The sequence below is a fragment of the Lepeophtheirus salmonis genome, chromosome 3 (assembly GCF_016086655.4).
Source record: "Lepeophtheirus salmonis chromosome 3, UVic_Lsal_1.4, whole genome shotgun sequence".
NCBI lineage: Eukaryota > Metazoa > Arthropoda > Copepoda > Siphonostomatoida > Caligidae > Lepeophtheirus > Lepeophtheirus salmonis.
In genome coordinates, this window is record NC_052133.2 from 11,298,477 (window position 1) to 11,586,834 (window position 288,358).

At 30.0% G+C, this 288,358-nt stretch overlaps 6 protein-coding genes, 1 long non-coding RNA gene and 1 pseudogene across 11 annotated transcripts; 5 read left to right on the top strand and 3 right to left on the bottom strand.

Moving 5' to 3' along the window:
- The first annotated feature begins 117,750 nt into the window (after nt 1-117,750).
- On the top strand, nt 117,751-180,454 carry LOC121114147 (G1/S-specific cyclin-D2-like; annotated as a pseudogene).
- A 21,036-nt stretch (nt 180,455-201,490) lies between these two features.
- Nucleotides 201,491-210,039, top strand: LOC121114160 (uncharacterized). 5 transcript variants are annotated; one of them, XR_011779198.1, is made up of 5 exons: nt 201,491-201,719; nt 201,770-201,835; nt 203,815-203,917; nt 203,977-204,240; nt 204,302-204,699. It is a non-coding gene; the product is annotated as an uncharacterized lncRNA (long non-coding RNA). The 5 variants fall into 5 exon arrangements; XR_011779197.1 differs by having other exon boundaries at nt 201,502-201,852; XR_011779196.1 differs by having other exon boundaries at nt 201,503-201,835.
- Nucleotides 210,040-212,934: 2,895 nt separating this feature from the next.
- Nucleotides 212,935-214,294, bottom strand: LOC121114159 (ubiquitin-conjugating enzyme E2-17 kDa). Its single transcript, XM_040708027.2, has 2 exons — nt 213,837-214,294; nt 212,935-213,772 (listed from the first exon to the last, which is right to left on the bottom strand). Exons 1-2 carry the CDS (start codon nt 214,118-214,120, stop codon nt 213,598-213,600), a joined length of 459 nt encoding a protein of 152 aa, XP_040563961.1. The 5' UTR covers nt 214,121-214,294; the 3' UTR covers nt 212,935-213,597.
- Nucleotides 214,295-216,923: 2,629 nt separating this feature from the next.
- On the top strand, nt 216,924-218,241 carry LOC139904915 (uncharacterized). Its single transcript, XM_071887022.1, has 2 exons — nt 216,924-217,407; nt 217,467-218,241. Exons 1-2 carry the CDS (start codon nt 217,019-217,021, stop codon nt 218,119-218,121), a joined length of 1,044 nt encoding a protein of 347 aa, XP_071743123.1. The 5' UTR covers nt 216,924-217,018; the 3' UTR covers nt 218,122-218,241.
- Nucleotides 218,242-226,439: 8,198 nt separating this feature from the next.
- LOC121114136 (uncharacterized) lies at nt 226,440-227,731 on the top strand. The gene is made up of 2 exons (XM_040707999.2): nt 226,440-226,838; nt 226,906-227,731. Exons 1-2 carry the CDS (start codon nt 226,501-226,503, stop codon nt 227,615-227,617), a joined length of 1,050 nt encoding a protein of 349 aa, XP_040563933.2. The 5' UTR covers nt 226,440-226,500; the 3' UTR covers nt 227,618-227,731.
- A 1,958-nt stretch (nt 227,732-229,689) lies between these two features.
- On the top strand, nt 229,690-231,028 carry LOC121114158 (uncharacterized). The gene is made up of 2 exons (XM_040708026.2): nt 229,690-230,132; nt 230,200-231,028. The coding sequence occupies exons 1-2, from the start codon at nt 229,747-229,749 to the stop codon at nt 230,324-230,326; spliced, it is 513 nt and encodes a 170-aa protein (XP_040563960.1). The 5' UTR covers nt 229,690-229,746; the 3' UTR covers nt 230,327-231,028.
- A 27,276-nt stretch (nt 231,029-258,304) lies between these two features.
- Nucleotides 258,305-259,736, bottom strand: LOC121114157 (uncharacterized). Its single transcript, XM_040708025.2, has 2 exons — nt 259,197-259,736; nt 258,305-259,129 (listed from the first exon to the last, which is right to left on the bottom strand). The coding sequence occupies exons 1-2, from the start codon at nt 259,583-259,585 to the stop codon at nt 258,310-258,312; spliced, it is 1,209 nt and encodes a 402-aa protein (XP_040563959.1). The 5' UTR covers nt 259,586-259,736; the 3' UTR covers nt 258,305-258,309.
- A 10,068-nt stretch (nt 259,737-269,804) lies between these two features.
- Nucleotides 269,805-270,951, bottom strand: LOC121114154 (uncharacterized). Its single transcript, XM_040708022.2, has 2 exons — nt 270,631-270,951; nt 269,805-270,570 (listed from the first exon to the last, which is right to left on the bottom strand). Exons 1-2 carry the CDS (start codon nt 270,882-270,884, stop codon nt 269,916-269,918), a joined length of 909 nt encoding a protein of 302 aa, XP_040563956.1. The 5' UTR covers nt 270,885-270,951; the 3' UTR covers nt 269,805-269,915.
- Nucleotides 270,952-288,358: the final 17,407 nt, after the last annotated feature.

Genomic DNA, 288,358 nt, shown 5'->3' on the forward strand with positions numbered 1-288,358 from the left:
TCTAATCAATTTAAAACAATGTGGTGCAAGGAGAGGGGACACCCACCAATATTGCTCATTAGAGGCCAGGGTAATAAAGTAACAAACAATAATATAAAATAAATTTTTAAATTTTTGATACGAGTAATAATTTTTATCTATACTTTTTTTAAATTTTCTACGTAGGAAAAAACTTTTGCTTCAGACGGAAGCATTTAAGCAAAAATCGCTGGATAAGTTAAGACGGAGGACTCGGAAAATTTCATTTATTTGCAAGTTTCTTTTATTAATATGCAACTTTTGAGAAAAGAGGAATGACGTATCTCACTTTTTGATTCACATGATATCACCTAATATATTCATCACTTTACTTTTCTAGGATACTTTATAAGATATTTAATTTTATAAAAAACTCTATTAAATAATTACATAAAAAATCAACCAATCCCTATTGTTTTTTTTACAAAAACAAATCATTTAATTCCTGGTTATTCCTTTATATTTTTTGTGTTGTATTAGGAGTCTCATATTTCAAATAAGTACAACCATATGGTATAATCATTTTAGAAGAAAATATCAAAAGGATTATCAAGACACATACACAGTCTCAACAAAACCATTTGCAGAAATATTCACTAATCTTTATGTGTTTATGTAAATATCTGGTTACAAACGTCATCAATGCCATGTAATATTAGTGATGATCAAAAATGACTAAAAAAACTGCAATGAAATAAATTTACATATGTTGATACAAAATATTCGACTTAATAATATATGTATTGATTTAGTATGGCTGTATTGCTCTTCCAGTACGTTCCGTCTTAAGTACCTACAAATTCTTATGGGGCCATCCACTACCTAGAAATGTCAGTGATATCATAATCAATTAATATAAGTTATCAAGGATCTAATATTAATATCAATGATAAAGACTTTAATTAGTCTTAAACTAAGAATAATTACAATCTTTTTTCATGCAGGAAATATAATTAAAGTCTTAATAAATTAATTCAATAGTTAAACTAACGTAAGTACTCTAATACAGAATTAATAAAAATTATACATTTTAAAGGTTGCTTTAAAATTTATAATATTATTCAAAAAATTATAACAGGTACTAAAACGATTGGAAATCTCATATTAATGGCCAATATATCCCTTATATTATTGTAATGGACCAATAAGAAATGAACAAACTTGCCAAATAACCCTTTGTTACTTCCCCTCAAATCCTAACAAGACGACTTCATCAGGGTATTTAGCTTTACAAATATTAATTCTAGCTGTATAAAACAATATTTCCCTTTGTATTTCTTAAATATTATAGATACTATAAAAATATTAAACAAATCGGAAAAAATGTCGTTATAATTATTAGTAGTGAGTTCATAATTTCAAATATTAGATTGTGATAAAAATAATAAATTTTATAATCGGTTGGATTGCATATTATTATTACAAAATTATAAAATTACTTTAAAAGAAACATCTTCTATACAGAATAAGGCATAAATTATATAAAAAATTCGTTTAAACCTGGATCTTTTAGTTCCAGAATTTGTTAATAACTCAGAAAATCATAATATTGTAGTATCACCTAAAAAGAAATATGATATTATATAATAGATTAAGAATTTATATATATTGAAGATGGAACCAAAATATGATACCTACAATATATTACAAGGATAAACTCCTCCTCAGGGAAGTATTGGTGTAATAAGCATTAAACATTTATAAAATATTGTATATCCATTTTAAACCGGTTTTTGTTTGTGTCAAAGGTTTGTCAATCGCTAACAAAATATTGTCCACAAATAATAACAAGAACCATAAAAGTACAAGTTTTTACTATCTACATTCATATTAATTGAATTTAAGATGAAATGAAACTTTAACATAATGGAATTAATTTATAGTGATACTTATAGAAAGTTTTATTAACATATATTTTCGATATATATATAAATAATTAAGTGTTAAAATATTGACCTATTGCTGCTACAATTTTACAATTATGGTAAACCATTTTTGAATATCAATCTTTAAAATTTAAATAACATTTTACTATATATCTAACATATGACGATATTGCAAAAATATTAATAATTATGAGTTACATAATAATTATTTTAAAATTAAAATATAATTGTTTTTTAAAGAATGAATATAAATGATATTTTCTTGATGTATCATTTATCTTGGGCAGTTTAAGCATCACCAATAATAACACTTCTATTAGACTGACAGAGGAGTGGTACTGTTTTCTTCCCCTCCTTGATTTGTACTCCCTTAATATAAGTACAAAAAAAAATGTATATATACATAAATATATTTTTTTCATTCTTATTCAAATGAGTAGATGATGGTTTTGGGAATCCATTGGTTTTTTTTGGGGTTTGAGTGTGTGTGTGTGTATGACTAAAGACATTGATGGATGTTTAAAAAATACAATTTTTTTTGATCAAATCTTTTTTTTTTCTTTTTTTCTATCAATAATTCTTTTCTAAATCGCATTTTTTTTTTTTCAATAGAGTTTTTTAATCCTCTGACAAACGGGTATTTTGTTATTTTCTTTTATCTTAAGAAATGTTTTCTTTATTTTTCAGAATAAGGCTTATGTATGATTAAATAATAATAAAAGTATTGATAGAGGTATTTTAAGATATTTAATCTAAAAGTAGGTATTTGAAAAGTAGACAGGGATTTATTCTGAGTAAGTTTAAAAATTGTTTTTTTAAAGGAAAAATAAGTTGGTATTAGTAGTAATTAATGAATGGAATCCTTTTATGGTTTGATTTACCGTTTTAAATTACAGATATTTACATATTTCTATCTCAGAGACCGTGGGTTGTAATTGTATATTTAGCAAAAATGAAACTTGGGTACCAAAATAATCCTCAAACGAATAGAAATCTTTAAAATTGAAACAGTACTTATTGACCAAATAAACGATAAAAGCTTGTTGCAAGGGAAAAGTAAGTATCTACCTTGTACGATAAGTCACTTATTCTTTGAGTCAGAGAGGTCAAATGGCACATTTCTCTCAATGGCCAAAAAAATGGTTAGCTACTTTTGACAAATATAGGGTATTTTAGATAAATTGGGACTTACTTTAACTGCATCCACATCAATAAAGAGAGCATGTATATATTATTTTGATGTACCATTTGAGAGATTATGTGATTATCTTTTGATTGAGTTCGTTTTGTCAAAGATCAGACAATGAGTAAAAAAGGAGTAGCGAATAATTTTTGAAATCGCCAACTTTAAAAAAATAGGTAAAATGATTAAGTTTTGCAAACATATTTTTCTCAAAAAATCCAATCTAAACCATACATTTTTTCGTTAATCAATTTTCTGATTTAGGTTTCTGAAAAAAGTTTTCTGAATGAAGCCAAACACTAGTGTACGATATAATATAAAGAAAATGGTTTATACATATATCAAAAAACAATAAAAAATTTACCACACCCCTCAATGACTAAGGGAATGACAATCCACTTTGATAGTGCAACAAAGATTAATGCATTTTCCCTTTATTGCGAGACCTAGCAGAATAGGTAAATGCATTTCATTAAGGTGAACCTAACCTATGAGTGATAAAGGAATCACTATATATCCTTAGTTTAATTATTATCATTGTTACTACAGATGACCTATAGCTGGTTAATCCAATATTAGGGGGAGATGTCAAAAGGCATTTTTTCAAAAAATATAGAAAAATTTTATTATCTCAAGGTTTACATACTTGGATAAATATAACCATAAAGTCTTTTTAGTCGGTGACCTTTAAATTTTTTTGTATATGTTCTATAGAAGTTATAACTTTGATAAACAGATTGTACATGTTGCAATTTCTTTGTTTTAGAATACCTTATTTAAGGAATTATGGGCTATATTGAATAACAACTATTCATTGATGCTATCATTACATTATAATCTGCATAAATAAATTACTTACTTTTTATGAGCTTAGGAATTATATAACTGTTGGTAATTGAACTATATATTATACCACATAATACTTATCATTCGGTAGTCTTCTTTAAAATAATTCAAAATTACAACATTAATAAATACACTATCTTAGAAATGTCTACATATTATTACCACTATAGTAAAGGGTTGTCTTTAAGAGCATTTCAACTTTTTCTTATAATTAAAACACAAACGGTTAACGATTTGGCAAAATTTATTTTTTAAGTAATAAAGAATAAACATATACATGTATGTATGAAAATTGATTTATCTAGCTTGACCACCACGTGTAGGTTTACTAAAATTCAAACTCAATTTCCACTACGTTTTCTAATAAATTGACCGATATTGTAGCAATTTAATGTTCGACGTTTTACTGAGCTTTTCTAATGTCGCCGGCTTATTGGCATACTCCAATAAATTCACGTGGTTCCCCCTCTAAAGGTTTAAATTGCATGATCAAGGCGGCCAAACAACTGGTACTTTTTTCGGAATAACAAAATCACCAAATTTGCCTTGCAATGAATTGATTTTTACTGTGTAAAAAGTGTCAACACAAGAAATCACAAGTTAGCCAAGTCCATACCTTGCAATTGGGGGAAAAAATCAGTTATCATGGTACGATAGCAAATTCCATTTATAGTAACGTGGCAATTATAATCATCAACGAAAAAATATGGAAAATGATCTCTCCAGCATGAAGTCCACACCAATCAGTAATTTTTTTTGATGCAATGATGTCTCATGAAGAACTGATGAATTTCTGCCTTACCAATAACGCATATATTGATTATTAACAAATCCATTAAGCCAAACACAAACTTAATTTTGCATTATTAAAGTTGCGACAATTGAACAGTGATTTTGATCATAAATTTTAATAATTTGCAGTTGCTGATTAATTATCTATTGCTCTATGTTGAAATATACACTTATGACGTTTTTAAATGGCAAATGAAGAAAATAACAGAAAAAAATTAAAGCGTCCTTAATGAAAAACCCTTTACTATAAATTATTTATTTAAAAAAAAATATATATCGCATTTTTGGGTTGCAACTTCTACACAACATATATCATCCTAAATTAAATTTATTTTAATTTAGAACGAGTACTTCTATCCAATAGACACTAAGAAATGTTCCAATTCCAATCTATTAAAAAAACAATAACAGTTCCTTTTTGTCATTCATATAAAGATTGCTACGCTTTCTTGAACCCTTTTATATATTGACGTAGGATACGTAACTAGACTGTCTCAATTTTTACTTATACATATATGTTTCTTTGAAATTCGAGTTCCTTAATAACAATTTATTTCACTTGCACTTGGTGCATTATCTATACATTTTTGATAAAACTCTACACAAAAAAACAATCTATCAACTTAAATGGATGAATTAAGAAGATACATCACTTATAACAAAATATCTTACAACACTTGACCAAAATCTGTAACGGTAAGACTAATTGCTATACATATTTATTGTATTGTTCGAAATACAATACAATTATCAAACAATACAATTAAGTATTTTCTCATGTAAATTTTGCATCTTAATATTTAAATGGCTTAAAAATAAAACCCTGCAATAGCAAAGTCCATGAGTATCCAGAAAAGTACTTTTAGCAGCACAATAATACATTTATGTTGATAAAACACACTAATATTGAGGCCTTAAAAAAGTAATTATTTCTTAAATTTCTACTTTTTATTTAATTCGAAAATTTTTGAAGACTTAAATAATTATCCACTCCACAAATATAACTAATAAAGAACACACCATATTTATTACAAAAAATGATTCGTCATAAAAAGGGTCCTTCAATGTGGCAACTTATTCATAACTAATATACCTTTATAATTTCTAAAAGGTAAATTGGGATCTGATCACTAGTGATGACTCTTGTATTTTACCAATTGATTTCTGTGTCCAGGAGAATTTTTTTCTCATCGACGTGCACAGCGACATTGAAAGGCCCCTTGTGCTTCAAATAGTTCAGACGCTTTGAATAAAGACAAGCTATTATGGTATTATCCTTCTCTATAAACAGAGTCCCATACAAAAGAGAGAATTCAGCCAGTCATAGTAAATCATGTTTAGCACGAAATTCAAAGTTGGAGCCAAGATTTAGCAATTGGACAAATTCCCAATTTAAATGCATGTATCTTAAATTGGCCCTTAAAAGGTATCATTTTACTGAAATTATAGAAAAAGAAAGTCAATTAATTTGGTTTAGTAAAACTTTAGATATTTCTTTTTATGAATAAGAGTTGGTGGATATTACTCTTATTAAAAGCCTAATTAAATGATTTACTATTCTGATCAAATGGATGAAGATTGATGCACGATGACGTCAATTAAGAAATATTATTTTATGGATTGGTTTTTGCATCGTAATTTGGACGCATCATTATGATTTACCCATGGACTAGACGTATCGTTAACATTTTGAGACAGCAACATCCTTACTTCACACTGTATTGCAAAAAGAAATAGATCCAGGATGGTTTTGTAAAGAAACCAATATTATCGTTAAGGTATTATGGTACTTTGCGATACTTTTTCGTCTAAAAATATAAACAAATATGTCCTTCTTCCAAATGAAATGAATAACTGTAGAATTTTTCTTTGAAAGCTTGCTCAGAAATGTGATGACAGACTCTTAGTCTTACTTTTTTTACAATGGACAATTTGTTTGGAGGAGAGGTTAAAAAATGTAAGGGGCTACATTCTGGTAACGTACTGTAGTTGAGAGTACCAATTAAATATCAGCTTATTATAGTACCGGTTTATATGCTTTATGCTTCAACACATCGAAGCTAGTCTCTTCCAAAAATCTTCAAATTGCCAGGTTGACCACATTTATTATGTTTTTCTTTTCTGTTAACGTACCGGTAGGTCATATTATTTGAATCTATACTAATATGCACCGTTGTTTTTAAAATTTACATAGTTTTATGAAAATGGCAAACAAACAAACATTCGAAATACGCATGAAAAAAGGTGAAAAATGAAGAGAAAAAATACCAAGGGAAGAAAAAAGAGGTCAAATCAAGAAAATAAATATATATATGTGTGTTACCACACACCTATGCAGTACGTCTTGGAAGGGGGAGAGAGAGAGAGGTCTTAACCTTCTTTCCTTTTTGGGCTGGGTCGCGGGTGAGTGAGTAAGAGCGTATGTAATACGACTTGTGAGTAGGTTAAGTGCCAAGCCTATGATGAGAGTTCAATGAAAAAATTATTTTTATATGGTTGTATTATAATCTCTTTTGTGGCTTACCTGACTTTTACATATAATATTATATAGCTACATACAAGTACATTGTAATAATAAAAATAAAAACCTTCTTCGTATTTGATATGAGTATAAAAACTCGTAGGAGGAAGAAGATGATCAAATGAGCAGAACTCTACAATCTACATATTAGTTTTCTGACTAAAAAAAAGGAACCATGTGAAATATGAGAAAATTTACATATAAATAAGAGAAGCAAAATGATATTTAAGTCATGCCATGAATCATTCACCAACAGGATTGGATATGTTCTAAAAGAAGCATCCATCAAATCCTTAGGAGTAGAAAAAACTATGATTGTAGACACAGTAAACTCTTGGACTGCAAGGACAAAATTATCCAATAAAGCTATTAACCACGAAGACTACATGGTCCATTTACTCCTCATATAGTTGACTTCAATTATGCATTTTTATCTGTTAGAGGAGCTGAATGTGCTATGAATATTACTCTATAAATAGTATTATGTAAGTCCTTATTTATACAGTACAGTCTAACCTTAGGCCAAGCTCTATCAGTTCTTGGAATCAGTCCTTCAGATTGTCGGTCTTCCGTAGGGTCAGTAATAGAACATAGTAAAATAATAATATCATAGTCGAATGACGTCATCAAGTCATTATATGTTTGTAGGACTTCTATGCAGGAATGAACCGGACCGAACTGAGAGTGAGCTGTACGGGACTGCAGTCTTTGGTCCTTATTGAGGACTAACACAACACTAGCTATAACTAACCATCCAATTTCTATTAAATCAGCCATTAAATTGAATTATCCATAAACTATGAATAAAGATACAGCAAACCCTTGGATTTTGAAAAACATACACCTTTCTCAAACACAAACTAAAGCATAGTTATTTACAGAGACTGTAACCAAGTGTATAAACGATGATCAATGCTTCCATAATATAGTTGACTACAAATAAAATTATTTGTCCGCTAGGGGTACTGAAAATAGCATGAATATTACTCTATAACTAACCACGCACGGAATTAAAAATAAATTATGAATGACGATACAGTGAACCCTTAGATTACGAGCAACCTTGATATTGCTATAATCCATGCTTCAAACCGATAACAACGTTATGCATTTTATCCAAATATAGTTTACTTCAAAAGTACATTTTTACACCACTAGGGGCGATGAGAGAGCAAAGAACATTGTTCTTTAACTAATCACGCAATTTCAATTTCAATTAATTAACCCATTAAATTAAGATAACAGTAAACTCTAAGTGTTGGAACAGGGCAGCTCTTCGATTACGAACAATATTCACGTTGTTCATAAGCCAAAAATAAAATATTAATTCTAAAAGTGTTTTATAAATTACAGTCCCATCTATTTTTTTCACTTTCCCCTCGATTCTTATGTGTTTTAAAGTTTCGTTAAAAAGTGAATAATAAAATAATACTTTAAAAACTGAATTTTATCATGGTATCAGATACAATCACCTAGAATGAAAAAAAATATATATTTTAGATTTGTTAAGATTAACAAAGAAACCAATTCGGACTTCCTGCTGACTAAAGTACTGTGAGGGATCCAAAAGAAGTTTAAAGGAACCCAGATCTCCTTTCCACAGGATGAAAAATATGATACACAACCAAAGTTGTTATGTTGTGGTCTGCATCAGTATTGAACATTTTTCACCTTCTTTTGACCTGATTTAAAGCCTTATGGACTTTGCCTTGTAGGATTTGGTATAGATACAAGTAAATCACTTTCCATAAGTCAGTAAATATTGATGTCTGAGCCTGCATATGAAACTGCGCTGTCAAACAGTAATAGTGCTTTTATATAATACTTTTGTTGAAATTAAAACTAGTAAAGTACTAATTACTCACTTTGGAAATCCCTCAGTACTAATAGATACTCAATGTCAAAAAACAAAACAAAAAAACTCACGATACAAGATGTTAGTGTTGATAGTTTATTGAAACAAATTACTAATCCAAAATTATTTAAAAAAAATAAAATTACAACAATTTGATGATAAATATATATGAATCTAATCACAGTAATCAGTCTAATTTCTTCATGAATGTTCTACTGCCAATAACTTAAGATAATATACAAATTGGCACATAGTCAAAAGATTGACTATGCAATTGTCTGACAATTTTAGACATGAATGTATTTAGTAAGTAAATAATTTGCTATTTGGTTGTACTCCCTGTAACATTAATAGAGAAGGAGTTACATTAAATATATTTAGGGGGAAAGAAAAACCTCTCCTTCACATTAAAGGTCAAAATGTAAGGCTACATACCTACTTAAATAAAATGACAAGGTCCATCATATTTTTCGAAGTCTAATTGATTCGACAAGAACAAAAAAAAGGATATATAAGATATTCTTTATTTTATGTTCTTTTGCTTTTTTGATTACTCTTTAATGATGAAAATGAAAGAACAACGATCAAAAACAAAGGTCTTTCAAGGTAAAAAAATATCTAATAAATGTTTGGAAAAATGATTATACTCTACAATATTTATGTTATGTTCATAGAAACAAGTATTAGGCGTAGAGAAAGTGTATGGAAATTAATTTTTTCTTCTAAAATTTTTGTGAAAAACAACAACACTCACATTATGTTATTTTGACTTTATAATTGAGGATAATAGTTTCTTTTTTCACTTAACAAAAAATAAAATAAATACATTTTAAAATAATTAATGACTGCTACTACTATTCGTGTTATGTTTATTCTTGGCATGTGTGGCTTGAGGTAAAGTAAACTTTAATGAATATTAGTGTATGTGTATAAGTCTTTACTTAATGAAACTCTACATAACAATCTGCATTCTATCTCTTAAGCTACTCTATTAAAAGAAAAAGAAAATAAGATCCAAATTAATGGCCAGAGGATTGAACTTGGACTTGAGACATGGGACTCAACTTGGACTCCAAATATTGTATATACTCAACTCCAAAAAATCCTTAGCACTATTGGCCCTGTATTATAATTATAAAATTGTGAGCAAAGACTTGACACTCGACTTGGTTTTACAGTATACAGGCAAGTTATCACATCTATCGTATGTAAATAATAGATTGGGGAAAAAGTAATTTTGTATTTTTGCTTTCTTTCAATGCTTTATAAGAAGTGTTACAGTCAACCCAAGTATGCCCCGTTCTGTTTGACAACATGTTGCCAACGAGAATCTAACTTGCCCTTGAATCTAATGCCCTCTGGTATAAGCCCATAAGTAAAAAAAAACTGGGACAACGAGTTTTCATTTGAGGGCAAATTTGTACTCTCAATCGCGTAAGCCAGAGACAAGAACAGGTCCGGAATGTTGGGTGGATGCATAAGAGCTTCCCATTCTGGCACTTTATTAAAGATATGTGCAGTCTATCGTTGTCTAAATGATTTATTGTTATCTCCTATTCACCAATGCTAACCACTTCTGTTCCATCTCCAGCTTCAAACAGTCGAGTTGTTCACAGCAACGGGCAGAATTGAGTGAGATAAAAAAATCTGTTGTGCAACACGAACCGAAAGAGTATCAGGCCGCATACATTGCAAATTTTTTTGGTGGCTTTCGAAGATTTTTCCCTTTCAGGTAGTAAAAATTTTAATATGGCAAATTTCACCATTTGAGACCTTCTTACTCGACAGACATTAATTCACACATGAACTGGCCCTACAAAAAAAGTTTTTAATTTACACTCATACCTTTACCTTTTTCCCAAGCCTTATATATTTATATTCATTATTATTTGTTGATTCAAAGAAGTATGCTTGGGAGCAACTCTTCTACCAATATCATATATGGTGTAAAAGAAAGAAATCCATTATTTTTAATGAAATTTTCATTTTTCTATTAATGCTTATATCTTTGCCAACCAAGCAGTGCTACCATAAGGGTTGATCACGACAATTTCCTTTATTTTTTAGTTGACCACTGACCTTCCAATCCGTGATACATCTTTGATAGTAAAATTACCAGAACAGAATCGACAAAACAAGATACTGTCCTTTTGTATGTATAGTATAAGGACCATAAATACTATGCTCATTTTCAGCCGTTTGGTTTTTGCTTTTACCTTGTTAAAAAAAAAGAGTAAAATATGCCATATTTTACTCTTGGCTGGTGTCTATCCTTGACGCACGCTCAAAACGAATCATGAGTTAAATAATTGCAAAACTAGTTTAAAATTTTTTATTATTAAATCTTATATTTCGAACACCACACTTTACTAATGGAACAATAATTGATGTTTGTTACGACACCACATATATTTTTATATACAAAATATTCTACGTCAACGCGCACAATAGATGTGGTAACTCGCTGTAAGGACTTTTTCCCTCTCTGCAATTAGCCATTTTTGTTCCATTTTCAGCAATTATTGAGCTATGTAATAATTGATGGTAGAAAAGCTCAAAAACTTAACGTTATATTGTTATGATTTTTTTTTATTAAAGCCACAAAAAATTTTCCACATTTGCAAAGAAGACAAACAATCACTTAGAAATTAATGACCTAAATTACAATACAATTTTCATAGTATCTACGAACTTATTCTACAAAAATAGAAAAAGAGGCTCATAATCTGTTGGCAGTTGGTAGTCAATCAATAGAAACAGTTAAACAGTTTTTTTATTCTATAATAGGGATTTTTAATAACTAATATTCAAGTTCAGTAGATCAGAGATTAAAATACCAATGAGGAATAGAAAAGTAAGAAACAGTAATTAAAATACATGGAATTTGAAAGAAGACTTTAGATTTGACATAAAACCAACACAAGTTCATTTTATAATTTTTAGTTATGTATTCAAAAAGGCTAGCCAATAAGTTACTTTCATAACTGTAAAGTACCCAAAACGAAAATACCCCAAAATGGAACTAACAAGCACTGAAAAGTGTGCTTTGCAAGACTTTTGTTTGTGGTGTTTGGAATCGGGGGGGAGGTTTTATAACTGAGAAATTTGAGATTTTTTTAAAAAAAGACAATTTGTTTTTTTAATTTTATATAATAATATATAATTTTTTTAGGGCCATAAAATTGAAAGGTTTTATCATTGTGGAACCATATTTTTGTGATGTATTAGCCTTAAAGTATTGATTACAATAAAATACTTATTTTATATGGTAAATCTTTTATTTGTTAGTACCCCAATATCACAAAATACCAAACAACACAACACAATTATACTTCGTGTCATTAGAACCACATGATAATAATTGATGACAAATAGTAGTCTTATTTTTTTAAACACGAATAATTTGGTTAGTTTTAAATCTCCTGACACACATGTTAATTTTTATCTAAATAATAAAAAATGGATATTAAATAGTTAAACATCTTTTATTCTATTTGATATTTGACTCCATCTATAGATCTAAACAAATTATACTCGTATATCACACAATAATACGAAATATTGAATCAGAAATATATATTAAAAAAATTAAATATTTCAATTCTCAATCAAAAAAAAGAAAAGAAGACTAGTTGACTTTATATTAATATGTTGAATTTCAAATGTCAAAACGTCCATCAATATATTTTATACAATTTTACCATAAATAAAATGATGATCAAACCTAGGAAATACCATTCATAACTAAAGCTAACCCATTGATTACGACTAATTGCTCTCTATTTATTAATAGATATAAAAATATGTGTATTGTATATGCTATGAATAAAATAAATTCAATTGAGATAAAGAGAAATTATACGTTATTCAATTTAAACATGAATATATATATTTATATATAATTTTATTTAGAGGAGGCAGGGAACAGTTACAAACGTTTTGATTTTGACTCAATTACTCGGAACCAGTCGGACATAGGCATGTCAAAATTTAATAGAATCTACGAACATATATCCATATTTAATTTAATCTAATATCTATATATTATACAAAATATACTATAACTTAAGAGGAGACAAGGTAGTTGAAACAATAATGAAATAAAGAAACAAGTCTCTACAATTGGTTCACACATTAACAAACCCTCGATCCAAAAATGATAAGGAGTATGATTTTTATAGAGCGCATGGAGAAAGAATATTATGGGTTTTTTTTACAAAAAATCCCATTCCTAACAACAACACTAGTTTAAAGATGAACATAGCGCAAGTAGCTAATTGTACAAATATCCAAATTCCAGGTAATATTTCCCCCATTTATAAGTTCGTCGCGTCTTTCCTGAAATATCTTTGGATAAAAGCAGTCAGTAGTTTTCTCATAAATTGCCGAAGAAGTGAAAATGTACGTATTTTTAAGCTTCTGAGAATATCATTAATTACCTTGAACAACTGCATTATTGCAAGCTTAAAATGCACACATTTCATGTCAATAAATTATATCTGAATAATATTACTCGTTCAATATAACAATTATCGCTGTAGCTTTTTTGTAACAGGTAAAACACATCTAGTTTCAGTTAGAAATTTAGAATGAATAGAATTTGCTGCGAAATAAATAATTCTATGCACCAGCATTTTCACTCACTGGATAAAACCCACATTTATTACAGCCATAAAAAAAAACATAATTTTTAAAATATTATATTGCATTAGTTTGGCCTCTATAGCCTTAAATTTTTATTATTTCTATTTAGAGTCACATTTTGAGATAAAATAACGATATAAAGGAAAATTAAGGAAATAAAAATTGATAAATAAACATTCCAGCATTCGAAAGATAAATGATTCATTTAGTTATTTGGATTACAGTTCCTACAAAATGTGTCTAATTGTAAAAAAAATGAGGGGTCTTATTTGGAAAATAATATATTTTGCATAGTTTTCAAATTGCTTTATAGTATAGCTCTAACTAAACAATAAAATAAGAAACTCTTAATTGCAAATGCATATGAAGACAAATCCAGAAAGATCAAACTGCTATTTATTTTTTTTTGATCAAAAAATAACTTTTTCCAGATGTTCCTTTTATCCGAAGTAAAAACTAAAATTGTTATACTTTTTAAAAACCCCTATATTGAGATAACTCGTGCTTCATTAAATTTTATTTATTAAAAAGTTTGTTTTTTTGTGGACATTTGTAATATGTATCCGATAACAAAAGAGTTTGTGGCGGCTTACGATTTTTACAAAAAAAAAAAAAAAACCTTTTAGGAATTTTTCATCCTCAGGAACTCCCATGAAGTAGATACAGAAAAAGTCAAGAAAAAGTTGACTAAAGAGGGAGTTTTTATTTCTTTTATGTGTTTTTTATATAGTAAAAAATTGGTGTCAGGAAAAACGTTGACTAAAAATTTTAATTACATTAAAATATCTTATAACTATATACTGTTTAACTATGTAATCAAATATTTATCAAATTATGAATCAATATTATAGATTGGAAAAACTTACCCTCACAAACTTGCACATAAACTGGAAGTGTAAATTTATACAATAAACAATACGAATAAAGAGCAATTTTGTACTGAGCGTTACAATATCTCAAATATATCCAGTTTTGAATTTCAAAAATACTATATCAACTGATAGCAAAATTATCAATAAATAAATTGATATCAATTATAGGACGAAAGACGAAAGATTAATTGAATTATTAAAAAAATAATTATACTCAAACATATTGATTTTACTCATCATAAACAGTTTTTATCCAATATTCATAAAAATACACGACAAAAATAATTATTTTTTTGCACTAATAATTTACAATATATTATACAATTACGATATAAAATTAAAGCCTATAACTTTTTGGATGTTCAAAAAAGCTCATGTTGCAACAGTCCCGTGTTGAGATAGTTCCCTGTCTCCCCTATTAAACATATACATGATGCATTTTACGTAGTATAAAGAAAGTTTTGTCAATAGTAATTGTATATTCAATGAGAAAACCATAATTCGATACTTATTTATTCATTCCATAGAGAATTTTTATATAATATGTTGTTGTTGTTTTATTTTGTAAATATGGAAAATTATACTTTTTATGATTTTTTCTTTACGCCCAAATATCCAAAAAAAAAAAAAAAAAGTGAAAATAATATATTGTTTCTGAAGGTAAATTTTGTTTACCTAATATTGGGTGATAGGTAGACACATATATACACATTATACTGCCCCGGTTTCCGTTTAATATTTTTTTCTCCTGTAGACAATCAAAAAACTGACTTAGCCAGAGTTTGAGGTCACTTATTTTATTAAAGTAAAGGCAATTTTAATTTGTTACAGTTGATTAATTTACCACTACGTAAAATTATAATTTTTTTTATCTACGTGAATTGTTTATTAATTTATATGTATTTAATTGTCGTCAAAAATACTTTATTTCATAGTCGTACTGTGTTGGCCTTTATTTAGGACTCCAATCCCGTCCAGTTCAGTCTCGGCCCGGCTCAGTTCAGTCCTGCATATCGATCCTCAGACTGATAAAGTTTGTTTTTTGATGACGTCACTCAACCTTATTCCTGCTGTTTTTAATCAGTTCTAGTACTGACAGTCCGAAGGACCAGTACTAAAGACTGATAGGACTAATTCCTAAGACTAGACTGGACAAATAAATTAGGAATGATGCAACAATACTTAATATTATATAAATGTTAAAAAAAGGCATCTGCATTACTCTTTTATCTAACTCAAAGATAAGACTGCTGCTCGATTCAAAATTATGGCTTACATGAAAAGGTGTATTAAAGTATAAAATTACATATTTAAATTCATTTGATTTTTTTTTATCAATCTTAATGGTGCTTAAGATAATTTTTTAATTGTTTGCATTTTTATAAGACATTTTAAAATTCGTTAGTTAAAAATTTAACCTCTGATCATTAAGGTAGTATGGTGATTTGTAAGAAGATATTGTTTTCATTCAATAATATTATATTGTTTACAAAATTTTGCGTGAACTTAATGAAGAATATTCTGCCTTAATGACAAAAACAAAAACGTAAGATAACAAATTTGAGTTAGTTGGTATTCTCCATGCAGTAAAAAATTTGATGAGAAAGTTTTGTATAGCAATAGTAAAGCCAAATAATCAGCCAACTACAATTTCAAAGATATTTTATATTGTAAGACTAGATGGTAGAATAGAGTTCAGAATATGTATGCGAAGCTGGCAGTTCCTGATATACCTTCTAAATATAACCAAATCATTGGAAAAGTTGATCCCTTGGATTATATAATAGTTGTCTATGAATGAATAGTTATATAAAGGAAAGGGTGGTTACTTATATTTAACTGGTAAGTGATGCTTAGAATGTTCAAGCCTTGCGAATTAAAGCTAAAAGAGTTTTTATCTCCCTTATTTATAATTCGTACATGTTGTACAAGAACTCCTGATGAAATATGGAGCATAGAGACAAAGATCTAATATCCATTTATTTTTCAGTGGAACAACTAGCGAAAGCTTGAGAGGCTACAAATCTAAGGCTTAGTTAAGATGTAGAATATGTCTATTGTGTAAGAGATGGGAAACTTTGAGTGTTCCAGCTATAACATTGCGCTAAATCATCATTGGCAATATAATTATCTCAAAAAATAGCAATTTATAAGTACAAGTAATTATTGTATTTTTTCCTAAAATTTCATTCATAGGAATACAAAGTGAATCTATACAAATATATTTATATTATTTTCAAGTTTGAATCTAAAATTTTTATAAAATTTATAAAAAATATGTCTCCAAATCTTCTAACATCTAAATACTAATACTGAAGATATATTAATTAATTAACAAACCCCTACTGGGTTGGTAGGAGTCTTTTTATAACTTTTTTATTATTAACTTATTTGAATCATAAATAGAGAATCCCCATGTGTTATATCCCAGTATTTTTTTACGTGTCCTAAATAATTATCGCCTTTAATGAATTAATATTAAAAAATGCGAATTATATGTCTCATAAATTTTCCACAAACTCTAATATGATGTTATAAGTCAAAAATAACATGAGAAGACTGTACAATAAGTTTCAAAATGACCAGTTTTTAGGAAAAAAACCTTTTTTAAGTGAAAATGAAAATGGCTTGAACGACATTAAAAATGATGTGAGTGTAATCAAACATTGGCAAAGTCAGTTTTTGAATTTTTCTCCCAAGAAAAATTCTTTGAGGTGTTAGAAAAAATATTAACTCCGAAAACGAGACAGGCTAAGAGAGTACCTACATAACCAAAAAGTAGGCAGAGAAGGAAAGGGAGGGGATTAAAGTAAGAGAGGTTTGTAGGTAGGTAGGTTGGTTCAACCTCTTAATACCACACCTTAAGAAATCCTGAATTAATTACATACAAGTTACGAACTACAGGCAAATAAATAAATATGAAGATACCCTCTAGGTTTGAGTAAGAATAATAACAAAACAAAACACCCCAACATCAACAATAACAATCCATTCTCAGCTGAAAAAAACAAAGAAGAGTAGAAAATTATATCTATAAAATTTCTGTCAAAAAAAGAAACATTCATTTTTTTATGGCCTTACAGTACTGTATACAAGTTTTTCTCTTATTCTTGCATGAATGATTATAATTTATAAGCATATTTTACCCTTACATTCAGGATTTCATACACAAGAATGCCCAAATGTAGGTACTTTAAACTAGTGTTGTGTCGAATTGAGTCGAGTTGAAAGAAAGAGAACAAAATTAATTAGTTAGACTAACAACCATTGTCCATTGATTAATTACTAATAGTTTTCAACTATGCATTGTAGAGGGCGGAGATTTTAAATCCAAAGCAAGTTTAGACTTCAATATCTTAACAACCCTAATATTTATGTTAATGAAAATGTTTTCATCAGATTCAGCAGAAAAAAATTGCAACAGAATCACTACAAAACTCTTGAGATATCCTCCTGTACGACTGCCATTCGGCCATTATTCAGTGCCTCCATGCAAGGCACCCCCAATGGAGACTATGGAGTTTACGAAAATATCCATATCAACTGTTTACGATATTGTTCTGATGGGTACTGAACATTTACAAGTATAAGGAAGACTGATGATCCCTCTGCAAGTAAAAAAACGTACTCCAGACTCCCAGAAGGCAGTCACGTTCCTCAATGTGGCCTCATAGCTTATCAGATCGGATCACCTTGGTGTGGGTTATATGTGGGGTGCATTGGAGATAGATTCCAAGAAACCTTACAATGAGTCACTATTGACTCATTACTGCCTTCCATGCTGGAGGCAGTGGCCTATCAAAGCCTGTGCCAGGTTCAGGGCCAGATTGGAGGCTGTGATTGAAGCTAGAGATGGTTGGTTTGAGTGATTGACTCACTATGGACACCTATTTTTTAAAGAAAAAGATTTGTGAATTGCTGAATTAATTTTGGGAAATAAAAAGTAATTTACGAAAAAAGCTAAGTTGAATACATTATCATTCCTTGTGTGTATAATTCCATGACATAGGATAGGTATTTACATGAAATATAATTACCTATATAAATTTTATACTCGTTGTAGATGCTACTCATTCTAGAAGTTGGCTCTGAAGATCAGAAAGGGGATATAAAATGCATTGAGTTAGTAATTTAACAGGAGAAGAAGTTGATAAATCCCTCTAACATTATTCGTACCTATGTATATCTAAGAAATGGCATGACGAAAAAATCACCATTTAAGACCATTTTTGTCAGAATTTCATAATATTACGTTTATTAGTCGGAATTCTTAAAATTGCAAGAAATGTATAATAGTTACTTGAAAAAATTAAAGGAATTAGTTAAATTGTTATTGATTACCAAATCACTCAGTTCAACAAAACTAAAAAAAAAAAAAAAATTGATGAGGTTAAGTGATAAAAATCAAACCAACTCAATAAAATATGAAGTTGAGTAGAACCGAGTTCTTAATTGTTTGAGTCAAAACAACACTAGGTTCAATGCACAGTTGCATTTATGTGTCTTTTCTATATTGCATAGTGTATTTGTAGACAAGCAAACTGTTTCTTTACAAAATTTTAATTCAGTAAAACCAAATAATAATTTTTTATTAATTTTTACATTGTTTGTTAATAATTTTGTGCAGAACCAAAATTAAAAAATGTCATGTTGTTTATCATAATATGGCAATTCAAACAAAAATTCGTGTTGGCAAGTACGTTGAAAAAAAAAAGATTTTAGCCATTGTACAAACTTTGACTAAAATTTGTGAACAATGTTATAGAACCATAATATTTTGCATGGTTTATATTCCTAAGATAAGATAACTTTTATGAACATGTGCTAATCAAAATTTTGCCCTAATAAATAAATAAACATTATATTGATTTAAGATAAATTTTTATCTCAAAATAAATAAATTATCGTAATATAATGTTGAAAACTACAAGATATCAATATAATTATTTATTATACTTGCCTATCATATCATTGGTTAATGATATATCCCAAATCAAAAAGTCATATCAATGCTAGGGACCTCAGAGTTCAGTTTGGGATTGAGCTACAAAAGGAATGACTCATATATTTTTATAAATATATACAAAATGTAAAAAATAGTATTTTGTTGCTCAATTCGATAACAATGAAATGATGTATTGAATTCATCCATTAGTTGAGTGGTTTATGAGCTGCAATTCAAAACACAAGAATATTCAAGAATTTTTTTTGATCAAATTCATCCTGAAAGGGAGCTAAGAACTCAAAGCTTGCAAGTTATAGATGTGAAATTTCATTTTTGAGTTTTCGATAATAAAATATTTTTAGACACAAGACATTTTAGCCAAGTTGGATGAAAAGAAAATAATGACCCATATATATTCATTAGACTTTACCAAAATGACAAAATATGGGATTTTTGTATCGTCAGTGTTTTTTATTGTGCATTTTATTCCTTTAAACAAGATAATAACAATCAAACGTCCAAAGAAATGGTCGTTCTTAGACGCGTTTAGATTTGAAAATCTATAAAATATCGACAAAAAGGAAATTTTAGTGTTGTTTCATTCAAAATATCTATTTGAATCGAGTTACAGGATTTTTATTTTTTTAGCATTATAGATAAAACATATATTTAAAAAAATACACTTACAATATTTCTCTAACTTTCATCATGGTATGAGTGTTTTAGTTCCAAACATGCTGTCAATCAATATATATTCTCTTTTGGTACAACGTATTACAAGCATTTATTTTGACTCTTTTCTTTATTTCTATAACTAAAATCTCATTTTTTGATACAAAGTGGCCAATATAGTATTTTCAAATATACTGCCATTATTCATTGATGACAAATAAGTCACCTTACTTGAGCAATTCAAAATTTTGTACTGCGAAAACTTTCGATTAAACTCTTAAAGATACAATCTCTTATTTATTATTCTTTAATTTCTAGTCTTGATTTTTTATTTATTTAAGTATATTTTTAATTTTATATTCTATGAGTTTGATATTTGTACTTTATTATGAATATTTAATTTCTTTTTTTTGCGATAACTTTAAAAAAAACTATGAATAAATAATTATTTTTTTATTTCATTGACAGGGAAAATTAAACGCAATTTTAATTTTACTCTCTTGTCCGCAAATTTGAGCTGAAACGTTGGTATTTTCTTTTACAGCACGTTCACAACTTTCCTTGCGGTATAGTATTTTGAGATGTCAAAGTGGTAAAGAGACAAAATTAATCAGTTTACTTTGAGGAATGCCTACTATGATAAAAGGTCTAGTGGCGTTGTTCCAATCCTAGATATTTATAATTGAAGTAGAATTCCAATTAAGGTTAGATGAGCGCAATGGCAGTTCACTGGTATATTTCAAATCATTTTCATCTATTATGTCATTTTTTTATGATACCCGGAATTTTATATCTTCTGGCCTACAGCTTGAAAATAAAAATAGTAGATCATGCACAGAATGAGCAAGCTACACACAATTTCACGTCCGTAGTTTTTTTGGTTTTTTTAAGTGCATCTTTTTTTTCTTGCTCTGAATTAATTTTATTTCATATAACATATGTGATGGACTGGCTAAAAGTTATAAATCTACTTTAATTTTGAACCACTTATCGAAGTCAAAATACATAATGAACTCAACCATAAGGGCATCTTTTCTGTGTTATCGCCAAGCAAACAATGGATTAAGATGTGGAGTCGTACGAAGTGACTTCCCGATATGAGACATATTGAATCTGAAACAAAGACGATTTTCATTTTAGGAAGTCATTCATCTGCAATTCCTAAGATTCCTAAGATCTAACATTATTTTTATAAGAAAAAAAAGTAAAAATCCTGTAACTGGATTCAAATCAATAATTTTAAAGATACAACATTAAAATGTCATATTTTCGACATTTTGCAAAGTTGACAACCAAAATGCGTCCATGGAATATCATTTTTTCAAACGTTAGATGTTTATTTTCTTGTTTAAAGGAATAAAATGAAAAATAAAAAATATCAAACCGGTACCAAATTCCGAAATTTTGTCATTACGGTACATCCTTATTTATATATATATATGTGCAATTTCTATATCAATAGTTTATCTAATAATCCAGGAATAATAAAATAATCTCCATTGATTACACAACCATATAGGCATATATATACATTGACTTGGATGTCAAACATTGTGAGGTTCAACTAAGTTTATCCTTTTTTAAATAAATAAAAAAAGGTCAAATTCGGTCAGCCTTTTTCTTCTTCTATCTATAAATAAAATTATATTTGTTTTTTTATACCATCTCAAATGTTTAAAAAGTTAAATGAAGCAAACCTTTTTGCATCCTTTTCAAAATATAACAGATGATGAAATCTTTATTTGTTTTGATATGAATGTTTTTATAAGCGGACTGTAAATACAACATCCGACAAGAATAACATTTGAGACAAAAGATTATAAATTTATATTTAATTTGATCTATAAATTCACTCTCTTCCTTTTATATATATACATTTTTTCGATTAAAAAATAAGAAAAATCGCAAATTGTACTTAAAGGTTGCAAAAATTCCAGATCAAAATTATTGAAAAACAATACAATATTTGTATTATATTTCAAAATGCTATTTTTCATTCAAATAACGTTTCATAAACGTTAAAAAAAAAGTATAAACTTTATTTAACATTCCTGACTGTTTCAACCCATCCTATAAATTTAAATACATATATAGCCCATAATTGACTGTATATGTCAATGAAATATTGAGGCGTTTATATTTATGACATAATATTTAAATATTTATTTGGAATTTCTCATTTATTATTCACTTTTGTTGGAAATTGGTTTGACGCACAATTTTGTTTTTTCTTCTCTACTTATAGTACATTACATAATTAAATGTATATAACTATATAATGTGCTAACAAAGTTTAAGAACCAGAAAAAAGGATGTTTTCAAAGATATTAGACAGTAACGTTATTATCAATTCATCTTCACTAATTGTTTTAGTAGTGATCAAAACTTTAATTAAGTCTAAAGGCAGAATAATATCTAATATTCTGTTGTTGAAAGATGCCCAATTTACTAATTGATTTAGTTTACTAAGACTGTAAGCAACATAAATTTGTGTCTTTGTAAAAAATATGCTTTGCAGGAAGCACTTTAAAATGAAGGATGTTTCTCATCGACTGATAACAAATACATGACAATAATGAACTGGACTGAACAGAACAAATTTAAGTCCCATGTTAAGGTCCAATAACTCTTCGAATGACCCAAAGCCAAAAGACCCTTTATTACTCTATTAATAGACAATTATAATTAAATAATCTATTTTTTGTTGTTGTTGTTCTTCAACAATGAGAATTTTCCAATCGAATGTGATTGATTGTACATAAGTACATACACTATAAAGATACTTAAAGAAACAAAAACATGATACAAATCGATCAAAACGAAGAAAGTGTATTTCTTTTCCAAGTTTTTATTTCCTTGGTTGGAAACAGTAGGTAATTAAATTTGTATAATAGGTCTTGATAAGTCTGTTTTTGATAAGTATGTACAATGTACACACATATTATTATTCTTTTTCCATGAATGAGAAAATATACCTTACTTTTAGGGGTAGGGTAGATATACAGAGTGATCAAGAATAAAAGTCCGATTACTATCATTAATTCAGTTAGTTTGTGTGTAGAAATTTGGTAACTCAATTTACAAATATTGTGATAGCTAGATGGGGCTATCCTGCAAGTTTATATTTGGCTGCTTGCCTTAGTTATGCAGACAGAGAATATATATTATGATCTTGAGAAGTTTAGTACAGCTGATGCATTTCGTTTAATATTAAATGTTATGTTAAAATCCGGAAGGAAAAGGTAAGTATATTAAAGGGATGGATTTTTCGGGAAAAACGTAATTCTAGAGCCCCCACTAGTGGTAATGAAAGAAAATTGACTAAGGAAGCTTTAGTCAAAGCCTTTAAAAAGTAGCTGGGTCTCTCATAGAGATATCCATGTACGGCAATGTATCAATATCCACTGTATCAACCAGCAAGAAAGAGGCTGGTGTGTCAAAAAAAAAAAGGTAGATGAATGAGTTATTTTCATCAGATTCGAGTCCCCTGGGTTATAGTATGTGGTTTTTAGTAGAGTCCCAGGCCTGCAAAATATGACACCCATATGTTGAGCCCTGAAAGGACTATCTCAATAAGCAATAATGGTCTGCAAAGTCAAAGTGCTACATCCAAAGCAAAAACGAGAATTCAGCCTATTAAATTTCCTTACCTGCTCTTGAATCCCCTTAACTTTGCAACGTAGAGTCAGGTTGAGGGCGAGGCTAATGCAGTTTTTCGATTCGACAAGGACTCTATAATTGCAGCTGCTAAGGCCGAAATATCAAAATTTACTGAAAAATAATATAGGTACTACTTGCAAGAAGTTACAAGGCGTCGTACCCAAGTTCTTCAAAACAAGAGTAAGTAAATTAAAAGATATATTGTTAAATTCTAGGAATAAAAAAGTATTACACGTCTTTTCATAATATAAAATCATAATTTGTGAGTATTTTTAATGAGTTTATAATTTTGGACAACCCTGTAAATAAAAACATACATTCCATGATGTTTCTACTACCATAATTGTCAAGTAGAAGGAAGAAAAAGATAACATACAAACGTAGGTTACAACCCTTACCACGACCTCTGAAAGGGAAAATAATAGTACAAAAATATAAAGTTTTTATCACGCAAAAAATCAAATGATGAATGAAAATTTAATTCTAACAGATATTTAATAAATTTTTTTGAAGAAATCAAATAGCAATCCAAGTAGAATCAAGGATAATTTTTTTATTGGTCCGATCTTTTTGTATCATTCAACGGTCCGAAGGACCGATTAACCGTCCCTTCACTCCTACGGTTTTAGCTTTAGTTTTATTTTCTTCACTCGTAGATATGATTGAATATATATATATATATATAGAGAGAGAGAGATAAAAGGATAGCCATAACGGATAAAAATACGTTTTAGACACACATCGTCTATTTTAAACTTGAGGTGTCATATTTTTTTGAAAGAGGTAATTATAAAACATCAACAAATGACATAACAAATGAAATAACTACGCCATTTCAGCTGTTGTATTTAACATAAAAGACCAATAAGAACTGGTTTTACAACTAGGAAAAAAAATATTATTACCAGACTGATAAGACTGCAGTCGTTTTAGAATTAACATCGATGCATCAAGGGTCAAATGAAATTAAATATGTGGCTCATTATTATATAAGTAATCACAAATTATTTTTCTTAAAATTGAATATGTATTTATTTATACTCTTCGACCAATAACTATTGTTCATTTCTACCAACAAATTCTTCTGATTAATCCTTAAGAGATAACGCATAAATCAAATGAATATTTTTATTTTGTGTATCTCAACTGATGAACAACTAGTGGAAGCTTGTGTATCATAGTTTGACAAACAAAATTATGATGAACATAATTATCCTCCAATATACCAAGGCTGACCCATTCTTAAAAAATGGCTCAAATTTTCCTTTCAAATCCATCAAAGCACAAAAAAAAATCTCTTTGTCTCTTGCCACTCTATTTATCCTGACAAAGAACTTTTTTGCTTGATATTGTAGTCAATGATTCGCTTCTCATCTCTTATTAAAGACCATATGTGAAACGGACACCAAGCAGGCCAAAAGAAGTAGATTACCACCAGCATTTTTAGCCGTGGCTAAGAAACGAAGACACTACAACCATCTCCAAGGAATATAGACTCTTCAGTTATTCTCATGATCACAGGCCCTTGATCACAGTAAAGCAGAACATCCAAACAAGATTTGAGTCCATGTGTTTTTACTAAAGGGGGCAAAGTCGAGAAGCTTGCCTTCACTAAGCATTATAAAAACTTAAAGGAACTCAAGACGTCTATCACCAAACCTATGAGCAACTTTTCTTCAACAGAATTAGTAAGCATCTGCAAGAGGTTTCCAACCAGGGCAGAAGCTATAGTTGTGGGACCTGGATGCCTCATTGAGTAAAGATTGACCTTCACATTGAATTTAATCATATTTAGTCATATATGGATTAATTGATTATAAACACAAAACATATGTATTTTTCGTTTGAGCATAAGCCTGTTATGTCCGGATTTTTCTGTAAAACCCTATATTTGTACAATAAAGAAGGAAGGATATTCAATTAGTTATCTGAATCATGAAGAAGAATCATGAAATACTCGATATAATATTTTATAGACATCTAAAGCATCGCATTTATCAAAAAACATATATTTTAAAGCATAATGAAATTATGTCTTTATAGGTAAATGATGATGTAAACACGGCTTATCTACCTACCTATGTGTTTCCTCTCTGTGTGGTCAATAGCTATACTTACATAGGTTATAAACTATTATGGATAGAACAAATCGATCAAATCAATATTTTTGTAGTGTCAAAGAACTAATGCCTTTATTAAAAAAAGATTCGTATCAATATTTGGACTTGTAATATCCTTTGAAAACCATGTTTAATTTCCTTCAATAGTATATTATAAAAATAAAATAAAATTATCTTCAAATTGTTATATGATTCAGCAGTTTCTTAAAAGTAAATTCTACTATTATTTTGTTTTTTTCAATCACTTTAATATCGATAAATCAATGTTTAACTTGATTGAAAAACTAATAAATGATTTTTTTATTTGTTCAAGAAGTCAGACAATATTTTGAGGCCGATTATTTAACTAAAAAAAGATAAATAAACTCCATTAAACATTAATAAAATCTTGAAAAAATATATTTTTTTAATATACATACATATTTATAGGTACTCGTAAGAACATTAATATCTAAAAAAACAGACCTCCTTGGTTGTCATCTTCACTTATTTTTTCTTTTATGTTAAAACGTATATATAATTTGGACCTGTCATGACTTTACAAAAACTTACATAAATTAATTTTTTATTTATAATCGTTTAAAAAATTAATTTGGATTATGAACGATGAATCACGACTTAAATATTTTTTTATAATGTCTCGAACCAAACTGATTTTCCTTCAAACTTTACTTAAATGGTTACAATTTGATTCATGGATTTATTTTAATCCGATACCGCCCACGCGATGAATGTGTGGTCTGAATTATTTGGTGACTATTTTGATATTAGAATCCTTTATCATTTCTATAATTTAAAAGATTTTTGTTTCTTTATGAAAGTCAGACAAAATTGAAATAATTTTATTTTTTTGAAAATGTAATTTTTGACCATTTTTGTATAAATGATGAATTTTAAAAAGATCAAAGTAGCTGACCGAATCTGGAAAAAAAGGAAGCATAACATATTTTGTTGTACTGCAAATGTTAATCAAAGATTAATGGAGATGTTACCCAAATTTTTGATCACTTCTTTTTTCAACAACTGCGAAAAAATTCTTTCTTTCTATATTGACATAATAAAAAAATGATTTGATAAAAAAAACAATCTTATTAGATTTTATATTTAATTTTAAACGTATGTTCCAATGAAAATTTAGCATCTTTTTAAAAAGAATATTTCCAAAAGGGCATAAGTGTTGATAAATTATTACTAGCCTTTTTAAGCTTAAATTTATTACTTTTTTTATAATTTTATTACAACAGCTTAGTACATATGCGCCATCTTGCGGATATATAAATATTTTAATTTGTTCATCTTTAATTAATATTGTTTTTTGGACTTTTATTTATTAATATTTTGATAATCTTATTTTTATAATATGTTTTTTCTTAATCTCATTTCTATTTTGGTTTATCTACTAGATATATTTTATGTCTTTTTGATTCATCATATGTTATTTTATTATTAGATATTTGAATACATGCTAATTAAGGTCAAAAAATTAATAGACAAATATTTCCTTGCTGATGCTTGTAAAAAATTATTGGAAAATCTGTGAATATGCAAAATAACTAGTTTATGTGTGTAATAACTGAACTAGACCGTTTATGTGCAAAATAACTGAGCAAGAACTTTCATATGCAAAATAACTTAAAAAGATCGTGAATGTACAAAATCATTGGAATAATAAATTTCATATTATCTTCCGAGGCCCTTTCCTCAAATTGATGCATGGCCCTTGGAATATGCAGCATGTCCACAGGGCTTGATTTCAAGTCAGTACCCTTCGTCAATTCAGATATTCCAATCAGGGACACCATCTACTGTAATCCCGATTAATATCCCTGGTCCACGGGTTGCCTTACGTTTCAATACGACTAACAAAGCGGTTGGAACATATCGCCAATTCATGTAATATCATTAGAGGCATATATATTGGGTCATAAAAAAGTTTCGAGACAATTTTAAAAAATTGAAAAATCAAAGTATACTATAATTATTCGATCCTTTTTGCCTCCTACAATGAGTTTAGTTTCTTCTCTTTTTGTTTCTATTAAACTCAAAACTTTAAAGTGTATTACCATGTCGCAAGAAGAGTAAAAACAATAGATTAAAACCTTATTTGCCACTGCAATGTCCCCAAAAGGAGTTAATACAACCAAACATGGTTCAAAGGTCTACTTTATCCGGAAACAATCAAGGGTAAAGATCTTGGAGAAGCCCCCAGGAGTAATAGCTCGAGAAAATTGACTACTGAATCTATAATCAAAGCCTATGAAGAGAAGCTAGATCTCTCCATGACGGAGTTGGGCATGAACGTCAATGTCTTAATGTACATCGAGTCAAAGTGCATCAAAGATTCTAATGGTATCTCTCTCCAAACCCAAAAAGTACCACACATAATATCGGAGGTGGGGAAAAGCGAACTGTTATCTTTGTTAGAGTTTTGTTAAACGCTTTGCTTTCTCCAAGCACAAGATCTGAATCCCTTGGATTATAGTTTCTAGTGACAACTAGAGGCCCAGCCCTGGAGAATCTGACAACCAAATATTGAGGCCTGAAGCAAATTCCACCTTCACCTGGAAGCTGTTATTCAAACCTACAATGGTGTTATACATGATAAATTACTATTAAAATCCATATTGTGAATTATATTTATAAAATTGTTTTGTATATTAAATCTATATAAAATTATACATCATAGTTTAATTCGTGTACTTAAGTACCATAACTTTTCCACGTTCTAGTATAACTCGTAAAATTATAAGTGCAATTTTTTGAAAAATTCTTGGTTTTATCAATACATAAGTAAAGTTGTATAAAATATGAACTTATAACTGCAAGATTTTTTTTAGTTGACTATGTGAGCAATGGTTTTTTCCAAAGCTGTTATCTTTAGTAGTTCATTCTTGAAGAGAGACCATTTAATTGTGAAAGGATAAAGAGTAATCCTACCAAAATGTTGGAAATTTAGTTATAAGTGTATGTCTTTGGTGGGCTCAGACTAGAATTAAGAATCGACAAAGGAGTCATTTCTATCTATATACATGCTAGATCCTTATACTCATAGGTGTTTGCAGCTGATCAAATAAAATTTCATGACAGTCAACCTGGTGTACTCGAAAATATTTTTCAAATTGTCAAGGTTACCATATCAATTTTTTTTTCTTTTAGAGCCAAATAATTGTCTAACCACAACACAGATCGAAGATTCGAAAACTTATGTTTATAATTAGAAATACAAAAATTACATTACTGGGTAAATAGTTATATTTTAACCAAACTTTATATATGGTTGAATTTTTATCTTTGAACTCTTTTTAAAAGACATGAACTAAATAACAAATTTATTTGTCATTTCTACCATATTTGTAAACAGCAAACAATGTACATCTTTATTTTAAAAAATCCAACCGAGGAGATTTAGAAAACACACCCAAGGACCAAGTTATGTACTCTACATATTATATAGGTATAAACATACAAATGTAACTCCTTGTCATAGAGAAATGAGAAGTCATTAGAGCAAAGTATTTTTCTGTTTTGTTATATGAAAAAGGATTATTTCTTTAGTAATATAAGACATTTGTAACGAATTCGATTGTGTACAAATAAAGGCGTATATATGTATACATATTTCAAAGCATTGCTTATCCTAGTATAATCACTGTATTTAATTAACTAATTTCTTTAGGGTGGAATCTTTTATATATATATGTGAGTATAGCTTTGATAGTCATTTACTAATATGCATACATATATTTTATGAAGGTAAATAATTTGACTTCAAGCCATTAAAGGCATATTTTTTATAAGCCTATCTAATAGTGTTGATACTCCATCCAAGACCGAATATTTTTTCGCTTTTAAGCAAACAGATTGTGTCTAGACTAATCTCAACGTGAACTGAAATTCAAAAACTAATTTTCTATTTAAAAAAAAATGTAATAATTGTTCCTCAAATTTATTTTCTTAAAAAAAAAACGTGGGACTGGATCAAGGCTGATTTTCTTTTAGGGTCAAATTTTACAACGAGATAATTTTAAGAGTTTCAACCCGTTTTTAGGAACTTAAGACCCAACCCTATACAAGTAATTTATATATTTATTCTCTAATTGTCCAGCAAATTAGTAATTACGAGTTGGCTTTTTGGAGGAAGGGAGGGGGATATAATTATGAATAGGTTTTATTATTTTCGAACATTAAGTATCATTGCATTTAACATATTAACATTTGTGTAAAGGTTGTGAAATAATATAAATTATATCTGGACTTTAATAAAATTCCCAAATATTTATTTCATTTAATTACTTCTTTTTATTCATATTTTTTTATAATTAAAAATTTGATATCTAAGCTATTTATAAGTGCTGCTGTTCATGTATACCAGCATTATGTAAAGTATATCGGAATACTGCCCCATTTAGTGAAGTACCATACTAATACTAAATTGGAAAGGTGTGTTTTCACGTGACTTCAGCATTGTTAATGTTGGTCATTTTGTTGGCCTCAATAACCAATTTTGTTAACAATGAAACCCCTTTTTTCATAAATTTTAAGGAAAATAGTGAACTATTGGATTTCAAAATTGGGACGACAAATATAAGAAATTAAAACTTAATGTTTATCCAAAATCAATCCCTTCATTGCCTCGTTTTATTTTATATCTGTCTCTGAAATGTAGTAAAAATAGGTTATTACATCATTTTATAATCTTATTTTCATACTGTGGGCAATTCGTTAGCAATTAAAATGGAAAGAATGCGAAATTTTTCGATAATTATCCTAATTTTCTCGTCCCTAATCTATTAAAAATAATTGTACAAATCATCGAATTTAGAAGAATTTCCGTACATATTACTTTGATTTAATTAAAATATAACCATAGGCGTGAATTATTATTAAATGCAAGTGTTAAGGTTTTTTACTCTTAGCCCTATTTTTTGCAGTTTTATAAAATTTTATTGGAATTTTGTCCATGTTGCAAAGATATCACCTTTGAGTCCCGAGACGTCGTCATCTTCAACTATGATGCAGTTTATGTCATCAGTAATGATGCTCCATTGTGGCTGGCAATTCACTTGACTTGTGACTGTCAGTGCCATTGTGTTATGAAAAACTGGAGCATCAATGATGTATCATCCCAAATTTCTAAGCCTTCTCCCTTCCTCCCCAGTCAACAAAAAAAATATACTAACAATAACGAAAATTCTAAAAAAAAAAGATGATCATATTTCCGAGCCAGCCCCCTTTCACACCAAAATAATATAATTGCCCCTTTCAAGTGCATGTGAACTGCCTTGAGGACATTTTTGCTTTGTAATATTAATTTAAAAATTACTCAAATAGTAATACCCGTTAAGATACCTTCACTTATACAAAAAAAAATGTTAAGGTGACAATACTATTTATAAGGCAGTAAAATATTGGAGCCAAATGAATTGTGCATGTATAAAAACCAATACTCGTCCAAATTTTTCCATGAATCAACTGTTTAATTATTTTGAGTGATTTGACATTGAGAATATTATAAATACATTTTTGGCTGTAAAAAAAACACACATTTAAAAAAACCAAAAATATCCTTTGGTATTATTTTTTATTTTTTCATAGAGGGATTGCATGTTTATTCTAAATTTACTTAATTCTAGTGGATGTAATTCAGAAGCTATTTGCTAAGGTGTATAGGAGGGATTTTAGGCATGTTTTTTTTTATAACAGCACGATTATAATATTAATTATAGATCTAGGAACAAACCCCCTTTCAACCAACACAAAAATGCTTATATATGTATAAATTTATATTTTTCATTAGTATTTTTCCATCAAAATCTCCCCTCAAAATTGAATGATTTAATGAACAGAGTTGATGTTGAACTCTATTTTGAATCTAAAAACGACTTACACTTCACAAATAATCGTAAGTTTACTCTCTATTATATATGTATTTCATTCTAAGCTCAGATGTGTCAAAGTCTTTAAAACAAAGTGCCAAAACACAAGTATTAGCTTGAGAGATTCCTGGTTGTACTATTTATTATATCACAGATGACATCACTATATATATCTATCATTCAATAAACTAAGATAATTTAGTGAATCAAGGTAATGCATGTGTAGTTTTATAGAATAATATTTAAGTATATTCAATGCCCCTAGCGGACAAAAGAAAAAGAATCTCTATGACCATATCTTTCCACAAATAATAATCACGTGATCTTCTTATTACTATATGCTTTGTTGGTTTGGATATAACATCCTCAAAATTAACGATGACAGCTCTTGAATATATACAAAAATCTTGTCAAATTGCCAACCACAAAAAGTATCACTGTAGATTTAGGTCATATTTCTTACAACTATATATTTGATCTACATGTGTATCCACATGTGATTCGCTCAAACCCATTGAGAGTTTATCGATAAACACAAACTTCTTTGATATATCTTCTATGGATGACAAATGTCATGTCGTTATATCTTAAAAAGAAATAAAAGATTCTATCGTCATTGCGTGTGGGATCAGATATTTATTTATCTTGTACATATTTTCCCTTTCCTTCTTTATAACTTTTGCAGCTGGAGAAAAATCCTTTTCTCATGGCTCGAATGGTTGGTTATGCATTCAATGTTTTCTTGATTTTTTTTTCCTGAGAGAAATGGTTATAATGCCCAATTAACCTCTGAAACCTTTCTGAAGAAAAAAATAAAGAAAAAGGAATGTACGATAGGTAGATACATAAGAATATAAAAAACCATTTCGTGGTTATTTAAAAATCACGTTTAGATACACACATGTATCTATTGCGGTAGTGATATCATTGTTAGCAAGAGTTGAAATGTGAGGTCAGAAACAATGAAGCTCTTTTAACAAGTTTTGTTAACAATAAAATAATCTCAAATCAATTAGATTTACAACTTAGACTAGTGTTGTCACGATACCAAAATACATATCGTTATGTCGCTACTTTTTGGTATTTTTTCAATAAGTATTTGGTTAAGAGAAATTAACATCCACTTATTGTTATTGCTGTGTCTTTCCTTATTTAGGACTGAAGACTGCAGTACCCTCCAGTACATTATCGGCCCTGTCCAGTTCAGTCTTGGTCTAGTTCAGTTCAGTCCTACATACCAGTCCAAAGAATATATAAAGTTTGATCCTTGCAGACAACATTAAACATTATCTGTTCGTTGTTTAATTAGACATTTCCTAAGGCTGGACTGAACGACACCGAATATATAACGACTAACACAACACTACTTACTTTGTTTGGGAGTGGGGGATAACTCAAAAATTGGAGGGGTTTTTTATATAAGAAATAACTTTATCTGGGGTGAGGAATCAGAACTTTATATCTTTTTTGTGGGGGAATTAAATTTTTGTAATAACGTAGTTAGGCTGAATTACAAGTTTTAATACAAACAGTATCTTTTGAAAGAAGTCAGTGCCACTATAGTACTGGTATACCGGACAAAACTATCTAGAAAATTTTCAAAACTACAGTTGCATTGTAATATTTAATGCAAGATAGCATTGTCTCGGTATTCGGGGTAGTCTAAGAGTTAATAGATAATCAATATTGTTATGAGTGTATAGAGTTTAAGCATTTAAAAAATTGTGAGATAGGATGACAGTATTTTAGTTTCTTAAACCGATTATAATTTCTTTATTTTTTGATCTACTATTATATTTTAAAATTGAACTATGTAAGCTTTATTAATTTTAACCAAACATAACCAGAAAAGTACTTTTACAACTCAAATGTCCGTGAAGATCAGCTCATCCCTTAACAATTCTTGTTATAACGTAGGGGATATATTTACAACTGAATTCAATGAGCATTTTCGTGATAAGGTTATATTTTTTATAAAATAATGATTATTTCATTTGGATACAAATTTTAATAATTTCTTGAATTTTTTTATTAGTAAAAAATTAAAAATATGTATACGGAGGCATTTTTCTCTAATCAGCCCTCGCAATGACGTATGGGATATACAACTGTCAAATGAAATTTATGGACTTTTTAGTAATTGAAGTACTGTTCTGATTAACATTTTAATAGCATTATAATATAACTATGGAATAAATTATGTATAATCAAGCATTCAGAGTCCTTGAAATAATAATAATTAAACAAACAATACTACAACAAATCATTTTTGGCAAAAGAAGAAGATAAGAGGGTTAAAGATCAGTCATTTGATGAGAAAATTAAATGATCCTACAGTATTTAGAAGAATTCTTTCCACTCTTGAAGGAGTGACAGATCATCTTTTAACTTGTTTTTCTTTTTATTTTGCTTGTTTGTTCAATTATAATGGACAATCTATACCTTTACGTACTTCAACCATAAACGTTGTTATTCTAATCGGCTAAATGAAATACCATGACCATATTGTAATACATGCACATATGTGGCTTTATATATGCAACTCCGACATTCCATTCTATCTAATGACGGATGCAATTTGGGAGAGAAAAAAGATCCGTATTTGTGGTCATTAATTCAAGAAGAGGAATACAATTAATTTGATTGAATTATGAGGGATGATTTAGGTACTTATAGCTTGAGTTGTACATTTAAAACATTGCTGGCATGTAAAAAAATTGGCATAGTGGCCATTCCAGTTCAAAAAATGTTTGAGAGGAGAGCAGCTTAGTAATCATGACGCTTTATTACATAGACTAATCAAAAATTTTACTCTGCATCTAGCAAAAACATATGGTCCTGAAAAATATTACCTACTGCTACGATAAATAAATAAAAGTCAGAAAAAGATATGGTAACTCTTTATTTGAAAAATGTTTTGGATGATAGCAGGGTGAGGACTCAAAAATTAGAAAATTTTAAAGCCCATTTTCACTTCCAAATGTTTTTATTTTGTGCCATTTTTATTGCAAGCTTTTAAAAGTAAAAGTTGCAAATTCAACCATTTCCGACACTTTTTATTCATTACCTCCCTCTCCATTTTGAATGATGGCTTATATACGGGGACGAGAAGGAACAAACTTGGTCTTAATGGAGTCCCAGGACATGTTGTTCCCTCCTTTGTGATCACGGCCTTCAGGGCATCGACATTCGAATGATAAGTCTTGATAGTATTTCCCTCCAAGGCGCACAAAAGAGAAAATTCCAGGGGGTTCACGATGAGGAGGACGAACGCCGAAATTTTGCGAGTCAGAAAGTAGAAATATTATCCCTGCAGAAATGTTGCACCTTCTTAAATGTGTGTGCCGGGCGCACTCTTGGTTAAACACATAGTATCACATAGACTTATTAATTTTCATTAATTTTACTCCACATCATTCATGAACTCCCTTATTAGCACGTTGTTAGCTTTATTGTATGTTACAGCCTTTCCTCCAAATGAAATAGAAAACAAGCCGAAAATTAGTAGGTAGTTAGCCAATTCTTCTCAACATAGAATTCTTCTTCTACAGTTATTGGGAATTGTTATCACCTGAACAAGAGATAACTCTAATTTAACTAATAATTGTTCATAACACTAATTAAGGAAATAAAAGTAGATATATCGACAGCTGACAAATAAATATAGCGTACATTTTTGTGCTAGTGAGGTAAAACCGTGTTAGATGTTCTCTCCTCAAGAATTGAAAAGTAATGATAACTTCTTACCAAAATAGTAAAGGTTGTTTTATTGTCAACTAAAAAGAATTACATACGTGACTAAATCCTACGCATTTAATACTCTAGTAACATTAACTGACTAGGTTTATTTTACGTATTAAAATAGGAGATTTAAAAACATTTGTTTTTAGACTATATTATCATTTCACTCCTAATGAATTTTTTATTTTGCTTTTTGTTGTGGTTTATGGTTTAAAATTCCATGAAAACTCTTTAAATCACTTTTGTCTCCACCCAAGGCACTCCCGTTTTTATTTCTTCATACATAGTCGATAAATGAAGACATTTCAATATTTATGTGTGAATTATGCTTTGTAAGTTGTACATTGTCTTTTATGTAGGTCTTTGAAAAAAGAAAAAAAAACCATTTGTATAAAAGAGAAAAAGGTAAGACGTGTTCATTTCTACAGATGTTTATCAATTTACAGCGACTGATCAGATGGTATGTGATGTAGTAATATTCTTTCAATTATTGTCTTATTACATTCTTTGAGTCGATAAAGATAAGTGTACGAGTTAGACTTGTAACTTTAGTTTAAGGGTGTTTGGTACAATGCCGTATATTTGAATCGACTATTGCAGAGCCGTTATATCATACAAAAATAGTCGTGTGGAAAACGTAAATCCATACATTTCTGAAATAGAAAATTGTTCTTCATAAAATAAAGCAAAAATGAAAATTGTTCTTCATAATTACGTCAAATTCTGAGACCTTAAAAACACTTTTGTTCTAGGTTTTTAGTCGAAGTAGTATTCATATTAAAATATCTTTCCTAATTTTGGTGCTGGAACCAAATGACTATATTAACACACCTGGGATTCATTGAGTTACTCCTAACTTGAAAATTACTCTTGAAGTAATTGGATTATTTTATTTGAAAGGACTCAAAATCAGCTGAATCCGGTATTCAACATTAAAATATATTGGGAAACTATCATTGAAAAAATTGAATACTTTTCAGATATAATTTATTTTAAACCTGTTACTTTATAATCTAAAATATTTGTTGGAGAAAATAAATTAAATTTTGTAGACTGGAAAAGGATTGCAAATTATTATAAACTAATAAATTACTATGTGACATGCAATTTTCTTTAAAGAATAACATATATTTGTATTATATATTTCTTGTCAAATTAATCAATATGGTAGATAAATAATGAGAAACTATAAAAAGTATTTTTGAAACTTCGATAGCAAATTTCAGAATTTGTTAATAACTCAGAAACTAATGTAGTAGTAGCCCCAAAAAAGTTGGATTGATGAATTAAAATTTTATTTAAGAATTTACAAAAAAAGTAGATCAAAAATTTGATAAGCACTATATGTTAAAAGAATATATCCGTCTCTAATAGTTGGATTATCACCCCAGATATGTAACAGAGGGATATTGTGAACATTCTATTCATATAAGCATAAGCTTACTCCCATCTCCGCCAACTAAGTATTATTTTAGCTTCTGTTAGTTTTTTGTTAGTCACCAGGCTTACGCCAAAAGTTACTCATTGATTTCGGTCAAACTAAGTACCAAGATTATATATGATTACAGAAAAGGCCATTCAATTTTAGATGTCAAGGTCAAAGTTCAAGATAACACAAAATCTAAAATATGCATAACCTACCATAACTTTTGAGTAAATGGAGATTCATGATTCAATTTTATTATAAGCCGAAGTTTTACGCTTTACCGAGTACCCATTGAAGTATAGTTTGTGATTCAAAAAGTACTTGGAAGGGGGGAGGCAACTTGTTTTTTTTAACTTGAAAGGACATGAACGCAACATTTAAAACTGATTACAGCCAAAAGTTGTTACTAACTATTAGCTGATTTTGAATATTTATATAATTACTTTGACTTTTTTTCATTCTTTAGTACTATAATTAAAAGGATAATGATAAATTTTAATGGAATTGGCTCAAGTCAATAATCACAAGTTCGGGTTAGGATTTGTGACTTGAGTGAGCATCAAACGGCTTAAATCATCTAACTCAAGTACTTAGTTAATTATTTTTTATTGTTTGTTATATTCGTACGAAATAAGAAAAAAGTTAAACTATACCAACGGTAAACCATTAACAATTTGTTCGTTCGGTAGAAGTCAATACATATATTTACTCGAAACTAAGTATTTGTATATAGTATATACTAATTACTTTATCACACGAAATGTTACAAAAAAATAATAATAAGTCGTGAATGTTTTTAACTGCAACGCCGACACTATTCAATGGTTTTGGTTTTTATTATTAAAAATGTCTTCATTTTGGTAAATATAGGAAGGAGATAGAAAATATAAAGCAAATTAAGATTTGTAAATGTTAAAGTAAATACAATATTTTCCCCCTATGAAATTCCAACTATTAATAATTAGAATTCGTTCATACTGACAGGGTAGCTTTTTTAAGAGGTCTCCTATTTTTAATTACAAACATCGCTATTAATATAAAAATTGCGATCTACAATGGACATCATAACAAAGATTAGTTGTTTCAATGTAAAAAAAAGTTTATTTTGTTCGATTTTTTCTTCAAATGCATATGAAAATCGATACAGAAGCTGAAAATTGAAACCATGATGCTACCCAATAAATTTGACTCCAGAAGGTGTGAAAATAAACTAGGAGGTTTATTTGGAACTTTTGAAAACAGTTTTAGTGCAAGAACAGCATTCAACTATTATAGGGCATGGACAGTTAGTTCCCTTCTCTCTTTACCAGACATGAAACGACTGGTTTTTCATGAAAATAATAGTAGATGGAAGGTTACTGAAGTTTCCAAAACGATCAAGGACATATTTTTTGTCCATATTAAACCATCTTGGTACTAAATTCCAAAAAAAGTGTTCAGACTACAAGTAAAGCGGTAACAACGCGTTCGGCGAAGGTTCATAATGCCTAAAATAATCATTTTAAATAATCTTTTTATATTTTCATTTTCAAAATTTATAAGTAGACTCTATCAATCGTCTCATTCCGATTTGATAATTAAAATACATACCCTGTATATATACCTAACATATCATAATCTTATAATCAATATATGTACCTGTATGCTTATATATTCAGTTTGAAATAGAAAATAAGGAATAACCATGGACCAAGTTGGTATGTGGTAGTTCATCCATTATGTTTTTATTTACATAACCACGAACGAACAAAAAACCATTTGTATATTATATTGATTAGCCAAATTGGCAGTTCATCAATAACTCAAAAGAAAAAAATAATATTTGAAAGTGATGATAAAATCAATGGTTTTTAAATGAAAATCCAACAAAGATTAATATAGTTTTAAAGCACCCTCTATGGTACATATTTTTTACAAATATTACATAAACTACGTTTAGTACAAAGGAAATCAATTATTCCTTCAATATACAGTTTAGTAATGTGTATCTTGCATTGTAAAAGTGTGATAGATTCATCCAAGATGATGAAGAAGATAAGATGTTTTTTTCTAAAACAAAAAAACAACAACAATTTCTTTGACTCAGTATGGTTTGTCCCTATGTTAAAGATGGACATCAGCAAGAAGAAAAGACACCATATTTTACTTTTTATCTTTGGTTAAAGGCGAAAGCCCAATCCAGGCGGCTAAACATGTAAATAGTGTTTTTGGCTCTGATACTGTAACAGCCAATCACGTGTAATTTTGGTCTCTTCGATTCCATTCTGGTAATTTTGATGTCAAAGATGCAAAGCTAATCGTAAAAATATGGATAAAATAATGTAATTTGTCGAGTAAGACTGTTTTGTAAGCATTGTTTTTACTGCCAAGGATATAAATATTCATGGAAAGGAAATCCCTTAAAATAATAGATTTTTTATTGGTACACATAATATTAAAGTATTTTAATTTACTATTTGAACTAGTAAAGAAAGAGTTTGTATATATTTCATGCATGAGAAGGAGCAAATAGGTCTAAAAACATATTTTAAGGCTGAATATACAAGATTGATTTGAATTTATGATAATGAATACAGGTGATGACGTCATAAGCTCCTACCTAAAATTTAAACGTGGCTGATATAACCCAAAGCTATTAAACAATGTAAGAAAACACGTATATTTACTTTGATGATATCACTTTTGGTATAAAAAAATATTTCCCAGCAAGATACCGTTTTTGAAATACTTTAAATGACGTTAATTTATTAGATTTCCCCTTTCCTCGATAGAATTAACGTTAGCAATATATAATTAAAATATATGACATTACCGCATAGTATATCCATGAACGGGCAAATTCATAAATTTGCCTTTGGAAAAAGATACAAAGAAATGTTTTTGCGACAAAATTTACATTTTTTCACTTAATTTCATCCTAGATTTTTTCTTTAATAAAATTTATATTGTAATGTAAGAAATAAATCTTTTTATGATCATATTTCAAATTCCTTATGAAAGACAAATGCATCAGTGTCTGCTCATTTTATACAGATACCTTTATATATAAATTAGATTTTTTATTCTAATATATCCTCATAAACGCTTTATGGTTTTTATGTAATAAAAATCAATTTTGAAAGACCTAGATAATTAAGATTCACAAAGCTTAACAATCCATAAACCAACTATTGTTTCCTGAATAGGATAAACTTCCTAGACTGGAGGATTCTCCTTTGTCAGATTATATTGTTTGATGATGATGGATTACTTTTCAATGAAGGATCCATACGGTTAGAATAAATAAAAAGACTCTCTTGAATAAATAATAATAATGATACGTCTGAGCTCAGGTAGAAAATTAGAAAAATATATTTTACATTTACCTTTACAAATAGAAGCATATTTGGTTCCTGTAGTTTTAATTTGGTTTAATATGTACCAACATATATAATGTTTTGAAACTAATTAAAACATATATTAAAGCTTATAAATGGTTTAATGATTCAAAGACTAATCCATTATTCATGGCTAAGGAAACAATTGATGGATAAATACAAACATTGAACGATTGTTGCCGCAATATTATAAAGCAAGGGAAATAGGGGACCTTGGTGAAATATATTTTTTGTGTCTCAAGATTTCCAATGTAACGTATCGACTCAAATAAAAACAAAACAAATGAGAATGACTAAAATGGAGCAACAAATGTGTGAAATTTTGAAGCTTCTCTCATGCAGCATACCCCCCCCATGGCCATATCTAAAGAGGCTGGGGTGCTGCTTCAGTAAGACATGTCTTCAGAAAAAAAAATCAAGCCAAAACCATGGTTTTGGTTGTTGCAGCCAGCGTAGGCGAAGTCTGGTCTTCCATTTTTGCGGAGAGAATGGTGCAGCTTAATGCAGATTTGTAGATTGAACCTAGGGCCAAAGAAAAGTTCGGGGACAAGTTTGTTTTCTCTGAAGAAGGAGCTCCATCTCATCCAGGCCTTCCTGTGACTCAACTTTCCTAACTTTTGGGACATTAACATTTACCTCCCTTTTTTCCAGATACGAAACCCTTTGGATTTCTCTAGATAGGCACGTCTAGAGGAGAGAGTGTGCCCTACTCCTTACAGGGCTGTCCAGTCTCTAGAGGCTTCTATCAAGAAGGAGTGGAGCAAGCTCGAGTTGGATATTACATAAATTGCATCCCTGTTATCAATCCTAGAAGTACTTTGTTTGTAAACAAAGAGCCAGAGTTGTACCATCTTGTGGCAAAATCATATAACTTCCAAATGATAATATTATTTAATGAAACATATGTGAAATATTTTTCTTACGAAGAGGGCAATGTAGAAATTCTTCTGAGCATGTGCCTTTTTGTAAACAACTACCTACTGTCACACTGCCTTGCCGATAATATATATATTTTTAGTTTGCTCTTTCCCTATTACTTAATGAAACTTTAAGCTTCATATAAAAGAGTAGATTGCAATTATTCATAATATAAGCCGAATTAAAATAATAATAATTATTTTAAAGAAAGTTTATATTGTAGCCGAGATTGATGGATGATAATGTCAATTACTGATATTTATGTTAATTTCATTTAGAAAATTCAATTTATAGGCCACGCCAAGTTTAAATCCAGTAAAACCCCTAACTTATTAAGTTTATATATGTGGATTGGTTGAAGTCGAATAGATCAAAATAAGATTACATATTCAATTAATAACGCCATACGTATCATGATTGATTGATATTTTTTTTAAATTTTAGAATTGATAATTTTGATAATTTTCGGGTAAAAAATTTCATGGATGCTTTCATAATTATATAATGAATTGATCATTATGCAGAAAAAATGTAAATTAATTATTTATGACCTTCAGCATTGAAAAAGTATTGATTCATTTTTTTTTTTTTTTGAAAACTACAAATATATATTAAAGCTGTTATATGACGAAAATCTTTCATTTATTATTAACATCTACAACAAGGTCACCTTCTTTAATAATAATCAATTCACAGTTTTAACTACAAAAAAAAAAAAAAAAAAGAATCGAATTTGACAGATTTTGACAAATTTTCAAAGGAATAAATTGACAACGATTATATTTTTATAAAACCATGCAACTAAATTATGTATTAACCAAGTGATTTTTTTATAGATATAGAACGGATGTTAGAGTCAGATCAAAATATCCGGCTGCAGTATAAGTAAGCTTTTATTATCATAAAAGATTCAAGATCTAAAACGGCTTTGGGTACTCAAACTTTTGCAGATATTCTGGATGTAAAAAAGCTTATTACTTAATCCTAGTTATAAAATCTAGATCGAACACAGATTCCATTTACCTTGATTAGTGCTTGGAATAATATCTACATAAACTGTTGCATCGTGTCGTTATACCATACGGCTTTACCTACCTCACAAACACAAAAATTATCCGAACAATTATCAACTATATGTGGAAGAATAATAATTCCATAGTTTGAAGAATTGGCACATATCACTTGTAAAAAAAAATCGGTAAAGAGATTGCGAAATATAGTAAAAGTAACAAGCTGAAAAGGTTTTTTATTATAAGAATAAGTAATAATTATGCTCTCATTCTAATAACATTCTGTTATAAATTGTTTTTGGATCCGTAAAAATAAAAATTTAACCTTAATACATATCCCATTTTATAAAAGTCCAAGCTTCGAGTAAAATAATTAATAAATTTGAGACAAGTAACCCTCTTATTTTGGTTTCAAATCCAGATCCGAAAGTCTCAAAATTAACTCGAATGTAGACCCTTACTTTAATTTAGTTTTACACGGTTAGTAGTTAAAATGACTTCTTCTATAAAAATGAAATAAGAGTTTATATGTGATGCAAGTTGCAACTTGTACAAAATCCCAATTTTTACACAATACTTGAATGTTTATACATATATCTAAATAAATAAACCATTAAATTATATTATTATATACCAAATATTTTGGGAACTCGATTGTTCAACCTCTTATCTCTACCTTGAAATCAGTAATCACGTTTTCACAGTAGGTAGTACATAAGAGAAATAAACAAACCATACCCACATATGTAGATGTCTTTTCCATGTGTTGAATTCCATAGAATTTCTCTCCCCTGCTTAAACGAGAGAGAGAGCAGATTCAAATACCTTAACTGGGTGTATAACCAAAACACATAGGTAAATGGGTACATTTTTGAAAAAACAAAACAAAATGGTTATAAACATGATTTGAAATGATAAAAATGATTATCTACTTATACCTTTTAACAGCCAACAAAGTATAAAGAGCATAGCCAAGGTGGTCTTTATCAACTTAGAGAAGAATGCAGCGCCCACAAATTACGTACTCCAATTATGTATATATTTATATTCAAACTCCTTATAATTGGAGCCGTTTTATTATATTGGAATGGTACCCAATATTTGTCATACTTTTTTTTTAACTCATCTCTTATACCCTTTCAACATTTTTTTTATGAATATAATTATAGTTACATCCAAAAACTCATATTAGTCATTGCCTTGCTGTAAAAAACAATTGGAACCCCTAACTATATACCTAAAAAACCACCTTTCCAGGTGATTGAAACTCATTGTTTAAGTATACTTTATTATTGTTTATTTTTCGTGACTATAAAGATAACAGGGGAAAATTCATCTCTTTGGTTTGAAGATTATTTGTGATTTATGATGTTTTTGGGATCGTTGATTTTGACCAATTATTTATATATGTAGTTCGTTATAAGTCTAAAGAAAAAAAGTCCATTAGGGAACAAATAAATGGTTTTTATAACTATGACCATATATTCAGTAATTTACTTATGTTCTTACCTAATAATGCATACTTTTTTATTCAAATAAAACAATTTTGAAACTAATATTTTGCATACATAAGACAGTCAATTACCAATTTTATATACAAAATACTTCAGCGGAGTGGGCAAATGTCCATGAGTGGCATATGATCCTCAAATACTTTTTGCGGTCCAACAATAAGGCTGTAAGAAAGTTTTTAAAATATATTATTGAATCGTAAGTAATTTAAATTTATAAAATACTCCTAAGTAGATAATGTATCTTTAAATTCTCTAAAACAACGGAAAAAAAGACCAAAAATTAGTCACCTACGTTTCCTTAACTTTGGGTCTATTTTTTATTTAATTATAATTAAGGAAATGGTGAAAGCGTAACAAAATGTTTCAAAATAAAGAAACCGAAAATTTAGTATTAAAAAAAATTATTTTTGTTCTTGTAATGGATTTCCAATTTTTTAATCAGAACATTCGATTCCAATTAATTATTGTTTATAACACTAAGAAGGAAATTAGAGAATCTAAGTACAGCTTTAAAAAATTGGATTTGTTGATGATTTGGGAATGTATTTTTGGTTTTTACATATAAATATTTTAATTAAAAAATTTGCTTTTCTTATTGTCACCCTTGGATAAAAAAGTTTAACCAATTTTTTACCAGCAAATATTTGAAACAGTCATAGTTTTGTAGGGTCCTTATAATGTAATGCACATGTCACTAAAATATGTGGTTATATAAAACAGTAGAACTCCAGATAGTCGGGCTAATTGGTTTCGCGGATATACCAATTTGTTGGAGACTATTAGTGCTATGAACTAACATTTTATTCAGTTTGTCTGTAAATCTTGGATCGAATCACTGAGAGTGACTTGAAAAGAAAAGTCATAGTATTACAAAATCTTTACTAAATGGGGTAGAGTTGTATATGATTGTATAAGAAAATTATTATTACTAAATACAGAGTGCGACAGGAAACTTTTCTGCGATCAAGAAGCGAAAAAAAAACCTTAATCACTTATTGTTTGAAAAGTATAATGAAAAAACTTTTGGCAAATAATCTAGGCCATAATTATTCAATATTGCCGCTTTCAGCCTTTATCACAGCCTCCACCTGAGGTTGGAACTTGACAAAGGTTCCCACAATATAATCGGCGGTAATGTTGGTCCATTGCTTCTTGATACTAATCTTGAGTTCCTGCATATTTCTGTGTAATCTCTTCTGAACATTATTCTCTATGACGCTCCACACACTAAAGGTCTTGTCCCAGAAGTCAGCAAACTGTTCCTTCCAGAAGTTCCGTCTTCAAGGCCGTAAGGACGGGGGCACAGTCTTGGGTCTACAAATAGTCAGGATAGTTAGTCTTCGACCAGGCTATATTTTCCTTCTGAGGACATTATAGTAGGCCTCATCTCCTATTTTCTCATTGAAGAAGAAGGGATCAATGTTCTTCCCATCGGAGGCCACGACACCCTAGCACATTGTTTGGGGTTGATGTTTTGTCGTGAAGGTGCGTTGGACTTCCTCAGGTGATGCGAATATCAATTGTTTATGCGGTTAAAAACGTGGTCGACTGTGAAGAAGATCTTACCTGAGAAGATTTTTACAGTCGGTATATGACTATTCAAGTAAAAAGGACTTTTTTGCATATCTCAAGCCTTAAGGCCTTCATCCTGTTGGTAAAGAGATGTCTTGTAGTCCTGACAAAGCTCTGAAGGTTTAGGTCATTACAAACTGCTCTCCTTATGGTAATTTCGTCCAAATAGAACTCGTCATCCAAGCAGGGTATTGATGCTGTTGGATCTTACTTGATGTTGCCTTTAGGGGACTTGACAAATGTTTAATGTCGCTTCAAACAATTTCATCCACTTTCTGCCTTCCTTTTGACTTCTTCCCCATTCTCCATGGCCACTCTGTTGTTCTGGGATGTTCTCACGGTCACACTGATATTGTCTAAAATTATTTTTTGGATCAATATCCGCGTCGAGAAGGTCCGGAACCCTTTCTTTTCTTATTCACTCATTTGTTGTCTGATTTTGATCAAATCAAAAACAATCAACAAGAAAACCACACATGTATCGGAACATTGCTAGATATATCACCTGAAACCTTAATTATTACCAAAAAAATAATTGAAATGACGAGGGAAATTTCCTCATTGTACTCTGTATTTTATGGTGTTGTTCGGTATGCTATAACGATACTGGTTATTGATGCATTTAAAATTATACAAAACTAAATTGATATTGGAACTGATTTTTGCAACGCTAGTACGTCCTAAAAACTTATATCGCCCATAATGTAACCCCCAAATTTATGAGATAGAAAATTATCTATATTAACAAAACAAAGTTTTTATGTATATATGAATGAATATATTAATATATGTCGGAATGAAAAACAGTCATTTTTGTTCTATGACTATAAATATAGTCATATTACTGTAATCTCACAGTCGTTTTGCATGTAGCATCGAGAGTGTATAAAGGGTGCATTACATTATGTACTCCTTGAAGTATATCATATTTTGGATATATAAAATAACGACGTAGTGTTAATAATGAAATCTTGCAAACGTGTAGCATGTAGCATTAAGCGTGCATAAAGGTTGCAATGTCTATAATGGTCCAAGTTGTATGTTATGTATGTACATATTTTGATCCAAGAAATAGCAATATAGTCATAATAATAAAAAAATTGCAGTCGTTTGCGTGTAGCGTTGAGTGTTTCTAGCTAGGGCTCACCCAGATAGTACTCTAGAGACTAAATTACTCCCTTGGCTCATCACTGATGATTCATAGTGTGTTTATTTATTATTTGTTTTGTTTTTTCAATCTGCTATTATTAGTATTTCATTCTTAAAACATCTATGAATTGAATAACTAAGTGTGCGTGTGCTGAAAAATATTGAGAAAAAATGAGGATTTCTTAGGTAGTAATCTTCTATATTTGTTAGCGGAAATTTGTCTGTTCGACAACGACTAAGAACTGCTCCCAATGCCGGTTTCTAACGTTATTCCTTTATAAAATACATGAAATGAAATGTATGAGAACGGTAATTTGTGACATGACCAAATTTCTGATCCAACCACCTCTAAAAAAAATCCTTAATACACTTTAGTAAGTGCATGAGCAAGGAATGAACACATTTTTTTTTTTTTTAGTCCAAAAATTATTTAAAAAGTTTTGAATAATGATATTAAATTCTGTACAATAACCGCTGAAAAAATATTTTTAACCATCACTACTACATTGGTACTTATAAACATATCCATGACTATTATAGATTAAAATTACTTTCTCAGAAAATAGGGCACAAGTACAATAAAAACTACAAAAAAAATGATGTTCCTAAGTTTTTTTTTTAAAATAAATATCCACTTATATAAAAATTTGATAATATTATGGATTATCTATTTGAAAGTTTCTTTAATTTAGTCTGTCCAAAAAGTTAAAAACTTATCTTCACTCAACGGACAATTATATAAGCCCTGCACATATAATACGAGACACACTGGTATTTTAAAACCAGAAATATGAAACTGATGAGGAAGCTTTATGGAGTTTATGTTATGCCTATTTTAAACTATGCTTCTCAGTCGTGGAATCCAATGTATAGAAAGGAAATCAGAGCTATTGAAGATGTACAGAAACGCTTTATTAAGATGGTATACGGCGATATATTCTTTGAGGTTGGTGTACATTTAGTGGGCCTGTTGTCACTTGAAAAGAGGAGGAAACTTCAGGAGGTGGTTATGATGTTTCAAGTTATTAATGGACTGACTTATTGTAATATCAAGCCCAAAGTATGTAGTAGGGTGTACAACAGTAGGTTGTCTTCTCATTTTTACATAGTTCAGCCATTGGCAAATACTCATTCCCTCGAACATAGCTTTTACAATCGAACTATACCGATATGGAACAGCCTCCCCGAAGTGGTGAGAAGAACATCATAACTTTGTGGTTTTAAGAGACTTTTAAAAAATAATCCACATCTACTTTAATTCCAAACCACATTATATCATTTGATTTTACTATATTATTTCATTAAATTTTATCATATTGTTTTATTATACTTTATCATAATATTTAGTTATATTTAATCATGAGTCGACCATATTGGGGCTTTTTTTTAGCCACTAGTCGAAACCAACCAAATAAACAAATTTGATCCAAGTTTTTCCGAAATTAAATTATTGAGTATTTGAGTTAATCCACGTAAAATTGTCCCATAATGTTGTCAGTCCAAAACTTTGTCAAGGGTCAAAGTCAAAAGTTTTGTCAAAGTTAAGTACACATACATTTTTAATTTTATCTACAAATTCTAAACATATTTTTTTAATAATTTGATTGTTGAAATTGAACACCAGGTTAGGAAGATATGACTTTTTCAAATTTAGTGAAAAAATATACAATATATCGAGAACTAATCATTTGAACGCAAAACAAGAATTAGATGTGTAATTTACAGATTAAAATCTACTGTTTACTAAATTTTATAAAACTTGAAGATTGTTGGGTAGTCATTTGTGGGGGAATTTGATATGCAGTATAATTTTTTAAACAGATAAGTTATTTTTTTATTTGTAAGAGTTGTTTTTTTTTCAAAAGGACACTAATGCTCTAATCGTAAATATATATACATTCATAAAAGTAATTAGTGTAAAAGTTTTTAACTTTTTAGTACGATAGTTTTAAATGTGAAGTCAGTTGTTTAAAATAATATATTAATAATCTTTTGTAAAAAATGGAATCATCGATAAATAGTTTCCCTTTCTAGTCACCAGTCCAACCTATTGTTGTCTCAGTTTTTATTTACAACTGAATATAGCAGTCTTGTCCAGTTCAGCCGAGCTGCAAATCAATTCTAAAATGTATAAATTTCGGTCCTTCTTAAAGTCAGTCAATTTTTTTATTCGCAATATGATGAGTCCTAAGACTAGACTAGACCAAATAAAAAAGAACTGCCACAACAGTAGTCAGACCACCCATATCTGATGTCTGTGAGATCTTTGAAGCAAACCCCAAAATGAGAATGACTGAGCTGGAACACCCAGTATTACTCCAACCTATCCCTACTGTGTTTGCTGTTCGAAAAACATATACTCAAAATTTATGATTTTTATTTATTTATTATTTTTTTCCGCTAAAATTAGTTGCAAGGGAGATTCCACCTATATTATTGGGCTTAGCAAGATCTAGGTCAGTTTATCAACAGGTTTTTGACCTTGGATTATCCTCGTAAATCAAAGTATTACTGTAATAGCCAATTGTTAGTCCCAAAACATTCATTTATTTGAATTACAGTAAATATTTCTTATATTAATCATTACCCATGATTTAAAAAATAATAATATTTTATAACAACTCATTATATATTCATAGTTTTACCTCTAAGGGGGTTTCACGTTATAAAATATGTCTCAAAAAAATTAAACCTACAATTAGCTGACTTTTATATCAAAATATTTTTTTTACGATATATAAAATACAATTTATTCCCATTCTGCCTGAATAAGTATTTATATTTAAATAAATATAGTTAAACAATATAAACTTTTTGTTTTTTATGTAGCCTAATTAGTCATTATTCAAAGTATATTGTTATTATTTTGTTATTGAATAATAAACTGCATATAATAGGTTTTTTGAGTTATTATCGTTATTAATAATTAGTGGGCCTTTCAATGAGTTTTGAATAATAAGTGGAACACAATAAGAAAATGAATGGATATACTTAGATGATTTTTTTTTCCTTGCCCTTTATTTGCTGCATTCATTTAATTTAAAAATAAATCATAACACGACAATAAAAAAAATATCATTGTTAGACAGCCGTATAAAAACCAAAACAAAAGCTCCAAACTTACGGTAGAATCAAATTTGTTTCCCAAATATTTCATAAAATTATCTCAAATAAAATACCTTTATATACTAAATAAAACACTCATAAATGTTTTCTAATATTTTTCTGATCCGTTAGTGTCAATTTTCCCATGTATTCTCATAGTATATACCGAGTGGTCCATTTAAATCTGAACACCTTGAATTTTAAACTTCAACATCATAGATTTTATTAATTTAAAATATAGTTACAACAAAATTAATAAAATAATTAAATATGTGTCGCAGCTCTCTTTATTAATAATCTAGCAGATGTGGTCCTGTGTCATGGCGTCCTAGACATAGCTTACAGTAACTTTAAGGGCCTCGGTGTTTGGATGACGGCAACTCCAGGTCTTCCCCTCGACATGCACCAAAAATATGTAGTTGAAGGTATTGGCATAAAGGCTTGGGGGGGGCAAAAGTGTCAAAAAAGAGTTCAAAAGAGTCTTGTAACGGAAGGGATGTGTTTCTTTCATTTCTGGTGTCAAAATGTCCTCTACGCCCTCACAAGGCCCTTTCCACCCAGTTATCTCTCTGGACAGTCTGGTGCTAGGATAAGCTTTGTCTGTTTTCTTTAACTCCACCGGATCCAGTTTGGCCTTTTTGTGAGTACGTTTCTTCCTCTCCAATGTTTTGGACTTGCTTCCGGCGTAGACGGTGGTCCAGGGCACGCCCAACTGCTTGGCAGTGTGCGAAAGGAAATTCGTTGATCTCGTTCAAGTGGCATTTTCTCAACTTGTATATAAGTTAGAGAACTCAGGTTTCTTTTGTATTTTAACTTATTCTTTATACTTTAATACATCGAAGTCTGAATTAATTTAAATCAATCGATCTTAATTAATTATTGGATTATTTATTGTTCATATTTCAATAGACCTCCGGGTAACGCATACTTGATTTTTGTTAAAATAACTTTTCTATGCGCATCAGTTTATATCGAATATTCCCAGGAAAAATGGTGAGTGATTCCACATAAAATGCACTCCCCTCGCTTCTCTATCTGAAATTTGTCTCCCACATCAAGCGTTCCAGAAAGTTTTCTATATATAAACCATTTCTCTTCAGACGTTCACAAATTTTTTTTTAAATTATAGATACTTATACAAATGTCAGGGTGTACATAGCTTATTAGTAATAAAGAAAGAAATAAGTCTGATATATATAAAGGTTTTAATATTATGAAAAGGTCATGAAATTTGACAAAGAAAAGGATCTGACTAAACATTTACTTATTCCAAGAAGTGGGGACTTTGATTTGATACTTTCTACTCGACATGATTACAAAATCGAAGACTTGAGTCTTGATTTTTGACTCGAAATTAATATAATTATTTTACTAGATATAAAGGACTCTATTCTCTGAGCACTAGAACTAGACTCGATATGAAAATATTCAAGGACTTGTACCTGTGATCAAAGACATGTGACTCAACTTGGATATGTATAATAAGGACTTTTCTACCTTTGGGGTTCAATGACGTTACAGATTGCATAATCAATTGAAAGTGATACTATGTTTTAGACATACTAATTGTTATTGATTTAGTTCTAGAAGAAAAAACGACGAAATTAATGGCTTTAGAAATTAAAAAAACTAATTTTATGTTCATATAATACAGTAACTATATTTGATTTTTTTTTTAAAGAGAACACATAGTCCAATTATTGTCGATTTGAAATGGGGCATTTTTCTAAATATTTTAATCGATTTAAAAGTAAAATATGAATTAATTATATTTTTTTATTTATTATTAAAAAATTATCTTTTGGATTTTGTTTTTAAACTTAATTATACTTCAGGATGTAAAAAAAGGACATGTACTTGCAAAAATGGAACTGAGCATACACTAATATAACAGGATGTAAGTTATAACACTCTTTAAGGAGAGGATATTCACTCATTGATTATTGTCGAAACCATTGTTTTTTCAAGGGATTTAATCTTTTTTCAGTTCAAATTTGACTCTCTTTACTGTAAAGTTGATTTATATTTATTAACTAACCAAGACATTGTTTGGTTAAGACTTTATTCCAAATCTAATAATAATTGTCAATTTTTCTCAAAACATTTTTGGTATCCCTTTAGACACCTAAATAACAAGTTTTTACGTGGCTTTATTGTTATGAAACTCAGTAATTTTAGAGAAATAATAAATAAACAAACTATTAAAGAATATAAATTGATGCTCATAGGAATAAGTCAAATTAGTATTTATTTATTTTTCATTTTTAAGGTCCTGAGATGAAGTTCTCTTGACAATTGTGGGGTCTTTACTTTTTATGGATACCCATTGTTTTAAGAAACAAAATGAGCAGCTTTCAAAAATATCAAGAAAAACAACATGTATGTATATTTAAAGTTTGTAATAAATTATATAATACATATCTGATTAACAAACTAATAGCGTATTTTTAATATTAATACGTATTAATTTTACTCTTAAAGTTATTATAAAAAATATTCTATAAATAATATAATATAAATCACATGAAAAAATATATATTTTCTTATAAATAGGTTAGATGTTGCCTTAGAACAAAATCTATCGATGGCTGTTAATATCAACAGCTCAATGTAGCTTGAAGGTAAGTCATATACTAGGTTTTTTTAAATATGGCCATATCTGCGAAAACCTTCTGAATTTGTTAATTTCATTTTTGGATAGGTGAATAAAGAAAACGTTGAAACTATGTCCGAATGGGGTATGGCATACATTGTGGGACCATGAATGAGTAATTTTGTTTAGTTTTATGTCGCACTTCCTTTCATTTTCATTTTGTGTTAAGGAGGACAATTTTTACCGTTTTTGGCCAAAGGATTAACTGTCATTAAAAAAAATTATTTTTCCATTGAATATAATTAAATAACTAGACTGAATTTCTTGATTTTCTTAAAATAGATTTTTGTCAAATTCTTGATCTTGAAGTAATCTTTAACAAGTATATTTTATCAAGTTACTTTTTAATTTAAAATTTAACCTTTATCACTTCTTATTAATGTTTTTCTCATGGCCATAAACATGTTTTTTTTGTTTATTTTAATAATTACGTGACTGTAGACTAAAACATTTACATTTTTTCTCTCTTTATTAGGTCTATAGTTTGGGGTAATATTCGTGTAAATACATATTAGCTTTGATAAATCTTCGTAGTTCCAAATTTACTGTCGTATTTATCCTACAAAATAATTTAAAATTTAATCAGTTTTATATATGTGTATCTTGAATTGGTATAAATTAAATATCATAAAAAATAACCCGATCAAAATAACCCATAAAACAATCTTTGTATAAAATTCATTTTTGCAAAAATTTGATTGTGATAATTTTTAACAATCCTTACCTTGAGGTCTATTAAAGAAAGAAATTTCAAGACTGGCAATACTAATAGAAGGTATTTTTTGTAGTTTAAATTTGAAAACATGTCAATTTGACCAACAACACGACACAAATTGTACGATTTGATAGAAAATATGATATCTTATTTGATAAATATATCAACTCCCATCCCTTTAACATGGCGTCTAGTAATATGTTATGCCTTTTTTTAAATACAATTTTAAATTATTAAAGTTCTTTTATCATTGAAGGTCTATATCTTTCATATAAGGAGCTCCGTAATCACTTTATGTTGACGTGAAATTATAGTACATATATTTTGAAATTATGAATAGTTTTCAAAATGCTATCTGCAGGTTGAGTCAAATATAATCCCTTCAGAGATGCATATTTTTTTTCTAGCAAATATGGATATGTATTTCAAAATAAAGGGAAGGTCATCATCAAATGACTTTATAAGCACTGCTTTATAAGGTAAAAATGTGTTATTTTAAATGATGATATTGTATTTTAAACACGCTAACCATGTACTTACATATATAGAAGTTATCATGCCGACTATAAATATATCTTTTAACAAGATTTATTTGATATTATAAACCTCACAAGTAATGTAATTAAATACCTTATAAAAATAATTTTTGTAACAATATTATCTTAACATTGTTTATGTCTAAATATAGCTGTGGAAATCCAGTAATGAATAAAAATAAAAGGTGTGTTATAAATGAAGTTAAAAAATGAACAAACCTGATTATGACGATGAAATTAGAAATTTTTACTTGTTTAATGTATATGTAAAATATGTGTATCATTAATCATTGACCTTATGAACCCTAGGGGCAATTGAGGGCACACCCACATGTCAAACATAATGCAAAATACTTTTGAAAGTATGGGATTAAATTCCATTTTCACTTCTACATATGTAGTACACTTAAAAGTTAAGGGGAAAAACGTGAGTTGGATATTAAAATTTGGAGATCCGAGTCAATAGGTATATACAATAAGATTTACTCTGTTTTTTATAAGCCAATGTATTGAGCTCTATTTAACCATCTGTTACTCTCCTTCAAATCCTAGCAAAAGTACTTCTATGGAGTCTGAGCCACCCCAACATTAAAATGGTTGTTTTAGCAATATTTGCATACTTTCTAGTTATAGCCATTGTGGCGCCGATCAAAGTAAATGAGCTGATCACCATTTATTTAGCTTGAAAATTCAAAATAATTTGGGTTTGTTACGGTGATAAATGTGTTAAATGCAGGAGGTGCTTATCCTCTATTGGTGATTTTCAAGACTCAACTCCAGCATAACTCTTTCAAAGGGAAAAGAAGCTCAGACCCCTTTAAAGTTACCACATCAACAATCAGCGACATAATTTTTTGTCAACCCCACACAAATAAATTTAAAGAGGATGTTAGGAGATAGAAAGAGTAGAGGACTTCCTCAAGCGTGTTTAGGATCAAAATTTTCATACTAAGGTAGATGTATTTGAAATATCGTTTGGAGTATTTTCAAAAGAAGGGCTCTTCAAGGATGATTGGACAATCTCCAAAGAATGTAATGAAAATAAATAACAGTATTCCATAACTTCAGGAACTGCAGGTTCCTGATTTATAAACCTCAAAAAATTGGTCAGGGTGTAGAGTGTTAAATTGAGAGATAGAGTTGTTTGAAGAAAAGGATAAAAGAGAAGTAGAAAAACCTTTCTTTGAAATATTAAGTTGTTACATACTATACTTTAAATATCAGTGAACCAATTTATTCTTTTATCCTATGAATTCCTAATCTTAAATAGTAGTTAACGAAAAAAATACCAAATGTTTTATAATATACAGGTTATATTAATCTAAATTAATAAATCATTATTTAAAGTGCTCAAGAAAAAATTATGAATATTTAAGGAATAAAGACAAAACTGAAAGGAAAATTACCAAAGATATGGAACAATGGGGAAAGTCCATGAATCAGCAAAAATAATTTGACAAGGAAAAGACTAATGTTACCTCCACGTGGACAATATAAAGTAAATCAACTTCATCACACTACGCTCCTTTTCCAGCTAGTACGATAGTAGAATCGAAGTCGCCTATGAATAATGTAGCCTTCACTGCCATGATTCAAAGTAAACTACTATGCCTGAGAATACAATTTATGTTACGAAGCTGGCTAAAATATTTAATTATGGATCGGAAAAAGAATGTGGAGATGATAATAACCACTGGCATGTTTAGTATACAAGACACAGCTTTTTTGTATCTCTTGTTAAGTTAACAAAATTCAATTAAAGGTAGGAGATCTACATAAATAAAACTTAGTCTCTAGGAAGAGATATCAAAGAAAATCATATCGGGCGGTTTTAACCGCATCTCTATATAGGGATCGTGCTATGTAATGTAAATATCAATTTATAAGTATTGATGAGGAGGCTAGTATAAATAAACCAACGACAATTACTTGAAGGCTATACAACAATATAAGAGTTCTGGTATTAAACAGACTTCCAAAAATGTGGGTTTTGCTAATATTAGAATCAAAATGTAGGAGAAAATGGTTCGGAAAAACCTACTTGGACATGGAAAAAGTAATCAAGGAGAATGTTAACCATAGAGGCAAGGAAATATGATAGCAGGATTATAAAGCCAAGTACCTACAGGGTGGTCCAGATAAATTGAGGAGATCTTTAAAGGGTTTCTTATGAACGACTAGATGGGCTAGAATCAAATTTTTATAAATTCTAGGAAACTACATTTAGTGACATTCAAATATTCAAAATGGGATCTGCCTCTCTCGAAAACTTCGGCATACAGCCCCAGAAGTTTTGGCAAGCACTGTACAGCTTTGAAATTGTACTTATTCTGGTTTTTGCACTATTAAATTATTTCCCTGGATAGATGAAGTAGCCCCATGAAAAAATTGCACCTTCCAACATGACAGAGCACTTGCCCACAAGAACAAAAAAGGGCAGGACCACAAACTGTCCTCACATTTGTTGCCCTACTTTTTGTGCGGCAAAAAGTCCAGACCTTATCTGGTTCTATTTCTATCTAAGAGGAGAGGCGAGCAAAAGGCTTCTGGCAAGTATCATTTGTCTGTGGAGGCATTGAAAAAGTCAATTACCCGTACATTGACAAATCTGCAAAAAGTTGATCGGGCTGCCAATGCTTCCGGTGCCGTGTGACGGAGATTATAAAGATAGACAGATCTCATTATGGATAATTGTCATATAATATACAACAGAATAATTTCTGTCTTTTGTGTTCAATAAATTCTCCAGGGAAGAAATATCAGATTATGAATGTCTATATGGTTGACTAATAATGAGCATAAGAATATTTTTGTTGTATAAAGAATTGGTATTGTATATTCATTATTTATATCTTCAATCATTTGTTGGTATATTCATTTAGACAAGCAGGTCTTATTTTGCTTTTTATAGAGAAAGAAATAAAATATTTACTTTAATTGGATGTGATATTCAGAGTCACATTTCTGCACGCGATTTCTTTCTATGGCAAAACAAATATTTTTATTTTTGTTTATAATTAATTAGTATATCTATTTCAAAATTTATACTGCTTGCCAAATATACGTATGTACACAATATATCATTTGTCAATTAATTTTAGACAAAGAAACAAATTCATGATTTGAATAACTACAAAAATATCAAATGAAAAGTATCCAATAGGAATGTGTAAGAGTGTAAGAACCCAAACATCGACGTACTCCTCCACGCGGGATTGTTCAGAAGAGCATTTGGGAGGAGAATGGGACCTCCAGGAAGAGGATTTACGATGTATCCATGCGAGGGAAGGTCGGGGAGGGCCACAGTCACTCTCCAGGAGCAGGTAGGAAAACATTTTGGTCCGCTAACCACCTGAAGTCAGACTTCAAGATAAAACCGAGCTCCTCAATTGCTGACATGGGCAGGAAGATGATCAACCGCCCATCAGGGTAGTCCAATGCTCCAAAAAAGGCAAAAATAAGTCTTAACAGAGTAATCCTTGGCCTTTGTTGGCAGAACAGCAGAGAAAAGTTCATGTGGAGCATACAAAAAGATCCTGAAGTACCTCAAGTGTATCTTTTACTTTTGACTCAGTCTTGAACAGGAAGAATGATAGAGTTTTGTGGCATATAGCAGAGGAACACTGATATGTCTCCACCACCACCAAACATCATACTTTAGTGATAATGTTAGGACTGGTTTCATCCCAAATGCCCATGAATCCCGTATACTTCCCTTCAGAATACAGGCTGAAGGCTGGAGATTACGTCAAAATTGTGGGGTGCAAAGTTATCCCATGGATCAAATCCATCGTTGCCAATACTCCCAGGATGTTCCAACAAGATGGAGCAGCTGCCCACAAAGCAAAGAAAACCCAAGGGTAGCTGCAGCCAACATGCGCTTCTGGCCAAGATACTTCTGGTGGTCACAGAGCCCAGACCTAATCCCAATAAACTTGGAGTCCAATGCCTTCCAAGGGTCTGCAACAGTTTCTACCATCATCTTGAGATCACCATCAATTCTGAGAGCGAATACATTGACTAAAACATTTTGTTTTGGTTTGAATTAGTAGTTGATAAACTTATTTACCCAGGATTTTGCCATGAATATCAATACTTTGTATCTTAAAATGTGTAGAAAAAAACTGGATGGTCCGGTATGAAAAAAAAAACATCACCTAACATTAGCATTTTGACATTACATGCAATGTATTGTAATATCTCATGCTAAAATACTTACAGCGAATATGTACTCAAAATGTTTATAAATTTATTTTAATCTACAATAGGCTTGCAAAATATCTAACCTGACACCTAAGGGATATGTATTTCTTCACTTTGGCACTAATGTTACGTGTAGTCAAAAAAATCTATTATATTTCCAAAAAATGGCTTTAGTAATGCGTATATCGCGTTGTAATAATGCGATTAGGGTACGCTTGATTTCGTTAGAAAAATAAGACTTTACAACAAAAACATTTAGATAGTTTTGTGATTGTTTGACTAAGTATTGTTTGAAAAAATTAACACTTGTAAAGAAAACATACGCCATATTTTACATTTTTTCTTCGATTATGGGTAAAACGCAAGACAGGCCGTTGAAAATGTGAATTTTGTGAATTGTCCTTGAACTGTTACAGCCAATCACACACAATTTTGTTTCCCTTGATTTTGATCCGATAATTTGGATGTCAAAAAGGCTAGGACAATTGTAGAAAATAGGGATAAAATAATGGAAATCGTCGAGTCTGACCGTCATGAAAGCACCGTTTTTGTTGCCTAAGAGTTAAATATTCATGAAATAAAAAAAAATCTATTCAAAATGATGGATTTTTTTACTGCATCTATATATAACACTTCCTTCCCAGCAAGCTACCTAAAAACATACCTGATATTCTTTCTGGTTTTGACAACAGTGATCATATAAGAGGGAATATGACACAAGATTAAATGTTTTAAGGTGATAAGACTGTTTCTTCAACAACTACTGGCATTTTCTAATTTGCTACAAAGAGTCGTTTTCTTATTTTTGTTCTTTGTTAATTAAAGTTTCAAAAAAATTAATATCATTAAATATTCAATCAATTACATTAAAATAAACAAAAAAGGGTATTTCGTTGCGGGTTAACAAAATCTGAAAAGTCTTTGAGATTTTAAAATTTTGATTTCATTTTAATTCCATTTTTGAAAATAAAAAGAAACTGCCTTTATTATTTGCACACAGTCTCAAAGGTAAAACTCTTGATTCCTCTTTTTAATACATGTGTTTTAAAACCCCATTAAAATCTCAAATTTGATAAATGTTTAATTATAGAATAAATACTATGATATAAAAAGTTTTTAGTATATAATATAAAAAAATATAGCTTCTCTGTGCAAATTTATAAATAAATTACCTTTATAAAAAGGAATCCCTCCTATGTAATCTTCGTTTTGTCTTCAACTAAAAACAAATTTTCGGTTTATTTTGGATACAAAGATTTTTTTATTTTATGTTTGCTAGTTATACATGTGAGACTTTATATATAAATTATAAAAGATAAGTGGAAACAACCTTTGCATTAAAAACATATTTTGAGGGTTAAGATCAATTAATCCACGTTCTTTCGTACATTTATCTTCTTTCAGGAATAGAAAAAAAATTATAAAATATGAAAAAAGGACATAAAATTTGCAATAATTCATCACAATTATCCTGTTGTTATTGACCTTCAAAGAATGGAGTTATTACCTCACACAAATAGGTATTGTATAAAAATAAGTATTAATGTATTTTTCTAAAGTAAAAGGTAATTAAGGCCGTTTCATAAATTTATATATGTGTTTAACCTTTGTATGCACCGTTGCATGATTTATGTCTTTATTAACAAACAAAAAAAATAATCAGACAAAAAATTGCAAAACTTTACAACATTGATAGTGCTTAATAAATCATACAAAGATACACTGATTGTTTGGTGGCCATGTGAGGCATGTAAGGAAATGCAAGTACTTTTTTAGTTTATCATAGGGTCACAAACCTCACGTATAATGGAATATATACATTCAGATGTGAACCCTAACATATTGAAGAATTAAATTGCTAGATTTCCTGATGGGGTATAGTGAAAAACAGAGATTGTTTTCAGAATTATATTCTAAAGAAAGAGAAAATTGTTGAAATCATCTTGAGCATACATTTTCTCAAAAAGTATCTGTAAATACACTGGAAAATATGTGTTACATTATTCTTCCGTATTTTAAAAATTTATACGCCTTGGAAAGAAAGGAACACTTTAATATATTTAATTATAAAAATATGACTTAAAACGTGTTTGATATTTTGTTGCTGTTGTTGAAAACGTTTTTCTCCCCAAAGTCCTTCACTCTTAGCTGTTTTTATTTAATCTAATAAAACGTCAGAACAGCTAAGCTGCTTTATTCAACGTTTTTATATTTTTCAATACCATTGTTTGGCTTCTCTTTTTTTTTTTTTTCAACTGAAAGGTCACATTTATTTTAAAAATTTCAATGATCTCTTTCAACGAATATTTCGTTACTCAATAGAAGAAACATATGTTTCTATAACTATACACGTTAGGATTTTGACAATCTTAACAAGTGTTTACAGTCATTTATAAGTTGTAACATTTATTAGCAAATTGTAAAAGTTACAAGTTTTACTTTTCATAACCCATTACTCCATTGCAAAAACATGTCATTTTAATTACAAATTATTAATTGATACTATTTTTTCATTTTAAACTATTACAATTACTTATTTATTATATAACTACAAAAATATATCTGTTGGCTTATGAGCTGTATAATGTGCCACAGATTACTTATCAATAAGTAATTTTTAGAGAAGAAGTCAAAAATTAAACCAATAATATATCAACCATTAACAGAGCATTCAATTTTGTATTATCCTCACGTAAACTATTAATCTGCTTTGCTTTAATAATATAGAAGATAACCTCACAAGGAATCCATATTATTACTTTCCGTTTTTCTACTGACATGTAGCTACTCAATATTTACTTAAACTGTGTTGCTGGCATGTGGAGAAGCACTATCTTGCATCGAAACAAAGTTTCTTAGCCATAGTTAGCCTCAAGGATTGGAATCACTTTTGGATGAGCATTTACTTTGTCTTCAATAAATATTGGAGATACACTTTTCCCTTAAATTTAGACAAGAGATTTTGTGAGGACATTTTTTAGACAAAATCATCTGAAAACAGTACTTTGTAAAACTTTTATTCAATATATGAGCCCTCGGCTCAAATAATTGTCTCGATACAAGGCTAAAATTACCAGCAGACCTTGACTATGTAATCAGACTTGAAATTGGTCCACTCTTTCTGAATAGAATCATTTAGAGACAGAAGATTATCACAAACCCTCTCCTCCTGACGCTTGAAGGTAGAGTATCCCTAGGGTTTTACTTCTGAAGGAGAGGGTGGCCACATATTTGTGATTAAATATAATTTGCCATGTATATAGAACTCCATTTTTTAGATAAAAGATAATTACCAAATATAAAAAGTAAAATGTAGGTACAAACAGCTGATATTAAGAATGTCTTACTACCAGAAACAATTTTGCAAAGAGAGGAATATTTAATATTATTAAGAAATTATCGAAATGTTCTAAGGTGTGTGCTTTGTTTATATTAATAAACCAACTTTTGTATATTTGTCTGAAAAGGACTCATTTTTAACAACGAGCATGTGTAGCTAAAGCTCAGTGCCTCATAATATAAAAAAAGTGAAGTATATATATTTTAGGTAATACGGATTTTGTTGCTGTTGTTGGCAATCTAATCTATGTTTGTCAATCTTCCTAAATTGTTATCAGTATGTTTATTCTTTAGGAGAGAATATCTAAGGATTGAGTAACTACGAGTGAGTGTAGTCATTAAAACATTTAAATATTGAGTAACTACGTTTAAGTATGGTAATGAATAATGGAAAATAACTCTGGGGTTTTGTTGGGGAGATATCTTAGATATAAATAACGCAAAGTTTGTCTGTTTAAAGTAACATAATAAAAACAACGAATGCCAAGTACTAAAATTAGTTTATATTTACACTAATTGCAATTTTGTATTCTAGAAATAGAAAATAATTCATTTACTCATTTTTAGTTCAAAATAACATAATATTTTGAAAATTTAATATCTGATCCACGAAAATGAATTATTGAGTGTATCAATTTTCTTTTCAATACATATACCGGATGAAAGCAAAAGACTTACGCACTTTACAATTCCAAATTATCAGGCTGAATGTAAGTGATATTAAAAAATTCCAGTGTTACATAGTATCAATACATATATTTTATTTGAAATGAGAATGACATCCTTGTTGGGCACAATACATTACTCTTCGTTAGTGAACCCAAAATTGAGCTATCACTCATTTTGCCCCTAAAAAGTTGCGAATGGTAAATAAAAATCCGTTTTACTAAAAAGAAATCCCGGATAAAAAATTACTCTCCCTTTCTGTCCGGAATCATATCTGTATGAATTAGAAAAAAAAAATCAAGTATACATTTTTTTTTCTTATTTATAAAAAAGCTTTATGTGCTTTAAAAAAATTATATTGCACGATCTGTAACTTTTTTGCTGAAGATAAATCCCTTACTTTTACAGCAAGATAAACGTTGCGCGCCCCGGATTTAGTTCGAAAATAGACGAAAAAGATAAAAATTACTTATTAAAATGAGAACATTCTGCCAATATCTTATATAAGTTAGTATATAATAATGTCGATAATTATACTTAATCTTTGCTGAATGCTATTTTTAAACATATAATATTTAAATGTACCAAACAGGGTACTGACTCTTAGTTTTAAAGTTCATTAGCTAATCTATTGGATATAAAGTTAACAAAATGTATCCTTGTCTTTGGTTATATCTGTAAACCGTTTATCTGGAAGCCTCTGAAACTAGTTTTCTGGTCTTTCAACAGATTGGGATTGGCATTGATATTTCTCTAATTAATTTCAAAGCCTCATTCTTTGCTTTCATAAGTTCTTTAATATCGTAAGATTGGAGGAACTGAAATTACTATCTTAGCCCAATTAATCATATTCATGAAATGATTTGATTCATAATTTATTTAATTAGGAATTATGAATTGCCAATGGGGGTTATATGAAATTTTTCCATTCAATTTTTTTTTTACTTCTTATGGAAACCTTTCTGGACAAAACAAGCGGGCGGGGGGGGATTTATAATTCAGAACTTTTTTACTTTTAATACCATTGCTCGTTTTTTGAGGGTTTCCTGTGTCATAGATAATAATTTATGCACTCTTAAGTTAGCTGCAAAAAGTCACACTTTCTAACTTGAAAGAATGAAAAAAATATTATATTGTACATACATCACACATTGAAAGCCTACAATGTTATGCTTTTAAATAAAAGTGTTCATTAATCAAAGTCTAGTTCTGTAAAATTAACGTATTATTTTCAACCATCAAATAATAATTTATGAATATCCAAATCATCTACGTACCCAGTGGCAATATTTCATATATTATTTTTTTTTTTTTTGTAGTAGTAATTAATGAAAACATGAATACTCATATTATACATTCTCAGAAAATGCACGCTAGGATTACATCAACTCTCAAAATGTGAAATAAAATCAATACTGTCCCACACTTTGTGCTCTGAAATGCTCATAATTACTCACCAACGAGCGATTTGGATATTAAAGGAAACTATGTATCCTTTTATTCGTAATTACAAATTTTATATTGTAGTTGCTAACACATTACTAGAGTTATCATTTCTAAGCCTTATGTAACCACAACAGTATTTAAAAATAAAAGTGTCACAAAAACTGAATGTTTCTTATTAGTCAATAGTAAGTGTATAGAATAGTTAAGTGGTCAAATTTCATTTTAAAATGTGTTTATCAAATTATAAAAGAACTCAAGGGAAATTATTTTTAACGCAATTTTTCAAGAAATAAAAGAAAATGAATAGTTTAATATTATTTCAATACAAACATTCTGAAAAAAAAGGCTAATAAAAATGTAAATTTTACCATTAATTTTCATATCTTCAGCAAACATTTAATATATTCACAATAAATCCAAATACATAAAAAAAGGAGTAAATTCACAAGATATCCCTTTTCATAACAGGTTTGGCATCAAAATATATATTGATATTTGCATACTTTTTGTCGAAAAATATATATATTTTTTAAATGGTGTTACTTGTAAATCATTGTTATGGCATCTTTGTCATCAAAACCTCAATATGTTAAAAACATAATAAGACTCAAATCATTGGTTCCAAATATTGTCCTAATACTGTATTCTTCTAGTAATAGGACGGTTATTCGGGAATCTGGTGTTTTTTCTAGAATTGGATCTGGATCAGGAAGTCAATGTTTAATTTTACTAATCCGATTCTTATTTATTACTGGTATATAACAATTTATTACTTTTTTTAAAAATACCCCCAGTAAATAATTAAAAAAAAAAATACTTTTTAAAATTTTTGTTTTGGTGGATTTATTTGGAAAATTTTCTCCCGAAAAATTAAATATTTGATTTTTTTTATTTTGAGATCATATATTTAAAATTTGATTTTTGAAAATTATATGAGAAAAAAATATATTTTGGAGAACAATTAGGATTTTTTTTTTAAATTTAATATTGGATTTTTTTTTAATATCTGGGGACTGTTTAAATATTTGGGAAAAAAAAATATTATCTTGAGAATAGCCATGGGTTTTAAAATTTTTTTAAGAATAGTTGTGAATTTTTGAAAAAAATTTACATACTAAAATTATGTATTTGATTTTTTTTTTTTTTTTTAAATTTAATATTGAAAATTTTTAACAAATTTTTTTTTATTTAAAAAAATAATAATAACTTTAATAAAACCAAGCTCTCCCCTCCCAAACATAATACTAGGGATGACCCTGATAGTAAAATGGTATGTTTTAACTATTATTTAAAAGAATTAAGAACTGTCATCGGCATTGGGATTTTTTTTTTTTAAATTGTTCCATTACTACTGTATTTAGTACTATTTAATGCTAAGGATGACTAGTGTGTCAATAATAGTGATGAAACTCAGTAAATAAATGGGTTATTTTAAGTTCGTTCTGAATTGATTTTTTTAGATCGATTTGGACTGATATTTCTGTCTAGAACATAATTTATGACTATAAACCAAAATTTAATCGTTTTCTAAATCGTGGAATGATTTTTCTTTTTTCATCTATTGACCAATACTATTCATTACAACCCCAATTTATAGTTGTAAATGTATGATTTATTCAAAACATATAAATAACCTTTCATGATGTTATTGTACCTATGTTTATAATTTTGAAACAACTCTTCACTTCAACTATCGAATCAGTATATACCAAATTTTAAATGAATCCAATTTAAACCAATTGTTCTTTTGGGATTAATCTTGACTTAATTTTTATTCAAGAATGGTGTAGAACAAATTAGTTCTGTCCACAAAAATATTATAACGGTATCAGATCAGATATCATTAGAGAGTACTTGATTATTATTACATATCGTATCAGTATTTCAATACGACGTGAAAAAAAAAAATCAAGAACAAGATATTTTCACCTTTTAAGTAATCAAATTTATAACATTTTAGTGTTGATGAAGAAGGCATTGCCAATTCATTATATGATTTTAACACTTAAGTTATAGCTGATGAAGAGGTTACCACATAAATGAATTCATAAGATGCTCCATTGATTCTTGAAGCCAACATTAACGTCGTTATTATGATTTACTTTGATGATAATCTCAAAGATGGTTAGAGTGATAAAAATATAAATTAAGGCTCCTGATAGTCAATCTGAATGGAAGGTTAACAATAATTTTGTCCAACAATTATTAAGCTCTACAACAAAGGCATGGGGGAGTCGATCTCATAGATCAAAGAACTGCTTCATACCACTAAGATTCAGTAATCAAGCCAGTTGTATCAAAGAGTCTTCTAGATATATTATTCAATATGGTTTATAAAATTAAATATCCAAGTAAATGATCGCTTCAAGACTTTGCTATGCTTCACAAGTAAAGCAGTTATTAAATTAATTTAAAGTGATTTTTTCATTGTAGAATTATTAGTTAATTGAATTAAAAATAAATATATATCCATTCCATAGCGTCACTTTAATATTTTGTTAATACATAATCAAAAATTACCATTCACACCCAGAGGGACAACAGTGTCCATCGAATTATGGTGAACCTATTGAAGTTATTAAAAAAAATCTAACTAGATCTAATATGATCAAATAGATCAAGAATTGACTATATTCATCTTTGATTTTCTTTTCAATTCCTTGGGGGTCTGAAAGGGTTAACAAGATAACAATAATTGATCTTTTCTTGAATTATAATTTACAGATTTAACTAAACATTCATCTATAGATTTGTTATAGAATCATCGTTCGACATCATTTTCGCTATTGTACTTGTGTTAAAAAATTTATCTTTCATAAATATAATATACATATTTAGCTTTTCTTTTAATGAGATACATAAAGAAGTTAATTTGTAATTTTTTGTAGGTTTAGAATCTTGAAAAGTTCTAGAAATAGACCAATGAATGAAACCAAAGATATTCTTAATAAACCTCCGGGGCTTCCGTAAAAAAGCTGAGTGTTTATTTTCTAAGCGTCAAAATTATTAGAAATTAGGATTTCTCAAGATCTCTTGAATTAATTTTGACAATTTCTGAGTTGAATTATTAGGGTTTTTTTTTAAATAACACCTTTATATGATCAAAAGTGTATTTGTAATCTAAAAATAGTTAAAAAAATATATGAAGCATACTCAATAATGAAAATGAATACGATTAGGGCAGGTTTTACTATGAGTGGCACATTGGGAAAAAATGGACTTGCGGCTCCTTCTTTTTATTGTTATAAATTTGAATTAAATTTCGAATTTTATTATTTTTAGAAAGTACATTAATCCTTATTTATGTTTCTATTTTAAATATTGTTCATATTTTGAATAAATCTCTGCTCTAATGACGTTTTTAGTAATTTTTATTTTATTTTGCTGAAGATATTTTTTTAAATAGAGATTTCTTCTTTTTTCTTTTAAAATATTATGTACCTTTTATTTTTATTTTCAAGAAAGTACCCGATGGCTGTCCCAAAAACTGGGCATATATAACTGGATATAATACAGCCTATAAATTGAACCTTTCATTTAATGCAAAAATACCAACAAAAGGTCGAAACAATTTCTAACATTTCCTGATTTGTATAAAAAGATAGAATTCACTAAGCTGACAAAAAATGTGATTTGTATTTTCCTCCTATATACTTGTATATGTATGCACCTAAAAGGATTTGACAAGTCACTTCAATATATCTGCTAGTTGTAGCTTGTATTATTACAATTTACAAATTCCAACCAAAAAAGGAGACGAATAGTTGTTAATCAAGGATTTAGATTATACATGTAATGAGGTTATTGCAATAATTAAATATTCCATAGATGGTCAATATATTAATTATTATTATGTAACTCATTATAAAGTTAATATGAGCACAGTTATTTTAGTAGTAAATACAATAAATAATTAGAATGGCCCTTGGTAGAGTGCAAATCTTTTCCTATGTTCAATTTTTCTATATGAATTATCATTTATTCTCTATGTTAATGCCAAAAATGTGTAATGTTGAACATGTTGAATTTAATTAAATTTAACATCTATTTCATTCGTATTTTAAAACGTGTGATATATGTATTGTGTGCCAAAATGTACAAAGAAATTCACCATTATTTTTCAAAAATATGAATTTCATTCCAAACTTATTTATAATAACAACAATTTGCATTTAGTCGTACATAGAAACTTGCAATTGAGTGTCAATATTCATTTGCTGTTGTGACGATGTCAGCGTGCCAAGTCAGAACTATTTATTTGTACAAGAGATGATTTGTTCAGCTCTTTAGTCTGTATCTAAAATTGTTCAAAAATTATATTCAATTATCTTTGTGTAGCTTTGACCTTTCATTTTAACCTTGGATTTTTCAACAACAAACATTTTTAATATACGTACATCATGATACCAATTTAAGCTTTGGACCTCAATATGTTCCAAAGTTATAATCGATTGGTAACTTTTAACGTTATCCTGGTGACCAACACACAAACAAGTAAAGAAACAGTGGCAAAAAAATTACCTTTTAAAATAGTTAGCGGAGTTAAAAAAATTTAAAAGAATTCAAATAAAATGATAGTTGTGTTTGTAGTTAGATATGTGATGCGTCAACTCAAAAACAATCTTTTAAAAATATATAATAAAAATTATTATTCATTTCCTCGTTAATATATACCACTCAGGGTTTCATTGGCTTATTTAAGTCTACTATGGACTTTAAATTCAAATTTATGAATGAAAATTTGAGATATCCACAAATAAAATATATTAATTAATAAATAGAAATTGACAATCATTAATAGATAATATATAGGGTTATAACTTAAATCTTGTAACATACTTATATTAATATCGATATTGTACTCTATATGAAATAAAAGTGTATATGCTGCTTCTGTTACCTTTTACAAACTTATCATAAAAATATAAAAAATTAAAAACGGTCATTCCACGTATAAAATTATAATTAAGAATGGAACAATCGGTCAACTTATCATTAATTTAAACGAGAAAAAGAAGTCAAATTCTGAAATGTAAAATCCTTTAAATATTTGAATATAAACTTTGTTTTTGTTTGGAAAATAATCAAATGTCATTAAGAAATAGTTGGAAGTGGGGATCGACATGGATCTGGACGACTAAAGACCAAAAAAACATACAAAGCTACCAAGGTCTTCCGGTAGTCAATTTAAATAGGTCATGCACGGAATTAAAGGGAATTTGAAAAAGATATGGTATTTTTTAGCCAAGGATTTTATCCAAAATTTTATAGAATTATCTTAATGTGTATGTTTATTGTTTGAAAAGGTGTTATCTCTTAACTACAAACGAAATAGAAAAAAAAAGCAAGAATCTTCTTAACGGCATTAGAAATTGAGCACTCCTAAATATTACTTTCATTACGGATAAACATTTCACCATCCCAACCAAATTTAATTCCCAAAATGGCAGTGTGATTGGAGTGCTATTCCACTAAATACTCTCCGTGTCTTTGTAAAAGTTGTTTCGAGAAGATTTAGAAAGATTATTGCTGCAAAATATGGCGAACTGGGTGAAAGTCTTTACTAGGATTAGTCAAAATTTAAAAATAACAAACAATAAATAAGATAATAACCCTGTAAATGAAATCCAGAGTCAATAAAAAAAACATCATAGCTTTATTTTATGTTGATGGGCTACATATACATGTATAATTACAATTCAACATGGTTTGGTTATAAATTCTCATTGTTAATTAAGGAATGAAAAAATCACCTTCGGGGCTTGTAAATACATATATAAATACCTATTACATATATATAAGTATATAAAGAGCATTAATATGATTAATAATATATATTATCATTTATTTCAAAGGATCATTTGAATTACAATCTGTAGAAAAAATATATACATAACCAGGCCTTTTATTGTTGTAGTTCCTTCATCTATATATTTTTCCTCACCTCCAAATCTTCTTTGTGCTTGGTCTTCACAAACACAAAGGAAATGAGGAATGATTTCAACATGATGGTTTTTTTGTGTGTATATCCATATGTGTATGTAGGGGTATGGTCAAAAAATTAAACAAAATTTATAAATGGTCAGAAGCTCAAAGAAGGAGAAAGAAGAAAATAATAAAATATTATTAATATTACTTAATGTGCTCATTTTAAGTTGGTTTTTTTCTTCTCTCTTGATTACATTTATTAAAGGGCTAATCCTAAGCATTATATATATATATATACATTAAGGTGGTGAGTGACGTTTACATGATGGTTTTGAAAGGTTTTTATACAAAAAGAGATGTGAAATAACACACACACACACACAACACAAAATAGAAATTGTAGGAAATAATAAAATATCTTTGAAATGACTGAGGATCTTTTTTTTGCTGTGCCGCAGACACATGAAAGCAATGTTGTATTCGGTTTCACCTTATCCAAATCAAAGTCCTCATGGTCCAAGTCCAAGAAGATTTTCTACAATAACTAAATTAAGACATTGGTTTCCTGGAAATTCACTTAAGAAAAGTTTCTAGGGAAATGAGAAACCCTACAGAGTGGGGACCCATGACTTGCAATAGCGTGTCTTAATTATGAATAACCCTAATTTTTTACAGAATCAAGAAAATACACTCAAATATTTCTTCATTCACAGACAAAAACAGCCTCGACATGCCCTTGAACAGAGTGCCAGCTCAATGACGATGAAGATTGAGTCCATGGCGTACCACTGTAATGATAATAGCTTTGATCAAATTCAAATTGGGATTAAAAGTTGCTGCAAACATTCTTCTTCATGACACTTCAAACCGTAATGTCCATAGGTCTTGAGGACAGCCTGGAGGAGGGTCACATAGAGTCAGGCCATAAGTCAGCCATATTGTTGCTGCAAAAATTTTGGTTATCTTGATAGTGGGACCGTAATGGACCTATTGATGTTTTAGGCAGTGCAGAGTGAGATGCAAATGGTCTCTGCAGCCTTTTGGACTCTGATACTGGCGTGGATAATATTGGACACCGTTGAATCTTAAGTTGTTACTCAAACATTCTTAAATTTAGAGACATAGAAAAAAAAACTTGTTTATTCTTGTTTCAGATATTGTTTGATTATGTAATTACCAATAACAGGGAAATAATCGTAAATAAATGCAACATCAACTCTTTATTCGATACAAGGATCGTGGAAAGACCAATATTTTTGCCCCAGTTTCGGTACCAATAAAGTTGTCAGTATTTTGGTATATTTTTATACTTTTTCGACTAAAAGTATGTACAAAATTGGCATTCAATACAATTGACACGTACTTTTCTGGGACATCCATAGGATTTTTATTTAAAGTTGAATCTAACTCAGGAATTGGAAGACTTTTTTATAAAAATTTTAAGAGTTATGTCACAAGTTGCAATGTTAGTCAAGTATAATACAGTTTTAATTAGATCAGTACACTGTTACCACAGTACGCGTATATTTAACACCAATAGTAGGTACACACTATTGGTTAGCACTGAAAATGCAAAAAGTAACATACGATAATTTTAAGATATTGGCAAATAATTGTTTCGAAATTATATTTATTTTTAACTATAATTTCCTATCGACGATTTTACAAGTAATATATCAAACATATCCTTGTATAATATGTAAGTATTTATTAAGAATGCATCATTATGATTATGTAATAATTAATATAGTTTTGGACAAAAAGCAACTTGCAATTTCTCTATGGATCAACAATACAGTAAACCCTCGGATTATGAGCAAAATTTGTGTAAGAGAAATGCCATGGTAATAATTAACAATTAGTTAAATTAAATTCGTTCTCTTAAGTAAGATTTGTGTCAAATACATATAGTAATATCTTCGATTACGAATAAAATGCTTGTCAGAAATTTTTTGTAAATTAAAACTTAATCAAAGCTTGATTCTGATAAATATGATCGAAAATTTGATTGTAATAATCAAAGTACCTTACTCACTGATCATTATTTGTGTCCAAAATAACATATGATGAGAATATTTTTGGTCATTTTAAAGGATTAAAAAAAATAACAAAAAATACAAGTTATCTTCCAAATTTAGAACATAATCTTTTAGTGCTAAACAAGATAGATAAAATGACATTTACGAGATAGATGAACTTTAATAGTAGTTTTTTAACCCTCTGTTATTTACCTTCAAATTCAACCAAGGCTACTTACTTCTCTGATGTTTTTATCTACTCAAACATTATAGAAATATAAATTTTTAATAACATAAAATTAATTTATGGTAATGCTACTTACTATCTATAAAAGCATCCGCGAAAAAATTGAGTACTTTTTAATATCTTATTTTATAGGTTTGAATTCATAATCTAAATTAGTAGTTGGAGGGGAAAAAAACCTTTCCTACAATATAAGAAAAATAGATTTTTTCCAAATTATTAAAAATTACAAAAGCGTTGGATATATAAAATATATTATATGTAAAGAATTTAAATAGGAGGTGGATCAAGAATATTATACCCAAAAGATATTATAAGAATATTTCAGTTCCACGGGAAATGCAAAGTGAGTTAAAAAATCCAATTATTATATTTGGTTTGTTTCAGACTAAAATTTACATTCCCTATCATATCTCCAAATTATTTGTTTTTGTACACCTCAAAAGAAGGAAAATTCAAAAAGCAGACCACACCACAACCAAATATTATTTTTTCAACTGCCTAAATCAAAAAATATCACTATGAATATCACATATATGACAATAGTGATTATATCGTCACTTTTTTTTTTTAAACCTATAAAAAATATTGATGAATGAGTCCATGATTATAAACCCTTTAAGTCCTTTAGGCAATGCTCTAAAATATTTTTTCTTCTCCTCATTTTTGGAGACCCTTCATTAATGACAATCATTTAAAAAAATGAACACCTTTAGTGTATTACGGTGATTGGAAAATTAATATTAGAGGTATACTTATATATAGACTCAAAAGTCAGACATGTACTTATTTAAACTACATGATTAGAGAATTGCTATTTTTGTGCTTCTTACATTGCCTGGAGGCGATGACCGCCCAAGTTAATTCCACAAAAGGGTTAAATAGACTTTCATTATCATTACAGGGTTGTAGTACGTATGTATTAGAATGATCATTTTTGTGGTTTGAGGGAGGGAGAAGACAAAGGGGGGAGGTTCTGTCTGATTGACAGGAAAAATATCATGTTCCTTTTATATATTTTTTTGTTAATATACTGAGCTATGAAGGAATTTTTTTCAGGGTAAATCTGTATATTCATTGAATCAGAAAAATATAATGAATTGAAAGAGTTGAAAAAACATATTTTTTTAAAGGCTCCATCCAATCAAAAATGACACTTGGTTAAAAGAATAATTATCCACTATTATTTGAAATAATTTGTACACATTTTATGGGTAAAGGGAAGAAGATTTTATTAGTTAACCTACATGAACATTTGTGAGAAAATATTTATTTCTGATAATAAGTAAATATATATATATATATGATGCATCAACAGAAAAACAATCTTGAACAACGGGGTGAAAAGTCCTACTTTTTCTCTACTCAAATAAGTCCAGGTATATGTACATACCCGAATAAGTAAATAGGTAAATAGTTTAATCTTTTGGGAAGTTTGGCGAAAGGGAACCTTTGTCCTGTTTACAATTAGAGTCAATGATCAATCTGGTCGGAGTTTTTAGCTAGTATTTATGTATTATCTATAAGTAATTAAGTTATAATATATATAGTTAGTTTTACATGCTAAATAAATAATATTTGGTCGTGTGCTTTTAAGCAATTTGTTTGTAACGTTCAAAAGTATACCATTTTATAAAAAAAGGAAAATAAATTATTAATTTTCCATATTTCTGTCCCTTAAAAACTTTATATTAAAATTTGTGGTATATGTTATAATACTATAAAATGTATGCTATACTTCTGAACCTGGATATGACTTATACAAATTAATTAGTCCCAGATATGGTATTTCAAAAAAAAGTAAATATTATACTATTACATTTACTCAATCTGACTTAGAAATTGTTTTTGGAGTCAAATATATTTACTTTTTTAGGCATGGCCAAGACGCAAAATTTTATATTATTTCTAATGAGTGTCAAGCTCCATGTAGATTGATTTTTTGGGAACACTGGGCAAAATATATGTAAATATAAAAATCGGCTCAAATAAGAAAATGAACAATTTCTATTACTTGTGGAAATTTTTTATTTATAGTTATATCTATAAAAACTTTACTTTGATGGATAATATAAATTATTCAAATATTTCTTTTATTGGTCCCATCTTTTTCACGTATCTAAAAGTCTAACAACTAGTACTTTATTATAAAATAACAACAAATTATGTGATTTTGTGCCCGAATGAGGAGTATTTCTATACAATTCAGAGACCAAATGGAAATAATTGCATGTGAGAGTCTTTTTATTCCAATCCTGATTTAATTACAATTCCAAATGTTTGCGAGTCCATAAAAAATCCTCAAGTCTTGATTCTTCTACTACATCTTGAACAGATACCCTCCAATAACTCTTGAATGCAGTTTTGAAGTTTATATTTGATTTCCAATAGGATCCCCTTTTCAACAAATGAGTTTATACCATAAGTTCCTCCATCATAAGAGCCTCAAGTTTTTTATATAGGTAGATCTCTATCTGGATTGAGTTAAATATGAAGTGCTAGTAGAGGTTAATAGATAACCATGGAATTATAATCGACCTTGAAATTGAGGAATTTAACACTTTGATTCTTAAATCAAGGAAATAAAAACTTGTAAAAAAGCTTAAAAACTTACATTTTTTTTTATTAGACAGAAACTAAAACTACAAGTCATTCTGTCATAAATTAAACAACCTATATGTGTATGTTTATGAATACTTCAAAAATAATAATACTTATAAATCGATATTTTATTAAGATAACCAGCGATGTATTTTAGTGTCCGATAATATATGCGGTGTGTCAACACAATAACTATTTCTAAACAAAAATCAAGAAAACTAGGGTATCCTTTTTTTTATTTCATATTAAATAGGGATGCATCATTAATCACTTTAGCGGATAACCGATTAATCGGCCGATTATTAATTAGGTTTCTAGTCAGTACGAAAAAGAGTTAAAAAACCTAGTAAATGGTAGTATTAGAATAGAATGGATGATTTTGATTAAAATAATTCAGATAATTAATTTGTCTATTACAAACTTACATTATATATGAATATATGTTTGAATTTATGTATACAAAGTCGGGGCCCCAAACTTTCTGTAACATGGCTTAGTTACGAAAAACGTGATTTATATGGAATCAAGAGAAGACAACTCAAAACTAAATTGGGATAGCTATATTTTCTATTCAATGTGAACTCCTTCATAAGCAATAACAGAATCGATATGCCGGAAAATAGATTAGCAACTCTTCCCGATTAAGGCCGTATCCATGGCGTACTACGCTGTCATGATAGCAGCTCGGAGTAAATCAAACTTTGAATGAGAGGTGCAGCAGATATTATTCTCCAAGAAGCCCTAAACTGCCACGTTCAGGGGGTTGATGTTAGGGCTTGAGGAGAGCTGCATAGATGCAGGCCAAAAGTCAGCCAAATTGTTGGTGCAGATGTTTTGGTTCTTTGTCACTCCATAGGAGGATTAATTATTAATTGATCTAGGGGCTTGTAGCTTATAAAACTTAATTTAAACACGACCAAATTTAATTTTTGTTGTGATAGATTTTTTGCATGCAAGTTGGGATGTCTGTACAAGTTACAATTTGTATTAGTAAATTGTACAAGTTGCATTTTTGTGTCTTAAAAAAACAATTGCTATTCAATTAAAAACTATGTATTAATGAATACCATCAATTCATTTTGATCTATTAAAACTATTTATTTATAATGTATGTATGAGTAATATAACTATAGGCATATTTACTTATAATGTGCTACATAATACTAATATTTTAATAATTTTTGTTTAAATTGCCAAACAAAAGACTTAATTTATATGCCCATCATCGATAGAATATTCAATTATATTCCATTATTGTCCTTTCGTGTAATGTAAATCCTACATTTAATTTCATTTCGTCTCTCCAACTTGTACAATTTTCTTATAGAAGTTACAACATGTACAAAACATATATAAAAAAGGAATTTCATTATTAACTTTATCTTTTAATAGCACTATTATACTACATATTTATTTAGCAAAAGCAATATGGCCCGCACAAAATCTATGCATAAGTTGGATTTGTCCTGCAGGCGGCCTGCAGGACCCCCCCATCTAGAGCCTTAATTTAATTTATTTGTCCTTTGAAATATAATCTATCAATTTATTTTTCTATTATTGTGTAAGGGACTTTTTGCAATTTCTTTTCTTGCATAATTTGCACTGTCTTTTAGGGATTCATAAGAGTAATTCATTAAATATTTGTTTCATGACATATTTACCTACATATTTTATGATTCAGACAGAAACTTTGAATGTCATTACATTCGCAAAGAAATAAAAAAGAGTGTATTTAAAAATTAAAAAAAAAAAGCGTGGGCACCATTGATACACAAATTTATCAGTCAAATACAAAGCATCAAAACTATTCCACCTATGAATGTAATGTATATAAGTACTACTCATACCCCCACAAAAATAAGAATTTTTCTTAGGAAGGAGAATGATTAAATTATCTAATCCCCAGATTAACTCCACTATAAAAATATATATTTACTCATTGGTATAAAAGTACATTCGTATCTTTATAAAGATACATATGTTTAAACGACTCTCAAAAGATATAAACTTCTTTTGATTGTCGGTTCTATGCCAATTTAATTATAGAAAATAGCTATACCCGTCCCACCACCTTGTTTCTTCATCTTTTCCTTGAAATACTTTACAGAATCTACCACTCCTTATACATATATTATATAGAATGATCTAATCCATATAGTTAAAAAGTCAAACACCTTTGAAAAGGCCCTAAAGAAGTTCATGTATATTTTTTTCACAACTGAAAAATCTTTTAATATATGTTCTCAAAATGTCAAAATTGAATGCATGTCAAGATATTTGTTGTGCATTACATAGGTCCACTAACGTAAAAATGTACAATATATTTTTTTTCTTTTGTGTACATTCTATAAGTTTGAAAAGTCCCATTATGTGGAGAAGATTATAAATTATAAAGTATTTAAGGGGGGGGGGAGGATTCGGAATCGATCTGTAGGCCGAGGGGTGAGGCTTGAGGAGATCACATCTCATTAAGTAAAGCACTACAGCTTTTTTTATGTACCATTAACTACTTCTATGTGATCAAATCAATTAACTTCTGAAACAGAAAATTACTATAAACATACATAAAGACAAATGTAGTGTACACACTTTAATGATTGTTATCCAATGTGTAAGCTGATTCGATCAATTGGCTGTATTCGAATTAGCGTGTTAAGCTGTGAACATTACCGACAATTATTAAATGATATTTTCATAGAACTATAACGTGATTTACAACCTTTTTTGACTTTATTTTTTTTAAGGAAAAGTTGCTATATACAATAGAGGGCAACCATTTATTCATCATAGGACAATGATATAAGGTTTTAGCGACTTGATATATTGATTATCTAATAGTATTAAGTTAATAATCAAGAGTAAGCTTCGTTGTCTGAGCACTATTCGGACATAGTTTATACGCGTCTCCAGGTAGTCATTGTATATCATTATTGATCAGTCCACAAATCTCCAGTTAATCTAAAAAAAGACATTTCCTATCATTCCTTGAAACTATTAGCCCTATGGACTCACACTTTACTTTTTAAGATCAAAGTCAACCCTATTTTGATTGCTGGATATAATTTAACAAGCTATTCCAAACCTACATTTCAGAGCACCCACATTAATAGGCTGAGTAAAAATAACTTTATGACAAAATACTACTTAAAAGTGAATCAAACATAAACATTACAGTATGTGGAAAATGACAAGCTACCGTGTGATCCATTATAGTATGAACACATTGAATTTTAAAATTTAACAAGATATAATTTAGAAATAATTAACAGCATTTCAACAAAATTAATGATCGAAATAGATATGTGTCTGAGCTATCTTAATAATTAATTGAGAAGTCCTTAGTGGGAATGATGTCTTTCAGGCAGACACCCGCTTCGGATGTAGTCCTCTGTCATGGCGTCCCAGTGCTGGCTGAAAGTGGCTTTGAGGGCCTCGGTGTTTGAATGACGGATACTACAGGTCTTCTTCTCGACATGCACCCAATAGGTGTAGTCGAGGGGCCCAAAGTGTAATAAAAGAGTTCAAAAGTATTCAAAAGAGTATTGCTACGAAGGAGATGGTTTCTTTTATTGCTGGTGTCAAGAGTGACCTCTCCATCCTCACAAGACTATATCCCACCTACTTTTTATACCCTTTTTGGACAATATCGTTTAAACCCCGAGATCTTTAGCATGGGCTCCCATAGACTTGAGGGGATCGGCCTGAGGTGTTTTCTTTATCTCCTCAGACCCTTGGCCTTATTTACAAATCCCTGCTTCCTCTTCAACTTTTTGGATTTGCTGATGGCGTAAAGGGTGGTCCTAGAGACGCCCAACTGCTTGTGGTGGGCGAATGGAAATTAAGCTACATTAATTGTTGAATTAATAATAAGTGTTAATATTTCAATGGAACACCCAGTGTTTGAACAGGTTCTCGTATATTTAAACGAATTTGTTGTTGTTATGGTAATCACCAAGGAAGTTTAACTAAGCTTCTTATATAAAAATATAAATTGCCATTATTTTAATTAAACAAATGTTTGTCATTTAAGTGTATGAGTCATTTTCGAAAAAGCATTTTAATTATATGTTTGCGACCCACTACTATATAATGAAAGATATTTAAGAATCTTAAAATGTTCAATCAAATCTTTTTTGCTATATTGAAAAGATTTTATAATTAGTTATGGTTAAACTGGAATTACATTGATCTTGTAGCTATTTTTGTACTTCTTTTGTCCGGAAAAAATTAGTAATATTTCAAGGTAACATATCTAAAAAATAAGTAAATTTTTTTTATCTCATATTTTAGTATATTAGAAAATTATCATTACACTAGGCCAAAAACAAATGTTGTCCGTTTATTGTAAAGTTCCTCAAAATATCGAGCTCTTCTTTTTCTATATTAATTAAAAATGGAATCTGATTGCATCTGTTACAGTAAATTATTTATACAATTTTGCTTAAAATTGCTTATACTTTACTGACATTAGAAAAGTTGCAACAAGTTTCTTTGACACAGCCAACTGCTGTTGTCTTAACTTTCAAGTTTTTTTCTATCTTGAAACTGTAAATTAAGAAATTATTTTAGTTTTTTATAAATCTCAGCTCTCCATACAGTCCATGCAAAGGACAACAGTTTTCGTCCTTATTTAAATATTGACGTATATGAAATTATCGAAAGACTCAACAAATAACCGATTAGGCCATTGTGTATATCTCCAAGAATACACAAATTGAGTGTTATATTTTTTGCTCATTATTAGATTGATGTGAAGCAAATATTAAATATATACGAAATCCCATTAATAATATAATATTTTAGAGAACCATTTAAATTTAAAATAAATTTACAGAACTTTAAATTTTGTTCAAATTTCAGAAATTTTGTTGTTCTGAAACCGAAAATGGAATCAATATTTGTTATTGAGTAAAGTAACTGACAACAGTTCTTTGGCCTATCAAAATATTATTTGGTTAAAAAATTGTCAAAAAATTTTGAAAATTACCAAATTATCCTTATGTTCACTTTCAGGAATACAAGAAGTGAGTATTTTTTTTTTCATCTTTATTAAATTGACATTAAACAGATCTTAAATTTTAAATTGATTGTAAAAGTAATATTCTAGATTGGGCATGAATCTATATAAAGTACAATTAAAAATAAATCAATTTAATTTCTTACACTCATCTATCAAGATTTAATAGAATTATTTCTGAGAGATTAATAAATTATCAAATCTAAATTATCCTAGATTCTTCATAATAACCTTATATTACAATTTGGCAAGTATGCATGTCTGATTGCAATTTTTCTTTGACGTCTATTGGATATCTTCCAATTTTGGCCCTTCCTATATCTTTTAAGTGCACTTATGACATTTTTAATTATTCATATTATAAATTTATAAAATTGTAGCTATTATTTGATTTATAGGTAATGTTGGTTTACCTAAACACAAATGTATGTTTGGAAGTAATTGCCAAGAGATGTAAAGAACTTTTTTCATTCATTCAATGAAAGATACCTGAAGTTGTATGCATATCAGGATGATAATTTAATAATGACATGATATAAAACTATGATCAAAAGTCGAAGAGACGTAAAAAATATATTTATCCTTTTGATAGAGACGTTTTCCTTCTTGCCATTATTACAAACTGACATAAAAACTGGGAATGCATTAAAACAAAAGCAAAAAACTAGTCAAACAGTATAAAGACAAAAACGAAGGGAAAAAAATGTAATTATATTCCTCGAAATTAATATTGCATCCGAAAAAAGTAGAACGTAGATATATCAACGCACCGTCCTGAATATACTTAAACATGTATTTATAATTATACGGGATTGATCTTATCTAGTAGTACAACTCTTATTATTTTGAATTTTTCAAGAGTAAAGTTTAAACAAGAGGTTTTTTGAGGACATAGATTTTACAAAATCATTTCAAAATATTGTTTAGCATAACTTTTACTCCCTATGTGAGCCCTCAGCACTATTTATTTCCTCAATACAAGGCTCCAATCCCTTGCAAATCTTGATTATGTAGTCAGACTCAATCTTGGTCTAGTCCTTCTTGATTTAAGCCTCTAGAGACTGGACACTCATATGAGGAGTAAGACAAACCCTCTCCTTCTGACGCACCTAGATAGAGTAGTCCTAGGGGTTGGCGTCTGAACAGGAGGGTGACCACATGTTGAGGTCACTCTATTCCGTAAAATTGTCTCTTAGGAAGCGGAGTTCCATATTGAGCAAAAAAAAAAGTTGTCCCTGAACTCTTCTTTAACCCAAGGTAGCACTTTGTTATTCAAAATATTCTTCTTTTATCCTCATCGGTATTTTGAGGGTTGATTAGTTTAAATTGAAATAGCTTTTTAAACAACTTTGAACAATTATCAACAATTATACTGTAGTTGTTCCATTGTTGGGGAAAATTTTACGTACTATGACAAAAAAAAGGTATTCCACTTGATATACATTTTATATTAGTTAATAGAGATTGAGAAAACATAATTTCCTTTTTCCAAAAGACTATCTAACAAATTTTATAAATAAAAAAGATATATTATTTTAGTTTTTCAATAATTGTACATCCTTTAAGTTTTGTTTTAAACTATTTTGAAATTGATATCAGCAAGGCAATTAAATCGAACTTTGATGTTTTGATACCCGGTGATTCTTTATTACTTTATTTATCTTTTAATAACTTTTCATTGAAAATAATTTAGGGAAATGTTTATGTCATACAAAAATATGCAAAATTTTAATAAAAGCATACCTAGTTTTATAATTAAGGATGATTAATTGATATAACAATTAGTTTTTTGAGGTTCTGCAAAGATCTTATCAATGTTATTCTCTTTAATAGATAAATTTGGTTCCAATTACTTGAATTGAACAAATAGCCCCGTTAAATTTTTTTCGTATAACACCACATCCGATAATTAATTTAAGCTCTATAGCATTCTTATATGTGGAATTATTTGTGTTCAAACATATTTTGCAAATTTTAAATTATGAAAATGAATAGAAGGTTAAATTGTTGAAATTAATTCATATTCCGATATATTAAGTCATAAAAAATGAGTTACATCCAAAACACCCCTGAGCCCTCTAGCTTACGTACAAGTCGAGAAAAGGACACTTGAACTTAATTGACGAATTTCCGAAATTGACGAAAATATATCTGGTTGAAGTTTACAATTCGAAGTGTTTAGATTTTAATGGACCGCTAACTATAACGTTGAAAAAAAAGTATATATACATATTTTATTCTCTATACAGAACGTCTTTTATGTTATAATTCACATATCTAAATTAACGTTTAGTCTAATGTATTTCATATTTTTAAATGAAGCTTATTTATTAAATAATTTAATTTTGGATTGCCCTTTATCCTTTTGGTTCCATTGACAAATGTTTATAGAAAATTACTCTTTCATTAGAATAAATACTAGATCAATTATATTTCATTGGTATCTCTGTTTTGACTTCCAAAATTATTGGACTGAGGTAGTGGTTCTTAACCTTTTGGTGATCCATTTTCTAAAAATTTGGAATGGAGGGAACTCATCCTTTCACTAACGACTTATTATTAGAGAAGTTAAAAAAAACTTCGTCCCAGTTCGTGTGAAATAATAATTTTAGATAACAACTTGTACTACTCCCTCACTCAAGAGATAAAATTCATTTGTTGCGTCTGAATGTATAAAAATAAAAACACAAATGCACAGCATAACTATGTCAAATCAAATTTTTATATATGAAGTCATTTTACCTCTTTTTTTGGTCTTACATAACGGCTTGCATATTTTTTACAGCTCACAAGCTCAATAAGGAATACTGTCAACTGATTCCCAGTTTTGTCAATAAAGATATTTTTTATTTACTGGGTGATAAACCTCAGCGACTCCCATTTTACCGTGCGTCAGGTTTAGACAAAGACAAAATACTAAATATCACCGTGGCTAGTACATTTATTTTAGGAAGGGAGAGTTTGGCCTGCATTGATTTTTCTATTCAAGCGGCATTTTCATTAGAATGAAATTTGAATCAAATATTTTTTAACATTTGCTTCCTCAGTAGATGCCATATTATTATTTTTTGACATGCTTGTTTATTTAATATGGGGAGGAAATATCTTCTCAAACAACTAGTCTCACGCTTCCAAATAAATTTACAACAATTTTACAAATTTATTAAAAGGTTTTCCAAATACATTTTTCCTTGTATTTAAAGTTTAACTAACTCCAAACTTATGAACAAATAGTCTATAATTTTATTTTGCAAGTTGATTTTTTTAATATATTATACATTCTATTTACTTAATTTAATCTGCCCAATGCATGGAACTGTAAAATTGTTTAAAATTGTACAAAATAAGTTAAAAGGGAATGGAGTCTTCTCAAGTGATTAAAAAATTGCATAAAATATAAATAAGGAATTTATGAGTTGTTAAAAGATGAAGAGAAGTCTTCTTTATATAATAAAAGTTACATAATTAAAAATTCCATTGATTCCAATTATTGCAAGATTATTATATTCAGCCATTAAAGATGAGAAGTTGGGTTTGATCTGCAGGCATGTTACTTAATATCGTAAGAACCTTTGATATTATCACTTCATAGTCATTTTTCTCTTCTCATTATTAAAGAAATGAGCTAATCTGACGCTTTGAGACACCCACCAAAATCTACGGGCTATGGCACTCTCCACATTAGATATTAAAGATCACACTCAATCACAGTAATAAAATAAATAGAGGGAATATTCCACAGCCTCTTTGCAGAAGGAACATACATAGTGAATTTTATTCGACATGTTGGTGTATATCAAAGATGTGGCTTATCTGTAACAAAAACCCCTTTTATGACCACGAAATTTTATAAAATTATTTTTCAGGTTGAGTTTTAACTGTAGATGAAGATCAATCCCAAGCAGAATGACTTCTTTTTATTTGAGTCTAGCACTTACATAAATATGTAGATCAAAAATATACATTAACATATTCTTTAGATACTTACAAAAGTAGCTTAACAATGAACTCCATTGTCTTTTGCAGATTGCGGATGTGCTTAATGCCTTAACCTTCATCATCATTGATGATGGTTCGGAAATTAAACCTCAAGCAAATGGATATATGAGGGGATATGTACTCGTATATAAGTAAATGTTGGTTGAGGATTTATTCAGGACGTATGTTTTATTTTCGTGTTTAAGTAAATACAGAAAATTCTCAGGAATTCTTTAATTACGATAGCTTCTTTTTAAAATTGATATTTCCTCTATCACATAACGATAAGATTATTCTTTATGTCTTTTCATTCTTTTGTAACTACTTATATAGTTATTGCATGAGAAGCAATATGAGTTATTACATTAAACGCCCTTTTTTGGGTGGGGGGGGGGATGAAGGAATTCGTTAATTAGAATAATAACTTATCATGTATCATGTACCAAAGTATACCTTCAATTTGCCCCAAAGAATCAAAACGAATATTACCATGTAATATCAATTTATCAGATAAATCAGGAAGGGGATTTTTTAATCTCTCATATGGATCATTCCATGTCAACTCACCAAGTAAATAACACGAAATTTTCGCATTATTTTTAGGTTTTTGGTACTAAAGCTATTGGCCATGAGAAAATATTTGTCTGCCGAATTTTAAATTTCTACAACGTTCCCTTCATATGAACATTCAACTTGAAGGCTGTCCCAATTTTTTACAATTTGAAAAAATATAGATACATAAACTGTTACATTTCTTTTTGATAATTGAATAATTTTTGAAGGTACTCGTTATAAAATTTGATATTGACAATTTTAAAGGGCATAAAATGAATAAATAGAATATTTCGAAAATATATTTTATTTTGACAAAAGATTGAATTATAAATGAACTCTTCTGTATCTTTTAGATCTATGATGGTTAACCTTGAGTTGCCTTATAAAAAAACTGCCTAAATTAGATAGTAATAAGACTCAAACTAGTTCTTATTCACATATAGTGGTGTCGTTAAGTTAAAACAAATGTGTGGCAATGTTGGTTTTCATTTTTGTAATAACTATTGATGCTACAAAATTAGGGGCCTGTACGCTCGGGTTCTAACAGATAGGCAGAACAAATCTATTGGTGGGCTGCCTATCAAAGTATGTTTGACTTTAGACTGTTAAAACTACATAATTAGCTATGTATTGATTGTTATTTTATTTATTGCAAAATATTCTCAGCTAAATATATCCAGAGTTTGGCAGCAAAACGTGGATTGAAGACGTTGTTGGCCTTCATGATCTCAGTTGTAAGGTGGCGTAGGTCCTTGTGTATGACGACAATCCCAATTTGCCATTCATGGACTTTCCGATGGTCCTAGCCGTTACGTTGAATTCGTTGGCGAGACAATCAATCGATTTGATGTGGTACTCCTTATTGATTTTCTTCTCCAACTTTCCAAATATATTTTAAAATTGTACCCTACCCTTCCTTTTTTCCTCCATAAGTCTTCTAACTCAATTTTCATCTTGGCTACATTGAAAACCAGGTTCCTGGACCACTTTATAATGTTTTTAATCCTCGCCATCTCAATTTCAGCATCTTGGAGATCTGATATCTTTTGGTTTTCTCTCATTCAATATTACGAAATGTTTATTATTGTTTGTTTATGTACACATGATAAGTGAACCTAAAATGTCAGAAAAAAATCACTAACTTCCTATATTAATGAGAAAATTAACATTAATTAATAATCTATATTATGCTGCCCACTACGTAAATTACAATAAGAACATTTTCCCCTTGAAATAACTGAACTTTTTGTTAATAAATACACCATCATCGTATATGAGGCCCATTAACACAAAAATAGCCTATAACGTTTTTGTCTCAAAGTTGAGTTTGAACTAAATGTGGATTATTTTACAAATTATTAACATATTGTTTTGATTAGCCATTTGAAGGTACCACATAATACAATGGAAAAATGCAGTGTTACCGCGAAATAATTATACATTGGTAGTTCATATTTAAAAGAGTACATTAAATCTCATACATTAAATCTCATACATCAAATTAAAATTTTAAATTATAACTTACTTACTATGGTAAACAAACTTGTTCCAGAAATTCAAAAATAAAGCTTATAACTAACTGAAATATGTGTTTGAAATAAAGGATTGTATACTTATATAATGATGTAAAAATATATTAATTTTTCTTTTCCACATTTATTTAAAACTGTTTTTCTGTTAACTCATAATTTATGTATCTAACTCCAAACGAGAATAAATAGAAATCAAAATGGTGGTAAGCCTCATATGCCACAAAAATTTCTCCCAGAACTCTTTTTATTTAATAAAAATTATGATTCATATATAATGGAAAAAGTTAAGTAGTGTGAAATATAATTACAAACAAATTAGTCATTTTAATCACGTAGAGACTATAAAATTCCACTTTCCCGGAAAGTTCATTTGTGTTCATGAAGAAAAATAAAAGAGAGAGAAAACCAGTAACTAAAAATTTCCTTTACTCTCAAACCATTGTGTTTCTTTGACATGTATATATAAAAGAATTAACAGACGTTAATTGACAAACAAAAGATTATAAAGAAGTATAAAAGACTTTGATTCAGTGCAGAAGTGAAGTCATTTATGGCGCATTTACAAAATAATAACAATAATGACACAAAGGGTGACTCTTTTGTTTAGAAAATATCATCAGAGACAATGACAAGACAAAGGCACAATATTTCAAAATAATATAAAAATAAAACTTTATTCATATACTTGTAAAGTTATTATTATTTTAACTATAGTTACTTAAAACTTTGTATGTACATATGTGGCTGAAAGGCTTATGTTTAATGCAAATACATATGTAGGCATACATATATGACTTTAAATGCTTAGCTTTATTTACAACGCTTTGGGTTGTTGCAAATATGTTAAGTAGGGTCAACTACAGTAAAGAAAATGTGCAAATTAAAAATTCATAAAACTCTTATGAGTTAAGTGATATATTTGTATGTTCTTTAGGGCAAGCAAATTATATACATAGGCTATAACGATCGTAATTAAAATATAGGTATATTATGTAGGGGAGACATGTAAAGTTTTAATAAACAACTAATCCCGCATTTACTCAGAGTTGATGTAACATACATACCCTTAAATTTAACACAACATACAGAGCTGGCAGAAGTACTTACACTATAATTTAAGAACACTATCACATTATTTTTTTCCCAATAAAGCCTAGGTTTTATACAATTATAATTTGCAAGGACCACTTCTGAACACATTCTATTCGAAATGACCACCATAAGCTTTTATCTTGGAATCAAGGTGGCGAAAAACAAAATGGAGAACACACGTGTCACCTCGGCCGTGGTGAAGATGGCCATTTTTTGCTTAATGAAGAGCCTTAGGTGCATGGCTGTTGCGGGGATACTTATTAACACTCTTCTTCGGATCATACCAAAACTAGTAATTGTAAGGGTTGGGATCTAGGCTGTTGTAAGGCCACTCGTTCAGTTGGATGACAACGTCAAAATGCTCCACTAGGAAATCAATGGACTTCCTGGACACGTGAGGCAGAGCTGAGTACTGAATCAACATGAATTTCGTCTCTGCAGTGTACTGCAAGGGCAATTAAGGCAAAATAGTCTCATGAAAAGCGTTGCCGGCCAATTACAAATTGGTGATTACTTTGCGTTATTGCTCCTGGACCTTCATTAGGAAGAATGAGAGGAAAACTTATTTTATGAATATTGTTTTAAATGTTTTGGTTGATAAGAAAACACAACTATTTTAGTAATTAATTGTTACTTGAAGTTTTAATTTACACTCTGTACTAATCAGTAGTTGTCTACAAATTTCTTTTGAAAGCGACTGGTCAAGTGTTGTAAAGTTGTTTTCGGTGCAAAGGAAAGATTTAACAGTGAAAAAAATTTCTGTTTAGTTAGAAATAAAGATAATTATTTAAAATAATATCTTGGATAAATACATAACTAGACTTTCATAAGGTTGAATTATTAAACTTCAACGTATTATACTAGATTAATATATAACTGGTGGTCTATTAAAATTTGACTACTTTAACTTTTGAACTTCAACAAGATATAATTTATTAATTAACAATATAATTTCAACAAAATTAATTCTATAAATAGATGTGTGCCTGAGTTCTCTTAATCATTAATATAGCCATCTTTAGTGGCAATGATGACTTCCAGGTAGTAGCAAAAGGCCTGGCTTGTGCTGCAATCATGGATTCTAAGTACTGGCTGACAGTGGCTTTCAGTACCTCAGTGTTTGGAGGAAGGACACTTGACATGCACACATGATGATTCACATCATGGCTGTAGGGGTGCCAAAATTTTCAAAAAAGAGCTCAAAAGAACTCAAAAAACTTATTAAAATCTCATCAAAAAAGAGTATTGCAACGTAGAAGATGGGATTGTGTCATTGCTAGTCTCAAAAGTGGTCTCTCCACCCTCAAAAGACTCTTTCCACCCACTTTTTTACACCTATCTACCAGGGACCCTCTGGGACTTGAAGGGATTTTCGTGGGCTGTTTTTCTCTTCCGAGTCTAGTTTGCCCTTTTTGACAGAGCCTTCCTCCTCTCCAACGTTTTGCGCATTCTGACAGAGTAAACGGTGTTCCTGAAGACATCCAACTGCTTGGAGTGCACGAATGGAAGTTCGTCGTTCACGTTCATGTGTCATTTTCTCGACTTGTACTTAACCTAGAGAGCTCAGGTTTGTTTGTTTTTTAACTAAATGTAATGCTTTAATATATCAAAATACCTGAAGCTATTATTTAAATTTTACATCAATTCACTCACACAAGCCCTTTAACTACTCTTTTCTGACTAAAAAAACACGCATAATGTGAAGCAAAAATATATACAATAATATAACAAAATTAGCAAAACAAAAATAAATTTAGCAGCTGTTGAATTTGACTGTGAATTATAAATATAAAATAATATGAGGACTATTGCGACATTTTTTTCAATTGTATACTTTTTGTTGAACGTTACGATTTCTCAAATTGTTTCTCAATGAATGAGTTTTGATAAAATTATATCAACTACTAGAAAAATAACATATAGTTCAAATGATTTAAGTTACAGTAAAAACCATAAAAATATGACTTGCATTATAACAAAAATATTGTTACTCTTATCTTTCTGTAAGTAAACTGGCATATTATTAGCTCCAAAGTTTATAAAAATGCTCTTTTATCTTTTGAATCTATATTGTATTGCTCATGCATTTTAATATACTCCTAAAAAATTAAATAACACGGTATGTAATTATTTATTTATCTTTATAATCTATGTTAGGATTTATTCGTATAATTATCGGTTTATAATCGAGTTTGAGTTGGGTTTTTTTATTCTCCTTTCTTTTTTTTTTCAATTTGAGGACTGAGACATTGAACGGTAGATATAAAATTGTAATATAGTAGCTATTTTTTAAAATAATACACAAAACCTATCCATAACTGATGGGTACTAATTTGATTCCTAATATTCGGATAAATTAGTGAATATTTCTTAGAAACTTTACTTAAAAATAATTAATGTTTATTATTTTCTTACTATAAAAATAACAAATTGTATTTTGTTGAACCTCCAAACATATTTTATTAAGATTACTTTTTTTAATTACAATTAATTTTTCCTTGATGCCTCGTATTCTTACCTCTAGCTTTATAAATTTTATTGATATTTACGAGTACAAAATCTCTGGAACAGTTTTTCATGTTTGACAAAAACTAGAGGCAATTGCAACTGTCACTGGTCCCCCCTACTACATAAGTATGTACATATATATAATTATTCCATTGTAATAACTATGAAAATAATCATAATTTGTAGCTTTTTATATTAATAGATGCTTGGTTTTTTATTAGCCAATGTATTCCTTCAATTGCTCATCCGTTAAATAGGCAATTATTATCCTTTTTTTATTAAAAGGATAAATGTTCATAGAGATGTATCAAAAATCCCCTAAATATGATAATGGAGGAAATTAGATTATGAATCAACTAAAAGCAAGAAAAACTAATCAATAAAGTGTAACATTTTTCATTTGATTGTTGAATGTAATTCAAAATATAGAACCGTTAAAAAAAACTCGATATCATTGTCAATTTAAGAGGAAGTCATCACAATATTTCAAGGATAAAACGTCTTTTTGAATTAATCTTATAAAAAAAGTCATTTATTAGAAGGCCGCGAGAAGGATAGAAAAAAAAGATTTTATTTTTTTGCTGTAGAAACAAAGACTGATAAAGACAAATAAAATCCATATTTGGAGTTAAAGGATTAAATTGTATTATGTTAAGACTACTTTCATATCGATTACAGATCATTTTATTCAAAGTGTGCTCAAACTTACAAAAAGGATAAAATACTTTTATAATTCAAATCGAAAATTCGTACACGACATATTTTATAGGAATATTATACAGAAATGTGGAAATTAAAAGATTTTGGGTAAGTAAAATGTTGTTTTGATGTTTATTGATGAATGTAAACATTTGACTTATTTCAGAGCAGGTTTATCAGGAGTCAAACACCTTGTGACATAACCACCCCCATGTGCTTTGAGTAAACTTTGATTTTGTTATAATTATGAATTGTTTCATAAAACTGTTTAGAAAATGTATTTTTTCTTTAAAGAACCTTATTAATTTTAATTATCGTGTATCATAATAAGAAAATACATACAAAATACAATGCTTTTTAAAATCTTAAGCATTAACATGCATATCCAATTCATTTTTTCAACCCTTACAAGAAGTAATCATTTGGATTAATTAATAGAATAGATCTATTGAAGACATCTACAGCATAAAATACTTTGTAGAGTGAGAAAAGAGAGTTTTATTGTGCCTTTGCCAATACCTTCTCTATATATTTATCTTTTCAGAGATGTATTAGTTCAATTTAGAATGAAATAAGAAAAAGAAGATATTCGGATCTTCAAACTATAACAAGTATTTTATTCAGTATCCAAGTGAATGTGGATATTTCTAAAATGCAAATAATTCACAAATATAATATTTGATAAAAAACCAATGTTTTTACTGTGTACTTTAGTACTGAAGACAAAACCATATTATCCAAAATTAAGACAAGACTTTAAGAGGTTATGATCAAAAATAAAAATAATAATTGTAGAGATTAAATTGCACCATTAATTAGTAATTAGAAATTAGTATTGGGCTCAATGCCGTTTTATTTAATTGCAAGACGAGGCCGAAACTTTAGAAAATAGTTTAAGACAAGACTTCAACGTAAGTGAGCATTTAATTTTTAATTTTGTGAGAGACTGGGCAAAAATGATACCCTATTAGTCGGAAATTCAAATTAGATTAAGTGTTGGTATGCCAAAAAAAAAAAAAAGAATCTAAAATTTAATTTGGTCCACCTGACAATTTCAAGGTTGGGAGCAAAGTAGCTTAGCTATCATGATATTTCAATTAATTAGCTGCAAGTAGCTATGAGATAAAGGAACACAAACATAAATCCAGATATGGCCATGATATAAGCAGGAATTACATCGATGTCGATCCTCAATTCTACTCCGAGTCCGACAAGGACTTAAACTTATAACTCCAAAAATCCTAAGCTTGACTCTTCGTCTTTCACTCACTAAGGATTATTTCATAACTATTGTTCTCTCTTTTAATAATATAAAAATAATGATGACATCTTTAGTAAATGAAAAATTATGTTTACGTAACAATTACAAAAACAGCAGGATCTTTAAATTTTTTTCTTTTTTAACATCTCCTAATAGTTTAACAAATTCAAACACATGATATACAGTCCACATATATACAAAATTGCAATTTTTACATTTTTAACACTTTTTTTGGCTTTCCATTTATATTCTTTTGTAAATATCAATTTATGAACTGATATGAACACAAATTTAAAAAAATACATGCATTAAATACTTAAAATACTAAAAATGCATTTTCAATAGACGAATTGGTATGCTATATTAATGACATTTACACTAAATGACCGTAATATTTACAAACTTAAATGACCAAGATGTCAAAGATGACATCAAACAATTAAAATTTGAGTTTTTTATGATATATTTTCTAAGATATATATTTAAAAAAAGACTAATGATTTTAATGTATGTACTTAATTTTAGATTTTTATATACAGGGTGTCGAGATCAAATCAGTGCATTTTTCAAAAAAATCAATGAGGGAACATTTTGGTCAATTTAATTGAACATTTGCTTCAACTGTGTTATAAATTTTTGAAAATAAATGGAAGACCAATTTATATATTTTATTCAAATCTTAACATTTACTGAATTATATCAGGTCGTGCAAAAGATTTTAACAAATCAAGGAATGTTGTAGAAATTTTTCTACATTTAATATCCAAAACGATTATACAAATATAATTTATAGTACAGAGAATTAACCCTGAATATCACCAACGCAGGCAGTAATAATGGCTTCCAGGCGTTGACCAAATTTGCTGCAGGTGCTTTTGTTATAGGCTTCTGAAATGACAGCCTACCTATAATTGTCAGAGTCGTTTAAGGCCTCAATATTTGGGTGTCGGGTATTGCAGACCAATAACTCTACTTGTCATCAGTTTTTATAATCATCGGGATTCAGTTCTGGTTATTAGAGAGGCCAAGAGCTCACGAAAAATCTGGAACTTAACTGATAGGTCACTTTTTAGAACCTCTGTAGTCAGGAATTTTACTTTTTGCACTCGTAGAAAGATATCACCAGCCTCTTTGATATACTTTGACACGGTTTACAGTTGCCTTTGAGCAATATTTGGGCGTAATAACTGTGTTTAGGGACATTCCGGCGGCAATCAAAATTAAACACTATCGTCTTTTTTGATCTGGTGATGTGATAATTTACTTTAATGTTTTGAATTTAACTCTTAGAAAAAATCAAGAGACTCGGGGCTATCTTTAAAAGGGAAAAACATTACAAAATATGAACACGCTAAATTATTTTTCTTTAAAAATGGTCTCAAAACTTTAGCAAGACCCTGGTATATTAGATAATAATAAATAATAAAACAGAACCAATACAAACACCTGCAATATTTCATAAATACGACTACATAATTATTTCTTATATCAAAAATATTTATATGGTTTACATCAGGGATTACTATTTTAAGTTCATCCTGTATACCTTCTCGATGGTACATGCCCACACCTGCAATATTTCGACTATATTGTTATTTCTTAGTTCAAAAATTGTGTATGACATATGCTATCGAGCACAATATACAAACTTTGTTTTAATAAAATAAATGAACGTTTAAGGAGCATAATATTAAAGTCTGGTTACATACTATAGTTTAAACATAATTAGAGATAAAAAAATTGTATTTCACGAACGAAGTGTTTAGAAATCTTTTCAAATAAAAAAATATATAATGGATTTTTGAATGGATTTTTTTTTACTCGGTCATGACAACCTATCAATATCTAATGATTGTCACAAGACGAAATTTAATGTAAAAGATCATACCGTTAATACATATATGTGTATTTTGAGCCTTAAAATTGTTTTTGGACTTATTTGTACTTTTAAAACCGTCATTTGATGGTCTTATAAAGTTAGTTATGTATGTATTTGTAGAAACGATTCCTTGGAGGAAGAGATAAAAACTAATTTTTGATAGTCTATCTTGCCTATGTACAACTATATAATATTCGAATTGCGTAGGAAAGGATAGCTTTTTTATGAGGTTCTATGTATTTACATTCTTACGTGGATATGTCTTTGTGGATCAACTTTTATGTATTTTTCAAAAATAGGAATGAATAAATGAAATACACCAAGGACGTTTGAGAAATAAAATTAATGTTTATAAGGAAATGATCTTTAAAATAAAATACACAGATGACTCAAGGAGCAAAAAGGATAAATTTAGTTGATATTGACAACGGCTCTATATGGTAAAAGCAATTCATGGACTCCTTAAAAGAAAAGTGCGTAAAACATGAAAGATTATTTGGTTTATTTTTTTCTTTTCTAAATTGGATCCTTGATTTATGAAATGGTCTTTAAAGATATATCGTTAAAAAAAAGTTATATTATAAATTATGCATAGACTTAGAGCAGAGCTAATTACGAATTACTTTTTACTGATTTCAATTGAACTCTAATCAAAAATTAAGTTACAATTTTTATTAACTCGAGTTTGAGTAGTGTCTACATCATTAATTTAGTTAAACTTAAGTGTGACTCAGTCAGAGTGCCTATGCTTGGACTTATTTGTCATCAATTTTAAAATTCAATCATATACCGATAGCTAGAAAAAGGGGATCATTCTACATAAAAGTTAGCTACTAGGATTTTTTCTCATAATTGCATCTGGATTATAATTTTATTATTCCATGAATAATTATTATCAATTTCTTCTAACATATTATCCTGATTAATCCATTGGAATTACCGCAAATAGCACTTGAAATAGATAAAACTCATCATCCCAATGAAGTAATTAAAAATGCTAAGTTTTTTTTTAGCAAGTGAATATCAGGCCGAAAAAAATTTCATAAATCAAACGCAGATTATAACTTTTATTTATCATTCTTGGGTTTCTCAACTCAACCTACAAGTTAGAATACAAGAATAATAATTGACTGAAATATGTTATGTGATGTAAAAAAAAGTCTAATTAATTTTTGTTAAATTTTTTTAGTGATAAAATATCATTTGATGGCGTATCTATGATAAAAATACATTGAAATACAGAAAAATGCTTGTGAGCTCCGGTTTCTTTCAGCTTGTGCATGTATGAATATTTTTACTTTGGATCAGAGTCAAGTTATGTATATTTACACTTCAGGCTCTAATGGTCTTAAGTAGGAGTTTCATAAGACAAAAGTCAACTTGAGGCCAAGTTGTCAATATTAGTTCCCTTTACCTATCATTTGAAGATCAGAAAATCCTTGTTTATCAATAAATTATTTACATAAAAGTAATAGAGTAACATTGAAGTTACTAGAATTTGTATGGTCCTGCTAAGCCACAGTAGTTATTAGTAGGCCTTTTTGGTTTGGCTAATGTAAGAAAATTGCAACCAATTTCCTAGCTCATCTCTTTAAGTGGAAATGTACTCTATCATGGAGTAGGTTTTTTTTTTATGCGATATTGTTCCTCCTTTATGTTATTATGATTATTAAGGACTTCTTCGTATATGCTTTTTTCTTTGACAGATACTCATAAAAAATCCCAAAGGATTCGTGGATTAATTAAATTTAATAAGCAATGAACTTAGGTTTTTGAGCATTAAAACACCGTAGTACGAAATTAATAATGATTATTATTTTCTTATTTTTTAAAAGCCCTTGGAGTTCTCTATAGCACGTTTCCCTAATAATGATGATGTTTATCAGTTTTGAATTATATTTATGCACATATTGTTACTATGATCAAGTCTCATTGAGGATAATAAATAAATTGTATGCATCATTCACGTAGGTTTATGGAATAATGCAAACGAAAAGAAAGTGGGCCTATAACTTAAAAGCACATATACATATGTAACTAGATTTTTTATAAGTTAAAAATTAATTAGAATTTTATAATTTTAATGTCAGTAGTTATCGACTAGGAAGTACAATCAAGCTATCAATGATCAGTGGTTGTTAAGGGCCGACTCAATGTGTTAGAAAAGGAAAAGAGGACAGATAGAAAATTAGTTAACAGATAGGCTGAAAAGTCAAGACATTAACAAAGAAGACACGTTTTTTCATTCAAAATCGTTCTTATTTTAATTATTATAAATTTTATAAACTGGAGTCCCCATAACACATTTCAAGCCATTGCTTATCTTAAACGGTATTTTTTCTCATCAAGAAACATTGTAAAATTGATTAATTGTATTAGAAATAACAAAAGTAGCGTCACACATAGCACGATCACTCACAAACTTAAGAAAAATGGTCATTAAATTTTGACAGCTGTCTTTTGAAGGTTGGTACTAACTAAAAATGAAGTTAATTAAAAAAAAATAGCACTATCTATGGTTAAAACGCTGGGGTTTTCAACGCATCTGTTAGCTACACATGCGTACATCCCATTTATAAATTTAGAAAGATTTAAAACTATACACTTGACAGTTTTAATCTTTCAATGTTGTTTTTAGTTTTTCATTCTTAAAAAAAGACTGAATATAAGTATATACAAAGAGGATTCTAGAAGAAAAGTCGCAGAATCCCCTTAATATACTTAGAAATCATCTTATAACGAGTAAGGGAAACATTTCTAGCAAAAAAAAGTTTAACATCTCATAATGGCTACTTCGTTGATTAAGTAAAATCAATAAAATAGCTAGATAATGAAATTTAGCTCTTTGAAAAAAAGCTATAAAATCTCATTTGAGCCTATAAATATTTTGAATCGTGAAATATTTTTTAAATAATTTTCTGCGATACTTCAACACCTTTCGTAAAGTTTAGTCATACGAATAAAGCCTACTCAATAAAAACAAGAAATCGACTTGGTTTTATTAAATTTTAAAATCAACTCACTACTTAAATCGAGTAAAAAATCATCGACTCAGGAAGTCGATCGCAGGAATGCTAAAGACTATTGGCGCTCAAATTTTCAATGTCGGAATATTTTTCGAAAATAAGTCCTAAGCAGATACTTTTATAAACATTTTAGATTTTAATATACAAAATCTTCTCTTTAAGAAAAGCTGAGGTTGAGTGAAACCAAATTTAAATTGTTTATGCAAATAATTGTGGTCGGAAGTAAGTTTTAGTATCACGTTTCCCAAATTTCCTTTCTCTAAAAATTACTGGTGCTCCTATTATTTATAAATACAAATGTCTTATTTGCATTTAAAAATTACTATAAAACGCATTGAAATCGAAACAAATATCCCTTAAGTATTTTATTCGAGTCCTCAGGTGTTTTGAGTTAATTGAAAAGTACATTTATAATATAGGGTCATAACTAGAGATTTAAAAAATTGTCAAATTCCTGGTGAGCATACAATTAAAAAAAAGTTTGAGATAGTAAACTGTGTTTTTATTTATTGGTTATCCCTCTTTTGAAAAAAAAAATGTATTATCGAGTACGAACCTTCATTATTTTTATTGTGATCGAGAAATGTATATCTTTAATTTTTTTTTAAATAAATCTTATAGAAGAACATTTTTGATACAAAATTATATAAAATATTAACTAGGTTATCCAAATTTTAGGAATCCAGATAGTACCCATCAGTTTTTTATGAGGTTCGTGTATTACATAAAAAAATAAAGACTGTTGCAAAATGTTCAACACTGTTGTGCATGCGTTTGAGAGTTACCAGGCAGTGAGAGATTTTATCATACTGAACATTGATGGAATCATAAAAAAATTATAACGTCTTTAATTTTATTTGGTCTCTCTTTAAAAAATTCAAAGTACACCAACAAAAATAAAAGATATGGAGTTTGCCTAATCAAACTGTAAAAACATGATTATACAGAAGTTGGGAGTATCAGAGTCGAAGAAATCAGAGCTATTCTGATAGCAACTACAGCTTGATATTCTACCTTCTACGTCAGGATTCCAAGGGGCATCAGTCTTCATGGAACCATGCATGGGACATATTACACTATTACCACTCATTGCCAGATAAAAACTTAAAATTATTGTGCTGGTTAATGCACAATTATAAGAAATTAAAAAGATATTCCAGATCTACAGAATAAGCATTGTTTTATCCTTTTATTTATATACTATGTAACTATTGCTCATTTAACAGAATACAATTAAGTTGAAGTAATTTGATTTTTTTAGTTTTAATGAAAAAAAATTTAAACCATGTTTATTTTTACATTTTAGTAAGAGCATAATCATTGTTTTAGGCTGGTGCAGCTACTTCATAATCCCCCCCCCCTAGATCGAATATTTTAATTTGAAATATATTCTATTATACTTTATTTATAACTCCATGTCGCAAACTAGTACCCCTTTTCGATTGGTTCCTAGAACAATGCGACATAACTCTATTACAACTTAATTACATTACATGAAGACATTGTGCTTTATTATTGCAGTAGAAAATAATGTATAGAAAATAATAATATATTCATTTTCTGAAAGAATACATTTTGTCTCAAGGCTTGTTTTTCCATTATAGCCTCCATTATTTTGAAATATGTACATACATATGTAATACTGAACGAGTAGGAAACAAAAAATAATAATACAAAGTCATAACGCCACTTTCTGCATCATCATTTTCTAAATGAAAATAACAACTACTTAGAAGTAAAAGCAAAGAATCCAAACGCAGGTATCAGTTCTGGTATCTTCATTAAATACCGGGTGTACATTTTATTATGAAACACTTTATAATAATAAAAGATTTTGTACTTATCTCTCAGCCCTACGTTAGAGAACGTACTTTCAGAGGGGAAATTATGTACAAATGGATTGAATCCAATAATCGAATATATCTTTGAATATAGAATCCGAAACTGATCTCAGTTTTTCTCTCAATGGCCCAAACTCTGAAATATCTCAGATTATAACAATTTAGTACTATTATAGTTCAAAGTCATTCTTTGTCTTTAAGAAAATCACCAAATTAAAAGTACAATTAATAAAATTTAAGTTAAGGTGTTTTTTATGATTATAAAAGTGTTTTTATTGATTCTGTATCTTTTTCTGAACTGGATATATTTCCTTTTTATGGTGAAAATGATAAAAAACAACACTTTTCTTAAGACCCTTATGTGTCATTCATTATTCATAGTGATAAGGAAAATCTAGCCTATATTATGGAAAAATATTCAATGTTTAATTTGAAAAAAACAAATCTATTTTGTATAAAATATACATCTCATCATTATTCTTACCAATGGCAACTCCTAAATGTGGTCCTGCTCATTAAACAACATACTGACAAGTAGGTTTTCAACGGTGCACAAAAAAAGCATTTCTTTCAATAACAGGGTCCACGACGGACCTAAATTTTTTTGGTAAAAATCCAAAGCAAACAATCAGTTCAAAAAATTCTTAGGTCAATCCTTAAAATATGTTTTTTTCTTGATTTGAACCACACTGGAGGGTAAACTTTAAGCACTTGCAAGTTTTTTGATGGATTATGAGTATTTGTGTAAAGTCTGAGTAAACGATTAGCCGTAATAAATAATATTGAGAGTGCCAATTTTCCTGGTTTACAATTTTTCAGCTCAGAAGTACAGGAGCCAATTAAACGGCTTGACATATTTTATGCAGATATTTTTGATCTGTACTTAGTTGATGGACCACATTTTCGGCAAGTTAGGCAAATTTCCAGTCACTGCAGAAAAAGGAACGACAATCTCATTTTCACAGCCAGCCAATGGATTTCCAATTGGTTTGGAATATTCTTTAGGACCCAAAATGCCACCATCTAAGCTCAAAAATAAATCACGAATGAGTAACTCATTGGCATGAAGCATACAAATGCACCATTGTAACGGTATCTCTAAGTAATTTTCGAGATATGAAATTATGCCCCCTTTCCAACCGGTGTTACTTGCTGTTCCTTCACATCCAACAGAAATTATACCATCTAAATTCCAACCTTGTCCTGTAATAAATTTCTAAATCGATTTAAAAATAGCCCTCTTTGTAACATGAATTGGCGTTATGTGTCCCAAATAAAATGATTCAGGTTCTGATTAAACTGAGATGTGCTCTTTTATAACTTCTTTGCGATGGTAACGGTCCCCTATTTCCTTATTTATCTGAGTTGTTTTTTTTTCGTCCCTCCGGGTAAATACTTCTAATAACAACTCTTACAAAAGCTTTTAAGGCTTCTACGCGAGCTTTAGATAAAGCTCCGTGAATCTTGTTTAAATTAATTACCAGAGTTGAATTTTCAACAGAAACTAATCTAAAGTCAGCCAAAACTGTAACAGCAGATCGCAGATTATTACTTAATAAAATAAAATATAATACAATAAGTTACGTATTGATTTTGATCAAACTTTGCACTGCGATTATATATGGACACAGTTAGAGGCCATTACATTTTGAGAGGTCAAGGTCAAAGTCCGAGGTCAAGGTAACACAAGATAATTTACAATAGGCGGAGGTTTTGCGCTTTACCGAGTACCCATTCATGTTTTAATCATAAAATAACTCTCAAATTTTTTTTAACAATGTTGGCCACACGGCTTAAATCTGTGAAGACGTAATTTTCACAATCTGTGTGAAATTACAAAAAATTTGGTGCCTCTTGAGTTTGTATAACTTAAAAAAATACATTAACGAGACACCCTACTCCGTAGCCCTGCTTAAAGTGCATCTAAATCCCACATCTGTCAATTCCAAGATTTTTAGCTTCGAGAGTCTTTAAAATCATGTGCCAGCGTTTTTCTTATAAGTCATGCGTAACATACTACTTTCTAGTGTTGTGTCAGTCTTTATTTATTCGGTGCAATCTAGTCCTAACACAGGTCCTATTAGTCTTTTGGAACGGTCGTTAAGACCCCCAGTCTTTTGAAAGGTCAGCACTCAAACTGGTTAAAAAAAATAAAATAAAGATGAGTTACATCATAACCAAACAAAATTTCTAAATTTTCGTACTGATATGCAGGGTTAGTATCTAAGTTGGCTCAAATACTTTTTATAACGCTCTTAGTTAAATGAGACGATCATAATTACGTACTTTCAATTTTATATAATTTTTTTAAGTATTCTATCCATTTCGCTCTCGTCAACATCAATTAAAATGGTAATAAGACTTGAATATATATATATAGAATTGATTTTAAAATGATCTTAACAACATGAGCTTGTAGTTTCAATAAGATAAAATCTGTTTTTCTTATTGAAAAAACATTACATTTTTATTTTTGATAAGAAATTCTATGAAATATTTATTACTTAACGTCGATTTTGGGCATAAAATTGGCACCCATCAGTTTTGATGAGATTGTGTGTATTGTATAAGAGAATAGTTTTAGCATTATAATTTTGCTGCTACTGTGGCACGTTTCAGTCGTCATATTCAAGAAAAAAAATCTAAGAAATCAAAAAAAAAAAAAAATTTTTTGGGAAATTCACTAAGGTTTAGTGGATTTATTTTCGAGGGAAAATAAATTGCTGCGCATTACTTTTAATCCTTAAAAAACACATTATTGAGATAAATAAACAATTTCATGTTATCAAAATTTAATGTTTCAGGAACTTATTCATACGAAAAGGTAACAAAGAGTAGGTTCAAAGGAATAAGATGCCTTTTTTAAATATATGTATGCGACTTTAACATCCTAGTTCACTAATGGAGAGTTTAACAATGATTACTTTCAGTGTTGTTTCGATACTAATGTTTTTGCAAAGCTTCTAGTACCATAGGAGTCCATAGAAGAAAAAAACTTCAACAGCTGATAATAAAATATAGTTTAAATGAGTTAACACTGTGTCATAATTCATTTTGAATTTCAGGGCCCCCACTTTATATCTTTCTAATTGTAAGAGTAAAATAAATATAAGCAAATTATTAAATCTCAGCCCATCTCTCAAAAAATGTATTTATTTATGAATGTATTTAAGTAGACTTACCCATAACTTTCTGGGTGGATAGTTTGACATCAAAGGGTGGGCTTTTAATTTTTTTTTTTTTTTTTGCAAGGAGTGGTTTGAAAAAGTAATAATTAATAAACTGATTATTTTTATGAGTTACTCCAACCCATATTAGGAAATACCTACAATGGTCGTACTTAAGTATACTTCAAGTCATATATTTTTGGAGTCAAAATGCCTTAAAGATAAAGGTCTTATTTTGTAAGGGTAAATCATTTTGAGGGCTTTGATAATTTTTTTTTTTAATTTTGAAAAAGGAGTATCGTGAAAAGTTGTGTATTGGTATAAAAAGAATTTGAATATAATATGAATAGGTTTCAGATGTTTCCCAATATATGTATATACATTTTGTAAGGCTATCTTTTCATATAATTGATTTATTTTATAAGAAGAAACAACCCTATTCCCTTTAATGTAAAAACACATTACTTTTATAAGAATTAACTATTTGATAAGTATTGATGATGAGAAATAAAAATTATTATGATAGCAGAAAAATAACTAATATTGTTTCACTTTTGATACATAAATATTTAAAAGAAAATACAAAATTTGAATTGCGGGACTAATAATGTTTTTGTTTTTTTTTGTCATTAAGAACAAACTTAAGCCATTTGATTATTATGACTTAAAATATTAATCAAGTTTTTTCAGAAGTCAAAATATCTCAACATAATTGGTAATCATGAAAAAAATTCAGAACATATGTATAAATACATTTTCAAAATGAACTGAAAAATCTCCAAAATAAATTCAATACTCCTGAAATTTAATATGGACTTGTTTTTTATTGTTTACTCAATTTCTCAATACTTACCTACATCGATTTTGAAAATTAAGACTTCCGACCTACTCTAATGCACATGTCTTAACTAGGTATTTTCGTAAATTAATACGTCATAAGACTTGTTTCTTATATTAGTTTGTAAATAAAAATTCCGAGAGTGGTGATGTGTTGCAGCAAAATAATAGCAACTCCCGGAATGATAACGGTCAAAAGGGCTTACTTAATGAATGAGACTTTAAAGGAATCCGTGGAATTAATATAGGTACTATCGTAACAGCATATGCAATCTATTATTTCCTTAGGGTGGAGTTGGTGGTACGTATAACGGATAAGAATCTCGAGATGTGTGTTACCAGCTTATACGGCAGCTATTACAGCTTTCCTTTTCTAATTTATTTTGCTATCTCACAGGGTTTTTCTAGCAAATCTGTACCATCTATAACTACATTTTGAACAATTTGGAAAACATTTAACTGTGTTATTTCAGTTATACAGTGAGAAGTTTAGTGTAAGCTCTAAGTTAGTTTTGCAAATTTAGTTCAAAGCAATTATATATAATCTTAATTTCCAATTCAAATTTGATTTTTTAAATCCAGATAAATAAGAATAAAAAAGCGTTACAGCTGTTCCCAGTCTCCTCTACTAATCGAATCTACTGATCTATAACCTGCTAAGGTTAATTTCCTGTAATCTCGTTACCGAAAATTATCTATATTTTATACCTACAGGAAATTCAAGGAAACCCCCGGATTTAATTATTCCATTATACCTATAAGTTTAATTTAATTCGGGTAGGTCTTTGTATTTCATAATTGTACATCCCCTAGATTTATTTTTAGAATATTAGTTGAAAAATCTTTGACCATTTTGATTTTTCTACAATTAACCATGTGCAACAGATCATAATGAGGTTGTACAGGAAAATCTTAAAATCAGTTTTTTTATTAATAAACTTTTCGAACGCCCAGTAATATATAAGCCGAATTAAAATTGATAAAAAAACCATAGCCCTCTTTTTCATATATCAACTACATAACGATAGGAAATAAGATGTTACAATCTTCTATATTGAGGTCTCATTAATACTATTTTTTTATTGTTATTTTTTTCAAAAATAAGAAAACGTATTTACTGTAGATCTTATCTCTGGGATGAATAGGTATCATTAATAGCCTCTTTAGAGAGCCTTATTTGGTGTGGGAGATGAAACGAGTACATATGTATATATACAAACAACTTATCTAGATATACATATACAAATATACCCTCATACTTAAATATACAAATAATAAAACCAGTCGTAAGATTCAAATAAAAAGCACTGATAAAGATCCGTGTTATATGATTATAAATGTTCTAATTTAAATAATGATACTTAAACATCACACGTAGTTTGTTTTAGGCATTCTTTTGTTTCCACTTTGTTTGGTTTTTTAAAACAGTGATTGGGAGAGCTAATTTCGAATCAGTTTATGGTTTTTAACTTAATCAATAGTTGATTATGCATATGTAAGATTCATTTTAATGGCCAACATTCTATTCATTACGTGGATAGTCAACTAGGTAAAAAAGAAATTCAAAAAAAAAAAATATATATATTTAATTTCATGATAAACAGTTAAAAAATGGTTATAGTTAGATCATTTAAATTGGGGTTCATTCTGAAAAAAAGGTAGATAAAATGGATATTGAAATGTTTGAACTTAATTAGTACATGGAAGAAGAGGATCACGAGTTCCATATCTAAAATCAGGGATGAAAGCCATTTACTGCCCAATTTCAAATATCCTTTGGTTGTCTATTTTGTTTCTCTCCCTGTAAGGACAGTGGCAAAATCTTCAACACAGTTATGCATGCGTTTGATAGTTGCCCCACACTCCAGATTTTCAGACATTTTATCACACTGAACATTGCTGGAAATACATAAAAATTTATAAAGGCTTTAATTTCATTTGGGCTCTCCTTAAAAATTCAAAGTGATCCTACAAAAAAAAACTATGAAGTTTGCCTTATCAAGCTGTAAAAACATGATTACACAGAAGTTGGGAGTATCAGAGTCGAAGAAATCAGAGCTATTCTGATAGCAACTACAGCCTGATATTCTACCTTCTCCGACATTATTCCAAGGGTGGCGCATCAGTTTTCATGGAACTATACTGTGACATACTACAACACTACTACGTATTGTCAGATAAAAACTTAAAACTATTTTACCATTAAATGCAAAAAAAAATTAAAAGCTCTTCTATATTTAGAGAATAATTATTGTTTTATCCTTTATTTAAATATTATCTAACTATTTCTCATTCTGTTTTATGAAATTTTTAGCCATTTTGTGGCTTTGTTTTGTTTATTTATTTATTGTCATTTTTTATAGGAGGAATTTTCTGTTGAAAATGGATTGATAACTAACATCGGATATAAAAAAATTTATAAATGCTTTACTTTGACTTAGGGAATTAATTTTAAACTAATATATTTAATTATATTTTTTTTTGTAAGCAACTTCTTTAAACAAATACTGTCAAAAAAAAAAATTTATTATTGCTTTGACTATTCCATCAATTTTGTACATTTAATTATCAATTAAATTGCTAAAAAAACTTGTTTGAATATAATACATCTAGAAAAAATAAATCCTTATTTAATATTCTTATTTTATAGCCCTAACAGCATGAGCTTATGAGTTCAACTGATAAAACTTTGTAATCTTTTAATATTTTTTTTTTTATTTCCTATAAAAATGTTTATTTTCATAATTTTATGCAAATCTTAGGAATCAAATTAATACCTATCCGTTTTTGATGAGGTTGTCTATTGTTTAATATAATGGCTATAATATTAAAATTTTGTAGATACTGTTGTAGCCCTCAGTCCTTAAATAAATAAAATTGTCAAGAAATCAGGAGATAAAATTAAGGAACAATTTACAAAACACTATTAAATTCAATAAATCTCTATTAAAAATAGTTCCATATATGAGGTAATCCTTAAAAAGGCATTATCGAGATAAATATAGCATTGTATTATAATCTAATGTAATCTTTCAAGAGCATACTAAAAAATTTGGGGGATTAAATGTACATTAAATGAAATAATTAATATTTTATACAACTTGAGGTGCATAATATCGTAGTTGGGAGGATTAAGGATTGTTAATTTTATCACACTTTTTTCTATGTGGTTTCAGTTTTTCTCTTCTTTATCTCATCTTTGGCTAAAATGACTCTGAACGCAATCATAGTTAAGTAAATATCAAATCGCAAGCTGAGTAAGGCATACTTTTTATCGATCGTAATTAGATTTACACCTGAAGTACATAACTTCTTTGTATTGCCTAAAAGGAAAAAATGTTAGGCTTTTAAAAGGAAATCTCATTTTAATCTAACAAATTTACATGTTTATTATGTATTTATGAGTAATATAATAACTATCGACATTTGAACTTGATAATGTGTCACAGAATAATTACATTTTAGTAGTTTGTATTAAAATAGTCAAAAATGAAAATTGATCATCTAGTGAATATTCTATTATTGCATCATACTAATACCGACTACTGGAAATCCTTCTATTAAAATTACTCTTTTTGTTTTATAGTTGCAACATGTATAATTTGATTACACAAGTTACAACTTGTGCACAACATATACAATACTACATATATTAGAGTATTTGTGCCTAAATATATTGTTTTTAATATTTTCAAAATGTCAAACTACAAATTTGAGCAAGGACTAGTATCCCTCCTTTTTTTTATTACAAAATTCAATTTTAACAATTTTTTTGCAAAAAAAGTAATTCAATTTTTGTTTTATTAAAAAAACTATTACTTATCATAAAAATGTATGTAAATGCAACTTACGCACTAAGATCTGCATGTGTATTATCTATATACCGAGTAGTGTATTTAAATATGAACACTTTGAATAATAAAGTGCTACAAGATATAATTTATTAATTACCAATAGAATTTTAACAAAATGAATACTATAAATATATGTGTGTCAGAGCTCTCTTAATCATTAATGTAGCACACTTAGCGGTAATGATGGCTTCCATGCTATGGGGGTAGGCCTGGCACCCTCTGTAGATGTAGACCTCCATTATGACGTCTCAGTGATGGCTGGTAGTATTTGGATGACCAACACTGGAGGTCTTCCCCTCAAAATTTACTCGAAAGATGTAGTCGAAGGGGTTGGTATTAGGGCTGTAGTTTCAAAAAAAAGAATTCAAAAGAGTCTGGAAACAGAGTAGATGAGCTTTTTTCACTAATGGTTTCAAAAGTAGCCTTTCCAACCCGCAAGTATCTTTCCATCCGCTTTTTTTGTAGCTCTTTGGACATTCTGGATTGAAAACCCGAGATCTCTTACATGGAATTGAGGGGTTTGGCCAGGGCTGTTATCTATAACTCCTCACGATCCAGTTTGGCCTTTTTGATAGAGCCCTTCTTCCTCTGCAACATTTTGGATTTGTTGACAACGTATACGGTGGTCCTATACCTCACTGCTTGGACAGCGCGAATGAAAATTCTTTGATCACGTTCAAGTGTCATTTTATCGACTTGTGCGTCAGCTAGAGAGCTCAGGTTTATTTATTTACTCACAAGTTATGTATGCTTTAATATCTTGCTATATGAATTAATTTCAATCACTCTACTTTCATTAATGATTGAATTAGTAAGTGTTCAGATTTCAATGAAGCCCCAGTATAAGAATAAGGATCTATGACTAAATTGAAGAGAAAAATGAAGTTAATAGGCTTTCATACATTTAAAATTATACGGTTCATCTTATGGATTTAAAAATAGAAAAACTTTTTGTATCAAGTCAAGGAATTTGATTTTTATTAATTTTGTTTATTTATTTATTCAGTTGCTGTTGCCTCAAAATATGACCGTCTTTAAGAATTATCATAACATGTCAAAACTAAAGTGAGGGGCATTGACTTGAGAATTGCGACTGAACTCCATTGCACAATCAAAGACTTGACTTCGACTCAATAGACATTTCAATTATTTTACCGGATACAATGTACATTTAAAAGTAAATTTTATTTTCATAGAATTTAAACTGTCTTTTTGAGCAAAGAATTGAGATCCATTGAAAACCTATGCTTTGAGCATTCTACGATAGCAGTTAAACTATAAGCCCCAAAGCAACTCCATTTACTAATGAACACGAATAGCAAATCGACCTCTCATTTGTTGTCTCCAGAGCCCACACCTTTGTACCTAAAGAAAACCCCAATAATAATTATAGGCGTAGTAATGTAAAAGCAATTATAATAATTTATTTGATTGTCATTTTTTAAATGAGACTCATTACTTGTACATATATAGGTAAACGTAGGTAAGGGGGGGGGGGAGGAATGCATTCGGTGGGCCCCTTTGTACATACATGTAACCTCATCTAATTCCCTTCATTCCACAATTAAATTTGATGTAAGATTGATTTACTGGCTTTGTGTTGGGTCTACCTATAAAATTAAAGGAAATCATTGTTAAAGTCGTAATCTTTGATTACTTTTTTAATGCAGTTTTTAATTTCCTTTCATAAGTACAACTTACCTAAAATACAGAGGGAGTGGAATAAAAATCCGATCGATTAATATTTGTATTTAAAAAAACTACATAACTCATTTCCACGAATTATAGGTAGATTAAATTAAATATGTATGAATGATTTGATGGCCCTCAATTTTTATAAAACATATGTATACCCACCTAAAATAAGTGGGTTTTTAAAGAGAAATGGTGAGATATTTGATGAGTAATTTCAATTGATTTTTTTAAGATCCTTGAGATTGCAGTTTATTGGCATCTGTGCGTATCAGTATTAAAATTTATTGACATCATCAACCAAGGATCCAAAAGATAAGTACATTACTTTAAGCAGTATGAGTGTAATATGATTATTTACAAGATGGCTACAATGATATAATACTAATAAACAAACAACAATTATCGTATGGTTCTATTTTCATTTCTTAGCCGTACGACTCTTGACTATATAAACAAATTACTATAAAGTAAAAATGTTTATGCATAGGGTGTTAAATTTTAAGCATTTTTTAAGCTTACAAGTTGCTGGCAACCTGAACAATATTTTTAAGGATGATGTTATTATTATTATTTCATTCTTGAATAGAGAATATGTAAGTATAAAGTGCACCCAAGAATGTGCGTGATCATCAATAGCCGAAAGTAACGCTGAAGATTTGTAGGAGAGTTAGAAATGTAAGTCCTTGTTTAATTGAGAGTAGAGTTGAATATCGAATAAGGAGTCTTTCTTGCTTATGCTCTAGCTTTATAAGAAGTGAGACTTGTGTTTATCACGGAGCTGTTCACAACTACTTTAATTAATCTCACGACTGCTAAGCTTCTTTTCTCTCAGGTATTCTCCAAATTGTAGGATTTACTATGTAATGATTCGGTAGTTGTTGTCTTTTACATAACAAAAATGAAAACGATTTACAATCCGACTTATTCCCTATTGATCCCACTCATACACCAGACATTTTGGGACTGTCATTGTTTTAAACTTATATTCATTTGTTAAACGGGGGATTTTGTTACTAAAATTTTCCTTTTAAAAATACTGAATCGACTGACAATGAGAGTCAACGGGTCATTGTTGAATCTTCATTGTCTAATTTTAACTAATAAGATAAATAATTTAAATAAAAAAACGAATTTCTTATTTTTATCTTTTAGTGATGCAAACGGATTCCACAATCGAAAAAGTTTTATTTTTTACAATTAAAAATATATTAAAAGAAATGAAAAAAACAAAATAAACATTAACAAAAATAATCATTGAATTATATGGAAGATGAAAAAATTATTAATTTTTAACTAAAGTAGAGAAAATTAGAAATGAACAATGTTTCTAATTTCAAAAAATCAAAAAAAAAAAAAAAGAACACTTATTAACCTTGTGAACATTTAATGATTTAATAAAAATCTTTGACGTATTTATTCATTCATACTTGTATAAATTATTTTTTTTATTACAATAATACCATTGAACATATGGTGATCTTTAAGGAATTTTCTTATTTGGATTTTTAATATGCGGGAGAATAAAATTTGAGGAGGACATGCCCCCATCTCCCCTTTAACGGCACCTCTGGCGATCTTCATTCCATCTCTCAACCTTTCCTTAAAAAAAGGAAAGGATTAGATAACTTGTACCAATTAGGATTATTTTCAATTCATTATGGCACAAAGATATTAATATAAATTCATGTAATTACTACAAACCATAGCTAATTATCATATATTACATAAAATTATAAATCTTTGAAAATAATTCCTAAAATAGAGCATGAGTTTAAAATTGCATTACTTTTAAATACACCCAGTACTCTCTTTAGTACGGATTAATGTTAAATAATTATTTATACTCGATCTGTGCATTTACTTTTTCATATTTATAAATGGAAATAATTAGACTATAATAGTTTTGGTAATGTTCAGGAAAAAATCAATTAAGTTCAGTACTGATCGAAATTATACTCAAAGTTATCCCTGCGGAGCCCCAGGGATGTACAGTTCCTTTTGTTAACTTACATATTATTTTGGCTAATTATATTATAATCATAGAATATAACATTTCTATTTTTACAACGAAATAGTAAAATTTATTATAATAATACGTGACATAGCCATAAAATGTACAGTTGTATAACTGTAAAATGTATATATTGCATACTTAACGTCATAAAAAGTATCTTCTACAAACAAGTTGCATAATTTAGTGCGTAGGTGTTGTTTAACTAAATTAATTATCCATAAATTTATAACTAGGAATTCGTGAAAAATACTCAGTTTTTAAAGGTTTCATGCTCAGGATATTATTAAAACAAATATTGTACAATACATAGGTCTTTTATTGTCAATGAAAACTGCTGAATTACAAAAGTATATAAAGCGAACCAATTTGGTTATATTGTTGTTCAGAAATATAACTGAATGAAAGAATTGTTTCAAATCTCAAACTGTACATCTTCTACATATTTCTGTGAATAATTTCATATTACTTAAATGTTGTCAATACTATGAAAAAGATACAAAAAAAAATTAACATCTGTTAATTGTAAATAGTTTTTATTAGAACAAAAATAGCTTAGTCAAGAAAACACATTTTAAGAAAAGGTTTACAAGCAGAATATTCAGATATACGTTTAAAAAAATGCAGAAAGTTTCCTTTCCCACGAAAGTTAGCCATTTTTTGAAAAACCTGGGAACTACTAGGCTAAATCATACTTTCGTTAAATAAGTGTCAATATAGTCTTCAAATTATGCAAAATTAGTTGGGATAAGACTTGTTGACTTTTGAGATCCCCATGTGGTTGTTTATGTATTAATAACATATTTAAAATTCAATTGCATTTTGTAAACATTTACTTGAATATTTCTGGTTTAAACTTTAGTCGATGAGAAAGTTATCGGATAGTCTTCTGGGCCCTAAGGGTCTGAACAAATGACACTAGTACCAAAAAGGTACTTTTCCTTAATATCTTTAAATTGTAATGTCTTCTAGGATAAGTAAATTTTCCGCGGTTTTTTAAACGCACTTTAAACAAATGTGCAAAATGACATCTTCGTAATACTAATAATTGCAATGCACCTTCTGTCTGATGGACTTCTCTTTTTCAATGTAGTTTTATTTTGAGGTTTGTATTAAAGAAAATAAAAACTCTTGACTAAAGAGTCGCTATAGAGGAATGGCATTTAATAATTGAAAATAGAAATGATTTTCATAAAAACTTTTTGAGTTAATAGATATAAAGTCGTGGACATGGCTTTATATCAATTGGCATTACTTTAAGGTTAATATTTTAAAATACTAGGTTAAGTTATTAAAAGAAGGAACATTTCTTGTTAATAAACAATCAATAAATAACTTTCAAAAATCAACCCTTGTCTCCATGGATGCGAAAAAGAAAAGGGTGTTAGATAGCCTCCACACCTAAATGAGTGTTGTTGATCTCATGAAGGCTGTAGGGTGCTCCTGGAGTCTCGTTTATAAGATTAAAAGCATGTTCACTTCAGGTCAGAGACTTAAGAGGTCCCTTTGTAGCGGTAGATCCATAGAATTGGGATCATGGAGGATATGGACGCTACGATCACCAGAAATCTGGCCAAACTGTTGAAGCAGCATGGCCAAGGTTTTCAATGTCAGTGATTTGACTCTGATGAGGTATGTGAAGGATTTAGGGAAGACTTGATTAAATCATAAACACCGGTTTTCTCGCCTTCCTCCCCAGATTGATCTCTCCCTCAACTTTACAATTTGGGGTGTAGTAAAGAAGAGAGCCAGTGCTACCCCTCAACGTCTCTGTTGAGCAGAAGTGGCGTAAATGTTCGAGGCATTCATCGAGGTGCTGCATCCCCTTTCGGTCCAGTTGGAGAACATGTTAGCAGGCAAAGGAAATCATATATCATATATATAGAAAGATATATAAATAAAGAAGTATGTGATAAACCTTCAAGGTTGTACTTTTATTGAAAAGTTATACTAAAGAATTAAATAAAAGTTCATCCAAATTGAAATGATGATTAAATAATTCTAAATTTATTTGATAATAATTTTATCACTGATTTTTTAGTAAAAACTACGTTTCCAATATCAAAACAGTAGGAAATGAACAAATTCAAAATAGAAAAATAGTTTATAATATATTAGCAATAATTTTCCAATATCCAAAAAAGTGTACACATCACAAATTGCATATTACATCATAAGCAATACCATGTCGAAGGCATAGTTCTTCTTATAGATAGTAGTTAAACAGAAAGTTTTAAATAATTGCTTCAACGATTAATAAAGCTACATTTCGTTCAACTGAAACAAACCATATATCCTTTTAAAATTCTGTTTTTATGACTCCAAGATGACCGATTTGCAAAATAATAGCGTCAAATTAAAAACATGATAAAACAGCAAAATTTAATTTGTGTCTAACGTACTATTTATCTATACATTTTCACATTTGTTGTTCAGATTAAACGAAATCAAATTAACCATATTAATCTCTTGATCACACAAATAAAACTATGTCTAAAATTAATTTATTAACTATGTTAAATTTGAGTGCTAATTACTAAATTATACTTTAGTTAAGCTGACAATTTTCTAAAAATTACATGAATAAGCCCAAATATTTTTGGGGGATGTTGGTGTAATGTTTAATCGTATCATAGTATCAAGAACTCGAACTTAATTCAAAGCTCCGTATATTTTTGTGAAACGAACTTGACTAAAAACAGAACTCAAAAACTCAAATTCGATATTTTCAACACAAATCCAATGTAGCAACTTAGCAATAGATCTCCGGGTTGCTACATATTTTCTTTAATTTAAGAAAGAGTTTGTATATTACAAGCATACATAAGTTTATTATCTACCTCACGTCAAATAAAAGTCATAAAAAGGATATCTTTAGAGTAGGTGTGTTAGTCCCTAATCAGAATTATATGACGGGGTTTGAAGTTTTTTAGGTTTCATTAGCATTAATTTTCTTATCAGAGTCTGATCTTCAAATTCCATCAGATTACTTAATCACCCATTACAGCAATTGGTATCTTACTTTAGCATATAAACAACATTGTCATTTTAAAAATGAATACATAGGTGGATGCATTTTTTAAAAGGTGTTATTATTTTTTGATTTAAGGGATAAAAAGCCATATTTTTGTTGTTAAATAATTAATTAATCAATTTACATATTTAGAGCAAAATTTTATGAACGTGAATATATAATGTATACAAGGGATTATGTTAAATCCTTTTATATTAGAAATAAAACTTTGTTTATCTAACCTATTAGTTAATCCTTCAACTATTTTCATTATAACCATGATGTTACCAACATGTGAATGTAAATATTTATTAAGGTTCCCTTGTATTACAGGGGAAGAGCAACGGGGCAACTTCCTTTTTTGAGAATTTACAATTGTCATATAACAATAATATGGAGGGATATAGTTCAATGAACAACATACTAACAGAACGCCTTACCTACAAGATGGCACATAAAACTCTAACCTAATATACATGTAGCTAAGTAAAGAACACACATACCCATAGACATTTGAGTAAATAAATAAACAAACATGATATAAAATTTAAAAACATAGTTGTAAAGTTTTAAAATAACCTAAGAACATTTCAACTTCAACTTTCAATATTAAAGACTTTAAACATTTTAAATTGCTCGGAACATGAAAAAATTTGCTAACAAGTTGTAAAAATAACAAGTCGCAAAAAAATATGATCTATTTCTTACTTATAATTTTTAATTGAACGTCAAGCCAATTTTGTATTAAAAAAGTTTCCTTTTTTAAAAAGAGTACCTTCAAAGATGGTTTTTTTTAAGTTATCAATTTTTCTACTTGAAAAAATAGCTTGATAATATTTAAATTAATAAAGTATAGTTTTAAGGTCATATTAAAGATCATAAGTCCCAAAATTTGTCAACTTCTTCCAAATTTTTATTTTTGTGTGTATACAAGAATTTTCCATGTTTAGGATAATCTGGTAGTTCGATTTTCTCTTGTATATTGATGAAAATGTTATTTTAGATAAATTTCAGTCCACAAAAACCATTTTTTATACATCTATAGCTGTTGAAAATAACTTCTTTTACGCCGTGCTCTATTCGTAAAATAGATTCAGAGTTTTCAACATTAAAGTTATGCTGCTGAATTTCAAAGTTTTGAATAAAATTATTTTTCACAAGTAGTATAAAAGAATATAATCCTGGTTTTTAATTTTGAAGAAGAACAAAGAACTTCTTTGGATACTCAAAAGATCGAAAAAATTGTACTAACCTCTAAATCGAATTAATCGAGATTCATATCTCAGTCTTAAATTGTATTTATAGTATAAAAGGATAGGACGTAAAACTATAATTTATGAAATGAAGTGAAAAAAAGTTACTTTCTGTTACATATGGGGACCTATATTATACCTGAGCATCATAGACAAAGTAACCCTTCCACCCTTTAAAACCATTTCAAAGGATATGTAAATTACACATCCAGCTAGTAAAATGAGTCAGGGTAAAACAAAAAAAAAAAGAATACAAAAATTATACAAATAGTTGTTATAATTGTATATAATTACATAGCAAAGCCATCATCATTTCCTTTAGTTCCATACAGTTGTATATATATGTTAAGGCTATAGCCACAAAGAGGCGTTAATCCGTCAAACAAGTTTTACACCAGTCATAACAGATGGAGAATTCCCATCATCGAATTTAAATAGGTGAGTTTGAGAGTGTGTTACACATATATGTATAAATATGTAGGTATGAATATAAATTATTATGAGGGACCCTGGGGCAAGGTACCAGTGACCAACCGCAGTTTTTTTATAAATACATTTTTAATCTTCTCAACAACACTTAACAATTAAACATTATATTATGGATGTATATATTATTAAAGCAAGACGACTTACATAACCCACTAAAACAAAGATAGTTGTTCATCTGAAAAAGTGTTTTTGCTCTATTGTCTATTTACATAACTGCAAATCTGTTGGAGTATCATCACGGCATAAATAAAGTATCCTTAAAATATACTATAACCATTTTCCTTATAGCTTACAATAATTACAAGGGATTCTCTCTTTTGTAGGGTATTTACCTAAATACCTGATTTAAATAATAATTTTGTTTGTTTTTGATGAATTCTTATCTTTATTTTGTTAAACTCACGTTATGTTAAAATATGAATTCTTAATTATATGTTTATGTCTTTAAGTGAGATTTTATTTTGTATGCATCCATATACAAAAGTGTTAATTATTTTACCTAGATACATAGTGTTAATTAAGTATTGTAAAAAAAAATCAAAAAATCAACCACATTCATAAATCTTAACTATTTTTTTAAATACTGACCAGAACTATAGTGAAATTTTTTGTTAAGATTTGTAAAAAACATAATCTCCGGTATGCAAAAATAAAAAAATGAACTCGGTATTCCTGACAATTTGATGAATGTTTTGGAGGAAAACATCTTAACTTTCATGAAGTTATATTAGATTAGCTGCGTGCAGCAATGAGATGAAGAGAACTAACACAAATACCACTCCGTATGTAGCAAGGACATATAGTTCGGATTACTCCAATATCGATCCTTAATTCTACAATGTCTCTAACAAAGACTTTTACAACTAGTGATGCATAAAACCTATCCCGCCGGTATGTAAATATGAATATATGGGAAGGGTCAACTTAGTTGTCATGACGTTTTATTTGATCAGCTACAAGCAGCTACAAGAGGAAGGAAATGAACACAAATCCCACTTTGTCGATAGCAAGGAAATATAGGGTGGATTCACTCCTATGTCGATCCTAAATTCCACTCTGAGTCTAAAAAGCATTTACCCTTACAACTCCCTATCAAACACTCACCATTACTTTCCGTCTTTTTTTAGCACTAACTATTAGTTTCTATGTAATTAATGTTCCCTTCTCAAGAAATAAAAGGATAATGATAGCAGCATTGAAAAATAATAAAGCCTCTTCACATTACCAACTAAAAAAAAGTCGCTCTCACTTTCTAAGACATATTACATACACATCTGCTTATGTCTCCCCTGCCAAATCCTCAGTGTTACTCTCAGTCATTCATGAACACAAACAATTTTGATGATTTATACTGAAATGTCTCTTCAAAAAATATATATTTAATAAAAAAGCTTTAGAGAATAAAAAAATAGTCCCCACTAGAAAGAAAATATTGCATTCGTTTTAGTTAATATTTTTTACAATCCCAATCATACCAAAACCAAATGAAAATCAAAATTAGTTTTAAAGTAAATGTGTATGAGGTCACTTTACTTCAAAGTAAGTAATTAATTTATTGAAGAGCTCACTAAGATTTCTTAGTGATATAACGCAGCTATTTATTTGTATATTTATAGCGTAGTTTGATAATAAATTAACACTATGTTATCCCAATACAATAAAAGTTTACTACTGTATGCCTCAATATCGATCCGAAACTTTAATTATTTAAAATAATAAGTTAACTACTTTTTGAATAATAATGTTACATATTTTAATTATGCATTATCTGTTCAACTACATATACAGCGGCGTTATTAATCAAAAAGTACTCATTCTGCAATGATAAATATATCTGCACTTTTCCTACACCCTTGACACTCTAACTTTAGTGTCAATACTGCCATTTTGTTTTGAGGCTTTATTGGTAGTTAGCAAAAACTTTTTTTTTCTAAGACGCTCAACAAATTGTAGTCAGGAGGACTCAAGTTTGGCGATGACAGGGATCAAAATTCCTAAGTTTCTTTTTAAATAGGATTGAGTGGCCTTTGTTATGTGGCATGGAACCGTATTTTGAGTCCATAACCAATTCAAACCACACAGGAGCTGCTGATATCAGGAAGACCATCGGGCCCCAATACACTTTCTATTTTACCATTTCCCAAGACAGATGGACAGGTTTTTCCATCACTTCCAATAGGGGATGAGATATGTTTTCTTATGTTAATCTGTATATACGGCGACATAGAGTGGTACCGTATTGCGATAAAATAATGCAACAATAATTATCATTATTACATAACGGAGACACTAGCGCCCTCAAGCAATCTATTCTTATATTAGCTCAAGCTGCAGAAGGTCACACAACGTTGCAGATAAATATATTATTTAGTTTGATCTTGCCCTTTTACTCACAACATTATGACTGATAAAACCTTTGACCTTCATACATATCTAAGACATCCAATGAATTCCTAGCAATGTACCTGGTACTCTTGGAATTGCCAACCCAGTCCACTGTAAATATTTTTTTACTAAAGAAACAAATACTAAATAATTGGCGCATAATCTTTCTTTTGTAGTTAAGTTATTTAACAATAACTTTGATGTTTACTTACATAGAACAAAACTAAATCAAATTATTAAATCTCTTGAGTTAACAAAACATCTCCAAAAGTTTTATTGTAAATAAATAAAGAAATAAAGCAGTTATTGTTGCTTCAAAAAGTGTCCGAGCAACAATAAAGACACAGTAAGTATATATATTTATATAATAATTATATCGTGTTAGGCTGTAAAATTTATAGATGATGTTAAATAATGTAGTTCTTCTCAAAATCTGGAGCAAATCTAAAGGGAAGGGTGAATTAATATTAAAAAAGGGGGTTTTCTTAATGAATATAAAACTTTTTATTATTAAAAAAAAACAGTTTAAATAATACTAAGTAAATTGATAAATCCTCTTTTTTTAAATGAGAAATGCGATACTTAAAACTTCTGAAAAACACTAATATAAAGAATAGTTGAGAAAAATGTTGTAATTGCCCTGGGTAGAATTTAATTCTTATATGAATAATATTTTAACTAAATATGTATATATAAATTCTTCATGAAATAATAAAATGGTATACCCGTTACACGAAAAATTACAACACATCATTTGTCAGATGTAGTTCTTTAATTTTTGGTTCCAATATACTTGGGTGTTGAAGTTTAAACTCAAAATATATACTGTAAATATCCCCATAACAAAATTTAATAAAATTTATAACTTAGGAAAAATAACGGGATTGGCTTATCAACAGACTTTGAGTCTTTATTTTTTTCACTGTTTGAGGAGAGGTTGATCGATAAATAAAAATTCCTATCTATGATTTTCGAACTTTCAACTAAATATTGATACTCTGACTATTTTTTTTAATAACTAATAAAACTCTCAAACTGGAGGAGAATAATTTTTACATAATTTGCCAATTACCAATTTTAAGCCCTAATTCTATCTCTTTCACAGAGTAAAACATCCCTCAATGCAATTATGAACACCATGTATACTTTCTGTATCCATTTTTGGGGGGGATGGTTCATTAATAATTTTTGAGTTATTAAATTTTTTTAGAATTTATTACCAACACTTCAAAGAATGTTTTGGTTCGTACTTATTATTTATATAATCCAAGAGAGAATTTGTAAAAAATATATTCATTTTTGGGTAAATAAACTACAGGAATTGAAGTTGGAAATATTTTATTCTGATTATATTGCTATATTAATTAAGAAACAATCGAACTTTGATAGTTTGCAAAACTCAATATTTTTTTCTCAAGTTTCATTTTAGATTATAAATTCACATGTATTACAATGCAGTGTGGGAGGTATCGTCGTGGACTGGCCTGTAAATCAATATATATTATTTTAGAGTGCATATTTTCAAATACTAGGTTGTGTTATTAAAAGGAGGTAATACTCCAGTTAATTATAATTAAAAAAATCTTTGAAAAATTATCTTTATCAGCATGGAGGCGAAGAGGGAAACTCTGTCTGCTTTGCTCAATGCCGAGGAGAGTATCAAGGAGATCATGAAAGTCATAAAGTACTCTCGGAGTCTTGTTTATAAGATTAAAAGTATGGAGGTTGCAGATAAACATACTTGTGAGGGGCATTGGTACCGGTAAACGCCGGAAAATTGGGATCTTGTAGGACATGGGCACTGCAATCACCAGAAGTACAGTCAGGCTTATGATGGATCATGCAGATGCTGTCAATGTCATTGGTTATACTCTGAGGATGTATGTGAAGGATTTGGGAATGGGCCTTTTACGTACAAAAGCATCGGAACTGCTTTCAACAGCAACTGGGTGATACCACTCAAATAAATTTGAATGACGTCAAGCACTCCGTCGAGGAGCAGTGGACGGTCATTTACGAAGCCTGCATCAAAAAGTGCTACGGTTCCTTTAGTCCCAGGTCAGAGGCCATGGTTGCAGCCAAGGGAAATCAAGATATATCAATAAAGAAGTCTTGTACTTTTAATAATTCTTGCAAAAATTAACTCTATTTTTTCTTTGTCAAAAATTTCACGATTTTACATCACAAGGTGTATAATGTTAACAACTATTTAATTTTTTTACTGATGTTTATAAAAGTGTCTGTGAAAACTACCAAAATCATATAAGATTTTATATTCCAAAAATATCCTTGAGGTAGGTAATCACCATTAAGGTTTGAATAAAAATAAATATATTCTATTATTTATAAGTAAGGTATATTATCTTGGAAACACAATTCTTATAACAGTCCTACTTTCTTTAAAAGATTCGTCAATTTCCATCGTTTTTATATCCAATTCATGAAGACGAATATTTGTTGAAACTCATATAATTTGAACCTTCCACCTATTTGTCTTTATTTTCAAATACAGCATGGACTTAGGAAAACAATACCATTACTAAGTCCTAGAATTACTTCTTTTTTTCTTTTTTTTTTTTTGTATTTTTGGGCTAAGGAAGAGTTTTTTTATTGCTAAAAACATAAAGAAGTTATAGGTTTGAACCACGGGAAGGTAAAAAAATACAAATAGAATTATTTGGCAAAAAAACTTTCGGAAAGAACAAAAAACTATTAAATTTTTAGGAAGGGGTTAAGTTGTAGGTACTTATATATATGTTAAGGGCTGGCCTTAATTTAAAATCAGACATTTTATTATAATACGCAAAAGACCTCACAGTTTAATGTATGATCAGGGTAGGGTTGTGAAAGTAGAGGGGTTAATTTATCGACGTAGAGCATTAGTTTAAATTTTACTTCAGATATATTCAAAGAAATGGGAGTTCTTATCATTTATTGAGTATGAAAATTACACCTTTTTTGGATGACTAGTATTTCTTTATGAAGGAAAGAAAAAAAAAGTTCATAAATTAGAATGGAATTAAAAAACAATCGTTAAAAGGTTATTTATGTTGACTTTTTTTATGATTATAACTTCTTTTTAGTAAAGGGTATGTCCCTAAGAAAAATATCGTTAGGAATTATAAAGTTGTCCTGACGGGAGAGAAGCCTTTTTGAAACAGGGAGGAGGGTGGAAAATGAGTACCGTTGTTGGAACAAGCTAGCAAGCATTGTTAAAATCACAAATTTATTGCTTTTTACACAATGCACTTCAATCTCTCTAAAGGATTTAATGTGTTTACAAAAAATATGTATAATAATCATCATCCAGACAATTTATTGGTAGAAAGTCTCGAAAAATACAACAATTTGATTCAAAATTCCCTATTGTCCACTCCGGTGCTAGACAGCATGAACAATGACTTCCAAATGCTCATTTTAACAAAAAAGGGTTTATCTTCCATAAATATTTTTTAAGGAGTGTGTCTGTGTGGAAAAAGTAGGTTAAATCAACACTTTATTAATATATGTATAAGGTTCACATCAACATAAAGCAATTTAAAACTATGCAGTTATTTTCGTAATATATTAATAAAATTTCATACATTGTTGATCATATAACTTTAAACAAAGTTTAATGAATAATTAATATAATTAAAAACATTAAAACATGAAATTATAGAATACCTGATTATGTAACTTCCATAGAGCTATCAACGCCTTTTTGGGCGTAAAAAGGCAAAAAGTGCAAAAAAAATAGTTTAAAAGAGACACTGTTAATAACCTATTCCACAATGGAATAAGTCTAAGAACAACTGCCTTTACCTGAAGTGCACTAGAAAGATATTCTATAACATAATAAACTGCTTCAGAGATACTGACAAGACCAAGAGAAATTCCCATTTTCCCAAGATTGGATAATAATAGAACCCCGTTTGAACTTGGCTTTAAAAGTTATTCATGGCCAAACCTACAGTATCAAACTGGCCAGGAACCACAATAAAAGACATGCTACCCTCCAATGTGTAATCAATGACTACCTCGAGCTTAAATGCAATGGCACTCTTATCAAAGTTATGAAGGTTAAAAAGTTGGAATACTATAAGCATCTTCTTTCTTCACTTCATTCATCCTATAACCAAACTGACTAGGAACTGTAATCGATACCATCCAAATATTAATGACCTCAGATTCACCAATTACCGTCTGAAGCAGCAACATTTCATTACCACAGTCATCAAGGCTAATAGGCTGGAGCACTGTAAGAGCCTTCTTTCCTCTCTTAAATAATCCCCTGGCCTCATTCGTTTTTTCAGAAATAAGAAGCACGCCACCGTTAACAGGACTAACATAAATTTGAATATGAAAACTATAATTAGCTGAAATATATCTATAAAATTTTTGGCCGTTTATATTGATAATGAAGTTAAAAAATAAATTAGTAATTTATCATTTATTTGATTTTTAGTGCAAAATTGTTCTCTCTGATAGACTCACCTTATCCAAAAACAAACTAAAATATATCTTAACCCATTTTTTCCCTCTATTTTTTTTATAAATGATGATATTTAGAAATATATTTATTGTATCTTTTAAATCATAACCTTTTAAAGAATGAAGTTTAACCTCAGTGTATATAAATATAAAATTGAGATGAAGTCAATGAGATCAAATAGGTTTTCAATATACGTATTAACATTTTTGGTTTTGCTTTTTTGCAATATAACTAGAAGGGCAACTTTTTTTACTAGGAAAATTCATGATGAAGATTCAATTTTTCATAAAATCATAATAAAGTAAAATGAGTTTTGGAGTATAATATTTGAAAGGTGAACATCAAATTATAGTACTCTGCATCAAATAGTGTTTTATAATTTGATTAGACTTGAAGATAGACTTAATTTATGTACATATTATAGGTATTGAATGAACATTGGCAGACATGCTACCCAGAATATACATATTAGTGGTGTGTTTTGATTTGTAAATCTTAGACCGATCATAAAGCGTTATAACGTTTCTATGACTGAACTAACCTTGGCGCTCAACACAAAAAAAAAAAAAAAAAAAGAAGGTCTTGGGAACAGAAAAGTATACGTGTTTAATACTTAAAAATTTTAAAAAAAATTTAATTTTTTTTTAGATGAGATTTAAATTTTGGTCCTAACAAAATAAAAAAATGTCACTATTAATCGAACTAAATCTCAAAATGGCAATATATACTAGGAAATTTTTATAATGTTGTCATGATATCAATATTTTCGGTACTTTTCAATACCTTTTTGAGTAGAAATATGAAACAAAAATGTCATCTAGGTCAATTAACATGCATTGGTATGGGCAAACCCATGTTGTTGTTTTTTTATTGGGGGGGAGGGGTCGATCTAGCTCAGTTACTATAAATTTAGGAACTGTTTTAGGATTCTTTTTTATGATGTAGTGTCAATTTATATACTGGTCCAATGCCAATTGATCTTGATTGACTCCACGAAAGAATATATTTTTTTTAAACCTTGAATGGTATTTTTTCCTTTCAAGGAGCAGTGTAAAATAACATCGTAATTTTTTTTTATCAATTTTTTTGAAAAGGACAAATGAAACGTCACACTTAACACAATAACTAATAAATTTAAAAAACCCTGAAGATGGCTCAGTAAAAACAGCGCCGTCTATGTGCGAACCCCCGAACTTTTCAGAACATCTCTTATAAGAAGAAGGATCTATTCCTCAAGTGCAAAAAAAGAAATGAAAAACAGAACGACGTCGATAGACTTCCTTCTATCAAGAATTCCATGACACGGTCTCACAAACAACACTACTTTATCATCGCATAAAATGAACCATTCAGCTATTTTAGGGATAAGATCCGTTTTTATAGACATTACACTGATTTAATCAACTGATTGGGGATGCTACAAATTACATAAGCTTCAATCTTAAATAAAAGCATTAAAAAAACTCTATATATTGTCTATAAAAAATTTCTTCGTAAGGGGAATTTGATTCTATCTAAATATATGATTGTTTTTATGTGACTTCCAAAAATATTTTTATTTTTAAGTTTATGATCATAGTTCACCTTATATATACAACTAGGTATGTATACCGGTATTTACAGACCTATGGTATTTGTATATATATATATGTGAAATGGAACAAATATCTAACGTTCAATCTTTAAATATGTGTTTTAGTGCTACAATATCCAATTACACCCATGCTAAGATAAATTTATTTCTGCATGAATTTGTTCGTTCTAAATAAAATCTAGAATATCTTTGAAGGAGTGCTCATCACTTCAGCAAATACTATATATATAGATTGTAAATATATTGACTCATTCTTTTATAAGATGATGAAAAGTACTCGGACTTCCTTGAAATTAAATATTTTATTAGACAAGTATCTCTTAGTCAAAGTTACACTCGTAATATGTTATGTCTACTGAGTCATTCAACCACTAGGAATAACCGTATTATGAACGAATGCCAATGCAATACGAATGAGCAAGTCTATTCTGCAGAAGCAAGATTTTTCGTATTATTTCACTTCCAACCAAAGGTAAATAGCAAATATTCAATAATGTATTGTCAACCCCAACTTCAAGTAGTTTTGTAGAAGCCACTCAGACCTACTGCGTATACTTGTCACCATGTAACATAACCCACCTTTGTTTCTCATGGAATATCTAATTTCAAAGTATGTCCAAGTAATTCATAAATGTATAAAAAATAAAGTATATTAATCAAGTATTATAGAGAAGAAATATAATATTATATTAATGTTAGAACAAAATTGCCTCATGTTATTATTATTTTAGTCTCAAACATGTTACAATTAAATATGTAAACCCTTTTTGTATGTACAACGAATTACGTACTACTATTTTATGTTTTCTTCACTTTGATTATTTTCAATGATCATGTTTTTATAACAAGTAGGTAATATGTCATAATCAAATATACTTTTATTTCTAATTTATGCAAAATAAGAAACTTTACTAGACATATTTGTCATTTTAGACCACAAAATTTGTCTACTTAACTCTTTAAAAAAATGAGCTTTTATTTATTACCCCTTCTTTTGTAGGATTGAGTTGTTTTTATTTAAGAATAAGTATATTTGTATCCTTATACTCTAAAAATTAAATAGAAATATCCTGCGATTCTCTGTTCCTAACTTTTGGCATTACAGTAAACTCTAATGTACATATGTACATGTATATGGATAAATATATATTTCCCATAGAAACAGTAATAATAAGATTTCCTGAGACATCTGCCCATTTGCGTTATTAAATTGCTGCTGATTGACCACCCGTGTTTTGTACAAAGGACTTTTTTTCTTAAGCATATTGACTCACATGTAAACAAAAGAGGTCTTATTTAACTTTTTATTCGTTATTTGCGTAGTTTAAAACGTTGAAAATAAGTGTGGAAATGCTTTTTTTATAAACCAATGATAAATACTCATATTATTCATTATAACTAATTCAAAACTATTTTTAAAAACCTCATGGTTGTAACACAAGCCTACAAATTCCAGGGACGTTCAACCCATGATTGACCTTTTTTTCCGAGTAAAGTACGTCTGCCCAAATTGAATTAGATAAATTGTAGCCTTAAGTAAATAGCAATTCTTACAAAGCTATAGATAAATACTGATCCAACTCAAGGTTGTTCAAAAGGGAATATCAAAAAACATTTCAATACTTTGAAACCCTATTCTTGGTAAATCGTTACCTTTAATGTATGATGCAGCCTTTAATACAAAAAGAAACAGAAAAAGACCCAAAATCATTTAATAGTAGTAATCCAATATTTTCCAACTATGGAATTATCTAATAATTGTTGAGAATTGTGCATAGCTTGACAACAAGAACTAATGCGTATCCAACCAATCAATTTTTCAGAATACTTATTACAACAAAAAGAAATATCGATAGATGATAGCATAGTGTACTTAAAAGATTTACAATAGGAAGAAATTGCCTTGTATCACATCAATACCTCTATCGTATCTCGCCACCTTTTTACTGAAAATAAATTTTAAAAAAGCTCAAAATCCGTTGGTAGTAGATAATAAATTATTCCAAAATTAATTTTCAATCATTTTTGGGAATGATTTACAGCTGTTTAACCAAAATGATTATAATTGTAAATTAATTTTTTTGAATTTCCCCATTTCGAGGCATCTACTGTTTGATTAGATCCTCTTTTTGAGAGATCACCAAGGATTTTTAGCTTACTTTAAGGTAAATTTTTTTTCGGGGATCTTATTATATGGATCCATATTGCTTATAAAAAATATCAAATGAATTTAATAAGAAACATGTAGAACAAAAATTGGTGGTCGACTTAGGATTTTCACAAATAAAATGCAAAAATCATCTCAGCATTTTTTTTATTTCCATTCATTTCTATGAAGTTGATACCTAAAAAAAAGGGATGAAATAGTTGAATATATCTATGAGACTGTTGGTCCTTAGAACTGTCAGCACTATAATTGACTAATCAAAGAATACAGAAAGTTGAATGACGCCATGAACTTTATAAGTTTTTATGACGGATATGAAGGACTGAACTCGACCGGACCCAGACTGAACTGGACGCACGCAACACTATATGAGAGAACGTTGACTGTAAGCATATTTTTATTATATCCATGTTTGACGGTATTTCTCTTTTTTCAAGCATAATATATATATATATATATTTATGTTGTTGTTGTTTTTTTTTTTTGGGGGGACTAAAAATAAAAACAAATGTTCGTAAATAAAGAATAATCTGTACAACTATAGCTTGCTTTATAGGTATTATTGAGTCATTATTTTGCAAAAGTTCATTAAAGGAATAGAAGAAGAGAAAAATATCCAATCTCAACCTGGACCTCATGACATTTAACAAAACAATATAAATTTAAGGTTGACTAACTTTATGTATTATTTTTCAAAAGGCTACAAAAAAAAACATATTCTATTGTATATATGTACCCTTTTCTACACACACTTAGACATTACCACCCATTTTTATAAGGCAGATTTTTTATTATTCAACATGGTATATAAATGGGGTAAAAAAACCTTGTAATATAAAGGGGAAAAAATATATTCATTAATTCACTCAAAGGGTGGTCATGTGAAGAAAAAGAAAAAATAAGATAGTTCACCAGGCCTGATGATGAAAAGTTTGATAAGGGAGTCTTGTAACAAAAAACAAAACAAAATAGTAAAAATTCATTGAAGGATTTTACAAACCCTTTTCTTCAGCATGTGCGCATGAGTCCGTAGTTGATAACGGTATATCTACAAGAGTCTTCTAAAAATATGATCCCTACTGTGTCTATACACACATATATATAACCCCATCTATCCTCCTGGAATCCACAATGAAGATCCAAGGATATATTTTTTTAATCCCCCGTTAGTGAACTGGGTTAAAAATAAAGCCCAAAAACTAAACGTATATTATTACGTGATAAACAGTTGAACAATTATAATAAATAAATCATTTAAATTTTGTATCATTCTTTACTCGTGAATAGCAATTAAAATCTTCAAAATAGTTGTATGAGAATAAATCATCGATAAAAATGAAATTCATAGCTTAAAATAATTTTAAAAAATGAGTTTGGGATTTTTACAAAATATAATTTGTTATTCTTATAGTAAAAACATTAAATTTTAATTTATTAATTTATGCGGATTTCGGGAATTAAATTTGTAACCATCTTTTTTGATGTGCTTGCGTGTATTATAAAATAAAATGACTACAACATCATAGACTTTATTCCAAAACACTAACAAGATAAATAAATAATTGCATATATTTAATTTGATTTAATGTTTTAGGAGCGTACTGAAAAGTATTGGCGATATCATGTAGATTCAAAGGAATAAGAAGCATTTTTATAAATCTCGAGGTATATAATATTCCAATTCCCTAACATGTGTTTATAATTTAGAAAATCCGTTTAAGTATCATGAAGTTATTAGTTAGGGCAGAAAACTACTGAAATATATTGAAAATTAAAGAGCCTTCTCATTTAAGTGATTTTTTAGAGGCATAATTGTTTCTATTGAGATTGATTTAAAATTTAATTGGCAACATATTTTATAATATAATTGTAGATGATTAGTCGATGAAGTAATTGGTTATTGGCGATTTTTTAAGTTCTTAAAAATGTTAGCTTATTTATAGAGATATTTCGTTGCCATCTCTCTCTTGAATCGGCGAAAGGATTTCTCATGACCGATTTCTATTCCTCTTTATTGATCCCCATGTTAATTCTATTGTGCTATTTTTATGAAATGGTATAGATATTTACTGTTTAACAAAAAATTGATTTGACATAAAAGTTCATAACACTAATTGGAAGCAATATTAGACAGATTGACATGTAACGGAAAAGTAGTTGATGTTTTAGGGATACAATTGTTTCCAGAATAAGTTCGACTATGGATTAAAATTCAATAGTTGATTGGAATACAAGATTTTAAATGTATTAGCCCCAAGACAGTGCGGAATCAGACTATCTAGATGCAATGGAAATGGGATCTACCATATTTTTTTAAAATATTAACCCTTGAAAAGAATGATATATATGAGATATATATTTGTTTAATTTTTCTATAAAATCAATAACCCGCTATACAAAACCAACTTAGATCAACCTAGATCGAATTCAGTCATTCCTTTATTACTTTGACGATCCTAATACTTATATTCATAATTAATTGACTTTTATAGGATCACCATTGTAGAAAATTGTTTAAATAATAAATAGGATCTTACAAAAAAACTTTGCCTTCCAATCTAAAAATTAAGGATTTAGCGTTTTTTTCTAGATTTCTTAAGTAAGCTATACCTCACGATCAATACATTTTATGAAAAGAAACTTAAAGTGTGTTTCAAGATTAAGCGTCCACTAAAAAAAAAGTTCATTTATAGCTTTGTGAAGCTAATTATGTGTTACAGTGTTCCAAAATGGAAGTAAAAGAAGAAATAAATCAGTACATTCTTCAGTATCACTACGACCAAGGTAAAAAGGTGGAGCAAGCAGCCAAAATAGTATCGAATTTAAGAAAAAAAAGGTGGTTCCAAAGATTCCGTTCTGGTTATATGGACGTCAAAGATAAGGCAAAGTCTGGTAAGCCAATCATTGAAAATGGCGATAAAATAATGGAAATCGTCGAGTTGGACCGGCATGTTAATTTTATTTATTTATTTTATTGTCGAAATAATGCGTAAAACGCTCACAACTTTTTATTTCAACTATAATTAATTAGAAATTGTTGATTATATTAGATGAAGAATTCAAGCTACACAATCCACATTTTGTTTAAAGAAAAGTTTCCTTGCTATATTTAGTGTTGATGGGCAAGATGTCTACATATTAAATTACATTTTAACAACACCTGATAATTCTTACATGGGATTAAATGGGAGGGGGATTTTTTTTAAAGAATAGGAATACGAATAAAAACAACTGTACAATTTGAGGAGGTAAGAATTCGTCCTAAAGGGCTGTTGTTCTTGGGCGGAGAAGAAGTGAAGGTTCTTTCTTCAATCTTTTTCAAACCCCTTTTTAATTCATCTTCTACATGTTTTTATGTGTTTTTTTTTTTTTTTTTTTTCCTAGAAAAAGGAACAGTGCTTCTGACAATGTAAAAATGTATGTAACTCAGATTGTAGGTCAGTGTTACATTTTATGGCACATAAATATAAAGCACCTATACATAAAATGTACCCACATTTGAGGTGACTCATAAAAAAATCCGACACACGATAAAGAAAGAAAAATAACCAATTTTATATTATCTACCTAGGAACCTACCAACCATAGATATGTGGTACCCCCACAAAAGTCCAATTACTCTCTTATTAAATTGTAGATGTATTCATGTTTTCTTTCTTCAAAGAAAGAAATCACACTTAAAAATGAGAAAATCCCTTCAACCCTCCCTTAATGAACTGGGATATTATACATGCCGAGATTTATATTAAAGCGTCTTAGTCCTTTGAATCTACATTTTATATCGTCAAAACTTTTCAGTATCTTTCTCAAACATTAAATCTGATTATATACAGCTGCTTATTTATGTTAATAATCCCTTCTAAGGGATTACTTTGTATTTTTAACCATTTTTAATCGAGGTTTAGAGAATTTATTTTCCTTAAAAAACGTTCCTTTGTTTTAAATTTTAAATTTATGGAGTCTTCTTTTTTTTCTCTTCAATATAAAAAACTAAGGCCATACAATACATAGAAATAAGAAGTTTTTATTAAGGAGGTTGTTATCGACTCAAGATGACGTCAGATATTGTCGAAGTATTTATGCGATAATAATTTAAAATGTCGTATCCCTTTATTTTTTTCTTGATTTTGAAGGAAAATATTAGTTAAGTAAATATAAGTATTAAATTCATCCGGGGCAATCAACCATTGACATAATCTCAGGCGACATTAGCACCTTCAAGGAATCTATACTTAAATATACTTCACTGAATCATAAAAAGATAGTTACACAATTGTAATATTGTAGGTATTATTTTATTTAATACAAACAACCTCAACAATAACTGAAAGGGTACTCATTTGATTATCAAAACTCGCACAATGTAATGTGTATTTCATAAAAAATTTTCAAAAGTAAATATTTCATGTTTTTACTCTAAGAAAATCAAATTATACATTTTTGAAGTATCAGACTGAATGATTTTAAATTATAGATTTATTCTTTTTCGAAGTATTAATTCATACCAGTGATTTTGTAGCATTTTAATGCATATTTATATATGCAAAATGAATTGAATAGTTAAGAAAGTGATAGAACATTTCAAGGGTGTATTTATTTAAAATGTTCAACCATTCATTGTGGTATTAAATACATATTGTTTTTGGTGTTTTTTTTTTACCCAGCTCACTAACTGTGTTGTACAAAAAAATATTGTATTAATTATAAAAGTAAATCAAAAAAGTACACCAGAGTAAAAATTTTGTGTGTTTTCTTGGAGTTTTTCAGAAACGGAGGGGTTTATAATTTTTTTGTTAGTAACATCAATAAATAACATGAGTTTTGTTAAATCGGTGTATATAAAAAGATTTTAACATTGGTGGTGAAACTTTACCAATTTGTGTAATATATTAATAAGTCTAATAATTTTTTATCTACTGCGTTTTTACCTACAGATGTTGTGAAATTATTATTACTTCTAGTTGAAATACAGTCTCAAGTCTTTGCTCTCAAGTTCAAATCTCTGTTTGTGTTCTTTAAAATTTTTATGGAGCCTAGTTCGTGTTCTCAGATTTCTTTTGATCCCACATCAAGACCATACTTATTAATTAGGTTCCATACTGTAAGGCTTTTTTTGAGTTTGTTATGAGCTAGTTTTCGAGTCAAAGTCAAGTTTCGAGTTCTTTATTGTAAGTTTAAGGTGAGTCGTAATTAATCAAAATATGTACTCTAGTGCAAGTCGAGACGCAAGTACTGAGCAACACCTATATTCTATACTAAACACTCATGGAAGCAATCATAAATATTTCATCGAATCAACAAATCAAAGACATTTATTACCTAAGCAAGTATAGTAATCAACAAATCAAATTTATGTTCTAATTTACGTCACAAGTAAGCTCATTTTTAACATTTTTAATATTTTTACACCGATATTTTAGTCACTCCCTCCTTAATAGTTCGATCCATCAAGTTAGAAGCGGACACCAACGTAATGACAATTTAGCTATGCCACATAAATCCTTTATCTATAAGAAGTGAATTCTTGGTTTTATTAATCTGTTTGTTTGTTTTTTACATACCCTTCTATAAAACTGATATTACTCGTAAGAAAGTATCTTAAACTGGTATCAGTTACTTTCCCCAAAACAAGACAATAGGTAATATTCAATAGAAATAATTGTTGAAAAAAGTGTTAATTATTACATTTTTTGCGAAAAAGTAAAATTTAAGAAATTTACTATCGTTATTTTTGATAAAAAATACGACTCACAAAATTTATATGAACATATAGAGGTAGTCCTAAAGTTTTCCCATTTTGGAAAACGTGACTTGGTTTTAACATTCTTGGCATACTACACATTACAGTTTTTCTTTGTTAAAATAAGAAATTTAAATGAATAAATGCTATCAAAAGCTTTTTAAAAATTTCCATTAGTACTCAGTATTTATTTGTCTATTAGAAAGATAATAGTCTTTAAACGAAATGTAGTCTTCTGCCTATCAGTCTGTTTGTTAACGTATCATAGCCAAACGATTTGATTCATATATAATACATTGATTTTTTTACTAAGATAAACAAATTAGTGATAACTTTGATAACCTTTTTATAGAAAAGATACTATCGTAGCCGAATTTTATAAAATAAAATGAACATTTATGAAAAAAAAAAAAAAGTAATGAAAGTTTAGGGGAATGAAAATTTTAATACAGAAATATATATTACTATTAATTAATAATATCCCAATGTATCACATTGCCTTATATTTAGTGATTAAATAATAAATCAGAAGCCTTTGCTTCCTAGTCCTTGAATATTTCTTCTAATCTAATTCGAGTTATCAAACTTCGATTTAGTTCCATAAATCTAACTTAAATTGAGTTTCCTCCAATAAATGGTTCTTTAATGAAAAGGTCGATTTTTGGTGAAGCAACGGGGAAAACAAAACTTTGGCTGATTGCCTCATCAACCATTCCTTATTGCATCTATCGTTGTATGTATTTTTTTGCATTATAATTTCATAGTTCTCCTTTGCCTCTTTCACCGATACTCCACCAAAAATCGACATTAAGACCCATCGACAAACGATACAGACAATAAGCAAAAAGAGCCATTAGGCATAGTCATACTTTCAATACTCCACCAAAAATCGACTTAAATTTAGTTTCAAAAAATATGTGGGAAATATATTAAAACTATTTGTAATTTTGATGTATCGGCTGCTATGACGAGTACTTTGTATATCCCTCATAGTGTAAGTTGAAAAATTTACAGAGACAATTTGATAAAAAAATAGTTTGAAATCAACTAAATTTCGAATTCAAATAAAGTATCAAACCTTACCTTTGAGTCCAATTGAATCGTGACTCTTAGAGTTCAGATTAAAAATCAAAAATTTGAATTCAAGATGAAGTTGAGTCCCTGTCCTGATCTCTGATATTCACCACTTAATATACAATTTTTTATGCCTTTTCCTGTTGGATTTCATATTGATCTTTTATTTTACTTTTTAATTGAATTTAATACAACCTTATCAAATAAATATAAATCTTTGTAAATTTCTATGTTCATATACAAATATAATATATATTACAAATGTAGAATGTATATTAGCAAAAAAAAAAAAAAGAAAGAGACAAAAATACCTGAGAATTTGGATATTTTGGTTGTTGTCGTCTCTTGCAAATATGTGGAATACCTAGGTAAAGGTTCAGGTCATATTTACCTAGATGTAAATAGATTATTGTTATATAAGCGTAGGGGAGACTGGGGAAGTTTGTAACTATTTTAATTACTCTGAGCCTATTGTGACTTCGACTTGCCAAACTTTAACACAACATTTTTCTACAGCCCTACTATTGTTTTTTTATATATTTTGTACCCGTCAACACAGAAGTACATAGAATGATGTTTCTCAAAATTGAGTGTGGATTATAAGTATGTATTCTCAACCGAATTACCGTCAATTTCCATCTACAAATTATTCCTATTCACTTATTGGGTGTGTTGAAAAGTGTACTTGAAGTAGCCAAATTTGATCGTCACACCAAAACTATGATAAATAGAAATATTTTATGTATTTGAAAGGTCGTATCGTATCTCTTAAATCAAATAAAGACGCTAAACCATAGGTAAAATTATGAAGTATCTTAATTTATCCCACAAAATTTGACAACTAGAAATATAAAATAACCAAGTATGTTCCTATAATATGTTTTGGGGACTTCAGGGTCATTAAGAGGTTGTTTTTGACCAATATTTAACCTCTTTTCCCTTTCTCTTTCCATATCTATCTCCTTCTCTACCTTCTTTTTTCTCTCCCTTTTCTTCTACCTTCATTCTTTGTATCGATTACCTTCTATCCATCCTACCAACATAGACATCATCTGTTGGTAATAAAGAAGAAAAACAATGCAAGGGAAAATCTGTCACTTAATGCAACTGAGCTCTTAGTAGTCTACGTAAAAATGTCTCAAATTTATCCAAACTGACTGAGTTTTGAACTTTGATAAAAATATATCAACGGGTAGCAAGAGAACCAGTAATTTAAATGGGCGTACATTCATATGAGCAAAATTAATTTTTTCGTGTGTCATCATAGCAACATTTATTTGAGCAAGTATTTATTTAGGCGAGCTTCTTTTCAGCGTTGTTCATTTCAGCAACATTTTCATATTGATTATAGGGAAAATGTAGTGTTTATTTTTATTTCCTTCAAGAATCCAGAATATTTCATCTTTTAATGTAGCTAACAAACAGATAAATGAGCACTAAAAAAGATTTGTCCCAACTTCCTTGAAGACATTTCTTTAAAATAATACATTTAGTTTTAAATAAAAGTCCGACCCCCCAGCTCACTTGTATTGGTTCCAAAAATGGTTCATGAATCAAAGGTTTACTTTCATAACATTTGACAACGAAAATTATCTGAGAATGCGAATCCTTTTTGTAAAGATCCTACTTCAAAAATTGTTCGAATGTCAGCCACTCAAATTATTTTTGAAGCTTCGTCACGCCAAGATCCACATGAACTTGTGGAGTTAAAAAGAAATCCGATAACAGCTATTAAGGGACTGTTGCAACTGTTCCTGGTCTTCCCTACATAGTAGCAGTTTTTGTGTAGGAATAATATATGTATGTATATAAATAGACGAATTTTCATTTTATATTTTAAATTGTCTTTTAATTATAGGGGATTGTAGTTCGTAAGTTAGTTACTTAGGGGCTTTATTTTCTTTTGTGGTATGGGAGGGAAATGAGTGAGTAATATAAATTATAATACCTTTATGAGGAATGGAAGTTAAATTATAAGTATATAGGTATAAGCCAGCCACACACGATAATGTTGTCTTCTGTTTGTAGGTAAAAACGTTGCTTTTCGTAAATATATATAGTTGAAAAGAACATCAAAGGATATTGGGATTTTAAATTAAAAGTAATTTCCCAGAATTTTGTTTTTGTTTAATATATTTTGTAGTATGCACAAAATGTGTTATGACGTCAAAACAAATATAGGCATGACTATTATCAAAAGTAAATATGTAACATATTTTTATTTTCAAGTAAAGTATCTTAAATTTTATTACTTAATAATTTTAATCAATATTTAAAAGACCCTGCAAATTCTAATTAAAAGCTGGAAAAAAAAATCCGAAACAGTTATCACGTCATTAAATTTATTATATCACGCAACATTTCCCTACAAACGAGGAAGAAAAATATGTCAAAAATCAGTTGGTAGTAACCCAATTGATCCCAACTATAGAACTATTGTTCAATGATTGTTTGAAATTGTTAACACCCTAAAAATAGCCCATTATAATTCAACCAATTAATTTGCAACCCACTGATTAAAAGAAAAAAAGCATCAACAGATGACAAATATGTATACTGTATATTTTGTGTTAGTGGGGTAACACCATGTTATAACAAAAGGATATGATAGATTTATATTTGAAAGGCCATATAGGAGCTAAACGAATTCTTATAAATAAAATGATGGCTTTAAAATATAGTTAATATTCTAGATTACCTTAATCCATCCCACAATTGAGTATTAATTCAATGCTTAGGCGAAATTAGTCATTTAGATATTGATGCGTTTATATTTATGATTTAAAATAATAGATTGGGAATTATAATTTTCATTTATTTCTGATTAAGATTACTTTTGTGTTGACGCAGTACATATATACTAACTTTATATGCAACGAATCTCCATACAAATTTCTATAAACTTTATTCAATTTACTAATCTATTATTCAATTGAAAGATCCTTTTTTTGCACCTAAAATAAACGAAACTATAATTCTTACAGATTTATTTTTTTAGACCATAACTTTTTTTGATTTTGAATAAATTTAAAAAAGTTGTAATTCGTATAGTTGTTTTCGAAACGCCAATCCCATATTGATAAATAACTCAACCCCCTATCTAGTCTCCTTGAGATGCAAAAAACGGTTTTTGGGTTTTGGGTATATCATAAGCCCCGTTATATGACCTCCCCAAAAATCAACAACCCTGTCTCAGCTCAAAAGATGGACTATTCTAAATTTGAGCCTCCTAGGTTCAATGGTGTGGGAACGTATAAAGAACATCTACACACACACACACATAATCTCTCTTATATGTATATACAGAAGATAATGAAATTTATTATTTAAAAAAAAAAAAGATTATCCAAAAATTCTACATAAATTTTAAATTTTTTTAACTCTCCCAAACAAAAATCCTGGAGAGGACACTGCTCACAAAAGCACATTAAATCACACTAAAGAGTATTATACCCTTACTATTTGTGGCCTTCTAGTACGCCCTCATAGGTGGATAGCGATATTGTATGCATGTAGTACTTATATACGTAGACAGCACCCTTAAAGTTCCACCATCACCTCCCATTTAATAAATGGTTCGTCTTAATATGTAGATCCATACATAATAGGGTGTTGCTGCTATTTTATCCTTAAAGGGTGGTGAACCCTCCCCCTTCCCTCCCTCCACGCTATTAACCCTTTATCTCTACATAAATGCAGGTATGTGAATCTTCATTTTCGTTTATAAACGTAATAACACATTTATTCAAGGGCATATTTATCAATTTCCAAATATATGTATCCCCCCCTCCCATTTTTACTTGTCCATGTCTAGTCCTTATATTTTAGAGGGGGGGGAGTGTAAGGATGAACAGAGGTGTCTGAAATGGCTACTTATTTATTATTACTTATTGCACTCATTACAACACTTAAGGGGGGAAATGGGGTTAATTTCTTTGAATTTAATTAGTCTCTTTTCTGAGGAAAATACCTATATTATCATCAACTCCTTCATATGGTTGAATGGTTGTGGAGAGACGTCTATATAAGAAGATGTATACTAAAGCAAACTAGAAAGGGTTTTCTTAAAATTGAGTCTGTTTTATATTAGTATAGGATGAATAATACTTATGTAAAAACGTTTTTTAGGATTAGATAAGCGTTTTTATTGATTTTGTAGCTTTAGATTCTAACAACTTATTCATGATTCATAGTGATAAAAAATATCATATTTTGTTATTGTTTTTTTTTATCATTTGTACCTAGCTCATGGATCATTAATTGATTAGGCTGGTTCAATACACAAGGATATATCAATAAACTAAGTTAGTTTCTACGATTCAAAAATGTATTTTATAAAAAAAGAATTTTGGCGTATTTTTTGCACATTTAGAACAATCTAAAGACTTGTTCCTGAAAAGGTTTTTCAATGAGTATTGTCCGAGCCAAAAATATCCATCAACTTACTTTTTTATCAATTACTATCGCCTTGTCTTTGAACACTTGTACTTGTAATCTCCAACGTCCGCTTCCATACCTACATCATTGTCTACTTTACTTATGATATCGTGAGCAGATATTATGGTCCACATGACCATTTATGCTTGTATGGTTTGGACTTCATAGTTACTCTAAATATTATATTAACCCATAACCACAGACAGTGCGTAAATAATTATTTTTAAGTTTATGAATTAATGCATTTTTAAAACTATAAATATGTAAGAGCTGTATTATGACGACTGTAACGGTGTTTTGGCATGAGAACCAACTAACAGAGGTGTTTAGAAGTAATTTATTACAATTTCATGTCAAGTATAGAGTCTTTATGTTCAAGTCCAAGGACATTCTGAGTCCTTAAATAAAATATTGGAGTCAACCCTCACGTCAAATATCATACCTTTGATACAAATTGGGAGTCTTAGTGATAGGTTTTCAAATAGTGTTCAATTCGATTTATAAACGTCAAGAGCGAGTAATTGAATATCTAGTTATTGAGAGTTCGGTTAAGTAGAGTTCGTGTAAAGGCATCAAACAAAGAAGAATATTTTTCATTGATTTGATAATTCTAATTAAGAATACTTCAATAAGGCAGTCAAAAAACTTGGCGCCAATCACACAAAAACAAAATTTGCTGCTTAAAGTATCACAACAAAATTTTATAAGTAGATACTCAATAAAATTCTAGAAACATCTGGAGATGAGATTTATCAATACTTTAATATGAGTTTGAATCATTCGAGTTCGAGTTTTCACAACTATTGTTTTGGGTGATTCCGATTAGTTTCAATATATTTTTGCCTTTTTTTTAGTATTACTCGAATTCAACCCTAGTATCCAATAAAATTTCAAGTAGTAAACGCATGTCATCACTTGTCTCTATTAATAAAACAAAGTTGCACTTCTAGTTACATTTAATAACATTAACTCTTGCTTCCGTAAATCTATAATGATATTCCATTAACGATACTAGGACATTTCAGTATGTAATCATGAGCTAGATTTTGAGTATTCAGTAAGTTGATACAATTTGACTACATTGATCAATTATTTTACAAAAAAAATAATAGCTAATTGTCTTGAAAAAGTCTTTAAAAAGTAGCATAAATCTAACTTAAGAGCCATCTAGAGATTAAAAAACAACTCACTATGCATGTATGAAAAGATGTCAACGAGTGCACTGTATAAAGTGCTCCCTAATTCATGTACCCATATAGTTTAAACAAAAAAAGAGTATAATATAGAGTATAAAATTAATCAAATCTCGCAGTGCTTAGTTCAATTCATATTAAAAAGAACTAAAAGCTAGAAGTACTTTATTTCAAATTTAAAAAATGAATGCGAATTTAGATGAGGTTTAGCAACCAGCTAAAGTACTCCTTGGGTCATCATATCATTTTTTTTTCTCATTCCGTTATTTTTATTTTTTTATTCTTGAGGAGAGAATGTCTTATTATTGAGTGAGTAGCTAAGTGTGAGTGTACTCATAAAAAAACAGAGGGTAACATCAAGGATTTATTGGGCCGTTATCTTCATTATTACTAAAGCAGAATTTGAATGTTCGTTAACGCTTAATAACTCTTTCAATGCAGTATACTACTGCAAATAACTGATATAGTGGTAACTCGATGATTTTAATCCAAACGGTATTTTTCTCAACCCTTAGTGGGTCATAGTGGGATAATATGAAACTTTTTTTTATTAAAGTTATTAATTAAAGTTTGGATTCTGTAGTTTTAACTTATGTCGATACTTTTTTTTTTGTCTACGAGTCCTGATCAAATCAATAGTCTTTAGACTACAAACAAGCATTGGCAGCTAATTGTTTCATCACTATCAAGATTTGGACTTGGATTACTCTGTTACTTACGTTCGTTATTGTTCTATTATCATCAAAAATCTTATATACATATAGCCAGAAATGAAGGATTATTCTAAGAATCATCTAAAAATTATAGACTCAAAAATATGTAATCTAAAAAATTCTGCTTCCACTGAGTGAGTACTAATAATTATCCTTGAATTCCATTGACCACACGAGGAGCTATTCTTTCATGGCTGAAAGGAAGAATTTTTTATAACTATAAATCTAACGGTGCGTTGAAAAATAGGTTAAATATTGTATGTGCTGGATCCAAAGGTTTGGGGTAATATAAAATATGTATTTTTTATCAACATAAAAGAGAAAAAATAATGCTAGTGAGTAACGAAGGAAAATTAATTCCTTGACTCCCATAAATTGATGAAGTTAAACTCTTAAAATAGATGGTTAAAGCTCATTACTAAATGAGATTGAATTATTTTGTAATATACTTAATTACATATTTTATCAGGCAAATTATTAATGATTTATCAATTTTAGGGTGGATAAGCGTAATATATTATCTGCTGTTTATATATAGCACTATTTTTTTAACTTAAGAGTAAAATTTGCTAATCATAAACGCCTACTAACATAGATTGATGTTACTGTGTACGTTTGGTGGTTAGTCAACGTCATCTTAGCTCATAGATACATCATTTTGTTGTACACTCAACACTCTCTAAATTTCTATTACATGCAATATAGTCTGTAAGTACCCTTAGGGACTTTTTGCAATCTCTAACACCATTTCAAGACGTGTATTTACAATTGAATAGATAGAATGAAGGAGAGTGATTTAGAGCCAAAAAAGCTCGAAATACTTTGTGTTTTAGTAGAATATTTTGTTCCTTGATGATAAGTATAACCATTAATCAGGGGTCACCCATTTCCAGGATCCGTAAGTTACTTTTTATTTACTTTTCGAATGTGCAGTCAATATGAGTAACATTCACCATCACTAAGAGTGAACTCTGAAACCTAAGAGAGTGAATTGCAACCAAATGACAATTTTGCTAATTTTCTAAGTGAGATTGCGAATCCTTGGCAGGAAACATAATTGGATTCCCACTCTACTTCATTCCTTATTTCTTTATATTGAGACTCTACTTGAACTTTGACAAGAGTGGGTTGAGAATAGAACCCTTTGACGTGAGACGGTTTAAAAGAAAATTATTTAAATTGACTATATATATGTCAAACTCCAATATTATACATAAATAAGGATAAGCACCTTTTTCTATTGATATTTTCAAAATTATATGAGTTAATGAACTACTTTAGTAACAGTTTATATTCAATTCTAGTTATTGATAACTTACATCCAAGTATTTCTTCTTTTTTTTCAAAATAATGCCCAACTTTAATTTTTTTCATTCCAATGTTAAGCTAAAAATTCCTCACTTCTGTACAACAATCCAGAAAAAAATAAAAAAATTGTTCTAGGATACAATGCCATAATTATTTGAGCTTACAGAGTAAAAATCCATGGTCAAAAAAACTCTAGTGGCACACATTCCTCTAAAATTTTAAATTTGGAATAAAAGATATCACTTTGACTTGACTTGAACGATTATAAACTAAATATGAACATGAATTTACGGACATAAAACTTAATTTAAACTTCAATTTAAAGACATCAAACTCGATATGAACTTTAACAGCACAAGAATGGGATCTTTTAGAAGTTAAAAGACTTTCAAATTAACCACAATTTACAAATTCGTGGATTTCTTACATCTCTGTATTGAAGAAATGGAAACAATTAGCGTTCATACTCCATGTATTTTTAAGAATATTTCTTCGTTCTATTCTCCCTGTATTCAATACCTCCTACCATGACTATCAATGATTTTAAATTTTGCTATAAAATTCCCTTAGAGCTATAAAACTATATATAAAAATTATTATTTGGTGTTAATTACCATGTTAAGTACATTTCCCGTAAAATATCGTTAAGGTTAGTATATTTATTAAAACAAAACAAAAATAGAGAAAAATATTGAATTTATACTACTTCTAGATATATGTTTAGGAAGGTTCTTTATTTTTGCAAATGTTTTTAGAGCCCATGGGCATGTTTTATGTCATGACATAAGTACATATGTAGAGTACATCCGTACACAAAGAAATTTTGCCAAGTGGGGCTTAAGAAACAAAGGCTTTTGTGTAAAAGTTTCTTATAATCTCATTGTATTTTTTCTTTCACTAATAGGCACACTTCGTTTGTTCTTTATTTTCTGAAAATCTAATGAGAAGCAATTTCTATTATAGACAAACACATACGTAAAAATAATACTTATGATATATGTTTGAAACGCTATAGGTACATAATATGGACTCGTTCGTTAAACCATCTCTGTCTAATATCTATTTAAATATATATATAAGACACTTGAGATAACCTCCCACCTTAAAAGTCAATTATGACCATTGAGTCTTCATCAGCAGAATCATCTAATGAGCCTTAATTTGTATCCGTATATACATTCATAGTTATAATCAGAACACATATAAAAAATCAATTTTTTGAACTTTTTCACTTCTTCGTTAAAGAAAAACATATATATATTGTAAATCAGTGAATATTCATATAATATGTGATTATTATGTATTTAGGTATCTACGGCCAAACCTATTTATATTTGGTTATAACCATATTTTAGTTTGGTCCAATTAAGTAAATATTGTGAGATATCATGAAAGAAATGTGCCTTTACCCACCCATTAGATGAGTTGTTTGTGAAGAGATTCCTTTCTGAAAAAGTATAGGGGATGAAGTTATAATGCCTAGAAGTCTATCGACGTCATTTGTTTTCTTTTATCCACAGTTAAGACATCGATTCTTTTATATATATATAAAGGGGGGAGGAGTTAAATTTGGAAAATTAAAAGTTAGTTTATATCACAATTTATTTCCCAAAATTTATCAAGCAATTTACAAATATATTACTATGACATAAAATGGGTCAATAGTGAAGTATATCACTCAAATTAACCCCCTCTATCTTCAACCACAGTCCCCAAACAGGTCCTGAACTTGGCAAGGGATTGATGATGAACTCCTTGTCCATGTTGGTAACTTCCTCGAGAATGGCATCCTACAAATAGTCAACAGTGTAATGCACATGTTTATTGGACTCTCTCTTCAAAACACCTACACATAGTAGTCTGAAGGAGGCTACTTGTCCATTCATTTTAATAATGCATTCCAAAAATATATTTTCAGTTAATAGCCCAAAACATAATGAGTCACCCTCGCAGGAGTTTCCGACCCATCAGACTCACTGAAAGCCCCGGCAACATTGTAAACAATTGATTTGGGTAGCTATGTTAACTAAATGATCTCTGTGGGCGTGAGCCAGACAAAAAAGGACACAATAATGGTCACATAGCGTTCCTAAACTGATTAGCACTATAGCATAACCGTAGATATTGCAAGGTTGCCAAGATATTGAGGTGTAAGCTTGTTCCAGTTTTTTTTATTATATAGATTATGGAAAATGGAGAATGTATTTTTTGTGATCCACGCTGGACGAGACAATGTTGAGATTGAAAACTTCTTAAAGCTGGAAAAGTCCTTTTTCTGTAGAGTCAGGAAGGAACTGGAAGAGTTCGGAGGTGATGTGTATGCCTATGGATCAACAGCTAAACGTACTTATCACAAGATAAGGTCATATTTTTTTTACTTTGTTGGAGCCTGTTCTTGGCCTCCATGATCACTGGACCTCTACCCCATGGACTCATTTATGTGGGGCAGATTGGAGGGGCACACCAAAAGATATCCTGTAACACGAAATCCGAGCTCAATTCTAGGATCAAGGAGGAATTCTGGAATTTGCCGAAAGAGATAATGAATTTGCAAATGCATATCATCAAATCCTACTCTCATTTTCGAGGTAGAATCAAAGCCGTTATTGAGGCCAAAGGTGACTACATTGGAAAAAAAAATTATTTTTTCATTTGGCATTGTGTTTTACTAAAATTGGATGATAAATTAAAGAGAGAATCCTGTTTTTGTTTTTATTTTGAATCGTGTTGGTTGTTAAATACAGGTGTAACTGTATACATACGAATATCATAAAAAAGTGGCTAGAAGGGCCATTGGTCTTCAGCATCACTAACTTTTTTTTGTTATTTATTGAATATAACACGTTTAATAATATATGCTGAAGTAATGAGTTTTGAATTAAATTTCAAAAATATAAATACATGGCAAAAATCATATGTAATTATTAAATGTGAAGAAGACTAATAGTTCCAAATAGTGAGCGGACAATTGACTGAAAACATTTTTGTCAAATGACAATTTTCCCAACAGACATTTTGCCAGAGTATTGTTTGGGACATATGTCTGAAAAATTATATTTAATATATTGATATATGCGATTACATTTCTTAATATAATATAAAATGATATTATCATAAGTAAGTATTGTTCTTATACTACTCGTACATAAATCATATAATAATAAAAAAATACGAGAAAATGAGAGGTGTAAACGAGGAAAACTGTAAAGCTTAATACAGTTGGATCAAACTGAAATAAAAATAGAAAAATGAGAACAATTGTCTTTGTCTCTTCAATAACTTTATTTATTTTCCAATGAGTACGAAACATCACGAAGTCAAAGTATATGTAAGACTAAATTTAGGTTTCAATTATTAAGAAATACGTTTTTAATAACTTTTTACCATAAGTAGTGGTATTAGTTCATATTTGACAATTTTGTATAATTTTTCAAATCCACTTAAAATGTAATGCTGTTAAATTAAATTAGTGATTTTGATCATTATTTTCTAAATATGGATGTTTAAAAAGATCGGAAGATCGCTTTTTAAATGTAAAATTTGCCAATGTTTTCCTGTAATTGATTAAAGCTTATTTACATCATTAAAAATTACACAAATCAAACTCTCAGAATTTTTTTTTTGTTTTTTGTAAATAAAGGAGAATGGTAATATTGCACCTAAAACAATTCTAATAATAATATTAGATAAAAGGATAATTATTCATCAATTCACCAAATAAATTTTACGTTATTATATAATCAAGACATTTCTGAAAATTATTACTAATGAAATTACCTATTCAAATGGCATTCCATCATTTTCGAAAAATACGCATAAAAATTCATCGAATAAGCCTATAAGTTGTTTTTTATGGTTCTAATAACTTGGCACGACATCACAGTTCTACATATACAAATTATGAACCGAGTGAATACCCGTGAGTCATATGTTTGATTCTCCTGGGTTTAAACCATTCATACAATAGCTATGTTATATTTATCTGTAATGAAGAAATGCAAAAAAAATGTATTGAATGGTTCAAATAGATATGTTCATACTATCATACTTCATAAGAGAGAAACTTCCATTTTTTTGCCAATACATTTTCAAATGCAACCTCATATATTACAATGATTTGGTTCTCCATTATATACTGTTATTATTATTGGCTATATCATCATCATCATTTATAAAGGTACCTATACTAGCTACTGGGATTACATGCTGAGATGTAGATATATAGTATCTACAATGTACGAAAATGAAAAAAACTCTGTATAATGTACATACTTAAGGCGAATTCGCACATATGACAACCGAGTACATACACAGCACAACATGTTGAAGTGTTGACAATAAACACAAGCATTTCTTGTTTGTGCCGGGTCCTTCGAAAGTTTTGAGACCATTTTTAAAACAAAATAACTCCGCGTATACTACAACTATTTGAAAATATTTTCCCCTTCTACAGATACACTAGTGTTAATTCATTTTGTTTATGTTAAACTTAAAACAAAATAGAGTCTACTATCATGTCGCAAGAACGACAAATGCAGAAGATTGCAACCTTGCTTACCGCTGAAATGTCCTGTAAAACATTTATAGAGGTTAAGTATGGCTCCCCTAGAACAGAAATATCTTCTGGATGTCCGGATTTGTCTTTCAATAGGATAGAACCACTTTCCACACGGTCAAGATTGTCCAAGAATGGTTAAGATACAATTCTGGGACAAACAACAGATCTGAATCCCCTGGATTATAGTATACAGCTGCAAGTAGAGTCTCAGCCCTGCAGAATCTGACATCCAAATGTTTGGACCTGATATGACTCTGTCAACAATGAATAATCGTCTACCATCTCAGGGGCCTACATCAAAAGAGAATGCAACAAATTATGTTGCCGCCTGGAAGCCGTTATTGCTGCCTATGGTTGTCATATTTAAGGTTAGTTATCTTTAATATAATTATTACAAATTGTTTTAGATATGAAATGTACATACAAAATTATACGTTATTGTTTAATTAGTTTATTTTAGTCTCAAAACTTTTTCATGACCCGTTCAGTGTGTCCTAGTGAATTGTGAATGAAACTTTGGAAAGATTTAATTGATTCACTTAACAAGGACAATTGAGACGGAGGCCAAAAGAATTCTTGTGTCTGCACTTCTTAACGCGGTAATAAATTATTAATCAGTTCGGATGTCAATGCATATTCAAAGCACTCTAGAAAAAAATAATTGAAATTCCGCCCAAACCAAAATTTATACATAACAACATCAATCCGAAAATATAGAATGGCAATATTAAAAATATTTATTATGATATTTCCATAGAAGTATCAGCAATATTGAATATATATTTGATTCCTTCCCTTACTTCATAAATAGTTTCCCTTATAATGTGTTAACCAACTATGTATACATTTGATTTTGACACTTTTCATAATAGTAGTGTATATTACTGAAGCAACTCGCAATAAAATTTATTACAGAGATTTGATACAGATTTAATTTGATCTGGAGGAGTTTTCTGATCGTTTGAGTATCCGAAGTACTTAGTTTGTTAAGGTACAATTTGTTTTTCTTGCAATTGAAAAATCACAATTAAATTTTTCTGTATAACTTAAGAAAAGGAGCCTGTATAAAAACTTTGGAAATTCAGCAAGATTACTTTGAAAATTAAAACCCCCTGAATCCCTTTATAAATAGAGAATACTTTAAAGAAAATATTTTCAAATGGCTATAGAAGTCCCAAAAGCGGCTTTTGAAGACTAAAACTTATTAAAAATTACCTTTTTATCAATATATAATAGAAGATTGAATTAATAGATCATCATATAAAATGAACACCCTAGTTAAACACGGTTAAATCAAAAATTGGAAGAAGTTGCGATATTTTGTGACCTTAGATGTATACTTTATAAATTTAAAATATATAAGTTTAATTACTTCAAGTATAAAAGGGCTTTCATTATCACGACATTTGTGTATTTTATTCTTATTAAACTGAAATTCAAGTTAAAAAAAATAATAATAACACATTCAGGGTTTAAAAACAATTTACAGGTTAGAGGTGGGGTAGTTCTTGGCCATTTTTTTTTTTTTTAAACCAAAATATGTAATTATTAGAAAAGCTGGACTAAAATGGAATTTGGTCATTTTTACAAATTAAACACCCCCCCCCCACCTCTACAACAGTCTCATACCCAAGACGAAAAAGCTGAAGGACGACAAAAAAAAGCCAAGACGTCACAAGTCCAAAAAAACTCAAATGTGGTGTGAAGATAATTACCGAATTTTTGGTCCGGATCAATGTGGAATCCGTCCTCACAGCAAACTCTCTTGACTATGCTATATCGGGTGTCATCAAGAGGAAGGCCTGTGCCCCTGTACATGTGAATATTTATGTCATAAAGGCTTTCATGGAGAAGGAGTGGGATAACATGTCGGAGAAATACGTGAAGAAGGTCTGCAAAGCTTACAGGCCTAGAAACTAAGTCATGGTGGCGGCGAAGGGTGGTCACTTTGAGGTTTAATCGTTTATTTATAGTAAAATAAGAATATAAAGTCTCACTGTCTTAATAACTTATACTTTTTGAGAATCTTGATAAAGTTGAGATTGAGAAAATTCGATCACGATTATCCGGGGCTCACATTAGTTCGATAGAAAACGTGACGTAAAACTATATTGTGAGAGTTACACATTATTTGTGGCCTTTTCATAGCCAACTTTTTATAAGATTCGTAACCACAACTTTCATATCTTAAATAAAAAAGGTTTTTGTAGCTATGTGAAGTTATGGCATGCTAAGGAACCTTTGAGCAAGAGAATAAATATTAATACTATGTATTTAACAATACCGAAATTTCAGTCAATTACACTCATTACCACCTTTATGGACGATTCAAATACGAATTATTTATTAAGTTATGACATAAAGAAATAACTAAATCATTTACTTTTTTCAATGTTTAACTTTTTATTAATCAGGGCTTGGGAAGAAAATATAAAAATATTTAAATTTCAAAAAGATGAACATGAGTACATTTAATTCATTAATAGAATCAGCTTATTTTTATCTTAAAGAGTCAACAGTTGAAAAGGGAAAGTTTCATCTATTCCAAAACACAAGTCGAGTTTTCATCAAGAAAACAAGAAAGTTTTATGTCAATAAACTTTTTTCAATTGTGAAATGAAAAAAAAAAATACACCATACTTATCTTATTTGATACAATATATATAATCAATGGATCTTTAGAGAGGAAAACAAAACTAATTTCTTAGTAATGACCTATTGATGTTGCAAAACAAATTTCTTCATTAAAAAAATGCTAAAACTACGTTTTTGTTTTAATTATAGGGATGGAGTTATACGGCGAAAAGATTTATGTATTTTATAACCATAAAAAACAGTAACTTTGATATTTTAAACCAAAACAATTATTTATTTTTAACCAAAATCTAGATTAAAAAAACAATTTTGTCCTTAGAAGTGAATAAGGATTCTAATTTCAAAAATCAGAAATTTCTAACTACCCATTGACTTTGTTCACGTTCGAATATTATGTATAGTTATTAGGAATGAGAATTTCATCACGTCGTGTCGAGTGCAGTGTACATGGTCGATAAATGTGCAAATTCACCTTTTAAAGAAAATCAAAATTCGTCGTTGTCAGAATTATCAAAAAATGTTATACACATTATCCGTATGAGGATAATGGGTTTGAGTTTTTAAAAAGAGGAGGATTTTGTGGGTAGCATACCTATAAAAATATTTGCAGATGGCCTTGACTTCATTCTATTATTAGTTTTTTTTTGTTATACTATTTGAAAATGAAGAAGGTTTTTTTAAAAAATTTGAGCAAACTGTCCCTATAGCCTGCAGATCTTACATATAATTATATAAATGAGGGGTTACTTTGCTTGTTTTTAAAATAACCTTTGGGTATAAATGTACCTAATTATTTAGAATATGATTATTTCTTATACAACGTGTGTGTGAAAGAGAGGTGAGGGGGTATAAACTGTTATATTTACTTAGTTTATACCCTATTAACGTCAAATAAATACGTATTTTTATATCCACATACATTGTATAAGACGTTGAGAATACGTGGTTTATACTTGAGTGACTTAAGGGATGGATTTGAAGTTCCACTTTTTTTTAGAGAAATAAAAAATTGATTTGACCCGCACACAGAATTGAGAATTCACTTTTAAGTAAAAATATTTTCTTTTGTCAATATAATATTACTATTTTTCTAGACTTTTAAATTAAGATCAATCCTTATTTATTAATTAACAATTTAAATACATATGAATTCGTATAAGTGATTTATACATAATTAAGTTTATTTCAATTGTAATCATGAATCTTTTTATGATCCCATCATCATTTTTGCTTCCATATATTTATTAACATATATCAAAAAAAATCCAAATCCATAGACATTTATAGGGTTGAGCAGAAAAAAGTATATTAATAATTAATGTTAATTTTTTCATAAATATAGACAGGTTAAGGGATTATTTTTTGGCATTTTAGTCAAGTCATTCCTTTTGCATAAACAAACTATCATAAACATTTCTTGATTTTGTCAAATTGAGTGAGCAAAAAGCCAAAATCAGCACATCTCATATCTTTTGGATGCTGAAGTTGGGATGTCAAGGATTTTGGGCATTGTGAAGTGCTCCAGGAACCTTGTTTCCAAGATGGTCCAGACGAAGAATTATAGAGATGAAAGAAAGAAACTGCGTTGGACTGCTTGTTTGAGGAGTTATTTATCAAATCCTGCCAGGCCTTCTGGCGACGTCTAAACGCTTTGATTAAGTGACCAAGTTTGCAATTTTTATTATTATTGAAATATTTTTAAAGCAACCTTTTGAGCCCACGTTTTGCTGCCCAACTCTGTAGATAACTGAACTAAAAACAATATGCAGAAACCTGGAATAAAATTGGAAAATGGTTAATATCTCGAGAAATAATTACCCTAACTTCCCAAGTATCATGGGATTGATAATTTGTGGGAAGCAATATAAAAAAAAACCATATCACTAACGAAGGGCTCAAAGGTAAGGGACATATAAGTGAAACTATGCACAAAGGAACTACTAAATATATTTTATAAAAATATTAATACAAATTAAAATTTTTTGAATCATGTTACATCTACGAATCAAGCTTAAGTTTATAACTTTAAAAAGAAATCGTTTTATCAATTATAATATATTTAGTTATCTTCTTCCTAATCCCTTAAAAGATTTTCAAGTGTTGTAGATAGGAGATAATTTATATCTGAGAAATGCATTATCTTATATTTTTAATCTATTTTCTATTATTTATCCATTTTATTTTTTGCAGAGAATCTTTTTTTTTTTTTTTTTTTTGGTATGTGGTTTTACTCATTTTTAAAAGGATCAGTGATGTCTGGGTTTGTTTCGTTTGAAGAAAAAACAGATTTGTTCAGTGTTTATCATGAGAGATTTATACAATATGAAACGTCGGTATAGTAAATAAAAAAAAGAAACTGAAAATTAAGATGGTCACCCTGACAATTTGAAGAATTAGCTGTCATGACGTTTCATGAAATTAATTGTATGCAGGTATGAGATGAAAGAAATAAAAACAAATTCCACCATGTACTTATAAATCTATAAAAAATCCTCTGATTTATCTCTTATCTTTCACACACGAGTGATGATTTTATACTTATCGTTCTCTCTTCAGTAGTAAAATAATAATGATGATAGCTTTAAAAAAATAAAAATATTTTACTAACAATTGACAAAAAGAGCTGGATTTTCAAATTTCCTATTATTTAAAACTATGTTTAACATGGTATTTGCTTTGATGAGCGTATGAAGTTTAAATGACTTAGGTAGTTTTAAATGTACATAAATAACATGAATAGTCTGGATAATGGTTGTAGGGAAATAGCCGATTGTTCACGACACAAGGCGTTTATCGGTGCTACAGAAAAACTACCATTTGGTCATTTTTTGACTAGATTTTTCAATGAAAAACTGTATTTTAGTTCCAGCCGGCTGATAGAATCTGGATAAATTGATTTATATATGTAGTTATATCTACTTTCTATATTGAAATATTTTTCAAAAAAAACTACATATCTAATTTTTTTTTGTTTATATATAATTGTACTTAATAGCACTAATGTCATCAATTACTTACAAAAATTATTTAAAAAAATGCAAATCTTCTAACACGATCCTTAATAAAGAAAGTATAAACCTAATAATATCAGTCAATTTACCTTTACGATAGTAATAGTGGGATACTGACGCATTTCAAACGGTATGGTCCTAAGCTTATATTGAAACCAGTACTTGCAGTTCTGTTACGTATATATAAATAATTAAATAAATGCAATATAAATAATCCGCAAGGCGATGAAGTAATAAAATTAAGCATATAAATTTTCTTTTATTATAAAAATCCTCAAATTTCTTGGACAGCCCCTCCCCCTGCCCAAACAAAATCAAGCAAGCACATTTCTAAGTGCCCTTGACAACATTTTTTCAATTCATGCTCAAGGATGCAGTGGCGGACAAATTTAACATGACTCGGAGCCAGCATTTCGTCTGAGCAACCCGGAGGTGGAATATAGCATATTGAAAGGGGTTCTTGGTGTTTAAACTGCCTTGAAGTCCGGTACTTTACCTGTACAACCTAAGGATTGTTGTGTATTTTCAGATATTATGAAGGAGCGCCGGATAAATTTAACTTGTTCAGGGCCCAGCAATTCACCTGCACAACCAGTGTGTTCGAATGTACTATAGAATATCAGAATGGTCCGTGTTGCCAAGAAACAGGGTGGAGGTAGACTTTAAAATACATATCGACCCAGTACTTTACCTGTACAACCTGAGTGCAGGGATGTATTTTTGTTAGAATGAGGGTTTCTTGATGCTAAGGGAAGCGGTGGTGGAAGAATTTAACTTGACTAGGGCCCAGCAGTTCGCTGGTATAACCTGTAGGAGGAGGTTGCACTCTAACATATGGGAAGGGGTTCTTGGTGCTAATAAATGGGGCCCGGTACTTCACCTGTACGACCTGAGGGTTGTGGTGTATTTTGGGATATTATGAGGGTTTCTATATACTCAGGGAAGTGGCGGTGGAGACATTTAATTTGAGTTGGCCATAGCAGTTCACCTGCACAACCTGTGCGCTGGGGTATATTATACTATATTAAAAGGGTTCTTTAATGCCTAGAAACACGGGAGCGAAAGAGTTTAAACTGTATTTTGTCCCGGTACTTCACTATTACAACCTGAGAGCTGGAGTGTATTTTCGGATATTAGGAGGTTTCCTTGATGCTCATGGAAGCGGCTTTAATACTGCGAGTTCGGGGTCTGACCCAGAAAAATCCACTACTTCCTCATTGCGTGAAATAAAAGTGCATATATATTTATGTCGACTCATACTTAAACTACTTAAGTGACAATCATTATTAGTGTTTACGGTCTTTAATTTTTGTTTAGTACTTAACAATGAAGTTCTTAATTGATTTTAATTCCTAAATGTGCCGGCCAACGCCGTACAAATCTACTCTAGTCAACCATTATAGCTTAAACATAGAACTAGCAACAATATTTCTATTATTTTTCTTTAACTTGTCTCATGGTTTGAGTATTTTGGTTTCAAATATGCTGTCAATTAATAAATATAGTTCAAGGGGAACAGAGCTGGGCCATAAGTTGGTTGTCTAATTGTTGTTCACATTAGACTTGAGCTGTCATTTGACAATTCTGCCTGTATGGACAGAAAACGAATCCAGTTGGTAAATTAGACTTCAATTAAGGGCCCGCCACGTTCTACATGGTATTTAAAAGTTCTTCAGTTGCAATTTTGAGGCCAAAGTTGGGTGGTTGGCAGCTTATTGTTTAATAGATGACATTTTAATGTGTGGACACGTCATTTTCTATTTCTAAGACGCTCTTGAACAATAAATGTAGTTATTCACCTAGTTCCATCAACATTCACTTATTGTTCATAGTACTGTGCCAAAAATAATGTCTGACCAATAATGATGACGGTATGTTGATTGAAAAACTATCAGATTTCTTCCCCCAAAAAAAAAAAAAAAAAACTGTTAAGATATGTTGCAATGATCTTCATGTGTCGTAACTTATGAGTTATGACACATAAGAAATGGCCAAGTAATAGTTAAGAAAAAACAATTGAATATTTACTGTAGTGATTTCGATGGACAACTTCTAATAGATTATTCAACATTAGATATAAATACAAATTTAAATGTTGATTAAAGTAACAAAAAAAAATATCATAATGAATAAGTCATTTTTCCATATCTGTCAAAAAATCCAAGTTTTTTTTTAAATTTATGGTTTTTCAAGTTTTATTACTCAAAAATGAGAGGAAACTCGTTATAAAAATGCTGACTTGTGAATTATTCTCTATTGAGAGAATGGTTTATTATGCCTAAATATATATTTAATCACTACATATTCAAGTTTGAAGAACAGCGAGATCAAACTTGATAAAATTGGGGTATGTCCATAAAAAACTTGATAGAATGATTTCCTCAATATAGTGATAGGCAACTTTAGCACAAACTTGTTCTCCTTGCACTCTTTTGCTTCAAGCACCATCGTCGTCAACCTTATTTGCCGATACATGCTTGCGTTTAACATATTTGCCGTGCTACATACTTGCCCCCAGCACTTTCGCCGTCAAAAGTTATAAACTAAATAGTCTGGGTAGTTAAGTAAATCCGAAATTCACACAATATTATAAGTCTTAAAACAATACATGTGTAATATTCTACATGTTGCTAAGCCATTCATAGATATCTTTGTTGGAGACGTATCTTCTAATATCTTCGAATAGTGATGGAACGGTAAATAAAAAAACTTCAAGCTTTTAAATATATTTATTTATTTGATTGGAATTTAAGAAGTCAATTCCTTATTTTACACCTAAGACCTGACTTCAATTAATTAGAACTAAGAAATATTTATTTATCACTGGAAAATACCAATAACATGTCAATATTTACTGTATAAGATTTATTTTATAACGTTTGACGACGATAGTGTTGGGCGGCAAGTATATAGCACGGCAAACATGTATGACAGCAAAGAAGCTTGACGGCGAGTGCGTTGGAGGCAAAAGAGTGCGGGGCAAACGTGATTGAGGCGAATTCTCCTATAACCTCTAAATACTTCGATTGGATTAAATTTGTAATGTTCGACTAATTATCGTCAATATTTATCAATCAAATGTTATAATTAATTATTTGGGAGTGCGGCAAATTGCACGTAGCAATGAAAGAATTAGAAATTGATAGATTGTATTGCACAAACCATATCAGGGTGAAATAAAGTGATAAACTAAATGAAGGTTTTAAAAGTAAGCTAACATTCTTAAATATCTCAACTCATCCCAGAAGTTTGAGTATAACGCCTATAATTGACCACAATATGTCAATAAAATAGTGACCTGTTCAAGGTGCAAAGGTAAATTTATCCAAAAAAAATTATGATAAAAAATTAAGACTGATTACATTTATTCTATGAGAGAATATATAAAATTCTAATTTATATATAAATGAATGTATTAGAAATGCCCTAATTCAGTGTGGCTGCATTTAGCCTCTATCACAGCCTCGATAAGGTGCCTGAAGATGCATCACACTTAAGATTATGGCCACCGCTCTAAGATGATTTCTCGACAGCCTTCCTTCACAAACTGAATGCCGCAGATCATGCACCAAATAACCCCAACGATTTCAATATTCTTGTAACTGACATCCGTATTGAGGAAATTAAGAAAATTATGTCTTTTTGCTTGTTGGGTACTCATTTTTCGACGTAGAACAAAGTGTATATTATAAATCGAGAGCTAAGTTTCTGGACTTTTCATCAACAAACAAATTATCATCTGATTAAAACATAAAACTTGTAAGTACAAATCTTATTTATAAATTTACTTAAACACCCTGTAGATACAGGGTGAGGATTTAAAATCTAGAAAATGCAGGTATAATGTATGGTACAACTTTTTGTTTAAAATGAATTCAATTATTTACAAAGTTTTTGCTATTACATGAAGGAGTCCGTAGTGAAGTCAACCACCTCCATCTTCAACCACAGTCTCCAACCTGTCCCTGAACCTGGCACAATCCTATATGAGTAAACCCATGTCCATGTTGGCTACTGCTTGAGTTTGGAAGCCCACAAGGAGTCAAAAGTGTTTTGCCTAAGTTTATTATACTCTTACTCCAAGACATAGTAGTCCACAGAGCTCAGGTCCGACGGCAACATTTTCTTTGCCCGAAACATAGAGCTCTAAAAGTTACTTTTTCCTGAACAAATCCTGTTCCAATTACCTGATTTGGACAAATTGCACCAATTTAAAATTCTAACACGACACCAAATCTGTTATTATCATTATTTATAGTGTCAATTTCATCATTGGGCGTGCTCCCGGTACGGTGGCACACAATAATGGCCGTACGACAATTTTATTGGGAGGGCATGCCAAGGATTTTCTATTTTTTTCGTACAATTTTTTAGCTAAATCTGATGAGCACACTTTCATAAACATAGATATGAGGGTGTGAGCTTACTCACTTCATTTGTGTTCTGGACCAAAACTAATGAGTAGGACTAAGAAAACATAGAGCAATTTCTTTCATAAAAAAATGAAGTTTTCACTTGCCAATACAAAAATCACTGCATAATATATTCTTGTTGAGTCATGGTAGGAGCCCCAAGCATTCCTACCAATAAATAAATCATTCAAGAGTAATTTGAGAAATGCATATTTATTTATGCACATTAGACGAGAGTCCGGGCATGAAAATCTAGTTTTAAGATTTATGAGTAGGGTCAAATAATAATATTATTAGACAAAAGTAGAAGGTACTAAATCAATATGTAAGGTATATCATAATAATATATTTGAAATCGCAATATAACCATTGGTTGGTTAGTAGGATGAAATAAAAAAAACCATTAAATGTGAAATATGGTTTACAAATTATATTGCATTTCTTTTGCTTCTTTTACTTCGTCTTTTTAATTTGCCTTTGAGGTAAGCGACACTAAATTTACCTATATATATATACACACATTGTGTATCATTCCAAATATATCCAGTCATCCATGTCGTTTTAAAAAGTGGTTTTTGTAATCGATAATAAATAATATTCAAATTTACAATACTGTCACTTATAACTGTTTTTTCTCTACCTCCTAAATATATATATTTAACCCTCGGTTAATTTTCTGGGTATTTAATTCCACCAGTAATAAATTGTCCATATCATATTTGTGTACATCGTTTGACGTAAATTGTTATATCCAATTATTTTTATATGAAACTTCATTAGTTTCTGAGTTTGCAACTCACTCTGGAAATGGTTATTGAGGTTTCAAATGATTTTTCTTACATTCTTATTAATTAAACCCACCAACAATGAGCATGAGAAACGGAGATGGAAAAAAAGTGGGAGATGTCTTATTCTGCGTAAAATTATTGTTGTTTGATAGTATATTAGCAAAAAATAAATAATCTTTTTGTTTTTACTGTCTAAAAACTGTAATAATCAGTGCATCGAAATAAAATTTCTTGTTCCTAAAATATCGATTGTAACCAGGGCTGGAGTGTTGCAGTCAGTGCCTATTGGATGGAGTCAGACTCAGAAGTTGGAAAATTTGTACCCTCTCCGTCTATAAAAATGATTCTAATATATGTAAATATAACTTATTTATAATCTAAGGCTTACATTGAGTGTTTGTTAAGCTTTTTTTTCTAAATGGTTATAAATTATAGTTATTAAATTACTATTAATTTATGAAATTTGAAAGTTAATTCATCTTCATACATTTATTTCACAAATTTCAAAATGTGCTCTTTAGTCTATACAATCATAATTCCCAAACAACTCCAATGACGTATAGTAACAATGATGTTTGCTAAGGAATTGTTATTGTAAGTCCTGGTTGGACTCGGAGTATAATTGAACAGTAATTTCAGCTTATTTGTCCTTGCCATACACGGTGTGGGATTTCTGTTTATTTCCTTCCTCTCATGACTGCTTGCAGCTGATTTAATATAACGTCATTAAACTTAAGCTTTTCTTCTTCCACAAATTCTTCAAATTGTCGGGATGACCTCCTTATTTTCCCGTTTCTTTTATTTTTACTTATTAAGAGGACATATTTTATGCATCACTCATGGTAACTTATCTGACCAAAGTCACATGATAAAAACAAGCTAAAAAACTAAATAAAATACACTGTATATTTTTATGATAGTGGAATAAAGTCGGGATACGTAAATATCTTTTAGTCCTACAATAAAATGTCATATGTATCTACTGATCATGGAAACTATCAACATAACCAAAAAGTTGATACATGTACAATTTCACGACCAGTGAGAAAAGAAGGTTTTTTTTACATTTCTTTATTTTTAAAGAATATGACTCGAGTTACAAGGAAAATATTGTTACATCTAATTTCAAATAATATTTGCTTGTCAAAAAATTGAATTTCATACTTCTTTTTTTTAACGACTCATCCAACAAATTTGGTAATTTATCGAGTAGTCTTTTTTCAAATGTCTATTTATCTATTACTTTTGTTCTTTTTTAGTATTATGAGCGTGGATTAGTTGAGCTCAAATTAGACATTGTTAAAACTGAATAGTGTCCAACTATCTAATTAAAAAATTGTCTTTAGAAGGCTTGGTCAGAGTATTTGAATGAATTAATTAATCTGCAAGAAACTATGTGGTTGTTTGGGTATGTTTTATTTGAGACGAGATGAATGTGGTGAAAAATAAATATAGTACTAAACTCACTCATGAACACTTAGACCAGATAATGAAGGTTGCCACAACTTTTCTGGATGAACTTTTAAAATTAACGAGCAAATTACAGTTATTAGAGTTTTGATATACACATATAAATGAAAATATATAAAAGTCAATTACTTTTATCATTTTTATGTTATACTAGCAAAAGGTTGGCCCGCTGTTGCTCGTGCCTAGGAGGGAACGGAAAATCATATTGACAATGGTCAATATACTTTCTTCTTAAGGTTAAGACCGCTTCGGTGCTGGCGAGTATTAAAATATAGGTATATATATAGATACTAGAAAAACTACCATGGGTAAAATTACCCGTGCTAGATTGTCATGGAGATAATTGCAATGGAGGAAATTGGCCGGTAATTTTGTTTTAACAAATATCTATACTTTATACTTTCCTACATAAAATAATAAAATAAATTTCTTACAATAGTTTTTAATCACAAAAAATAGATGCAAATTATATTATAAATCTTTGATATATAAAATTTTATCATCATATTTATCATATTTTCTAACAATATTAAGAATACCCTTATTAATTTCATTATATTTTTTATTTTATTGAAAAATATCACCTTATTGTATTGACTAAGCTTCGATCTGGACATAAATTCTTTTTTTTTTAAATGCTTCAATTGAATATGAAAGATTACGATGCCTAGATGTAATATACTTATTAATTGCAGTATAGAATCCCTCCATCACATTATTCGTCGTAGGCTCACCACTTTTTGTTGGATCAAACACATTCTATAATTTGATTTGATATCTTGGTGCATCCCTTCGTATGTTGTTTCTTCTTCCTCTTAATTTTCCAATGTACGTCAATTCAAAATATGCAATAATTATAATGGCGATTGATCAATCTTTGGTTAGTTCTTCAAATACATCAAATATGTCTGGTGCAATTTCAAAAGTCCCATCTATTTCCCATTTTTTATGATTTGCAAGGTCTTCCAATCCTGGATTTGAACTAAATATAAGAATCCGATTTTGGTCATTTTCACCAGAACCATATAGTAGAAAATTTTCTCAATTCTGCTGCAATGCTGCGAATTAGGCTGGAATGGAATATCCTGTCTGAGAAAGAGGAGAAGATGGGAAATTGTGAGTCTCTTGTCTCTAGCTTCTTACACATCCAGATATATCTTTTTAATGCAGGTAGCTCTACAACGGTTCCCTGACTAAGATTGGACATGATATTAGAGACAAGATAGTGTGTCTATTCATGAGAGTTGGCTTCAGAATCTTCTTTCAGATCCCTTTCTAAATTAAATAGTCTTCAATTCATAATTTGTCACCTCATGACAGTGTCCATAAATAAATTTATGAATTGTGACATTTTCAAACTCTAAATTAGTGTGAACTCTTGTCTTACAATACTGTAACTTTCTTCGAGAGCATTTTCAATAACAAATTCTTCTATTCGAATTTCCCCATTTTTGTGATAAATGTATTGAAATTAATCCACAAGGAGCAAACTTTTTCTTTCATTTTTGATATACTTTGCCATTTTCTAGAAATAAGTATTGTGATAGTAGAGCAAATTTAAGAAAACTGAATATTAATTTGCACTATGTGTATACGCATTATATATCGAAAATTAATAACAGAGAACCTAATAAATTAATGTGTCATACGTAAAACAAAGAAAAAATGCAGTTTTCAGATCGCACTGAAATTTTCATTCAAGATATTATTTATGTGTATGTTACAAATAATTATTTTTAGAAATTTACTATCACGAACAAGACACAATTTCTCTGATTTTTTGGGGGATACAATGAAAGTCATGGAGGTTTTAAAACAACAGGTACTGAGGTAATGCCAGAGCCATCTTATGGATAGTACAAAATAAGAGTACCGTTCTTGCTCCACGAATGGGCTCACACTTTTAATCTTTCAAAAAATTGCATAATGATTCTATTGCAGATGCTATGAAGGAGGGTTAAAAAACATGTCAAATTATGTGCCTGCTGAAGTAATATTGCATGTATTTGATTAATTGGTGGTGGTTTTTTAGGATCCGTACAGCCCGATGGCTTGGAGCTATTTTTTCCATATTAAAGGAGTTACTATGTATACATTGGTAGTAGTTTTTAAATATCCCAAACTACCTCTTAGATCCCGGCCAATCCCAGGGCTTTGAACTAGTTTATAATGTTAGGGGTGTTCCTTTGTGTATTGGCGGTGGGTTTTGTTAAGATCCAGGGTTACCCTCAAGTGCCCACGTAATCCAATAGCTTGGGCCTATTTTTTAATGTTAAAGGTGTTCCTTAGTGTTTGTGGTTTTTAACAATCCCACAAAACCCCCGTGACACTAGCTAATCCAAGGGTTCAACAATATTTTAAGACACCCTAGGACATTTATCCCCCCCCCCTCCCCGCCTTCCTCTTATATTGCAATAATATTATTCTTAAGGTACTTCCTTGATGGATTCTCAAAGAAAATTGCATACAAATTGCACCATTTTTGTAATTTTTGGGCTTAATTAAATTTTTTGAGAGGAAGGTTTAGAGATAAAGTAAATATCAGATTGTAAATCTCATTAGTCCTAACTTATTTATATAATAGCCAATCACACATACAGGGATGCCTAGATAAATCCGGACAAAATTCGATTGATAATAACACTGGTACCCTTGCACTGAGTTTACATCAGAGTGTCTCAATTAAATAGGTTGCAGTCTTGTGTATAACATTTTTACGATTTTTTATCAAAATAAACACTTAGATTTATGGAGCAAATCTAAATATCCACTATCATCGAACTTATTCGTACAAGCAATGGAGCAGTAGGTATCATCAAGCTCACGGGATATGCCAGGATCACTGTCTACGACATCTACACCAGGTACAAAAAGGATGAAAGATCCCCAGCTTGTGCCAGAAGTGATCGTAAAGTCACTCCTAGGTTTCTGGGGGACCTGAAGAGGACCGTGACCGTTGGTCTATAATTGAATCAGACAACACTGCCCAAGAGAAAGGGTATGGTTCGCAGCAACATCCAAAAGGCACTGGGGGAGCTTGGTATCACCTCCTACAAGTTGTCAGTACGTTCTCTGTTGACTGATAATTTTTTTTTGGTGCAAAAAGTAACAAAATCATCAAAATACCGATATCCATTTTATAACCGGTACAAAAATATTATTATTGTAGGAGCATGAACATGTGAATGTAGGGGAACATATATCGAATGAAGCCTCAGTTGATGTCATTTTTAACTAATTATTAAATACATAAAAAACCTGTATGATCTAACATCATAAATGTACAGGGTTAAGGTTTTAAATCCAAAACAAGTATTGAACTCAATATCTTGGGCACCCTGATATCTATATTTATGAAAGTGTGCTCATCAGATTTAGCAAGACAATGGTACGATAAAAAATTGTAAATCTTTGGGAATTGGCATTTAGGCACTCCAAGCAGTTAGGCGTCTCCGGGACAAACATTTACGTAGTCAGCATGTCTGAAACGTTGAAAAAGAAGAAAACCTCTGTAAAAAAGGACAAACTGGACCCAGAGGAGTTCAATAAAACAGCCAAAGAGCTTTCAAAAAAAGTAGCAGGAAAGACCTTTGTGAGGATGGAGAGGTCACTTTTGACACCAACAATGAAAGAAACCCTTCTTTTCCTTTGCGAGATTCTTTTCTGAATGCATATTTTCTGGGTCTTTTGAACCCTTCTTTGACACTTTTGATCCCCCTACAGTCTTGATGCTAACACCCTCGATTACACCTTTTGGGTGAATGTCAAGGGGAAGGCCTGCAGTGCCCATCATCCAAACACCGAGGCCCTCAATCCCTCCGTCAGTCAGCACCGGGACGCCATGATAGAGTAATACGTCCGCAGCGGGTGCCAAGTCTTTCACCACCGCCTGGAAGCAATCATTGTCGATAAGGAAGGCGTCATTAATGATTAAGAGAGCTCAAATAATATATATTTATTGTATTAATTTGGTTGTAACTAAATTTTTAATGAATAAATTATATGTTGTTGAAGTTTAAAATTCAAAGTGTTTATATTTTAATGGACAACTTGATATGTATAAATGCAGTAATTTTAAAAGCCTTGAATATGACGACATTAGTTACTAAACATCTCGTATAAAAACACTAATTTTTATCAGTCTAAATTCCATCCTATAATAATAATTATCTAATTAATATAATCAAACAAACCTTTTAGCATATGCACATTTAACGACTCAAAATGACAATTTAAAAGTGTTTTTTTTTATTATTTATGTCAGTTGATAAAGTAGTTTTTATTGAATGATGAGACCATCATTAGATCTACAGGATTTAATATCGGATATTTTTAAAACGTCATAGTTTAAAAATGAATATTATAAGAACTTTGTACGACCTTCATAAAAACTTATCATAAAAAGTACAAAAGATGTTTAATTAAAATTTGTTCAAAATGGTCCTTGCACAATAAAAATCCTTTATTATTCGTATTATTTATTTTAACTATTGAAATATCATTTTGGCAGGGTTATTAGGGTTTAACGATAACTATTATATTATGTAGGAAGAGAGTAACTGATTCTTGAACAATTTTTGGCACACATTGCGAAGCAACGATAACTTTTAATACCCAACTTATATATTGGGATCATTTCAAAAAGGTCATTTAAGTAACTAGGTAACAAATGAAATCTAAGCTAATACAAAGAGAAATTTTTAGTAAACTGTTAGAAAATGTGAAGTTTCTAATTTACTTTTTTAGATCATAAATATTAATAGGTTAATATTTAATAGACATATTTCCATCAAATATTAATTTCATATACTAATTTTTATTATAATATGAGATTGAAGTAGTTGGCAATCCCCGTCCAGAAAATATTTTCATTTAGTTTTATACTTTTTGATCGAAGGGGAAGTCCCCACCAAGTACGAGTTTAGTGGCTCTATTGAAACCTTGAAATTGTGTAATTGAGAAAATAAGTTTAAGAACACTTCAACAATATAGGTTTTTCATAAAGCCAGAGTCTTTCTAGCCTTTTGAGTTGTATCCCTCTCAAATAGCATTTGAACATTTCGTCCCTTTTTTCTCCAAACCCAAATAAAGATACTCGTTGCAAATCTCTAAGCGTAAATATCAATACTACAAAGTAATAAAGCGTTGCTGCTTTTTATAAAAAGGTTTAAATTTAAAGGCATATATTTTTATCAAATATTTCATATTATATTAGCCACAACACTCCAAAGGTTCCTGAACAATGGATTCAAAGTCTTTATTTGATTTAATTTAATTTTTTTTAAATATATGGTCTTACAAGTTTTGAGATCTACAAAAATAATATTCAGGGGAAACAAATCTAATCAAAGGATATTTATGATGAACGTCAACACAAAAACAAGCATAAAAAAAATATAAAATTAATAAAAAAATTGTACATTATTAATATTTAATAGCCATACATATTTAAATCAATTTTGAGCTTCTGTTAGACGTAGAGTTAGCAAAGAATATTAGCTAGAACAGGTGGTATGCTGGAAGGAATGTAGGCTCCTTTCCTCCTAACAACCAAATTAAGGAATTTTGGTCTTGGTCAAGAAAAAATTTGAATGGGAAAACAAAGATAAGAAAATCGTTTTGAAGGTTTTTTTTTCTAAAGGAAAAAAGTTCATTCGATCAAGCCCGCCTCCAAAAAAATATAATCCTACTGACAGTCCAATGGGGGGATTCTTGATGCAAATACTGGTTTCATTACCAACTTAGTATATAATCACGTTAAATCCGTCAGTACCCGGTACCACTATAGTACCGGTATACCGAATAACACTAGTAAAGAGGATTTTCTTCTTTCTTCATATCCCCTTAGAAAAAGAAGGCCCAACCTTTTTTATACACTTAACACTTGCATTCATTGAATTGTATGTACTTAGCTATAAAGACATAAACTAAAGAACTAAAAAAATGGTCATTGGGTGCGTTTTTTTATAACATCAATATAACTTTAAATTGACGTTCAAAAGAATATACATGCATAATAATATGTATAGGCATACAATATACTAACATGCCTATATGCCTGGAGTACAATGCAAATTAAATTTGATTAATGATACTTCATTTTCGTTATGAGGTTCGTTATGTCTCAGAACTATATACAAGTATATAAAATATTTGTACAAATTAACCTTTTATAGAAAAAACTCTTTTTCAAAAAAGGTTTTTTTCTTAATGATGGGTTTTGAAATTATTTATTTTATCAAAAGTTGGCTTTAATCAAAGAATGCACACTATATTTTCGCCTTCCTTTTGTTTCATCTACTAAAGACTATTTCTCTATTTGTAGAATAGCTATAAAATGAAAGAGATAATCGTTTAATGAATGTGTTTATAGAATTCAAATTACTTTATGTACATATTAATTATTATTCCGATGAGATAAAATATATACATGTTGTTTTTTTTTAAGACCTTCATTACACAATTGTTCTAATTCAACTCTTTTTTTCGTTTCATAACTGTATTACTCTAAAATAAATCCCTTGGTTGGTCCAAAAAAAGTACACATTTCAAGTAAAGAATACTCCTTACATAAACCAATATATATTGTTCTCCAAAGTAGTTTTGTATTGGTCCTTATTTATTCAGTCAAGTTCTGTCCAGCTTTAGGACTGATCCTTAAAACTGTTGGTCTTCTTCTTCACATCATCGCTCTATGTTTATAATCTCGAATACTTTATCACAGATTATATAACATCATGAGATATTTGTGAAAATGTATTGATCCATAAAGACACTGCTGTGAAAATCATGAAGGTAGAATTAAGTGAAGCAGCTTATAAAATAACATATTAATTTATCCATATATAGTCAATTTAAGGGAGTAAGTATCTAAAGTTATATATAAGAAGAAGTTTTATTTGGACGACTAATGTATGTATGTTATAATTTATTTCTAATTAATAATATCTTATCTTCTTCCTATCATTCCCTTGCGTAATTCATGATAACTATATAAACAAGATTATCAAATCTAGGTCATTTTCAACAGGGTAAAAAATATCCCTCAATGTATTGTAATAATGGTATTTTATATATACAAAATATAATGTATTGATAAAACGTTTTTACATAATAAGTATATTTTATATTAATAAGGATAATACATTTTCTCTGTAAGGTGATTTGACAGTGTGGAGCTGGTTGTTTAAAAAAATGGCGTATGCTGAAAATAATTTTTACAGCATCCGCTATGTGAGTAAAATGCACCTATATTTTAGGTTAAATAATATTTTCATTCAGGGAGTTATATTATTTTGCCACAAGACGGAGCATCACTCTTTTGCTTTTTACACAAACTTATAATAGTAAACAATGTGCTCATGCTAAGTGAACTTCAAAAATAATAAAACGAATATATTTCAGACTACATATATTTTTTGTTGTGATGGTACCGGAAGGAATGAATCAATAACAAAAGGCACAGTACATTTACATCCGTTGCATCGCTCAAACTTTTTTTTCAAGAAGAAAAATAAAAATAGCCAGAAATTTACTATTAACTAAATTATGACGTCATTATTTCCAATTTTAGGACACTTCTCAAGTATTTTCCTATATTTTATCGACCCATCGTTCCATCAAAATTAAATCAAAAAACCTAAAATAAGTTGGTGTTTAGCCAATTTTTCCAAACTATAAAATTTTTTATTAATAATTGTTGAAAATTGATCACAACTTAAATAAAACAAATTTAAACTAATTCAATCAACGTTACAATAATTAATAGGGGGGGGGGGAGCAGACAAATTGACGGTTTACAACAAAATACATTGTAAATTTGTATGTTAGTTGGATAAAAATGTGTTTCTTAATTAAAAAAGTTTAACAATACTTAACTCCACTTCAAGTCATGAAGGTTCAGGAAACAGGACACTAATAAGAGACAAAAATATATAAGTGGAGTGTAAATTGCTTAAGTTTCTATCTCGAAATTGGAGACAGGGGATAGTTGAAATTCAATTATAGCAACCTTTTAATATAAGAAAATAACTTTGCAAAGCAAATACTATAATTTTGGAGTAGGTGGAGAGGATTATCGACTCAATCCATTACAATTGCTCGAATAAGTTTCTGTGGTATTAGACAATCATTTGAGTTAGTACTGTATATCTCTATTTATGTATTTTTATTGTAATTTTCTGTTTCAGGAGTTAATGGATTTGATGACTTAGAAGTTTATCTAAATAATAGATATTACATTCACCCTGTAATTATACTTTTATGGTTCATGATAGGTATAACCTCTCCCACATACATACTGAGACCTTCCATTTACTTTCAAAATTCTACAAAGTGCTTATTGTACTACGAATATCTCGAAAAAATCAAGATCCCTATCTTGCTAATCAAATAACATATTCATCGTTTTTCGATATTGTAGAACCTTGTTAGGGAGGTGTTGTGAATATTGAATTTCAACTATCTGCTGTAGTTGTCTCCAATTTCGAGATATAAAGTATGAAGTATGGGCAAACTGAAACAATATACCTAAAATTGATACTGGAAAAATATGAGTACAATTGTGATAATGACATGGATGTTGAATTAAATATGTTTTTGTCAATGTATTGATTATACGAAGAGAAAGTATTTCCTCTTCGAAATTGGATTGATAACCAAAAAAATGATGCAATACTTTTTATAATAAACCCTTGAATTTTGAAGATATTCATATGATGTAAACTAGGATCATACCTATCTTCATGAAGCACTAATTATACACATTTTTTTTAGTCAAAAAAAAAAAAAACCTTACATGCATATTATGCAGAATGCGTTTTTGCGTGATATTGCAGTTAAACTACTCTTGATTGAGGCCCATGGAGAACGGGGAAACGTGCCAAATAACTTGAACATGCAGAAGAGTTTATTTGTACAGTCATTTTTTATAGTACTTTCAAGGTTGACAACTAAATTCTGAAAAAAGACTTAAGGGCCCGGAGCTCTGAAATGCATAGATCTAACTTTATATGTAAGTAGACTTTGAAATCTAACCATCGTAGTATTATTTCCCCATATAATAAATACCTGAAACAATTAACTTTATAATCAATTATTTTATTTTTAGAGGTAAATGCAACGCTTAGTGTTATACTTGGAATAAGCAAATAATAAAATCTAACACTCAATACAACATTTACAATTGGCTTTTTGGAATGAAGAAAAAAGTTTATAGAACTCAACAATATTTCAAAACTTTAAAGTCAGGTTTAATTCCCAAAAGTTTTTAAAGGAAATTGGGGTTGGCTTTTTTAGATTGACAAAACCAGGTATACCCAAAAGTTTTGAACATATGGAAACATATATTTTAACCCGTTTTTATTTGTTTCTTATGTTGTAGTACTTCTAATATGTTTTTCTAATCTACCTATATAAAAATTATTTTTTCTAGAGGTCTCAGAACATGCTCTTGTATCTGATATTTCGGGCTATAACTCAATTTGGTTTAACAACACCATCCCATGATAATAACTTTGAAATCATTTGATCTTGCCCTATGCTGGTTATTCAAAGTCAAAATCACGAATAAAGAAAAAAAGGTCTTATTTAATAAACAATGAAATTTGATCTTTACTGACAAATTGGTATCAAAGTTTTGAAAATTGTACAAGAGGAAGAGGAGAAATAGCATTTCAAATTTTTGAAACGAGCAAATCTATTTGTCATTATTTACTATTTGAATTTTTTAATCTTAAGTCTGTGTTGATTTTAAAGTCGATGTTTAGTTAAACAAGACTTCGCCAGCACTTTCATGATCTCCTTTACACATACATAGGGGTAAAGCAAATCAGAGCCTTTTCGCCTCAATGCTGACAACTGTTAATTTTTGAAAGTTTTTTTTATTGTTTATCAAACAGAGTAATCCTTACTTTTGATAACGACACCTATTATTTTAAAATATCCACCCGAAAGTAATCGAAATTTTACCACGCAAACAGTAATCCATTTGACATAGGAATTGTTTATGAAGTCCATTTCCATAATGTATACTTCCTTCTTTTGAAGCAGCTGTCAATTGAACAATTCTCTTGAGCTATTTCTACACTGAGCTACGTTACTCCATCACTGATTTTTACATCACTAGCATTTACGACACAATGGCACATTGTACGGAAAAAGATATCCAGCCATAGACTCAAGATACTTGCTGACAAACTAATGTGTAGCCACCTTTTTCCCTAATTTAAATTAGTAACTCTTAATCTATAATACTCACTAACCAAGTTATTTATTTATGGTATTTCCAAATATATATATAAAATAACTATTTGTTAAATTTTAAATTATTAGAATAGTCTCGTATAAAATGAGTTATATGATATGATACCTTTGCTTTTAGTTTTAGATATTTAATAATAAAGTTTAAATGGTTAAAATACCCTTGTAGTATTAGTTATTTCGTAGTATAAAATTATTTGTTGAGTTAATGGCTCTAAAAATTGTCAACTTCACAAATTTTTTTTCACTATATACATATGTCTACAAATGTGGTGTTTGAAAAAAGACTTTTTGAATAAACAAAAATTATTTGTTGAGATAAGTTTCTAAAAAATATCAATTTCTACCCATTTTTGTCACTATATATGTCTCCATATGTGGTGGTTCAACACAAAAACTATCTTGAATAAATTTGAAGAAACAAAGAAATTCCCAATTTCTTTTTTTACTTCATAAATTGAAAACAAAAAAATATTTCATGACAATCAATTGCAATCGATTATGGTTTTAATATTCAAATATAGTTAATGAGTAGGAATATACAATAACGTTTACTATAGTTTATGACATTAATTATATTTGTTACTATTTTTTTCCTCAATATGGTCTTTCAAATAAAATATATGTTTATTTGTGTAATTTGATGTGTCTTTAAAGTACTAATCATAATATTTAATTAACAAAAATGGAAGCTAATTAGTTTCATTCAAACTTTTTTTTTGTGTTGACGGGCCAGATATATTACAGTCCACTAACAAATAAACAAAATTTTCTCCAGATAAAAAATCATTAATGCGGAAATTATAGAAGTAGAAGTCAGTATGTTAAAAGTCTAAATATGATAACTTTTTTTAAATATATCGGAGAGTCCTAATGAAATAACCTTCTCAAAAAATTCTTGGATGACATCTTTTGACTAAGAATTATAAACACACACAAAAGCATTGCCAAATATGGTTAAGAAATTGAAAAATACAATATGTTGTGTAGGTAAGTACATTCGGAAATATGCCAAAATCTATTAAGAAGTGCATTAAAAAAATTAAAACCATTCATTACTTATTCATGAGAACAAATTTAAAAAGTTTAAATACAAACAGCACGCCTCAATTTAAATATTTGTGCATGAGTGAAACAATTTTAGTGAGAGGGAAGTTCAATATTCTGTAAGACCAAATAATGAGTAGATGTAATTGATTATGGCAAATAAGTATGAGCTAGTTTGTAAATTTGAATTTGAAGTTTAGAAGAAGAGCAGGTTAGTTGTCTCGACATTTTATTAAATTAGCTGCTAGCAGCTATAAGATTCAGGAAATATACACAAGCCCCACTAAGTATTGCAATGATAAAGGGATGAATTAAATCGATAACAATCATCAATTCTACACCGAGTCCAAAACTAATAAGTCCACGAAAGAACATTATACACAATTGAAATGATACACAAAACTAAAAAGGATGATTTTGCTACATTCATCTGTCCAGTAACACCTTTTGCATAAATACAATTCAATTTTTTAAAAGTCCAAGTTAACAACCATTGTCTACATACATTTGTTCAAAGACATTTGTGCACCATCTGCAAATTTCTAAAAGTAAATATCCTTTCTCGTATGACCTCATTATTGAATCACTACTATGAAGAAGCAATTTAGATACAACACCGAGTGGCCCATTAAAATCTAAACACTTTGAATTTTAAACTTCAACAAGATATTGTCAATTTACAATTAATAATACAATTTTAACAAAATTAATACTATAAATAAATGCATGTCTGAGCTCTCTTGATCATTAATGTAGTCGTCCTTATCGGCAATCATGGCCTCCAGTTAGCTGCGGAAGGTCTGGCCAAAAATTGTCAAAAAAGAGTTCAAAAGACTTATTCAGATTTTTTGACAGAGCCCTTCTTCCTCTCCAACGTTTCAGACTTACTGACGGTGTAGACGGTATTCTTGGAGACGCCCAGTGTCAAGGAGTGTGTGAATGGAAATTTGTTGATCACGTTCAAGTGTCATTTTCTTGACTTTTACATTAACTAGAGAGCTCATGTTATTATCATTATTATTTTTTTAACTAACTGTTAATGCTTAATATATCGACATATGAATTAATTCAAATATCTCAACCTTCAATAATTTTTGAATTAGTAAGTATTCAGATTCCAATCGACCACCCAGTAGGATGAATGGTTCGACAGTTTGTCAGCCTATCAAATGTCTACGTACACTTTCTGAGTGTACCCCCTCCTCCCCTGGAAACGAAATGATAAAGAGTTAGTTTTGTGTGGAGATAGTGTAAAGCCTCTCAACATGATATCTTTATAAAATCTTTATTTATGTGCATAGACCTTGATATGGCTTGGAAATCTCTTCTCTCGTGTCGTCTTTTTCCAATATACAGGGTGAGTAATATAGATGTATCCAAATAAATAAGCTTGTGAAATTTAAAATACTTATTGAAAATAACTCAAAGTAATTTAAACTGTACTACTTTTTCATCTCATATGACATTTACCAGCAATAAAAACTGTCTTAATACATAGGCGAAAACTACATAAGGTTTTCTTGGTACTTTCCTCAGGAACTTTGATTCAAACAATGGTGATATCTTCTGTGAGAAAATCCAAATTTGGATAAGGAGTAGAATTGGGCTTTTTCTTTACAACTCTCCACCATAAATAGTCAAGTACGTTGAGATTAGGGAATATGGGGGCCACTTATTCGAACGACAAGATATTCCTCTTTATTTGATTCCTTTTTTTACCAAAGTGTCGTGAGACTCTAAAAAAGATCATCAGACAACTTTCAAAGCCTCTCTGCCTGTCCCATCATTTACCTCAATTTCTTTCGCTATGCAGCACATTCAGATGGTTTGGTCAGACTTTATTTTACTCTTCCAACTGGGATTGAAGTCGGCATATCTCTGTCTATTTTACTCAAAAAACATCACAAAGTACAGTTGGCCTTATTACGATTGTAAAAATCTTTAGATGGATTTTTACAATCTTAACATTGTCCTTTTATGCCATTCCCACGTGAATAAGGTCTAAAGTAGTTATTTATTTTGATTTTTATATAAAAGAAAGAGAGTTTTAACTTTTGGAAACTACTCATAAAAATAGAAAAAGTTCCTCTTAAGTGTTTTTACGGAGCACTGAAACACCCTGTATATAAAATAGTATAATTGTTTAGGAAGAGTATATAAATAAAGTAGAGATACTCACCTATTTCATCTTTACAAAGACACCAGAGTAAGATCTTTATAATACAAATCTAAGATTTATGTCCTCAATTTCAAATGAAAAATTATCTAATCAAGAAACAGAGAGAAAAAGTATTATTCTGTCATAGATGGATGTAAAAATATATGTACATGATATGTAGTACCTGTTATTACCATTATCAATTAATTCATTTGAAAGACAGCCTTTATGGATGCTACAAACTGCAATAAAGTAGGTAGAGAAAAAAATAAGTAGGTAATTTAACTGATAAATGCATTATGGTAAGTCTTGATTCAAACTAGAATATTGTCATGATAAGCTACCTACCTATGTATGACTGAATTGTGTAGTAGTGCTGAATTCAAGACAATTTTATCCGAGATGAATACAGCGTAGTGATGCTTTAAGAATATGGTCGGTGAAAGAAAAAAAAACCATGAAAATTACTATAATTAATCTTCTATGTTTGGGGTACATATTTGTAGACATAAATGAGAAGAAAAGCCATCATGACTTTGGGCAGCCGAGATCAAGACAGATGTAAACTTCAATGATCGAAGAGGGGGGAAAAAAACCATCTGGTTAGAATTTTTAAATAAGGATTAAAGAACATATTAAAAATCTTATTTCCTTTTTGTGAAATTTACCATTATCTTCTAAACCTTTTGAGTTCAGGGTCCTTATTTTTACATCTACAATACGTGGCAGAAACACTTGTCTGTACAGCCCCTTTAATTAGACTAAAGAAAGACTTTGGGTAGCCGAGACAAAGTCAAATTTAGACTGCAAGGGATTAAGACAAGAGAAAAAGAAACTGATCTTGCGTTTCAAAAGACAATTTAGATCAAGTAGCTTCGATCATATACTTGACAATAAAAGCAAGACAAAATCAAAAGTTGAAGAGATGGAGGCTTCGACAAAATCAAGACTTTGAGGAGCTGAAATTACTTTGAAAGAAGGAAAATAATATACCCGAAAATGAATGAGTTTGTTTTTGTTTTATTTTTTAGATAAGACAAAAATCTCAATTTAGTTGTTTCAAGGTTATCCTGACAAATGCACAATCAAGACTTTGAGGGATTGAGTTCACAACAAAACAAGACATTAGGAAGACGATATTAAGACAATACCAAAAAATTGAAAGGACGAGAATAAGATTAAATAAATTATCTAGTTTTATTTATTTAGTTAGAAATGGAAAATCTTAATATAGTTGCTTTCAAACAACAAAACTTAAAATTGGTCAAGATAAATCTATTTTCGAGAAATATAGTACTTGACTGTAAATATGATAAAAGTTTTATAATGATAATAATATATTCGTACAGGTTTCGTATATGATACCCACTTCCCCTCCCCCTACATTTTTGGTGGGGGGAGATACCTCAGAAATTTGATTAAAAAAAATTTATTATTGAAATATTTCCGAAATTTGGGGAAATGACATTAGCATGCAAATGACGTAATGCAATGCAAATACTAATTGATACATCATTTTATTATACTACTGTTTTAAATTCATCAGTACATTGTAATTGCTATAATACAGGTCAATATCAACTATTACTTTTCTGATGGAATATTTAATGAATGAATAAGCAATGTAAGGTTGCGAAAAAGGTTCTGCATTGAAATAAAATTAAGTTGATTATTCGATTGATTGTTATAATTAGTTAACATTTTGGAGGCAACGAGATCAAATATTAAATATGATCTTTATCTAATGAAACATATTTGATTAGTATTTATTACAGATTTAGTATTCCAATCGACTAATTTATATTTAATTTTGGAACTTCTTTCACGCAACTTTAACAATATGGACCCTATAATACCAGGTGGTACATTAAAATCTGAAAACTAACTAATTCATTAATTAATTAAGGCTGAATTATTGAAATTAATTCATATTTCGTTATATTAAAGCATAAGCAATTATTTACAACACAAAACAAATAGGAGATCTCTATCTTACGTAAAGTTGAGAAAATGACATTTGAATGAAATCTACGAAATTGCTCACTCCAAGTAGTTAGGTGTCTCCAGGACCACTGTCTTTTGAACACTCTTCTTGACACTTTTGGCGCCCCTATAGCATTTATGCCAACACCCTCGACTACAACTTTTGGGTCCATGTCGAAGAAAGGCCTGCAGGGTTGGTGATCCAAACACTGAGGACCTCAAATCCACAGTCAAGTAGAACTGGGGCGCCATGACAGTGAACTTCATTGGGATCAGGTGCCATGCCTTTCCCCGCCACCTGGAAACTATCATTGCTGTTAAGGACGGCATCCTTTTATAGTATTAATTTTGTTGAAGTAATATTGTTAACTAATAAATTATATCTTATTGAAGTTTCAAATTCCGAGTTTTCAGATTTTTATGACCACTCGGTCACTTCACATGACTCAAAATAGATATGTGGACTCGGACTGATGAACTATCCCCCCCCCCCCTCCTAATAGGTAGTATGACTAAAATAAGAAAATAAAAAGTCCTATTCTATCATTATTTTACAACACACCTCACGAGGATCCTGGATTTTTATATTCTACGTTGTATGTTAAAGTAATTTATAATTCTTTTAATAAATACAAAATTGTCAAAAAGAATTACAATATGGTTATTTTATGTATTATAATATAATATGTTGTTCATAGTTATGAAATACAACCAAGAAAAATTTCTCTTTATAACTAAAGACTACTTAATTTATGGCAGGTGGAGAAGAGATAGATGAAGATAAGGGGCTTTAATAAAACATGCTGAGTTGCTGCACTTTGAAAATAATAAAAATAATACAATAAAGAGATAGATTGAGAGAAAACCATATGCACAGATTTATCTAACTAAAAGCACTCCATGTTGTCTCGGAGACATTTTTATGACGAAATGAGTAAACAATTGTCATTATTCTCTTAAACAACCTTTTAGTAACGGTTATAGAAAATTTACATACATTATAGATATTTTATGTTTGTGGGGGGTAGGACTTGTTATGAGATGGCTTATAGAGATATTGCATTTCTCTTTTGTAAATATGTACAATATACATGGATGCAATTTATTATGCAAATATTGCATTTAGATTAAGAGGACATATAAGGAGCTTCCATATTAATCCATGTTATCACATCCCATATTGAGTCAATATTTATTATTATAATTTGTCAAAAATGTGGGTCTTCTTAGATATAAAAAAAATGGAAAACATCATGCGTTTTAATCCAAAAAAATATATAAAGAACTAGAAGAATAACGCGTTAGTTGAATGAAAGGAGTGAGCAATAGAAAAGAAGAAGATATTATATATTTTTTAATATTCATTTAATACTTATAATCATATTTGGACTTGAATTTCAGCTGTTTAAACTTGGATTGCTTAACATCCGGATGAACTATTTACTTCCAAAGTAACACTATTATAACCACTAATATTTGGATTAATTAATTATTTTATTTTATCGTTCTATATATCGTTTAGATGAAACATGAACTACTTAATATAAAATAATCTATAGATAAAAAAGTTTCAAAAAAGATCCACATTCATCTATACTGCTCTCTCTTGCTTTTTTTATTTATATATATATATGTTCTTTGGCTTTAACCGTGGGAGTTCTAGAGACCTGGAAAGATCAAGCAGAATTTTTACACTCATATGAGTTGAATATAAAAAGAGGGATTGGTTGAAAAAAGAGTAAAAAAGAGTCAATGTCGTTTTTTAATCTCTTCCTACAAGAAAAAAAAACTAAGCTTTAGGCATAGTCATTCCATGGTTTATAGTTAGAACTAAAGCGTTATCTGATCGCTTTCGAAGCTCTCACTTTTTTCCTTGATTATTGAAAAAATTCTTAGAAAATGTTTCCACAGTACTTAGTTTTCAGATTGTCGTCTTAACAGTAACGCCCCCGACTGGTCCTACTTATTAATAAGTCGATTTCTGAAAAGCAACAACAGAGAAACGACTTCGTATTTCATTATTCTATGCTACACTAATATTCAATTTTTTTAAGATCATTCCAATTTTTTCAAAGTAAACCATGAGTCCAGAATTCCATGGTTTTTATGTATATAACTAAAATATGGAAGGAGCAAAGTATTATAAGTTAAAAAATTATTTGTCATTGGATTTGCAATTTTTTTTTTTAAAGTGTTAAAATGGGACCAGTGGGTTGTTCCTTATTTTTGTCACTAAGATAAACAATCAATTATCTAATCTTAGGCAAGGAACCGTCTGACTACATGCAACCAAACAATTTCATAATTGTCATTGGATGATATATCATTTAGTTTAAAGAAATAAAATATTTGTCTCTTAGTTTTCTAATTTATTTTAAAAAGGCCTCAAGTTCAAAATCCAAAATAATTGCTTATTTACAGTAGATCATCGGTAAACAAACAGAATCCATTTGTAAAATAGGAATTGACAAAAAATAGTTACCACCAATAAAAGACGGGCATTTTATGTCATCAAATACAACAATAGTTTGGATTGCAAATAGAAGTGTTCGTTTTTATTTTAGAAATGTGCGATGTATAAATCAGATGTGTGATACTCGAGTCCGGACTCAAGTAATTATTTTTTTAGGCTCAGAATCTTAGTTGAACTGGACTCTGAACCATGTAAACTCATAATCTAACTACGTTTCAATCAAAATGAGTGATTCATTTTAGCAGATACATATTTTTACTTAATATTTCATGCACGTACAACTTTAACTTAAGTTATTTTTATGGGTTCGAACTTTATTTGGATTAGGATTATTTAATCTTTAGTTAGATTCGAATAAAGTTAGTTAATATGTCAGTTGTTGTCTTACTTGAGTCACTTCAGAAATACTAACTACAAAGCAGGACCAAACCCATAATTCAATGACAAATGAGCAAAATAAGTATTGTTAAATGCCTGAAGGAATAAGCCAATGCAAAAAAAAATCACGCTTCGAGTGAATCACACATTTATTATTGTTATTTAAGCTGTAGAATAACTAAGGTTAAGCATTCAACTGACATAAATTTGGTTTTAAAAACCACCAAAAAATCAAGTTTGTATGGTATAACTACAATTCAGTGACATATTTCAATTTGAAATCTATACTTATGTAAAAAAGAATTTGTGTGTGGTTTTGTCCGTTCACCCTAGGATTCTGAAACTTTGGCAGGTTGCCTCTTTTGAACCTGGTGAAGCTAAGACGGGAACTGTAGATTTTCGGAGGGGGGAAGGTTATATAAGGGGGCTTATTCAATATACAAAACACGAAAAAATATTTGTGGAAGCTCAAGGAGACTAGATAAGTGTCTGAGTTATAAATCATATTAAGAGCAAAAAAGAAATCAGTGAAAATTGAACTTTTATTTTATTTTTATTCATGTGCAAAAAAATGACATTCTCATGTATTATTGGATTCTTAAATAAAATTAAATTTGTATAAATTTGTCTGATAATTTGTTTGCATATAAATTTGGCAAATAAAAATTGATGTTAACTGAAATATCTGTCCTTTTCAGATTCATTTTTAATGTTTTTTATCCCGATTTTTTTATCGAACGTCCATTTTTAAGTTTTAAGACGAAAAAATGCTTAACAATGCATTTTGTTGATAAAATTTTAGATACCAATATTACAAGCTATTATTTTCAATTTTCGAAACATTTAATAACATAATTTTTGCAATATTTGGAAAAATGAACAGGTTATGGAGGGTTATTTTTTCAACAATAAAATTTTCTATAACTTCTTTGTTTTTGCAAGTACGAAAAAAACATTGGTAGGTTTGGTTTCCTGCTTACAGTAACATTAAACGCTACTACCTTTTCTTTTTGCAAAATTAGTGCAAATATTTTTTTTGCAATTTTCTTTGTTAATCTCGCTTTGGCAATTTTTGAAAAAATAAAAGATGGGCTACTCATATAGATAATTTTTTTCATTCATATATGTTGGTAAGTTATTTGAATTTTATAACTAAATTGTTTTTTAATTCATAATACGCATGTATATTCTACACAAGAAATCATGTTGGCCATTGTCCATGGAATTTCCCGCTCCCTCCTTGGCTCGAGCAACGCAAAGCAGCCAATTGGTTAATTTGAAATTGTTAAAATTAATAAAAGATCTTCCTGAACAGCAAAAAATCAAGTAAAATGAATAATCTCACTTCTAAGGTCTGTTATATTTTATTTTTTAAATTGCATTAGATCTTGATTGATTTTATAAAATTAGTTTTTAATATTTATTAATAGATTTAATATTTAAGCTGACAAAGTTTCATGAAATATAGAATTATGTTATTATTTTTAGGGAAAAACTTGAAACACTTATTAGCTTTTGATTAACTATTTAATTAATAATTTTGAGGCAAGATAATTAAAACAAGTGTAACTATAATAGGCTCTAGGTAGTGCCTCTATCCTCCGCCGACGGTCTTTATATATATATATATTTTTTGTGCTACTTTGACCTCTCAAAATTGAATGTCTCTTAATGTGACCATAAATATTCTTCTTACAAAATTAAATCAAAATAGATGACTAACTTTTGCCGTAACCTTGATTAAAAAAATAGAGGCAATAATATAACATGTCAACTCCGCTGGCAAAGGAAAATATACTTCACATTCACTCAATTGATTAATTTGTATTCGACCACTGTGAAAAAATATATGTCAATTTTTTAAACTGAAATGTAAGCTCTACTCACCAACTTATACCAATATTAAGTTTCTTAGTAAATATTAAAAACTAATTTAAAAAATCAATCCAAATTGAAGTTTTAATTTATTTTTAAACTGAAATATAAAATATATTTTATAACTCCAGTTTTCATTTAAATACTGAACGAAAAATGTAATCAATAAATATAAATATGGGTCTCTGTTAAAGGGATAAAAAGGAACTTTTCCCCTTCCCTTCTATTTACGGCCTTACCTCAAAGAAATTTAATGATAGAACCCTTCACCTTATGGACAAGTTGATAGTTATCATTGGAGTGCTCTCAATTTGCATTTAATAACCAATATAGGATAGGATACAATATACTATAGCAGACGTTACGTAGAATATTCGTGCAATTTTAATAAAGGGGGGTTGCCATTTATGAAGCGTTCGAAATGAAGATTCCTAAGGCGATTGATGATGCTTGAGGTAATATATCCTCCATTAAACTCAAGTAGACATTATGGAGGATACTAAAACTTCTCAGAAACAAGCTGATTGTTTTCAAAATAAAATATTGCTTACACTTATACATATTATATTTAAGTGGCTTGTTTGTGGTGTATTTTTTCTGTATTTATTGGAATAGGGATGACTCTACCTTTTTTTTCATTTTGTTGATTTTACTTCAGTAAATATATTATACATATTTTGTTAATCAGATGTTAATGTTTTTAGATTAGATTTATGAATATTTCTGTTTGAAGCCCTAATCTGGTGAAGGAATTTGAAGCTATAATGTTGAATTATATTTCCCAAATGTAAGTTCCAAAAGAATTTTAAATAATACGTAAACTTCTCTGCTACATACGTTACTTCTTTTTTAAGATATTACTATCATAAAACACAGTAAAAGTTGTATAACCCAAAAATCCAAATATAGATTTTATACAAAAAAAAAAAAGCAAATGTCAATGAGTGACCAAAATTATAAAATACTCATTACAGTTACAGGTTTCATAAAATGAACTTTGCCGAACATAATTAGTTATTTAAAAATGACTGATGTGACAGATAAGGAAATGATTTGCCAAAAGGTCAGATGACTCTTCCAAAATCTTGATTCATTATTTTATTATTCTTTTTTTCTCATTAAATGAAAGTGCAAAGGGTCCTACCTATATATTATTTAATTTACTTGAATAATATAGATTTGGCATTTACAGCCTCTTGTAGAGTTAAAGTCCATAATATGGGTAGATATGATATAGGTGGAGGTGCAGTGTAATTAAGAAAATCCTTTTTATTCACTGCTTAATCTTCCGTTACTTCCATTCAAATCCTTACGCGAGTACTTTTTATGGTGTTTAAACACTCCAATATTAAATGGGCATTTTAACAATATAAAACTTTATATGTTATAATTCATAAAATAAGCTTCTGTGAACAAATCGAATACTTTTTTGATCAAAAAAAGTAGTTTGTAAATAAAAAACTAAATTACAAATAGAAAATAAGCGTTCATAAATATTATCTGTATATATATAATAGAGTCTTGTTTGTTGATTCCCTTTGTGGGTACCCACACTGATGCCCCTAGGAGGCTGAAACTTTGCCAGGATGCCTTTTTTAACAAGGTCAGGCTAAGACAAGGGAGGGGTCATATAAAAGGGGCTTATTCTATAGCAAAAATTCACAAAAGTTGTGTTTTGGAGCTCAAGGAGACTAAATAGGGGGCTCAATCATATATCAAAAAGTGACTGCCGTCTCAAAAAACGAATATACGAATCAAAAAGTTTTTTAAATTTATTAAAAATAAAAGAAGCTATAGGTAAAGAAAAAAAATCGGTGAAAATTACAGTTTCATTTTTGGTTTCAGGTGAGAGATTTTTAATGGAATATTGATTATCGTAGATAAAGTAGAGTTTATGGAAATTTTTCTGGAAATTCATTGTTACACATAATTACAAATAAAAATTGATGTTTAACTGAAATTTATCTCCTTTTCTATATATATTTCCATTTTTTGCAATATTTGCAAAAATGACTCAATTATCAAGGGTTATTTTTCGACAACATCATCTATATACAGTTTTTATTTTTGCAATTAAGAAAACAATCCTGGTAGGTTTGTGTTTCTCTTTACAATGGATATAAACGCTATTAACAGTTGCATTTATAAAATTAGTCCAAAACATTTTTTAGCAATTTTTTAGGCAATTTTTTTTTTTTTGCTATTTTTTGAAGGAAAATAAAATATGATCTTCTCATCTAGGCAAATTTTTTAAAGAATATAAGTTGGTATATTATTTTAACCCAAATTTATAATCTAAATTTTATTTTATGATAATACATTTCATATGATAACCGGTTACATCATTATTGAGGACATGGAATCATACGATAAGGTGTTATAAAGGTGTGAGTTTATATTAAAAACTTTATATAACAGTATTACGTTTAGTCGGCTAAATCGTGAATTATCGTGCGTCGAGTATGAAGGCCTCAAAGGAATAAATTTGCCATATTTTACATTTTTACTAACTATGAAAGGGAAAATCGCGTCGAAAGTAACCAAGAAAATTTGCAATGTATAGGGGCCCGATACTATTTCGGTTTGTATTGTACAGAAGCGGTTCGAGCTAAAAAAAATCGTTCAATTCTGCCCTCCACTTTGAACAACTGGACAGTTTAAAGCTGGTAATCGAGCAGAAGCCGCCAGCATTGGTGAATATGAGACAAAAAGACATCATCAAGGCAATGCAAGGCTGCACACATTTTTGATGACGCCCCAGAAGCTCCAAGAGCTCGAACAGGAAGTTCTTATACATCCAGTCTTCCATCCAGACCTGTCACCAAATAACTACAAACTTTTCCTATCTATGTCCAACGCGCTTAGGGGTACAAATTTGGTCTCCATAGAGGCCTGTAAAAATTCGTTGTCCCAGTTTTTTGCCAATAGGGACCAAGGTTTCTACGAGAAGGGCATTATGAAGTTAGATTCTTGTTGGTAACATGTTATTAAACAGAACGAGGCATATTTAGAATAAATTGTATGATTGTAACACTTCTTATAAAGCATTGAAATAAAACTCAAAATACGAAATTACTTTTTTCCAAACCTATTTTTATAAGAAACCATAAAATATTATTTTAGATGAAGTATCACACCAAACAAACTGGATACCGAAAGTATATGATAAATTGGGGTTTTACATTAACGGTAGAGCATAAATATGTTATAGAACACAGGGATATTTGTGTCTCTGGGATAAACAGACAACCTCGTTGGATATGACAAAGCGTAAAACTTTATTCTGGAACTAAAAAGTTTAAGTGAATAAAGAAGAGGACTGAAAACTCATAACTCATACCTAATATCTCCCTAATACGTGTGGACATATGAATGCACTAATAAACAAATTTACTACGCCCATTATTTGTGCAAAATCAATTTGTTTCATTTTTTTTTTTTGCACTGACTACTGCATTTAGAAGTGTACACATGTACAAGTGAATCATGTTCTTATTAGTGGTCGATGCATTGACAGTCCCTGTCATCAATCAAAAATAACAAGGATTAATGACTACAATGTGTCGAAATGTGAGTTGAACAATTACATCTCATTAAAAACAAGTCAAACTCTGAGTTGAATATTAAATTCAATTATTTTGTCCATAACTATGTTGCATCAGTTAACTCTCCGTTACTTCTCTTCAAATTCTAAACATCTCTGGTTTTTAGCATTCCAATATTAAATTGATTTTAGTACATCTCTATAAGTATCCGGGTTTTTAGACATTCCAATATTAAATTGGGTATTCCCTTGAAAAGTGACACATTTCCTTCATCATTTGATGTGCAACTGACTTTGAGAGAAGAGCCGGATCCTACCACCATACCTTTTCTCAAAATCGAATCCTCCGCAATTTTCTCTCGAACAAAAAGGACTTTTTACCAGTTCACAAAACTTTGAAAAGAGGTACAAAGGGGCAGTCTCACTGATCAACATCGACGAGTTTTGGGTGAATTGATCCGAGATATCGTCCATGAAGTGGGCTCTAGACCAGATACTTATTATTATCTGGCTATGAATCTTTTGATCGATTTATCTTCCTTATACCTCTTGGATCCTATTTTCAGTTTCAATTACTTGGCACCATCACTCTGTTAGTAGTCTCCAAGTTGAGAGACTTAGAAAACATTCCAGGATACCTTCTTATTATCCATACAGATCACTGCATTGCATCTAAAGAAACTAAAGACTGTTAATGGCTTCTCCTACAAAATTTAGTGTTGTAAATCAATGGTATCACTCCATTTGACTATTTGGATAATTTACTTTATTGTTTTCCTTTCCTTTATCCCTGAATTTGAAATAATTTCACAAATCTGTACAAAACCATCCTTGTTCTCGTTCCCAATGACTATGCATTTACGTCCCTAGATTCAAGTCGTATTGCAGCCTCTGCTTTCCTCATGGCTTACTGTCGTCTTTCGGAAAATGCATCCATGAACTCCTTACTATAATATCTTCGATCCCTTCTACTTCTCTTAAACACTTATAACCTCTAATACTCAGTCTGAGACATTTCCTAACTATTTCCTCATAAAATGCATCTTTCAACATATCTAGGATGAGGCGAAGTAATAGAGAAGGTAGATCACTACATACATCTAGCAAAAAAATGCTCAGAACTTTGAAATTAACCTAATATTATAGAACCTTTAAGGAAAGTATAATTTATTAATTACTATCATAAAAAGTGCTAAAGAATATGCTTAAAAGACTTTTTTTAGTAGAATAGTAGATAGAAAAAGTAATTCTAAACTTTTTATACAATAGATGATAGATTATTTTAAATTAATAGTTTATCAAGAAGCAAAATATCATTTATACAAAATAAAATATAAATTACACGATTTCCCTTTTTCATATCATCATTGTAATCCATAAATAATTAGAATGTAAAAAAGAATGAAAACTTCGGTAATTACTAATTACAAAATCTTGCTAATAAATTACTATCCCAAAAAGTTGGATATATTAACTATATGATAAATTAGTTATTTACAAAGAAAGTAGAACAAAGTATGATACAAACATGATATTACAAGGATATCTCAGTATTTATTCCATAAATCTATTTTATCAAGGAAGAAAACGTACAGAAATAAAGATTTGAATGGTGCCTAAACAAATATTTGCTGTTTATTTAAAATGATCCTTATTACTCATTGCTGACGCCACATAAAAACACTCCATACATAATATATGTATGTATTATGAAAGTATACCAACATTAAATAAAAATAAGAGAAAAATAGGGTGAAACTACTAGAACAAAAAAAAAATTATGTGGTGCAAACGCGTGTTTGAGCATTCCTATGAATATAAATTCCACACACTATGTAGATATATTCAAATTCAAGAGACCACACACCTAAAACTTACCTAAAAAATAATAATATAAATACCACCGTACATAAAAAGATATCTCAACCCAAAACTATATAAGATATCATCAATAGACATTGATTTGGTTTTATATACTTTTATAATTCGAAGATGAAGTTTATGATAAAAAAAAAACCTCGTTATCATCAAATCAATTAATTCAAATAAAAAACACTTTCTCACTCTTTCCATTAAGGAAAGTTCATTATTATACGTTCATTTATGCATATATAGGTATTAGGTTGCCTTGTTTTCGGTTACTTACTTTTTTTTTCTCTCTGTGTAAAGATATTTTCTGCGAGGAACAATCAAAAAATGACATTGGCAAATTTTATAACTCTCAGGCTCTTTTTAAGTTTTTTAACCTCTGTTAGAGTAGTGGTGCCCAAACTTTTTTGTATTCGACCCTTATAATATGTGGCTAGAAAATGGGCGACCATTAAACCTCTCATTGAGTGATGAATATAAAATTTTGAGTGCATTTTATACAAATAGATGACTTAAAGGTCATACATATATCAACCATATCAAGTTCAACCTAGAGCAAAATATTTTATCTTAAGAAATGATATAATATATTGTACATATATAATCACGTATACCTATGTACTTCTGGAATCAATTCTATAGTATCAATTCTCTTTTTTGTGGTTAATAAAGTCAAAATTGTGACTCACAAACAAATAACATCACAGGTTATTGATGCACGAACCTAAAGCTGATTTAGTCAGCAGTGGATACTCATTCATCAACCAATTCTAGAATTTGTCATTTTTTTAAGAATCTAAATCTGTTTTTAATGTTGTTTTTTTGGTTATGTTTTTGTTCATTACTATCTTTTGGGAAATACTTTATGAAATTACATATTTTTTATTAGTTTTTTCAAGATCATTTTAATAAGTTTTTATGTCTTGATGTCACTCTTCTTTTTTGGAGATAATCTCACGACCCTTCTGTTGTGCTCTGTGACCACCACTTGACAACCATTGAGTTAGTGAACTGGGATTTATAAAAATAATAATCATTCCTTTAAAACCACCATTTATACACAAAACTTTTGAGTATGCCCCTGAAACATTGAACTCGGTTATATATCATTGTTAAAAAGTCGTTCCTATGGTTTTTCTCTAGATTTCTTCCAGTCTCCTCTTTTTAATGTGAGGAATGAAGCGTAGAAGGATTGTTAGATAATTATATTACTGTAGCCGTTTTTTTATGTAATACATGCAACATCGTCAAAAACTGATAGATACTAATTTGATTTTCAAAATTTGCATAAAGCGATTATTATTTTGTAAAAAAAACGACTACCAAAATTAAAAATTTAATGTTTAATCTATGGGAATAACAAATTATATTTGTTGAGAGCCGAAACTCATGTTATTAAGATTATTTTAACTTAAGGATTTGAATTTTTTTTATCGATGCATTATATACATAAAGGGATTTTTAGCCATTTAATTGAAGTTATCGAGTACAAAATGAGTGGAATATTTAAAAAAATGATACGAAATTTAAATAACGTAAATTTCATAATTTAGCAACTGTTGATCATGTAAATAAGTACATTTTATTGCAGTGTATATTTTTTACCCAGTTCACTAACCGTGTTATAAAAAAATTGTTCCTACCGGAAGGCTTAATGTACTTTTTAGACTTCTTTTTCCTTCCAAACTATGATGCTATGAGTCAAAAGTTGATCTTTATATATTGACTGAATTCAGTAGTAATCATTAATAAATACTATATATATACCCTCTTTTTAATAATATATGAGGTATATGATGTGCTTAATGAATTTGCAGTTTCTCTGTTTTTACAAGGACTAAAATTACTAAATTTATATTTCAACATCTATCACTTCAATTAGGGTTAAATTTTGCTATTTTATGGTTAATAAATATTTTTCACTGATAACCAAATGATAAAAACTTTTTTCAGTACATTTTCGTCTAATTAAGAAAGCAAATTTTATCGGTATGTATGTCTACATGTATAAAAAAATTTGATGGTGTACTGTATATACTGCTCTCCTTTGTATATCATATACCTATACAGTACTTTTAAAAGGGAGTAAAATATACGGAAGTACATTTAAAATGAATTAAACATTGCAGGCGTTTAGTTCAACTAATGTAAAAATAGAAAAGAAGGAAGAACTTTATATTAAGCTTGAACATAATGAATGTAATATTTAAATCTACATTATATTTTATTCGTTAGATTACTATAGTATTGTATAATAATATCTTATTAAAAGCGTAGCTATTAATTTGTACTACTATATGATAGTCAAAATTTATTCATATAAATAGTAAATAAGATGGTCAATATATATATTATATAAACGACAAGGGATCAACAAGAAATTATATTCCTGTTCTTTTAGAAACGGAACATAAGTATAGAATAACTTTATAGTTTATTCATCAAAAAGAATACATTATGAAATAGCCATGACGTATAGAGCGAGAGTAGGCAATCGACAGCCGGCCACAAAAATATAGGGTATTTTTGTGTTACGCCGTGGAAAATGTCCATTATGATGAAACACGCGATTCAATCATTTTAATGTAATATTAACGCAAAATTTACATGTTCGTCAAGACCAAATAACTCGTATTTAGAAAGGTACAAAAGCCCTATTTTCGACTAAAAAAACCGTTAAATAAATACCCAGTACCACACCAAAAATGGATTCAAATGTCTCCATTTTTGCTAAAAGTAGAGCCATGGTTAGCTTTCATCTTGTTCTTTTTTTTTTTGGGGAGTCCCAAAAGTTGTCAACAGCGTTATATAAATATGTTTATTTTATATATATGTTGTGTACAAGTTACGATACATGTACAAGTTGAAACTTGTATAAGCAAAATATACTAGTTGTAATTATTTTGTCTTAAAAATGCATTATTTAATTAGGATATTGCTTGTTCTAATTTTGAATTTTGATTTATAAAAATACCATAGTCTTTATGTAATTTTAAGTCATTTAACTGTGGGAAATTGAACTTTATAATGTGCCACTAAATACTTATATTTCAGTGATTTTTATTGAAATAGTAAAAAAATTATACTATTAATATATCTATCATCCATGGACTTTTCAATAATTGCATTATCCTCATCCAAAGTATTGTAAATTTTTCATTTAAAATTATTCATATCATATTTTGTTTGCAACTTGTACAAAATCGCAGCTTCTACAACATACATATATATGATAAGAGGGCTTCAGTAACTTTTGGGAGGCTTGCAACGCCACAGACTTAAAGTAAGTTTTCTGATTGTCCCCAATCAGAAAAGGTACATGCACAGAGGAAATATAGTATTTGCATAAAAACGGGACAACCTAATCCATATATTATATTATATCATATCTAGGTATTGAAGGAGGCGTGCATCGTGTGTTTCAGAAAGAAAGAAAATAGCTTGCATATTTTTATAATAATTTTCGTTTTGTTTGACATCTTTCCCATTTAAATTGCCATAAATATATACATAATATTATTTACACTCGAATTATTATCATTTTAGAAAATTCGTGACTTGGTGCAGGAATATAAAATAATAATAATAAAATATCAAGACCATATTGGTAGTGAGAAGTTTGTAAATAATATGGTTTTACATATGTAGTTGTATTTATAAACGGAGTCCACACATTATTCCTGTCTATTTCTTTATTGGGAATAGGAAGGGGTCCCACCCAATTCCAACAAAATTGTTTTTCCATGTTGTCAATACTAACTATCCCAGATATATTCAACGCATGGGCTGCGATATCTAGCTAACTTGAAAAACCAGTGTGTTCCTGCGAATTGTGAACAGATTTTCCCAATCTACACTTTATCAAGATTATCAAAAAATACAATAAGTTGGACAATGACATTTTATATAAACAACATAATCTAATAGTGAACACCCTTGGCCTTAATCCTAGGCCTTGAGGTCTTCTTAAGGTATTCCTCCGACATATTAGCACACTCTATCTCCAAGAAAGCCTTTAGGACATCTACAATCACATGGGATGTAACACATTCCTTTCTCTCAATGGTACCCCAGATCTCATAGTCAAGAGGGTTACCGTCTGGCGAGGACGGAAGAATCATTGAACAAGGTCAGAGATTTGCCAAGTTGTCTGCTCAGCACTTTTGAGTTTTTGTTTTTGTTTTTTTGGCATTGTGACAGAGCTGAGTTTCTCCTTGAAACATATTTGTTATTGGGATAGTTTACCTTCAACCAGGAAAGATCACTGTCTCAATGACCTTTAAGTACACGTCCGTGCTAATCTTGATGCCCTTGGGAATCCAAATCGTTAATAATTATAATTTTGGATCAATATACAGTTTGAGGACACATAAATTAGAATCTTCTTCAAGGATGTCTAGCTTCAGTTCTAAAATTCTGACATTGTTATACTTGGCGCCATTCGAAAGAACTAACAAAAAGCTACAATTTGATGTTGTTGTTTTGTTTTTGTGCGATCAAAAATATCCTAGCAACAAAAAACGCAGAGGCTGTTGGATCTCCTCTGCGCACAAGTCAATTTCCGACAAGAAGATCTTCACGGTGGACATTGTTATGAACAGGAGAAATTATCGCTTCTTGGCTGAATAAAAAGCTCAGGTCGTGAGAACCTTCAGGAGCAAACATCCAGCTCAGGTCAGGGTCCTCGGTGTCGTGGTGTCCAATGGCACCAAGATGCTTCCCTTCTTCTTCATTAAGAAGATGCCAGCTGTGCTTCTGTTCGTCTCCGTATTAAAGCCATCATTCAGAATGGAGGGGGACATATTAAATAAAAAGTTTAAAATTTTTTTGAATTACAAACTTTTTTTTAAAAATTCACTTTAAAAATGCCTTAAAATAAAAACATGTAGAAGTGAAAACGGCTTTTAAAATTTTTTTAGTCTTCCCGCTGTATATCATGAAGTATAATTTGATTCCCTATTTTTTTTACATGCTGTTTTAAATTCACCCTGTTAGTAGTGTACAAATCTTAGACTATAGGCCTTTTATAAATATGATTTTAAAGGAATACAAATAAATCGCATACAGAGCTGTTAAAGTGTAATTCACGAAACTTATAGTCTTTTCTTTTTATTATTTATAATTTTCAACACAAATAAACAATTTTAATATCATGTAAAAAACAATTAAATGTGCATAAATAATTGGACAAAATATTAAAAAGGTTTTTATGTGTCAAAAGGAGAAAGAATACAAGTCGGAAAAAGAGCCCACTTTTTATTATGCTACTTGATCCTTTCATTCATGACGTATGCAGCTTTTTCTTCCCTTTCCAGAATTCCCCATGCTAACTCAATAAAAATTGTGAATTAATGGAAGTTGCATAGTTAGAAATATAGCTATATTAATGGCACTACAACACCCCAAGCGGACAAATGTTGTGTAGACCAAAATACCAAGTATTCAGATACTGTTTTCATGCAGAAAAAAGATTGAAAAGCGGTCCTAATTTTGTGACGTAATAAGTCTAAATCTTACAAATAAATATAAGAGAAGAAATACACTCAGTGAAGGGATGAAGATAAACAGAGATTCAATTAATTTGAAACGTCAGTATGTTGAAAAAAAGAAACCGAGAATAAACATGGTCATGACGACAGTTTGAAGAATATTTGAGAGGATAGCAGGTTAGCTGTCATGATGTATTATTATTAAATTAGGTACGAGCAACAATAAAAAATGAAAGAAAAAAACACAAATATAGGAATTACCACAATGTAAATCCTCAATTCTACTCCGAGTCCAAGAATGACTTATACATATAACTCCACAACAAATCCTGAGAGTTACACTTAGTCTTTCATGAACTTACATGATTAGATTATTATTATTGTTATCTCTTCAAGAATCAAAGAAAAATGATAATAACTTTGTTAAGTAAAATGTTATATTCAGGAAGCAATTACAGAAAGAGTGCGATCTTCAAATTTCATATATGTTTTTAACCTCTGAAGATAAATTAAATTTACCTTTTTTTAACGTCAATTTTGAGTGGTGGGATGGATAAAAAGATAACTGATAATCCTTATGCCTAAGTATCATGGTGTAGACCAACACTTTCTACAAACGTGGTCTTCGTTTTATCACTTGGTTTATATAAACTCAAGTCCCATTCAAAGTTATAATTATATCTTTGAATTTTATTTACATAGCTACAGATAGTGACGCTGTCTTTCATTTATTATAGCTTGGTAGTAGTTTGCATATAAGCATTTGGGTTGTTGGTGCATTCATATTGATTAGTACTTTCACACCATCCTTCAGATATTTATATTTTTTAGTTCAATCATTGTCAATCTATTTTATTTTATTTATTTTTCAACTGTTGATGATTACTTTTTATACAATTGCAAAGATTATTCTGCATTTCAATTATATTAGCAACGTCATTTCACGAACATTTAACATGTGTTTTTGTCAAAAATTATTTAGTGTAGTGTCAGTACTTATTTATTCTGCCCAGTCCAGCTCAGTCTTAGGACCTGTCCAAACCCCTCTCAGTCCTACGGTGTGTCCTTTGTTCTAGAACTGATTTTAAAAAATAATTAAAGCTGAGTGACACCATAAAGGACTGAACTGGACGGGACTGCAGTTTACAGTCGTAGGTAAGGACCAGAAAATCCCTAGCGTTATCGAGCTTAAATAAAAATTGACACGGTATTCGTTTATTCCCTTTTGACTTTTCTACAACTCTTGTACCTTTTGTGTGTTCTGAGTCTTATATAGTTGAACTCAAAGCCAGAAAAAAAGATTGAGCGATGCAATGAATATTATCAGTATGCCATACAATACATAATATAAAAAAATTACCTTGCTGAACCACTGAGGGAGAACTAGTCAAAAGGCATCATTGACTATATTGGGTCTTTAACATTTTTTGACCCAATGATACATGTACATTTTTAGTTTGTTAACTCAAAAGCAATCAAGTATAAAAGTCATGAAAATAAGCCATTACAAATTTATTATTTACTTTAACAATATAAACGACCCAATGTTTCATTAACCTTCCGTTATCAAACTGGGATATTATACACCCCATATTTATTATTTGCGCCCTATTGCAACTATTAAGGTTTTGTTAGTTTACTCATGCAATATTAGACGAAACTCAACCCTGTAAAAACTAGAGCACAATATAAATGAGCCCTCTTTCTTGCGCATAGTTAGAGTACTATAAAAATACTTGAGGTGTAACTTGATTATAATTAGCTCCTTGCAATTTTCATGAAAGACTCTCGTAAAAATGTTTTAAATAAATTTAAATTTGATTACATACCTACATACATACAGTAAGTATTTTTATCTTGACATATTAGAAGTCTTTTCAGCATTTCTATCAGTTAATTGAACATAGCCGTCATAAAAATCATAACTCATCTCCTCAAATGAGATCTTTTATTTCATCCTATAAACTTTAAATGTGTTTCAAAATAAATGAATTTTAATGTACCACATGAAATGTGGGTACTTATTGTACTCGTACTTATTTTGAACAATTAAATAGAAGAGAAAATCAACGTGTCTCCAATTCAAGTGGATCAGTGGACATCTAAAGAATTAGTCTTCTTCAGTATTTCCTAATCATGGAAGTGAGCTACGTAAGCAGTGATGCTGGTTGGTTGTATTTGTTACCTAATTCATTTTTGTCTTGAGTTGGCAACCTAAAGAGTGAATTCTCTTTTCCTCAGCTGCTATCATTATTATTTAATTATTGAGCAATGAACCTTCTTTTCTACTAAATACAATATATCATTTAAACAAAACCATATTGAACTTAGTGTGTGCTCGTTTAAGAAGAAAAAGTAATCCTGAGGATTTGTTGCAAAGTTATAATTGTATGTCCTTGTTGGGCTCAGAATATGGAATTAAGGATTGATATCAGAGTAATTCCTGCTTATGTCCTTGTTTATTTCCTTTTCTAGCCCCCGGCCCCCCGCGTCCACTCTGCAAGTGCATTTCATACGTTCTGAAAAAAAAAAAAATTAGTAACAATAACGAAACTAAAACATAAAAGTTTTTAAAAAAAGACTAAAACATGCATTCTAAGATTGAAGTTATGCATTTGTGTTATTATAGCAAGACTGGCATGCACTACCTTACAATCTCATGGAAGGATGGATTCATTGTGAAGTCAGTACTTAATTTAAAAGAAAACTATCAATAACTGGCTTTTAATTAATTTTGATACTTTTTAATAGCCGAAATAAATACCCTGTTCTTGGGGGGGAAAAAGCATTAAGGCCACAAGACCAAAGCAATAGAAAGTAGATGCCAAAAGTCGACAGTTTAAGGACGAATGGAAATTAGAGTTTTTTTCTCTCATAGAAGAAGAAAAAGAATTATGTTTGTGTGATATACATACAATAAGAATATAGTACTGTCAAAAAAAAGATAATTTGAAACGTGACAATACGATTGTTCATGCTAAGTGGAGTAAAACATTCTCTTTTGGAATTTGATTTCTTGTAGCTTGCTTTCCATCAAACAAAGTTCTTGAGCAGGACCGCGCTCATTGTTTTAAATAACTAGTGAGTGCAGAAGGTTGCTCATTATTTAATGATAATCTCTCAAATTTTGGCTCATTTTTATAATTAGGTATAACTTTTTCTATTTCTACCTCCTATGAGATAACATCAAAAAAATTGAAAGATAAAGAATCTATTTTTCTATGCTGTATTTATGGTAATCTGCTGTTTTTGCCTAACAAGTTTGCCTCTCATGATGTAGATGACCACTTGAATAATACTCAGATATCGGTTCCCCAGAGACACCAACAGCTCCTTCCTATACGGAGATACCGTTGGAAGATGAATCTTTATTTTTTGTAAGCGAATTTTCCCAACCCAAATACAAATTTATTCTATTTTTATTTAGTAAATTGACATAGGATCTCAAAATCTCACACAAGTATAAGTTTGAAAACTTGAGAAACCTTTGTTCAAGCTCAAACTAATTATGAGGCTTAACTGTATGATAGTGCATGAAACCTCGTAATTACATGTCTCCTATGACAGTTGTTCACAAAAATTTTGTCCCCAAGGCACAGCAAAAGACAAATAAAAATTTCTTGATCCACTTATTTTAATTATACCAATCATTTGGATAAGCAGCTATTGCAAGTAATGTACGGAAGTCACAAATCGAATGACATTCTAAAACTTGCAATATATTGAATTTAATTGTAATCATAAATATTTGTCATATTCAAATACCATTATACGAGCTTTAAAAAGTGAGCGAGAGTACGTTCAGGATTTCTTGAGTGGATTAATGTTCCGGTGAACATTTGCGTGGATTATCATATAGGATCAGATGCCTCTCAACAGTAGCAAGGTAGTGAAAGTATGATTATTTCTCCGTAGACAATGTTATAGAGAAGATATTAATAAAAAATATTTATGATCTTGACATAGATGGAGCTTGCAGGAGGGGTTGGAGCCCAGATTTATAACCACTGAATCTCAAGATTCATTATTTGAACTTTTAAAGTTTATTTACTTAATATATATATATAGAATTTGGCCCTCCTGGAACAAATTACAAGCTTTACCTATAGATATTATATAAATAATAAAATTAGGCATTTCTTGAATTCATTAAAATGTCAACAGATCCTTGTAACAAGATGTAAAAAGAAGAGTTAATCAGGACGATTGGTCAATCTACATTACTGGGTTTTTTTTTTTGTTTATTTAATCGATACAGTCTCATTATCAGACCTATATCCAAGGTGGGAAAAAGGCCGTGACCTGAATTTTAAATTATTTTGTTTTTATAAAAAAGCAATTTTTTAAGATATATGTTATTATTACAGCCCTTAGTAGTTCCATGGGCATAAACTTTCAACCCAATAATTTAGTTTCTGCAATAACAGTGGAATAAATAAAAAATTGCACATGAGCGTTCTTTAATTAAAATAGTTTGCAAACAAAGCGTCTTTGAGTGGCGTCGTTTTGCGGCAAAATATTGCAACTCTCTTAATGATAATATTATTTAATAAAAATTATAGATGTAAATTACTCCTATAGAGGGCGCTGCGAAAACAAATCTCCGCATGCACCATTTTTTTAACAACTCTCTTAAATAACAAGCAACAGACTGTCACACTACCTAGGGGATAATATATTTTTATAGTTTCTTCATGCCCTATTATTCATTTAGGGATGGGCACGTTTTGAAAAGTATCTTTTGGAGACATCCCCCTCTCACCTAGTGTCCTATATATTTACAATCATGAGTAAATAGATGATTAGTGTTAATTGATTGTAGGAGTTTTCTAACTCTCTACACTACAAAAAATCGAATAAAACCATTTCATCCTGATATCGGATTTTATTTGGGTCAGTGCTAAAGGCTATAGTTGTGTCAGGACATTTTCAGCAACGGAAATTAGATAAATACAGCCCCGGTGTTACCATTCAGTCTAAAAGTGGGTAAAGAGGTTATTATATGAATGAAAAAATACATCTATTGTGTTCGTACAAGAAAGTTAAATATTAAAATATTTTTATTTTTCATTACATTCATACATTTTTTTCAAAGGGTTTCTTCTTTCCGAGATGCATGCCTACATCACATTAAATTTGAATCATAATATAGGTAAGTAAGTATATATTGGTTTTTTATGAGGGTTTTTAGGGGAAGAAGTTAGAGGAAGGATTATTATTAATGTTTCTTATGGTGCTACCTGTAGACGCATTTCATGTAAAGAGTTAATTCATCATTTCTTTTCTTTTTTAACCCCATTTTAATTTAAAGAACAATTAAAATTACTTATAGTAATATGTAGTATAACTAAGAAGATCACTTCTGAGAGGAAAGGAGGGTTCATCCCCCAACGGAAGCCGGTATATAAAGAAGTTAAAGTTATGATAGATTGTCCAAGTAAATATTTTTGATCAAGAGTACAGCAGAGCCCCGTTACTCGAATGCTTCAGTACTCGACGTAAAATTGCAAGAAAACTTTGCCTCTAAGTTTGAACAAAACACGACCGATTCACGTTAATTTTATAAAAAAAAATACATCTCGTCAAGGTACATATATCTATATAATCCGGTATGTTCTTCTGAAATGTTTTTGATTTTTTATTGAAAAGAGCACGTGACATCTGACGTCATTGGATTTAAAATAATTGATAACAGATGAACAATTTCAAAATATAATTAATATTTATATTATCATCATTTACTCTAAAAGTCTAGCCTCTACGATTTTCCTAATAATTTCAAAATGAACACTCAGAAGAGAAATATTTTACCTTGTGCTGAGTCAATCTGCTACTCCCCTCATGTGAACTTCAGTGAAGGTTATTCTTACGATAGATTTACCAAAGCCAAGGACATTCTTGCAAAATGGATCCAAGCTTGTCATAGACAAGACCCATTCAACACCGCAACTGCCAGAGTTTGTTCTAGACATTTTGAGCAAGACTGCTTTCAGAGAAATCGAGATGCCAAACTCATGTATCTACGGAAAGGACTTTTAGTAGCAAGGTCCGGAAAACTTTGACATCAAATGTTTTTTCCTACTTTACATTTGGTTCCTGGAAGCTCTATTCGAGCTGCGGAGACTGAGAAATAAAATATTAAAAGGACAAAAAAGTAATTGAGAGAATAAATAACTATATGCATAAGAAATTAGCAGATCTATTTTATACATATTCATGCCCATCCTTACATTTATCCTAGGCTGTCCTCCAGGAACACAAAAAAAATTGTCAATTAACTTCTCACTACTCCCAAACAAGGAAGTTTGAAAGTTGATAAGCCACCTGAAGAATGCTCTGATGCTACCGAAGTATCATTCGAATATTTAAAGCCTTCTTTGGATGTCCCCTTGGAGACTATTGAAGAGCATGTAGTACCACAACAAAACCTAAATGTGTCAGTACAGACATACATATATAATGAACAGCTTCTTCATTGGGGAAGGAAAAGAAAATACTTCTCATGAAAATAAATAGACTTGAAAATAAAAATTATTTCCCTTCAATCTAGGCTTGGAGTTCCTCAGAACTCTCAATTATCTTCCGAGGAAAAAATTACTCCCTCTGCTAAGCAACGGTCTGACTCGTTAAAAGTATATAAACCCTTGTCGTCACTATCGTAAATTATGATAATTATTACATCTACAGATGGATATATAAACCGTAACATCCCATAATTCTTGCAAAACGCCAACCTACTAGTAGTATACTATAAGTATAGTTGATAATATTGTAGAGAAAAACGCGTGCGAGGAGGAGGGGGAAAAAAGACATATGGTATCATTGTTTAAAATACTGATGTTATTATCATCTGCCTGCTTTATTATGATTTTTGAGGGTATAACTAATGTATTTATTAGCAAAATGTTTAATGAAGATATACTACGTATAATTGACTTCGACGTTTTTTATCCGTTACAGTAGATTTGAAAACGTCACACTCCATGAAATTGTAATTCATTATGAACCTTATTCTCAGAATAATAGCTAATGAAACGACAAAGTAGAGTATTTGAAATATATTTGAAGCTCAAAGTTTAAAAAAGAAGGCTTTAATTAAATATAATCTACATACTAAAAAATAAACCATTAAACATTTAAGTTAAATATACAAAATTAAACAATTAAAATCATATAACTATTAATAATAATAAATTATAAATACAGAATATTGAAATAATAGATTGATCCAAATAATATTTTCTTGTTCTGACATCGGAATTCAGTTAAATATGTCATAACTTTAGGTTGCAATACACAAGCGAGACGTGGAGTTTAATCAAAAGATAATCACCCCTCTTCTTCATGTGGAAGTTGCTATATACAATTGTGCACAGGATAGATATATCTCTACCGATGAGATCTAACTAATTATTAATAATAAAGTAAATGTCAAAATCATAAAATTAGACAATAAATATACTAATAAAAAAATTTTATAAATAAATTCATCGTAAAGATTTAGAGCAAATGCTAATTATGTAGTAATGTCCGGCGATATTTCTCCTATTAAGAGCATCAAAAAGATTTTTCCCCGTTATTTAGGTATGCTTATATAACAACATACTATTATCATGATGGATATACACAATTGTTAATTATAATGCAACACCCAATGTAACTACCCTCGTTGTTGTGACCATTTAAACAGTTGTTTTTGCCTTTTATGAGTTTTCTGAACACCATTTCTTGGAGCCCATCAACCATAGCTAAGCCTTTAGTGATAAAAAAGTAATATTTATTGACTATGTAATATTGGAAAACCTAATTATCATACCCAAGTCTTAAAGCGAAGTAAGTAGTCTCAGACAAACTAGTTGCAAACCATCCAAAGCTACTACTCCCGTTGTTGTGACCATTTAAGCAGTTGTTTTTGCCCTTTACTGAGTTGTGTACCATAATTCTTGATATGTTTAGCTAAAATAGAATCATATTTTATGGTTAGATTTAAAAAAAAATTGAATACTTAGTGTGAGATAGTACAAAATTCAGAGTTCCATGTCGATATTCGTAAATACTTTTTACTGATAACTTGATCATCATTTGGTGTGGATGACTCAAAACATTTTATATGTATTTCTATATATGACATCAGTACCAACATCCTCCATTAATTTAATGATGGTTCCTCAGGAACCAATATGTTTACCCTTGTATTTCTCCATAAATTTTTGAACGTAGATGATTAGCAATGGATAAGGTTATATTACATGCAATAAGCATCGTTGTGAGATCAAAGTTAAAGTCTGACTTGATGTATTCATCGTCAAATTGATTTTATAGATGAATATCCATACTCTTGTTATGAGATGAGGATAATGAGTGGCGTGTAATTCTAGACAGGGGACTAAAGGCACATTTATATCGACAAATCCGACAAACCATCTGTTTCTCATCCGGTAAGTATTTTCCAAATTCCTGGCCCTCCATTTTCATAAATCCAGACAGAAGGCGACGTCATTTTGGGGATTTTATTCAGTTCTCTATCGACTATCACCATCTCATATTATATTAATATTGAATAATAAAGGCGGGAATGATAACGTTCATGATTGATAGAAGAAGATGTATATTATTTAATCAATGATGCCATAAGTAATTCTTCTTTTCTCCTCGCACGCTTTTCTATTCTTACCAAAATTATCACCCTTAACTATAAGTTATAACTGATATTTTAAATCCAATGGCGACACAATCTGTGCCGGGCCCTATGTCTGGTGGGCATGCTTGAAAAGTTCAGAAGAGCATACCTGATAATAATACCTTGCATTTCGTGTTTTACTCAAATGTGGCTAATTTGATGCTATTGGTTAGTGAGTTTTCAATTATAGGTTTCTTATACAAAATTATAGTATTTAACTCTGTGTACATATATTTCTCTAGAAATTTTGTATAAAACGGAAACATTAGATTAAAAACTTGATGGTTTAGAAAGATTGAATCCCTTTTCAGTTATTTTTTATAGGGAAAATACATACAGAATTAAAAAACAACACATCTCAACGTTCGGGCCAGGAGCAAATTAGCGTCTTGTTCCTAGCTTCTACGGTATAATGTATTAGTTTATATAATATAACAACACAATGTTGTATGAATTATTAATGAATAGAGGGTTGTCAATTATGTCATAAGTTGCATCATAATTGAAGAAAACTTCTTCTTGAGGAGTCAAAGTTTATATTTTTACAACATAAAATGAACAGATTTCAAATCGATCTTGATAAAACACTGTCAAATGGCTTAAAAATAAATTATAAGTAGTAGTTAATACTACTTGATGACAGTGATATTCGAATTAAATCTAATTAATATGTACTGAAAAGCCCTACAAATGACTAGATTTTTATAATTAATTTTGTTTTTAATATAATTGGAGTTTTCTGAACGTAGATTGGTTGAATTAGAATTAGGTATTAATAAATTGATAAATCTGTAATAATTATTGAATAATAATTCTATGGCTGCAAAGAATTGGCTATCTATCTACTGATTTTCACATTTTTGGTGATACAATAAAGGTAACGCCGTTTGTAGAGATAGATTTTTGATAGATAATAAGATTTAAATTTTTATATTTGTTAGTTCCATTTTGACATAGACGGCAATAATTAGTTGACCTTCTTCCTTAATATTAATAGAAAAAAGGTTTTATTCCTATACAACTTGGATGTTGAGGCCCCCAATATGGTTGACATCACCAATGCTGACGTCACATTACAATATTGAAGTAAATTTACACAATTTAAATAAAATAAAGCACAATGTATCTTGAAATTAACGAGAAATAGACATTGAGAAACGAGGTTGTGTTGAACAAATTGTTCCGCGACTTTTATCAATTTCATCTGAATATATTTAATATAGGTAGGTATATAAATTGATTTTGGGGGGATGTGTCAAGGAAAATAAGATAATTAGGGTAGCTATGAAGTGATATTTTTGATGTATCGATGACTAGTATATAAGAAAATCTATAATTTATAAGAAAAACGATATTAATTGATTTGAGCCATGATCATCTTTTGAAAAAAAGAGAATATCAAGATCCTCCGAAATGCTTTTATCCATATTTATTTATTGTTTTCTCCTTCATTGATTACAGCAGGGATCCTTTTTATTATTATGATTTTAGATGCCTTCTTTTATACTTTAAAGTAATTGATCATGATTTAAGATAAATTCATTTATTATTAATAATATTGTAAAAATATATTACTAGGATTACAAGGCAAATGCTTTATCTTATTCGATATTAAAAAAAGCAGAATCACGCAAATATCGAATTATATACTTCAATCAACTCAGGAAATACCTAAATGATAAAATTGTTAGTATCGTAATACAAATAACAGTAACTCCTAATCAAATTAAAGCACGAGCCTTGTTAGTGATATGAACATTAATTTATTAAGCAGTCAAAAAATGGAGAAATTATACGTGCTTAATGAGCATGTAAGCACTTCAGTGAACCCACCTTTACTCCATTTATTTATTAAAAAGAATAAAATATGAAATAAGCATGAGGAAGTCAGAGGAAGGAGTTGACATCTAAAATAAAAATAAATAAGTATTTATATGTTTAGCGAGGTAGCGCCGTACTAGATAACACAAGGATTTTTCAGTTTCTTGAGTGGATAAATATTCTTAGCGAAGAACCAGAGGCTTAAATAAATATGTTTGAAATTTTTGCTAAGAATTAGCATCTTATCACGTAATATATGGACTGTCTATATATTTTTAAAGAAAAGTTGACAGATCCAAAGTAAATTGCTATTTACCTTTTTATTATAGATATTGAACATAAACTAACATAAGAAATTACTGTGTATTTGAATGTCATCCGTCTATTTTTCTACTTCTTTTCCCCTGTTGTCATTGTCCTCAACGTTGATTGGGTGAATTCAAATTAGCTTTTGTTAAGCTGTGAACAATTCACAACAATTTCTAATTGAATAATACTTCCATAGTTGGCAAGAATTCACTAACTTTTACCAACTGGTTTTTGGGCTTCTCCTTCTTTTAGTAGGAAAGGTTGTGTGAAATCACGTATCTCAAAGACATTAACAACTCCCTGGTATTTTATGTGTGTCTTTTTTTCATGAAGAAAACCTTTATTCATTTAAATATTTAATCAAATAGTTCTTAAACTATCTTGAGGAGCACAAACTCCAATCACGCAGCCTGTTGTGGTGATAAACCACAAATTCCAAATTTGACAAATTCCTGTTGGTGAACTCAAGATACTTTGATCGTCATGATCATCAGCAGTCTGTAAGTATCATGGGTGAACTCATATATTATTTTTCAAATCATAAAAAGAGTAATAGTTTGTTGTTGTAGTCTTTTAACAACTTCACGTGGTCTTTTATTTAACTCTTCCATTTTGGGTTAGCATTTTAAATCCCCAAAAACTGTTTTTGGTGCGAAAATGATGGACTCACTTCACGTTCAAAGCTCAAAATCAAAGTAGATATTTTTTAAAAGGTTTTCTAAAGTCAATCGTCAAAAAATAATTGAACTAATCATTTAAGCAGACAAATTTGCCCTTCAAAATTAAAGTATAAACAATGAGTTCTACTAATATCTGGAGTGAACCAAGGGTAATCACTTAACCTCATGTAGGATTTGTATTTTTTTATGCTAAAAAATTAAATGGCAAAAACTAATTGAATTTGTACAATATTAATCCATTTTTATTTCATTAGCATAAAAAAATCTATGTGAATCTACAATGAATATTTCTTCCACTAAGACAATATTTTTGAACTGAAATAAAAATGTTTTTGATTAAAAAAACTTGAGTAGAGTATATATTTCAGCCTGGAATATATTTACTAATCTTGCTTAGATATCATTGATGTAAAGTAAATCTTAATAGAGAATTAAGAAAAAGAGAGAAGATCATAAGGTTGAATGATGATTAATAATATTAATATTATATTTGATAGTATTTTGTCCGTGCTGTTTTCATTTCATCACTGAAAATTATTATTAATTTTTCTTTATATAATAATAGCATAATTAGTAGTATAGTTGTAAAATTACATTCTATTTGTGATAAATGTGAAGAGTTAATTTATGATTAACTCTTCACATTCACACTGAGATATAGCTAGTTTAATGGTCTCGCATTTGCTTATCTTGCTGAAGTTAATAGAAATTATTAACCTTGGTTCTTGCATTATTATTTTGCTATTTTCTTCTAATACACTTAGAAATTTTTTATGTAACAATCATTGAAATATTGAATAGAAAATTAAATTTGAAGAAGTAAATCCTTGAAAGTATTTTCGTTAGAAGATGTACCTTATCATTTTGTTAAGCAGTAATTGAATTGCTATTGCTATTTTTGAAACACTTAATAAAATCTTTTAAAATGGTAGTTTGCGTAATAATAATTAATAAAATAGTTTCATGTTTAAAAGCATAGGCAAAATGGAGTTGCACCTATAAAAAATCATAAAATTTTTCTGCCATATATTTACAATAAATAATTGCAGTGTTATTATTTAGTTTTTTAAATGTATTTTTGGTTTATCATATATTCAAAAAATATACAAAATACTGTGATGTATACATTTCATATTTTAAAATAAAATATTCAAAAATATCTTCGAATCAGCCCTTCAAAAGCACATAGTAAATATGCTATAAGGCAAATTTAATTAATAATATTCAGTGAAAAATGAAAATGACTTTAATGGATAAAATGTTCGATCTAAACTTTTACTCTTGATATTTTTTTTATTTTTTTTGTAATTGACTTGTTGGAAAATGTTAAATGTAGTATATGTACCACTCCGAGATTGAAACATTTACTCTACGCAATTTTTGTAATCAAAAACATTTTTATTTCAGTTCAAAACTGTTGTCTAATGAAGAAATATTATTTGTACCACATGACTTCACATAGTTTTTCTGATGCTGTTGAAATAAAAATGGAGTAATATTGTACAAAGTCAATTAGGTTTTGCCATTTGATTTTTAAGTATAACAAAAATACAAATCCCCCTACATGAGGTTAAGTGATTGGCCAAATCTTTAAATTGATAAAATAAAATAATTTTAAATAATGTATAATATAATTCTACTGAAGGAATAACCCAGCTTGGGAAGTTACCTTTGAGTGAGTAGAGTATTTACACACAATTTTTAAAATTATGTACCATATCGAAAAAAAGTATATATTGTTTTGTTTGCGTTTATCGGATTGCATTTTGACGTCGAAAGAGATCAATTACACATATAATCAACACACGTGTTTACCATAATGAATGAATGATTTTATTATTACAAGATTGATATCTATTAGTTAAATAAAATATCATTTGAATGAAACTGATACTACATAACCTTGTACAAACACGAACTGAAATTGATACTTTATTTTTGAAGGGCAAATTTATCCGTTTAAATGATTAGTTCAATTATATTTTCACAATTTACTTTAAAAAATCTTTTAAAAAATATCTACTTTGATTCTGAGCTGTGAACGTGATGTGAGTCCATCATTTTCGCCTCAAAAACAATTTTTGGGGATTTAAAATGCTAACCCAAAATGGAAGAGTTAAATAAAACACTACGTGATGTTGTTAAAAACTACAACAACAACAAGCTATTACTCTTTTATTATATGAGTTTACCCAAGATTAATAGAAATAAGATGTGGAAGTCAAACATAAGTCGTACACGGGTTAAAGTATAATATAACGCGTGTACGACTTATGTTTGACTTCCACCGCGCTTTTAATATTGACGTCATAGTAAATGAGTGGTTGTGTGTTTTGTCAGAATCAGTTTTTCTGGTCCAGCAGTCGGTATGAAATATTAAAATAAAAATTCTAGCAATAATGACGTCATATACTATAAGGGGTTGCGTGTTTTGTCAAAATCTGCCTGTCTTACCCAGCAGCCGGTACAATACATCATATTGAAAAACCTAGCAAGCCCAATTCCATGAACCTTGTATTTTTATTAACCATGAATTTAACAGCAGAAATTTGTCATAAAAATTGATGTTTATCACCATAACAGGTTACGTGATTGAAGCTTGTGATCCTACAAATAGTATAAGACCTCATTGGTTTAATATACTAAATGGTGAAAAATTAGAAATAATAGGGGGATGAGCGTTGTTTAATTATTATAGTTTATAAACAGAACGACAGAAGGTTATGACGCCTTGCGGCAAAATAATACAACTCCCTCAATGATAATATATATATATATGTTTGTTACTCACATAGAGTACGCTGTGATAATTCTACTCAGCATGTGCCTTCTTTTTTTTTTTAAAACGACTAATTTAAACAACAAGCTACAGACTGTCAAACTATTTTGGATGTAATATATTTGTTTAGTTTACTCATACCCTAATAACATGTCGCCATCTTTGTTATTTCTTGCAACCTTTCCTTTTAAAAAAAATAAAGAAAAGCCCAAAATCATTTGTATTATTCCCAACTATGGAATTAAATTATACAATAATTTTGGGAATGACCATCTCCCATATAATTTCGGAGCGTTTTTTATTTCCTTAGGAGAAATTTGAGGTACATAACGAATGTGTCTATGTTTAGTATCAACTCAGATGAAATAAGCAGTCTCTTAATCATATCAAAACAAATAACAATGACTCATTTGTGCAAAAGCTATGAATATAAAGTAAAATGTGTAAAATAAAACGTGTCGTTGTTACATTGTCCATGATGAACATTACATAAGTATTTGTATTAAGTAATTTTCATAAATATTTGATAGTAGAGTACAATATTATGTTTAAGCGTTAAAGTGTGTTTGTATATAATGAGTCGTAACTAAGAGAAGGAGCATGTTTACAGAACTCATGGAAATTACTTAACGACCACCTAATAGACCCACGTGTCTCCATAAATAACTTTAATAGAAATACAAATTTGGAGAGAGAAGTAAAATTCATGTATTTATGTTGTAGTCACTGGTGAAATTGGTTTTTTAGGACTTGGAGTAGTGTTTATATGGAGTAATAGAGAAAGGAAAAAGATGACTGATTAATTTAATCTGAGTAAGGATCGTGTTGAAGTATGTACATATATTTTGATTGAAAAGTTGTGGATTTTAAGGTTGTTTCCTAGAACTATGGAGCTTGTTTAGATTAATGATTCCAAGTGAATGGCTATGTATTTTATTACATAATATATTACATATATATATTGTCGCACCAAGTTTGCGATTCTTTTGATTATTTTTTTCCATTTGATTGCCATTTTATTTGTAATATCATCAATGAATGATATAACTCCCCTAAAAAGGCCAACAACCCATGTCAACTTATACGAATTTTTTGTCAACTTTTTGGCTCCCACTTCCCCTCAGATGTGCATTTTTCTCATATTTAGAATTGGGATTTTTGATTATTTTCTAAAAATACTTGATAAAGATATGTTCGTGTAATCTATGGAGTTGTTAATACACCTTTATAGGAAGTGGTTGTAGACTGAGACCTTGTACAATAATCATTCAGCTTCTTTTGATTTAGACACATTGATCCTTGCTATCAAATTGAAGTCAATTTGTTTTTAAGAAGCAAGCTTTCAATCAGTTTTGAAATTTATTTTAATAACACCTATTTTACAAGAATATTGCTCGTAATTCTTGCCATTACTGTTTGTAAGGATTTTCCTTAACATCAAAGGGAGCATAAATCAGAGGGATTTTACAAACGATCTCAATACTTATAACACCTAATTAATAATAGTAAGTTTTAATTATGATATAACCACTACTTTTGTGACCTTACTAATGGGTATACATAGCAGTTGGTTAAGTACCTTTTGAATGTGTTATAGTACTAAGAGCAAAAACGATCGGTAGTTATATCATGACATAGGCAAACACTAGAATTTCATGATAATTTATTTTGTCTTTTGAAAATTAGCCATTTTGGAAATTACGATAAATATAGTTCAATAGTTTTTGTAAACTATCATATTATAATTTGATTAATAGATACTATGTCACAAAACGAGCATATTGAACTACTACAACATGCCACTTGGTTCGGATGTCATTATGGTACGGGCTGTTTATTTCAATAGCCTTTTAGAATTAAAATCCATTCTTAACATGCAAAAAGTGTACAAATTTATAGCACAAACACACACTTTGTGTCTTGAGTAGTCCGTATATCCACAGAATAAACTACCCGTACTGTTTGAAGTATTGTTGTATCAAATATTCCTACTAACTTTAACAAGGCTACAAAAAGGTACCAAATGATCAAAGTTTCTAGATAGGTTAGTTATGGATAAATTTAAGTATACTTTTATGGCATGAATTGTACATAATATGTACCTTTATATACAAATTATGTGTAGAGCAGTATTGAGTTTCGTCCAATTATGATCAATAGGGGCTAATAAGATTTCATAATATAGTCCAGAACAATATATACATATATTTTAAATCAAAGTATTTAGTTACAATTTATTAAATAGCTTTGAAGCATATAGTATTTAACACTTTGTTAACATTTTAAATCTATTCTCCTATTCATCCTAAGCAATTCAAACTTGAACGATTGATATATTTTATACAAGTTAGTAGGTTGAATAGAATATCATTATTATTTATTAATAATAAACATTGAATATACCCTAATGCTTGTGATGTTATCCATTTTTAACTATTATATTAATGTAAAGTGAGGCGTGTAGGACTGCTTGAAAGAGCGGAAACAGTTTCTACTAAGAAGATATTTTATAGTAGGATAAATAGAGCAGACAGTGATGAATTTTCCAAGTATGGATTTAACTCTATTATTGGAAGCTCTTTCTTCATAAAAATGGATCAAAATTTGACAATATAAATATGCGTGAAAAAGTTTACAGAAAGTATATATTTCAATTAGAAAAGTGTTAAGCAAATAATATCGTAAATAAATGGAGTAATAGATGTCATTAAAAGATAGTTGGGAATATAACCCTTATCTATATTTTATAGAGGAGTAAAAATTTAAATATTTTATCATTGGTATTTTAATAGTAGGGATAAAGACACTTGTGGACACTATGACATATTTCAGATATTCAAACATTATTATCGTTATGGGTATGATAATACCATGGTGCAACTCTGCGGGCTTGAGGTAAATAGGCTTTTCAAATATTGTGCTGCTTTATCCATAATGATATATAATATATTCAGGCGTAGGGAGCTACTGAACAGCAATATGGATCTAGATGTATCATCGTTAGAGCAACCGGATATCAAAGTTGGTTCATTCGTAAGTTTGCAGTGTAATGTCCGTGATAAAGAAGGATATTTCAATTGGAGGAGCTGTATTTGGAGACGTTCAAGGGATAATAAGTCCTGTAAAAGGTTATATGGTTGTGCTGGACAATTCTGCTTTGTTGGATTTGGCGAATATAAAACTGATAGGATCTGTGACAAGGAGTTGCAGGACACTACGTAAGGTCTTTGTATACTTTTTTATAACTTATTACCTTTATTTTTGTACAAAATGTGATAGGTTCCCGGAGAATAATTTTGATGATAAAACGAGCACAATTTGCAGAATTGAAATCCCAAAAGTTAGACTCGAAGACAGTGGAGAATGGATTTGCAGTATTCAAAAATGCACGTATCCTCTATGCGCTTTTGGATCATACAAAACAATTGAAGGGCGTATTAATATCAAAGTGGATCCTTAATTAACCACAAGATAAGTGTTGAAAACACAAGAAAGTCTATGAGGGATAGTTACATATAATGTAGTTGTTATAATTAAGGCTCATGCGGATGAATGAACGTTAAAGGTATAAGAAATCATGAAGTGTTTAATACACCCAATTAGGACTTTTTCGATTGATTCCCCATGATAATAAAATGTAGGATAATAAAAGTTTTAGAAAAAACAGCGTATGTTAATTGCATCTCTCCTTCCTTCCTCCAAAACGAAAAAGAAAAAATCATGAAATTAACAGGTGACTAGCTAGTTAGTATTTACATACTTTCTCCAACTGTTGAGCTATTTTTCATTTAATTGAATGAAGCAAGAGTAGACAAATTGACAGTTAAAAAATAAATAAGATCTGAAGATACCGTTATGACAGAGTTTAAAAATTATGGCGTTGCAAAAAAATTGTTATTTTCTAGTCATACTACTGGACGTTTTAAACTTTTAACTAATGGTATTTTTACCTTTCATCGATCAAATATCTAAACGTTTACATCAAAAAGTAGTAATAACTAAGACCCAAACTCAGTTGGTAGTTAGCAAATTACGTCAATCTAAAACCCAATTGTTTTACTATATCATAATAATAATGGGGAACTTTTGTTCACTGTTTAAAATGACTTAATGTGAGTATAGCAATTCAACATTCAAAACAATCTATAGTTGTAAAAAATATGACTTGGAACAAGCACGAGATTTTTTGTAGTTGTAAACAAGATAGAGTTTTTCATTTTGTAAAGCTGTTATCATTATTATTTCATTATTGAGATGAGAAAATTGAAGTTTAAATTTGCATGGTATATGAATGACGAATAGTAGGACTGAGGATTTGCTTATATTTAGGGGGGCTTGATTTTTTTTTCTTTTTGTTTGAAAAAAAATCAAAAGAAAAATTTTTTTCAAAAAAATTGGGAAAAAAAATTTTGTTTATTAATTTTTTTGGGAAAAAAAATTTAAAAATTCGCAGCTATTTATAAAATCAACTAAAAAAAATTAAAAAATTCATAACTATTTGTAAGAAATTTAATTTTTTTCCAAAAAATTTAACATTCAAAATTTTGTGTCCAAAAATTTAATTTTTCTTAAATAGGTGTAGATTTTTGAAATTTTTTTCCAAAAAAAATCAATAATTGAATTTTTTTTAATTATATTTATTGTAAATTTTGCTGGATTTTGAAATTTTTTGAAAAAAATTCTAACATTTAAAATTTAATTTTTGAAAAATTTAATTTCAAAAATTCAAAGCTACCTTCAAAAAAATAAATTTTTGAAAAAAAAATTAAAATATTTATGTTTTTGAAAAAATAGTTAAATATTCAATTTTCTTATAAAAAGAAAAAAAATTCTTGTTCCCAAATACCGAAATGAGCGGAAACACCCGTATTTAGATTGGTTAAAGAGGTTGTGCAATCATTAAATGTCAGAACTTGCGTACAAAGTTTTAATTCCCATCACCCTACCTATGGTTGTCCATGGATTGTGTTATGTACTTAAAGTATATTATTTCCTGAACATCGGACAATATAATCCGAAGGATGCTTGTTGAAGAATCTGACTATATTCTATCATGAAATGAGAAAATACTATAGATTTTTCAATATTGGATAATTTTTGCAAAATCATGATGAAAGCAAAAAGATTATATTATATTTTTTCTTAGATAAATTATATAATAATTTAATGTTGTTAATCTCTCATTTTGAAAAGGATGTAATTCCTTGTCTTTATAATCTTTATTTTCGATATGAATATAATTATGCTATTTTTTAAAAGAATAATCCTATTCCTTGTCCAACAAGGACTTGTAAGATTCTGATATACAAGGGAATCGATGCACATATATAAAAACATACCTATTGCATAAATCATATTATTTAGACTATGTTCATTGTCACATATTTGTATAAAAATATACAATAAATTTTTAGATATGCATTCGATTACACTTATATACTACAGATGAAAATGTGTGCGTAGTTATATAAAAATAACATTCAAAATTTGAGTGAAATTGAAAATGAAAATGTTTGATTTTTTTAGACCAAGATCACCTCGTGACCTTATGGGTAAAAATTAATTTTGATACAATAACATACAACAAAAGAATCAAACAATGATCTATAAAATAATTTTTAAAGTAGATCGATATCTTCAATAACATTCAAAATACAGCAATTTAAAAATAGGGTTGGTGGCATCAAAATGACACTATTTTTAATTGGATAAATTGTTTTGACTTACGAGCTCTGTCTAAGAACGAATTAAACTCGTATGTCAATGTATGACTGTACTTCATAATGGGCAATCCATTTTTAACACTGTTACTTCTATTGTTGTATCAGTACTTATTTATTAGGTCCAGTTCAGTCTTAGGAACGGTCATATAAGTCCTTCAGACCGTTCCTTAAGGCTGTAAGTCCTTCGGAGTATCTGCAAAAAATCACTATATAAAGTTGAGTCACGTCATCAATGGCCGAAATTTATCAGTTTTAGGACTGATATGAAGGATCGAGACTTAACTGGATGGGACTACAGTCTTCAGTCCTATTAAGGCAGCGACAAAACATTAATTACTTCCTTTTAAATCTTAGTAAGAATACTTCTTGTTATTCACTCCAGCTTTATAATTTGGTGGATTTTTATGATACCAGTAAGGGAATCCTATGTGTCAGTGAATACAGCTTTGCTCTTGAATTTAGATCTGTATAATATCTCAAATTCTTATGACACAGCTCTGTTAATTTAGAAGGGTATTTGTATTTCTGTGATGTTATGAGCATTCTAAAAAAAAACAGACGGAAGCTTTATTTTTTTTTTATTTGCTGCTACTGTTTTTATGCAATCTATGCATGGAATCACATTTTATGTAACTGAAGTGTTTTGTCGCTCTATATTTAGGACTGACGACTGCATTCCCGTCCGGCTCAGTCTCGGTCCAGTCCACTTCAGTCCTGCAAATCAGTCCTAAAACTTATAAATTTATGTCCTTGATGACGTCACTCTTTTTTTTATTTTTTGAATCAGTTCTACTATTGACCGTCCGAAGGACTAACGTTCTTAAGGACTGATCATATGACTTGAAAGGGCCGAATAAATAAGGATTTATTCAACACTCTGTTACTGTAACCGAAGGTTCCTAATATGGGCAATGTGGGCAGCTGCACAGCGTGGGATTCGTAGAGGGGAGACATGAACACCCGGAAAAAAATAAAGTATTTGTTTCCATTCATCTTCTCTGGTCTATGTATTGCTCATCTACACACCAAGTCAACTTCATTTTCAAACAGAAAAAAAGCATAACTTCCTACTAGGATTTTGTTTCTATTTAAACTAAGACGGAAAAATTCGGAATACTCTTTTCTAAATGATTTCAACAACCTACGATAAAATATATAGATACAATAACGAAGTACATTCAATCTCGCTCTAAAGTAAATCAAATTTTTTCAATCGGATAATATTTTCAAATATTCAATGTGGCACACTTTAATTCACATCGGGAGAGGGGGAGATGAGATGACATTCACCCTGGGCGTTATAACAGCTAGTACCGCCACTGATTAATCATCTTTAAAAAATGAAGAATAGTCTTTATTCATTTTGACTGGCTTGTGAACTGAATGTTAAGCACTAAAAGAGAGATTTTAGCGTTATTTTCCAATACTACTAAAGTCAAGAAATCAAAGTTCATTTTGTTTTTACTCCTTAAATAGGATTTAAAGGGCATGTAAAGCAATGACAATCGTTTACAAAACCTATTTTCTGGGAGTCGCCAGGGGGGCTGAGGGGGCACTTTATAAAGGCTATTATCGAGCATGAAAGTTTCTAGTACTCTACCTTAACATATGAACTTGACCAGTTCAATAATTCTGAATCATGAGACTGAGGCTCATCATTTCCCCATGAATATAAGGAATTAGCGAACTAAAAATCTCTGAGGATCCCTTGTTGAAATAAAAAGAGTCATGTGCTAAGATAATTAGGTATCTTTACATAGTACATCTTGTTTTTGGTTCTCTTTTATATATAGTGTGCGACAACAAGACGTTACCTTTTATTGTACGTTACGAAAAATCGACTTGATTAAGAAGAACATAGTGTTAAACGATTGGGCTATATATAATTAGATACAATGATCACAAATGTATTGCTCGAAATGGTCACCCACTGCCTTTAGGAGGAGGTCTGTAGCATGCCGATGTATGGATGGGGGATGGAACAGGCCCTTCTTTCGACATAGCAATAATCAAGAGGATTAATGTCGGGCGAGGAGGGAGGCCACAAATCGTGTATCCAGAAATCGGAAAAATTCAACTCGAACAATTGCTGCATGGTCCTGGCCTTGTTCTCCAGGAAAGAGTCCTGGTGGAACTCTCTGGGTAGTTGGACCTCCCCCAGGACAAGATCACCTCCTTGAGGAAGTCTCGGTACACATTCTCTCAGATTTTCAGGCCTTAAGGAGCCCACACGGGGCATCCTCTTTCCATCTGATGCCACGATTCTCAGCATCGTCGCGGAGGCAGGGAAATTAGTCTGGTTGTCCGGCAGAACCTCATCGCAAAGGAAGGTAGCGGTCGTTTCTGGTATTGATCCTTGTCTTGTTTATGTGCTCTGGGAGATTCAAATCGATTATACTTCGCTTTTTGGCCTCCATTTCGACCAAGAATGAACCGACTTTAGTTAGTGTAGCTCATTTGAACACTAAAGTTGCGGAATTATTGTGTTACAAAATCTTGAAACCTAGTTCTCAAATGAAAATTCCCTGAACTATCAAGTGGAAGACGCGATTTACTGGTGTACAATGTACCTGGTAATTGGAACGTAGAACAGAACAGAAATAATACCTGAACTCTGAACGTTGAACGAAAAAAAAATGGACAAAACTTCAAAACAGCGGAACGCTTACAAGCCTGCATTTTGAACTTTTCAGAAACGATATTACTTAAGCATTGATTGTTATACTCCGATTCTGGCCGCTATATACATCCATATACAAAAGGTTCACTGTAAAATGATTGTTGTAAAAAGGTTGCGCATAAAATCGTTGGCGTAATATCGTTGAGTGGTAAAATCGTTGTTGATCTCGTATAATGCGATGTTTGGAATTATTCTGACTCCCCGTATATGGTACCTCATATTGCGTTTCTTTATATTATATTATGATAATAAATTATTTAAAAAAAACTATATATTAAGGTAAACAAGAATTTTGTATTTGTTTACGAATTTGTTCATATAAGACAAGTGTATAATTTTGCAAAAGGGTCCTGTAAGTATTTGATTTGGCACTTAGATTTAAAACTTTTGGTTACTACTTATTGTATAAATTTGCAATTGAAAAGGTTGCGTAAAAGATATTGTGTAAGTATTGATATGACCGGATTAAAAACTAAGAAAATACCCAATCAAGATTAAATTTTACAATTAGGTATTTCACAAGTATCTTGTCTGGCATATATTATTTTTTTTATAATTTATGATGAATCAAATGTTTTTATAGTCCTAAGCATACTAAAAATACAAAGGAAAAATAGTAAAAAGTGCACTTTGAAAAATCATTTCCCACATTTTACGGTTTTTAGTACATTAAAAATCCCCTACAACATGGATTTCATATAACGCGGATTTATTTTGTTCCCAGAAACAGCGATAGGAGGAGACTCCATGTAAATAAGTCGGTAAGTTAAGGTTGCGTTACCTTATTATTGAGTATGCTTATAATTATCCATCGATCATAACTTCCAAAATTCATGCTCAAAATAATGCTTCAGAACATTTTATAGCATACACATAGTAGTCTGACTATATAATTGCTAACCCTGCGTTTAAATCCTAACGCGAGTTCTTCCTAGTGGTGTTTGGTCTATCACCCCAACATTAAACAAGGATATTTATTATGAATTCTTAATCTAAAATATTAGCTCGGGAAAATAATATTATATTTTCTAGACGCTAGTGGATAAATTATTCCTTAACTAATAAATTATAATCAAACAAGACATTTTCTATACAGAATCAGAAATCTCTATGTTGTGATTAGTAACTAATTTGAATGCCAATTGACTATACTTATACATTGAAGGTTGAATTTAGATTCCTTAAGGTTTTTACTCTCTATATAAAATAGAATGGTAGGTACCTGAGAATATGAATACTAATTGTAAATTTGTCAATTTACAGGCTATAAATAACTAAAGTATAAGCTAAAATCCCTTGACAAATTGATGGCAGATATAAATATGTTAATATCTCTTATAAAATCGGTTGAAGTACAATAATTAGGTAAAAGATACAAATATGCTCAAAGGTACGTCAGATCTTTCTATGAATAATAATTAATTAATAAGTTAGCATTCTATCATGCAACATTATCAGTGAAAAAGTGACTAAATCTTTAAATTGATTTAATATATTATGAAAATGGATAAATCAATTTTAGCAAAACCATACGACATGGTATGATAAAAATATCGATCATTTATTTAGTTAATATGAAGCAATTAATTAAAAAAAAAACACTATCGACCTATTTAAAAAAAATATATATTTAGTAATATTTGCATAATACATATATTCTACACAGTGATAGCAAAAAAGAATGAAGAGGGGAAACAAAATGTGTTGACCTCGTATATGAACACTGTACATTTATGAATATAATATGTTTGAATGAATTATAACATTGCGAGGCCCAGTAGAAAGTAAAATCAAAGTAGTATCATGCATGAACCTATTGTAGTAAATAATTTCAAGGTTTTTATAATATAATGTTTCACACCCACGACTCTTCTATCGAAACGCATACTATTTTTTTTTTAAATTAAGGAAAAATAGAAAATAAAAGGTTGTTCAATTCGAAGGTGTACTATCAACTGGATCTGCTAAGTACTACCCATTTTATTTAAGGGCGATTTAATAACAATTGATGAAAATCCCAACTTTTGTCCCTTGGTGTTCATTCTAACACATAATCATAGCATTAGAAAAAACTCTCACATTTGTATACAGCTGGTTGATCGACCATAATTCTAGAAATGAAGTACTACTGCATACTATTTCAAGGAATGTACCATATTATTAATGGTCTTTGAATAGCTTAAAAACGTCTGAGACAAGAATGGGCAATCGGAGGAGGGCAAAACCTCTGCTTAAAATCAAACTTAGTTACGTATCTCAATTTGTTCCAAAGTTATGGTCAATTATGCATTTTTAACGTTTTGTGTTAACTTGATCTCTCAAAATTGAATGGCCTCTTATTACGACCATAAATAATCTTCGTATCATGTTTGATCCTGATGAACCAAGCAGCAAAGACTAAACATCATATTTTTATACTTACTGAATACTTAAAAACTTTCCTTCTTTTCATTAACAGCGAAGCACCTCATGCAAGGCCTTAAATAATATGCTATTTAATAAATTATTTTTGAAGTGGCAAAGAAAGTGCATTGGCTTTAAGCTCCAAATATGGGTATCCCTTACAATAGATAGAATGCCGAAGTATGGGGGTTATTTTGAAAATAATAATTATGCAGACTTTTGCTTCTATAGTTATTTAATATTTTCTCATGGGACGGTCCTACCTTTAGCATGATGGAAAAACAAATAATACTATTCAATACAATCCTGATTAAAAATATAAACACGATATATGGTACTTTATAAACATTTTTAACTGAGTAGGTGGAGGTAAAAACGGTTTCAATCGATAAATATTTAAACTTTTACTATGGACCATAATCACTGGACAGGGTATCCAATAATTGTTGATGCAGAAGTATTTACCCCCCTTTTTTTTTTTTAATAGTATGTTATTAATAGTCACTCCAACAGACCCTTCAAAAGCAAAGGCCTGACTATGACAATGTACATATATTAATAATTATAAAACTTTAAGAGATTCACTATAATGATGTAAATCTGACATCCTTGAGACAAAAACAACACAGCTCTAAAGACTGGAGTAATTACAACGGCACATCAATTAATATTTCAATATGCAGGTTGTGTTACAAATCGTACAAAACAAATCAGTCCTTGAATAAGAAATATTTTCCTTAACATTTTATTTCATAGTCGAAGGTCATTCCTACGTACCTAAATATCTACTACACTAAATAAACTAACAATTTGTCCTTTTAGAAGAAGAAAAAAATAGCTCGGTGGACAAATTAACACAACAATCTTAATTAGTGGGGTATTAATTTAATATGACGTATTAATGTATATTTCTTCAAAACATACAGATAGCAGGATAAAAAAGAATTATAAAACTGGCTAAAAATTATTTAATAAATATGAATTAAGTTGACTTTAACATGCTGCTATTTATGTAATTGCAGAACAAAATAATAAGAGTTTGACAAAGTTAATAAAGTAATATAATATTTTGTGTTTGGAAATAATGATAACAACACAAGTCACAGTTCATTTTTGTTTTATATATTTTTTTTTCTCAAAAAAAAAGAAGTGAATTTCATATTCATAAATCATATTAAAACAATATCATTGCAGCGAAATTTTAATAAGGTATGAAAACATGCAGAATATAGATAGACTATTCTTCCGTTATAAAACTGTATTTTTTAAGGCTTGTTTTCACATATTATAAATTCTTGAATAAACTTAACAACCTTTGATCAAATATATATGCCATATGTATTAGCAAAAAAAATAATCGTTAGATCAATCGATGCAACACATCAACATACAATACGAGAAAAAAAAAGTTTTACAAAATATATAATATTAAAAATAACTTGGAGAGTAGTGTAGTAGAAATAATAGATTTCAAATTATTTATTTTTAATAGAATATATAAGGGAAAAAGAGTCACATATGATTATTCTTACAATAATAATTATAATGAAGAAAAAAGAAAGAAGTTAGACGAGGATGAGGCTTGAGAGTGAGGGTAGAAATCATCACAAGCAATAAAAGATTTGTATGTACTTCTTTTTTCTTGCAAAACAAAAATAACAGACGAGACAACAGATGGAATGAAGTGTTTTCGTCAAAGACTGCATTATAGATGGTTGATGATTATTAATTACTAATAAAAGAGTGTTTATTGTCAAGTCACGTATATTTTAATCGTCACACCAACTTTGTTCCACACAAGCTTTGACTCGTTTTTCATACTCTCTCCTATTCTCCTTAAATAATTGGGCGGCCATGGAGTTGGCAGGGGAATTAGGATTGGGATCGCTAAGTAAGGACTGTATGGACGTTAAGATAGCGGATACGTCATAGGTTGGACTCCACCTAAAGAGGATAAAAGAAGAAAAGAGTAAATACATTATATTGAGTCTATGTACATGATCATTACCTATTTTGAAGGATGTCTAAACAAATCCCTCCATCCGCGTAGATGTTGGGGTGAAACATTTTAGAGAGGAACTTGACAAGTGGGGGTTTGTTGGGATATTCTTCAGAGAACTCCATGGTCAATTTGAAGGTCCCGTCTTCAAACGGAGTGTCGTGAGGACCAAAGATAACGGCGTTCCAGACCATTATGTTATTTTCCCCTGGAGCTCCGCTCACTCCTGCGGGAGGATCCTCTTGAAGACGTTTAAAGTCTCTCATTAATCGACGCCGGGAAGAGGTTGACATTATTATTAGTTTTTTTGTTGATTATTATTACTCTAGAAATTGAGTAAGTAAGTAGGCTCGAAGTAGAGTTAATAGTAAATAGGTGCGATGATATTGATAATAATTAATTTTTCAGAAGTGATCCAAGAAGAAGAGAAAGAGATTGACTTACACAGACAAATACAAACATTAACAGAAAGAGAACATCATAATATTTAGTACCATAAAAATGAAAGAAGAAAAGAAAAATAAAGATGGCGTCACATTATAAAAGTTTGAATCCATAAACATATTAATTGTCTTCTATGAAATTACATCTGTACGTAAATTGTTCTCTATTTTAAATATTTGGATCACTTTTTTATTGTTTTCTCAAAATGAAAGAGAAAAATATACACCTATACACCTTTCTTATTACATATTCACTTCTTGTAATATATTATTTGGGCCTGGTTTGAAAGATTACAGAGTGACATAAAGAAATTAACTAGTGACATCTAACGAGCTCTAGAATATTCTTAGAAACTGCAAATATTTCACCATCATCTCAAGGTGGAACTCTTCGCATTTGGAATAAATTATTTTATAGGAAGACGCTCATTTTGATGATTCATTCATAGAGAGGTTAATTCTTCTTTGTTGTTTTTTTTAAATGAATTATATCAGATATTGCTGTATGATTGATGTCAATGAACAGCAGAGAGCCTAATAAATTGTAAAAGTTAAAAATACTAGAGTCTTTTTTTTTTTTTTTTTTTTTTTTTTTTTTGGTTCAAATTGTGAGTTAAATAGAATCACATATTTACTAGATAAAGATTATGTTGCAAATTTGCTCAATAGTTTTATTGCGTAAGTATACTCATAATATGTACAGTTATGTGGAAAGGATTTAATTATTAATTATTGTATATTTTCTATGATCCAATTTTAAAATAAGTAAAATTATATGGATGCATTTTAGTTTCAAAAAGACAAAAATTGTACAAGACATTTCAAACTTGATTTCATTATATAAAAGAACAACTTGTTCTCTGGGTTCAAGTTTATGTAAAAACATTAATAAATACAAAATATTATTTTAATTAATCATTTGATTAACTATTATTAAAAAATCTTAGCCATTTACATTAGGAAAAGCCTATATCTAAGGTGTAGTTGATATAGTCATTATGAATGAAATATCCATAACTGTAATTAACTAGCAATAAAGGCAAATTTTTATTACATTTGTTAAAATGTAACTTTTCCCTTTTAAAATAGTGAAATAACGGAACATTATTTCAAATCGCTAAACCTATATATATTTTGGTGATAACTGATTAGTCAGTGATTATTGAATAATCTAATATTTTTGATCTTGAACAAGCCACAATGAAGGATGTTAAAGTTTATATTGATATAATGCCAAATCCAAATTAGATACAAATTTTCTAAGGAACATATTTTATAACCCACTTTGCTTTTGAATATTACTAATAAAAAACTCTAGATATAATAATAACCATATTCACCAACTTGGATTCAAACCTATGTTAAACTTTACAACAAAAATATAGAAAACCAAAAAGTCTAAGGTAATATTTGGTTAGGAGAAGATGAAGATCCTTGATGTATGACCAATTTATAATCCCCTTATTCTGCCAAACAATATTTATGTAATCTGCAAATAAAGTTCAATAAATTTTACCCATGTGAAGAGAATCCCTAATCGTAGCCTTGGTGAAATTTGTACAAAGATGAAGAAATATTGTTGTCATATTTTTTATATTCTGTAAATATTATACAAATTTCGATAAATATTTGCTATTCAATATTTTAAACAGTTTTCCTTTGGAAGAAGATTGCACCCAAGCATATTGAATGCCGATTTATTGTATCCAGACTATTCAATACTAAAGGGGACTGCACAACGTATAATTCCTGTGATAATTTCCTTTTGGACTCCTTTAATAAGGAAGTAAGCAACTGGTATTTACCAAAAGTTTTTTAGGCCGACGAGCATAAACAATGACCATTCATTTGCTGCAATTTCTTACCAACTGCTGAGTTGTCCTCCAAAATCCGGAAACACGTCCTTAGTTCGAAGTCAAATTCAATCCTTTCCTTTATTGAGATCTTATCCAAATATAAACTGGCTTCTTTAAAAATTAAATCCATACTCTGACGTTTTAATTCTTCAAATACTGGGACTTGAAACCAAGGATAGTAGCATATGTTCCTAACCTACCTCTGGATGACCTCTGATTTGGAAGATTCAATAATTGAGCCACTTATTTTAATGCCTCCGGACTGTAGTAATAGAGAGTATTTTTATTTTCCAGCAATATATTAATTGTTTGTATCTGAACAACAGTGAAGTGGTCTTGAAGAACAAAAATACTTTGATGAGTTAACAGTTCTTTTTAGTGAATTGTATCGATAATTTCATTCAACTTAATTTTAGCATCTAACTTCAAGTTTGTCTGACTAAGTTCACGATCCATTTTTCCCCAACTAGAATAGATTTTATCTAATAGTGATAGTAAATTATCATATTGGATTTGCACCATAGATATCAGATGATCATGTATATGAATTCTCCATCTTATAATTAAGATGTTAAATTTTAGTCAATATATACATAATATATTCATAGAAATATTGAAAGTAATGGCAGAGATTCATCCTGGAACTATGCGCAAAATATAGAATTCTCAAGAATTGAAAAAAACAACTGCGAAAAGAATTATCATATAATTAAAGAAATGGGAAATTTATTCTTATTTTGAGCACGCTCGCCTGATATTGTCTATATAACAGGTCAAAATAAAGGTGTTTGAAAAAATACCATTGCATATATAAGAAAATGATTTGAATTTTAAAAATCATTCAATTCTACAAATTTACAAAAAAAAAATTAAATTGAGTACCTAAAGGAATATGAAAAAATCTACCCAAATCCTGAGTTGTCTCTTGATCATTGGACTATCTATAGCTCAATGCTCTCCAACTGGCTATGGAAATAACAACTCCAATAGGAATAACAATGAAAGAAATGCTGCAGGAAGTAGAAGCCGTAATGGATTAGGTGGAGGTCGCGTCGTCTTTGGCGGAGGACAAGACTCTTCATCCATTGGTTCTTCATCTTCTTCTTCAGCAATTGATTTAGGATCTTCTTCCTCATCTTTTGGCTCTTCATCTACCTCCTCCTCTTCATCTCTTGGAAGAGCTGAAACTCAAGTTGGAGATGGATGCCGTCTTGTGACTCGAGTCATCAATGATGTGGACTTTGAAGAGGTCAATGATCAAGTGTGCAAGACTGTGAATGAGTAAGTAGATACACGTTTAATTATAAAGTAGTCAGAATTGATATATTCTTATTTAACAGACGTATATGCAATACTCGATTCGTCGATGACTGTCAAAACTATGAGGATCAAGTCTGTGAGACTGTTCAAAAGAGAGAGTGCAACAACAAGCAAGAAAGGCAATGTGAGGACTTTTTCAGAACTGTGAGTGAGACTTACACTGAGGATGAATGCAAAGATCAATCTGTAAGGGAATGTGAAAAGGCTTGGCAAGTGAATGGAGCTGGTGAAAAGATTTGGGCTGATGATCCTTCTACATGTATTCAAGTAAAGAAAACCAAATGCTCTCCTGTTTCCAAGCAAAGATCACGTCAAGTCCCGGATCAAAAATGTCAGACTGTGAACGTTCCTGTTTGTCGAAATGTTCCTCAGCAAGAGTGCAGATCTGTGACAAAGCAAAGATGTGAGAAAAAGCCTGTAGAAGAGTGCAATAACGTGCCCAGGCAAAATTGTCAAAACATTCACAAACAAGTTCCCATGCAGGTGACACGCCAGGTCCAAGTAAGAGAATGCAGTGGAGGATCAGGTCAAGTAGGAAATGGACGTAACACCATTGGCCGCAACAATGATCGTAATACTCTTGGAGGAAGCGGCATCACTGGAAGCTCAAGAAACTCTGGATCTCGAAGAAACAGCAATAATAACTTCAATTTCCAAAAGGCAACTGGATATTGAAAAATCTCTTTTCTGTGATAGAAATTAACTTGTTATTTACAAACATATTATCTATGTTATTACGCTTACTTATTCTCATAGAATACCAAAATATATTTATAGTTTTCCACTTAATTTCAATATATACGTGATTAGTTATTGGTCTATGAAAACTGGGGCTTATTAAAAAACAAAAAATTATGTAATGGTGAAGTTCATAAGTAGGTACTTATCCTCCTAAATTGTCTATACACTTTTTGGACGTAATAACGTGAAACTTTTAAATTAAAACATTACAGGGGCTAATTATTTAGGAAAAGTTATAGATCATCCAGGAATATAATTTATCTAATTATTTCTCAAATAAGAGAATCATATTTATAAAATAATCTTAACAGATCCATGAGACCCCGAAAGGAGCCGGTAAATTGATTAACCTAAGGCATTCAGATGTAATAAGTTATAAATGACTTAGAGACATACTTGTTACTAAATTGTTGTATTCAATCTTGAAAAATTATATAAATATATTCAGATAGGTTAATTATCTTTTTATACGAACATAAATTGATGGAAATACATCATAATTACTAGTATAATACTATTATTTGCGATAAATATAAAAGCAATGTGGACTTTGCCTAATATTACATTAGTAATATCCAAATTTCGCCTTTCCCTAACGCTTTAAACAAGAAAACATGAAAATTGTTAGGACGGGTGAGTTGATACACTGGGAGATTTGAAACACTCCCTTTTTTTTTTTACAGACATACCCTCTTTGCTCATCAATATTTGTCAAGAATATTTGTGTTAGAATCAATCAATGTTCCTCTCTGAAATACGATTTCTTATGTTTTTATTAAATAAATTGACATAGTATCTCCAAGTATCACTCGAGTACAAAATTTGAGAGCCCACTATCATAATCTGAATATATCTTATTTAACCAACAACCAATAATGAAATACTCTAGGACAGGAGCTCCGGTCATATCCATACGGATTTAAAATTATTCTATTCATAATTAAGATTGATATATTTATGTTTTTTTCCAAGGGCTAATCAATAAAAAGTAAAACGCTTATAAAAGTAAAAGTTTATATAATTTCTCGGAACGACCACAGACTGAAACCCACATTTATTAATGTTATTTAAGCCGTAGAAAAATAATATGAACATTAAAAGTTTCAATCTATGAAGGTTTGGCCTTTAAAGCCTATTTTTAAAACTAAGATTCAGTGCCATATTTCGACATAAAAAAACGATATAATGGAATCGCCATAGCTCATGAACAGCACACTCGGGAGTTATTTTCTTCAGCATGATGTGTGTATGCTTCACGCCCCGGTAACTCTTAGTGAAAGAAATATCCTATAAATATACGGATTTCACCAAAAGATTCCTATGTGAAGTGGAGTAATTGTAAAACTATAATGTTTACTTATACTTAATCGGTGCAATTCCATCTAACCAACTAAAGGAACATTAAAAAAAATTATATGTAAAAGAATTAAAACAAGTTAATAAATGCTTCATATTCAAATTAATTGGTTTTTATTTACTTACTGTGAATTGTTATACATTAGTGAAGCATGACATCTAAAATGTGTAAAAGTAAAGCCGATATATAAAACCATATGTAATTTATTTTTTCTTCGGAATATTATTGTAGTTTATATTTATGCAAACTAACCAGCTTATTATATTTAATTTTTTTAATAAATATTATAAACTTAATTGACCATAAATCAATCAAAATCGACCTATTTTAAAGGTAAGTTTTTTTAAATTGAAATATAATGTCTATTCTACAAATTCAGCTATGATATAAAGCATTTGAAGAAAAAATAAATAAATATATCAGCATCTAAGTAATGTACGCCATTTTACTCAATTTTTTGGTGGTTATATACATTTTTTATGCAATATAATCAAGATAACGTAATAAATAATTCATTTTTAAAATACTGAAATGTTTTTATCAATTTATTATTTACTTTGATTTTCTTATCTATCGTTTTTTCATGTCAAAATATGGCACTGAATATTAGTTATACCTTAACAACTTGATTTTGTTAAAAGGCTTTAAAGGCCAAACCTTCATGAATTGAATGTTTTAATGGTTATATTCGTTTTCTACGGCTTAAATAACAATAATAAATGTGGGTTTCAGCCTGCGGGAAAAAATGCTCTTGGATTGGGTTATATTAAGTCACAGTAAAAGGCCAATACATTTTCGGGAGGTCAAGGTTGCACCAAAAAAATTACCATAAGTGGAGGTTTTGTGCTCTACCAAATGCCCATTCTTGTTTTAATCATAAAACAACTCTCAAAATTCATTTTTGTATTATTTTAGACATTCTGTTTAAATCTTTGAAGACGGAAATTCTTACAAAACTTTGAAGAGCAGTAGAACCCTCCATACGATGCACATTTCTCTTTTTTTTACTATTTTCGTAATTTATGAAAAATTACAGAAATTTTGATGCCCCTCGTGTTTGTATAGCGCAAAAAAATACATTAACGGGACATCCTACTGGGTATCCCCTTGCTAGTACTTCTATGCTTATAGAGTTCATAGAAATAACTTATCTATTGGTTCTTTCCACAATTATTATTGTCCTAAAGTGTACAAGTCTGATAGATGTGGAAAAACATTTACTATCTTCATTGTATGAAACAAGAAAGAAAAAGGCCCATAGTTAGAAAGTAAGACGTTGCTTTCATTATTTATCGTAACAGTGGGCCTTTTCCCCATTATATTTATATTAGGAATATTCACAGATTTTCGATACATCATTTGAATTCAGAAAATTAAACTTTCTAACACTAATAGTGGTTATTTGTCGAAAAATCCATTAATGATAAAAAAACCTAATAATTCTTGCTGATGTGGGGATACCACTGCGACAAAAATTAAAAAAGAAACATTATCTAGATGTTAATCATTAAGGATTATTGCGCAAGGGTATTTAATTTGATCTGTTGTATTATATTTAGTGTTGGATCGGTCTAAAATTTGAAAAGAATTAAGTTTTATAAGTGCGGTCCTAATAAAATTTGTCAGTCCTAGGACAGTTCCTTATCGGTCTCTTACTGTAACTACAACGGCGGAAATTACAGAGATACTAGCTATGTCCTTTCATCTATTCAATATTATCCCTTTCAAGAGACAAGATAGCTGAAGTGTGAGGGAGGGGTGTGGCTAGAACTTGTTATTTTATGTTCCAGCTAAAATGTATTATTTTCTTCTTTTTATATTATTTAATCCTAACTTTGAATGAAGAATAGTTATATAGATAACTGTTACCGTAGAACTGAAGGACCAGGTATCGGTGCTTAGGACCATTGAATAGTAAAAAAGATCGTACCGATAAAGAAAAAAAAAAAAGGAGTGGAAAAAAAATAATTCCTAGGACTTATCCAGTACTAATTAGTTAATATCGTTTTTATCTTGTGCACTTTTTTATTTTTCAATCTTGCATAAATAACTTATTTATCCATAACTCTACAAAAATGATATAAAGTGTACTTATAATGGATAAATCTGTGATTAAAACTTCCACTAGTTACTCTATTGTTAGGTTCAAATTGTAACTTCTATACAATTGCGAGTTGCACACAGCAATATGACTCGAAAGTCAAGGGCAAAAGTGTAAAAAACTTTACTTGTTGTCAAAAATTGGATTTTTGGTTCATGTTATTGTCTGTTTTTTGTACAAATTCTCTATATTTGACAAAAACTGTTCGGAAATATTCAAAAAAATATAGTAAAATCTCTTTTGCAAATGGGTGTAGCTTAGTTATAAATATTTTGACTTTGAAGGCAGTGTGATATCACAAACAATATTTAAGAAGATTATTTTTAGTCGACAGAATTTATCCTATTTGTCTCACTGTTAGATGTCAATTTTTCCCCTTAACAATTTTTGAAGTCTGAATGTTGATTGAATGAATTTGATGTGCCCATTGCTAAGCTGTGAACAATTCCAAACAATTTTTCGAAGGGGGAAGTGATTGCGTCCAGACGCCGGAATTTGTGACCAGAATCCATCAAATCGTCAATGAGGGCCAAGGGAAGTCCATCAGGGCAATTACTCGAGAAGTTGGTTGGGCAGAGTAACTGATCCTGCTCTGAATTAACAAAAACCTTCGTTACCACTTATATAGATGAGAAAGGGGCAGATTTTGACAAAAAAAAAGCCAAGGAGAAGTGCTTAAAGCCCTCTCAAAAACTCATTAACCACCTCAAGCATCCACTTCATCGAAACAGGCTCTTGTTTTTCTCGGATTGCAATTTTTTTTGCAAAGACCAGAAATTCAACAACCAGAACAACAAGTGGTTGGCCTTCTGACCTAAGTATGTAGCTGTCGTCGTCGTCATGCAAACGAAGTTGCCAGCCCACGTCATGGTGTTCGGACTGGTTAACTCAGAAGGTCACATCCTCATTTGTTCCTCCCAGGTCTCAAAGTCAATAATGATGCCTACCTTGAAGTGCTAGAGACCAATGTGAATGCCTGGATTAACATGGTTGCCAATAAGAGGCCTCACATGTGGCAGCAAGACTCGGCTCCCTGCCACAACTCGAAAAAAAGTTTCAAATGGCTCCAAGATCAATTTGACGACTTCATCAAGTTACAGGGGGACAGAAAAGATTATTTACTTATATAGATGGATACTTAGCAACATCACAAAATGAAGATATAAGGAAAAAAAGTCATTATATTATTTAGTCAGAAACAAATATAATGTCGATGAAACATAAGTATTAATATTGTACATTATATGTATATTCTACATGAATATTAAGAGCAATAAATCAGTTAATAACAGCACATTTCTTTATTTCATATACATATATATGCACTTCTATAGTATCAAACAGAAACAAGAAGAAATATTTGTATTTGTAGCTTTAATAGACAATAAATAAATTGGAATACATACTCGTACCCTTATAACCAAACATTGAGCAATATAATAATACAGAAAAGCAAATAAATGTTAATTTAATATTGATGCACCTATATACAGTTACTTGCACACAAATATTTTCAATGTATGTACAAGTACCCTTTCTAATTATATTGATGGAGATAATTTATTCATAATTAATTGTTTATTTTAATAATAAAAAAATCAAACATTGAGATAGAGTGCTATATAAATTATCATGTATCGGTCCTGCCTGGGAACTGTCCTAATTCATAGGAACGTGTCCGAATCGGATATAAAACCGTCCAATATAAGATGACAAAAGACAAGGTATCAGGTGCGTCCGCAGGGCAGAACTCCAGCTCAAATAAGGATTTTTTTTTTACTCGATAATTGTGGATTTTTTTTGAGGAATTATTTTCTTAAAAAAAATTTATTTAGGCAAATTATGCGAGAGGAAAAAAATTAATATTTTAAATTTAATTTTTTGGAAAAAAAATATCAAATGTAAAAGTGTTTAACTATTTCTCCTGTAATTTTTTTTTTCAGAATAAATATTTTAATTTTTTTTCCAAAAGTTTTTTTCAGCCTTATTTTTCATTTCTTTCTTATAATTGGTAAACCACCGAACATCCGCCACAATATCAGCGAACATGGTTCGCACTTGGGGGCATTTAAAGTGTCCTCCTATTGACAGTCCCTAACCGAGGGACAATTCAAACTTCATAGTACCATCTATGCACCCTTTACATAGATACTGCATTCGTTTAGAGTATAATGCAAGTTTAGGGTATAGTGGTTACCCATAAGAAAGACTTGTTTCTCTTTCAAGAAGTCATTGAGAATAAAATACCAGGATTCCTCACTATTCCACATTTTTCTAACCCAATAAAAGTTCAGAACCTTCAATATTTCTGAGACGCTTATCACAGACAATCTTCAACTATTCAGTGGACTGTGAAGCCTATCATAGTTGATGTTCCTTCTCCTTTTCGCGTAGAGAAATTAGATCGCTATAGTGGATATATTTTTAAGAGTGCCCTCATTGTATGGCGTGACTATTAGAAAATGAAGCAATTTTGGGACAACGTAAAAGTTCCATACAGATATTTTGTCCTTGATATTCAGGTTGAAAATCTTGAAGAAAGAGGTAGCTAGATTAAATCTCCTGACGATTACCTCATTATTCTTTTGACAACCCTCGTTCCCTACCCAGACTCCTAGGAGTTTGTTGTTAGGCCATCATTTTATATCAGTCCACCATAAGCACTCAATATCTTTGTTTTTCCTGGATTAATATTTAATCCAGAAGTTACAGAGAACTTTTGAGAAAAGTAATAATCCTTCTGATTGACGTCATTGATTCAAAAGGGATCCCACCCAAGACCAATGTTAAGTCTTTGGCATAGAGGCATTTAGGATGTGCTAGGATCTTCGAAAATCGGTAGTTCTTCAGGTATCCACGAATTTTTGTTAGCTTTTGGTATCAAGACGATCCGGATGCAAATTCAGGAAGAAGTACTCGAGATGTTACTCTTTTGTAAAAAGAGAGCAGAACAGGGATCAAAAGGTCAACGTATTCTTTATAAAACTCGAACGTAAAAACATGATGTCACCATGTTATTTTTAATCTCAAAGTGTTACGAATGTTTTTCTGCTAAATCTTTAACTTCTTCTTATATCTCAGTATCATTGCTCGTTTCACACCTCAAGTCTTCACAAAAGGAAGCTGCATTCGTCTGGCATCTCCCGCATCAATTATTGTTCTGACAATCATAACATGAGTACAGTTTCGAGTAGAATTTATTGATCACACTGCAGATGAATTTCGGATCATCTGATTTCACGCTATTATTATCAGATAGCTTAATAGCTTTTTTTCTATATCTATTATTATCTTGCCGCTTACGCTGCAGTCTGGAATGTGACAGGTCATCAATACTGTTCATTTTCATTCGGACTCTATACTTCAGATCGTTTTACCTCTGCATCTGGTGTAACTTAGCTTTTTTTTCTCCGTCAATATGAATGCTTTTGGAAGTAGATTCGATTTTGTTAAGATATTCCCTCTCTCTTTTCCCAAGAACAGATACTTTTCTTCTGCACAAATCTCTTATCCTATGTAACATTAATTGCACAAGCAGAAACAAATCCCTCTCATACTGCAGCTTTTGGGATACGTCCAGAATTATGCTTACAATTCCATCATTAACTTTGGGATCGTCTATGACGCTCGAGTTAAGTGTCCACTACTTTTTGTTTCTAAGTTACTTAAACTTAGGTTTTAATACTAAATGAGTTACCTTGTGATCCCAAATTTTAGCATTTATTATGTCATAAGAATCAATTCCATCTCCTACAAATCCCTTCATCAGGAATAGATTGATTCTTGCTAACCCTGGCTTAGAGTTCTTGTCAATGGAAAATGATGTGTTATTTAAATTGTTCATTTTGCATCATTCATCATTAAAACCGAAGGACGTAATAATTGACGACAGTACTTTTGTGAATTGAGAGTTTACTGCCTTGCTTGTTGTGTCTCTGTTCCTTTTTAGTTTCACTTTAAAATCTCCTCCTATAATTGTTGGCTTATGTGAGACAAAGTGGATAACTATACCCTGGTAGAAATCTGGGTCGTTAGTGTTTGGCCCATATAGACCATTCATTTCAAAGTTGATGACTATGTAATAATACTGTGCTTTAATGTGATTTCCATCTGTGCAACTATTGCCTCCTAGACATGATGTTTGTTGGGTTCCCATTATCCTTGTTATATCTTTGATCAGGAGCTATGCTAGATTTAATCATTTAAGGCTTATACCCAAAAATTATGAAACAGAAATATAATCATATTTATAAAAAAGTTTATTTTGAGGGGCGGAGAGGGTTTTAGAGACACTTGAGGGGATTTACACCACTAAAAAGGTAATAACGACGCATATAAACGATGATATATTTGAAACAGAAAAATATCCTAAATCATAGTATATATATAACTACATGACAGCAAAAAAAATTATTACATAAATTCACTCTACATTAATAATTTATTCCCCAACTTGACGACCAAAATACATATCTAACAAATAACAATTAAATTAAAATAGCTGGTTCTAAATACCAAAAACCAAATTAAAAAGTTACGATATGTTATACATAAAAATTATAAAAAAAAAACAATAAAATTAGAAATTGAGATATATTAAAAATAAAAAAAAAATAGTAGAAGATTAAAAATATATGTCAAGGAATTTTAAACTTAAGAAAAGAAATGGGAATTTTCTATTTGTAAAGAATCTCTCAGCGCACGCTCAAAAATTTTAAGTTAATACAGGTATTAATGCTAAAAAAAAAACCCAAAACAATATATATTGCATATATAAGAAAATGGTTTGAATATTAAAAATCATTCGATACAACAAATTTACAAAAGAAAAATCAAATTGAGTAACTTAAAGAATATGAAGAAATCTACGCAAATCGTGAGTTGTCTCTTGATCCTTGGAGTATCTATAGCTCAATGCTCTCCAACTGGCTATGGAAATAACAACTCCAATAGAAATAACAATGGAAGAAATGCTGAAGCGAGTAGAAGACAAAATGGAATAGGTGGAGGTCGCGTTGTCTTTGGTGGAGGACAAGACTCTTCCTCATCCTTTGGCTCTTCATCTACCTCCTCCTCTTCATCTCTTGGAAGAGCTGAAACTCAAGTTGGAAATGGATGCCGTCTTGTTACTCGAGTAATCAATGATGTGGACTTTGAAGAGGTCAATGATCAAGTGTGCAAGACTGTGAATGAGTAAGTAGATACACATTTAATTGTAAAGTAGTCAGAATTGTTATATTTATATGTTCTTATTTAACAGACGTGTATGCAATACTCAATTCGTCGATGACTGTCAAAACTATAAGGATCAAGTCTGTGAGACTGTTCAAAAGAGAGAGTGCAACAACAAGCAAGAAAGGCAATGTGAGGACTTCTTCAGAACTGTAAGTGAGTCCTACACTGAGGATGAATGTAGAGATGAATCCGTGAGGGAATGTGAAAAGGCTTGGCAAGTGAATGGAGCTGGTGAAAAGATTTGGGCTGATGATCCTTCTACATGTATTCAAGTAAAGAAAACCAAATGCTCTCCTGTTTCCAAACAAAGATCACGTCAAGTCCCAGATCAAAAATGTCAGACTGTGAACGTTCCTGTTTGTCGAAATGTTCCTAAGCAAGAGTGCAGATCTGTGACCAAGCAAAGATGTGAGAAAAAGCCTGTAGAAGAGTGCAATAACGTGCCCAGGCAAAATTGTCAAAACATTCACAAACAAGTTCCAAAGCAGGTGACACGCCAGGTCCAAGTAAGGGAATGTAACGGAGGATCTGGTCAAATTGGAAATGGACGTAACCCCATTGGGGGCAACAATAGTCGTAATACTCTTGGAGGAAGCGGCAGCAGTGGCAGCTTTGTTCAAGGAGGCCGAGGAGGTAACCTTAAAGGAAATAGCTCTGGAGGCTCAAGAAACTCTGGATCTCGAAGAAACAGCAATAATAACTCTGGAAGCAATTTCCAAAAGACAACTGGATATTGAGAAATCCTTTTCTGTGATAGAAATTAACTTGTTATTTACAAACATATTATTTATGTTATTACGCTTACTTCTTCTCATAGAATACCAAAATATATTTCTAGTTTTTTAATTTAATTAATTGTGTACAATGTACTTTATTTGTTATTGATCCATGAAATCTCTACTCCATTATGAAGTTTCAAAGTTTTCCTTGAACGAATTTTTATTCACTCTTCCCTCGTGGAATTTGTAATTCGGATTCCAATATTTCTTGAGATGGATAATCAAGTTAGAAGTATATTCCCTGGATAACTTTGATCTTAGTTTAGTCTTAACTCTTTGAGAATATAGAATCCTATTCTTTCGTTTTTAATGATAGAAGAAAGATCTTAAGCAGTAGGAAGTATCAAAGCAAAGGTACATCTAAATGACAAATATATCTTGCTTAGAATGACTGAATTGTTTGAATGCCTTGTTTTTTTTTATATGTTTTAGGTTGATAGCAAAAACTTAAAATATCTTATTTTATATTTCACATCCAGAGCCTTATATCTAAATCTGATAGTAAATGGATCCCGTCATAGTTTCAACTCTTGAATATATTCATTTTTATATATAGGTGGATAACTTCCTACCCAAGGAAGGAATCCACTCTACTCTTGTATGAAGCTTAAGTTGGTTTTGGTGCTATTTTTAGAATAAATTTTCATCAAAGATCAAGCATCTCTTGTTGAAGATAAAGCATTTCGAATTTATTCTTTTGAAATATTTCTTAATGAACAAAGAAGTTTTTCCGTCAGTAATTAATGTAAATCGATGTAAAATAAACAAAGGCATAAAAAAATTTTAATTTAATTTCTCCATTTCATCAAATATTTTTTTTTGTGTTATTTTTAATATATGAAAATTATGAATATTGATAATGTATAATATTCATGTTGAGATAATAATTAATATTTTATATTATTATTTTTATATATAACACATCCAGTCTCTTATTTAATTTAATTGATATATTAGTGTCTGAAAGGAGGTTGATTTAACATTAATTAAATTGATATTTAGTTACTTATTATGTATAATTTTTTTTTTCTTTTGAAAAAATGTATTGTATTTTGGTGATGATATATTTTAAATAAGACCTGCCTAATTTCATTTAACATTTTTTTATTATTATTTTGATAGACATTGATTTGACTACTAGTTTGGGTGAACTGAAGTAATTTAAATATATCTTAAAACTATTCAAAAAGAAACTGAAAGTTAATGAAAATAACTTTTTTAAATATTAAATATTTATGTAATTAGTATAATACAATTATTTCTTGGTTTATCTCTATAAGAAATAGTCAATATTCATTTTCTAAGCTAATATGATTATTGTAATAAGAGGGAAATTAATATAATCATAAAATCAATTCAAATTTTTATGAATGTGTCCTTCTGAAATTAAAATCACACTGACTTGAAAATAATACGGATTTGAATCTTATAATTATGAAAATTTTTAATTTAAAATACTTTTTTTGATCAAGCATATCCGTGATTTATCAGCCCCAAAAATATTAAAATCAAGTTACAAACCTTGAAACTTTTAGAAAAAGTAACATCTCACAAGTACCTTAATAATTTAAAATATGTAATTAAAATTCTATAGGTCTCTCATCAACAAAATAGATTTTTTCTTATTCAAAAAACCAAATGTTATACAAAAAACATTACGTTACAACAAACTGATTCAAAAAGTAACTAACAAAAAACATAACATCTAGATATATACTTATGAAGCCATGATTAAGGATGAATATTGTAAACATTTTGTATTTAAGATCTTAAATTTTATTTAATATATAAAAAAGTACTCTCCAGGATTCAAATGCATCTTGGAAGTGATGTCAAATATTATCCTAGGATTAAATCAAAATATAGACTTCCCAAGAATTAGAAAAAAACTGATGCAAAGGAATTAATTTATACAAAAGAAATGGGAAATTTATTTATATATTGAACGCGCTCGCTTGATATTGTCTCATGTGGTTCAAAGTAATGCGTTTAAAAAACATTGTATATATAAGAAAATGGGTTGGATATTAAAAGTCATTCAATTTAACAAAATTAGAAAGGAAAGATCAAATTAGATAACTAAAAATATGAAGAATTTTACGCAAATCCTGAGTTGTCTTTTGATTCTCGGACTCTCTATAGCCCAATGTTCTCCCACTGGCTATGGCAGTAACAACACCAATAGGAATAACAATGGAAGAAATACTGCAGGAAGTAGAAGCCGTAATGAATTAGGTGGAGGTCGCGTCGTCTTTGGCGGAGGACAAGACTTTTCATCCATTGGTTCATCTTCTTCTTCAGCAATTGATTCAGGATCTTCTTCCTCATCTTTTGGCTCTTCATCTACCTCCTCCTCTTCATCTCTTGGAAGAGCTGAAACTCAAGTTGGAAATGGATGCCGTCTTGTTACTCGAGTAATCAATGATGTGGACTTTGAAGAGGTCAATGATCAAGTGTGCAAGACTGTGAATGAGTAAGTAGATACACATTTAATTGTAAAGTAGTCAGAATTGTTATATTTATATGTTCTTATTTAACAGACGTGTATGCAATACTCAATTCGTCGATGACTGTCAAAACTATCAGGATCAAGTCTGTGAGACTGTTCAAAAGAGAGAGTGCAACAACAAGCAAGAAAGGCAATGTGAGGACTCCTTCAGAATGTAAGTGAGTCCTACACTGAGGATGAATGTAGAGATGAATCCGTGAGGGAATGTGAAAAGGCTTGGCAAGTGAATGGAGCTGGTGAAAAGATTTGGGCTGATGATCCTTCTACATGTATTCAAGTAAAGAAAACCAAATGCTCTCCTGTTTCCAAGCAAAGATCACGTCAAGTCCCGGATCAAAAATGTCAGACTGTGAACGTTCCTGTTTGTCGAAATGTTCCTAAGCAAGAGTGCAGATCTGTGACAAAGCAAAGATGTGAGAAAAAGCCTGTAGAAGAGTGCAATAACGTGCCCAGGCAAAATTGTCAAAACATTCACAAACAAGTTCCAAAGCAGGTGACACGCCAGGTCCAAGTAAGGGAATGCAACGGAGGATCTGGTCAAATTGGAAATGGACGTAACCCCATTGGTGGCAACAATAGTCGTAATACTCTTGGAGGAAGCGGCAGCAGTGGCAGCTTTGTTCAAGGAGGCCGAGGAGGTAACCTTAAAGGAAATAGCTCTGGAGGCTCAAGAAACTCGGGATCTCGAAGAAATAGCAATAATAACTCTGGAAGTAATTTACAAAAGGGAACTGGATATTGAGAAATCTCTTTTCTGTGAAAAGAAATTAAATTATTTCTTACAAAATATATTATTAATACTATTACGATTACAAATTCTCATAGAATACCAAAATATAGTTTTGTAGTTTTTCACTTTATTTCAATATATACTTCATTAGTACCATCAAATCTGGGGTTTTATTAAAAAACAAAGAATCACGTAATGTTTAGGTACATAAGTAGGTAATTATCCGCTTTTTTGGACGTAATTCCGTGAAACTTTTTTATTAATACATTACAGGCAATAATTATTTAGGAAAGTTATAAATATTCCAGGAATATAATTTATCTAATTATTTCTCAAATAAGACAATATATTTATAAAATAATCTTAAAAGATCCATGGTACCCTGAAAGGAGCCAGTAAATTGATTAACCTAAGGCATTCAAATGTACTGAATGACTTCATTGCTAAAATTCCATCTAGACCATATACATTAGCATCCTTATACTTTGCTCTAAAATTAGAAATAGTATATTTGGATAAGATTTAATTCCCTTCAACAGTGGAAATTGCTCTCTTTTTGGAAAGTTGACTCTTTGTGTGCCAACAATCTTTTGGAAATGGGAATGAAAGTAGTCTAACACATCCACCGGTTTAGTTACCAGGGCAGAAAATTTGTCTTTTTAAAAAAATTTCTTAAGCCTTCTGTACGCAGATCTTTCTAACTCAACTTTTTCTTTCATTTCGGCCTGATCAATTTCTGCAGTTCTATTTTTTTTCAAGTTAACGAGATTGAACTAAAGAACTATATTTTGTAGAGCAATAAGGTTTGGATAGTGTAAATCAAATTTATTGAGGTCAATAATTAAATCCCCAATTAGCAGGAACGGAGTTGAATCCTTTATTGGGTTATTAAAAATTGCTTGAAAAAAGGAAGTAGACCTTTCATGCCAACCATGAACATTTATTAGACTGAAACTTATCCCATTTAAAGAAATTTGAATGTTATGCCGATTGCTTTTGTTGGAGAACTCTTTAACACAGGAAACATTTTTGATTTTCTTTGAAATAAGAAAATCATGACTCCTCTATTAGATCCATTTCCACTAAAAAAACCAATGAAATCTTTTAGGGAAGCAAATGAGACAACTATTATAGCAAGAATAAGAGATCTCTGATATCCAGAAGACAAACGATGTCAGGATCCATTAACATCAAGTGATACTTCTTTATTTGAAAAAATGTTGGAGCATAAATATTAAGCATTATGACTATTAATCTTGTATGTTATTTTGATAGATTTCTTGTTTGGATGTAAATCCTTAAGAGAATTGATGCTCTAGTGATCCATTTTACATTGTGCATCGTCCTTAGATGTTTTTTAGAAATAACATTCTAACTAAATTTTTGAAAAATTGACCAAATTTCCATGAAGTACTATTGATTCCCGATAAACTTTTTCTTATGAGACTCATGAATGATTGGAACAATTCATTTTATTTCTTTATTGGATCCTTATGACAAGAGAGGTTTGATATGAAGATTCCTAATACTCTTTTAAAAGTCTTAGGTCCACTTAACTTTTCATCATAAAGTTCAAAAAGCTTTTTGAAAGGCAATTCATTGAAATGAAGCAGACAAATATAGCATTGAAATGAAGCATTTAATTTTTATGCTAAAAGTTTAATAGTACCACCTTTGTGCCTTGTATTAACTGCAGTCCCATCACTACCAATTGCTCTGATTGTCTCAAGACTTCAAGATTCAATTATTTATACAAATATTTCAATATTCTCTGATTCTCAGGAATATGTGATAAATGATTTAGGTACTGTTATATGTTCTTCCATAGTCTCATGATTTTCAGATCCCGATAGACATTTCGTAAGATCTTTGTAGCAATCAAACTTGATACATACGAATTCTTTTTTTTTTTTTTCATTATACATTTGATGAATTTTAATTCCATATTTTGAACATGCTTACTGCATTTGGAAGTTGAATGTCTAGATCTCTTAATAATGCCTTGCAATATGCTGGAGCTGAACAAATTGATAATCCATATCTGACTAAAATTTGGCTTGTTAATCGGAGCTCAGAATTATTCCTCTGTTTCACTGGTTTACTTACTTCATTACTTAGAGGACTCTTATAATCCAAATTGATTTCATATTAATTAAAAACTCATCTTGTTGTTTATCTAAGTTCGCCATTCCTCCTTTTTCTTGATATGTTTTTTTAGTCTCTTGGTACTTCCTTTTTTGATTTCGAAAAAATTTGTTAGACTTACTTTTATAGGATTGACTAGTTTACTTGTTAATGGAGGTATCAATTCTGAGGTTCTTTAAAAAGTTTTGATCCATGTAGAAAATAAATTCTTCCTAAAGTGTTTTTCTGAATACTCCTTAAGTCCAGTTTTTAATTTTAAAATAACTTATTTCCTCATTTTCATAGCAACAACATAAAGCAATTTTAAAAACCTGAAATAATTTATCCAAAAGCTTACCGACATATTTATCACTCGATCGCCTTAGTAAATTTATTTTATTCCTGCAGTCTTTGGTCTCTACTACAAATTTGTTAACTTTTTGGTTCAAGTATTTGTGTCGTTAGAAGTTATGCCTACCCTCTCCCAAATACTCTTGACATTAGAGGCAGTTTATTTCAATGATTTGAAGATGTTCTTTTCTAGATATTCTTTCACCATTTGGACGTTGATTTTTAAGATACATGTTGTATCTTATTAAATCTAGCTTACTGGGAAAAAATATTCAAAGGTATATCACAGGGACTCCCAAGCAATAAATGCTCTCGGGCAGTCATTTTTCCTGAAGCCATGATAACAATATCTTATTTACATTCAATGATGTGTCAAGATTCTTTTAAAAATAATTTACAAGTTTCATTAAACAAAGAACATATTTTTAATTACGTAGTATTTTAGTAATGTTATAGTTATACGTAATTTTGAGTTTAAAAGCTGGTTTGAATAAGCATATATCTTGATATACAGAAATTAAAGTGGATATTTGGGTACATTATTCTAAATAGAAAATATATTATTCATTTTTTAGTTGGAAGGCACAAATCTTTGAAGTTCCTAATCGTTCTTCAATATTTTACAAATAAAAATGATTTTTTTTGTTCATACTGCCTTGTAAGTTATGCTATGTCTTTTGTACGAAAAAAATATAAGCGTTTCCACCCCAATTTCTTTTTGTTAAAAATAACAATATGCACACAACGCGGATTGTATTACTTTTGTATTTGCTTCGGTACATGGACTCCTTAAATGAATGAACTAAATAAACATTGCTTTTTAACAAAACAATCGAAATTTTTAATAAAATAAGTTTTTCTTGTTATACCCATTTTTATTAATAGATTTTTTTTTCATCCGATTTTGATAATTTTTGAAGGAGTTTTATTGCTCGCCGCAGCTTTGACAGGAGGGAGTCTTTCGAATTTTGACCGCACAAAAAAAAATATTGGAGGGTATTCTTTTTAATACTTAAATTCATGCCGTGATCAGTTTGGATTTTATTTTGGTTAAAGTTTTTTTCATAGCACACACTCTAAAATAAATTCCACTATTTTCATCTAATAAATGGTTGTTATTTTCATAAAAATATGGCAAATTGTTGAAAAATACCCTTATGAACTTATGCTATGGCGTTGCTGTAATTTTTCCGTTCTTCTACCCCATGTTTAGCGGATACGTTTGAGCCTTCGCCTATAGGATTTTATTATTATATCGCTTAAATAACAATAACATTTTGTAACTTGTTTTAGACGATGTCTACGTTGACTTTAAATCAAACCCTATGGACATGCTATTTATCCTATGGGCAGATCATCAATTTTTGTCTTTGGAAAGGGTCTCTGAAAATAAAGTGAAATTTATGAATTCAATCAGGCTCATATGATTGAGTCAGACGTTCTCCGAGATCATCACTCTAAAAGCGCTGAATACTAAAACTTCTGTTGCCATACGAAGGAGGACAACCCGAGGGCAACTATCGAATAGATGGGGAGGGGATTCTACTTCGACTTTAAAAAGTGCACAATATTTCTTTAGTGGGTTTGAGGTCTTATTAATTGTAAATAAGGAACTTATAGCTAATTTATAGCGAACCCACTTTTATTTGTAGTTTGTGAACATTTTTTGAAAAATGCATCCTGCATGATTTAGAATAGGGGGTTTGGGGAAATTTTAACTGCTGGTGACGATTTTTTATTAAATACCTCGAGTTATTCTACAGGACCCGATGTGTATTACGTTTTTGCTTAATCGCACGACCTCTCAGCAAGAAGTTGTTTTAAGTCAAGGAGAAATTCCTACCCTTCAGTTGTCCGGGTAACGTGAGTTGATCTAATGTGTATAGTTTTTCATCAGTATGTATTCTTATATTATAATTTAAGGCCTTGTGTGGACATAATAAAAGGAAGGACAAAGGGGAAAACGGAATTTCAAGACTGCAACTTTTTGAATATAAAATGAATAGATCTTAATTTTTGTCTTTTATTGCGCATTAATGACAACAAGGAAATGGTTGTTTGACGTCCTACATAATATTGAATCCGATTCTTTGCAATAACTTGCAATTTAGAAGCTAATAAGATTTTAATATATAGAAGCTATGGCATGCCAATATTGTAATATCAAGGATCCATATCCTCAACTCTTCCCATACTTTTAATGGCAGCATTACCATTTCAGGACACACAAAATCCAGGACTGAATCTTTTTCCTACAATTTTTAAATTTTTATCCAAACTTGATAAAAACTAACAAAGATATTGGATTAATAATGTTACCATTCTTGGGTATACAACATTCGTTGGAAAGTTATGATTATGGTTATGATTAAAAGTCCTTGTTATTCTAAAAATAGAGTTTAGAATAGACTTTGAAGTAATTTTTGCCAATGGTTTTATCAGATACTGAGTAAAATTTGTCTTGATTTTCTTTCCATTCCTCTCAGGACTGCTCATAGATAATGTAATTAAATGTCACGGCAGCTAAGTTACTTTTCTTAGAAACATTCTTCAAATTGTAAGGGTTACCACCTTAATTTTCAGTTTCTTCTTTTTTAGAATACCGGTTGATAGCATTTTTGGCTTCTGTTTTTGTTTACTTCATAAAATTTGAGTACCCATTGACATACTTTGTTTGTGGAACATCACTTATAGGAAAAAAAATCCAATTATTTAATGACTTTGATATACTTTAAAGGGATGATGTAGCTAGTTAACCTTAATGTGAATTTGCATATGCTGTGTACAAGTTGCAACCATAATATGAAATGGATATTTTATATGAAAGATTGATAATACTTGAGATTAGGATAATGCAATAATTGAATATTCCATGGATGATTGATTTATTATTTTTGTAATTTTTGACAATTGCAATACAATGACAAAAAATCAGTATTATGTGACACATTATACAGTTCAAATGCCCACAGTTATATTACTCATAAATATATAATAACCATATAACTTGAATAGAGCATAATGAAATGCTAGTATCAATTAATAGTTGCTAATTAAAATGACCAAATTTTGTAATTAAATAATGCATTATAATATGAATAAATTTCCACTTGTGCAATTTGCTTATATAAGTAGTAAATAATATATAAATTGCAACTTGTACAGAATATTTATGTAAATTGATAAAACTAAGACGTTGATTATAACAAAAAATGAAATTTATTCTCTAAAAATGGTCATTTAAGAGAAAAAAGAAAAAATTATTATCTAAAAAAATAATATACATTCAAATATCAAAAAAAGAAAGGACCTTCCACATTTATTTTTGATTTAAAGACCGCTGACACTAAAACCATCCCTGGCTTCAGTTATAAATAAGGATGTCTATTTTTAAAGAAAAAAAAGAGGCCAATTTGAAGACGGGAGTGATACTTATGCTTAAAAAAGGGATATATGCAGAGCATTAAAGAGCGGTACTATATCGAGCGCCTACCAAAAGGCTTGAGGGAGAGCAGGAACGCGCTCATTGTTTTAGAAAGAGCGAGAAATCGCTCAAATTTTCACTCACTTACATACGTTCGTATTACTTTTTATGTTTCAACGTATTATGAGATAGCATCAAAAAATTTGAGAGATAAAGGATAATTATAAGGATTTGAAAACAGACTTGTCAAGATAATCTAGAATTTTTTTTCCATGCTGTATCTTTGAGACTCTGCTCTTTCGGTTGACGAGTTTGTCTCTCATTTATTTTTTTATTTTGTAAATTGACATAAGATCTCAAAACTTTACGCTAACATAAATTCAAAAACTTTAACAAAAAATGACATCTTTAGTTATAAATTATTATCCTTATTCCTAATCGGATTGGACTTTGGGCCCTGTTTGACAGAGGATTTTATACGAAAATACTGCAAAGCTTAAAAATGAGTGTATGACGCCAATAGAGTATTAACATCCATAGTGAAGGGGGAAAAACATTCATAAAATAATATTTAAAATCAAGTTTTTGGATCATCAGAGGTTATCTTTACGAACATTAAAGAGTATAAATTATTTCCTTTTACAAATTAATTTTGCATTTAAAGAAGATTACATTTTATTTTATCGTATTAATTTAGTAAAACGTGAAAATATTTATTCTAAATGCCAGCTATTATATTATTAGTGTACATTTATATTATTTAGAAAAGTTCTTCGCAAAGTTTTTGATTTGCACCCCCTCAAATAACATTCGTGGTAAACAAATGCTTATTAAGAAATAATTTATTAAAAATCTCTTCAAATTTACCTGGAATTTTTCCTCGCTTGCTTTTAGGCAGTAAATAAAAATTCCGTTAATGAGATAACCAAATCCATGGAGGTTTTTTTTATATTTGGGGTTTCTTTTTTTAGATAACATAAATTTTGCAATTCTCTATAACACAAAGTTAATATTATGATTAAAAGTATGTGTTTACACTTAAAATCTAGTTTGTCAAAAATATATATATAAGTTGTTACGTAATAGTAGTTTATTTGGTAACTTCATTAAGAATAAATTTAAGAATATCTTAGCTAAAGCGGAGTACAAGGACATTAATTTAGATTAGTAGCAAGTTGATCATTAATTTAGATTTCACTATTTAATTAATTAAAACTAATTATGTATTATTTATACTAGATTAAATTTTTTTTACTCTGGATGCGTTTGGTATATAATGAAAACAAATATTATCGAAGTTTTAAAATTCTATTTTGATGGGTTCTTATTATTTATCAACTCAAATGATAAATATAAAAGGAGAGTGGGATCTATCATATGTAGTCTAAAAAAATTACTATTCTTTTCCGAGATTATGCCCTTAGCGGTCTTCCAGTTCTAGCAGTTCAACGGATTCCAGAACAATATCTTCAAAAAAATAAAGTTTTATACTTGTAAATATTCATTTTACTGTTGGGGTAGTCAAATACTCCAGGGAAGTTCTGGTTTTATGATTAAAATGAAAGTTATGGAGAATTAATCTAATTATACATTAACATAAGTATTATATGATTATTTTTATGGTATAAAATCATATTGTATCCAAACCCATTTTTGAAGATTAGGTAATAATAACGCAGATGCCTATATAGGCCTCTCTATTAAATATATTTACATAAATACACTCTCAATTAACCAATAATGGTATACATCAATAACACGAATTAACAAAAAATAATAATAATTCAAAATCCCTGATTCTATGTATTAGTATTAGACACGCTCCTCATTAAAATAATTTTTTCTACGTATATTGTGAGGTTCTTGAGAAAATGGATCCCTTTGATTAAAGATCTCATTTAAATTTCGACTATTGGATAGCTCTTTACATTTCAAATGGGATCTTCTCATTCTAATTTATTTATGGTGTCTGAGTTTTCACATGTTTAAAGATGTGAATGGGCTCATCTGCAACTCAAATGAGGTTTTTTCTATTTAAAATGTATAAATATATTCCTCAGGTAGGTCTGTTTGATTGATAGTCCACATCTAAGATCTATAAAAAAATCGTCTATAATTGAAGCAAAAATAATTTTTTCCCCATAAAATGTCATTTTTTTTTTCAAAAATAATGTGGTTCGCGGTTCAAGAAACATTAAGTTACTCAGTACTAATTAAATAGCTCGGTTCAAGAGGGACTAATTCAGTAGTAATATTAATATTAGGGATGCTCTGATTTATTAGCATCTTATTGCTAGTTGGCCTAATTGGCTACTTTGCCAATTAATCGGTAATTGTCAATTTTGCAATATAAGTTTCGAAAAAAAACACCTTTTTAGACATAAAACAATAAAAACATCTATTATTATTAAGGATGTAAATGTATGGGCTAAATTAACGGTGAGCGTAAAAACCACATAAGACAAATTATCATAAAATATATGGTAACTATGAGCTATCATATCTTTACTGACAGAGATAACTTAAGACTATAGTGTTCTTTACTCACTGATACGTAAGAATTTTCGAAATAGAGAAGGATATGGCATTGATATTTTACTCTTTTCAACATAACCTTTTTTTTAAACTTACGCTCACTATAATTTAGGCAATATTCACATCCCTAAGTATTATATGATTCAGATTGCCAACTTTAAAAGAACAAAAGCATATGATCAATATTTATACATGATATTGTCCTTTGAGACTTTTTTGTGTCCACTTTGAGCGTTGAATGTTAATCAATAATTAACTACACAGTTTCCATGAACTTAACGATTTAATTGAATTAACAATGTACATTCATAGAAGAGAAAAAAAGTTCTAGGTGATCAAAAGGAAAAAAGATCAAGTGACATCATGTGTGAATCATAAAAAACAAAACACAGCGTTACCTTGCAAACATAAAAATTTTCTTTGTATGAAGGTTTATAGAAATACAAGGTTATACCATTATGTAATCAGGCTTGCTAGAATTTTTAATTTGATGTACCGTACAGACTGTTAGACAAAACAGACAGATATGCCATCATAAGGTATAACAGTTTATTTCAGGAGTAACAGGTAAGGAAGGCGATATATAGCACCTCTTGGTAACAGTTACACTCTTTGACGTCACTATTAAAAAGTGTGGTGGAAGTCAAACATTTGTAAGAAAAGCGTTATAATATCATTTGTGTATCTTTTGAATTTGCTATGTATTTTGATTTCAACTGTTGATTCTCTCGTTTCCCTTGATACGTCATGGATATTTCATAGATTATTATTTTTGATAAACAATGAAGTAATAAGTTATACTTACACTCCTTTTCCATAAGGACAGAAATATAATTTCTTATTGATCCCCCATCGTATCTTAGTGTATATATTAGCCATTTTATTATTCTTATGAATAAATTTTGGCTATATTATACAAATGTATGTATAGATACGTTTTTCTTATAGTATTACTTCGTAATATTATAATACAGTGTCGAATAAAATACAATATATGATTTAAATGCATAAAATAATATATATATATATGTAATTAATGTTAAAAATTGTGGATAAATTTATGACAATGATTGTCTGGGAAGACCTAAGAGATAAATAGCAGTAGGTATGATTTATTTATTTCGCTAACTACCAAATGATTTTGAGCCTTTTTTCTGTGCCTTTCTGGAGGAAAGGTTACATAATACAATAAAAATATTGACGTGAAAAGCGTGAAAAAAAAAAATCAATTCTACCATGTATTTTCTTAAAGTAACCGATTTTGGTCTTCCCGACCTGTGCCGATCGACAAAGGGTTCGGTTTCATTGTAGAAACTTCTTGACGTTGTATACAGTAGTTCTACTGATCCCGAAGTTACGTGAAATCACGGAAGGATTGCCATTGGTTTTCATGCGCGCAACGATTAATTGACGAAGTTTTTCTATTTCTGTATTTTGGAACTCCTAAAAGACCTACGGCTGATTTTTTTTTCTTCAATCAACACCTAAAAGGAAACCAGTTTTTGTTATTTCTCCATTTTAAGAAATGTTCGCGAAATTTAAATCAAGCAAATACAAACAAAAAACATACATTTATTCAATTTGAAAGAGAATGGAAGATAACATTAATTACAAAAATAAGCAGAGCCGATTCATGAAAATAGCAAGAGTCAAGAATGATGAAGCATGTAGTATATAGAGTGACATGTACCCTCCTTTTCCGATAGCTAAAATGTAAATAATGGGGCAAGAGCGTTGTTTGTTTATGCAGAGAATACTATACTACATGGAATCCGCTCCTATTTTAAACATTCACCTACTTAAGGAATGAAAATATATCTATACTTTTCTTCTTTTTGTTGAAGGGGCTACTCTTTTTGTGGGATAACAAAAATAAATAATAACAAAACCTATTCACAAAGTATAAAAAACTACTACCTGAAAACTTAAAATCGATTCAATACCATATATTAGAGAAAACAGAATTTTCCGATGTGGTGGAAAATATCAGTGTATAGTTAAACATTTAGAAATATTATATTTTTATTATAAACACGAAGTTTTGCGATGTCATGTGAACATGAGTCCATTAAAGACGAATAAAGGCAAAGGAGGGATTTAGTTCAATTTTTCTCTTTTGAATTGTTGCTCATCTTATCGTTTACGAACTGTTTAGTCCCAAATTTTGGTGAATTTGCCCATGCTCTAGAACCGGTTATCCTGCAGTAAAAATAGTGAAGAACGATGTTCCTTCGGCTTCCAAAACCAAAGTCTCCCTCCATCTATTTCCAAAGGACGAGGAATTGGAAAATAACTGGCTTCGTGTTATACCAAATGGTGGAGTTTGTTCCCTCGAAGCATTCTCGTGTCTGCAGCAGACATTTCCACGAGTCATGCTTTCGTAAGGAGCGAAAGAACTCGAAATCCACAAATGCTAAAAAATCCACATCTTTTAAGATTCCAAGGCTCAAACTGGATACAGTGCCAACAATATTCCCTGAGGCAACGGCACACTTATTAGCCACTTTTCAAAAAAGGTAGATGTTCAAAACATACATATAATTTATTGCCTACCACTCATGATTTCATTTAAATATGAGTATAATATTTTGTATTGAATTTCCAGAGCTAAGAAAGAAAGTAAGATGATCGATAAAAGGATGTCTGACTTTCTTGAGGAGGATGTAATCCACAATTTCAGATGAATCAAAAAAGACCCGGGTAAATTATGTTTGCCTCAGAATATTCACGAGGCGTTCAACGAGGAGTGTGCCATATTTTCTGCGATTTCCACTGTCGGCGTGATACCTGAACATCCTCTACGGTCTTCAAATTCGAAGTGATTTATCCTTTAATTTGTTTTTCCACGGCAAGCCTGTTGCACAGAGTGAAATAATTCATATTTGTGGTTCAGAAACTATACAAATATTCTCTGATATAAGCAATATTCTTAATTTCCTAAAGAACAAATCCGGCATATCTCACTAGTCAACCTATTAATAGCAACCAACCGATTGGAGTCTATCACTGAAGAGGAAGGATCGGAGAATAACGACTCCATAAGCTTCATTATTTAACAACTCCAGCTACACTTAAGTCTGCTAAAAGGACAAAGATATTCGTCACGACTTCTGGGAATAGCTTTTTTTGTGGCAAAACACAAGCCGTGTACTCTAAAATCAACTCTGAGAATCGGGAGTTATAATATTGTCTTCTATCAAATATTTAAAAACTTTCTAGGCCATCTTCAATATTGATGGTGGAATTAACGTTTCGACTTGTGAATACCTCCAAAGAAGAATAACAACTTTGATATACTAAGATAAGATTGTGTGTTTTATCATAGATGAAGTTGATTCTACTCAGAGGGAAGAATTCGTTGGAGGGAAAATTTATGGTTGTCAAAATAGCGGATCATTTTTACAAACGTTATTATAATTCATGATCAAGGGTGTTCTTGGTCGATATAGTGATATGGTTGCCATGATCCCTTTAACCAAAATCAGCTCCACAATTATTAAGGACTATTTCATGGAAGTTTTAAAACTTGTTACTTAAATTGTAATTGAAACAGTTGCTGTCATTGTTGACGCTCATACAGCAAACAAAAAATTTTACCGTCAGGAGCTTGGAAAAGACGCTTCATTTTCCTTTATCTTAATACTCGGCAGCTGAAAAAAAAATATTTCTGCTCTTCTATCCAGTTCACATTTTCAAAAACTTTTACAACAATTTGGTTAACAATAAAGTATTATTATGTTTATCCTATGACGACGAGGGTTTTGTCATCCATTGAGACTTTAAGCATGTCAAGAAAATGTTTGAGATGCAGACTGACATTGGCTTCAAAAATATGCATAAACTATTTCATAAAGTTATTGCTCCACATCCCATTGAAAAAGGTAACGTCAATTTGTGTGTCAGATTTTCCCACGAACCAATAAGACTCAAGAATATTACGCAAAACAAGAAGAAGAATATCATCCCTTTAGAGAAACTGCAAAAGTCTTGAAGATATTAAAAAGGTTTTGGGATTGTGTCAATTTTTGTTCGACTTCTTTTCATGTATCCAAAAAGGATTCTTTTTTAAATCCCATTTCAGTAAATGACAGAGAGCAAATAGGCTTTTTTAATTTCATTTGCGGAATGGCTTAAGAAATGGGAAATCAATTGCAAGGCAACTAGTTTAAAGGGATTGAACCCCAAAACCTTTTATGCAGCTCATAAAACATGAGCCAGCCAGGCCCGGCTGAATACCTTTTGAACGAAGGAAAAGCTGAATTTATTCTACTTCGAAAATTCAATTCTGATCCTATATGTAGAGCGTCGATTTAGGTGGTATCGGCAACTTAGAGGTGGCAATTACCATCTTAGCTACCGACAGTTCCTAAAAGGTGAAAAAAAAATTTGTCTGTCTCTGCTTCTTCGGGTGGTAATTACAACTATATCCTATATCAACTTTTTCTTTCTTCTGACTTTACTTGGTTCTGTGATTCATGTGACCAAGGCCATTCTTTGAGTTCAAATTTTATTAATATAAGAACAATTTTTTTCAATATGCCTTCCAAAAACTTTGCCTCTGATTCCAATAATAAAATTCATTCAAACAGAAAAAGGAATAATTTATCTAAAATATGTAGTTCATCAAAAAAAGATTAAAAAACTTAATTCTAACTAACAATTTAATTATTCATCTTATATAAATTATTTTGAAAATTTATATAAGTTGTATTGTATTTCATTAAACAGAACGAAGAACCAAAATGAAATAATGGTGAGATTCTTCTTTTGCTTAATTCCCTTTTCAACAATTTTATTCTTTTAGTATGTCAAAAAAAGGGAAAGAAAAAAATACCAGCGGATTCCATGTAATATAGTATTCTTTTGACTTTGTTTGTTAACAAAGCAACATAGATTGGCACCAATTTCCGACAAAATAATACAATTCTCTAAATGATCAAATATACGTGTATAACTCACATAAGGGCTCTGTGAATGTTTAGTTTATTCATAAATTAATAAAAGAATACCCATAGAGATAAAATAACGACGTCAAAAAAAAAGGGAATAATTGACGTAAACAGCCGAAGTTTAATTTGTTACGTATGTTAAAAACTTAGAAAGCGCTCAAAATATTTATATTTTTTAACATTTTTATCGTAATAATGTATGCTTGGTCTTGGTGACTATCCTGATGCAGTTCTCAGCCTTGCAATGTATACCCGATCGTTTTGCTTGTTTTAGACGGGGTCAACGGTAAAAGTATTTTCATCAGAGAAAAAAATTACCTGGTTGCTGTTGTGCTTCAAATAATTCAAGTGTTGTTGACATCACTGATAAAGGAGTTCTTTTTGATGTTGGGACAGGAGTTGGCTCTCAATTCTTCCAAGGGGTCTTTCTCCCTTCTTTGGAATGGCTTGTCCGTAGTAAGCAGATGCACATTATTCTTCTGGACGTACTCTAACATCTCATTATATAAAATACTACAATTTCTTGTTGTTTTTACCATGAACCATTACAGTCTAATTACAGGATGAATGTAATAGGTATCATAGAGATGAACTTCTATGTCATTAACTCCTCAAACAAAAAATTATATTTAACATATACAAATAAAAATATACAATAAAAAATCTAATTATTTTATAATCCTATGTGGAAACTTATTTGAGCAGTTCAGATCTTTCTACTCCAATTATATATTGTCTCTTCGTTACAATCAGCTATGTTATTTCCTTATTATTAAAAGGCTGCTATAATTGAATTTCAACATCAGCTTTCGCTGTCTCCGATTTCGAGATAGAAAGAGAAACTATGACGTACCTGTGATGACCATAATATTGATAGATCTCATAACGGTGTCAGACCGGTCTAGGATTTCCAGACCAAAACCCAACACTAGTCATTATGAGTGATTTAAAGATATTTAAATCTAATGTGTTCTTCTTAATACAAATGGTGATGTGGTCGCAGCACTAACTGTTCTCACCAATTAATATTTGCGAGTATAAGTCCAAAAGGAAGATGATGTTATGTTTTCTTTTTTCTGTTTAATCCGTGTCACTTAATTTATAGTTTATTATTAGACATAATAAACGAACTTTTTTAGGTTAAAATTGTTACAAAATGTTAACTTTTATTTCGGTTTTTATTTTTAATTTGACTTTTATTTTAACCAACAAAAAATCCAATTAATATCATAAATTTATGAAAAGAGGACAATTGATCACACTTATTTACGTATAATATAATTTAGGACATTTGAAGTATGGCGAATAATACTTATCAATTAGTAATGTTCAACAAAATAGTTGACAATTACAATAATAATCTATCTACATTCTTAGAAATATTTGATTATTTTATTATTCTCAACATTGATAAATATAAATTCTTTGTTTAAAATTTATAATCTCATTTTTTAGTTCAACAAGTCACAACATAGTATATAAAGTCGTAACTTGTACATAACATTTATAAAAAGCTGGATCTTCTTTCTAAGTTTTCCAATTCAGGTGATTGTTACAAATATATATCTACAGGGGCAACCGTTTCTATATACTCTATTATGCAAATTTTGAGACGTTAAGAGTTATTATCTTACAATGTTTCGATGAGTAATGTTGTGGAAAACATAATTATCTGTCGATTGCTAAGAAAAACATTGTTCTAGTTGCCACCATGAGCACACAGTACAAAAAGAGGATTGATATCTTAGAGCTCCTCCCCCAGAAGAAATGAAACAAATCTCGGAGGCGTTTAGGTCAACTCATACACCTTTATACTATAAAATATGAGCTGAAGACTCATTTTTAACAACGAGCAGAGTATTACTGTTAGTATTTATATATATATGAGTGATGGGACGATTAATGGGAATCGAAGAATCAGGTATTTTTCTGAAATCGGATTGGCATCAGGAAAATAATGTTAAATTTGGAATTCCGATTCTTATTTAGGACTAGTATTTAACTATTTTAAAAAATTTAATTTTTCGATAATAGCCATAGGTATTTTTTTTTTTTTTTGTTAATAGTTGTAGATTTTTGAAAAATTTAAATATCAAATTGTATATTTGAATTTCCAAAAAAATTCAAAAATCAAGCCCCCTCCTAAAATATAATCCTGTGGACGCTCTTCATAGCAAAATTGTATTTTTAACTATTATTTAAAGTATTATAGAATAGGAATTGGAATCGGCATCAGGATTTTTTTTTAATCTTCCAAATCACTAATATATATATATATATTTCCCAAAGCAATTATATTTTTCATCTCTGAATGTTTTTCCTTAAAAAAAAGAGTAAATAAGAATCTAAATTATATGGTTTTTTGCTAATTATGTCTACTAATTAACTATTTCGTATTTCATATAAGGAATATCCACAGCTTAGCAAAAAATATATTGGATGTAACAAATCAACATTCCAATTACATATAAAAATTTGAATGAGTAGACTTATCATCAGCTGACAAAAAGTATATATAGATTGGAATCTTTTACGTTGTGGGGATACCTTTGTGTATGAAATATTTGCTTTGTGCTATTAATGGGTAGAACAAGCCTTGGGATAATTTCGTAATTCTTAGAAACCAATTATTATCTACATGATTTTTTTTACACTAAGCATCAATATCTCAAGAAAAAGTATTTACCTTCAAAAGCGCTTTGTTACTAATTTTATACACCTAAATAAAGTAAGGGAAGTTTAGAATTAAAAAGAACTTACGGGCGTGCAATTATATTTACACTCAAAGATCATCACAGGTATACAAAAAGGGATTATTCAAAGTATATTCTCAAATTGAGTATAAATGTATGTGTTTACAAGGTATAAACAATATCCAAGCTCTATATGTCTTATATCTAGGCCTAAAACAAAAGAAATTAAACTTTTTTGAAGTATAGCTGTATCTTAATAATAAAAAAAATTATTTTGAATTAAAACGCCCTAAATAATTTATTCTTTCAAAAAGCTAATTGTTATTGAATAATTAGTTTGAATATCTCTCGACCTCATCGATATATTTAGAAATAAGTTGAAATTAAAACTTAATTAATGTACCTGGTAGTCAATTAATGCAACTCAACAGTACGAAAATTAACGATAATTGCGCTTAATTTGTGGACACAGACCAAAAAACAAAAATACATTCATTGAAAAATTTTAACTCTAACCTCAGCTCTCTGAGCATTTAACTTCCTCAAAATGCAATTTCTGAACTTTTTTTATTTATAAGTGGTAACCCTTGGTAAAAAAAACAACAACACTATGATGCTTAAAGAAGATGGTACTCAAGGATTCATACACTCAGTGATGTAATCCTAATCTGAAAAAGAGGATGGGCACAGATCTAAATTACTCAAAAAAATATCTTCGGTTATTCACTCTTCGAAGACAGGCTCCGTTTTATTCATATTTATACACAAAATATAAGGGTAAGATATGAATTTATGGAGTTGAACTCCAGATGTTGAAATATTATTACATATGGATTTTTTTGGGTTCAACCTCTTAGCAATAAAATCATTATATTCTATTTTCAAATTAAACAAAGAACACCAGTAAAAATGATTAAATGCATGCTTAAACAGTGTCAATCCAATTGTTAAATATACAAATACAGAGTAGGTACCCAGAAGTTGTTGTAGCACAGTGTTAACGTTGTCGGCTATTTTCCGTTTTGTCTCGTCTTCGTCCTATCTAGTCTCGTCTTCGTCCTATCTAGTCTCGTCTTGGTCCTATCTAGTCTCATCTTCGTCCTATCTAGTCTCGCCTTCGTCAGCCAATAGTTATTCGTCAGTCTTCGTACTCATTTTGTCAGCTTTTGTCTTCGTCAGAGTTTCTTCTGTGTCATAATATTGTCTTCAACGTTTCTAAGCCTCAGCCCCCCATTCTTGATCGTGACCGTCTTTGCAACAACCAGTAGGAAGTCAAATGGGTAATATAAGTAAAAATTTTAGTTAAAGTCTAGAGGTCATATAAAAAAACAGTGAATTAGCTTTGGGGTATGAGCCCACTACGTACACCGCTGGAAAAAGTAAATAGAGTCATATAGGAGATTCTTTCGCCAATTACATTAGATTTGGTTGTGGGATATGAACCTACTCCGGGCCATACTTATATATTGCACAACTTGTGGGCCGATGAAATACATATGTTACGGGCAATTTGGAAAATCGGTCATTTTGCAAAATGCCCAGTCAATGAGCTTAATGCCCATTGGAGCGGGCAATTTGCAAAATGCCTGGGTGATCTATAAAATTTCTAATAGTCTGGCCATTTTACATTCATTAACATTTTCAGGTAAAAGGATTGTGGGTAATTTGATTATTAAACAATTCATTATAAGCAATTTGATCATTAAGGATTTTTTAAGGAACAATTTCATTGCAAGCAATTTGATAATCCAGTGCAAAGATGTCCAACCTGTGGATTGCAGCCTGCCTAATATTTAGTTGTGGCCCACTACTCATGCTCACTTCAAGTAGTACTTTTTTAGCAAAATGGTCGCAATATCATCAAAACACGTAGAACGCACATAATGCTTAGAAAAATTAAAAATATTTGACGGTATCTTATATTTTCAGAGATTCTAACAGTTTTACCATATTAACTTTTCCAATAATTTTGGCCTTGAAGAATTAGATTTGTCCTTTTTTTACATTTGGTCTAAAATTGAAATAAATTTGCATTTAATAATTTTTATTTTATTTTTTAGAGATTTTTCAAGAAATTTAACTTAATAGGTTCTGAGGCCCATTAAAACACTTTTAGTGGCAATGCAGCCCATTATATTAAAATGTTAGACATCTCTGATCTAGAACATTTTCATATAAATTTATATCGTATTCAGACAATCAAACTATAGTACGATAAGAAATTAGCACAAGAGACACTATTTTATTTTCAAAATATACCTCGGCCAACAGGTTGTGCAGATGGTATCTAAGGTGGGTCAAAATATATCGCTACTATTATTCTGAGTATCAAGCCCCCCTTTCGAATATATTATAATACACGCAAGCCCAAAGGTTACACTAGTGAACCACTTGTTCACAAGGGGGATAAAATTATATCTATGTAAATATTTATTAGATCTTTAGGAGTTTAATAGATGACATCTACAGGTTCGACAGAAATTTCTGTTAAATGTTTTTTAAGTACTAATGATATCACTAATTACAAAATTTTCTATACAATTATAGACATAGTTTCACACAAGTTCCAAAAACATGTGATATAACTTTCATTCGAAATGGTCACCCTTAGCTTTGACCTCAGGCTGAAGTCTCTCTGGAGGCAGCCACCAGTTTGGCCTACAGGTATTCCAAATTCTTACTGGGGCTGACACAGGCTATGCTCTCAAGAATGGACCATATGGAGTAATCCATGCCATTTAAGTCGGAGCTTGAGGGGGACCAAACTGTATTGTACCAGAAGCCATTCTAATTGGCCTCACCCCACTGCTGCATCTCTCTGGATTTATGGGAGGGGCACCATCTAGTTGGAAGGTCTATGGCTAATTCTAGAAGTGCTTTTGGCCCCATTGAAGAAAATCTTCCTCCAGAATGGGGCTGATGTACTCCTTGGTGTTGATCTTTACAAAAGTCTGCACAAACACCTAGGGGGAACTTCTCTGTCTCAGTCAAGGCCGCCCATCACAACTGTCACTTCTGCACTCTGTTGACTCCATGGTCACCCAGCTCACCTTATTTGGCCAGAATCTGATCATTTTGGAGGTTAAAAGCCTATTCTACAGTGAAAATCTCCAACATCACTGAGCATAATATTGGGAGCCGTGCCAGTCCTCAGCTTCTGAAAAATGACATTGATTATCTCAAGTCATTTAGCCTTTACCTTGCTTGATAGGTGCTGTTGCCTCTTCAATTTGTAGGGATACATCCTAAGGTCATCTCGGTAAGGTATCTCATTGTTGTTACACCCATGTCAAAATCCTTGGCGGTCTTGGTTAGGGGTTATCCCATAGTCATATTTTTGTTGGGTATCCTTTATTATTTAACAAAGAATTCTCTATCGATTTAGATTTAGGAGAAATTTCATTGTTGAAATTTAAATTGACGAGTTTTTGTTTAGAATATTTTCACACGGGGTTCGATTTTTTTATGTTATAGTGCTGTACCTTGAGGAAGCTGGTTTTAAAGTAACCAAAAAACAAAAAGGAAGGCCCTTTTTTACCGTCGATGTGACATATAAGTGTTATTTTCTCATTTTCAAATGATGTTTTTTAAATTATTTATAAGGTTCTTTTTTTTTAATAAAGAACATAACTTTTGGATCAGGTTTGTTAATAAAAGATTTCTATAATATAAATTATTGCATTTTATTCAAAATATCAACAATCCATACATTGTAGATATTTTTCTCATATTATTTCTCATAATCATGTGAGAACTCTAAGTCAAGTCCTTCCAATTCTCCTTATAAATTTGACAGTGGTTGTTGATGTAAGTTATTTATTTTTGATAAAAGCGACTCTCTTCCGGGAATGAAAAATTTAAAATTATAGTAAGGTATTAAATGTATAAAGCACAGATGTATTCGAGTAAAGATTTTTCGAATTCGAGTGAAGTCTGGATCCATACAAGATAACTTGATTAATAAAGCTTTAAGTCGATAAAAAATTCTTGGACACTTTTCTGAAAAAAAATAATGACTATACTTGATGATGATTCATGCTACTATTTAACTTTGATTCCTTATCATGTGACTTTTATTTAAAACTTATATTCTTTTTTTTAATTTGCTACGAGTTTTTATCATTAAGTTTAATAATTAACTCATTTAATTATAAGGATGCTTCAAAAGTTGGCTCGAACCACTATTAAAAATAATGACAACCGCCAAATAAATATATACATTAGAAGGAGATTTTTTAAAGCAGAGTCTGAAATGAATCAATTATTAATTAATTAACAACTAATGATTGCTATCCAAGGCAAATAATTATACATTTTATGTTTTAGAGTTAGAGTAACCTAAACATGGGAATCATAATTACATACAGGGTGCGGCCTCTATTTAATAAAAAACACATTTTTCGCATAAATTAATAATCTGACTTTAATATGTAAAAAATCAATCCTAAATAAAAATAATAAATACTATCTTGTTCAATGTCATTTTTAACTTAATATGAATATGCACTTGATTTCAATAAGGATAACAATTGCTTTCTTACATCTAATAGTAAATAGTTAAAAATATGCTGGTATTTTCTTTAGAAGGAATGCTGTAATTACGGCTTTTTATGGGGAGTGATGATTTTTTTTTATTTGGGAGGACCTGATTGAAGTGACTTGGCATGACTTACCATAAGTGTCGGATCCGCCCTTGGACTGCATTCCTAATCAATATCATTTCTACTCAGTCCAGTATTTTTCACCATTCATCAGTCCTAACTACCGATAATTCGAGCCTTCAGTCTTACGTTTCCAGGTACCTTTTAATTTTCTTCACTTTTAACTAGGAAAGAAGAAAATAAAAACGAAGAAAATAATGAATGATAGCCAGAACGTTTAATAACACCTTGAACTTTGAACTTAAGGTATTTCATCTCTTTGAAAGTGGTTTTGATAAAACTTCAACAGTTGAAATGATGGAGTTAGTAACGACATCATTTAATCTGTTGAAGTTATCATAAAAGACCAAAAGAACCGGTCCTAGGATATGCAAAATTAATTTAGACAGAGCGGATGGGACTCCAGTTTTTGAGATCGATTAAGAACTATTTACCATTATTTGGCCAATAATTACTACAACGGGAAAAATTATTCCTCCCCCCCCCCGAGATTACAGACATGTCATACAAGTATAAACAACCATCTTTGTTTTGGTTTATACTCTGATATTACTCTCTAAGGCAAAAAATATCTTTTTTGTTTTTTATTTTATACAATAATCTTTTATCATAGGAAAATGTCATTTGTTGCATATTTCCAACATAATAAATTTTTGTCTAATTACTAAATAACTAATTTGCAAAAATCATTTTTTTGTTTATATTCCTCCTTTTAAATTTTTTAGATAAAAAAACATTTATGGGCTAATATATAAAAAGTCACTGGACATATAAAAAGGACTGTCGATCACCCATATTATATTCATGTTATATACAACTAATATGTTGTTGGATGTTAATTAGACTGAAGACTGTAGTCCTGTCCAGTTTAGTCTTGGTCCAAAATATCAATCCTACAGATTAATAGAACTTGATCCTTGATGATGTCACACTACTTTATTTCTTCTTATTTTAAATCAGTTATAGTACTGACAGTCGGAAGGACCGACGGTTTTATGTACCGGTCCAAGGGAACAATAGCAGTGGTTCATAGACTAGACTGCAACAAATATATATGGATCAACACAAAACTATAACACGTATAGTGAAGCTCAAATGAATGCAGGTCCAAGTTAGAATGGATCTGAGTGCCCTACGAGTCCAAAACCATGAAAAATGAATCAATACAGAACTTGAATAATACATTTTTGGTATAAATTATTACAAAAAATATTATACACAAGTAGTAATAATAATTAGATACACCCCTACATGTGATTAATGAATGTACAAATACAGAGCTTTTAGTACATAGATATCAAACAAACTAAAATAAAATTTATCCACCTACTAACACTCTCTTTATTAAATGATTTATGGGGATTTTGTACTTCTAAATAACAGATGGGAAATTTATATTTTGGTTCAAATGCGCTCTCTAGTAAAAATTACCGGTTTAAAGAAAATAAGAAGAGTGAAAAACTTGTATGCATAGATATGTAAGAAAATGATTGAAGATTAAAAATACATACGATTTAAAAAACGCATTTAGTAAAGATACCGAGTGGGTCATAATAATCTGAACACTTTGAATTTTAAACTTCAAAAGATATAATTTATTAATAAACAATAAAATTTCTACAAAATTAAATACTTAAAATAAATGTGTGTCTGAGCTCTCTTCATTATTAATGTAGCCACCATTAGTATCAATCATTGCCTTCAGGCGTCGGTGGATGGCCTAGCACCCGCTCCAAACGTAGTCCTCTGCCATGGCTTCCCAGTGCTGACTGGCATGGGCTTTGAGGGTAGGTATAGAGGGGGGGGGTAGGCATCAGTGCTGCAGGGGGCAAAAAAAGTTCAACAGTATTCAAAAAACTCATTCAATGAGTCTTATAACGAAGAAAATGGTACTCTCTGGATAGTCTAGTATTAAAAACAGAAATCTCATGCATGGGAACACATCAACTTGAAGGGATAGGCCTGGGCTGTTTTATTTCACTCCTCCGGATGTAGTTTGGCTTATTGACAAATCCGTTCTTCCTTCCCAAAATTTTGGACTTGCTAAAGGTGAAAATGGTCGTCTTAAATACGCTTAACTTCTCGGGGACTTCCTTTGGGGTTTCTCCAGCGTCTAGGAGTGTGGGAATGGAAATTCTTCTATCACATTCAAGTGTCATTTTCTCGACTTATATGCAAGAGAGAGAGCTCAGTTTTGTTTTGTAACTAATTATTTATACTCTAATATGTCAAAATCACACAATCTTCATTACTTATTGCATTAGTAAGTGTTCAGATTTCATTGAACCACTTGGTATAGTACGACTTAAAATTAAACAAGGTCACTTTTTGGTACTGAATCCATAAATAGAATCAATCTACGTAAATCTTGAGATAAGTCTTCATGATTGGACTTTCTATAACTCAATGCCCTCCCACTGAATTTGGCAATATCAACTCCAACAGAAATAACAATGGAAAAAATGCCACATGCAGAAGAAGACAAATATGAAAAAGTGGAGTTTGTGTTGTCTTTGGCGGAGGACGAGACTCTTCATCATATTCTTCCTAAACATCCTTTTGTTCTTCATCCACTTCTTTAGCTTTTGGTTTGGGATCTTCTTCTTCATCCTTTGTCTCTTCATCTACATCCTCCTCTTCATCTGGGAAGAACTCGTACTCTGTTATGTATTTAATATGTCCTTTCTGGTTTTTATCTTCTTGTATATTCGTCTATGTATTATAAGTACTGAGTTTTACGTATTATAAATAGTGTCGTCTTTGTAAATATATCAGAGTATAGTTAGAACACACATGAGCGTATAATCAGTGTAGTATCATTCCTCCACGCCATTTCTTCCTCTCATCTCTCCCGGTCATCCTGGATCTCTCCACCTTATAAAAAGTTTGACTCTCTCCTCGTCAAGACGCAACATTGGCGACGAGGATGGGATCAGGATCACGTGACCTCCCTGCTGTGGGATCGTCGGCGAAGCTAGCCCTGTTGGAGTTGGGTAGCCCTTTTTCGTCGATGGGGAGAACGCTCGTTCGTCTGCGGAAGGCGGAGCAATATGGACTGTGCCTATGTTTGGGCCTCGTGGAGGAAGGAAGAGAACCTTGGTCACTTTCAAGAAGTGAAGTGTGTGTCCGGGTGAGGGACCACATAATTAAAAATGGATTTGTTCCTACGCACTTTTGGTTCTCTACTGTTCCTACTCTCCCGTTCACATCATTGGTTGATGGATGTGGAACGGTCTCTCTTGTGGATCATCCCGAGTTGGATGAGGTACATCGAGCAAGATGTCTCCCAGGGACGAGCAGGGTGCTCGGGTCCTTAAAACCTCAACAAGGGTGAGTGTTGTTTCTCCCAGGGACGAGCAGGGTGCTCGGGTCCTTAAAACCTCAACAAGGGTGAATGTTATTTCTCCCAGGGACGAGCAAGGTGCTCGGGTCCTTAAAACCTTTATGAGGAGTATTGTCCTCCTTTCTCCGGTGCGCGTGCTGAGAGCACGGCACGTCTATGGAGATAAACTTTTAAAATACAAGGAAGAATGCTTTGTCCTCGCCTGGACATGGATGGAGCGGATCTATAGGCTTCTGTTCATGGAGAGGAACCTGTTTAAGCACCGCCATGGATTTGGTGCTTGGGGGGTGATGTTATGTATTTAATGTCCTTTCTGGTTTTTATCTTCTTGTATATTCGTCTATGTATTATAAGTACTGAGTTTTACGTATTATAAATAGTGTCGTCTTTGTAAATATATCAGAGTATAGTTAGAATACACATGAGCATATAAACAGTGTGTAGCTTTATTCCTCCACGTGAATTCTTCTCCGCATTTCTCTCGGTCATCCTGGATCTCTCCTATTATAAATAAGCTTGCGTCTCTCCCTCGTCAAGACGCAACATACTCAAGCTGGAGATGGATCTATGGGGTGACTCAAGTAATAAATGATGTGGACTTTGACAAGGTCAATGATCAAGTTTACAGGACTGTAAATGAGTAAGTAGAAATTAGCTAATCGTAAAATACTAAGGATAATTGATTAATATCTTCTTAATTTAAAGACGTCTACGAGTATGTAATACTCAATTTGTTGACAACAGTCAAAACTATCACGATCAAGTCTACGAGACTGTTCTGAAGAGATAATGTAACAACAAGCAAAAAAGACAATCTGAGGACTTCTTCCTAACTGTGAGTGTGCCTTACACTGAGGAAAAATGTAAAGATCAATCTGTAAGTGAATGTAAAAAGGCTTTGCAAGTGAATGGAGCTGGTGAAAAGATTTGGGCTGATGATCCTTCTACTTGTATTCAAGTAAAGAAAATCATTCCACTCATGTTTGCAAGCAAAGATTATGTCAAGTCCCCGATCAAAAATGCCCGACTAGAAACGTTCCTGTTTGTCAAAATGTTCCTAAGTAAGAGTGAAGATCTGTGAATTAGTATCTATCTGAGAAAAGCCTGTAATAGAGTGAAGTAACACTGCAATGCAAAATTGTCAAAATGTTTACAAACAAGTTCCCAAGCAAGTGACATCAAAGGTCCAAGTTAAAAATGAAATGGAGGATCAAATCAAGGTAGAATTAGTTGAATCAGCAGTGACAGCAACACTTGGGAAAGTTATACGGACCGTAATACTTCTGAAAGAAGTGGTCATTTTTTATTGAAAAAAGTAATTGTCGACAGAATGTTGGATATGATAACCATGGTAAGAAAGTTTTTGTGGAAGCGAAGGAAGCAATAGTAAAGGCAATGACTCTGGATCTTGCAAAAACAACAATAATAGTAGCAATGGAAAATACTTAAAAGTATCAGCGTCGAAATGTGGTGCTATAATTTTTAAAATCTAAATTTTTTGACAAAATTATATATATTGTTGAAAATAAAAATAATTAAAAAATTTACAATTATTAGTATATGTTTTTTTTTGTATTTTATAATTATTTACTTTGAGTCTACAATTTTATCAAATTAAACTATATACTCATATAGATTATATATGTACTCTAAAGTGTTTTTAACATAGTCTGAAATACATTGGAAATGCCTTAATATTCATAGTATATCATTTACGTTACAAAATGACTACAATATTCATCCTTAATTATGGCTTCATAAGTATATATCTAAATGTTATGTTTTTGTTAGATACTGTTTGAATCAGTTTGTTGTAACGTAATGTTTTTGTATAACATTTGGTTTTTTGAATAAGAAAAAATCTATTTTGTTGATGAGAGACCTATAGAATTTTAATTACATATTTTAAATTATTAAGGTACTTGTGAGATGTTACTTTTTCTAAAAGTTTCAAGGTTTGTAACTTGATTTTAATATTTTTGGGGCTCATAAATCACGGATATGCTTGATCAGAAATGGTATTTTAAATTAAAATTTTCATAATTATAATATTCAAATCCGTATTATTTTCAAGTCAGTGTGATTTTAATTTCAGAAGGACACATTCACAAAAATTTGAATTGATTTTATGATTATATTAATTTCCCTGTTATTAAAATAAAAATATTAGCTTAGAAAATTAATATTGAGTATTTTTTATAGAGGTAAACAAAGAAATAATTGTATTATACTAATTACATAAATAATTAATATTTTAAAAAGTTATTTTCATTAACTCTCAGTTTCTTTTTGAATAGTTTTAAGATATATTTAAATTACCTGTGAGTCACCCAAACTAGTAGTCAAATCAATGTCTATCAAAATAATAATCAAAAAATATTAAATGAAATTAGGCAGGTCTTATTTAAAATATATCAACACCAAAATACAATACATATTTTCAAAAGGAAAAAAAAATTATATATAATAAGACTGGATATGTTCTATGTAAAAATACTAATATAAAATATTAATTATTATCTCAACATGAATATTATACATTATCAATATTCATAATTTTTCATATATTAAAAATAACAAATAAAAACAATTCATGAAATGGAGAAACTAAATTAAATTTTTTGATGCCTTTGTTTATCTTACATCGATTTATATTAATTACTGACAGAAAAACTTCTTTGTTCATTAAGAAATATTTCAAAAGAAGAAATTGGAAATGCTTTATCTTCAACAAGAGATGCTCGATCTTTGATGAAAATTTATTCTACAAATAGAACCAAAACCAACTTAAGCTTCATACAAGTGTAGAGTGGATTCCTTCCTTGGGTAGGAATTTATTCACCTATATATAAAAATGAATATATTCAAGAGTTGAAACTATGACGGGATCCATTTACTTTTAGATTCAGATATGAGGCTCTGAATGTAAAATATAAAATAAGATATTTTAAGTTATTACTATCAACATAAAACATATAAAAAAAAACAAGGCATTCAAACAATTCAGTCATTCTAAGCAAGATATATTTGTCATTTAGTTGTGCCTTTGCTTTGATAGTTCGTACTGCTTAATATCTTTCTTCTATCATTAAAAACGAAAGAATAGGATTCTATATTCTCAAAGAGTCAAGACTAAACTAAGATCAAAGTTATCCAAGGAATATACTTCTAACTTGATTATCCATCTCAAGAAATATTGGAATCTGAATTACAAATTCCACGAGGGAAGGGTGAATAAAAATTCGTTCAAGGAAAACTTTGAAACTTCATAAGGGAGTAGAGATTTCATGGATCAATAACAAATAAAGTACATTGTACACAATTAATTAAATTAAAAAACTAGAAATATATTTTGGTATTCTATGAGAAGAAGTAAGCGTAATAACATAAATAATATGTTTGTAAATAACAAGTTAATTTCTATCACAGAAAAGGATTTCTCAATATCCAGTTGTCTTTTGGAAATTGCTTCCAGAGTTATTATTGCTGTTTCTTCGAGATCCAGAGTTTCTTGAGCCTCCAGAGCTATTTCCTTTAAGGTTACCTCCTCGGCCTCCTTGAACAAAGCTGCCACTGCTGCCGCTTCCTCCAAGAGTATTACGACTATTGTTGCCCCCAATGGGGTTACGTCCATTTCAATTTGACCAGATCCTCCGTTACATTCCCTTACTTGGACCTGGCGTGTCACCTGCTTTGGAACTTGTTTGTGAATGTTTTGACAATTTTGCCTGGGCACGTTATTGCACTCTTCTACAGGCTTTTTCTCACATCTTTGCTTTGTCACAGATCTGCACTCTTGCTGAGGAACATTTCGACAAACAGGAACGTTCACAGTCTGACATTTTTGATCCGGGACTTGACGTGATCTTTGCTTGGAAACAGGAGAGCATTTGGTTTTCTTTACTTGAATACATGTAGAAGGATCATCAGCCCAAATCTTTTCACCAGCTCCATTCACTTGCCAAGCCTTTTCACATTCCCTCACGGATTCATCTCTACATTCATCCTCAGTGTAGGACTCACTTACAGTTCTGAAGAAGTCCTCACATTGCCTTTCTTGCTTGTTGTTGCACTCTCTCTTTTGAACAGTCTCACAGACTTGATCCTGATAGTTTTGACAGTCATCGACGAATTGAGTATTGCATACACGTCTGTTAAATAAGAACATATAAATATAGCAATTCTGACTACTTTACAATTAAATGTGTATCTACTTACTCATTCACAGTCTTGCACACTTGATCATTGACCTCTTCAAAGTCCACATCATTGATTACTCGAGTAACAAGACGGCATCCATTTTCAACTTGAGTTTCAGCTCTTCCAAGAGATGAAGAGGAGGAGGTAGATGAAGAGCCAAAAGATGAGGAAGAAGATCCTGAATCAATTGCTGAAGAAGAGGATGAAGAACCAATGGATGAAGAGTCTTGTCCTCCACCAAAGACGACGCGACCTCCACTTAATCTATTACGGCTTCTACTTCCTGCAGTATTTCTTCCATTGTTATTCCTATTGGAGTTGTTACTGCCATAGTCAGTGGGAGAACATTGAGCTATAGAGAGTCCGAGAATCAAAAGACAACTCAGGATTTGCGTAAAATTCTTCATATTTTTAGTTATCTAATTTGATCTTTCCTTTCTAATTTTGTTAAATTGAATGACTTTTAATATCCAACCCATTTTCTTATATATGCAATGTTTTTTTAAACGCATTACTTTGAACCACATGAGACAATATCAAGCGAGCGCGTTCAATATATAAATAAATTTCCCATTTCTTTTGTATAAATTAATTCCTTTGCATCAGTTTTTTTTCTAATTCTTGGGAAGTCTATATTTTGATTTTAATCCTAGGATAATATTTGACATCACTTCCAAGATGCATTTGAATCCTGGAGAGTACTTTTTTATATATTAAATAAAATTTAAGATCTTAAATACAAAATGTTTACAATATTCATCCTTAATCATGGCTTCATAAGTATATATCTAGATGTTATGTTTTTTGTTAGTTACTTTTTGAATCAGTTTGTTGTAACGTAATGTTTTTTGTATAACATTTGGTTTTTTGAATAAGAAAAAATCTATTTTGTTGATGAGAGACCTATAGAATTTTAATTACATATTTTAAATTATTAAGATACTTGTGAGATGTTACTTTTTCTAAAAGTTTCAAGGTTTGTAACTTGATTTTAATATTTTTGGGGCTCATAAATCACGGATATGCTTGATCAGAAATGGTATTTTAAATTAAAATTTTCATAATTATAATATTCAAATCCGTATTATTTTCAAGTCAGTGTGATTTTAATTTCAGAAGGACACATTCACAAAAATTTGAATTGATTTTATGATTATATTAATTTCCCTGTTATTAAAATAAAAATATTAGCTTAGAAAATTAATATTGAGTATTTTTTATAGAGGTAAACAAAGAAATAATTGTATTATACTAATTACATAAATAATTAATATTTTAAAAAGTTATTTTCATTAACTCTCAGTTTCTTTTTGAATAGTTTTAAGATATATTTAAATTACCTGTGAGTCACCCAAACTAGTAGTCAAATCAATGTCTATCAAAATAATAATCAAAAAATATTAAATGAAATTAGGCAGGTCTTATTTAAAATATATCAACACCAAAATACAATACATATTTTCAAAAGGAAAAAAAAATTATATATAATAAGACTGGATATGTTCTATGTAAAAATACTAATATAAAATATTAATTATTATCTCAACATGAATATTATACATTATCAATATTCATAATTTTTCATAACAATTTTACTCAATTTTTTTTTGTTATGTTTTGGATTTGCTCCAGAGCGATGCTCGCCAGTGCACCTTCCTGCCCATCTTGGAATAGTTTTGTTTACTTGCAACAGATTTATCTTATGCAACTGTCAATATTTTATGTTGTTGTAGCACTTCATATCATTTTATACAAAAAATTTGATGCAAATTCTTTGATCCATGTTTTTCAGTAGAAAAAAATCGCTGAACGAGTACAATATTTCCAAGTAGTTTGCCTTTCAAAAACTAACTAAACATATTTTATATTTGAAACTGTAAAAATATATGTTCCTGGCGAGTTTACTAACATAAAAAAAGTACCTTAGTCGCCAAATTTTAAAAGTCATCTTACCTTTTGATTATCTATATCTTTCCTATATATATATTTTCAGGTTTGAGAAAAAATGGAATCAAATATCAGACTTTAGTTATATTTTTGTCAATTCATCTGGATCAATGGGATGAATAATTTACAGCATCTTTGACCCGATATTCAAATATCAATGTATGTTGGGGTAAATATTTACATAAATGTTGTTTTGATGACATTATATTTAATTAGTTGCAATCATCTTGAGATGAAGTAAATTAACACAAATGCCACACCTAATCTAGCAAAAATATAAGCATCCCAATTACTCTGAAAAAATCGAAGATTAATCATTCATTTTTTCATATTTTTTAGTCTACCCCTATGTTTACCAATTCATCCATTTCAGTAGCTATAATATAAATCTAAAACTTCAATAGAGATTATATTTTCATGGATATTCATTAGGATAGTCGGATAAGTGAGTAGTGTTGTTTTTTTGCTTCAGTCAAACAGTTTAGTAAACCACAAATCTTATTTGTATTTACAATCTGTTTTATTTTATTTTTCGAAATAAAGTAATGTAACAGTAGTACTCCTGAAAAGGAGCCCCTATTAAGTAATCTATCTAAAATCCATAATATAGATGAGGCAACATTGACCAAGAGGAACGAAGCTGATAAGGATCAACCCCAAGAACATGAAGATATAGATGTACCTCTCACTTCTATTGATATGAAATTGGCTTCAAGTCCGAAGAGTGAGATTAACAAATTTTGCAATTAATAAGTTCCGAAATTGGAAGGAGTGACTAATGATAAATCGATTAGACCAAAAAAAGTTTCCAAACCCATATCATGGATGAGGTTAAAATGTCTTCTAGTACCCGGATCTGGATCGATCTCTAAAAGGAAGGCTTCCGACTCAGAGTTATCTCTTAACAAATGGATTCCTCAAAAATTTAAGAAAAATCAGGACTAATTTTGGATAAGTTATTATTTCATTATATTTTTAATATCTTTATATATTCCGCTCTGCAAAATAACACTATTTTTTCCAAGTTGTCTATAAAGCAATATTCACGAACATCAGAGCAAGATGATATCAAGAGAAACATGGACATGAACAAAATCGTTTCACAGAATACCAGAGGTGGAAGAGAACGTAAATCCAGGCATGGTATTATGAAGAAAACTTTAATATGATGAAACCTGATATTATTTGTTTACAGGACGTACGTTCAAAACGTTGCACTATTTCTTGTTCCTGTTGTATTCTGATAAATTACTCTCATCACAATACTGGGCCCAGCCCTTGTCGAGGTATAATTACATTCGTTTCCAAATCTGTAGGGAAATAACAATGTATCAAGAATTCTTCTTCTATAAGTGATTTGTACAGGTTAAGGGTAACTTCCAAATCGTCTTGTTTTAATGTCATTAATGTCTACGGTCCAAACATAAAGTCTTCTGCGTTTCATCAATCGATCATTAAAAATCTCAAAATGATTCGAATCCACATTGGAGATCTTAATGTTAGTCTGTATACCAAAATGGAATCTTATCCAAATGCTTCTATTATATTTAAATTGATACGTCAACTCAACATAATCGATGTATTTAAAAAGTTGGACTAGGACTTAGATTATTCTTGCCGTGTTGGTCATAAATTGTATAGAATCGATTATGCTTTAGTTTATCCATGTTTATACTCTTATGATCAGAAAAAGTTGTGAACTCATAAAAATTGCTTATTTTGCACAAGTTAGTTACTTTAGAATTATTTTACCTGCTTCATTAAGACGAGTTTTAAAATACCTTACTGGGTTATCCAATACGAAATTTTTATGGCATCTCTGAAAGATAGATTAATAATATCTTTTGATTCTTCCTTTTCATATAAAAAAAAATTATATCAAATTTGAGTCTCAACCATTCGTGAAACTACTATCCTTTCTATTAAAAAAAAGAAAGCGACGATGAGCCAAATACATGATGATATACAGAAAATAATGAAAAATGGTTCTTTGTTTGCTCAACATTGGACATCGATATTGCCAAGACTTGGTAATTTCAGAGATTTCAGAAAAATAAATGAAGCGAAATTTTGAAATTGAACAAAATCCTTTCAAGCGATTAAAAATTTTGTTGCCTGGGAACGACATATCGGCTAAAAGGATAAAGAAACTTATTATTGACGGCAAAAGTATAACTGAATCCAAATCAATTCTGAAACTATTTTATAATAATTTCCAGAATATCGTTGGATGCCACAGGAATTATTTTCCTAGATCCAAAAAAGTAGAGTATTATTCTGTGTTCTCGTATGAAAACATTTTACATTACATAAACCATTTTTATAAAGATAATAAAGCATCTGACCCCAACAACATTAAAGGAAAATTTTTTACCCTATGTTTTGACGCCATAATCCCGTATCTTTTGAAATTTGGGGAGACAATGGAATTTAAAGGAAAACTTCCTCCAGCATTAACTCGTGGAAGAATTTCATTGATTCCAAAGAAGGGTAATGGAACGAGCTTAGGTCATTGGAGACCTATAACTATATTAAACGAAGCCTATCGAAGTTTGGATAGTGTCTTGGCTGGGCAAATAAAACCGATTTTAAATAAACGTTTAAATAAATTTACGGAGCAAAAAGGTTTTTTAAGAGAGAGAGAGACGTATCTCAGATATTTTTATAGGAATATTCAGACCGCAATAGAGTCAACTAGGAAAAGGAAGAGGTTAGGAGTTATAATAGCAGTGGATATCTGTAAGGCCTTCGACTCTATCCATCACAATTTTATCTTAATAGCCGTTAAGAAATATCTCCCAAGACAATTCTTTAACCAAATTCGAGCTCTTCTTTATAATGGATCATCCACTCTTTCCATAGACGGACTTAATAGAGATAGATATGTTGTTGGGGAAAAGTTGCCGACGGGGAAGCCCCGTTTCTTCATTACTTTTTGTTGCTCCTATGGAGCAAATGAGTCGTGTACTGTTACGGAAGTATGGGGGATTTGGCATTTGCTTGGCTGGATTGAAACACCTGTTGGATCTATATGCTGACCACATCACTCTTATGGTGGAAGGAAATTCACTTGGGCAGATAAATTAGAGAATCCAGACTCAACTAGTTTTTTTTAACAGAATTAATTCTAGAATCTAAAATTCCATGGTTCAGGCATTATTTTTATTTTATTCCGTGTTCCAATCATAAGGTAGTACCAGGCTTGCACATTATAAATACTAACGCGCTTGTTAATTGAAGCTGTAGAGTTTTTGAGGCATACAAAAGTCGGAAACTCTAAATGAGATTACTTAATTGGATTGAACGTAGAAAAACGAGAATGCTTTCATGTATGTCTGGGAGCCAAAGTTTTTTTGACTGAAATGTCTAGGGGAATCACAAAAAAATTATCAAGCTAAAGTTCAAAACTCTAGAGCCGCCAAACAATAAGGAAATTTCATTTCACAGAAGTAAAATAGCTATATCTATTGTGATTCATATCGATCTTTTCTTAATCTCATATGTAAATATAGATTTAATAAATAATAATTAATTACTAAAATCTATTACATATGACTTATGAGTTATGATCAACACTTCATAGTACTGAATCATTGTAATAAAATTGCATATTTGCAGCACGTCAACTGGAAAGGAAGTCAGAATATTTTTTCTCAAAATTGAACATGTTATACATTTTCCAACAAATTACAGTTCATTTAATTGAAAAAAGGATTCTGATTAATCCTTTTGGAGCACCGCAAACTTTACTTAAATTAGCCAAAATTCACCGCCACATTTTTCGAATTAGGAAATGAATAAATTATATTTCTAAGGCATTATTGGGGACAAATTAAGTCAGATAGAAAAAAGAAGGTTTTAAACTACAGTTAACACTCTCAGTATCTCAATTCATTATAGAAGTTTGAATTCAAAGCCAATAATTGCCTATAATATATCTTTGCGATATTGCCTGTCATTATATATATATATATATATTAAGATGATTGAACTTTTAAATATATGATTCGGGTATTTTTATAAAAATAAATAGTATTTTTGAACTAACCCCTGACATTTAAGGAACATGGAAAAATAATTATTAGAAATACTATTCACTTTGATTGCAGACAGTAACATTAAACCTAATATCTACAAATGTGAAGTACTTTAAATCCATACAAAAAAATTGTTGTGTGCGTCTTTGTTTTTTATTTTTGGCTGTAAAGTACTTTTGAAATAATTAAGAGTGTGAGAATATTTTTCATTCAGTAAAAGAGAAATTAAATTTTTACTACGTATAGGGACATAAATAATTATTACTAGTGTTGGGTTTCGGTCTGGAAATCCTAGACCGGTCTGAGACCGTTATATTTTTTGTTAGATCGAATTAGTTGGGTCCAACAAAGAGCTTGGTCTGGACCGGTCTCATATAAAAACTAGGTCTAGATGGGTCCAAAGGAAAAATTCGGTCTATTTTGGTCCTAAAAAAAATCGGTGTAGAACGATTTTACAAATAAATTGTTTATAACATGACATCATAAATGTTTTTTCAAGTACAATGACGTTATACGAAGTTTAAACAGAGATAGTTTTGATTAATGTTGACCCCTCCGTCTTTTATATGTATATAGTATTTGTTCTAGAACTTATCGTGTACTTGGGAGTTTTTTTGAAAAAAAAATCAATGGCAGTTGATTCAGGAAAAAATGATCTATCATAATATATGAGCCCGAAAAAAATCATTACATGAATGGAGACGAAAAAAAAAGTTTGTCCATAGAGTGAGACTGAAAAAAAATTCGTAGCTGGACCGAGTCTCAACACTAATAATTACTTACTTTTTAGAGTGTTTAATTCGCATTCACATTAGTGCTGGGAATTGTTCCCCTTTTAATGAACTGAATCACCTTAATCAGTTCACTAAAAAGATTTGTACACCGAATTAGTTCTAAGACCCCCTTCAAATAAAAATAATTTTTTTACCATTCTTCGCAATGATAAATCAATATAGCAAAATTAAAGATTTAATTGTAACAGAAAATATAACATGAATTAAACATCTTTAACTTATCCTCTAGTTCAGGGGTTTCCAAAATTTTCAGCCTGCAACTCCCCCCAAAAAAAAAAACGTTGGCAGAGACTAGTGACCGCCAACGACACTGGAGGGGCTTATATAGTTGTGCACAGCCTTGCACATACACTATGCGTGCGTGTATGTCTGTTCTTCCAGACAGTACGCGTACACACAGGCCAAGGGCCTTGCTCACTCTTCCGTCGCATACTAAGTGAGAGATCGTTCACGTGAAGCAGCTGATCAGTGACTGACTGCTTCTTAATATTTGAAACAGTGAAAACACATATTATCTCTGGTCACAGCTGCTCAGAGATCAGCATTGCAACTTCTTGAACAGAGCAGAGCGGCCTCGGGGGAATTCAACTGTTTCAACTACCCAACTCGTGGGCTGGGGGGAATTGAAGCATCATAGAAGATGTCCTCGATGCTTAGAAACGGAATGGTGGTGGAGTTTAAACTACCTTGGGGTTAGCACTTCACTTGCACAACCCTTGTGCCGGGTTGTATTTTTGCATTTTATGAAGAAATTTTGGCTATTTCTTCATAAAAATACAAAAATAACTAATTGTGAGCAACTCTTTTCATCAATATATTACTAAACTATATTGTAATACAGTATCGAATGAAATACTATGTATATTTTAATAATATGTAATTAATTTTAAAAATGATGGAAGAAATGCAGTCTGCAGTATATAAGATTTACATAGCGGTGGTATGATTGACTTACTTGGCTAACTAACAGATGATTTTGGGCATTTTTAATGTTTCTTTTTGTAGGAAAGGTTGCGTGATACAATAAAGATAACGACGTGACTGAAAAGGAAAGAGAATACACAAGAAGGTTGAAATAAAAAGTAAACAAAAACTATGTATATTAATTATATTCGGGGTTCACGTAACCTCGATCAAAAATATAGAATATAAATACCCTTCCTTGATGATTAGGGTTAAGTATTTTTGTTTTAAAATAACTTTTATAATTTTTAGAGCATAATTATGATTCAGATACTATGAATTTTTGTTTCAATTAATAGTTAAGGTTTCTAGTTAAATCAACAGAAAAATGCATAACCTTATCCGAAACTTCTATTAAATTACATTAGATTGTCATGAACAATGAATTGTGAAAAATAAGTTCGAAGTGCAAATACAAAAATTAGACGAATCAGAATTAGAGATAAGAAAAAATATTCTTGATTGATATATATAACTCCTCTTTCCCTTATAGTATCTTTAGTTAAAACAGTTCAGTTGGTGGTTTTGCAGTTGTTTGTGTGTGCAAATTAGATTACACTCAAAGTATTAGGATAATGAACTACCGTGCGATACTTGAATGTATTCCTATTTCATAATATTTTAACAAATAAATCAAAGTGGATAGAAATACTTTAATATTAAGGTTGAGTTATATTACTGTATAAACCAACGAATCACTCATGCACCTGAGTCGGTTTAGTAAGCTCACCAAAAATAGTCTTTCAAAAGATCGAATCCTTTGCAAACGACACTACACTAATTTACATGAATAACAATATCAGGGGCGTCTGCAGGGGAGGAAGCTTTAGGTCTTGCCTCAATTTCAAAAATTGCCCCTGAATTTGCATAGTCGTGCTTATAGGATACTTATCCCGTGGACAACTACATCCCTTCCAAAATTCCAGACTTTCTTCCTTCACTAATTATTAAATTAGTAAGGGTTGATATTTCAATGGAGCACATTGTACTAACAGAAACTGTACCTGGTTTTCATTGAGTTCTTGGAAAATAGTTTACACTCTTAATATTATAATATTACTCACTGAGGAATTTATTGTCTTTATTAAATTAATTATGGGAAATCCGGAACTGTTAAAGATAATCAAAAACATATTATTTTTTAGTTTGATTGATATATTTATTTTCTTACATTTAAGATGTAGGTTTGTCAAGGGATAAAATATAATTCCTTCACCTTCAAAAATGAATTGATGCTTAAAAACAGCTCTTTTATGAATCAAATGGATTTTTGATTAGTTTTCTTGATTTTACATTCATATTTCAATATAATATGTACTTAGAAATTTGAAATAAAGAGGTTTATACAATGTTAGATTAATTTTTGATTACTTCAAATCTTTTTTTGTGTGTATATTGAGTGTAGCTGCAATTTTAATGCATCTCCTCTCCAACCATTAAAGTGTAATTGAAACTGATCTTTTTTATTTTAATGGTTGTTTTTTTTTTTATGGGCGCAGTTCTACCATATTTATTTAGGAAATGTATTTTTCCATTTTTGTTGTATTCGATGTTAGCAATAATTTATAAATTACTAATTTTATTTGTTTTTTAAAAGATATATCTGATTCGCTTTAAACATGGAGATTTTGCCCTTGAGTAAGAGATATTAACTCATCGTTATTCCTTTCCCATGGGTTTTTAGAAACTTTAAAATATAAATTTGAAGCTTTTAACAAACCTGATCATTTGGATTGTTTAAAGACAGAGCTCAAATATAATTATATAAACTTATTTGCTTTAGTAATGACTACACATAATACTATGGAAATCGTTCAGTCAACAAATTAAATACTTTTTCCCATCATGATTTATATCAGTGAATTCATAATAAATGGAGAAAATAACATTTACGTCGTCCATGCTTCTATTCATTTTTGAACGTTTAAACAGAAAAAATTGAACAATTAACCAGAGGAAAATTTAAAGACGTTCATTTCTTCGCTCAATTTGTATTTTTCTCGATAGACATATTTTACTCCAAGACCAAAATCTACATTCAAGTGGCACTGCAATAAGCATGCGATCAATATTTGTATAAATTTTGTTGATTACGCAACTATTTTTAGATACGATATTTGTTTTGAACGATATCATTGGTTGTAACCGAAAACTTAACTTCATAAGGAAGAAGTATTTTTTCCATCCATGTTAATTATCTTGCCAGGAATCATCATCGTCTCGGCTCACAGAAGAGATAATTCTGACAATACTAAATTTGTGAGCATTCGATCTCATTGTATTAGTTTAGAATAATATTAGACGATTACTTTTTTTTTCTATAGTTAAAAAAATTTATTTCTATTTTTTCCTTGTACTAATAAAATTTTAAATGTAAAAGAACCCCTTTTTTTGTAACAGTAATTCATTTTCTTCCCCCAAGATCATATAACAGGCAGTTGATGGTAATTAGGGTCTTAATCAAGTAATACCATATGTCTTGCTCCTGTCTTCTCCTCGTACTTTTACAAAAAGCTCATCCCTACATTTGACCGAACAGTCTTAATTTAATTGGAAAATTAAAATACTCGAGTTTTACTAATTGTTTAAGACAATCACAAAACAATTGACGGTTACAACTAATTTCATGACAGCTGACAGTAAAAGAAATGACATTGTGAACTATATGTCACTTATTTGATTTATCTGTAATTAATTGTCGTACTTTTATGTGGATATGAATCCTGATTGGTTTCAATCTGATCCTACTTTTTCTGATGGGAATCTTTAAATTCTATTAATGTATATCATTGTATCTGCACTATATAAAAATGCATTTATAAAAGGCAACTTTGTCAACCAAAATAGTTCCTTAATCATTTCATAAATATTTACAAAACTTCACGTTAATATTAATACAATGTTTATTGTTCATTTAAATCTTTAATATTCTAAATTCTGGAAGACAAATTTATCACAGATATATTGTGTATTATTATTTAGGATTTAACATCTATTTACAATAAAATGGAGCTTCTTGGCCCGATAGAATCCCTGAAACTATCCTCATAGTCATTCTCAAGGATTATACTGCTGTCATCGTCATTTGTATGATCCACATCAAAGGAGCCCCCCGAAGTAAACTTGTTTTCACTCTGAATGCTGGAAGATCCTTCATTGCATTCTCTTACTTGGACATTTTTCTTTACTTGCTTAGGAACTTGTTTATGAACATTTTGACAATTCCGCCTTGGAACATTATTGCACTCTTCCACAGGCTTCTTCTCACATCTTTTCTTTGTTACAGATCTGCACTCTTGCTTAGGAACATTTTGGCAAACAGGTACGGTCACAGTTAGGCATATTTGATCAGGGACTTGACGAGATCTTTGCTTGGTAACAGGAGAGCATTTTGTTTTCTTTACTTGAATGCATGTGGAAGGATCATCAGCCCAAATTTTTTCACCGGCTCCATTAACTTGCCATGCCTTTTCGCATTCCCTCACAGATTCATCTCTGCATTCATCCTCTATATAAGGCTCACTCACTGTTCTGAAAAAGTCCTCACATTGCCTTTCTCGTTTGTTGTTGCATTCTCTCCTTTGAACAGTCTCACATACTTGATCCTGATAGTTTTTACAGTCTTCGACAAATCGAGTGTTGCAAACACGTCTGTTTAACAAGAAGATATCAATAAGGTCCCTTTTATATTAAATATCTTTGTCTACTTACTTATTCGTAGTCTTGCAAACTTGATTGTTGACCTCTTCATATTCTACGTCATAAACAACTTTATTGACAAGACGACAACCAGTTCCAGATCGACCTTTTACGACGGTACTTGAACGTAAAGAAGAAGAGGAAGTGTTTTCACCAAAAACAATTCGACCATTACTTCTACTTGAGCCATAGTCTGTTGGTGATCCATGAATAATTGATGATCCAAGAATCAGTAGACTAAGAGCTTTAAGTAAGTATTGTACCATTTTTATAAAAATATTATTATTTTATCTGTCTTGCCTACACATAAAATATGAAGTGACGGATGGACCAGCGGGACTTGAATTTATATACCTACCTTTTTTATTGTAGTCATATTCTTCTTTTTTCTGTGTGTTGGTTTTGGTTTTTACCTGTGCATTTATATACTATGTATTTTCGTTCGAAATATTCTTAGTATAATTAAATTTCCCCGTGTTTTAGCTTTAAATAGAAAATGTTTTTAATCAAAAGAAAACAAAACTCCGCAATTAGTTTGAATTGAAACGATGCTAAAATTTCTATCTTCCACAAATAATTATGTTTTTCTACAAGTCTTGCAAATATTAAAAAAATTGGAGGTGTGTGTACAAGAGCACTGTTTCTGTTTATTTTTATTATTGGTCTCTTATTTATATCATAATTCATGTGCATTTCCAATATATGTTAAGATTTGAATTGAATTTAAATGTGTGTATGTATAAATGAATTTTGTTTCTTACTTAATTACTCATTAGTCATTCTAGCATATTAATTTTTTTTTTACAAACTTTTATTTTTATTCTTGTGGACTCATAAACAAGGGAGAGTAACACTGAGGAATTCTAGTAACTGCCAGTATTAAAAGTTGTATCTAATACCTACCCCTATTGAGTTCATAATACGTAGTGTAGGGTAATTGCTCTGCTCTATCTTTTTCAAAAAGTTATGGGATGTAATTGGGCTTTCAAAATTTTCGGAGTAGCCATATAGGCAAACATGACTATGAACATTCTGGACGCCCTATTGAGGTTACTCTTCCAGAAATTATTGATAAAATCCATAATATGGTGATGGATAACAGAGGAATGAAGGTGCATGAGATTGGTAGGGCTTTGAGCATCTCGAGTTGGAACCACATTTCCATTAATATTGCGATCACAACTGCTGAGGTGCGAGCTGGTGGATTGTTGTGATGGGAAATGACTTTTTTGTGGGCCAATTGTGGGCTTATTTCTTGCCATTTTGTTTTCTAGAGGTTCAATAATGATCAATAATTTGAACTTGTCATATTTTTAGCCTTTTACAGATAGTCGATGAGGATTATTCCTTGGGAATCCAAAATAAATTCGAAACGAATGCCAGTCAGAGGGAAATAGACCAATCCAGTTGAAAGTTGGTGTGTGTTCTTTCAAGAGATGCTTTAATAAAGGAAGCCGATTACTCTGCCCAGCGAGCTTTTTCCAATGTAAATTTTCACAGGCGAGTAATCTCACGGCAAACTTTTCATAGGCAAATTTTCCAAAGGTGATAATTCTTAGATCCCTTTAGAAAACTTATTCCTTTAAAATTACACTATCTGCACCGACTGCATGTGTTTTAAACACTTTTGTTCACGGTCAGTTTGTCTTCAATTTGTTTTTTCTTAGTTTTCAAGCATTGTTTATAAAGAAAAATATTTCTTTACAATTTTTATAAAATTATAAGACTCAAGTAACAAATTCACATGGTCGTTTAATATATCTTGATACATATATTTTATAATTTTTTTCATAACTTACAAAAGTAATAAATACCTAAATATTAGTAACAAATAATAATATATAAGAATCGGAATTGCGAATCAAACATTATTTTCATGATGCCAATTCCAGAAAAAATCCGATTCTTTGATTCTGCCTAATAGTCCCATCAGTAATATAAAGTCTTTTTTTAATACTTGAAAGATATACACATAGTACGTCACAAAAATGGGCTTACTTTTCAATCTTTTTTCGATGAAAAAAACAGTGTCTCTGATATAACTTGTTGTTAGGTATCTTTGGCGTGGTTAGCCAATTCTTACCAATTATGTAATTATTATTTATAGTTGTTGGATATTGCTCACAGCTTAACTGCAACTAATTTGAATTCAACTGAACGGCTCCAGAAAGTTTTAACAAATGTGTGTGTGTGGGGGGAGGCAGGGCTGTAAGAAGAATATTTCTTTGGAAGAGGGACCGTTGGGCTTTTTTGACAATTTTGATACGATCTTTTTTTTCTTTTTATACATGCCCAAATTTGACAAATAATATCTAAAAGTTTTCAAAATTATGATGTTTAATTTTTTTTTAACAATACAAAAAAAATTATTTCAATTTCCTCACACCCTCTGTACACATTGATTATTGAATTATACTGAGAACATATTTTATAAGTGATCACTTGGTGGAATTACCTCCATCTTTAACATCAGCACATATAACTATTTGGAAAGAAACACCGTCAGTTTCATCCACCTCTACAATTCATGTGGTGCGACAGAACTGTAAAATAAGTTTTATTTTAAAAACCTCATGGAACCAAAACAATTAGAATGGCTAGTCTTATAGAAGGGTATTATCTCCTTTAACGAATTGAGCAATGACTCAATAATCTCGACGCCTCCAGCCCACCTCTTGCAGACACCCCTGTGTTTAGAGACTAAATTTGTGGTTCTATCCGTAGTGACGAGGTTTTCCACTGTACGACCGTCAGAGATAGTTTCTTCGAACTTGAATTGCATTGACTTGTCCACCATGGAAGTTTTGAGAGACCATCCTTTGCCCTCCTTTGCCACCTCAAAAGCTAGGAGTCGACACAAGAGCATATTTATGAAATAAACCCCCAATACCTAGCTTCTTCAAGAATTCATCGTATTTCTTGGATGATGTTAGGGATTGTATTTGGCCAGGAAAGTTTCCATAATTTAATTATATTTGTGTTTAAATGTATGTACTTAAATGTAGGACCTCTCAGTTGGAACTCAGACCTGTAATCGACACCGTCAATAATTCATTTTTTTGACAAGTTAATTCTATCTTAAAGTTTAGACGTGGTTCATGTTCAATGAAATTCTAGCATGTATATGCAATGTGCATATACGCACGAGGTAGTTGGCTCAATCCCATGAATCAAAGTAGTTTAATTACATAAATATTATATTTGAAATTTTACATGTAAAATTTCATGTGTGTTCTCTACGTATTTACATAATCCAATAGTACCATATTATAACTTATAGTCCTTTCAACTCTCTTATAAGCCACTTAATGCTGGATCTTAAGGTACCCATCAAATCTATTCTCCATAAAATATAATTAAATCCTTATTATTGAGTTAATTATATAGCCCGTTATAATTTATTACTAGTTAGAAACTTTCATAACTGTCTACATAAAGTAAACAATACTGTATTTAGTATAGAGGCTATAACCAGGTTCTACTGTATTATAAATTAGGAAAATATTTGTGTATTCATGTATATTTCTAGGCAATTCATAAAGCATAAATATACAAATTACTGACGACAAATTAAAATGTCACTGACCATTCCTTCAAAAGGATTTTTTTCTCGATAATAATTTGTTAGGCAGGGTAGGGCAGGAAAATGTGGACTCCTTAGATGGATTTAGAAATACACCAATAATTTTATATTTGCAAAAATAGGTAAAAAAATAACGCTAACAAAACAGGTAGACAAGTTTTTTCACTAAATATGACCTCCTTCATTATCCATCACAGCCTTTAAAATCACCTAAAGGCCATTTTGGAGTTGATGAAAACCTCATCTGACATGTGAAATGACATTTAGGTGTGAGGTCCTGTATGTTCTTCTCTCCAATTTGCCCCATATAGAATAGTCTAGTTGGTTCAAATCTGGCGAGGAAGGGGGCTATATGTCTTTTTGGACCAAAATCGAGCCATGTTATCCATGTAGAACTCGGTGGATGTGTGAGAGGAGACGCCGTCCTGAATCCACACGTAGTTACTGATGAAAAATCCTCGTGAATAAACAATATATTTCAAGAAGATTACATGCGAAAAGAGATTTATAATTAAATATTACTAGTCATTAGTTAAATAATCAATATATTACTAATAATAAAATATATAAAATTATGTGAGTAAAGCCTCCACATAGAGACTCTTTTAAAACAGAACTCAACTGATCCCTTCAGGATTTAATCTCAATTAAGTAATCTGTAAGGCTCCCAGTTACTGTTAATTAATTCTTCAGTTATGCTCAAGGTAGTTAGTCTTCAGTCATCACACGATGGTGTACCTAAGCACATTATAATAGGCCTACTGGTCAATTTTATGTCCAGCCTTGAAAAAGAACACAGGGTTCTTCTTTCCATCAGAGACCACAACGCCGAGGACAATTTTATGGGCCGGATATTTGGTTAGGTAAACCCCTTGGACCTCTCCTCTTGTCTCAGTAAGCAAGCAGTCGTTCAGGTGGTTCTGGAATTGATCTACTGTCAAAATCTTTTTGTCTTATTTTTTTTTCACAATGGACCCATTTACATTGATCGATATAAGGATTTTCTTGCACATCTCGTGCCTCTTGGCTTTCATCCCCTCTGTCAGAAGGTGGTGTGGGTTGCTTGTGAAAGAAAGTAATCTTAAGTTGTGCTTTATAGCCCTCTTGATAGTCCTAGGAGCCACAGTTGGCGAGGAGATTCATCGACTTAGTATTATCATTTATAATCTTCTACAAACTTAATAAGAACTTCTTATCCCTTTTTAAACTATGCCCTCCACTTCTTGACATCCTGCAGAGTTATTTTCTACTTTTTTTCATCTTAGCCAACTTAAAAACCAGGTTCATAGAATACTTAACAATATCCATAATCTTCAACATATCAACTCTAGCATCTTGGAGATCTGAGATAAGCTGCCTTTTTGCTTGTTACTCGCTCATGATTTTGAAATGTCTAAATGATTAGTATAATTTTTTTATGTAAAACGGACGGTGGAAACAAAATATATTTCATAGAAAATAGAGAAAATAATATCAGAGAAATAAACATTTATCAACAGTCCACGTTTTGCAGCCCTACCATGTAGAATTAGTGTTTTCATTCTGTAATTTGTATTTTCCTCAACCAAGGTTCATAATTAAAATATATACATAGTGCAACCTCTATTTAACAAGCAACACGATTTAAAAAAGAAAGAAAGATTTTCTCCTTAAAGAATCATCCGATCCTATCAAAAAAAAAATGCCAAACTAAAGCAGAATGAAAATTGACATCAATAAAGGCATCAACTCGACCTCAAAATCGGGAGCAAGTCTTGATGACATTCTCTTTGACAGATTTCTGTATTCCTCCTCGATCCTAGACGTCATGTCGGATTTTGTGTTCCAAGAAGATATTTTGGTTTCTCGGTAAACCGCGCTCCCACAAACAAATCAATGGGATTGGGAGTCTAGTGAGCTTTGAAGTCAAACACAGGGATCAACAATGTAAAAAACAAAACAAAAAAAAAACAACTGGTCAACATTTTCTTAGCAGTGAAGCATGGAACAGAGTCATAATGATCTCAAGTTCCTTCCTGAGGTACAAACAAATTACCTGTGCAGGCTTAAGAATTTTGCAATCTCAACATTTGCTCGTGCAGCGCGGTTCGCAACAAGTACACTAAGGCTTTTCTACGATTGTGGAATAAATAATTCGTTGTTCCATGCCTTTTTTTAACTGACGTCAAATCCTTTTGACTAAACAACAAACAATGTTCTACCTGCGCATGCACAGGTGTTGCAGTTGCTTAAATTGCGTTCTTTAATGAATTAAAAGTAGGTCAAATAAAAGAAATTATCTTTTTTTTTTTGCAATGTTTTGAGCATAAGAGATATAACCAGAAAAGAAGTCCATCTTAGAAAAAATATTCCGAAATTTTGCCTTCGAGCAAAATTATGAAAATAAGGTCCATAATTGGTCCAAAAATAAAATTATTTTATTTTCCCATTCTAAAATCATTATTCAATTTATTTCATTTGCAATTTCATTTCATAAAAGACAATTATTCTTATTATTCTATAAATAACTAATTTACTTACAATTTCCTAAACAGAACTATAACAGGGTTATTGAAACTGAAATAATTGTGAAACAGGTAAACTCCGGTATTTCCGATGCTAAGATTCATTAATATTTATCCTTAAACACATATTATCACGATAATTCTTGCAGGTTGTCTTTTTTTTAAAAATATTTTTTTGAAAATAGAGACTATTTTCTGAACTGTTCTCCTAAAATTACAAAATTTGTAATTTTAACATATCATAATGAACTAATAATAACATCAAATAAATACCATATTATGAAACGTACAAATTATAACTTAGATCCTTTTATAGCTTTTCATTTAATAAATTGCATTAGTATATAAGATACAAAGTGTATAATTTCATTAATGGTCTATTTAACAAATAAGCGACTATGACGTGATGTAAATTCATTGTGAATTGGCGAAGAAAAAAATGCTTGTGAATACAACTGTTTTTAGAAATAATATGATCATGAATTGGTACAATTTATATTGGATTTATTATAACCTCACACAAAGGAAAGAATAATTTGGACATATATATGTATGAATATATGTTACTCAGGTTGCAGATCTTTGTTAAGCTGGAGGTTCAATTTTGAAAGAGATTGGGGAAGTCCAGGATTCTCTTGAAAGTAAGTCAACTAAATAACCTTTAAGAAACCAACGGTATCGTAACGCAAAGTATCATAATTTAAACTATTAATTTTTCACCTGGATAACTCTGTAATTATTTCGGAACATTAAAAATAGTTAACGCAACCTATTTGAATATTTTTGTAATAACTTTACAAAAAATGATTTCTTTCTTTCCTAATGAATATTGGAAATCCTACTTTATTTTATAGTAATCATATAATGAGTAGTTTGAGAATGAATGCAATTGACAAACAGTCATATAATCGATATTGTTATTAACACAATTACAATGAATTCTAATTAGAAGAAAAGACAAAACTTCTAGGTATTTTAGTAACATACATAATAAAATTCTATTTATAATATCTCACTGTCAATCACCATATGCCATATTAAATATCAAATAATTAATTAACATTTTTTTCTACTGCTTCTATATAACTCAAAGAATACAACGACCTTAATTGACACGAATTCCTTATTATAAATTCATGCATTTCCTTGTTTTTATACAGGGCATGTATCACATAATTATTCAAACGGATTGTGTTAAAAATAATTACTGGTACTTTAAGCTGTAGCATAAATAAAAGTTCAAATAAATATGACCTAAAACAATTGCAATACTTTTTTTCAAACAAAATAGAGTTTATATTGTCCTAAGCTGTTATCAATCATTATTATTTAAGTATTGAAGAAGGAACATCTAAGCCAGTACATTGACTTAAATATAAAGTGTGTGTTCTCATAAATAACTGAGATAAATAAAGATAATGTACTTTGTGACGTTATAACTGTAAGTTCTTCTTCAAATCAGATTAGAATTGAGGATTGGAATAGGAATAATTCCTGTCTATGTCTTTACAACAAACGGAGTGGGATTTATATTTCTTTCTTTCCTATCATAGCTGATTGCAAGAAATATATATTCTTGATAGCTAAGCTGCTCTTCTCCCGAATTTTTTTAAATTATCTGGATTTCCTTGTTAATTTAGGGTAAATTTTTCTTACATACTGGAAGATCATATTTTTTACACCAGCCCTAGGTTATGTATTTAAGATTATCTGGATTACTCTGTGTAGATATGTTGTGTTATGAAATTTTAGCACGTTGTTATTTTTAATGGTCTCACAAAACCTTTCTTACAAAAAGATACAGAATAAAGGCCCTTAATCATCTGGTAGTTAGCCAAATAAATCAATCATATCAACCACTATTTATATCTTAAATACTAGCAAACTATCACTTTCATATAATTTCTTCCCCATTTTTAAAATAAACTACACCTTATTAAAATCTACATAATATTTTATTCCATACTGTATTAAAATATTGCTTAGTAATATTTGATTAAAAAAGTAGATATTATATTATTTCTATGAAGAAATAGCCAAAATTTCTTCATAAAAATAATAAAATGGCCCATATATATAATATATAAACGACGAGGAATCAATAAGAAATTGTATTCCTGGTCTTTTGGAAACAGAATAACTTATTACTTTGTATATTTATGAAAAATAATAAATTATGAAATAGTCATGACGTATCTAGGGAGAAGAGGGAATCTACAGCTGACAATAAAATACATAACATAGAGTATTTTTGTGCTGATGAAGTAACGCCGTGTTAGACATGTGAAATTATCACTCATGTAGTTTATCTTATTTTTATTATTTCCCCTCTTGAAGGAATAGAGTAAAAAAATATGTTGACTGCTCTTTTCTTTTGTTTTCAACCAATCAATCCTTTTATATTCCCCTCATATGGGAATAATATATTTTGGTAATAAATCCAGGTCCCTAGAAATTCCATAGTTGTGTACAAGTTGCCACCCAGCATTGAAATGTATAATTTAGAATGGGTACATGATTGATAAAAAATCATTGAACAATAATTTGATGATTATTGAGTTCGATAATAATTCAGTCTAAATACACAGTCATTTGGTCAATTAATGTTAGGATGAATTCGTAGTTATCCTCATATCACAGCAGATACAATTAAAGGTAAATATAATTTTCTCAATTATTTTTTTTTATTTCATCTACGAAGCATGCTTCCTTCATTTTTCAAGAATGCGATGCGAGGGTTATAATAAAAATATTTTGATTCTTTTCTACATTTTTTTTTTACTTATCCATGACTCAAGCAGTATTATTTGTCCAATGAGTCTTGAAAAGAAGCCATTTTTTTTTTAAAAACGATCTTTTCTACAATGAATATAATGGCGAGAGCTTAGAGAGTATGTTTTTAAGTTTTTTGGAGCATTTTTAATAGATGTTACAGTTTGAAGTGGAATGCTAGTAAAAATTAAAGTCAAGTCATTTGCATAACATAAGGATGTTAAATAAAAATGGAACATTTAAAAACAATTATTTTTCTATTTTCATGAATATATTCTATTAAAACGTCGATTCACAAAATAAAATGTATTGTATAAGAATGGGCTCTTTGGTTCACGTCTCTTTTGTTATAAAAGAAGCATTTTTGAGTCCAATATTGGAACCACATTCTACTTCTGGATAGTATAACGCCAACCATTTGAATAATATATCCTCCAAAACTCTTCTTGAAATGCTTTGGATTATATATTTTTGAAATAGGGTATCAAAAGCTTTTGCAAAATAATTTCTCATTAACGATACATTATTTTCAGATTCTAATAGGATTTGTATTGTAAAAGTCACATTGACTTTTAATTTCCTTTAATGAAATCATACTGTTCAGTATGCACTATTAAACCTATTAGCAAGAACATCATAGAATATTTTATAAATAACATTTTGCATTGTTACATGACGCAGGTTATCCAAATATCTAGGATCTGTTATGGGGTTTGGAGTGAAAACAATATTTCCGTCAGATACAAAACCAGGAAAATATCCAGTTGACATAATCTTTTCATAAAAACAAAGAAGAATGAAAGCCATTTGATTTGATTATTTATAATAACATTCAAAAGTAAATCCAGAAGGGTCAGGGGCGTAATTGGAAATATTTGTTTTAATTTCTTCAACACTCATATGCCATTCATTGACGTTATTGTTTTCTACAGACTTATGGACGGATCTATATATTTTACAAATATAGTCATAGCAACAATTTTAATTTCACATCTAAAGCATTGATTCATTTTTCGACAATCAAAACAACCATAGAGTTTCCAATAAAAATATTTAATTTCACCACAAGTAATTTATGGATTTTGAGAAATTTTGTCATCAGTTTTAAATATTGATATATTTTTTTAGCGTTTTTAATACTTTTGTTGTACAACTTGTAATCTTGAGTGTGATAAGTCCTCAATGTTGTCTTTTTCTCTTGACATTAGATCAAGTTCTTTTTTATCTTGTATAGACAGTTCTTAATTAGAAATGTTCTCCAAATTATTTAGACGACTAATTATTTAATGTGATCTTCCGACTAGCTTTTTAGCATATTTTTTAAGCATTTCCTCTAACTAAAAAAAAAAGTTTCCTTTATTGTTTAAAATTGCGTTCGTGCATTAAATTAAATTAATAATTTTGATATTAACATAAGGATAGACTTTAAGCTCCATGATTGTTTATTTTTTATCATCTATGAATAAGTGCCAATTTTGAAAAAATTAGTAATTGAGTGAAAACATGTATTACATCCGTCCTCAGTCTCTAAATCTTATTAATTATAAATTCAGAATTGGCCTTAAATATTGTAAGTCCTTAAGCAAAACGTTTTGCACAGAGTGCAGATCCCAATATGGTTAGGTTTAAGTATAAAAAATGAGTCAAGTGCCGGTTCTATCGTGAATGGAGACTGGGTCCAGAATAAATGTGCAGATCTCATTTCTCATTCAAAATTTGATGCTGAATCTTTCTTGTTAGAAGATAAAATACAGCCCTATTGGAAATTTTGCATTTGTTTAGTGTTTTTTTTAATGCCTCTTTTTCACAAAGGAAACTGAAGTTATTTTTCCAATCAGGTGGTGTACTCTTGTACGGGTAATTGACTTCTTCAGGGGCTCCACAGACGAATGATACTTGGGACATCCCTCATGCTCGACACTCCCCCCCGAGATAAAAATAGCCTGGGCTCAGGTCAGGCCTGTTTGCAGGCCAAAAACCTGCACTCCAAAAGTGAGGACATTTTGTGGCCAAGACATACTGCACATTTTTGTCCTTGTGGGCCGGTGCACTGTCTTGTTGGAATGAGTATCTTTTTCTTTGGGCTACTCCCTCCATCCAGGAAATTTAAATTAAAAGTGCAAACCAGTACGATGTCAAAGTTGGATCTGTACGATGTATTGCGGGCCTGACGAACTAAATTGTTGCTTATTCATTGTTTTGAAAATAATAAAATTAGCATCACACTTAGCATAATTGCTCACAAATGTCAGAATATATTGCTATTATGTTCTGACAGCTGTCTTTTGAAGGTCAGTACTAACTGAAAATGAGGTGAATTAATAAAATAGTCCCATTATTGTGTTATATACATTTGGTTATAAAAAAATTAATGAAAATAATATGTTGGTATGGTATTTGATTAATCCATCTATAAGTTCATACATGTCGTTCATTGAAAATAGAGCTTCTTAATCCTATTGTGAGATTTTATAATTGATTTCTTACGTGCGTATGTCTAGTTGAATTAGTGTTAAGAAAGAAATACTTAACATCAATAGGGAAAACCATTAAAAAAAATCATTCCTTGTCTGTATAAAAAGGGAAAAAATTATGAAATATTAAATCCGATTTATTCACTAAAAAATAGAATATTATATATTTTACATATATATATATATAGCTTTTTATATATGTATAGTCAAGCTTGGAGCTCATTAATTATAGAATTATGCCTTAGAGAATATATATTTGAAAATGGACGACGATACCAGAAGGATTATAATCATTTATTCAGTTGTTTATTATATATATATATATTTAACTCAGAATTGAAAAATCCATTTGGACTAACGCAGTTACCAAAATCAATATTTAGGAACATTTTTAGAAGAATATATTTTTATAACATCAAAATAATTGATTTTTCTTCTTCGCTTCTACGCATTACCTCACTAACATCAAAAATTACAAAGTATCTTGTAGTCAACAGTCAGTTTATTTTCTTCCTTTCTCCTTAACAATTTTCTCAACATTGTCATTGGTTGGATTTGAAGGGCCTCTGATTAAGCTGTGCACTATTTTGAATAATTGATTATAAAAAAATAAATACATAATAAGGCATGAACAAAGTAAAAAATATATATATTATCTTCAATATCGTGTGACAGTCTGTAGCTTGTTTTAAGAAATTGGCGCATGCTTAGAAATTTTTTAAAGTGACTTCTCTGTGAGCAAGGTGACTATATATAAAGCTGACGCAATGAGGATCTTCTTAGACAGTCTGGTTGGTGTTAGCTGACTTAGTCGACATAGGCACATCACTGTTGCGGCAGTTCAGATATTATAGGCATTTTACATCCAATGATTTTGAGCGGAATCTCTAGGCTGAGTTTCTTGACTTAAAGGGCAGGAAGAAATTAACAAGGGGTACATTCCCCTCACTCCATATTCTCTTGCGTCTCCCAGTTCAGATGAACCTAAATCCTCCAAAGATATTCGTCAGGAAACTCACAAAATGAAACAGCTTGTGAAATAACTATTGGAAGCAAGTAAGGTCCAGGAAACCAGTACAGAGTCGGAAACATAGGCTGATAATGAAGGGCTTATGGAAATTTGTAGCAGGATCACTGAGTCCCAATAAGAGCCTTTGACCATGATGCAAAGCACTCAGGTTCACGTTTACAAATTCGAAATAGGAATCCAGTTTGAGGAGGCAAATGGGTCTTTGTTTTGGGAGTGCAAATGGAAAAAATTGCAAAAATAACTTTCTTTGACGAAAAGGAAATTGTGTCGGTACAAAACCAAGTGCAAGTTACTAAACTCAAAGAAGTTTAAACAAAATTTAATAAGGGCCACACTAGAAAAGAGCCACTCCAAAATCCAAGTAAGAAGAATTAAAAATCCATTTTAAGAATTTTAATCGAGGATACTCGAAAAATGATGTAACCAGTTCCCTCATCTTACAAGGCATTAGTTCTCGAGCCTTTGAATATTTACGTTCCAGGAAACTTCTTCCATTGCCCAGTCATCAGACTCAAGAAATCTTTTTACAAGATTTTAAGTATGAACCTGGCTTCCTCGAAGATAGCATTCTTACCTAGGGAAAAAAATGCAGGTTGCAATGGAGAGAGGGCTTTTTCATGTAAGGAAGCTACCAATATATGTAAAATTCGACACACATATGAAAAAGAAATTATTGTTCTCCATCATTGAAAGGGTTAACAAATTGGAATTTTAATCAAAGCAATTGCTTTTGATTTAGGTAACAAATCATTAATAATATCCCAGTTACAGCTCTCTCTGGACAACTTTTCATTTCAAAATCCTGTGAATAGAAAATGCCAAATTTATGCCTTCTCTGACTCTCCTCATTTGCTCAAATGATTTCAAAATGATTTATTAGATCATGGTCACATTTTCAATGATTTGGATGGTAATTCTGCAAGTTTGACTAAAGAGGACTTCCAAGACCTTCTTGAACAAGATTGTGGTGAGTTGAAGATAACCTAATCCCGTCTTGAATGTATTGGAAATGCAAAATAACGAGTAAGAACTGCGGCGTAGCTTTTATCTGACATAATGGCCAGAGCATTTTTATTCATCTATGGGCACAAGAAAGAATCTCAGTCTACAATCATTCAAATAGTTAATGATTGGTTTGACTGTATAAATGCTAGTAAATCATACAGTAAAAAAACAACTTTCTTTTGTGTTGGGTATACATTTTGAAGAAAAGATGCATGCTCTGAACGAAATGGAACGGTTAGTTTTTTCCATGAAAGTGATGGGGAACAATTTTCAGCTTCCATTTCAAAAGGAAATTTTAATATCCATTCGTTCAACAAAATCACTATTTTAAAGGATAATGGAATGAAATTTGTTTTAACCACTTATCTAAATCAAGATTGCCTGGAGAGTGTATTCTCACGGATTCGTGTCATCACAGGATTAATCACTTATCCATCCCCTGTGGAAGTCCTCGGAAGTCTAAAAGTAACTTTAATTGGGAAAAAATATGAACTTGTCTTAATAAATCCAGCTATTGAAGAGTTGTTAAATGATGAAGATGATGGCAATATAGTTTCTAAATCAATAACGGGTAAAATATACAAGAAAATGAGAATGATGAAGATGCAACTAAATCATAGGAAACTTTACAAAATTCTGGACTTCTTGAAGCCCTTGAAGCCAAAAAAGTAATTACAGCAGATAACAAAAGAATCATCTCAAGTTTCCAATGCTTGTTCAGATCAAAGTATGGCTTATATTACAGGATTTAAAGACTCTTATCCAAATCTAGGGAAAAGGACATTTGACTTCAGATTTTATGAAAAAACTTATAGCCCTTGGATTGAATTGGTTTCTAAGGGAGGCCTTACGATCCCCTTGTGTGAGTTTTTAAAATTTTGTCATTGTCTGGAAAAACATTTCAATCCTTTTCATTGTAACCATGAAGACGTAATTGACAAAAACCCAAATGTATTTTAAAGGCTGCATAATCATCTAATTGAATTATATCCTAACTGGCCTAAAGGGGTCATCATATCCTTTGTGAAAACAAGAATTAGAGTAAATAAACTTAATAAAAAGCTCAAAGTGAAACATGCAAGTACTAATCTGAGAAAACTTAGACAGATTGGTCAATTTACAAATTAATATTTATTATTCATGTATGTATGTAAAAAAATATATATGCTATAATTGTGCTTATTGCTATTCTTTTATTCATCACTCTTATATTATTTAATATAATGGCAAATTAGATATTATACATAAATCATATCAATATAAGCTTACATACAGATAGTTCATTATTATTAATATGCAAATTAATGTTAGTGCTTATAAATAATTAGCTCTGAATTTGATTTTATTATTCTATAAAGTATCCAGCAAGGATATCGTCAAGTTTCATAACAATCGAAATAAGTATTGAGAAGGATTTACTTTTATAGATAGAAATGTCCATATAAGTGATTTTTTTTGTTTTTTTTTATACTTTTTGGCATGGTCCTAAGTTTACCGTTTTGTACTATAAATGAATTTTCATTTATGTCCTGATTTTAAAATTATTACTTTACAATTATATAGACCTCAACAGTGATGTATTTAAAATTTCCTTCTTCTCTTGATAATGAAAAAAAAAAACACAAGCGTAGAATTTCCTTTCTGCCTCTCCTTCATAAATAGTCACCTTGTCTGTGAGTAACATAATAATTTTATTTTTTTAAATGATCATTTAAGGAGTTGTTATATTTCGCCACAAGACAGCACCCCTCTCTTTTGGTTCGTTTATAAACGAATATAAGTAACCAACGCTCATTCCCTATTGTTGTGAATTTAATTTTGGGCCTATTTTTTTTTTTACATTATAGTATTACATTTACTTCATCTGATATTTTATATTTTATCTGTATTTATATTCTCTCTATTAACTATCCACCTCCCTTATTTTCTTTATTCGAATTTTCTGAACAACGTCGTCTTGTCTAGCTGTTTTATTGATTTGTAACCGTAATTTTGCCATCAAAAATGAACACAAATAAGTCATGTTAAACTATGAAAAGGTCTCGTTGGAATCAGGATTATTCAGCCGATTTCGATACGTCAAAAAGGGCAGTTTTTGCCAATTCCCATGTATTGGTACATCCTGCTAAATATTAAGTTATAAAATCACGTGTGTCCCCAAAAAGTCAAAGGAGGTTTCCCATGGACCATTTGGAGGAAGAATAAAACATGTTGAATCTCAAGAAAGTTTTCTTGAATTTCGTACGTACAATTCCGATGTTGGTCCTTAAAAATCGGCGAAATATTATGGATTTGAATTATTCCTTGATCATTTAGAGTTGTGTTATTTCCGAATTTTGCAACACATAATATTTAATAATCATAACCCCTTAACGCACAAGATCTAACATTATAATAAATAAATAATCAAAAGCAACAATAGTCCATAATGTACTTTAGGCCTGAGTTCGTAGAAAAAATAAAGAAAAATTACTACCTTTCTCCTTTTAGATATTTTTATCCTAATTGATTAAGAATTAATCAAGTTTTTAGGATATACATAGTTGCGATATTTCAAAATAAATCAAACTAACATTAATATTATTTTATAAGCACCAATTTGTGTTACACAAAATGCTAAGATATATCTCTAAGCCAAGAATGGATATTTAGAAGTAGCCATGTGCTAAAAAGTCTCAATATTGTAATGTGAATACTTTCTGTTGAATAATGCAAAAATGAGTTCAACCCATTACGTGCTTGCACTGGCACGAAATGTATAATTATGATTTCTTTTTATTTCAGGACACAACTCGTTTATCTACCATGATTCCTTTTACGAAATTTCATAAAAACAATACACCAAATGGACTTGTCTTTTTAGAAAAACTAAAGGTAGAATTATATCTTACAGGGATAGATTCATTTTTTCCAGCTTAACCCATAAAGAACTTTCCTGTCAAATTAATACTTGAATACTTTTCTAGGATTTTCAACAACCAAGTACAAAAACTCATATTATGTTATTAAAAAGTATTTCAGATCGATATAATGTATTTGATTAAATATTTCAGCTTTATTTAACCCCGTACTTCATTTATTTTTTAGAACGCCATATCTAAAAATTCCTTGCTATAAAAAAAAATTATATTTAAGATGAAACAACATATATTATTCAAGCTAGAGCCATTAACATCAATTTTTATAAATAAGAGGAAGCAAAGTTTGCAAAAGCAAAGCAAAAAGGCAAACTTTATCTCATCAATATCAGAATTTCTTAAAATGGGTACCCCATAGTTTTCTTTAAGGCTTGATTTATCATTGATTGCGAGTTTATCAAAAATTTGTATAACAAAAAATTCTGGTCTGAAAGATGTTTTTGCCAAAAGGTTTTAAACAAATTCTGTCTCAGTTTGGGCTCTTGATTTTAATTAGGATTTCAGTTTTTGTCCATCACATTAGGATTGTAAGATAAAGATTTGAACAATTTTTGATGAAAATTGATCATTACATTAAAATAATCCAGCTAAAAATACACACAATTGACACTACAGGTTATAATAATGGATTGCAGGATAGAAAAATAGGGACAAGGGGAAACATTTTTTTGCACGATGTACATTAGTTGTCATAACATTCCCTTCTTTTTTCTATAAAATTTAATATAATCACTCTTTCAATGTACTATGAATGGATAAATTCATATAATATTTTGAAGAGCTAAAAGTCTATTAAATTTATCAATTAGTAGACTTTAAAAGATGCCCGACCGTTTTATATCTTAAATCTTGATGATTCTAATTTATTTAATTTAATACAAGGTTGAAAGCACGAGAAAGCCTTCACCACTTGGTCTCTTGGCAAATCCTGGAATTCTTCCTTGATCCCAATGATAAAATGGTCTTTGATGTTGTTGGGGGTTCGTTTGGTTAGTCGTTAGATTGCGCCCTGTACAAAAAGTCCATCTGATTAAGATCCAGTGAGTTTGGTTGCCGAAAGTACGGGGAGATGAATCGTGAGTTGGACCCATTTGAGATTTGTTTTCGAGATGTTATTGCAACAAAATCACCTTTAAAGGCCTCAAATTCCCTCTTAACCTTACAAACGAACGTCTCACGGAGTATCAGAGAACATTTGTTTATGCTGTCGCTTCCGTTACAGATTTCAAGGAGGTGTCTGTACTTATTGCAAATATTTGGGAAAACGATTTCGTCAATTGATTGCATTTTTTTCCAACTGGTGTAGGTTTGAACAAGCTATTAAAAAACTTCTTAAGTGCCTGCGTTTGCCCAAAAGAGGGCGCTAAAGTATTGGAATAGATAACTTAATCACTCTGAATAGAGTAGTTTTTTTTTTGTTAACAAATTCTATGAAGAAATTTAAAAAATATATC

Coding starts and splice junctions, on each gene's coding strand:
- LOC121114158 (XM_040708026.2), top strand. CDS start 229,747: ATGAAGAATTTTACGCAAATCCTGAGTTGTCTTTTGATTCTCGGACTC. Junction 230,133..230,199: donor GTGTGCAAGACTGTGAATGA/GTAAGTAGATAC, acceptor CTTATTTAACAG/ACGTGTATGCAATACTCAAT.
- LOC121114154 (XM_040708022.2), bottom strand. CDS start 270,884: ATGGTACAATACTTACTTAAAGCTCTTAGTCTACTGATTCTTGGATCA. Junction 270,571..270,630: donor GTTTGCAAGACTACGAATAA/GTAAGTAGACAA, acceptor CTTGTTAAACAG/ACGTGTTTGCAACACTCGAT.
- LOC139904915 (XM_071887022.1), top strand. CDS start 217,019: ATGAAAAAATCTACCCAAATCCTGAGTTGTCTCTTGATCATTGGACTA. Junction 217,408..217,466: donor GTGTGCAAGACTGTGAATGA/GTAAGTAGATAC, acceptor CTTATTTAACAG/ACGTATATGCAATACTCGAT.
- LOC121114159 (XM_040708027.2), bottom strand. CDS start 214,120: ATGTCAACCTCTTCCCGGCGTCGATTAATGAGAGACTTTAAACGTCTT. Junction 213,773..213,836: donor TTAGACATCCTTCAAAATAG/GTAATGATCATG, acceptor TATCCTCTTTAG/GTGGAGTCCAACCTATGACG.
- LOC121114157 (XM_040708025.2), bottom strand. CDS start 259,585: ATGAAGAATTTTACGCAAATCCTGAGTTGTCTTTTGATTCTCGGACTC. Junction 259,130..259,196: donor GTGTGCAAGACTGTGAATGA/GTAAGTAGATAC, acceptor CTTATTTAACAG/ACGTGTATGCAATACTCAAT.
- LOC121114136 (XM_040707999.2), top strand. CDS start 226,501: ATGAAGAAATCTACGCAAATCGTGAGTTGTCTCTTGATCCTTGGAGTA. Junction 226,839..226,905: donor GTGTGCAAGACTGTGAATGA/GTAAGTAGATAC, acceptor CTTATTTAACAG/ACGTGTATGCAATACTCAAT.